This window comes from Ahaetulla prasina, chromosome 8, assembly GCF_028640845.1.
Source record: "Ahaetulla prasina isolate Xishuangbanna chromosome 8, ASM2864084v1, whole genome shotgun sequence".
NCBI classification, from domain to species: domain Eukaryota; kingdom Metazoa; phylum Chordata; class Lepidosauria; order Squamata; family Colubridae; genus Ahaetulla; species Ahaetulla prasina.
Genome location: NC_080546.1, coordinates 35,166,395 through 35,412,205, shown reverse-complemented (window position 1 = coordinate 35,412,205; position 245,811 = coordinate 35,166,395). Strand labels below are relative to the sequence as shown.

The window sequence follows — 245,811 nt, the reverse complement described above, 5'->3', positions numbered from 1 at the left end:
GGCTCTGTAGCATAGTAAGAATCGAAGAGTAGTGTCAAGTTATAGGTCGCATACAATAGTTTCAGGAAGAGAGAGTTTATGTGCTACTTGGATATTTTTCAGATTCAGTGACTTTTTGTAAAAGATAGCCACTCCACCACCTCTTCGGTTTTCACGATCTGATCGATAGACTTGATATTCTTTGTTTGAGATAATGGAGTCAGGAAGGGATGAGTTCAGCCATGTTTCACAAACAAAAATGATATCAAATGTGCCACTGTTTAATAATTCAAAGCTGGCTGAGGAATTCTGGGAGTTGAAGTCCACAAGTCTTAAAGTTGCCAAGGTTGGAGATACCTGCTTTATACAGATGTCTGTCATATCAAACTCTGTATGCACAATTACTTCTGACAGTGTGAAAGCACACATTTTATTTGACATTAAGGTCTTCTGCAAGAATTCAAAGAAGAGGTCACAGACCATGACAGGTTTAAGAACAGAAAACATTAATATGATTCAGATTATATAAAATACGTGTGCTGGTCCTTATTCTTATAATCCTATTGGGGCTATGTGTAATATATTTGAAATTCTAGTGGATAAGTTTCAAGACAGTAATTGAAGCTAATTTAAAACCAAACCTAATGATACAAATATATCGAAAACAATCCATAGAGATATCAGGGACACTTTAAATCTCACAACACTGATATAGAACAGAACAGAACAGAACAGAATAGAATTTTATTGGCCAAGTGTGATTGGACACACAAGAAATTTGTCTTGGTGCATATGCTCTCAGTGTACATAAAAGAAATACATTCGTCAAGAATCATAAGTACAACTCTTAAATGATAGTCATAGGATACAAATAAGCAATCAAATCATATTAGGAAACAGTCGAAATAAATCGTAAGGATACAAGCAACAAAGTTACAGTCATATTGCTAATTTTGAAATATATTTAGTAGATTCTACAGTCTGATTTTTCTGTACAATTTAGCAGCTTGAGAAAACTACCACACTTTGGCACCAGTATTGTTACCATTGCTCTTATTAGGAAGTTTCTCCCTGTATATCTAATCTACACGGCTCCTTTGTAATGAATTCCTTCCTGTAATACAAGTTGAGTGGCCTTTAATATGCATAGCCCTTCTGCATATTGCTTCCTTTCTCTGTATTGCTATTACCTATTCAGCTGTTCTTTCTAAATGGTTATGTAGTAAATATATATTTCTCCTGCTTTGCATGTTTTTATGCATTTAATAAACTTAGCTAAATAAAATTAAATAGAATACATTTTCAGTGTATTAAAAAGTGATACAAATGTTGCTTTGGAATGTTTCATTTGTAATTTTAAAATAATGCTAGGGCAATTTTATTGCTGATCATTCTCTTTTACATAGAAGTAATAGAATCAAAAACATTTTAAAAGTTATAATCAGATGATCTTCTTTTGGTGCCTTCAAGTCATTGTTGTCTCCTGTTGACTGCCTGATGAAGTCTCTGCAATTTTTTTGCAAGGTATCAGAAATGGTTTGCCATTGCCTCTTTGCTAGGCTGAGAGAAAGTGACTGGCACACATTTACCCAGTGGCTTTGTGCCTAAGGCAGGATTAGAACTCACAGTCTACCGGTTTCTAGCCTGATGTCTTAACCACTACACCAAATTGGGTCTCAGTCAAATAATATACCCTGCTAAAAAGCAGCCCTAAATGTGGGGGAGGGGGAAAATGAAACTAGAAAGGATAGTACAGGTAGTCCTCAACTTATGACCACAATTGCGCCCAAAATTTGTGAATAAGTGAATTTTGCCCCATTTTATTACCGTCCTTGCCACAAATGTGAAAAAAGGTCCTAAGTCCGTTGTAACTTTGAACCATCACTAAATAAACTCTTGTAAGTCGAGAACTACTGTATGCAACAGCTGTTTCATGATGGTATCTTAAGTTTGCTCAGTTCTGTATCTTAAATGTAGAGAAGAATATATTTTCATTACATCTTATGTTTTTAAAAAACCCAGAGTTATTACAAGCAATAAGAATGTACAACACATTCCAAATAGAAAATTACAATTTCCAGATATTCCAAAGTTTTATCTCAACAAGTCTACATGCATGTTTGAATGTTATTACATGTACCTTTTTTAAAATTCTACCATGAACACTTGGATAGTGCATTGTTCATAAGAACAAGGAGTATAATATCTTCCTGCCTCTTGGCTGGAACTAGAACTAGTTAAGAAGTGGAGATAGGTAGGATTACGGGGAAGCCACTGGAATTCATGTGCCTGAGAAACATCTTAAGAAAAGAATCCCTACCTGATCTTTTCAAATCTTTGCTATAGGAACTTGAAATCCATGGGTTGAAATAGGATGTTTTCCATGACACTGCATTTTTCTGTTACGTGATTTACCGGTACTGGCTGTATTGTTGAAATTAATCAGTTATTGTTTAATAGCTTCTTTGGTTCTATGGCTGATTATTTTGCATGTTAGCCCCAAATAGTATGCTTAATTGCTGCTTATTTATTTGCTATGAGATTTTTTAAAAAATATGTGTGGGTTTTTTTTCAAATTATGATCAACAACAATTTATTATTATAGTCTTACATCAGAACAAACAAGCACACTGAGTATATATACACTTAAACTTCTAGTATAAAATAATAAATAACAACTAAAATCTATAATAAAATCCAGTGTCAATTATCCATTGTCTTGATAGTTGCAATCCCTAAACTGTGTGGCCTGTTGTAGGTTCAATGCTAAAAGGGAAATGACTAAGCAGTCATGATTATGATCATTTTTCTATATATTGGTCAATAAATATCACTCAGTATAGACTACCATCCCACTTCTAGCACTAAAACAAGGAATAACAAACCTGTGTTGTATTTCTGTTGTTTTCTATATCCAAATATTCAAAACATTTAAGGTTTAAATGGCTGAGGAGAGGGAGCAGATGCATATATGTACCTTCTGTAACTAAGCATTGAAAATAAACATATGTACCGGTATATAAGAGAACGTTCCAAGGTGGCAACAGAATTAAGACCTGATCTTGTTGCAACACTTCTGCTCTTGCAGAAGTTCTATCTCATATCCAGAAGCAGTGATGAGAAATGTCCAGATAAGTGGTGTTCATCAAACTGGATTATTCCATATGCTCTGGAGCAGGGGTCTCCAACCTTGGCAACTTTTAAGACTTGTACACTTCAACTCCTCAGCAAAGCTAGCTGAGGAACTCTTGGAGTTGAAGTCCACAAATCTTAAAGTTGCCTAGGTTGGAGACCCCTGCTCTGGAGTATTAAAATTGTAATCTAACACATTTGGGCTAGTGAAAGAATAGTCTGGACCAGGGGTGAAATGTAAAATTCGTTACTACCAGTTCTGTGGGCATGGCTTGGTGGGTGGGTGGGAGTATTGTGACTGGGTGGGTGTGGCCAATTTTTTTTTTACTTTTAAAAGCATTTTTTCTACAACCTCTTCTGCCAAAGTGTTGCAGAAGTTCTCCACTTCCTTGGCATCCAGTGGATCAAATGCATTACAAATGATTTTTGCAAGATGTCATTCCAGTCATCAGATTTTGCCTGAAGGTGCCAAGCTCAAGTACATATAAAGGATTTATTTTTGAAAAGCTTCTGAACAAGTCAAGTACTCTCCAGGTATGTGAAAGGATGAGTCATCTTAAAGAAGCACATCACAGCCACAATTATGGCAGAGAAGTACTGATGTTTTTCTGCCCTTACTGTTACAGTGTATGGCCATTTGGATGTATAAATTATCATGTTTGATCCTCATTTTTTCCTTTTGTAGTAAGATAATTTTGTTCATAATGTTGTTTATTGGGTTTTGAATGTATATGATCTATGGATCAAGAAATTGCACATTTATACATCTTCAAGAACTATATGAATTCAGCTACTTGTGGTTCATTCAACAAACAATTCAAGTGTAGTTTGATGCAATGTATGAACTAGGTTAGCACATAAAAGGAAATGGAACACAGACAGCTCCACATGTACTAACAGTGCCATGTATACTAACATGAAAAGTTAGGGTAAAATAGAACTTTTCTAGAGTACACTGATTAAATCTTGAAGCTCTATTTAACATGGTGGGACTTACTCTTAAGCTAACAGGCAAAATATGACTAGCCCTTTAACTTGCCCTGCCCTTTTGCCTTTTATGCTGTTCACAATGCTTGTGATCTGTCAAGTTGTTGCTTAGCAACGTTTATGAACAAGGACAAGGCTATGCTTTCCCTTTTCTTTCCTCTTGGCAGGATTTTGTAGACCAGTTCATGAGAGGCTATTGGCAGGAGTGTGGAAAGAGGTATTCAAAAGTGGAACTTGCTATTGATTGAACAAAAACTTCTCATGGCCAAGTATCTGTTTTTGGCACCCAGGTTGCCTGTGCCATATAGCCCTCTTTCTCCTGAAACTTTTGAAGAGATCAAATGTCTTGTGGGCAAAACCTGGGCACAACACACCCAGGAATATGAGCGGGACTCCCCTTCCTATGCTGCTGCTTTTTGGAAATAAAAGATTGGATGCTGCTATAAGGGGTCAGGTCAGCCCCCTTCCTCTCCTACCAGAGTACACAAACCTCATCCACCAGAGTAAGTTAGCTACAATATTATTAGGAAGCAAACGGGTCTCTGGGTAGATTGGTGTATGTATGTGAGAGAGATCAGTCTAAAAGTTGGAACTGATAACTGTTACTGAAACCACCCAGAGTCACTGGGAGTCAGGTGGCACAGTCAGACAGATGTTTAGAATGCATTTGGCATTTTTATTCACCTATTGAATAATTTCCAAGGACCTGGGCTAGGCAGATGTTGTTTGATGATGTTAATGGTATTGCTGCAGAGTGTAAACCAGGGGTGCCAAACTGGCGGCCCACAAGCTGGATGCATCACACACAAGCCATGGCCATCCCGGCTCTGCAAGGGCAAAAAAGTCACAATATGTCATATAACATGATTGAGTTTGACACCTGTGAAGTAAATTCTTCCAAGTAAAGCTGCCTTTTGCAAATGACTGGTTGTGATTCTATCAGTGTCGATGGTGTTCAAGTGATGCTCCAGACACCTTGGAATTGAACCCAAGGTGCCTATCACTATTGATACTCTCATTTTTTTTTACTACTGTCATTCTGTTTGCAGATCTTTGTATTTTGTAATTTTCTCCAGTTCTTTCTCTTCTATTTTGCTGTCTCCAGGTACTGTCATGTCTGTTATGATATTTTTGTCTTTCTTACTGAAAATTATTACCGGTAAGTCTGGTATGTTGCGTGGCAGGTGCTTGTCTGTTTGAAATGTTATATTGTGTTGTGTTGTGTTGTATTAATATTATAATTATTCTATTATTATAATGTTATAAATGTATCTATTTTATTTGGGCTTGGAACAATTGTTTTATTAAACAATCAAAAGAAATTTGAAATATCAAAAGTGGGAGCCTAAATTTAAAAAAACTGGTGCTATTTTATATTTAACTGATATTTATGAAAAAATATTTCCCTAAATTTTTGGATGTTTTCAGCCATTTAGTAAATTATTGGGCAGTTGAAACGTCTTATATACTTCCAATTGGATTGGATTGTATTAGTATGTTAAAAATGTATCGACTCAACAGTAGGCATGGACAAGTTCACTGCACTTACCTAGGAACACCTGAATCTTATATACTGTTTAGATTTATAACCTACCTTTCAGGGGTGAAATGCTCCCGGTTTGGACCGGATCGCATGATCCGGTAGCGATGGGGGCAGGTAGTTCAGAGAACCGGTAGCAAAAATCCCTGCCCCCCACCACTGCCCACACCTTGCTGTTTCTCTTCTCTGTCCCTGAAGTGCTCAGTGGTGATATAGCTGCAAACGGCCTTAAATGACTACAGCTGATCAGCACTGTAGGCAACAAGTAGACCGGTGCCTCAATTTTTAAAGAAGGTAGACTGCCTTTTTTGGTGCCTGCCAAAAAAAGGCACTTGGTAGACTGGTGCCTCTCAGTAAAACGCAATTGGTAGACCGGGGCCTCTATTTTTAAAGAAGATAGACCGGTGCCTCCCAAGTTTTGTATACTTTATTATTTTTATTATTTATTATTATTGACCATGCCCATTCAGTCACCTGACCACCAAGCCACACCCACCAATTAAGCCACGCCCACAGAACCAGTAGGGAAAATTTTTAGATTTCACCCCTGCTACCTTTCCTACAAAAGTGGTACTCATGTATAACCCAGTTGCAGCCAGCGTAAATAATGGAATTTCCAATGGTTGACTGTACTGAGATAACATTTTGACTTCACACTGTTTGAAGCTGACATTCAAGAAATACTGTTTTTATGTAAAACATTCAGCTCAAAAGTATTTCTTGTGCAAAACTCTTGATAGATGAGTGGCCTCATGAAATTGTCCTCAGAACATTCAGGTTAATACAGTTTGCATCATTCTTCCCAATGTGGCATCCTTCAAATATGTTGACTCTAACTGTCAACTCTAACAGTTCTAGAAGATTTTGTTCAAGAAACCTACCTTACTTTCAGCTGCCTTGGTGGATAGGTATTCTTTACAGCTTACAATCTTTGAGTTTTAGTAATTCGTGATCTGAAGCACAGCTTTATATATTCTTCCTGATCCAAAATTTAAACCAAAGCAAATTTCCTTCATTGATTCAATTGTTTCTGAATAGAATGGGAGAGCACATATCAGACTAGAGAAAATAAGTGTAAAAATGGTAAAATATATTGCTGGAAAGGTCACTGTGTCTAGGGGACAGAAGCAGGGCCAGTTCTCTGCCCGGTTGCTGGGTGGGCGTGGCCTACGTGGCCTCATGCACCATGGGCGGGGTGGTGGTGGCATTTTCACCCTCCCCAGGCTCTGGAAGCTTTCCTTGAGCCTCCAGGAGGGCAAAAACAGCCTCCCCTGGACTCTGAAGGCTCTCTGGAGGCCAGAAATGGGCCCATTTTCGGACTTCCAGAGCCTCTGTACAGGCCCTGCACTTACCTCGCATCCAAAATTGGCCGCATGGAGACTCCTAAGAGGGGTGGAATGGGCGGGGTGGGGCCAGTCAGTCCTTGCAACTACCGGTTTGGTGAACCAGATGTAAAATTAGCATCCGGTTTGCCCAAAACAGTCCGAACTGGCTGAATCCAACCCCTGGACAGAAGGTAGTGTGGAAGAATTTTTGGAACTTGGTTCTCTCTCTATACAATGCTTATGAATTTACATTTCTTCCAAGACTCTTCAATTTATACATTCCCAAACCTCTCTAAAGAAAAGGAACAAGCAAGTGATGTCTAATCCCTCATGTTTTGAAAGGATGAATGTCAGCTGTTAAAAGTCAAAAGTATGTCTATCCTGTAAGTAAGAAGACTGCTTAGTTTTATTTCAGTTTTCATCAGCCAAAGGATCTGTGAATAATTTGATTTTGTAACCTAGCATTATAATTTAATCAAAGCCAAAGTAGATAGGATTACATAAATAATAGAACTATTTATATGGAAATAGAGTCCCAAATAATAATAGAATCTCAGCAAAGGTGATGGAAAATTCTTCTTGGCAGAATCCTGAAGTTGAACAATTGAAGTCAGTTATTTTACAAATCCTAAGTTATCTTAGCCACAAAAAGAAAAGAAAAAAAAATGCAAATTACAGAAACAATACTTCTATTAAGCCAGTGCAATTTCTAAAATAATTACACCCAGAATTTCTAAAATAATTGCACTCGTTTGAGTTTCCTAGAACTCTACAGCTGTTCTGTTTTTAAATTAAAATACTGTAAGCATAATTCTGCATGAGGCAGCATCTGTCCTTAGAGAAAACCAAACAGCATATATAAATTTCAACTGCAGAATAAACTTCACACAGGTAAATAGTACTTTCAGGTTTATGTGATTTATTCAAAGAACCATTGTTAACTTGTGGTTTAGAATGATGATGAATTAGCCTTTTCTTTTTCGGAATTTGCTGAGGCTACAAAACCTGTAGTCCAAAACATCTACCAGATGAGAAAAGTCAAATTAGAGCATTTTTTTCTGTTTTCCATATTACTTGCTGCCCAAGAAGTTTACAGTACAGTGACACTAATGACTAATGCAGATACAGAAATCTATTGCTCTTTAATCTTGCCCTGCCATTGTCAGTAGATACAAGACAATCTTGATATGTCAGCAATGAAATGTCTCCTTTTGGGCCAGGCTGTCTTTGGGTTGCCCTTCTGTAAAGTTACGTTTACCCCAAAGGATTGCAAGCTACAATTTCGTGTCTCATTATTCTTCCATATCATCTGTGGCCAAACTGAAATGTGAAGCTGGATGCGAGTAGAAAATATCACTCAATAGCATTCTAGATGAACATGAACATATATATACAAAATAAAATTTTAAAGTAGCCTCACGGTTGCTGGATATAGGAGTACTAGAAATAGAACCCATTTCATCTATGGCATGTCAAGATAGTCCAATTACACCAATTTTCTGGAACTAGGTGTGACTTTATCATGGCTTTGCATGCAAATACATGTTATGTATGTTAAAATATGTTCATGGTTGCAATTTTTGAGTTTGAAAAAAAATTAACGTAAGATCCTAGATGCCTAAGAGTTGGCTGATGCTAGTTAGAACTTTCAATATTACTATTGAGTGCCATTCTACACATTACACTTATTTCACATCATTTTATCATGGGTTTTTAATTGCTTTAGACAGACTCCAGACAACTGTAGCAAATGAGCCTATGAGGTTGAAAGACAGGATGCTGTTCGGGCAGGTAAGTCCAGCCACCCCGTCATGGCATCAGGTTCAAGAGAGGGAGCTGAGGCTCAGATTCCACATGGTGGGCTGAACCCTGCTTGGTGAGGAGGGGTGCAGTGACCCAATCACAGTCCTCTCTATCCCTGAAAGAGGAAGAGGAGAACAGCAATGAGGAAGAGGGCTGTATGAATTGGTTGTGGCCTCTAAGCACATTGGGATGGAATATGACCAGGGGTATTTGAGCCCAAGTTTGTTTCTCAAGGTCAGGAAAAGGGAGACGTCCTTGGGAGAACATGCCGTAGAGGCCAGTGAACATTCATCACAGCAGCCAGAATCAGAGAATGGCCACCAACCTCAGAGACCCCTGGACATGGTAAGTTCCCAGAGGAAGACCCATACATCCCAGCCGAGCTGAGATTGACATATGTTACTTTGGGCCACAGCACAAAGGAGGTAATGCTCACCACTAGAAAAATGTCCAAATGCAGCTCACTGAGACAACTAGGAAGGAGGACCCATTCCTGGAGCAATGTATTTTGGTGAAGGAGACAGCAGAGACCAACAGGGAATAAGGCAAAGTAAGCAGAAGAGGAGGCAAGAAGAGAGTAAGAGGTGGGAGAATACAGTACAGAGCCAGAAAGGAGAGAAAAGAGAAGGGCGGAAGGGCTTATTGGTGAAGCAGGTGAGTGATCAAGTCAGTATCCAGAGTGGGTGCCAGATGCAATGGCAGACAATGGAGACAAATTGATCCAGATCAGTGGGCAGGCCAGTGACCAGAGAGGACATGCCACACACTGGAAGATGGCAGAGATGAGCTGGTCCACGTGAGTGGGCAAGCCAGGGAACAGAGAGGGTGCCAGACGCACAGATCAATGGCAGAGACAAGTGATCCAGGTGAGTGGGCAAGCCAGTGACAAGAGGCAGCCTGAGATGTACCAGCAGACAACAGAGACAAGCTGACCAAGATGAATGGGCATTACACGAATAGAAAGATGGCAGCGGGCATTACATGAACAGGAAGATGGTGGAGATCGGCTGATCCAGGTGAGTGGATGAGCCAGTGACCAGAGGGGGGAATCACTGGAAATTATTTTATCTGGGCGAGCAAGCCAGCAATGACAAGGAGGCAGCAGACACACCAGGAGACAGTGGTGACAAGCTGATCCAGGTGAACGGATGAGTCAGTGATCAGCTAGGACACAAAATGCATGGCAGATGGCAGAGAAAAGTGGATTGAGGTGAGTGGCTGAGCCAATGAAGAGAGATGGCTCCAGATGTATGGAATATGGAAGAGGCAAGCTAATTGAGGTGAGTGGGGGAGTCAGTGACTAAAGGAGGTGCCAGAAGCACATGGACAGCAGAGATGAGCTGATCTAGGTGACTGGGTGACTCAGTGACCAGACACAGCCTCAGATGCACGGCAGATGAACACAAGCTGATCCAGGTAAGTGAATGAGCCAATGACAGGAGGGGACACCATACATATCGGAACATGGCAGAGAAAAGCTGATGTAGTGAGTGCTCGAACAGATGCACCCGCAGATGGCAGAGATGAGGTGATCCAGGTCAGTGGATGAAGCAGTGACGAGAGGGCACCAGAAGAACAGAAAATGGCAGAAATGAGGTGATCCAGGTGAGTGGATGAGGCAGCGACAACAGGAGCTACCACATGCAATGGCAGGGGAAGATGAGATGATCAGGTGAGTGGACGGGCCAGTGACCAGGCAGGACACCAGAAGCACAGAAAATGGCAGTAATGAGGTGATCCAGGTGAGTGGATGAGGCAGCGACAACAGGAGGCACCGGATACAACGGCAGGGGATGATGAGCTGATCCAGGTGAGTGGGGAAGCCCGTGACCAGAGATGGCAGCAATGCACGGCATAAAGAAGAGACGAGATGATCAGGTGAGTGGAGGGGACAGTGACCAGAGAGGTCACCAGAAGCGCAGAAAATGGAAGTAGTGAGGTGATCCAGGTGAGTGGATGAGGCAGTGAGAAGAAGAGGAACCAGATGCACGGGCAGGGGAAGATGAACTGGTTAGGTAAGTGGAATAGCCAGTGACCTGCGAGGACCCCAGAAGCACAGAAAATGGAAGTAATGAGGTGATCCAGGTGAGTGGATGAGGCAGCGAGAACAGGAGGCACCGGATACAACGGCAGGGGAAGATAAGCTGATCCAAGTGAGTGGGTGAACCACTGAGCAGAGATGGCAGCAGATGCACGGCATACAGACGAGATGAGATGATTAGGTGAGTGGACGGGCCAGTGACCAGGCAGGACACCAGAAGCACAGAAAATGGCAGTAATGAGGTGATCCAGGTGAGTGGATGAGGCAGTGACAACAGGAGGCACCGGATGCAAAGGCAGGGAAAGATGAGCTGATTCAGGTAAATGGAGGAGCCAGTGACCTGCGAGGACACCAGAAGCACAGAAAATGGAAATAATGAGCTGATCCAGGTGAGTGTGTGAGCCAGTGACCAGAGATGGCAGCAGATGCACGGCATACAGAAGAGATGAGATGATTAGGTGAGTGGACGGCCAGTGACCAGGCAGGATACCAGAAGCACAGAAAATGGAAGTAATGAGTTTATCCAGGTGAGTGGATGAGGCAGCGACAACAGGAGCTACCACATGCAATGGCAGGGGAAGATGAGATGATCAGGTGAGTGGACGGGCCAGTGACCAGACAGGACACCAGAAGTACAGAAAATGGCAGAAATTAGGTGATCCAGGTGAGTGGATGAGGCAGCGACAACAGGAGCTACCAGATGTAAGGGCAGAGGAAGATGAGCTGATTCAGGTAAGTGGATGAGCTGGTGACCAGAGAAGACACCAGAAGCACAGAAAATGGAAGTAATGAGGTGATCCAGGTGAGTAGATCATGCAGCGACAACAGGAGGCACCAGATGCTCTGGCAGGTGAAGATGAGCTGATCCGGGTGAGTAGACAAGCCAGAGATGGCAGCCGATGCACGGCATACAGCAGAGATGAGATGATCAGATGAGTGGGCAAGCCAGTAACCAGAGAGGACACCAGAAGCACAGAAAATGGCAGTAATGAGGTGATCCAGGTGAGTGGATGAGGCAGCGACAACAGGAGCTACCACATGCAATGGCAGGGGAAGATGAGATGATCAGGTGAGTGGACGGGCCAGTGACCAGACAGGACACCAGAAGCACAGAAAATGGCAGAAATTAGGTGATCCAGGTGAGTGGATGAGGCAGCGACAACAGGAGGCACCGGATACAACGGCAGGGGATGATGAGCTGATCCAGGTGAGTGGGGTAGCCCGTGACCAGAGATGGCAGCAATGCACGGCATAAAGAAGAGACGAGATGATCAGGTGAGTGGAGGGGACAGTGACCAGAGAGGTCACCAGAAGCGCAGAAAATGGAAGTAGTGTGGTGATCCAGGTGAGTGGATGAGGCAGCGACAACAGAAGGCACCGGATACAACGGCAGGGGAAGATGAGCTGATCCAGGTGAGTTGGTGAGCCCGTGACCACAGATGGCAGCAATGCACGGCATACAGAAGAGATGAGATGATCAGGTGAGTGGGCAAGCCAGTGACCAGAGAGGACACCAGAAGCACAGAAAATGGAAGTAATGAGGTGATCCAGGTGAGTGGATGAGGCAGCGACAACAGGAGGCACCGGACGCAATGGCAGAGGAAGATGAGCTGATTCAGGTAAGTGGACGAGCCGGTAACCAGAGAAGACACCAGAAGCGCAGAAAATGGAAGTAGTGAGGTGATCCAGGTGAGTGGATGAGGCAGTGAGAAGAAGAGGAACCAGATGCACGGGCAGGGGAAGATGAGCTGGTTCAGGTAAGCGGAATAGCCAGTGACCAGAGAGGACACCAGAAGCACAGAAAATGGAAGTAATGAGGTGATCCAGGTGAGTGGATGAGGCAGAGACAACAGGAGGCACCGGATACAACGGCAGGGGAAGATGAGCTGATCCAAGTGAGTGGGTGAACCAGTGAGCAGAGATGGCAGCAGATGCACGGCATACAGCAGAAATGACATGATCAGGTGAGTGGACGAGCCAGTGACTACAGAGGACACCAGAAGCACAAAAATGGAAGTAATGAGGTGATCCAGGTGAGTGGATGAGGCAGCGACAACAGGAGGCACCGGATGCAAAGGCAGGGGAAGATGAGCTCATTCAGGTAAATGGAGGAGCCAGTGACCTGCGAGGACACCAGAAGCACAGAAAATGGAAATAATGAGGTGATCCAGGTGAGTGGATGAGGAAGCGAGAACAGAAGGCACCGGATACAACGGTAGAGGAAGATGAGCTGATCCAGGTGAGTTGGTGAGCCCGTGACCAGAGATGGCAGCAGATGCACGGCATACAGAAGAGATGAGATGATCAGGTGAGTGGACGGGCCAGTGACCAGACAGCACACCAGAAGCACAGAAAATGGCAGTAATGAGGTGATCCAGGTGAGTGGATGAGGCAGCGACAACAGGAGCTACCACATGCAATGGCAGGGGAAGATGAGATGATCAGGTGAGTGGACGGGCCAGTGACCAGGCAGGACACCAGAAGCACAGAAAATGGCAGTAATGAGGTGATCCAGGTGAGTGGATGAGGCAGCGACAACAGGAGGCAAAGGATACAACGGCAGGGGATGATGAGCTGATCCAGGTGAGTGGGGAAGCCCGTGACCAGAGATGGCAGCAATGCACGGCATAAAGAAGAGACGAGATGATCAGGTGAGTGGAGGGGACAGTGACCAGGCAGGACACCAGAAGCACAGAAAATGGCAGTAATGAGGTGATCCAGGTGAGTGGATGAGGCAGCGACTACAGGAGGCAAAGGATACAACGGCAGGGGAAGATGAGCTGATCCAGGTGAGTTGGTGAGCCCGTGACCACAGATGGCAGCAATGCACGGCATACAGAAGAGATGAGATGATCAGGTGAGTGGGCAAGCCAGTGACCAAAGAGGACACCAGAAGCACAGAAAATGGAAGTAATGAGGCGATCCAGGTGAGTGGATGAGGCAGCGACAACAGGAGGCACCAGATGCAACGGCAGGGGAAGATGAGCTGATTCAGGTAAATGGAGGAGCCAGTGACCTGCGAGGACACCAGAAGCACAGAAAATGGAAATAATGAGGTGATCCAGGTGAGTGGATGAGGCAGCGACAACAGAAGGCACCGGATACAACGGCAGGGGAAGATGAGCTGATCCAGGTGAGTTGGTGAGCCCGTGACCAGAGATGGCAGCAGATGCACGGCATACAGAAGAGATGAGATGATTAGGTGAGTGGACGGGCCAGTGACCAGACAGGACACCAGAAGCACAGAAAATGGCAGTAATGAGGTGATCCAGGTGAGTGGATGAGGCAGCGACAACAGGAGCTACCACATGCAATGGCAGGGGAAGATGAGATGATCAGGTGAGTGGACGGGCCATTGACCAGACAGGACACCAGAAGCACAGAAAATGGCAGAAATTAGGTGATCCAGGTGAGTGGATGAGGCAGCGACAACAGGAGCTACCAGATGTAAGGGCAGAGGAAGATGAGCTGATTCAGGTAAGTGGAGGAGCCAGTGACCTGCGAGGACACCAGAAGCAAAGAAAATGGAAATAATGAGGTGATCCAGGTGAGTGGATGAGGCAGCGACAACAGAAGGCACCGGATACAACGGCAGGGGAAGATGAGGTGATCCAGGTGAGTTGGTGAGCCCGTGACCAGAGATGGCAGCAGATGCACGGCATACAGAAGAGATGAGATGATCAAATGAGTGGACGGGCCAGTGACCAGACAGGACACGAGAAGCACAGAAAATGGCAGTAATGAGGTGATCCAGGTGAGTGGATGAGGCAGCGACAACAGGAGCTACCACATGCAATGGCAGGGGAAGATGAGATGATCAGGTGAGTGGACGGGCCAGTGACCAGACAGGACACCAGAAGCACAGAAAATGGCAGAAATTAGGTGATCCAGATGAGTGGATGAGGCAGCGACAACAGGAGCTACCAGATGTAAGGGCAGAGGAAGATGAGCTGATTCAGGTAAGTGGAGGAGCCAGTGACCTGCGAGGACACCAGAAGCAAAGAAAATGGAAATAATGAGGTGATCCAGGTGAGTGGATGAGGCAGCGACAACAGAAGGCACCGGATACAACGGCAGGGGAAGATGAGGTGATCCAGGTGAGTTGGTGAGCCCGTGACCAGAGATGGCAGCAGATGCACGGCATACAGAAGAGATGAGATGATCAAATGAGTGGACGGGCCAGTGACCAGACAGGACACGAGAAGCACAGAAAATGGCAGTAATGAGGTGATCCAGGTGAGTGGATGAGGCAGCGACAACAGGAGCTACCACATGCAATGGCAGGGGAAGATGAGATGATCAGGTGAGTGGACGGGCCAGTGACCAGACAGGACACCAGAAGCACAGAAAATGGCAGAAATTAGGTGATCCAGATGAGTGGATGAGGCAGCGACAACAGGAGCTACCAGATGTAAGGGCAGAGGAAGATGAGCTGATTCAGGTAAGTGGATGAGCTGGTGACCAGAGAAGACACCAGAAGCACAGAAAATGGAAGTAATGAGGTGATCCAGGTGAGTAGATCATGCAGCGACAACAGGAGGCACCAGATGCTCTGGCAGGTGAAGATTAGCTGATCCGGGTGAGTGGACAAGCCAGAGATGGCAGCAGATGCATGGCATACAGCAGAGATGAGATGATCAGATGAGTGGGCAAGCCAGTAACCAGAGAGGACACCAGAAGCACAGAAAATGGAAGTAATGAGGTGATCCAGGTGAGTGGATGAGGCAGCGACAACAGGAGGCACCGGACGCAATGGCAGAGGAAGATGAGCTGATTCAGGTAAGTGGACGAGCCGGTAACCAGAGAAGACACCAGAAGCGCAGAAAATGGAAGTAGTGATGTGATCCAGGTGAGTGGATGAGGCAGTGAGAAGAAGAGGAACCAGATGCACGGGCAGGGGAAGATGAGCTGGTTCAGGTAAGCGGAATAGCCAGTGACCAGAGAGGACACCAGAAGCACAGAAAATGGAAGTAATGAGGTGATCCAGGTGAGTGAATGAGGCAGCGACAACAGGAGGCACCGGATACAACGGCAGGGGAAGATGAGCTGATCCAAGTGAGTGGGTGAACCAGTGAGCAGAGATGGCAGCAGATGTACGGCATACAGCAGAAATGACATGATCAGGTGAGTGGACGAGCCAGTGACTACAGAGGACACCAGAAGCACAGAAAATGGAAATAATGAGGTGATCCAGGTGAGTGGATGAGGCAGCGACAACAGAAGGCACCGGATACAACGGTAGGGGAAGATGAGCTGATCCAGGTGAGTGGGTGAGCCAGTGACCAGAGATGGCAGCAGATGCACGGCATACAGAAGAGATGAGATGATCAGGTGAGTGGAAGGGCCAGTGACCAGGCAGGACACCAGAAGCACAGAAAATGGCAGTAATGAGGTGATCCAGGTGAGTGGATGAGGCAGCGACAGTAGGAGCTACCACATGCAATGGCAGGGGAAGATGAGATGATCAGGTGAGTGGACGGGCCAGTGACCAGAGAGGACACCAGAAGCACAGAAAATGGCAGAAATTAGGTGATCCAGGTGAGTAAATGAGGCAGCGACAACAGGAGGCACCGGATACAACGGCAGGGGATGATGAGCTGATCCAGGTGAGTGGGGTAGCCCATGACCAGAGATGGCAGCAATGCACGGCATAAAGAAGAGACGAGATGATCAGGTGAGTGGAGGGGACAGTGACCAGAGAGGTCACCAGAAGCGCAGAAAATGGAAGTAGTGAGGTGATCCAGGTGAGTGGATGAGGCAGTGAGAAGAAGAGGAACCAGATGCACGGGCAGGGGAAGATGAGCTGGTTAGGTAAGTGGAATAGCCAGTGACCTGCGAGGACACCAGAAGCACAGAAAATGGAAATAATGAGGTGATCCAGGTGAGTGGATGAGGCAGCGAGAACAGGAGGCACCGGATACAATGGCAGGGGAAGATAAGCTGATCCAAGTGAGTGGGTGAACCAGTGAGCAGAGATGGCAGCAGATGCACAGCATACCGAAGAGATGAGATGATCAGGTGAGTGGACGGGCCAGTGACCAGGCAGGACACCAGAAGCACAGAAAATGGCAGTAATGAGGTGATCCAGGTGAGTGGATGAGGCAGCGACAACAGGAGCTACCACATGCAATGGCAGGGGAAGATGAGATGATCAGGTGAGTGGACGGGCCAGTGACCAGACAGGACACCAGAAGTACAGAAAATGGCAGAAATTAGGTGATCCAGGTGAGTGGATGAGGCAGCGACAACAGGAGCTACCACATGCAATGGCAGGGGAAGATGAGCAGATCCAGGTGAGTGGACAAGCCAGTGACCAGAGAGGACACCAGAAGCACAGAAAATGGAAGTCATGAGATGATCCAGGTGAGTGGATGAGGCAGTGAGAAGAAGAGGTACAAGATGCAAGGGCAGGGGAAAATGAGCTGATCCAGGTGAGTGGACGAGCCGGTGACCAGAGATGGCAGCAGATGCACGGCATACAGCAGAGATGAGATGAGATCAGGTGAGTGGACAAGCCAGTGACCAGAGAGGTCACCAGAAGAATAGAAAATGGAAGTAATGAGCTGATCCAGGTGAGTGGGTGAGCCCGTGACCAGAGATGGCAGCAATGCACGTCATACAGAAGAGATGAGATAATCAGGTGAGTGGACGGGCCAGTGACCAGAGAGGTCACCAGAAGAATAGAAAATGGAAGTAATGAGGTGATCCAGGTGAGTGGATGAGGCAGCGACAACAGGAGGCACCAGATGCAACGGCAGGGGAAGATGAGCTGATTCAGGTAAATGGAGGAGCCAGTGACCTGCGAGGACACCAGAAGCACAGAAAATGGAAATAATGAGGTGATCCAGGTGAGTGGATGAGGCAGCGACAACAGAAGGCACCGGATACAATGGCAGGGGAAGATGAGCTGATCCAGGTGAGTGGGTGAACCCGTGACCAGAGATGGCAGCAGATTCACGGCATACAGCAGAGATGAGATGATCAGGTGAGTGGACGAGCCGGAGATGGCAGCAGATGTACGGCATACAGCAGAAATGACATGATCAGGTGAGTGGACGAGCCAGTGACTACAGAGGACACCAGAAGCACAGAAAATGGAAATAATGAGGTGATCCAGGTGAGTGGATGAGGCAGCGACAACAGAAGGCACCGGATACAACGGTAGGGGAAGATGAGCTGATCCAGGTGAGTGGGTGAGCCAGTGACCAGAGATGGCAGCAGATGCACGGCATACAGAAGAGATGAGATGATCAGGTGAGTGGAAGGGCCAGTGACCAGGCAGGACACCAGAAGCACAGAAAATGGCAGTAATGAGGTGATCCAGGTGAGTGGATGAGGCAGCGACAGTAGGAGCTACCACATGCAATGGCAGGGGAAGATGAGATGATCAGGTGAGTGGACGGGCCAGTGACCAGAGAGGACACCAGAAGCACAGAAAATGGCAGAAATTAGGTGATCCAGGTGAGTAAATGAGGCAGCGACAACAGGAGGCACCGGATACAACGGCAGGGGATGATGAGCTGATCCAGGTGAGTGGGGTAGCCCATGACCAGAGATGGCAGCAATGCACGGCATAAAGAAGAGACGAGATGATCAGGTGAGTGGAGGGGACAGTGACCAGAGAGGTCACCAGAAGCGCAGAAAATGGAAGTAGTGAGGTGATCCAGGTGAGTGGATGAGGCAGTGAGAAGAAGAGGAACCAGATGCACGGGCAGGGGAAGATGAGCTGGTTAGGTAAGTGGAATAGCCAGTGACCTGCGAGGACACCAGAAGCACAGAAAATGGAAATAATGAGGTGATCCAGGTGAGTGGATGAGGCAGCGAGAACAGGAGGCACCGGATACAATGGCAGGGGAAGATAAGCTGATCCAAGTGAGTGGGTGAACCAGTGAGCAGAGATGGCAGCAGATGCACAGCATACCGAAGAGATGAGATGATCAGGTGAGTGGACGGGCCAGTGACCAGGCAGGACACCAGAAGCACAGAAAATGGCAGTAATGAGGTGATCCAGGTGAGTGGATGAGGCAGCGACAACAGGAGCTACCACATGCAATGGCAGGGGAAGATGAGATGATCAGGTGAGTGGACGGGCCAGTGACCAGACAGGACACCAGAAGTACAGAAAATGGCAGAAATTAGGTGATCCAGGTGAGTGGATGAGGCAGCGACAACAGGAGCTACCACATGCAATGGCAGGGGAAGATGAGCAGATCCAGGTGAGTGGACAAGCCAGTGACCAGAGAGGACACCAGAAGCACAGAAAATGGAAGTCATGAGATGATCCAGGTGAGTGGATGAGGCAGTGAGAAGAAGAGGTACAAGATGCAAGGGCAGGGGAAAATGAGCTGATCCAGGTGAGTGGACGAGCCGGTGACCAGAGATGGCAGCAGATGCACGGCATACAGCAGAGATGAGATGAGATCAGGTGAGTGGACAAGCCAGTGACCAGAGAGGTCACCAGAAGAATAGAAAATGGAAGTAATGAGCTGATCCAGGTGAGTGGGTGAGCCCGTGACCAGAGATGGCAGCAATGCACGTCATACAGAAGAGATGAGATAATCAGGTGAGTGGACGGGCCAGTGACCAGAGAGGTCACCAGAAGAATAGAAAATGGAAGTAATGAGGTGATCCAGGTGAGTGGATGAGGCAGCGACAACAGGAGCTACCACATGCAATGGCAGGGGAAGATGAGCAGATCCAGGTGAGTGGATGAGCCAGTGACCAGAGAGACACCAGAAGCACAGAAAATGGAAGTCATGAGATGATCCAGGTGAGTGGATGAGGCAGTGAGAAGAAGAGGTACAAGATGCAAGGGCAGGGGAAAATGAGCTGATCCAGGTGAGTGGACGAGCCGGTGACCAGAGATGGCAGCAGATGCACGGCATACAGCAGAGATGAGATGAGATCAGGTGAGTGGACAAGCCAGTGACCAGAGAGGTCACCAGAAGAATAGAAAATGGAAGTAATGAGCTGATCCAGGTGAGTGGGTGAGCCCGTGACCAGAGATGGCAGCAATGCACGTCATACAGAAGAGATGAGATAATCAGGTGAGTGGACGGGCCAGTGACCAGAGAGGTCACCAGAAGAATAGAAAATGGAAGTAATGAGGTGATCCAGGTGAGTGGATGAGGCAGCGACAACAGGAGGCACCAGATGCAACGGCAGGGGAAGATGAGCTGATTCAGGTAAATGGAGGAGCCAGTGACCTGCGAGGACACCAGAAGCACAGAAAATGGAAATAATGAGGTGATCCAGGTGAGTGGATGAGGCAGCGACAACAGAAGGCACCGGATACAATGGCAGGGGAAGATGAGCTGATCCAGGTGAGTGGGTGAACCCGTGACCAGAGATGGCAGCAGATTCACGGCATACAGCAGAGATGAGATGATCAGGTGAGTGGACGAGCCGGAGATGGCAGCAGATGCACGGCATACAGCAGAGATGAGATGATCAGATGAGTGGACAACCCAGTGACCAGAGAGGACACCAGAAGCACAGAAAATGGCAGAAATTTGTTGATCCAGGTGAGTAGATGAGGCAGGCAGAACAGGAGCTACCAGATGCAAAGGCAGAGGAAGATGAGCTGATTCAGGTGAGTGGACGGGCCAGTGACCAGAGAGGACACCAGAAGCACAGAAAATGACAGAAATGAGGTGATCCAGGTGAGTAGATGAGGCAGGCAGACAGGAGCTACCAGATGCAAAGGCAGAGGAAGATGAGCTGATTCAGGTAAGTGGATGAGCCGGTGACCAGAGAAGACACCAGAAGCACAGAAAATGGAAGTAATGAGGTGATCCAGGTGAGTAGATCATGCAGCGACAACAGGAGGCACCGGATGCAAAGGCAGGGGAAGATGAGCTGATTCAGGTGAGTGGACGATCCGGTGACCAGAGAGGCTACCAGAAGCACAGAAAATGTTAGTAATGAGGTTATTCAGGTGAGTGGATGTGGCAGGAGAACAGGAGGCACCGGATGCAATGGCAGGGGAAGATGAGCTGATCTTGGTGAGTGGGTGAGCCAGTGACCAGGGATGGCAGCAGATGCACGGCATTCAGCAGAGATGAGATGATTAGGTGAGTGGACGGGCCAGTGACCAGGCAGGACACCAGAAGCACAGAAAATGGCAGTAATGAGGTGATCCAGGTGAGTGGATGAGGCAGCGACAACAGGAGGCACCGGATGCAAAGGCAGGGAAAGATGAGCTGATTCAGGTAAATGGAGGAGCCAGTGACCTGCGAGGACACCAGAAGCACAGAAAATGGAAATAATGAGCTGATCCAGGTGAGTGTGTGAGCCAGTGACCAGAGATGGCAGCAGATGCACGGCATACAGAAGAGATGAGATGATTAGGTGAGTGGACGGCCAGTGACCAGGCAGGACACCAGAAGCACAGAAAATGGAAGTAATGAGTTGATCCAGGTGAGTGGATGAGGCAGCGACAACAGGAGCTACCACATGCAATGGCAGGGGAAGATGAGATGATCAAGTGAGTCGACGGGCCAGTGACCAGACAGGACACCAGAAGTACAGAAAATGGCAGAAATTAGGTGATCCAGGTGAGTGGAAGAGGCAGCAACAACAGGAGCTACCAGATGTAAGGGCAGAGGAAGATGAGCTGATTCAGGTAAGTGGAGGAGCCAGTGACCTGCGAGGACACCAGAAGCAAAGAAAATGGAAATAATGAGGTGATCCAGGTGAGTGGATGAGGCAGCGACAACAGGAGCTACCACATGCAATGGCAGGGGAAGATGAGATGATCAGGTGAGTGGACGGGCCAGTGACCAGACAGGACACCAGAAGTACAGAAAATGGCAGAAATTAGGTGATCCAGGTGAGTGGATGAGGCAGCGACAACAGGAGCTACCAGATGTAAGGGCAGAGGAAGATGAGCTGATTCAGGTAAGTGGATGAGCTGGTGACCAGAGAAGACACCAGAAGCACAGAAAATGGAAGTAATGAGGTGATCCAGGTGAGTAGATCATGCAGCGACAACAGGAGGCACCAGATGCTCTGGCAGGTGAAGATGAGCTGATCCGGGTGAGTGGACAAGCCAGAGATGGCAGCAATGCACGGCATACAGCAGAGATGAGATGATCAGATGAGTGGGCAAGTCAGTAACCAGAGAAGACACCAGAAGCACAGAAAATGGCAGTAATGAGGTGATCCAGGTGAGTGGATGAGGCAGCGACAACAGGAGCTACCACATGCAATGGCAGGGGAAGATGAGATGATCAGATGAGTGGACGGGCCAGTGACCAGACAGGACACCAGAAGCACAGAAAATGGCAGAAATTAGGTGATCCAGGTGAGTGGATGAGGCAGCGACAACAGGAGGCACCGGATACAACGGCAGGGGATGATGAGCTGATCCAGGTGAGTGGATGAGGCAGATGGCAGCAATGCACGGCATAAAGAAGAGACGAGATGATCAGGTGAGTGGAGGGGACAGTGACCAGAGAGGTCACCAGAAGCGCAGAAAATGGAAGTAGTGTGGTGATCCAGGTGAGTGGATGAGGCAGCGACAACAGAAGGCACCGGATACAACGGCAGGGGAAGATGAGCTGATCCAGGTGAGTTGGTGAGCCCGTGACCACAGATGGCAGCAATGCACGGCATACAGAAGAGATGAGATGATCAGGTGAGTGGGCAAGCCAGTGACCAGAGAGGACACCAGAAGCACAGAAAATGGAAGTAATGAGGCGATCCAGGTGAGTGGATGAGGCAGCGACAACAGGAGGCACCAGATGCAACGGCAGGGGAAGATGAGCAGATTCAGGTAAATGGAGGAGCCAGTGACCTGCGAGGACACCAGAAGCACAGAAAATGGAAATAATGAGGTGATCCAGGTGAGTGGATGAGGCAGCAACAACAGAAGGCACCGGATACAACGGCAGGGGAAGATGAGCTGATCCAGGTGAGTTGGTGAGCCCGTGACCAGAGATGGCAGCAGATGCACGGCATACAGAAGAGATGAGATGATTAGGTGAGTGGACGGGCCAGTGACCAGACAGGACACCAGAAGCACAGAAAATGGCAGAAATTAGGTGATCCAGGTGAGTGGATGAGGCAGCGACAACAGGAGCTACCAGATGTAAGGGCAGAGGAAGATGAGCTGATTCAGGTAAGTGGAGGAGCCAGTGACCTGCGAGGACACCAGAAGCAAAGAAAATGGAAATAATGAGGTGATCCAGGTGAGTGGATGAGGCAGCAACAACAGAAGGCACCGGATACAACGGCAGGGGAAGATGAGCTGATCCAGGTGAGTTGGTGAGCCCGTGACCAGAGATGGCAGCAGATGCACGGCATACAGAAGAGATGAGATGATCAAATGAGTGGACGGGCCAGTGACCAGACAGGACACGAGAAGCACAGAAAATGGCAGTAATGAGGTGATCCAGGTGAGTGGATGAGGCAGCGACAACAGGAGCTACCACATGCAATGGCAGGGGAAGATGAGATGATCAGGTGAGTGGGCCAGTGACCAGACAGGACACCAGAAGCACAGAAAATGGCAGAAATTAGTGATCCAGGTGAGTGGATGAGGCAGCGACAACAGGAGGCTACCAGATGGGGCGGGCAGAGGAAGATGAGCTGATTCAGGTAAGTGGATGAGCTGGTGACCAGAGAAGACACCAGAAGCACAGAAAATGGAAGTAATGAGGTGATCCAGGTGAGTAGATCATGCAGCGACAACAGGAGGCACCAGATGCTCTGGCAGGTGAAGATTAGCTGATCCGGGTGAGTGGACAAGCCAGAGATGGCAGCAGATGCATGGCATACAGCAGAGATGAGATGATCAGATGAGTGGGCAAGCCAGTAACCAGAGAGGACACCAGAAGCACAGAAAATGGAAGTAATGAGGTGATCCAGGTGAGTGGATGAGGCAGCGACAACAGGAGGCACCGGACGCAATGGCAGAGGAAGATGAGCTGATTCAGGTAAGTGGACGAGCCAGTGACCAGAGAAGACACCAGAAGCAGAAAATGGAAGTAGTGATGTGATCCAGGTGAGTGGATGAGGCAGTGAGAAGAAGAGGAACCAGATGCACGGCAGGAAGATGAGCTGGTTCAGGTAAGTGGAATAGCCAGTGACCAGAGGACACCAGAAGCACAGAAAATGGAAGTAATGAGGTGATCCAGGTGAGTGAATGAGGCAGCGACAACAGGAGGCACCGGATACAACGGCAGGGGAAGATGAGCTGATCCAGGTGAGTGGTGAGCCAGTGACCAGAGATGGCAGCAGATGCACGGCATACAGCAGAGATGAGATGATCAGGTGAGTGGACGAGCCAGTGACCAGAGAGGACACCAGAAGCACAGAAAATGGAAATAATGAGGTGATCCAGGTGAGTGGATGAGGCAGTGACAACAGGAGGCACCGGATACAACGGCAGGGGAAGATGAGCTGATCCAGGTGAGTGGGTGAGCCAGTGACCAGAGATGGCAGCAGATGCACGGCATACAGAAGAGATGAGATGATCAGGTGAGTGGAAGGGCCAGTGACCAGGCAGGACACCAGAAGCACAGAAAATGGCAGTAATGAGGTGATCCAGGTGAGTGGATGAGGCAGCGACAGTAGGAGCTACCACATGCAATGGCAGGGGAAGATGAGATGATCAGGTGAGTGGACGGGCCAGTGACCAGAGAGGACACCAGAAGCACAGAAAATGGCAGAAATTAGGTGATCCAGGTGAGTAAATGAGGCAGCGACAACAGGAGGCACCGGATACAACGGCAGGGGATGATGAGCTGATCCAGGTGAGTGGGTGAGCCCGTGACCAGAGATGGCAGCAATGGACGGCAGAAAGAAGAGAGGAGATGATCAGGTGAGTGGAGGGGACAGTGACCAGAGAGGTCACCAGAAGCGCAGAAAATGGAAGTAGTGAGGTGATCCAGGTGAGTGGATGAGGCAGTGAGAAGAAGAGGAACCAGATGCACGGGCAGGGGAAGATGAGCTGATCCAGGTAAGTGGAATAGCCAGTGACCTGCGAGGACACCAGAAGCACAGAAAATGGAAATAATGAGGTGATCCAGGTGAGTGGATGAGGCAGCGAGAACAGGAGGCACCGGATACAATGGCAGGGGAAGATAAGCTGATCCAAGTGAGTGGGTGAACCAGTGAGCAGAGATGGCAGCAGATGCACAGCATACCGAAGAGATGAGATGATCAGGTGAGTGGACGGGCCAGTGACCAGGCAGGACACCAGAAGCACAGAAAATGGCAGTAATGAGGTGATCCAGGTGAGTGGATGAGGCAGCGACAACAGGAGCTACATGCAATGGCAGGGGAAGATGAGATGATCAGGTGAGTGGACGGGCCAGTGACCAGACAGGACACCAGAAGTACAGAAAATGGCAGAAATTAGGTGATCCAGGTGAGTGGATGAGGCAGCGACAACAGGAGCTACCACATGCAATGGCAGGGGAAGATGAGCAGATCCAGGTGAGTGGAAGCCAGTGACCAGAGAGACACCAGAAGCACAGAAAATGGAAGTCATGAGATGATCCAGGTGAGTGGATGAGGCAGTGAGAAGAAGAGGCACAGATGCAAGGGCAGGGGAAAATGAGCTGATCCAGGTGAGTGGACGAGCCAGTGACCAGAGATGGCAGCAGATGCACGGCATACAGCAGAGATGAGATGAGATCAGGTGAGTGGATGAGCAGTGACCAGAGGACACCAGAAGAATAGAAAATGGAAGTAATGAGCTGATCCAGGTGAGTGCGTGAGCCCGTGACCAGAGATGGCAGCAATGCACGTCATACAGAAGAGATGAGATAATCAGGTGAGTGGACGGGCCAGTGACCAGAGAGGTCACCAGAAGAATAGAAAATGGAAGTAATGAGGTGATCCAGGTGAGTGGATGAGGCAGCGACAACAGGAGGCACCAGATGCAACGGCAGGGGAAGATGAGCTGATTCAGGTAAATGGAGGAGCCAGTGACCTGCGAGGACACCAGAAGCACAGAAAATGGAAATAATGAGGTGATCCAGGTGAGTGGATGAGGCAGCGACAACAGAAGGCACCGGATACAATGGCAGGGGAAGATGAGCTGATCCAGGTGAGTGGGTGAACCCGTGACCAGAGATGGCAGCAGATTCACGGCATACAGCAGAGATGAGATGATCAGGTGAGTGGACGAGCCGGAGATGGCAGCAGATGCACGGCATACAGCAGAGATGAGATGATCAGGTGAGTGATGAGGCAGCGACAACAGAGGCACCAGAAGCACAGAAAATGGAAATAATGAGGTGATCCAGGTGAGTGGATGAGGCAGCGACAACAGAAGGCACCGGATACAACGGTAGGGAAGATGAGCTGATCCAGGTGAGTGGGTGAGCCAGTGACCAGAGATGGCAGCAGATGCACGCATACAGAAGAGATGAGATGATCAGGTGAGTGGAAGGCCAGTGACCAGGCAGGACACCAGAAGCACAGAAAATGGCAGTAATGAGGTGATCCAGGTGAGTGGATGAGGCAGCGACAACAGGAGCTACCAGCAGAAGATGAGATGATCAGGTGAGTGGACGGCCAGTGACCAGAGAGGACACCAGAAGCACAGAAAATGGCAGAAATTAGGTGATCAGGTGAGTGATGAGGCAGCGACAACAGGAGGCACCGGATACAACGGCAGGGGATGATGAGCTGATCCAGGTGAGTGGGTGAGCCCGTGACCAGAGATGGCAGCAATGCACGCATACAGAAGAGATGAGATGATGATGATCAGGTGAGTGGAGGGACAGTGACCAGAGAGGACACCAGAAGCGCAGAAAATGGAAGTAGTGAGGTGATCCAGGTGAGTGGATGAGGCAGTGAGAAGAAGAGGAACCAGATGCAAGGCAGGGGAAGATGAGCTGATTCAGGTAAGTGGAATAGCCAGTGACCTGCGAGGACACCAGAAGCACAGAAAATGGAAATAATGAGGTGATCAGGTGAGTGGATGAGGCAGTGACCAGAGAGGCACCAGATGCAATGGCAGGGGAAGATGAGCTGATTCAGGTGAGTGGGTGAACCAGTGAGCAGAGATGGCAGCAGATGCACAGCATACAAGAGATGAGATGATCAGGTGAGTGGACGGGCCAGTGACCAGAGCAGGACACCAGAAGCACAGAAAATGGCAGTAATGAGGTGATTCAGGTGAGTGGATGAGGCAGCGACAACAGGAGCTACCACATGCAATGGCAGAAGATGAGATGATCAGGTGAGGACGGGCCAGTGACCAGACAGGACACCAGAAGACAGAAAATGGCAGAAATTAGGTGATCAGGTGAGTGGATGAGGCAGCGACAACAGGAGCTACACATGCAATGGCAGGGGAAGATGAGCAGATTCAGGTGAGTGGAGGACACCAGAAGCACAGAAAATGGAAGTCATGAGATGATCAGGTGAGTGGATGAGGCAGTGAGAAGAAGAGGAACCAGATGCAAGGCAGGGGAAGATGAGCTGATCCAGGTGAGTGGACGAGCCGGTGACCAGAGATGGCAGCAATGCACGGCATACAGCAGAGATGAGATGAGATCAGGTGAGTGGACCAGTGACCAGAGGACACCAGAAGAATAGAAAATGGAAGCAATGAGGTGATCCAGGTGAGTGGGTGAGCCCGCGACCAGAGATGGCAGCAATGCACGCATACAGAAGAGATGAGATGATTCAGGTGAGTGGACGGGCCAGTGACCAGAGAGGTCACCAGAAGAATAGAAAATGGAAGTAATGAGGTGATCCAGGTGAGTGGATGAGGCAGCGACAACAGGAGGCACCAGATGCAACGGCAGGGGAAGATGAGCTGATTCAGGTAAATGGAGGAGCCAGTGACCTGCGAGGACACCAGAAGCACAGAAAATGGAAATAATGAGTGATCCAGGTGAGTGGATGAGGCAGCGACAACAGAAGGCACCGGATACAATGGCAGGGGAAGATGAGCTGATCCAGGTGAGTGGGTGAACCAGTGACCAGAGATGGCAGCAGATTCACGCATACAGCAGAGATGAGATGATCAGGTGAGTGGACGAGCCAGATGGCAGCAGATGCACGCATACAGCAGAGATGATGATCAGGTGAGTGGACAAGCCAGTGACCAGAGAGGACACCAGAAGCACAGAAAATGGCAGAAATTTGTTGATCCAGGTGAGTAGATGAGGCAGGCAGAACAGGAGCACCAGATGCAAAGGCAGAGGAAGATGAGCTGATTCAGGTGAGTGGACAAGCCAGTGACCAGAGGACACCAGAAGCACAGAAAATGGCAGAAATGAGGTGATCAGGTGAGTGGATGAGGCAGGCAGACAGGAGCTACCAGATGCAAGGCAGAGGAAGATGAGCTGATTCAGGTGAGTGGATGAGCCGGTGACCAGAGAAGACACCAGAAGCACAGAAAATGGAAGTAATGAGGTGATCCAGGTGAGTAGATGAGGCAGCGACAACAGGAGGCACCGGATGCAAAGGCAGGGGAAGATGAGCTGATTCAGGTGAGTGGACGAGCCAGTGACCAGAGAGGCTACCAGAAGCACAGAAAATGGAGTAATGAGGTTATTCAGGTGAGTGGATGAGGCAGCGAGAACAGGAGGCACCGGATGCAATGGCAGGGGAAGATGAGCTGATTCAGGTGAGTGGGTGAGCCAGTGACCAGGATGGCAGCAGATGCACGGCATACAGCAGAGATGAGATGATTAGGTGAGTGGACGGCCAGTGACCAGGCAGGACACCAGAAGCACAGAAAATGGCAGTAATGAGGTGATCCAGGTGAGTGGATGAGGCAGCGACAACAGGAGGCACCGGATGCAAAGGCAGGGAAAGATGAGCTGATTCAGGTAAATGGAGGAGCCAGTGACCTGAGAGGACACAGAAGCACAGAAAATGGAAATAATGAGCTGATCAGGTGAGTGATCCAGGTGAGTGGATGAGCCAGCGACCAGAGATGGCAGCAGATGCACGGCATACAGAAGAGATGAGATGATTAGGTGAGTGGAGCCAGTGACCAGGCAGGACACCAGAAGCACAGAAAATGGAAGTAATGAGTTGATCCAGGTGAGTGGATGAGGCAGCGACAACAGGAGCTACCAGATGCAATGGCAGAGGAAGATGAGATGATCCAGGTGAGTGGAGGCCAGTGACCAGACAGGACACCAGAAGTACAGAAAATGGCAGAAATTAGGTGATCCAGGTGAGTGATGAGGCAGCACAACAGGAGGCACCAGATGCAGGCAGGGGAAGATGAGCTGATTCAGGTGGAGGAGCCAGTGACCAGGCAGGACACCAGAAGCACAGAAAATGGAAATAATGAGGTGATTCAGGTGAGTGGATGAGGCAGCGACAACAGGAGCTACCACATGCAATGGCAGGGGAAGATGAGATGATCAGGTGAGTGGACGGGCCAGTGACCAGACAGGACACCAGAAGCACAGAAAATGGCAGAAATTAGGTGATCAGGTGAGTGGATGAGGCAGCACAACAGGAGCTACCAGATGCAAGGCAGAGGAAGATGAGCTGATTCAGGTAGTGGATGAGCTGGTGACCAGAGAAGACACCAGAAGCACAGAAAATGGAAGTAATGAGGTGATCCAGGTGAGGATGAGGCAGCGACAACAGGAGGCACCAGATGCTCTGGCAGGTGAAGATGAGCTGATCCGGTGAGTGGACAAGCCAGAGATGGCAGCGATGCACGCATACAGCAGAGATGAGATGATCAGGTGAGTGGGCAAGCCAGTGACCAGAGAGACACCAGAAGCACAGAAAATGGCAGTAATGAGGTGATCCAGGTGAGTGGATGAGGCAGCGACAACAGGAGCACCACATGCAATGGCAGGGGAAGATGAGATGATCAGATGAGTGGACGGGCCAGTGACCAGACAGGACACCAGAAGCACAGAAAATGGCAGAAATTAGGTGATCCAGGTGAGTGGATGAGGCAGCGACAACAGGAGGCACCGGATACAACGGCAGGGGATGATGAGCTGATTCCAGGTGAGTGGGTGAGCCCGTGACCAGAGATGGCAGCAATGCACGGCATAAAGAAGAGACGAGATGATCAGGTGAGTGGAGGGACAGTGACCAGAGAGGACACCAGAAGCAGAAAATGGAAGTAGTGTGAGTGGATGAGGCAGCGACAACAGAAGGCACGGATACAACGGCAGGGGAAGATGAGCTGATCCAGGTGAGTTGGTGAGCCCGTGACCACAGATGGCAGCAATGCACGCATACAGAAGAGATGAGGATGATCAGGTGAGTGGGCCAGTGACCAGAGAGGACACCAGAAGCACAGAAAATGGAAGTAATGAGGATCCAGGTGAGTGGATGAGGCAGCGACAACAGGAGGCACCGGATGCAAAGGCAGGGAAAGATGAGCTGATTCAGGTAAATGGAGGAGCCAGTGACCAGAGAGACACCAGAAGCACAGAAAATGGAAATAATGAGGTGATCCAGGTGAGTGGATGAGGCAGCAACAACAGAAGGCACGGATACAACGGCAGGGGAAGATGAGCTGATCCAGGTGAGTGGTGAGCCAGTGACCAGAGATGGCAGCAGATGCACGCATACAGAAGAGATGAGATGATTAGGTGAGTGGACGGGCCAGTGACCAGACAGGACACCAGAAGCACAGAAAATGGCAGAAATTAGGTGATCCAGGTGAGTGGATGAGGCAGCGACAACAGGACCTACCAGATGTAAGGGCAGAGGAAGATGAGCTGATTCAGGTAAGTGGAGGAGCCAGTGACCAGGAGGACACCAGAAGCACAGAAAATGGAAATAATGAGGTGATCCAGGTGAGTGGATGAGGCAGCGACAACAGAAGGCACCGGATACAACGGCAGGGGAAGATGAGGTGATCCAGGTGAGTTGGTGAGCCCGTGACCAGAGATGGCAGCAGATGCACGGCATACAGAAGAGATGAGATGATCAGGTGAGTAGACGGGCCAGTGACCAGACAGGACACGAGAAGCACAGAAAATGGCAGTAATGAGGTGATCCAGGTGAGTGGATGAGGCAGCGACAACAGGAGCTACCACATGCAATGGCAGGAAGATGAGATGATCAGGTGAGTGGACGGGCCAGTGACCAGACAGGACACCAGAAGCACAGAAAATGGCAGAAATTAGGTGATCCAGGTGAGTGGATGAGGCAGCGACAACAGGAGCTACCAGATGCAATGGCAGAGGAAGATGAGCTGATTCAGGTGAGTGGATGAGCTGGTGACCAGAGAAGACACCAGAAGCACAGAAAATGGAAGAATGAGGTGATCCAGGTGAGTGGATGAGGCAGCGACAACAGGAGGCACCAGATGCACGGCAGGGGAAGATGAGCTGATCCAGGTGAGTGGAGGGACAGTGACCAGAGATGGCAGCAGATGCACGGCAGGGGATGATGAGCTGATCAGGTGAGTGGGCAAGCCAGTGACCAGAGAGGACACCAGAAGCACAGAAAATGGAAGTAATGAGGTGATCCAGGTGAGTGGATGAGGCAGCGACAACAGGAGGCACCGGACGCAATGGCAGAGGAAGATGAGCTGATTCAGGTAAGTGGAGGAGCCAGTGACCAGAGAAGACACCAGAAGCGCAGAAAATGGAAGTAGTGAGGTGATCCAGGTGAGTGGATGAGGCAGTGAGAAGAAGAGGAACCAGATGCACGGCAGGGGAAGATGAGCTGGTTCAGGTAAGTGGAATAGCCAGTGACCAGAGAGGACACCAGAAGCACAGAAAATGGAAGTAATGAGGTGATCCAGGTGAGTGGATGAGGCAGCGACAACAGGAGGCACCGGATACAACGGCAGGGGAAGATGAGCTGATTCCAGGTGAGTGGGTGAACCAGTGAGCAGAGATGGCAGCAGATGCACAGCATACAGCAGAAATGACATGATCAGGTGAGTGGACGAGCCAGTGACTACAGAGGACACCAGAAGCACAGAAAATGGAAGTCAGGTGAGTGGATGAGGCAGCGACAACAGAAGGCACCGGATACAACGGCAGGGGAAGATGAGCTGATCCAGGTGAGTGGGTGAGCCAGTGACCAGAGATGGCAGCAGATGCACGGCAGAAGAGATGAGATGATCAGGTGAGTGGAAGGGCCAGTGACCAGGCAGGACACCAGAAGCACAGAAAATGGCAGTAATGAGGTGATCCAGGTGAGTGGATGAGGCAGCGACAACAGGAGCTACCAGATGCAAGGCAGGGGAAGATGAGATGATCAGGTGAGTGGACGGGCCAGTGACCAGAGAGAGGACACCAGAAGCACAGAAAATGGCAGAAATTAGGTGATCCAGGTGAGTAATGAGGCAGCGACAACAGGAGGCACCGGATGCAACGGCAGGGGATGATGAGCTGATTCAGGTGAGTGGGTGAGCCCATGACCAGAGATGGCAGCAATGCACGGCATAAAGAAGAGATGATGATCAGGTGAGTGAGGGACAGTGACCAGAGAGGTCACCAGAAGCGCAGAAAATGGAAGTAGTGAGGTGATCCAGGTGAGTGGATGAGGCAGTGAGAAGAAGAGGAACCAGATGCACGGGCAGGGGAAGATGAGCTGGTTCAGGTGAGTGGAATAGCCAGTGACCAGCAGGACACCAGAAGCACAGAAAATGGAAATAATGAGGTGATCCAGGTGAGTGGATGAGGCAGCGAGAACAGGAGGCACCGGATGCAATGGCAGGGGAAGATGAGCTGATCCAAGTGAGTGGGTGAGCCAGTGACCAGAGATGGCAGATGCACAGCATACAGCAGAGATGAGATGATCAGGTGAGTGGACGGCCAGTGACCAGGCAGGACACCAGAAGCACAGAAAATGGCAGTAATGAGGTGATTCAGGTGAGTGATGAGGCAGCGACAACAGGAGCTACCACATGCAATGGCAGGGGAAGATGAGATGATCAGGTGAGTGGACGGGCCAGTGACCAGACAGGACACCAGAAGCACAGAAAATGGCAGAAATGAGGTGATCCAGGTGAGTGATGAGGCAGCGACAACAGGAGCTACCACATGCAATGGCAGGGGAAGATGAGCTGATTCCAGGTGAGTGGACGCCAGTGACCAGTGACCAGAGAGGACACCAGAAGCACAGAAAATGGAAGTCATGAGATGATCCAGGTGAGTGGATGAGGCAGTGAGAAGAAGAGGAACCAGATGCAAGGGCAGGGGAAAATGAGCTGATCCAGGTGAGTGGACGAGCCGGTGACCAGAGATGGCAGCAGATGCACGGCATACAGCAGAGATGAGATGAGATCAGGTGAGTGGACAAGCCAGTGACCAGAGAGGTCACCAGAAGAATAGAAAATGGAAGTAATGAGCTGATCCAGGTGAGTGGGTGAGCCCGTGACCAGAGATGGCAGCAATGCACGTCATACAGAAGAGATGAGATAATCAGGTGAGTGGACGGGCCAGTGACCAGAGAGGTCACCAGAAGAATAGAAAATGGAAGTAATGAGGTGATCCAGGTGAGTGGATGAGGCAGCGACAACAGGAGGCACCAGATGCAACGGCAGGGGAAGATGAGCTGATTCAGGTAAATGGAGGAGCCAGTGACCTGCGAGGACACCAGAAGCACAGAAAATGGAAATAATGAGGTGATCCAGGTGAGTGGATGAGGCAGCGACAACAGAAGGCACCGGATACAATGGCAGGGGAAGATGAGCTGATCCAGGTGAGTGGGTGAACCCGTGACCAGAGATGGCAGCAGATTCACGGCATACAGCAGAGATGAGATGATCAGGTGAGTGGACGGGCCAGTGACCAGAGATGGCAGCAGATGCACGCATACAGCAGAGATGAGATGATCAGATGAGTGGACAAGCCAGTGACCAGAGGACACCAGAAGCACAGAAAATGGCAGAAATTTGTTGATCCAGGTGAGTGGATGAGGCAGAACAGGAGCTACCAGATGCAAAGGCAGAGGAAGATGAGCTGATTCAGGTGAGTGGACGGGCCAGTGACCAGAGAGGACACCAGAAGCACAGAAAATGACAGAAATGAGGTGATCCAGGTGAGTAGATGAGGCAGGCAGACAGGAGCTACCAGATGCAAAGGCAGAGGAAGATGAGCTGATTCAGGTGAGTGACGGGCCAGTGACCAGAGAGGACACCAGAAGCACAGAAAATGACAGAAAATGAGGTGATCCAGGTGAGGATGAGGCAGGCAGACAGGAGCTACCAGATGCAAAGGCAGAGGAAGATGAGCTGATTCAGGTAAGTGGATGAGCAGTGACCAGAGAAGACACCAGAAGCACAGAAAATGGAAGTAATGAGGTGATCCAGGTGAGTGGATGAGCCAGTGACAACAGGAGGCACCGGATGCAAAGGCAGGGAAGATGAGCTGATTCAGGTGAGTGGACGATCCAGTGACCAGAGAGGCTACCAGAAGCACAGAAAATGGAGTAATGAGGTTATTCAGGTGAGTGGATGTGGCAGGAGAACAGGAGGCACCGGATGCAATGGCAGGGAAGATGAGCTGATCTTGGTGAGTGGTGAGCCAGTGACCAGGGATGGCAGCAGATGCACGCATACAGCAGAGATGAGATGATTAGGTGAGTGGACGGGCCAGTGACCAGGCAGGACACCAGAAGCACAGAAAATGGCAGTAATGAGGTGATCCAGGTGAGTGGATGAGGCAGCGACAACAGGAGGCACCGGATGCAAAGGCAGGGAAAGATGAGCTGATTCAGGTAAATGGAGGAGCCAGTGACCTGCGAGGACACCAGAAGCACAGAAAATGGAAATAATGAGCTGATCCAGGTGAGTGTGTGAGCCAGTGACCAGAGATGGCAGCAGATGCACGGCATACAGAAGAGATGAGATGATTAGGTGAGTGGACGGCCAGTGACCAGGCAGGACACCAGAAGCACAGAAAATGGAAGTAGTGTGGTGATCCAGGTGAGTGGATGAGGCAGCGACAACAGAAGGCACCGGATACAACGGCAGGGGAAGATGAGCTGATCCAGGTGAGTTGGTGAGCCCGTGACCACAGATGGCAGCAATGCACGGCATACAGAAGAGATGAGATGATCAGGTGAGTGGGCAAGCCAGTGACCAGAGAGGACACCAGAAGCACAGAAAATGGAAGTAATGAGGCGATCCAGGCGAGTGGATGAGGCAGCGACAACAGGAGGCACCAGATGCAACGGCAGGGGAAGATGAGCAGATTCAGGTAAATGGAGGAGCCAGTGACCTGCGAGGACACCAGAAGCACAGAAAATGGAAATAATGAGGTGATCCAGGTTAGTGGATGAGGCAGCAACAACAGAAGGCACCGGATACAACGGCAGGGGAAGATGAGCTGATCCAGGTGAGTTGGTGAGCCCGTGACCAGAGATGGCAGCAGATGCACGGCAGAAGAGATGAGATGATTAGGTGAGTGGACGGGCCAGTGACCAGACAGGACACCAGAAGCACAGAAAATGGCAGAAATTAGGTGATCCAGGTGAGTGGATGAGGCAGCGACAACAGGAGCTACCACATGCAATGGCAGAGGAAGATGAGCTGATTCAGGTAAGTGGAGGCCAGTGACCTGCGAGGACACCAGAAGCAAAGAAAATGGAAATAATGAGGTGATCCAGGTGAGTGGATGAGGCAGCGACAACAGAAGGCACCGGATACAACGGCAGGGGAAGATGAGGTGATCCAGGTGAGTTGGTGAGCCCGTGACCAGAGATGGCAGCAGATGCACGGCATACAGAAGAGATGAGATGATCAAATGAGTGGACGGGCCAGTGACCAGACAGGACACGAGAAGCACAGAAAATGGCAGTAATGAGGTGATCCAGGTGAGTGGATGAGGCAGCGACAACAGGAGCTACCACATGCAATGGCAGGGGAAGATGAGATGATCAGGTGAGTGGACGGGCCATTGACCAGACAGGACACCAGAAGCACAGAAAATGGCAGAAATTAGGTGATCCAGGTGAGTGGATGAGGCAGCGACAACAGGAGCTACCAGATGTAAGGGCAGAGGAAGATGAGCTGATTCAGGTAAGTGGATGAGCTGGTGACCAGAGAAGACACCAGAAGCACAGAAAATGGAAATAATGAGGTGATCCAGGTGAGTGGATGAGGCAGCGACAACAGAAGGCACCGGATACAATGGCAGGGGAAGATGAGCTGATCCGGGTGAGTGGACAAGCCAGAGATGGCAGCAGATGCACGGCATACAGCAGAGATGAGATGATCAGATGAGTGGGCAAGCCAGTAACCAGAGAGGACACCAGAAGCACAGAAAATGGCAGTAATGAGGTGATCCAGGTGAGTGGATGAGGCAGCGACAACAGGAGGCACCGGACGCAATGGCAGAGGAAGATGAGCTGATTCAGGTAAGTGGAGGAGCCAGTGACCAGAGAGGACACCAGAAGCGCAGAAAATGGAAGTAGTGATGTGATCCAGGTGAGTGGATGAGGCAGGAGAAGAAGAGGAACCAGATGCACGGGCAGGGGAAGATGAGCTGGTTCAGGTAAGCGGAATAGCCAGTGACCAGAGAGGACACCAGAAGCACAGAAAATGAGGTGATCCAGGTGAGTGAATGAGGCAGCGACAACAGGAGGCACCGGATACAACGGCAGGGGAAGATGAGCTGATCCAAGTGAGTGGGTGAACCAGTGAGCAGAGATGGCAGCAGATGCAGCATACAGAAGAGATGAGATGATCAGGTGAGTGGAGAGCCAGTGACTACAGAGGACACCAGAAGCACAGAAAATGGAAATAATGAGGTGATCCAGGTGAGTGGATGAGGCAGCGACAACAGAAGGCACCGGATACAACGGTAGGGGAAGATGAGCTGATCCAGGTGAGTGGGTGAGCCAGTGACCAGAGATGGCAGCAGATGCACGGCATACAGAAGAGATGAGATGATCAGGTGAGTGGAAGGGCCAGTGACCAGGCAGGACACCAGAAGCACAGAAAATGGCAGTAATGAGGTGATTCAGGTGAGTGGATGAGGCAGCGACAGTAGGAGCTACCACATGCAATGGCAGGGGAAGATGAGATGATCAGGTGAGTGGGGAGCCAGTGACCAGAGGACACCAGAAGCACAGAAAATGGCAGAAATTAGGTGATCCAGGTGAGTAATGAGGCAGCGACAACAGGAGGCACCGGATACAACGGCAGGGGATGATGAGCTGATCCAGGTGAGTGGGTGAGCCCATGACCAGAGATGGCAGCAATGCACGGCATACAGAAGAGATGAGATGATCAGGTGAGTGGAGGGACAGTGACCAGAGAGGTCACCAGAAGCGCAGAAAATGGAAGTAGTGAGGTGATCCAGGTGAGTGGATGAGGCAGTGAGAAGAAGAGGAACCAGATGCACGGCAGGGGAAGATGAGCTGGTTAGGTAAGTGGAATAGCCAGTGACCTGCGAGGACACCAGAAGCACAGAAAATGGAAATAATGAGGTGATCCAGGTGAGTGGATGAGGCAGCGAGAACAGGAGGCACCGGATACAATGGCAGGGGAAGATGAGCTGATCAGGTGAGTGGGTGAACCAGTGAGCAGAGATGGCAGCAGATGCACAGCATACAGAAGAGATGAGATGATCAGGTGAGTGGCCAGTGACCAGGCAGGACACCAGAAGCACAGAAAATGGCAGTAATGAGGTGATTCAGGTGAGTGGATGAGGCAGCGACAACAGGAGCTACCACATGCAATGGCAGGGGAAGATGAGATGATCAGGTGAGTGGACGGGCCAGTGACCAGACAGGACACCAGAAGTACAGAAAATGGCAGAAATTAGGTGATCCAGGTGAGTGGATGAGGCAGCGACAACAGGAGCTACCACATGCAATGGCAGGGGAAGATGAGCAGATCCAGGTGAGTGGACAAGCCAGTGACCAGAGAGGACACCAGAAGCACAGAAAATGGAAGTCATGAGATGATCCAGGTGAGTGGATGAGGCAGTGAGAAGAAGAGGAACCAGATGCAAGGGCAGGGAAGATGAGCTGATCAGGTGAGTGGACAAGCCAGTGACCAGAGATGGCAGCAGATGCACGGCATACAGCAGAGATGAGATGAGATCAGGTGAGTGGACAAGCCAGTGACCAGAGAGGTCACCAGAAGAATAGAAAATGGAAGTAATGAGCTGATCCAGGTGAGTGGGTGAGCCCGTGACCAGAGATGGCAGCAATGCACGTCATACAGAAGAGATGAGATAATCAGGTGAGTGGACGGGCCAGTGACCAGAGAGGTCACCAGAAGAATAGAAAATGGAAGTAATGAGGTGATCCAGGTGAGTGGATGAGGCAGCGACAACAGGAGGCACCAGATGCAACGGCAGGGGAAGATGAGCTGATTCAGGTAAATGGAGGAGCCAGTGACCAGAGGACACCAGAAGCACAGAAAATGGAAATAATGAGGTGATCAGGTGAGTGGATGAGGCAGCGACAACAGAAGGCACGGATACAATGGCAGGGGAAGATGAGCTGATCCAGGTGAGTGGGTGAACCCGTGACCAGAGATGGCAGCAGATTCACGGCATACAGCAGAGATGAGATGATCAGGTGAGTGGACGAGCCGGAGATGGCAGCAGATGCACGGCATACAGCAGAGATGAGATGATCAGATGAGTGGACAACCCAGTGACCAGAGAGGACACCAGAAGCACAGAAAATGGCAGAAATTTGTTGATCCAGGTGAGTAGATGAGGCAGGCAGAACAGGAGCTACCAGATGCAAAGGCAGAGGAAGATGAGCTGATTCAGGTGAGTGGACGGGCCAGTGACCAGAGAGGACACCAGAAGCACAGAAAATGACAGAAATGAGGTGATCCAGGTGAGTAGATGAGGCAGGCAGACAGGAGCTACCAGATGCAAAGGCAGAGGAAGATGAGCTGATTCAGGTAAGTGGATGAGCCGGTGACCAGAGAAGACACCAGAAGCACAGAAAATGGAAGTAATGAGGTGATCCAGGTGAGTAGATCATGCAGCGACAACAGGAGGCACCGGATGCAAAGGCAGGGGAAGATGAGCTGATTCAGGTGAGTGGACGAGCCAGTGACCAGAGAGGCTACCAGAAGCACAGAAAATGGAAGTAATGAGGTGATTCAGGTGAGTGGATGTGGCAGGAGAACAGGAGGCACCGGATGCAATGGCAGGGGAAGATGAGCTGATCTTGGTGAGTGGGTGAGCCAGTGACCAGGGATGGCAGCAGATGCACGGCATTCAGCAGAGATGAGATGATTAGGTGAGTGGACGGGCCAGTGACCAGGCAGGACACCAGAAGCACAGAAAATGGCAGTAATGAGGTGATCCAGGTGAGTGGATGAGGCAGCGACAACAGGAGGCACCGGATGCAAAGGCAGGGAAAGATGAGCTGATTCAGGTAAATGGAGGAGCCAGTGACCTGCGAGGACACCAGAAGCACAGAAAATGGAAATAATGAGCTGATCCAGGTGAGTGTGTGAGCCAGTGACCAGAGATGGCAGCAGATGCACGGCATACAGAAGAGATGAGATGATTAGGTGAGTGGACGGCCAGTGACCAGGCAGGACACCAGAAGCACAGAAAATGGAAGTAATGAGTTGATCCAGGTGAGTGGATGAGGCAGCGACAACAGGAGCTACCACATGCAATGGCAGGGGAAGATGAGATGATCAGGTGAGTGGACGGGCCAGTGACCAGAGAGGACACCAGAAGCACAGAAAATGGCAGAAATTAGGTGATCCAGGTGAGTAAATGAGGCAGCGACAACAGGAGCTACCAGATGTAAGGGCAGAGGAAGATGAGCTGATTCAGGTAAGTGGATGAGCTGGTGACCAGAGAAGACACCAGAAGCACAGAAAATGGAAGTAATGAGGTGATCCAGGTGAGTAGATCATGCAGCGACAACAGGAGGCACCAGATGCTCTGGCAGGTGAAGATGAGCTGATCCGGGTGAGTGGACAAGCCAGAGATGGCAGCAGATGCACGGCATACAGCAGAGATGAGATGATCAGATGAGTGGGCAAGCCAGTAACCAGAGAGGACACCAGAAGCACAGAAAATGGCAGTAATGAGGTGATCCAGGTGAGTGGATGAGGCAGCGACAACAGGAGCTACCACATGCAATGGCAGGGGAAGATGAGATGATCAGATGAGTGGACGGGCCAGTGACCAGACAGGACACCAGAAGCACAGAAAATGGCAGAAATTAGGTGATCCAGGTGAGTGGATGAGGCAGCGACAACAGGAGGCACCGGATACAACGGCAGGGGATGATGAGCTGATCCAGGTGAGTGGGGTAGCCCGTGACCAGAGATGGCAGCAATGCACGGCATAAAGAAGAGACGAGATGATCAGGTGAGTGGAGGGGACAGTGACCAGAGAGGTCACCAGAAGCGCAGAAAATGGAAGTAGTGTGGTGATCCAGGTGAGTGGATGAGGCAGCGACAACAGAAGGCACCGGATACAACGGCAGGGGAAGATGAGCTGATCCAGGTGAGTTGGTGAGCCCGTGACCACAGATGGCAGCAATGCACGGCAGAAGAGATGAGATGATCAGGTGAGTGGGCAAGCCAGTGACCAGAGGACACCAGAAGCACAGAAAATGGAAGAATGAGGTGATCCAGGTGAGTGGATGAGGCACAACAGGAGGCACCAGATGCAACGGCAGGGGAAGATGAGCAGATTCAGGTAAATGGAGGAGCCAGTGACCTGCGAGGACACCAGAAGCACAGAAAATGGAAATAATGAGGTGATCCAGGTGAGTGGATGAGGCAGCAACAACAGAAGGCACCGGATACAACGGCAGGGGAAGATGAGCTGATCCAGGTGAGTTGGTGAGCCCGTGACCAGAGATGGCAGCAGATGCACGGCATACAGAAGAGATGAGATGATTAGGTGAGTGGACGGGCCAGTGACCAGACAGGACACCAGAAGCACAGAAAATGGCAGTAATGAGGTGATCCAGGTGAGTGGATGAGGCAGCGACAACAGGAGCTACCACATGCAATGGCAGGGGAAGATGAGATGATCAGGTGAGTGGACGGGCCATTGACCAGACAGGACACCAGAAGCACAGAAAATGGCAGAAATTAGGTGATCCAGGTGAGTGGATGAGGCAGCGACAACAGGAGCTACCAGATGTAAGGGCAGAGGAAGATGAGCTGATTCAGGTAAGTGGAGGAGCCAGTGACCTGTGAGGACACCAGAAGCACCGAAAATGGAAATAATGAGGTGATCCAGGTGAGTGGATGAGGCAGCGACAACAGAAGGCACCGGATACAACGGCAGGGGAAGATGAGCTGATCCAGGTGAGTGGGTGAACCCGTGACCAGAGATGGCAGCAGATGCACGGCATACAGAAGAGATGAGATGATCACGTGAGTGGACGGGCCAGTGACCAGACAGGACACGAGAAGCACAGAAAATGGCAGTAATGAGGTGATCCAGGTGAGTGGATGAGGCAGCGACAACAGGAGCTACCACATGCAATGGCAGGGGAAGATCAGCTGATTCAGGTAAGTAGATGAGCCGGTGACCAGAGAAGACACCAGAAGCACAGAAAATGGAAGTAATGAGGTGGTCCAGGTAAGTGGATGAGGCAGCGAGAACAGGAGGCACCGGATACAACAGCAGGGGAAGATGAGCTGATCCAGGTGAGTGGACAAGCCAGTGACCAGAGAGGACACCAGAAGCACAGAAAATGGAAGTCATGAGATGATCCAGGTGAGTGGATGAGGCAGTGAGAAGAAGTACCAGATGCACGGGCAGGGGAAAATGAGCTGATCCAGGTGAGTGGACGAGCCAGTGACCAAAGATGGCAGAAGATGCACGGCATACAGCAGAGATGAGATGATTAGGTGAGTGGACGGCCAGTGACCAGGCAGGACACCAGAAGCACAGAAAATGGAAGTAATGAGTTGATCCAGGTGAGTGTGTGAGCCAGTGACCAGAGATGGCAGCAGATGCACGGCATACAGAAGAGATGAGATGATTAGGTGAGTGGACGGCCAGTGACCAGGCAGGACACCAGAAGCACAGAAAATGGAAGTAATGAGTTGATCCAGGTGAGTGGATGAGGCAGCGACAACAGGAGCTACCACATGCAATGGCAGGGGAAGATGAGATGATCAGGTGAGTGGACGGGCCAGTGACCAGACAGGACACCAGAAGTACAGAAAATGGCAGAAATTAGGTGATCCAGGTGAGTGGATGAGGCAGCGACAACAGGAGCTACCAGATGTAAGGGCAGAGGAAGATGAGCTGATTCAGGTAAGTGGATGAGCTGGTGACCAGAGAAGACACCAGAAGCACAGAAAATGGAAGTAATGAGGTGATCCAGGTGAGTAGATCATGCAGCGACAACAGGAGGCACCAGATGCTCTGGCAGGTGAAGATGAGCTGATCCGGGTGAGTGGACAAGCCAGAGATGGCAGCCGATGCACGGCATACAGCAGAGATGAGATGATCAGATGAGTGGGCAAGTCAGTAACCAGAGAAGACACCAGAAGCACAGAAAATGGCAGTAATGAGGTGATCCAGGTGAGTGGATGAGGCAGCGACAACAGGAGCTACCACATGCAATGGCAGGGGAAGATGAGATGATCAGATGAGTGGACGGGCCAGTGACCAGACAGGACACCAGAAGCACAGAAAATGGCAGAAATTAGGTGATCCAGGTGAGTGGATGAGGCAGCGACAACAGGAGGCACCGGATACAACGGCAGGGGATGATGAGCTGATCCAGGTGAGTGGGGTAGCCCGTGACCAGAGATGGCAGCAATGCACGGCATAAAGAAGAGACGAGATGATCAGGTGAGTGGAGGGGACAGTGACCAGAGAGGTCACCAGAAGCGCAGAAAATGGAAGTAGTGTGGTGATCCAGGTGAGTGGATGAGGCAGCGACAACAGAAGGCACCGGATACAACGGCAGGGGAAGATGAGCTGATCCAGGTGAGTTGGTGAGCCCATGACCACAGATGGCAGCAATGCACGGCATACAGAAGAGATGAGATGATCAGGTGAGTGGGCAAGCCAGTGACCAGAGAGGACACCAGAAGCACAGAAAATGGAAGTAATGAGGCGATCCAGGTGAGTGGATGAGGCAGCGACAACAGGAGGCACCAGATGCAACGGCAGGGGAAGTTGAGCTGATTCAGGTAAATGGAGGAGCCAGTGACCTGCGAGGACACCAGAAGCACAGAAAATGGAAATAATGAGGTGATCCAGGTGAGTGGATGAGGCAGCGACAACAGAAGGCACCGGATACAACGGCAGGGGAAGATGAGCTGATCCAGGTGAGTTGGTGAGCCCGTGACCAGAGATGGCAGCAGATGCACGGCATACAGAAGAGATGAGATGATTAGGTGAGTGGACGGGCCAGTGACCAGACAGGACACCAGAAGCACAGAAAATGGCAGTAATGAGGTGATCCAGGTGAGTGGATGAGGCAGCGACAACAGGAGCTACCACATGCAATGGCAGGGGAAGATTAGATGATCAGGTGAGTGGACGGGCCATTGACCAGACAGGACACCAGAAGCACAGAAAATGGCAGAAATTAGGTGATCCAGATGAGTGGATGAGGCAGCGACAACAGGAGCTACCAGATGTAAGGGCAGAGGAAGATGAGCTGATTCAGGTAAGTGGAGGAGCCAGTGACCTGCGAGGACACCAGAAGCACAGAAAATGGAAATAATGAGGTGATCCAGGTGAGTGGATGAGGCAGCGACAACAGAAGGCACCGGATACAATGGCAGGGGAAGATGAGGTGATCCAGGTGAGTTGGTGAGCCCGTGACCAGAGATGGCAGCAGATGCACGGCATACAGAAGAGATGAGATGATCAGGTGAGTGGACGGGCCAGTGACCAGACAGGACACGAGAAGCACAGAAAATGGCAGTAATGAGGTGATCCAGGTGAGTGGATGAGGCAGCGACAACAGGAGCTACCACATGCAATGGCAGGGGAAGATGAGATGATCAGGTGAGTGGACGGGCCAGTGACCAGACAGGACACCAGAAGCACAGAAAATGGCAGAAATTAGGTGATCCAGATGAGTGGATGAGGCAGCGACAACAGGAGCTACCAGATGTAAGGGCAGAGGAAGATGAGCTGATTCAGGTAAGTGGATGAGCTGGTGACCAGAGAAGACACCAGAAGCACAGAAAATGGAAGTAATGAGGTGATCCAGGTGAGTAGATCATGCAGCGACAACAGGAGGCACCAGATGCTCTGGCAGGTGAAGATGAGCTGATCCGGGTGAGTGGACAAGCCAGAGATGGCAGCAGATGCACGGCATACAGCAGAGATGAGATGATCAGATGAGTGGGCAAGCCAGTAACCAGAGAGGACACCAGAAGCACAGAAAATGGCAGTAATGAGGTGATCCAGGTGAGTGGATGAGGCAGCGACAACAGGAGCTACCACATGCAATGGCAGGGGAAGATGAGATGATCAGGTGAGTGGACGGGCCAGTGACCAGACAGGACACCAGAAGCACAGAAAATGGCAGAAATTAGGTGATCCAGGTGAGTGGATGAGGCAGCGACAACAGGAGGCACCGGATACAACGGCAGGGGAAGATGAGCTGATCAGGTGAGTGGTGAGCCCGTGACCAGAGATGGCAGCAATGCAGGGCATAAAGAAGAGACGAGATGATCAGGTGAGTGGAGGGGACAGTGACCAGAGAGGTCACCAGAAGCGCAGAAAATGGAAGTAGTGTGGTGATCCAGGTGAGTGGATGAGGCAGCGACAACAGAAGGCACCGGATACAACGGCAGGGGAAGATGAGCTGATCCAGGTGAGTTGGTGAGCCCGTGACCACAGATGGCAGCAATGCAGGACACCAGAAGCACAGAAAATGGAAGTAATGAGGCGATCCAGGTGAGTGGATGAGGCAGCGACAACAGGAGGCACCAGATGCAACGGCAGGGGAAGATGAGCTGATTCAGGTAAATGGAGGAGCCAGTGACCTGCGAGGACACCAGAAGCACAGAAAATGGAAGTAATGAGGTGGTCCAGGTAAGTGGATGAGGCAGCGAGAACAGGAGGCACCGGATACAACAGCAGGGGAAGATGAGCTGATCCAGGTGAGTGGACAAGCCAGTGACCAGAGAGGACACCAGAAGCACAGAAAATGGAAGTCATGAGATGATCCAGGTGAGTGGATGAGGCAGTGAGAAGAAGTACCAGATGCACGGGCAGGGGAAAATGAGCTGATCCAGGTGAGTGGACGAGCCAGTGACCAAAGATGGCAGAAGATGCACGGCATACAGCAGAGATGAGATGATTAGGTGAGTGGACGGCCAGTGACCAGGCAGGACACCAGAAGCACAGAAAATGGAAGTAATGAGTTGATCCAGGTGAGTGTGTGAGCCAGTGACCAGAGATGGCAGCAGATGCACGGCATACAGAAGAGATGAGATGATTAGGTGAGTGGACGGCCAGTGACCAGGCAGGACACCAGAAGCACAGAAAATGGAAGTAATGAGTTGATCCAGGTGAGTGGATGAGGCAGCGACAACAGGAGCTACCACATGCAATGGCAGGGGAAGATGAGATGATCAAGTGAGTGGAGGCCAGTGACCAGACAGGACACCAGAAGTACAGAAAATGGCAGAAATTAGGTGATCCAGGTGAGTGGATGAGGCAGCGACAACAGGAGGCACCAGATGCAAGGCAGAGGAAGATGAGCTGATCCAGGTGAGTGGATGAGCTGGTGACCAGAGAGACACCAGAAGCACAGAAAATGGAAGAGATGAGATGATCAGGTGAGTAGATCATGCAGCGACAACAGGAGGCACCAGAAGCAGAAAATGGCAGTAATGAGGTGATCAGGTGAGTGGATGAGCAGCGACAACAGGAGCACCAGATGCAATGGCAGGGGAAGATGAGATGATCAGGTGAGTGGAGCCAGTGACCAGACAGGACACCAGAAGCACAGAAAATGGCAGAATGAGGTGATCCAGGTGAGTGGATGAGGCAGCGACAACAGGAGGCACGGATACAATGGCAGGGGAAGATGAGCTGATTCAGGTGAGTGGATGAGGCAGTGACCAGACAGGACACCAGAAGCAGAAAATGGAAGTAATGAGGTGATCAGGTGAGTGGAGGGCCAGTGACCAGACAGGACACCAGAAGCAGAAAATGGAAGTAATGAGGATCCAGGTGAGTGGATGAGGCAGCGACAACAGAGGCACCGGATACAACGGCAGGGGAAGATGAGCTGATCCAGGTGAGTGGTGAGCCAGTGACCAGAGATGGCAGCAATGCACGGCATACAGAAGAGATGAGATGATCAGGTGAGTGGAGGCCAGTGACCAGAGAGGACACCAGAAGCACAGAAAATGGAAGTAATGAGGTGATCCAGGTGAGTGGATGAGGCAGCGACAACAGAGGCACCAGATGCAACGGCAGGGGAAGATGAGCTGATTCAGGTGAGTGGAGGGCCAGTGACCAGAGAAGACACCAGAAGCAGAAAATGGAAATAATGAGGTGATCCAGGTGAGTGGATGAGGCAGCGACAACAGAGGCACCGGATGCAATGGCAGGGGAAGATGAGCTGATCCAGGTGAGTGGTGAGCCAGTGACCAGAGATGGCAGCAGATGCACGGCATAAAGAAGAGATGAGATGATCAGGTGAGTGGATGAGCCAGTGACCAGAGAGGACACCAGAAGCACAGAAAATGGCAGTAATGAGGTGATCCAGGTGAGTGGATGAGGCAGCGACAACAGGAGCTACCACATGCAATGGCAGGGGAAGATGAGATGATCAGGTGAGTGGACGGGCCAGTGACCAGACAGGACACCAGAAGCACAGAAAATGGCAGAGGAAGATGAGCTGATCCAGGTGAGTGGATGAGGCAGCGACAACAGGAGGCACCAGATGCAATGGCAGGGGAAGATGAGATGATCAGGTGAGTGGATGAGCTGGTTCAGGTAAGCGGAATAGCCAGTGACCAGAGATGGCAGCAATGCACGGCATACAGCAGAGATGAGATGATCAGGTGAGTGGGCAAGCCAGTGACCAGGCAGGACACCAGAAGCACAGAAAATGGAAATAATGAGGTGATCAGGTGAGTGGATGAGGCAGCGACAACAGGAGGCACCAGATGCAACGGCAGGGGAAGATGAGCTGGTTCAGGTAAATGGAGGAGCCAGTGACCTGCGAGGACACCAGAAGCACAGAAAATGGAAATAATGAGGTGATCCAGGTGAGTGGATGAGGCAGCGACAACAGAAGGCACCGGATACAACGGCAGGGGAAGATGAGCTGATCAGGTGAGTGGGTGAGCCAGTGACCAGAGATGGCAGCAATGCACGGCATACAGAAGAGATGAGATGATCAGGTGAGTGGGCAAGCCAGTGACCAGAGAGGACACCAGAAGCACAGAAAATGGAAGTAATGAGGCGATCCAGGTGAGTGGATGAGGCAGCGACAACAGGAGGCACCAGATGCAACGGCAGGGGAAGATGAGCTGATCAGGTGAGTGGAGGAGCCAGTGACCAGACAGGACACCAGAAGCACAGAAAATGGAAATAATGAGGTGATCCAGGTGAGTGGATGAGGCAGCGACAACAGAAGGCACCGGATACAACGGCAGGGGAAGATGAGCTGATCCAGGTGAGTTGGTGAGCCCGTGACCAGAGATGGCAGCAGATGCACGGCATACAGAAGAGATGAGATGATTAGGTGAGTGGACGGGCCAGTGACCAGACAGGACACCAGAAGCACAGAAAATGGCAGTAATGAGGTGATCCAGGTGAGTGGATGAGGCAGCGACAACAGGAGCTACCACATGCAATGGCAGGGGAAGATGAGATGATCAGGTGAGTGGACGGGCCATTGACCAGACAGGACACCAGAAGCACAGAAAATGGCAGAAATTAGGTGATCCAGGTGAGTGGATGAGGCAGCGACAACAGGAGCTACCAGATGTAAGGGCAGAGGAAGATGAGCTGATTCAGGTAAGTGGATGAGCTGGTGACCAGAGAAGACACCAGAAGCACAGAAAATGGAAGTAATGAGGTGATCCAGGTGAGTAGATCATGCAGCGACAACAGGAGGCACCAGATGCTCTGGCAGGTGAAGATTAGCTGATCCGGGTGAGTGGACAAGCCAGAGATGGCAGCAGATGCACGGCATACAGCAGAGATGAGATGATCAGATGAGTGGGCAAGCCAGTGACCAGGCAGGACACCAGAAGCACAGAAAATGGCAGTAATGAGGTGATCCAGGTGAGTGGATGAGGCAGCGACAACAGGAGGCACCAGATGCACGGGCAGGGGAAGATGAGCTGATTCAGGTAGGTGGATGAGCTGGTGACCAGAGAAGACACCAGAAGCACAGAAAATGGAAGTAATGAGGTGATCCAGGTGAGTAGATCATGCAGCGACAACAGGAGGCACCAGATGCTCTGGCAGGTGAAGATTAGCTGATCCGGGTGAGTGGACAAGCCAGAGATGGCAGCAGATGCACGGCATACACCAGAGATGAGATGATCAGGTGAGTGGATGAGGCAGCGACAACAGAAGGCACCGGATACAATGGCAGGGGAAGATGAGATGATCCAGGTGAGTGGATGAGGCAGCGACAACAGGAGGCACCAGATGCACGGGCAGGGGAAGATGAGATGATCAGATGAGTGGGCAAGCCAGTAACCAGAGAGGACACCAGAAGCACAGAAAATGGCAGTAATGAGGTGATCCAGGTGAGTGGATGAGGCAGCGACAACAGGAGGCACCGGACGCAATGGCAGAGGAAGATGAGCTGATTCAGGTAAGTGGACGAGCCGGTAACCAGAGAAGACACCAGAAGCGCAGAAAATGGAAGTAGTGATGTGATCCAGGTGAGTGGATGAGGCAGCGACAACAGGAGGCACCAGATGCACGGGCAGGGGAAGATGAGCTGATCAGGTAAGCGGAATAGCCAGTGACCAGAGAGGACACCAGAAGCACAGAAAATGGAAGTAATGAGGTGATCCAGGTGAGTGAATGAGGCAGCGACAACAGGAGGCACCGGATACAACGGCAGGGGAAGATGAGCTGATCCAAGTGAGTGGGTGAACCAGTGAGCAGAGATGGCAGCAGATGTACGGCATACAGCAGAAATGACATGATCAGGTGAGGGACGAGCCAGTGACTACAGAGGACACCAGAAGCACAGAAAATGGAAATAATGAGGTGATCCAGGTGAGTGGATGAGGCAGCGACAACAGAAGGCACCGGATACAACGGTAGGGGAAGATCAGCTGATCCAGGTGAGTGGGTGAGCCAGTGACCAGAGATGGCAGCAGATGCACGGCATACAGAAGAGATGAGATGATCAGGTGAGTGGACGGGCCAGTGACCAGGCAGGACACCAGAAGCACAGAAAATGGCAGTAATGAGGTGATCCAGGTGAGTGGATGAGGCAGCGACAACAGGAGCTACCACATGCAATGGCAGGGGAAGATGAGATGATCAGGTGAGTGGACGGGCTAGTGACCAGAGAGGACACCAGAAGCACAGAAAATGGCAGAAATTAGGTGATCCAGGTGAGTAAATGAGGCAGCGACAACAGGAGGCACCGGATATAACGGCAGGGGATGATGAGCTGATCCAGGTGAGTGGGGTAGCCCGTGACCAGAGATGGCAGCAATGCACGGCATAAAGAAGAGACGAGATGATCAGGTGAGTGGAGGGGACAGTGACCAGAGAGGTCACCAGAAGCGCAGAAAATGGAAGTAGTGAGGTGATCCAAGTGAGTGGGTGAACCAGTGAGCAGAGATGGCAGCAGATGCACGGCATACAGACGAGATGAGATGATTAGGTGAGTGGACGGGCCAGTGACCAGGCAGGACACCAGAAGCACAGAAAATGGCAGTAATGAGGTGATCCAGGTGAGTGGATGAGGCAGCAACAACAGGAGACACCGGATGCAAAGGCAGGGGAAGATGAGCTGATTCAGGTAAATGGAGGAGCCAGTGACCTGCGAGGACACCAGAAGCACAGAAAATGGAAATAATGAGGTGATCCAGGTGAGTGGATGAGGCAGCGACAACAGAAGGCACCGGATACAACGGCAGGGGAAGATGAGCTGATCCAGGTGAGTGTGTGAGCCAGTGACCAGAGATGGCAGCAGATGCACAGCATACCGAAGAGATGAGATGATCAGGTGAGTGGACGGGCCAGTGACCAGGCAGGACACCAGAAGCACAGAAAATGGCAGTAATGAGGTGATCCAGGTGAGTGGATGAGGCAGCGACAACAGGAGCTACCACATGCAATGGCAGGGGAAGATGAGATGATCAGGTGAGTAGATGGGCCAGTGACCAGACAGGACACCAGAAGTACAGAAAATGGCAGAAATTAGGTGATCCAGGTGAGTGGATGAGGCAGCGACAACAGGAGCTACCACATGCAATGGCAGGGGAAGATGAGCAGATCCAGGTGAGTGGACAAGCCAGTGACCAGAGAGGACACCAGAAGCACAGAAAATGGAAGTCATGAGATGATCCAGGTGAGTGGATGAGGCAGTGAGAAGAAGAGGTACGAGATGCAAGGGCAGGGGAAAATGAGCTGATCCAGGTGAGTGGACGAGCCGGTGACCAGAGATGGCAGCAGATGCACGGCATACAGCAGAGATGAGATGAGATCAGGTGAGTGGACAAGCCAGTGACCAGAGAGGTCACCAGAAGAATAGAAAATGGAAGTAATGAGGTGATCCAGGTGAGTGGATGAGGCAGCGACAACAGGAGGCACCGGATACAACGGCAGGGGAAGATGAGCTGATCCAGGTGAGTGGGTGGGCCCGTGACCAGAGATGGCAGCAATGCACGGCATACAGAAGAGATGAGATAATCAGGTGAGTGGACGGGCCAGTGACCAGAGAGGTCACCAGAAGAATAGAAAATGGAAGTAATGAGGTGATCCAGGTGAGTGGATGAGGCAGCGACAACAGGAGGCACCAGATGCAACGGCAGGGGAAGATGAGCTGATTCAGGTAAATGGAGGAGCCAGTGACCTGCGAGGACACCAGAAGCACAGAAAATGGAAATAATAAGGTGATCCAGGTGAGTGGATGAGGCAGCGACAACAGAAGGCACCGGATACAACGGCAGGGGAAGATGAGCTGATCCAGGTGAGTGGGTGAACCCGTGACCAGAGATGGCAGCAGATTCACGGCATACAGCAGAGATGAGATGATCAGGTGAGTGGACGAGCCAGTGACCAGAGAGGACACGAGAAGCACAGAAAATTGAAGTAATGTATTGATCCAGGTGAGTGGATGAGGCAGCGACAACAGGAGGCACCGGACGCAATGGCAGAGGAAGATGAGCTGATTCAGGTAAGTGGACGAGTTGGTAACCAGAGAAGACACCAGAAGCGCAGAAAATGGAAGTAGTGAGGTGATCCAGGTGAGTGGATGAGGCAGTGAAAAGAAGAGGTACCAGATGCACGGGTAGGGGAAGATGAGCTGGTTCAGGTAAGTGGAAGAGCCAGTGACCAAAGATGGCAGCAGATTCACGGCATACAGCAGTGATGAGATGATCAGGTGAGTGGACGAGCCAGAGATGGCAGCAGATGCACGGCAAAAAGCAGAGATGAGATGATCAGATGAGTGGACAAGCCAGTGACCAGATAGGACACCAGAAGCACAGAAAATGGCAGAAATTAGGTGATCCAGGTGAGTGGGTGAGGCAGCGACAAGAGGAGGCACTGGATACAACGGCAGGGGAAGATGAGCTGATCCAGGTGAGTGGGTGAACCCGTGACCAGAGATGGCAGCAGATGCACGGCATACAGAAGAGATGAGATGATCACGTGAGTGGACGGGCCAGTGACCAGACAGGACACCAGAAGCACAGAAAATGGCAGTAATGAGGTGATCCAGGTGAGTGGATGAGGCAGCGACAACAGGAGCTACCACATGCAATGGCAGGGGAAGATCAGCTGATTCAGGTAAGTAGATGAGCCGGTGACCAGAGAAGACACCAGAAGCACAGAAAATGGAAGTAATGAGGTGGTCCAGGTGAGTGGATGAGGCAGCGAGAACAGGAGGCATCGGATACAACAGCAGGGGAAGATGAGCTGATCCAGGTGAGTGGACAAGCCAGTGACCAGAGAGGACACCAGAAGCACAGAAAATGGAAGTCATGAGATGATCCAGGTGAGTGGATGAGGCAGTGAGAAGAAGAGGTACCAGATGCAAGGGCAGGGGCAGATGAGCTGATCCAGGTGAGTGGACGAGCCAGTGACCAAAGATGGCAGCAGATTCACGGCATACAGCAGAGATGAGATGATCAGGTGCGTGGACGAGCCAGAGATGGCAGCAGATGCACGGCATACAGCAGAGATGAGATGATCAGATGAGTGGACAACCCAGTGACCAGAGAGGACACCAGAAGCACAGAAAATGGCAGAAATTTGTTGATCCAGGTGAGTGGATGAGGCAGCGACAACAGGAGGCACCGGATGCAACGGCAGAGGAAGGTGAGCTGATTCAGGTGAGTGGACGGGCCAGTGACCAGAGAGGACACCAGAAGCACAGAAAATGACAGAAATGAGGTGATCCAGGTGAGTAGATGAGGCAGGCAGAACAGGAGCTACCAGATGCAAAGGCAGAGGAAGATGAGCTGATTCAGGTAAGTGGATGAGCCGGTGATCAGAGAAGACACTAGAAGCACAGAAAATGGAAGTAATGAGGTGATCCAGGTGAGTAGATCATGCAGCGACAACAGGAGGCACCGGATGCAAAGGCAGGGAAAGATGAGCTGATTCAGGTAAATGGACGAGCCGGTGACCAAAGAGGACACTAGAAGCACAGAAAATGAAAGAAATGAGGTGATCAAGGTGAGTAGATGAGGCAGGCAGAACAGTAGCTACCAGGTGCAAAGGCAGGGGAAGATGAGCTGATTCAGGTAAGTGGAAGAGCCAGAGACCAGAGAGGACACCAGAAGCACAGAAAATGGAAGTAATGAGGTGATCCAGGTGAGTGGATGAGGCAGCGACAACAGGAGGCACCGGCTGCAATGGAAGGGGAAGATGAGCTGATCCAGGTGAGTGGGAGAGCCAGTGACCAGGGATGGCAGCAGATGCACGGCATACAGCAGAGATGAGATGATTAGGTGAGTGGACGGGCCAGTGACCAGAGAGGACACCAGAAGCACAGAAAATGGATGTAATGAGGTGATCCAGGTGAGTGGATGAGGCAGCGACAACAGGAGGCACCGGATGCAATGGCAGAGGAAGATGAGCTGATCCAGGTGAGTGGGCGAGCCAGTGACCAAAGATGGCAGCAGATGCACGGCATACAGCAGAGATGAGATGATCAGGTCAGCGGACGAGCCAGTAACCAGAGAGGACACCAGAACGCACAGAAAATGGAAGTAATGTGGTGATCCAGGTGAGTGGATGAGGCAGCGACAACAGGAGCTACCCGATGTAATGGCAGGGGAAGATGAGCTGATTCAGGTAAGTGGACGATCCGGTGACCAGAGAGGCTACCAGAAGCACAGAAAATGTTAGTAATGAGGTTATTCAAGTGAGTGGATTTGGCAGGAGAACAGGAGGCACCGGATGCAATGGCTGGGGAAGATGAGCTGATCTTGGTGAGTGGGTGAGCCAGTGACCAGGGATGGCAGCAGATGCACGGCATTCAGCAGAGATGAGATGATCAGGTGAGTGGACGAGCCAATGATCAAAGGGGGCACCAGAAGCATAGTAGATGGTGGAGAGAAGCTAATCCAGGTGATTGGGTGAGGTAGAGACAATAGGAGGTATCAGATGTACTGGCAGGGGGAGATGAGCTGATCTCGGAGAGTGGTGAACCAGTGAAAAGATGGGCTGCAAGACGTACCAGGAGAGAATGGAGACAAGCTGATCTAGGTGAGTGGGCGAGGCAGTGAGCAGAGGGGCCATCAATTTCAGAAGCAGAAAATGGACATGAGCTGATCCAGATGAACGGGCAAGACACTGAATAGAAGAAGCACCAGATGGACTGGCAGATCTTCAAAAATGAGCTGATCCAGGTGAGTGTATGAGGCAGTGACAACAAGGAGTACCAGATGCACTGGCAGGCGGAGATGAGCTGAGGTAAGTGGGTGAACGAGTGAGCCAGAGATAGCTAATACAAGGTAATCTAGGTAAGTGGGTATGTCAGTGACCAGGAGTAGTGTCCAGACACAGATCTGTTGATTGATAGAAACTGATTAAGGTGAGTGGATCAGCCAGTGAGCAGAGAGAATCCTAGAAGCACAGAAAATGGCAGAAATGAGCTGATCCAGGTGAGTGGGTGAATCAGTGACCAGAAGATGTGCCAGACACAGTAGAAGTGTGGAACCAGAACGCACCAGGAGACATTGGAGAAGAGCTGATAATGTGAGTGGGTGAGCAGTGATAAGAGGGGGCACCAGATCCACAAGCAGATAGAGAATGATATAGGTGAGTGGGGAAGCTAGTGAATAGAGGGGGTGACAAATGCACCAGCAGATGGAGGAGAGAAATTGATCTGGGTGAGTGGACGAGCCAGTGACTAGATAGGGCTCCAAACACACAGGCAGTGGAAACGATCAAGTGAGGGGGAACAGTGACCAGAGCAGGGGTGTCAAATTCAATTTCATTCAGGGCTGCATCAGGGTTGGGGGGACGGTGGGGCATGGTCAGTTTGATGTCACTCGTGTTAGGGGTGCCTGTGGTGACCTGAGTGCTCTGCCAGTGAAAATGAGCTCCTGAGCTCCGTTTTCAGTTCTGACGACCTCCTGCAACCCTCTGCCAGGAGGGAGGGAGCTCTGTTTTACTGGCAGAGGCACCACGGGCTGGTCATTTGTTGCTTCCAGGGAGGCCCATGGGCCAGATCTAAGCACCCCGTGGGCTGAATCCGGCCCCTGGGCCTTGAGTTTGACACCCCTGGACCAGAGGGTGCTCCAGATGTACTGGAAGACAGTGAAGATGAGCTGGTCTAGATAAGCGCTCAAGCCAGTAACCAGAGAGGATGCCGGACACACCGGGAGATGGCGAAGACAAGATGACCTAGGTGAGTGAGAAATTATCTTGTGACTAAATGCGCATTCCTAACCACATGTGATGGAATGAAGATACAGCCTAACTTTCACCAGTTGTATCACTGTATAAAGGGAGAAACTTTTGGAAGAAAGCAGAAACTTCATGCCACATACTCAGGTCTGCTCACCAGACACTTTACAGGGCATTCTCACATCTTATTGAAAGTGGAGGTTTATCACATAGACAGTGATACATGTTATTCACGTATCTTTCCTTATTAATAAAGTCAGAGTATCAATGCTGAAAAAAAGTCACCAAAAACTTTTCCTGGCAGTTTGGTGAACAGAGTAGTTTTAAACTGGATCACATTTTTCAAGGTAAGTTCTCTTTCTTCTTCCCCAGAAAAGGAAATTAAATGATTTCAGAGAATGCTTTCATTGGCCAAAGTATTCCAGTTTTACTGGCTTAATGCTGATATAAAATTGCATGAGTTCTTCACTAGCTAAAATGACAGTAATTTAATATGCCACAGTATTGGTTTCTAGCCAAATTCTGACTGAAGTGATATTTATAAAGAAAGGCATGAGTCTTTCCTCATCTTATGTATTTAACTTCTTAACTGTTTTTAATCAAAAACCAGACTGAAGTCATACAATACCAAATTAGAGTTATGAATAGCTGCCATGCAATCATAAATGAGACAATATTGCCAATTTTTTTGGAGAAGGTTGCTGTTTTTCATTATTTCCATCTTGTCTACTGTAGCATTGTGGGCATAGTGTCAATTGTGGAAGAGAGATACTTCAAGAAAAATGATGTCCCAAATTTCTATAGAAATCTTTAATATCCTTTAATATCTCTGTTCTTTTTCAGAATGTTTGTTTGAGGACAGTATAATTTATTATTGAATTGCTGATTCAACAACTCTCCAGACTGGATATTATCCGGTATTAAATCTTTGCTGTTTAGCTGGTTTATGTCTCTCTCTCTCTCTCTCTCTCTCCCTACCCAACTTTTCTGGTTAGAGTAAGATATTCTTTTAATTCTGCTGGGGCTTCTGGGTATATTCTTTTCTTTGGATTCAATAACTATGTTCACATCTGTTCACAAGTCAAGGAGAAGATATATGCACAAAGAAAAGGATATACAGTCTTCCTCCTTAATTCCTTAAGTTTCCTCTGTTTATCAAAAGGTATTATTAGCTTATAAAATAGCCACAATATATACTAAGTAATTCATATGTAAAATTAGTGCAGTACTCTTCCTTCTAGTAATATGGATTATACCCTGTGCAGTTTAAGAGGCTAAACAAATTTTAAAACGGACTTCATAAATTAAAATTGGTTAAATAAGACATTTCATTTTGTGTTTCCTCTATAGAGTATTTTTTGGTAAAACAGCTTTACAATCTCCCTGGACATTATGGAAAGAGAAAAGGTACTGCAGAAATTAAAGATGATGAAATATAACAACCACTGTTTAAAGATATGAAAACTGGATAACTATATATATTATTGATCGCAGCTTCAAAACAGGCTTGATTTAATGAGTTTTAATTTGTTAGCAACATCCAGACAATCAAATAAAGTTTTATTTCCAAAGCAGTTGAGTGCAATTGCTCCGTTGAACTTGATGGATGAATTAATAAATGGAGGAAGAGGAGGTCGTAGTGGAGAAGGAAGAGGAAGAAGAGGAGGGGAAAAAAAGCATCTCCATCATGGCCAGGTATGTCAATACTGCCAATTTTACCTGTAAAAATGATCTATTTCTGCTGTTTCTTATAGGCAAGACTGTCCCCCACCCTGCCCCTTGCCAAGTTTTAGCACCCCAACTAATCGCAATCATTGTTCTGAGTGGAAGATGATATTAAAGTGCACATTTTAATTTAAATATGAAAATATAAAGTTAATCAGCCATTATTTGGCAAAAGAAGAAAGTCTTAGGAGTATATAAGAGAATATAAGAGAAACTTTCATTAATTCAGTCTGAAAGACCAAGACTCTTACTCAGGGGTGTCCAAACTACGGCCCGCGGGCCAACTGCGGCCCGCGGGTCAGTTTTTATTGGCCCGCAGCAAATTCTGAAAATATAATTGAATATGGCCCGCCGCCTTCACCATTCTGCGCTGTTGCAAAGAGGGTTGGGGCAGTTCAGCCGCCGAGCAGCAGGGGGAGCTCGCGCAGCAACGGAAAGGTGGCGCCTGCGTAGCTGCGCCGCCAAAATGGGCGACTCTGAGGATGAATTTCGGTGGCGGGATCCGCTGGGGCGGCGGCGGGGGGAAGCGGCGCGCGGGATAGGCACAGGCGCTGCTCCCGCCGCCGCCCCGTCCCCCGTCCCCCCGGAGTGCGGACTGAAGCGAGGCGGTGCCCCTCGGCTGCCCGGGAGGAAGAGGCAGCGGGAGGCGGACGGAGAGCCGCTGGTGGTTCCGGCCAAGTTCCGCTCGGAGGCCGGGCCAGGCGGGAGGCGGCCCAGGGCTGGTGAGTCAGGCGGGAGGCGGGGAGTGGGGGGGAAGAGGCTGAGGGGATCGCCGCCTGGGAGCCACTGACTGCCACCTGCTCTCCGCCTAGAGACGAAGGGCCACGGGAGGCCGCCGCCCCCGCTGCTGCTTCAAGGGCCGGAGGACGCCAGCCGTGGACTCAAGGTCCGGGCGGCCCTACTGCTTTTGGAGGCCCCGGCCGCGCCCCGCACGCCCCCGCTGCCCACCAGCTGCTGGAAAGGGGCCCGGCTAATGCGAGGCCGGGCTGGCTGTGGGAGCTGAGCTCGCTGACGGGCACCCTGGCGTAGCTGCGCCGCCAAAATGGGCGACTTGAGGATGAATTTCAGTGGCGGGATCCGCTGGGGCGGCGGCGGGGAAGCGGCGCTGGATAGGCACAGGCGCTGCTCCCGCCGCCCATCCCCGCCCCCGGAGTGCGGACTGAAGCGAGGCGGTGCCCCTCGGCTGCCCGGGAGGAAGAGGCAGCGGGAGGCGGACGGAGAGCCGCTGGTGGTTCCGGCCAAGTTCCGCTCGGAGGCCGGGCCAGGCGGGAGGCGGCCCAGGGCTGGTGAGTCAGGTGGGAGGCGGGGAGTGGGGGGGAAGAGGCTGAGGGGATCGCCGCCTGGGAGCCACTGACTGCCACCTGCTCTCCGCCTAGAGACGGCGGGCCACGGAGCCCGCCCCCCCGGCTGCTGCTTCAAGGGCCGGAGGACGCCAGCCGTGGACTCAAGGTCCGGGCGGCCCTACTGCTTTTGGAGGCCCCGGCCGCGCCCCGCACGCCCCCGCTGCCCACCAGCTGCTGGAAAGGGGCCCCGGCTAATGCGAGGCCGGGCTGGCTGTGGGAGCTGAACTCGTTGACGGGCACCCCGGGCGTAGCTGCGCCACCAAAATGGGCGACTCTGAGGATGAATTTCAGTGGCGGGATCCGCTGGGGCGGCGGCGGGGGGAAGCGGCGCGCGGGATAGGCACAGGCGCTGCTCCCGCCACCGCCCCGTCCCCCGTCCCCCCGGAGTGCGGACTGAAGCGAGGCGGTGCCCCTCGGCTGCCCGGGAGGAAGAGGCGGCGGGAGGCGGATGGAGAGCCGCTGGTGGTTCCGGCCAAGTCCCGCTCGGAGGCCGGGCCAGGTGGGAGGCGGCCCAGGGCCGGTGAGTCAGGCGGGAGGTGGGGAGTGGGGGGGAAGAGGCTGAGGGGATCGCCGCCTGGGAGCCACTGACTGCCACCTGCTCTCCGCCTAGAGACGAAGGGCCACAGGAGGCCGCCCCCCCCGCTGCTGCTTCAAGGGCCGGAGGACGCCAGCCGTGGACTCAAGGTCCGGGCGGCCCTACTGCTTTTGGAGGCCCCGGCCGCGCCCCGCACGCCCCCGCTGCCCACCAGCTGCTGGAAAGGGGCCCCGGCTAATGCGAGGCCGGGCTGGCTGTGGGAGCTGAACTCGTTGACGGGCACCCCGGGCGTAGCTGCGCCACCAAAATGGGCGACTCTGAGGATGAATTTCAGTGGCGGGATCCGCTGGGGCGGCGGGGAAGCGGCGGGATGGCCACAGGCGCCGCCCCCCCCCCCGCCCCGTCCCCCGTCCCCCGGAGTGCGGACTGAAGCGAGGCGGTGCCCCTCGGCTGCCCGGGAGGAAGAGGCGGCGGGAGGCGGACGGAGAGCCGCTGGTGGTTCCGGCCAAGTCCCGCTCGGAGGCCGGGCCAGGTGGGGGGCGGCCCAGGGCTGGTGAGACAGGGGGGGGGGGGGGAGGGGGGGGGGGAAGAGGCGGAGGGGACCGCCGCCTGGGAGCCACTGACTGCCACCTGCTCTCCGCCTAGAGACGAAGGGCCACGGGAGGCCGCCGCCCCCGCTGCTGCTTCAAGGGCCGGAGGACGCCAGCCGCGGACTCAAGGCCTGGGCGGCCCTACTGCTTTTGGAGGCCCCGGCCGCGCCCGCACGCCCCGCTGCCCACCAGCTGCTGGAAAGGGGCCCTGCCAATGCGAGGCCGGGCTGGCTGTGGGAGCTGAGCTGACGGGCACCCCGGCCGTAGCTCCTGGGAGGCCGATCAGGTGCGTGGCTGCGGCGGCGTCGGGCTCTTCTCCGGGTCCTCCTTCCCTTGGGGGCAGCTGAGCCGTCGCTCTTTGCGGCGTTTCTGTCCCCGGAGCATCCCGAGGCCGAGTTCGCCTTCAATCCAAATATTACATTAAAATCAACATAACACAAACACACACGTACACAAACATAGAGATACACATGCACATATATATAACTCACACACATATAGTATACTTAAGCCTAAACTGTGCATAGGGACTACCCAGACGGCTGAAAAAAGTGATTTCTGACAGGTTCTCACACTTTTGACTGGTCCTCACACGTACAACTATCTTTACATTTTGCACCCTATCTTGTAACCGTGGTGAAGAGAAGCAGTTGTGAAATGAGTGATATGGTTGTTAAAAATGCTGCAATGGGCATAAATGTGAGGATGGTCATAAGTGTGAGGACTGGTCAAAAATTACTTTTTTTAGCCCTCTGAGTAGTTTCTATGCCCATAGCCACATCCACTCAGTCACATGAGCAGTTAGCCACGCCCACCAGTCACATGACCACCAAGCCACACCCCAAAATAAGCCACGCCCATTCCCCCCCCCCCAATGGCCCGGGCCTTTGCTTATTTTTCTGTATTTGGCCCTCACTCAGAAAAGTTTGGACACCCCTGCTCTTACTTGTTAGATTTAAACAGTTTTTAAGAAAACATGCTGAAGCTGCCCAATCTTATTTAGAAAGAAAACATTCACAGGGGAAATCATCCCACAAATATTCTTCCATTCCTTACATGAAACCCATTTTTTCCTACGGTACAGAATTCTGTGGCTTACAATTCCTGAGATTTGCGCAGTTACATATCTCTTATTTAGTAACTTATGCAACATATCAGAGAGAGATAATGGCATCACAGGATTAGTTCCCTAATTGTAACCAATAATGGTTCCTAAGCAAGCGTGCCCTTAACAGATAATGTTCCTTCTTCATCTAGCAACACCAATGCTAGAACCCGCAATGTATTACATGCAGTAGAGCAGATAGCAATAGCACTTAGACTTATATACTGCTTCACAGTGCTTTACAGCCCTCTCTAAGCCGTTTACAGAGTCAGCATATTGCCCCCAACAATCTGGGTCCTCATTTTCCTGACCTTGGAAGGATGGAAGGCTGAGTCAACCTTGACTCAGATAATTCACACCTGAGTTGCTTCCTCATCTATGAGGTCCCCCAGCCTGATCAGAATGGGGACACCTCTACATATGCTCAGGGACAGTCATTTACATCAATGGCCCCCAACCGTTCTGGTTTCATATATTGACAGCAGCAGCAACAGTGGGAGAGAGGATGGTTTCGCACAGGCAATCTAGCTCCTGCACAATCCGCCGCCAGGGCTGTGTGGAGCGCCGCTGAGGTGATCAAATGCGCCGAGACTGCCAATCCGCCACTGGGGCTGTGTGGAGTGCCGCCGAGGCTGCCAACTGCCGCCGGGGCTGCATAGACTGCATCCGAGGCGGTAACCACCGCTGAATCCACCGCTGAGGGGCCACCACCTCCGGAGCTGCATGGACTACCGCCGAGCCGGTCACCGCCACTGAATCTGCCGCTGAAGCAGACATCCAAGGCCACTGAAGCCTCTGAGACTTCAGAAAGGGTGAGTCACCAAAGAAGTACCACCCCACCATAGGCCCCATTCTCTCACTCCATTCCATTCTCTCGCCCACCCCTTCGCCCACCTCCATTCAACCAAAGAAGGGCAAGGAAAGAAAGAAAGAAAGATTCAGTGAAAAGGACTTCCCCAGAAAGATTGAGGAGAGAAATTATCTCAAGAAAGATTCCCCAAGAAAAATTGAGGAGAGTAACTTCCCCCACCAGCTAAGGAGGCCCCTGGGGAGAGAAATTTTTCCAAAAAAGATTGAAGAGAGGAATTCTCCCTACCAACAAAGGAGGCCCCTGGAAGACCACGTGGGAAGATCCAAGAATTTAAAAAGTAGCAGACAAAATTATTCTGTAAAATACACACTGATCATTGACCATGCCAGGCAAAAATTCAAACAGATCTGCCAAATACCCTCAAACAAAAACTATCACTACAAATAATGATCAAAATGAATCAAATACATGTTGTATATGCAACAATATAATAAATGAAAATGAAGAATCCGAGATATGCCGGCTATGCTTCGATTATGTCCACCACTCCTGCCTGAAAATAAACAAATCTACAGATAACTTCCTATCAGATCCCACATTTATCCATTTTTGTCAGTCTTGTTCACCTAAATTAGACTACCTAATTTCCATGTCTAATAGACTCCACATCATAGAAACAACTTTAATGTCACAACAAACCATCATAGAATCCACTCAATCAAATTTAGAAAAAAAATTCTAGCATGTTTAAAATCACGTATCACAAACCTTGAAAATAGAATTTTTACAGTACAAAAAAATGGAAACTCCACAGAACAAAATCTTTTCCCAATCCAACAAACACTGCCTAATCCACAACCTAAACCACAAATATATTCTAATCAATCAATTAAACAAACAACATAGCCATTTTAATTAAAGATACCATTGAAAGAGAACAGAAACATCAAAATGCAATATTATTTGGATTAGATAATACCAATGAATCAGATATTACTCAAGTTCTTAACTTTATTAAAAATTACATTTCACCCACCCTCTCCCCTGAAGATATAATGGAAGTCTCCAGAGTTGGACCTGAATACAAAAACAGCGATGGCTCAGTAGCACCAAAATTCTGTAGAGTCATCTGCATAAATGAGATCAACAAAAAAAGTTCATTTAAGCCATAAACAAAATTGCCAAAACCAACCTCAGCCTCAACAAACTTAGAGCAAGACCTGATCTATCTTTTCTTCAACGGATTCGCTCTCGTGAACTTCTCACAGAACTCAAACAAAGGCAAGACGAAGGAGAAACTAACCTTTACATTGACTACCGTGCTGACTGCATAAAAAGAAAAACCTACAACCAACTGGCCAACATCCAACCCCCCACCAATCAAAGCATCCAACCAACCATCACACCAAACTTCCAATCATCCGTCGTACAAAAATCTCAACCAACCGTCGCTCAACCAACTAACCTCCATCCACCGGTCCATCCACCCGTCATATAGAACCCCCAACCACCCATTGTTCAACCATCCATTGTTCAACCAACCGTAGCTCAACCAACCAACCTCCAAATGCCCGTTGAACAAAACCTCCAACCATTCGTAGCTCAACCAACCAACCTTCAAATGCCCTTTGAACAGAACCTCCAAACATTCATGGATCAGAACCTTCAACCAACTATCATCAACAAATAGGTACGCACGCCCCTTATTTCCTCTTAACTAAATGTAGCAGATCTTAAATGCAAATTGATAAACACAAGAAGCATTGTAAATGAATTGCCTGAATTTATCCTCATGTTAAACAATGGTACATTTGATATTATATTTGTATGCGAAACATGGCTCAACTCATCCATCCCTGACTCCATTATTTTAAACAAAGAGTACCATGTTTTTAGATCAGATCGTGAAACCCGCAGAGGAGGTGGAGTAGCTATCTTTCATAAAAAGTCACTGAATCTAAAAAATGTTCAAGTTGCACATAAACTTGCTATCCCAGAAACTATTGTATGCGAACTGTCCCTTAACACCACACTTCAATTCCTACTATGCTACAGAGCCCCTGACCTAGACATCGCACATGAGAACATGTTAATCTCACTACTAACTTGGGCTACCTCTTACCCATATCCTCTCATCTTCCTGGGTGGCCTCAATATACCTCTTATTAACTGGATAACTAACGAATGTACAACTGAACCCATCCATACTACCCTATACAACGCTGTTACCAATCTAGGACTTGAACAACTAGTAACTAACAATACAAGACTCAACAACTGCCTTGACCTCATCTTCTGCAACAACAAAAACTCAATTTATGGACTACAAATAAAAGAAGCCTTTTCCAAAAGTGACCACAGCATATAGACTTTTGTCTCAATATATGCCCTTACAAAAATCATCATAATAATAGTATTCCAAACTACAATTTCAAAAAAGCCAATAATAATAATAATAATAATAATAATAATAATAATAATAATAATAATAATAATAATAATAATAATAATAATAATAATAATAATTTAATTTATAGACCGCCCTTCTCCCGAAGGACTCAGGGCGGTTTACAGCCACTATAAAAACAGAAAACAACACATACAATGCTAAAAACAACCCTTAAAAAACTTATTCAAATGGCCAATTTAAAATACAGTATCAACCCTATAAAATTAAAAATTTAAAACCCATATTTAAAAATTCAAGCCAGTCCAGCAAGGCGGAATAGATAGATTTTAAGTTTGCGGCGAAAGGTCCTGAGGTCAGGTAGTTGTCGAAGTCCAGGGGGAAGTTCGTTCCACAGGGTATGACCTTATAAACACCTACCTCTCATTTCTTGACTGGCAAAATCTATTCTCAACCTGTATCACTGCTGAAGACCACTACAGAGTTTTCCTACTCGAAGTCAATAGTCATTAAACTCTATGTACCACAAACCACCACCAAAATCAGAAAAAACAAATTACCCATATCAATAAAAAAGCTTCAATCCAAAAAAAAAAAATCCCTTTGGAGAAAAAAAAGGGACATGTAGCTAATTTCAAAAACCATTACAGAGATATATGCAACCAAATAAAATTTGAATGCACCAATTACCACACCAAGCAAGAAGACTTTCTGCGCTACAAATTCCAATCGTGCTTTTTATAATTTTGTGAACAACAAACTTAATGACTCGAGATCCATCCCACCACTAAAAGAATCTAATGGCAAAGAAAATAATGATGAAACAGTTAAAGCAAACCTTTTTAACACATTCTTCGGCTCAGTCTTTGTTAACAGTAATGGCTCATACCCGACATTCCCCAACAGCACCAACAACAACCTGACACATATAGATTTCACTGAAGAAAATGTTGAAAAAGCTCTTCACAAACTGAAACCATTCCTATCTATAGGACCTGATGGACTATGTGCATACTTCTTAAAAAAGCTTTCCTCTAATATAGCAGAACCCCTAAGCATAATCTTTGGAAAAGCCTTCACAACCAGTTCCCCTCCCAAACTTTGGTCACTAGCCAAGGTCATCCCTGTCTTCAAAAAAGAAGACCTCAGCTTAATTGAAAATTACAGACCTATCTCTCTATGCTGTGTCACCTGTAAAGTTATGGAATCTATCATCAACCAATCCATTACCCTCCACCTAGAAACAAACAATCTACTCTCTAATAAACAATTTGGTTTCAGAAAAAAATTATCATGTAACTTACTACTTCTTCACTGCAAAAACATATGGACTACAAATCTTGATCAAGGCAAAACAATAGATGCAATTTACATAGACTTCTGTAAAGCTTTTGACTCAGTGGTACACGACAAACTTCTCCTCAAACTAAAATCCTACGGCATCTCCGGACCCCTCCACAATTGGATAACAGTGTTCCTGTCAGACAACAAGTAGTCAAAATAGGCAGTGCCTTATCAAATCCTGTTCCTGTCAATAGCGGCGTTCCCCAAGGCAGTGTTTTTGGAACTACACTCTTTATATTTCATTAATGATCTCTGTGACATATTAAAAGTAATTGTGTTCTCTTCGCTGACGATGTCAAAATATTTAACACTACCAACAATACAGCTTCCCTTCAAAAAGACTTTGACTTTGTGTCAGAATGGTCAAAAACTTGGCAACTCCAAATCTCAACCAGCAAATGCTCTGTCTTACACATTGGAAAAAAGAAACTAAACACTAAATACAAACTCGATGGACATTACCTTACAGATGACCCCCACCCTGTTAAAGACCTTGGAGTTTTCATATCCAATGATCTAAGTGCCAAAGCCCACTGCAACTACATTGCAAAAAAGGCTTTAAGAGTTGTAAACCTAATCTTACGTAGCTTCTTCTCCAGAAACACTACATTGCTAACCAGAGCTTATAAAACATTTGCTAGACCAATTCTTGAATATAGCTCGCCTGTCTGGAACCCATACCACATTTCAGACATCAATACAATTGAACGTGTCCAGAAATATTTTACAAGAAGAGTTCTCCACTCCTCTGAATACAACAAAATATCATGCCACCAGACTTGAAATCTTGAATTTAGAAAACTTAGAACTCCGCCGCCTTCGACAAGACCTGTGTTTAACTCATAGAATCATCTATTGCAGTGTCCTTCCTGTTGAAGACTACTTCAGCTTCAATCATAATAATATAAGAGCAAACAATAGATTTAAACTCAATGTTAACCATTTCAATCTTGATTGCAGAAAATATGACTTCTGTAGCAGAGTTATTAGTGCTTGGAACATACTACCTGACTCTGTGGTTTCTTCTCAAAATCCCCAAAGCTTTAACCAAACACTCTCTACTATTGACCTCACCCCATTCCTAAGAGGTCTATAAGGGGCGTGCATACGAGCACAAACATGCCTACCGTTCCTGTCCTATTGTTTCCTTTCATTATATCCAATTAATATAGTTATTACATACTTATGCTCATATATATGCTTATATATTATATAGTTATTTTCATGCTTATGCTTATATATACTGTTGTGACAAATAAATAAATAAATAAATAAATAAAGCTTTGCGCACTATCCTACCACTTGTGTGGACCAGTTCCCAACAGTCTGTGGACCAGTACCAGTCTGTGGACTGGGGATTGGGGACCCCTATTTTACATGATTTCCTGATCTGACTTAAAATAAAAATAATGTGAGACAAGCATTGATTCTGCAGCAAAGGGATATTTAGAAAAAAAGCAGGTGCATTCAGATTTTGGTTGAAAATGTGCACCCGCCCCCCCAAAAAAAGTAAAAAATAGCTTTAATGGTAAGGGACTCTGGGAAGTCTTAAATGTTCACAAGTTTCTACTACTGATAAAATAGTGCCTATCCTTGTTATAAATTCTTCCTATAGCTTTCCTGGAGAGGATTTATAGAATTTTATACATGCTATATTCCTCTTAAGAGCTAAAATACATTGGGTCAGAGATGGTATTCAGCAAGTTCACCAGTTCTGGAGAACCGGTAGCGGAAATTTTGAGTAGTTTGGAAAACCGGTAAATCTGACTGGCCCTGCCCCCATCTATTCTCTGCCTCCTGAGTACCAGCTGATCGGGAGGAAATAGGTATTTTCCAGTATCCTTCCCCTGGAGTGGGGTGGGAATGGGGATTTTACAGTATCCTTTCTCTGACACACCCTCCAAGCCACGCCCACAGAACCGGTGGTAAAAAAAATTTGTATCCCACCCTGCATTGGATGCAAGAAATGTCATACAAAATCTTAGCACTTCACAACCCTCTTAATTTTCAAGTAATATCCAATTTACTGCAAGCCAAACCCACTTTTTCTTTGTTTTGTCCTCCCCAAATGTATATCTACATTGATTGGGTGAACATATAATGTGAGTAAAGAAGGAGGGAGTGCAACAGATAGTATGTCTAATGAAGAATGAAAGCACAGGGAAATGTATACTCTATTGAAAGTAGAGGTTCAGATAAAAGGAGAAAAGGCAGACTGTCTAAAATATTTTGATGCTTGCAATGCGCCAGGACTTATTTGCAGCCAATGTTTTGCAATTGGGAGTTAAGTAACCCATAGCAGATGTGAGGGAAATCCTCTTGTGGTTGAATTCAGAATTTCCCCCCATGCTATTGAGACATACTACATATCTTCTTAATGGAAAAAGGACCTACAACAACAGCAAATAGAAAAATCAGGTGGCAAAGAATTAAGACAATGATAAATGAAATAATTTTCATTGGATTATATCAACTGAGTGATTTTTTTTCATTTGCAATTGTTAATGAATCTCTCATGGTATTTTTTTAAAGATTTGGATTTGAGACTACCATAATTCATAAAATGAAGGGAAAAAGAGGTCTTCATTTTCTCTTTTATGCCCCCAGGAATTCATCCTAATTTTGTAGAGGATTCAAGTGTCATGAAAAAGTTTCAAGTCTGTCCAGAGAAAGTAAGTAGAAAACAAGTTAAGCATTAGATATTGGAACATGTATTGGATTCAATGACCATTTCTTTTTATATGTATATATATGTAGGAAATTACAAGTAGACAGTAGATAGAAAAAATAATTTGGACTGGAAAAGTGACTTTACAAAAATGATGAGGTGTTTTTTTGTATGATTCTTTCTCCCCAGGATGTTTAATGAATATTATTTTATTTTAGCAAAGCTGGGCATGAGAAGGAGTTCCATGGGAGACACTTACAAAAATATGATGGCTACAGATATCTTAAGTTCATTTTGTAAACCTTGCTATAGATGGTTGCTTCTTTGAGCTATGAGAACTGGGAAGAATATGTTTGTATATGGTATCTCTATAGATCTTAGATTTGTGGATGAGTATTTTAATCTCCTACTAAATTAAGAATGTAATGACAGAATGTATAGTGTACGAGACAAATTCAGCCATTCTTCTTCTCCTTTTCATGTCTGATTACAAATAACCAATCTTGTGACAGAAGACCTCTGTGTGTTGTGCCTCGCTCGCTCCCCCCGCCGCAGCCGGGCCCCTCTTATCTCCTGCCAGACACTGATAGTGCTGAAGAATGTCCTGGCATGCCTCCAGCCCCCAGCCCTGGCACCATGCCCGGACAAACCGAACAAACAAACCTCCCTCCGATAGCATGTGCGCCTGAAGCCAGCCACGAGCTGGGATTACCAACAGCTGGAGATGAAACGATGCAATGGATAGATCCACGCTTCCGGAGAATGGAGAGGCGACGTCACCAAATGGAAGGGAGGGGCAGGCCTGGATAAGTGCTGAGTCATGGAGCCACACCCCATGGCCTATATAAAGGATCTGCTTTCTGGCATTCTCTGAGTCAGGCAAAGTCTAATCTGGATTGCTGAAGTCACATCTTGGATTCCTGCCTGCCCTGAGGACTCTGATAGGACTTTGGCAGAGCTGCAGAGGCACACTTGATACGGACTTCCCCGACCCGGCCGTCAGAGGAGGAGTGGGACACGACACTGTGTCTAAGGTAGATGGGCTAGTGAAATATGCATAGATAGAAGAAAGGATAAAAACAAAGAACAAATGATTAGTTTCATAATATCTCAGTTTTAATTAGAAATCCCTGATTCACTATTCAGATAGTGATAAATGAATGGTATGTGGGAAGCTATCAATGGTAGCATTGATAACAATACGTACCGCTCTTCCTGCTTCCTTTAGCCAATTTGCAAAGTAAATCTTGTTCACTTCAGCCCATCCACTTCTGTAACCCTTAAATGGGAGGCGGGGTGGGAAGGGACTGACTTACTCAAGTTAAAATGTCCCCTTCAGAGGAAGTGAAGCCAGAGATACTCCTGTGCTCCTATACTCTTAGTAAATGCAAGCTGTCCCTTCCATTTTATAGATAAAATTTGGTGATGGAAATATTTTTCATTTCTAGTAATAATATATATTCCTTGCTTACATACCACTTTAAAGAAATATACTACTTTTCTCCTTACTGCAATACTAAGGTTGAGTTCATACATTGTAGTCAACACTATTGTGTGGTTAGCTATAGGTTGTTGAATAAACTACCATTGCCTTGATTCACTCAACATATTAAGCCATGTTTACAGCAATCGTAGTATATATTACTACTAGGTTATGTAAATCAGACCTATTTTTTTCTGCATAGAAACAAAATAGTGATTAGAGCACAATATATTTCTGTAAAATCAAGGGGCTGTTGTCTTTATTGTCCTATGGGATTTTAATTTTATATATTTGAAAGCCAAACTGTTGGCCCATTAGGCCCGAGCTGCAGTAATGAGGATAGCCAGTAGATGGCAGCAAAGAAATTCAGAAAATTGTCTTTGCTATGGTTTAATGATCATTTGGATTTCTGCAACCCAGATCTGGTAACCCTACATTTTGAAAAATTTTCTGGAGAGACTAATCATCAATTTTGGGTAAGGGTCCTTTAGAAAGGTAGGTCAATGTATTATTATCCCCCTTTAGAAATTCTTAGACTGTGTTTTCTGTGGGGCTGAGATCTGCTCTTTTGTACTGCATAACACAACAGGATAATGAAAAAGGCACAGTATGTAATTCCTGGCATAACAGGATGGGGACCATGTTCCCAGTGAGCTGCGTTTCAAATTAAATTCTGACAAGAGAGAGGGTGTTTCAGCCAGGGTAATAATTACTGTTTTCTCTTGGTGAGGAGGAAGCTGAACATGGAAACAATGGGGAGTGTTTGCATTCAGTGTTCTGCTTTTTCAGTTGCGATTCTTTTGAGAAAGTGAGGGGTGCAGGGCTTCTATAGAACCCGTTCTGTTAACAGGAAAATAAAGAATAACCCCGAGCATGTACAGAGTGGATGTTCTACATCACTAAGTAAACTGAACTATCAGCGACTTCTTATGCAGATATTTTAATAAATGTAGGTTATCCAGATGATGCACTAATGGCCTGATTCTTTATTTTACAATCTAGGACAAAAAATATATCTCTTAAATACTACATGCAGTGGCAGATATTTTACTTAAAAAAATGTGTTTTAGATGCTCACTACCATCTGTTTCTTTTCTTTTGGAAAAAAAACCCTCCTAGATTAAATACAATGCAGTTGCCGCTGCATCTCCATTAGCACCACTTGAGGCAATTCAGAAGAGGATAAACTATGCCAGTTTAAAGGGTGAGTAGTGCACTCCAATGCACCTTGTCTGAGGTTTCTTTCTTCTACTGTATTTTCCAGGATAAATTCCTTTAAAGAATTCTTTTTCATTCATGACAGGGAGCCAAACTGAGGACAAAAACTTTGCTTCATCATCGTGCAGCCAGGATATGCTGAGCGGATGGCATGTCACAGGAAAAACTCAGTTTCTGGTAAATGCAGACCCCTGCAGTCAAAGATTTTTAAGATGATCTTTTTTTGTGTGTGCTCTATATCGGGGATTTTCAAAGTTGGCAAGTTTAAACGTGTGTAGACTTAAGATGTGTGAATTGCTGGTTGGGGAGTTCTGGAAGTTGAAGTCCACACATCTTTAAGTTGCCACCTGTCAAATATACTACTCTTATTACTTGACTGGTTTGTAGTGATCCTAGACATCATTTAATTTACAAGTGGCTAAAACTACTTTTGCCTGAAGTTTTATGAAGCATAGCTACAATGGATTTGGAGCAGTGGTGGGTTGCCCATGGTTTAGACCGGTTCTTGCGAACCATTAGTAAAACTGGAGGTAGGCTCCGCCCACCGACCCCAATGCCATCAGGAAGCTTCTGCGCATGTGTAGAAGCAAGTGTGTGTGAGTGAAGCAGGTGCGCGCGTGCGTGATCCCGCTACGAACCAGTAGTAAAGATAAGTAAAACTCACCCTGGTCTGGAGGAAGGAGCCAGAGATGCTCCTGCATTCTGTGTAGGGCTGATAGAGAATATAAAGACTGACATGATTCCTGTGTCTTAAGAAGAGCAACAAAGATGATTAGGGGACTGTAGGCTAAAACATATGAAGAACAGTTGCTGGAACTGGGTATGTCTTGTTTAATGAAATGAAGGACTGGGGAGACATGATAGCAGTGTTCCAATATCCCAGGGGCTGCGATAAAGAAGAGGGAGTCAAGCTATTCTCCAAAGCACCAAGAAGCAATGGGTGGAAACTAATCCAGGAGAGAAGCAAACTAGAACTAAGGAGAAATTTCCTGACAGTTAGAACAATTAATCAGTGGAACTTGCCTCCAGAAGTTGTGAATGCTCCAACACTGGAAGTTTTTAAGAAGAGATTAGATAACCATTTGTCTGAAATGGTGTAGGGTTTCCTGCCTAAGCAGGGGGTTGGACTAGAAGACCCCCAAGGTCCCTTCCATCTCTGTTATTCTAATTCTAATTTCAATTGCATAATAGGTTATCCAAGTATGACAAAGGTATCAAAAAATCCCTCCCCCCCACTAGATCTGAGCAAATTTCAAAACTGATTTGAATCAGTATAATAAAAAGTCCAGGCATCCCGTACATATTGTCTTGTTTTGAATTCCACGGGATAGTTACAATTCAAGTTGAAAACTGAACAATACTTTCTTTCTCTTTTCTTGCAGCTGTTGGAAATGGAGAAGTGAATAAATCTCAATCTTGACTATTGCAATGCCAAGACCAGAGTGAATGCTTGTTTACTTTCTTAGAATTAGTTACTGATTTTTGGAGAAAGAAGATTCAAAGAAGGGTGGAGTAGAGATGGTATAAATGGTTCTCTGTGAAATGTGCTTTCTACGATATCCCCAAATGGAATTTGTTTATGTGAGGAAAAATGACAGATATTATAAAAATAGACAAAGTAGCTCTTCTTTCACACGCGCACACACACACACTGCACATATCACTCTTTAGTCCAAATTTAATTTACAGACCCTATTCATGTGTGAAGGAATAGGAAAAGTTTTCTTTTTTTAACCATGTGATTGCAACTCTCCATTATTGTGGAGTAATGTCCGCTTGCTCCATACATGGTGGCAGAGACATTCAACTTTTCCCACTTTGGAGGGGAAGAATCCTCTCCCCTCCTTTCTACAGAAAGGATTGGAAAAACCGAAATAGCACATCAAATTTCCTTTTGTAGATTTTTCCACATACGCCTTCATGCTTGTTGGCGATTTGGGACTTGTAGTTTCCATGCATCCAGACAGTACAGAAATAGATAAGGCCTTTAGGTCCCTTGGTCACTAATTGAATAAAAGGAGTCAGTACAATTGTATCAAAAGGAGAGTCAGAGGTCATTGCCTGTATCAGTGGTGAAATCCTCTGAAGTCTGCTACTGGTTCTGTGAGTCTGCTACCAAGCATGTGCTTTGCCCGCATGCGTGGCTGAGGCGCGCCCACGCAGCACTAAAAGAGGAACATTTTGAAGCCTTCCGAGTCTGCAAAAGTAAGTAAAACAGCAGGGGGAGAATCCACAGGGCCACGTGATTTAGACTGGCTAAAAAGTAGGAAAGTCGACAATTCTAGCTAATATAAATTGCGTGTCCCAGCTGATCGTCGCCCAGCTAATTGTTGGAAATACCAGTTTGCCCGAACCGGTAGCATTTTTTACTACTGGTTTCAGAGAAGCGGTCCAAACTGGTAGCATTTCACCCCTGGCCTCCAAATGTGTAGGTGGTTCCAGAAGCTTTACTTTCCACAGGTATACAGGATGGCCAAACTCTCCTTCATTATTCAAGGAGAATAGAAATACATGGTGAGCACTCAAACCTGGATGAAGATGCATAGGTGGCGGTAAGAAGGCCCAGTCTATCTCCACAAACCCTCTTGTACCACATATAGCCTGGTTACAGAAATAAAACATTTCAAAATGTCTTTTTAAGTAATATGAAATAAAGGATAGTTACTTGCTGCTACTGTCTTGTTACCTGATTAAACAAAGAAATTAAAAGAATGAATTTATCTGATTTCTATTACAAACATAACATTCAGCAATCTAGTGCAGATTAAGCAAAATAAGGGTTAAATATTTTTGTTGTGTGTCTTTGTTTAAATAATGAAGAGTAAAGATCTGTCCTCACATTTGTCACTTGGCCTCAACCATGATTTTCTCTATGAATACTTCAGTTAAAGAAATTCCTTTTTGCAGTTAAATGCCCTTTCTGGCATTAAAAAAAAGTGAATAATCATGTTCAGTGTGGCTGCTTGAGACTGATTGATGTAAAATGCAAAATATGTACATATATGGGATGTAGGAGGAAGAATTGATTGAAGAAACAAAGAATAGAGTAAGTGGGGTGTGAGGAAGGAAATCAATAGAGGAGAAACTGGGATCTAGAGAGTATTAAGTAGGGCTTCAAATATAGGTAGTCCTTCACTTACAACAGTTCATTTAGTGACTGTTCAAAGTTACAATAGCACAGAAAAAAGTGACATGACCGTTTTTCACACTTATGATCATTGCAGCATCCCCATGGTCATGTGATTTGTATTTGTATGCTTGCAAATTGGCTCATATTTATGATGATTGCCGTCTCCAGGGGTCATGTGACCTGACCCATCTTCTGTGACCTAATAAGCAAAGACCGATTGTAACGAACAGCAGAGAAATACTGTGTCCAAAACTCACTTTCTGAATCACTTTCATAGCAAGCAAATCAAATTGTGATGATCTAGGTGTTGCTGAACTGCAATTCTTCACATTCCTTTACTCTTTGCGTGCTGGTTCAACTGTTGGGGGTGCAGTTCAGGCTACCTTTGCAGGACCATAGGATCTCAATTTCCAATGTATAGTAACATGCAGTGGCACATTGTTAGTGCCTTTTCCAGACAGCCCAAGAATTCCTGTAAAAACTCCATGATAAATTCCTTTGGAGGATGAATCACTGGGTTAAAAGTCAACTTGAGAAGTGCAAATTTTATTTTTTCTAAAATCTGGATTTAAAAACTGGTAGGCTATTCTACCTTGAAAGCTAATAAAAAGATATGTTTTTTAGAAAATGCTCTGTAAATATGCTAAGAAAGGTAACAGAATTATCTGCAATCTTACTATACAGAATTTAGGAAAGCTCTAGGGTTCTTAAATAAAAAAGAGAACTTGTGAGAGATGCATCTCATAAAAGCAAGCAAAAATCCACTTAGCCATAAGTGAGGTTGAAGTGTATACAACTCCTAATTTCATGAGACAAGATAAACATTCAGAAGGGAACTTCATATATTGCATGGGTTGTTGCAAGTATAAATATATAAATATATAAAGCTCTAAGAGTTGTAAACCTAATTTTGCGTAGCTTCTTTTCCAAAAACACCACACTACTAACCAGAGCATATAAAACATTTGCTAGACCAATTCTAGAATACAGCTCACCTGTTTGGAACCCTCACCACATCTCTGACATCAATACAATTGAACGTGTCCAGAAATATTTTACAAGAAGAGTTCTCCATTCCTCTGAAAACAACAAAATACCTTATCCCACCAGACTTGAAATCCTAGGCTTAGAAAACTTGAAACTCCGTCGCCTTCGACAAGACCTAAGTTTAACTCACAGAATCATCTATTGTAATGTCCTTCCTGTCAAAGACTACTTCAGCTTTAATTGCAATAATACAAGGGCAACCAATAGATTTAAACTTAATGTGAACCGCTTTAATCTAGATTGCAGAAAATATGACTTCTGCAACAGAATCATCAGTGCTTGGAATACTTTACCTGACTCTGTGGTCTCTTCCCATAATCCTAATAGCTTTAACCAAAAACTTTCTACTATTGACCTCACCCCATTCCTAAGAGGACCATAAGGGGCGTGCATAAGCGCACAAACGTGCCTACCGTTCCTGTCCTATTGTTTTTCTTTTCTTCTTCCTATATATGTTTATATGTGTATATACTATATAATCTTTTTGTATGATGTTGTGACAAAATAAATAAATAAATAAATAAATAAATAAATAAATAAATAAATAAATAAATATCTTACTTTATAATCCCTGTGTTGCTCAAATGCAAATCAGGTTCCAAACTGTATTCACAAAGTTAGATGGATTGTATGAATGAGAAAAAAATCTGCATGATAATGATGTCAGAGATAAGTTAGAAGAAAAGGAATAAAAGGGGACAAATATTTAAGATTTATTGGTACCAATGCAGTTTTAAGACCCAAAAGGAAATTAATGCAAGGGTAGTTGTTCAACTGTCTACTTCCTATTATCGTGTGCAATTCAGAGCTCTATCAGCATGCAAAACCTCTCTCACTGCTTTGTTTTCCCTTAAAAGTGTTTAACACCAACCTATGCTTTAGTTTTACATGGAGATGAGGTCAGCTATTGCCATCAAGAAAGATTATACAAGCAATACACACTATTAAAAACCATTAAAACCCACTTTACTTTTTTCTCTTCCTGTGTAAAGAAAAGAGGTGGAGAGAAAAGGGGGGAAGCAGGTCACTTTTTCCCACTCCCTTTCTAGCCACGGTTGGCATGAGAAGCAGGGAAGAGGGCAGAAGGCAGGAGAGAAATGAGGGGGAACAGCTCCTTTGGTGCCAAACTACTCTAGTCTCCATGGACACTCCATGTCTTTTGTTGCCAGCTACTGGTGCCAAAGAAGGCACTTCCCATTCCACTCCTATTCTGCTTCCTAGCTAAGGCATAATTGGTTTGGGAAGTGTGTGGCCAGCCCTTTCAATAAGCTAGCAAGAGTTTTCTGTTGGCTCCTGCACTGCATAGCATTTTCATGCTACCATGCTGAAGAACCCTAGGGATGCATATTTAGACAAAGTAGAAATTGATTCCATTGACAGTATCAATACACTTTTAGAAACCGTAATATTCTAGGAAGGAAGCACCACAAATAGATGCAAGACTCAACAGTCCCTAGAGCAGGCACTGCAGTTTTAGTGACATCCTCCCTCACCCCATATCTGTGTGAAATAAGAATGGTGTAGTAACATTCTAAAGTCAAGTATCCATCAACAAGCTAGACAAAATTCGCCACCAACCTGTCAGGTTTCCAGAATCTCAAGAGTTTATAAGCCAGCAATGCCTCCATAGTTCATGGAAATCATGTAGGCAAATTAGACTTTAAAATTACCTCAGCTGTTTGAACTGCTAGAGTTAATATCCAATAAAGTATAATTCTCAGATTACATCAGACTCATTCTTAGTGTTATCTATTACTGCAGGGTTAATACAGATCTCTTGCCCTTACAGTGTTAGATATACATAAAGCCTTCAAGAGATTTCATCAGGGTTGTTTTTAAATCTAAATTAACAGAAAAAAGGATATGAATCATTAAAACCATCTTTTCTTATGTACCAAATCTTGACAGCTACAATTAGGGTTAATAGACCTGATTAAAAAAAAAATATTTAGCAAGGCACTACACAAGAACGCTCATTTATTCTTGCTGCTTTTATTTTATCAATGGAATCTCTTAGCAAAAATATCCCAGAAAAATATAATCTTGTATGATTCAGATCAGGAGAGAGGAACTTCTGGTCTTCAGATTATGTTGAACTACAACTCTCAGCAGTTTCAGAAAAGATAAAAACCTGAAAGAATAAATAAAAGGCATCTTCTTTTTGGGAAACTGTCCTAGGAGGGGGAAAGCCACCTCCTGAATGGATTGTTGTAATTGATTTTTCCAACTGCTTGTTCCCTTTATAGCAAGATAAAGCTAATGTTCAATTTATCGTTGCAGGACCTAAATTCTTGGAGAAGAATTTCTCCTCATTCACTACAGCCCCTTTTTCATGGAAACCCAAGAAAAAAAGGAGATTCTACAGTATCTGTATTATATAGTCATAGGTTTGCAGAAATAAGTCTTCCAGTCATATTTTAAGGAATATTTTTGCAGGATTGCATCCTAAATAAAATGATATAAACAAAAAATAATATGCATAATGTGAAAAGTCAGGTGATCCTAAATTCAGAGTTCTTTTAGGCAGGTGAGTCTTTTTTCTAGTAAAATATTATAATATTATAATATAATAATATAAATATTATTTTTATTTTCTAAGAATGCATCAGGGTCTATATAGGGCCAGGACATTTTTTAGAAATAAAGGTTGTTTGGAATTCGGCACTTTTCTTTTGCAGCATGCTATCTTCCCATACATTATATTATACCTTTTAATTTAAAAAATACTAAAGAAACCCTTTATTATATATTTAGGTGGAGAATAGAGCTCGGTGGACAGGTGCCGAAAGAGGTACCAGCAGGCAACATTAGTCATTTAGTTATAACATAATCTATAGCTCCATTCTGACCTCCCTCAGACCTCCTCTGCTGCCCAGTGACATTCAAACAACAGGACTTTATGATTAAATTGTGCATAAAATTAAAAAAATAAATAACAGAGCAAGACAACAACAGCCTCCTACTTTGATCTGAACTAAGGAGTTGGAAGTATAAGTACAACTTTATTATGGAATGTAGAACAAGTCTCAATAATGTAAATAATAAAACAATGCTGAAAGAAAGACAAAGCTGGTGGCAGAGTATAGACAACTTTGCTTTAATTTGAGTATATATACTTCCAAACTGGATACACTAGAAATTGGCAATGCAACGTAAGATGCAGAGAAATATACTAATTACTGTCAAAATGACCCTGTACAGCCTTATAATGCAAAAAAAGCTTTATACATTACAAATTTCCATTAATGTACACAAACCTTGACAGTGTGATATTTGAATATGATACAGCAAGTTAAAAGAAAAAGGGAAAGCAAGAAAGGTGCTGAGAATCTAACCAATCGAAAACAAGAAGCCAGCCTATTTTAAGGAGTGCATAGTGGGGAAAAACAGGTACAAAGTGAACTGTTGGTACAAACATTTAAGTTTTTTTTAACAAGCAAAAGGTATATTAGTGAGCATTCCTAGTTTTAGCGTCAAACCGCAAACCAATTCTTGGGTATGCAAGGGCTTTGATAAATACTGTATATTTTTTCTTAAAAAAATAAAAACACCTCAAATTCTTTTTTTCCTCTTAAACAGAAACAATGCATAATTAACTTTCCAGAAATAATTCAGTGGTCAAAGTGCTAAATAAAGCTGCCCAATTACATTAAGCATTACCATGACAAACAAATACAAAAGGAAACTGGTTAAACCCAAGGCATTAAATTGCTCATAGCATCATAATACTCTCATTCCTTGAAATCCCCTATGTATATTGCACTATTTGGTTTACAGAAAAAAATGTTTATAACATTCCTATGCATGCGTAGCTTACTTGCTGACACAATACTTATATTTTTTCTTTTTTATAGGGTCGCTGGTTGTTTGGAAATTATCTTAAAACACCTTGAATATATGTAGTTAAACGGCAGTAGCCACTTGTAGGAAAAAAATCTCCAATTTCCCCTCCCCCCACAAATTGTTAATTATTATTAACAATTATAATTTTATAATTGTTTTATAATTCTAAATTATTATGCTCCCTAACGAGCATGGCATTAACTTCATTTCTTCCAAAATCATCAGTCGAAGAGATTTATGAAGCTTATACTTTAATGGCAACTGTAGCTGAATAATTGCTTCAAGATTACTCCCAAAACAAGTTTCCCAAACCTCCAGAGTTTAGGTTGCTTCAGTCTGGTACCATCCACATGAACTGATGCGTAACTTTAATCACGGCCAAAGTATGCTGTCTGGGACGGAAGAAAGCTGTAATCCAACATGCATGGAAGGTACTGGGTTGGGGGAGGCCGGATTAGATAATTGAGCTCAAACTCTTATTCACTATTTGGCAATGCTGTTGCAGCCACATTCTGGGTAAGAGAAATTGGCCAGATCATGTTTATTGCAAAATCCCACCTGTACTATTAGAACACCATTACTGTTGGACAGCTGGATCTGCCACTAATCTACTCCCATAAGACAGAGTACTATGTAGCTTTCATATTCCAGATCACATCCCATTCTTTACCAGTCTTCTGTTGCTAGGCTTCAGGAGTCATGAGGTTGTTAAGAGTGCGCAGGAGCCCTATTCCCCAAGATGTGCATCACTGGAAACAAGTAAAGGAGGGGGTTATTAATGGCCCTTTCCCCATGACACTTATCTGGCCAACAGGGGTAACTTATGGGTTAACTGAGATAGCAACCAGACACAAGGGACTTAGAACTAGCCATAAACAAGTTTGCAAAGAATAAATTAATTCCCTCTGGTTAGCCATGTTGCCGCTGGCCATAGCTTAAGTTAACACTGATCTTGCCTAGGGTAGGATGAAATGCTAGAGAGGCTTGTGAAGGGTTTTTTCCCCTAGACATTCCATCTATATGGCTGATTTTGGTTTCCACCCTCGTGACTGCACAGCAGGGAAAAAAAAGCACAGGTAGGAAATTGATAAAAACATCCTTTTCTGAATTTATTTTTTCACTCTGATGTAAGGTGAAAAAAAGGAAAAGCAGAAAAATAATAGTCTTCTGGCTGCCTCAACAGGGACCCAATTTAAAACATTGGCTCCCATCCCATGGACCAATCCATCCTTGATTGTTGCTTGCACACAAGCAACATGGTGGTGACTATAACTTGGCACATGGATGAGGTTAATCATGTCATGGGAACAGGATCAGAAACTCAGCCTTCCTCTATTTTATGTCTTCAGGGTGCATTGGGCTTCCACAACGAAGCAGCCTCTGCCAGCATGATGGATGGCTGGGTTAGGCTCCAAGAAGTGATGCTGACTATTGCCACTAAGGTGGCATTGCAATGTCACAGTTCATCGCATTATATCAATCTTATTTCAATCATCCTTTTGATAATAGTTCCCAAAATTTCTGAAAGTATTTTTTATCAGAACTTAGTGCAATAAACAGGGTCCCAAAACTTTTCTTAGGAGATTTAAACTTTTTCATGAACTTTCATTATTTTGATTATTCTTATGTTACTTTAGTGTTATAAATGGCTAGTATTTACGCTTTCTCCTTCCATGTTCTTTGATTTAAGATCTTTGAACACCCCCCTCCCTCATATTTCTTCAGTGGGGAAAACATTTATGATAGTGATTTATAGTAAATGTGCATGGGCATTTTTTAAAAAAAAAATTAGGAAATGTTAATATTTTAGATCAACCACTAGGAATGCAACATTTGCTTCTACTGCAATAAAGTGCAATATTTATGTCATTTTAATGACTAAAAATAAGAGCCTTAAGAAAATATAGTTACCTTCCTAGAAGAGTATACTTGAGTAAGCATTAGCAAATGTTATAAAGGAATACAAATAACATGAAGGGGATAGAACACAAAGTTGCCAGTATAGCTGAATAGTTGGACATATAAAAGAGAATTCTATAATTAAACAGCACCTTTTTCTCCTTCCATTTGAAAGAACTTGCACTTACTTTTCAAATGTACATGATATTTTTCTGTAAAAAAAAGAAACATTATCTTTGATATGTTTCTTACTTTTACTCTTTTTTTTGCTAGTGAGAAACATACTAGTGCAAGACTCAACCACTGTGCAAAACCTGCCTTTATTTAGTCTGAGCCTTAATGCCCAGAATTTAAGAAATCTTTCCTTTTTAAAATTCCTTCTTCTGGATTTAATCAATTCTAAATGTGCATCCTTACCCTCACAGTCTAAGCTAACCACTGCATTCAGACCAACTGAGAATGTATAGATGTGATTTTGTGGCCTGAGGGCTGTTTGCTATATTTTTCTGTAGTTGCCTTGGTCAAATTTGAATAGTGCACATATTTTTAAATCAGATATTTTTCTTTGTTGACTAGAAGAAGCGAATTGGCAAAATGATCAGGTTTCTGCCTCCAGTTATCTGACCAAGGAAAGCAGCAATTTAAATGTAATGTGTTACGTCCAGTCTAAAGCAAATGCCTTATCATATGTACCTTGCTCTTGGGTATTTGCATCCAAAAGTGTTTTTAAAAAGGACCAAGTCATGAATGTAACCAAACAATCAAATTGGGGGCATGTATGCAACGCATAAATCTAGCTGCCTTCTCATACACCACTGTTATGTATTCAGGACTGCTTTAAGCATTATCTTTTTTCCTTCATAGAGATAATCACATTGACTGTATTATTTCAAGGGTAATAGGAGTGTTTTCTTTGCTGGGAAGGGTCAGAACATAAATAATTCCACGGAGCAGCAGGTATGAAAACTTGGCTACCCAAATGTGTACACAGAGAAAAGCCCTTCATATTACATGTGTACATGCAGTGGCATACAGAATATCTCCATGTAAGAAAAAAGTTACTATATGAAATAGCATCACCTTGCAAGGCTAAAGTAATTTCCCCTCTTCTGCTTTTGCCCTGATCATCAAACTCTTTTAAAATGTGAGACTAACCTAGCCTGCCATTAACGTAGCAAATTCCCAGCAGGACTGACTGCCATGCTAGTTCTTCTTGATTGCTGTTCTTACATTCCATAACTGAGCAGTAAAAGAGAAGCAGGCAAGGTGAGCAAGCCTGGATGACTGCCATGTTTCACAGGGGTGGGGCTACAGCTCAGTGGTAGAGCACATGCTTTGTATGTATAAAGATCCCAGATTCAGCCACCAGTATGTCTAGTTAAGAAATCTCAGGAAGCAGCTGCTAGAAATGACTTCTATCCTGGAGAACTGGTGTCAATCGTAATAGACAATACTGGATAGACTGTCTGATGCAGCATAAGGCAGCTTCTTAAGTTCATATTAAATAAGCCAGTACAAAAGGATGTGCAAAAGCAATGCCATGGCACACAGACTCTTTTTTTAGAAACGCTCAGATTCACAACCCAAAGTCAAATGCATCGAAGGGTCATCTTAGCTAGTGCTGACTGCCATTAAGGACACTCTTGTTCAGCTTAAGAGACAAAAAATGTTTCTCAGGTGAGAGTACGGAAACATGCCTCTGAAAGTAGAAATATGCAGGTCGTCTGTCTGAAGATTTAATAACAAAGCAGCCTTCATGGCCATGTATTAAGGAGACGAGTGGCGCCATTTTCTTTGCTGTAACTTACCACTAACGATATATTGTACAATTGGTTGGGCAGCCAAACTCTTGGATCTATGATTTGAAATAAAACCTGCTTGGAGTATTGGTGGGTGTGTCATGGGTGCAGTGTGGAGGATTTTTGGTACAGAGGGGGCTGTCCTAGAGAGCTTCTGCTCTTTCTGTTAGTCCGAGATAAGCAAGGAAGGAGTGCTTCGGCGAAGGGTCATCCAAGCGTAGGGTCTGTGGTTGAGGTGAATGGAATGTGATTTCAAAATGGTTTTTGGGGAAAAACATGGTCAAGGGAATGAGGTGGGCAAACTCAGAGTTCCGGTATTTATCAAAGCATAGGGAAGTACCGTTTATGGTCAAGGCCCTCAGCGCCAGGTTTGGCTCTGTCCCACCACTTTGAGCGGCTGACATGGCCACTGTCTGTAGAGCATGGGAGGCTGACATCACTGAGAGAGGGGACAAGAGGCTGCGGGAACTGTTGGCCATGAACAGGGGGCTGGCTTCCGTGGAATTCACACCCTGCCCCTTTTTTTCCTCTTCAGAGCAGTCTCCATTTTGATGTTTCTTCACATGGCGGCTGAAGACAAATGGGTGGGTGGTCTTGAAGAGGCACTCTTCGCAGCTGAAGGTCTGCCGGGGCGCATGCTTGAGTTTCTTGTGCAGGTTGAGATTGTCTTTGCGTTTGCAGCTGTAGCTGCACTGGTCACAGTGAAAAGGGCGTTCCCCTGTATGCACACGCACATGCTCTATCAGCTTGTTGGCAGTCTTTGAAAGATAGCCACACTGATCGCACTTGTAGTGGTTGCCAAGGCGATGCTCTCGAATGTGCATTTCCAGCTCGAGCTGATTGGCTTTCACTGCTTGGCAGATCCGGCACTTGTACTCCATTTTGTAGTGGGTTTTCAAATGGCATTCCATTGCTGCTGGACGGTTTGTGGAATAAATGCAGAAGGGACACCTGTGAAAATGTAAAATATAGATTGATACATGGATCTAGATCAGCTGGGAGCAATTTATACCACATATAGAGTTCCCAGAACCTTTCTGTGTCCCTCAGAGTGGGCAGGGCTGATTTCTATAGCATGCTTTTAGTTTCTTTAGGTATGACAAATTTGATGACTAAAGTTTTGCAGAAATTTAAGCCACTCTCTTCACTATTTCATTCTTCTCTTCGTACAATCAGGCTGATTTTTTTTCTCCACTTTGGGAGCGACAGATGAGGGGGAATGAAGCTTGCTGTAAGGCCCTGAAAGGGTCAAGTTCCAAATGTTCAAACCAGGACAAAATGATGACTATATATTTTACTGCCCTCCCCAAATCCCTCAAAGGGTTAAGATTCAGTTCACTTGTTCATATCGTCATATCACTGATCAAATCCCTTGGAAGCTTGATTGGGGGGGGAGGGGCAAAGTGCAAGGCCTGACTATAAGCTACTAACCCTGCATTTTTTAAAATCAATTTTTAAACTATTATCTCGCCCCCACACAGCATCTGACTACGCAGAAAATGGGAAGATTTATCCAATGATACATTTTAAATTACAATATTGATATAACCAGAATATAAAGTATGAACGAGGCTTTTAATTCAGCTTCAGTCTGATCACTAACATTTTATTAGTAAATAAACATTTATTAGTAAATAAACATTTACTGAGTTTGGTGTAATCATATTGCTGCTTAAGGTTTTCTTCACTGCAACATCTATCTCTCAACTTGCTTTTAAAATTTTTACCTTGACAGATCCAACCTCTCTCCTATTTTTTTAAAAAACCAAACCTTACGGATTATTTATCTCAATAGGGTGATATAATCATTTCTATGGTAACCTTGCCCCGCAATGACTATTGGAGAAAAGAGTTATTTTCCAGATGAGCCACTGCAAAGGCAAGAAGACCAGAAAGTGCTGTATTTCAGCGACTTTGGCCCAAAAGAAGCAAATGCCATTGCAAAACTCAAAATTAAATAGCAAGTGAACTGAGGGCCGAGCTTTTAAGGGAGACTTCAGGAGAATGCCAGCTGCTTTTTTACAATGCCAAGTAATATTTAAAATTAAACAGTAGGTGCTGAAGCAGCAAAAGCCTTCCATGACTTGCTGGTTGGCAGCAGCTGGAAAAACAAAGGGCAATCCTGATGGCCACAACAGGGATGCAATCTGCCACTCCTTCCAACCTGCTGGTTGAGCCACAGGACTCATGCGGCAAGTGCTCCTTATGGGCTCAAATTCCAGATTTTGTTTTAATCTCTTTTCTCTGCTACAGTGCTGCCTGGAGTGATTATTTTCTCCTCTCGTATGACATGGACTTTCTAGGGCTGCTTAATAGATCTGTTCAGCAGTTCAACCTTACGAGGCAAAAAGGAGCACTGGAAGTAGAAGGTGCTGATGTGCAGCATCTGTCTACCTTCCTAAACATCACACCAACAATCCCCAAGAAAAGGGAGGGGCTATACTACACTCCGTCACACTCTATAGCAGGGGTCTCCAACCTTGGGAACTTTAAGACTTGCGGACTTCAACTCCCAGATTTCCTCAGCCAGCTTTGCTGGCTGAGGAACTCTGGGAGTAGAAGTCCGCAAGTCTTAAAGTTCCCAAGGTTGGAGACCCCTGCTCTATAGGGTCTCCTTGCCTTCCATCCCAAAGGGATGCTCCCTCCTACTGCTGAACACATGAAATCACAACGCAATCTGAGAATACACAGAACCGACTGATATAGATGGATGAACCCTTTTCATCTGCTGTATTTCTTCAATTTAAAGACAAGAGGGACGAGGGCCAGAAAATATTCCAGGATCGAACCTTTTTTTTTTTTTTTGCAAAATGTTCTCCCACTTCTTCAAGAATATTTGGCAGTTTTAAAGTTGTACCTTATTTTCAGGAGAACAATCTAAAAATTGAGAACCTGATAGGATGTTGCAATTGCTTATTTGTCTTACTGCCTATCACTTTTCCAATTATTCGAATAAAATATTTTCTCTATACATCAAAATATTTAATTAACTTTAAATGTAATTTTCAAATTTCATAAAGTAGTGTAGATTTAACTTTATTCACATCAGATAATGCAGCCCAAGAACTTTTGCAAACTAGATAATGAGATAAATAGGCTAACTGGAATAGTTAATTGCTTGTAGCCTGCAAATAGTCACCCTGATTCAGCAGCAGATAAATCCATTTCACAGGGTGCATTAACTACTTTTTGAACTTGATACTGACTTTGATCATAAACCACCCCCACCCTCCAAAAATTCCTGCTCATGACTAGCTCCCATTGCTCTTAATATACCCCTGCAATTTCCTGGCAGTTTCTGGAGGGTAGTTAAATATTCATCCCATCCTGCCACATGGTTTCTTTTTCTCTTGTGCACACCTGCATGCAGAAGAAAATGATTGCTTGTCCTGTTTTTAGTCTTTTGCAACTCCATTTGAGAAACCCAACTTTTGCTATGTCCCTGCCTGTGCAAAAAGGTTAAGATTTATACAGGCTGTGCTAAATCCTCTGTTGCAAATCTAGTGAAGAAGAGTGTGGCAGAACTCTGGCTTCTGTGGGGACAGTCCTCTCATCCAAGGGATGCTAATCATGCTCAATGCTTTGAGAAATTTTAAAAGCAGTATGCTATATTTCACAATGAAAGGGGTGCCTCAGAGCATTTTTTAATTTGATTCTAAATCTTGAAAGGAGCAATTCTAAACTTTTACAGGAAGAAGTTAAAATTCACTGAAACTCTTGAAGGAAACACTTAAATCAGGTGTGTACAACCATGGCAACTTTAAGACCCGTGGACTTCAATTTCCAGAGTTCCCTAGCCAGCCACACTGACTGGGAAATTTTGGGAGCTGAAGTCCACAGGTCTTAACAGTTGCCAAGATTGGGCACCCCTGACTTTCTCTGCACTGACCTTGTATAATAACCTTCTGCTTTTGATAAACACTTTTTCAAGGGGTTGTTTACTTTATGAGAATGTTTTTACTACATTCACATTTTTCTTTGAAATTATTGTATTTTATTGAATTTTTATTGGTTGCACTGATGTATTTTTGTATCAATAGATATAAAAGGTGGTAAAGAAATCCCACCGAGAGGGCTCTGCACTGATAGCAAACTGTACTACTATCATTGGTTGTCTATTTCTGTACCAATGGGGGCAGGGAATGCTACAGTAGGATAATTGTACAAAAGCACTGTTAAGCATGTACTTAATCTGCTGCTGACATCAACGGAATTTCAACATGTTTACTATTATCCATAACCAAGGCCACAGCCTTGAAAATACCATCTTCATTTTCAGTGGTATTAATATTTTTGAATTAGTGGTGTTCAAGAAACCATCACTGACAATTTGTTATTACCTTTATTATTGATCATTTAAATTTTATTGCATATTAAATTGTGGTTTGTCATCTAATGTCTGTAGAAATTGGGGCAGTCTTTAAATACTTACATAAACATATAAATAATACAAATTTAGTGAGGCCCCAGCTATCAGTTGAGTAGAGTAAGACTTACAAATATAAGACTTACTTCTCAGAAATTCTTGCATTAGATTAATTATTAGTGACTTTTAATAGTGTAATGAAGTTAACAGTTTAGAGGTAATAGAAATTACTGAAAATACTTTACCATCAGTTATCATGTGGAAGTTCTAAAATGTTACAGATGTAAACATTTGGCCCATGAATGCTTCTAGTTCTATTAGGAAAGCTTTGGTAAGCGGAAAAGTCTTTGTAACTATTTGTAACTCATAATGAATCTGAGAATGCTGCATTTATGCTTTCACACATTTGAGAGTACCTGTTCCCAATCATATCATTGCATATTAATATTTTATCCCAGTGATTTGCTACTACTGATGGCACGTGCCTACTCCATTTCAAACCAGGTTACCATGTTTTGGTAGCATTTGTCTTTATTAGGCTGAAAACAATAGCTTAAAGTAATTCTAATATAAATTTGAAGCCATCATTGGTAACCTATGTTAAAAATTATCAAATAAGTCAGGATTAGTCAACCTAGCACTCTCCAGGTACATTGGGACTGCATTCTGGAATTTCCAGTTAACACAGTACTTATAAGTAATGTAACATATCTTTGTAACATACCATGAAGACCTACCAACAGTAGATAATATTTACTTATAGCAACAATAATCCAATCAATATGTTTGTCTATATTTCTTTGAATTAGTTAGTTTTGCAACTGTTAATGTCATTATCATAAGAAAATGTTTAAGAATTTTCATATATCTGAAAATGTATTAATCCCAGTCTGACCTTATGCAACTATTTGCAACTACAGAGACACCAAACATTTATGCCACTGTTGGTAAAAATAAAAACAGTAGTACTCAATACTATTATTCCTGTTTAGTGTAGCATCAGTGCACCTAAGAGACCAGATGAGTTTGTTTTCTAGTAGTCACTAGGGAACGTGATATTTCAAATGGCACTGAACTACAACTCCCACCATCACTATTAACCATGTTTCCTTGGGTTGCTGAGAGATATAGTTCAGCAACATCAGAAGTGCCACACATTGCTATATGTTGCCCATTCCTGATTTACAGCAACTTAAATTTGTTCTTCATAATGAGCTCTCTGGCTTTATCTCCCCCAACATTTCCATGTTCTCCCATGCAAGTATCTCCGTTTCTACTTCCACAGTGATCAAGGTACTTAACACAGTAAAAGTTTGTGTACTTGCTTTCCTTACTTGAGCCCACCAGTGGGGACAGTATGGCATTTCTTGTGCTCCAATAATTGCTCAGGAGTCTTCATGAACTTGTGGCACACATCACATTCAAACATCCGTGTAATCAGGTGGATTTGCAAATGGCGCTCAAACATGGTTTTTGTTTTGCAGACAAAGTTACAGAAAACACATTCAAAACCTGCAGAAGGAAATTACAGACACTATTACCTAAGTCACGCACGACAGCCTTGAGAAAGTGGAGGGAGTCACTTTGCATTCCTTCGCCAACTTTTTACCTTTCTCTGATTTTTCTTCCGCATTTAATAGAGTCTGACTACCAGGCACTACAGAAATAACTAGCAGGTTATTGGATCCCTTGGGTTTGGGGCTGATATCTGCATCTTCTTTACTATTGGCAGAATCACTAAGTGCTGACAAGGAAGAAGAAGAAGGACTGGTTGAATCACTGAGTGTTTTCCTTTCTTCACCTACAAAAAAAGAAATCAAAGGAATCAATGATAAACATTAACATTAAATGCAGCCTCCTCTTTAATTAATTAAGCTAAACCAATTTAAGTTTTCCTGGGTACAACTACATTTCCTTGTAACTGAGATTAAGCTCTTCAAGCTATTACTTCTGTCTCTCTTAGTAAACCGAATGGCTCAACTTATCTTCACAATCCTTCCCACAGCCTCTGCAAAAGGTCAATTGATTTAAATATCAAACCAAACTGATTATGGATGGGTGGTGGACATTGGTAGATGCTGGTTTATTTTTGTCCTCCTACTGAGCAGCTGAAGAGTAGGTGCTCTGCAAAAGACATTTGCATTTTAAGGAGATAAAGAATTAATAAGTTGACCAAGTCAAATGGCCCTGTTTAACAGCATGTTTTTATGTTATGGCTAGTGTTGGATTAGGTTAAATTAGTCTGCAGTTTTGCACCAACTTTATTTTACAGTTAATATAAGGGAATTAAGCTGAATCTGATTTGGGAGAGAAGGTTGCCTAGCTACCCTGAGAATGTAGCCAAAGCCCCCAGGCTGATCATATCATCTATCTAAAAACTAAGCTTTGAACTATTTATTGCACAGATAACACTGATATAATTTTGTGTTTTATTTTAGGAATATGACATTTCTTGTACCATAGGCTCCTATTAAATTTTAATGAGTTCTTATAGTTTCACTTGTTAGCAATGTTGTTTTGGAACCATCAGGGTAAAAGCCAGCTTTGCTAAGGAAGTTAAATTTCCAACAGGTAAAATCAGAAGCTAAAGGATAAAACAGTTAGTGTGCTTTGGAGTTGCCTGGAGTCACTTCAGCACAGTCATTATGTGCGCTGATCGAGCACATGGCTAAAGGAAATTATTGGCAGGAGGTTTTGATCTTTTTAAATAAGATTTTCTTTCTGAAATGAAGTAGAACTTTTTTGGGGGGAGGGGTGGTTAGTGTCCAATGTATATCGCATTCTAGATTTAAAACCCAAATGGATGCCTCTTTTGCCTGTCTGATCTTACTTTGCAGGCTCTGCAAAACAAGGGTGAACTAAAAATCTTGTGATATATCTTCTGGGTCAAAGATGATCACCAGCCAGCTTGAACTTGTTTCTGAAGAGCCAGAGAGCAAAAAAGATGATGGGGTTGGAAGGACTTTTATCTCAGTGTTTCTATCGCCTCTACAGTTAGGTAAGGTTTCTAGCTTTTTTTTTTTGTAGTCAAAATGCTGCCTTTTCTTCTTCCTTCTGTAATTACCAAGTCTACAGTAATCACTTCCATGTAACTTTTTGTAGAAGATTGTGTCCAGACTGTTTAAGGTGAATCCGTGTATGGCACATTTGTAGACAATTTTATATTTGGGAACAGTAGTTGGATTGATTAGTATTTGTTACTTGGCTGAATAGTTCTATGTATCCCACTTATAATAGTAGGATTTTTACATCAATGAGTTTTAAAATACAGTTAGCTGTCTATGGTGTTTTTGTACCACTTGCACCAATTTACAGTTATTTTAAAGCAGTAAGGCTGTGGCCTTTGAGTGACATGTCAGAGGCTGCCCTTCCAAAAGCAATGGAGGTCAGAACACAGAAGATGACAGGGTCCTGGCACAACAATCTAATTAATATACAGCTGATTTTAATTATAGTTGAACTACTTAAATATATTTAAGTTGATTAAATGTGCTTAATACTTTTCCAATTCTGTCATATTAAGCGTTATAATTTCATGGCAAGCTTATGAAGGATCTTTGAGAGGAACACAGTGACAATATAGGGACTGCTACGTTCACCTATTTCCTTTATCTGCTTGCTCTTCAATCCAGAAAAAAAGTACTAGTTTGTTCACTTCTATTATGCATACGTGGAGTTCCAAGTAAGGTTAAAATACTTCATTTTTTTTTAATCAATGACAGCCCTGTATGACTAACTTTTCCAGACACCGCCCACAGGAATTAGAGTGTTAATACAATGTTGGGATTCTAATTATTTTAATGTTTCAAATAATTACAATCAGACAAATTATATTACATTATTCCTTAGGAAAAATGAAAATCAATGGGAAATTAAGCTGTGGAACCTATTAACATCCTAACCAAAGTGGTTTGCGCCTGGCAAAATCTTTTTTCACCAACACTGAAAATGCCTAAAGACCTTTATTAAATAATAGGGTTTGCAGTACATCTAGTAGATGGGTCTTCTATTTCCAATCTGAATTAGAACTCCAAAGTATTTGGGAAGAAAACTGTCCTTCAAAAGGAGTTCTATTTTGAACAATTAAGAGTCCTTACTAATCAAAAAGAAAAGAGGAAAGGGGGCACTGGGAGGGAATGGTTTTCCTTTTCAATTTATTTAGCATCCATGTTCAGTGCAATGCACTTTTTTACAGATAACATAGTTGAGAAGAAGAAAAGCAAGTATTGGTCTAGCAAACAGCCTTATTTTGGTTTGTATTTTAATAGAAATTTGTGTAGTTCACAGTTCAAAATTTAGAGACAAAACCAAATGGAATTATAAACCAATATATGCATTTCTCCAAATCTAGTTATGCCGTTCTTAGCTCTAAAAACCCCTACAAAATGTATATTAGGACAGAAGCACGTATGTCAAACAAAACTGCTTGCCAAAATACATATACATTAGGAAAACTGTAAAGATGTGTACATTAGGAGAAATATATACAAATATGCAAGTAGGTTTTTTTGCAACATTTAAACAAATAAAACATAAATGTACATTAAAGCAGGAAAGGATCAGACAAAGCTACAGGCAGGAGGATGAGAAAATGATAGGAAACTAATACAGCAGATCATCCAGATGGTGACATGACATGAAGGTATGTCATAAGCAGTTCATTATGTTATTTTTAGCATTTTTATTTATGAGGGGGTACAATCAAGATGCTTATGAAATCATACCCACAGAAGTGTGCAAGATTGCTACCTGTACCAGCAAAGAATTTATCTACATCTGCATTCCATGTTACAAAGCATTTGCAAAAGCAGTCAGAAGTATGAAGAGCTGCTCAGTAAATTCTTGCATTCTCATACCTAATGACAGCAATTAGCACTCAAAAACTCTTCACACGGTGCTAAACAGAATCCAAATAATTTACAATATCATTTTTGCATAAGATAACATGGGTCAGAATATAAAATCCATTTGGCCATAATCACCCATTTTAGATTGCGGCTATCAGAATTTTGCAATGACTGGACCAAACTGGGATGGCATCAGTAAACCTTGATGTAGAGTAGTGGGACAGAAGCAGCAGCAGGAGACAACAAACCTGGACACAGAGAGAGGTTATCACCTGCATGCTTGGTGGCAACATGAGCCTTCATCTCCGTCTCTTCCATGGTAACAAAATCACAGGCTGTGCAGCAAATAGAAAACATCCATTGTTCTTTATCCACATGAAGCGACATATGACTGACAAACTGGACATTCAGCTCTGTTTCAAATCCACACACATGACAACTGGAAGCAGGAGAAAGTTAGAAATATTAAAAAAAGTATGCTTTTATGGATCTTCTGTGATACAGATGAACATTCCTTTTTTTTTATTATTATTCATCCTGATCAACTCCTGGTTTTACAACCTGTTCAGCTAAAATTGCACTGGGATATTCTTTTGTCTGTTGAACTGCTTCTGAACTGACAGCCTTGCCAAGCTGATTAAGGGCAGGCACAAGGCAACAATCCCGAACATGCTATAATGATGCTAAATAATCATAAAGTTAATTAACAACTACAGGTTCCAGATGCTGCACATCACCTAACTATTTCCTTTGGGCAATAAGATGTGCTGCAGCCTTGCCAAGATGTTCAGTCAGCTACTATGTGGACAAAGGGGGAGCTCATTCTGCTCTTTACAGCAATTCCCAAGCTTTGGAAATATCCAATGTCAGCTTAAGATCTAACACAGAAAAATCTGGAATTCTTCATATAAATAAGCCAAAATGGGCGCAGGAACTTTTTCTGCCTGACTAGGCAAAAGCTTAATACACAAATAGAAATAGAGGTGAGGAACATTTGGCAATCAAGTTCTTCTCTTATAGCACTGATTTGGCTTTTAAAGCCTCATATTTCCATAATTTGGCACTCTAGTTGCAAAGGATCACAACCCTCAGCAGCCCCATTTTCACACTGGATAGAGAGAACAGGAATTGTGGTCCAGCATTTGCATGAAAGTTGAAGATGTCTGACCTAAATAATCTTGGACCAAGGAATTTTAGGAGTCATCTCATGAAAATTGTCTCTGTTCATGGGATAAGGAAAAATAGATTTCTTTCCTGCCTTTTCTCTAGAAGCACGATATAATATTTTAGAGGCAAAGTCATCCAATAAATTTCTATGATTGAGGATGGATAGATCTGGATCTGTGCATTAAGCAGTGCACCAGACTCTTTATTTGGATGACCAAATTATAAAACCCTTTCCAGAACTTTCTCTATATACTTTAATTGAATAGTGAACATAAGGCTTTCTTTAGGCTAAGTACACTTAAGTAATCTCTTTTAATTCTGTTTACTACTAGATTTTATTGTTTCATTATTTTTTAAGTTCTAATTGTATGTTTTAATTTAACTGTTGTGTGGAGCCTTGACTGAGTCTTGCTTCAAAAGATAACATGCATATACTTATACTGACATTGTTTCTACACCTGACACATTTTACAGTTTTCTGCAATTTGTCTGAACATTAACAGACCAGATACTCAATTGCCAATTCATTCAACTAACCCAGAAATGGCCACTTGGAATTGCATACTGATTAAACATTTTGGCTACAGCAGCTTGCTATTTAGATCCATTGATTTAATCATGCTACTACTTCCAATACTGAGCAGTTTGTGACTTGGGGCTTTCCAGTAAAGTACTATCCATGGTACAATTTCCAGGCTATCCACAGTTTGCATCTCAAGTGCGAACCATGGCAGACTTTCAGGCAAGACCTTGGTGCAGCAGACAAATGAGACAGTGCACTTATTCAGGACCAAGTGTTGTAGCGTATTTTAGATAACTGGAAAAGTATAGCTCATATCCTAGTTTAATTCATACGTCAAAGGGTTTTCAGAAGATCAAAAGTCAAGATTTTACCCAGTAGACACAATTATAATGTACAATAATTCACTAATAGCAAAAGTGGCTTCAGTTCCTGCTAGACCAATTCTTATGTTAACAAATTTCAGAACATTCTAAGAAATGAAGTTTGTCCTAGCATACATATATGGACATAAAGTAACTTTAGAAGTAGGTTGGAAAGCACAAATTGGCAGAGCAATATCTGCAGTAAAACTGGAAAGAAGAGAATTATATAATTTCATTTTACTTCATTTTGTTTGGGTTGTACAAAATGTGATGTACTACTCTAAAAAGGTAATTACTTTGATTTGAACCTTTTTTTTTGCAAGCCATAATAAACTCATCATTATCCTGAAATGTAAATAGTATGGTGGTTGCTCTTTTATAAGCCAAAAGCCTAAACGGAAACTGAGACCTAAGCTTGGTCTTCACCAGGATCCTCACCTGTAGTAATAAGGATGCTTCTTTCCATCATTGCCTTCAGATGTGACAGCGCTGACAATGTCTTCAGTGTCTGTACTCACCAACTTCACAGAATGCACAGTCAGATGCTGGTTCAGATTAGCACGGCACTTAGCAGCATACGGGCACAAATGGCATTTATATTTTCTCTCTTCTGGAAAGAAATATTTAAAAAACAAAACACCACCCTGAGTGGAGTTCCTTGTATGCATCTCTTGTCACATATATGAGCCTGAAGCTTCCATCATTATGGAGAGTTGCTGAACCAGGTCAGCCAAAAGGAGGGATACCTGCTCGAATTTCCTTACAAAAGTTTATACTATTTATATAAAATTTATATTTCTAAGGAGAAAAAAACCATTGGGAACTTTCACAAAAAGGTTTTTTGCACCAATCAATTTTCACACCTGCACAAAGTTGTATCTGCCCCTTGGCAGCTGAAGTGGCTCAGCTGCAAGGTGTTTGAGTAAGAAGTTACTACTTTTTAAAAAATGGTTTTTTTTTGCTGCTATCTTGTGGCTATCTAGATTTTTTGAAGCCGAATTGTGAAGCTTTCAATTAATAGAGGAGACAAGTTTAAATTGAAATTCCCTGGGCTTTCCTGGGATTTAAAAGGATTTGCTACTTTGATTTTATTAAACAAAATAAATAAACAGGTGTACTAAAACATTACTTCTTTCTGCAATTTAAAAGAGTGCAGACATGCTAAAATTGCCAAAGCAATTTTATCAAAACACTAAGTGTAAAGCAATGATCTAGAACAGTTTCTCCCAATGTGGACAATTTCCTGGACCCCCAACTACAATTCCTAACCAGAGTGACCCAAACCCAGTACATCACATTGAACCCGAGTGGGAAAGTCTACTGAAGAAGAACTTGTTTGGAATACTTCAAAGAAGCATAGCTGTACAAAACAAAATGATCATAATCTTTATTCTTATATTTCCATTTGATATTTTGTTATAGACAAATAACACTTTCTACAAGAAAAAGTATAATAGTTTAATTGGATACTATCAGTACATTTCTTCCATTCTTTTTCACCTGCAAATATAATGTTTGTTAGTTATTTGGAATATTTTCTAATAATCACTTTTCTGTATGATTACAGAAGAGTACATGAGTTTTGAATGTACAGCTACAATAGAATAATGCAATGGGGCCAGATTTTCTAATAGAAACAGAAGATTCCATATTCCATTCATCTGTGGGAGGAAATAAGCAAATACTTTTCAGTGCAGAATTGAAGACATAAAGATATTTTGATTTTATTATTGTTTACTTATTTATTAAATTTATTATTAGTGAAAATCTCTTGATGGTTTACAACAGGGGCCCCCAACCTCTGGGCTGTGGCTCATTACCAGGCCGTGGTGTATTCAGAATTGGGCCGCACGAGTGGCTGGCTGGAGCGTGTGAAGGTACAGCTCAACTTGCACCAGCAGCGGGCCAGCAGGCATTCACTCGTGCAAGGGCAGTGTTCCCTCATGCGGCCCAATTTCACCACCCAAGGCTGCCAAGTTGCAAAGGTTGGAGACTGCTGGTTTATAATAAAAGCCAAAGTTATTAAAGTTAATATTAAAAATTAAAGTCTGAGTTAAAACCAAATATATTAACAAAGAAATCAAATCATAATCAAGGTAAAATGGCAATTTAAAAATTTTTATTTATTCCCTTAGCACAGTAGGGACCATGTTCCAGAGATCTGAGGTGACTACAGAAAAAGGAACATCTTTCTGTTCTTAAGCAACTGAATTCCTAAAGATGAGGATATGACAGTCCTACCTCTTATCCCATTACTAGACAACTGATTGCGTCTATAAATGTGGTTTTCTTTAAACCTATTTTCCCTTTAGATTTGCAACTAGATGGGGACAGGCAATTTTTATTACATAAATGGATTTAATGCAGAATATTCCAGTAACTGATCCTTATTTCATGGTTCTTCCAGACAATCACAGAAAGAGAAGGATATATTTTAATGATGGCTTTAAGTAATTGCCTATGATTACTGCAATGATTCCAGTTCTATTCATTCTTACTTGCATTCAAAGAAATGTTTCTCTGAAAAAAGAACAAATTCTATCCTATCTTATTTTAGAAACAAAATATTACCTGTGTGCAGGGAGAGATGTCGGGACAACGTCTGTTGTCGGCCAAACACTTTTCCACATACATCACAAGGAAAGAGCTGGTCATTAAATTTCCAAGACGGCAACCCATTTCCAGTTTCTAGTCCTATATTCTCCGTTTCTGTTCCCCCCCACAAAAAGAAAAAAAATGTCATTCTATTATTACTAAGCCAAAGGCATTCTCAATTTTGTCTACTGTGTCTTGCTGGATATACCATTGGCAACAAAAGGAAACTGTCCCACTCTCAGTGAATATGAACCAGACTTTGCAAAACTATCAATCCTATTAAGAGTTTTTAAATAATATTTCATTATTAAAGAAATCATATTAATCTGAATCCCCTCCTTTGACAGAACACAAACTTCCCCAAGTTATAATTTTAAAAGAAAGGTAAAATATAGTTAAATGTCAGAGAGTTTGGATAAGCAGGCACATACCAGCCTATATATGCTATCTTCTGCTTTTAATCTTTTGTGAACTTCTTTCACTGATCATTTCCAAGTAGCTACATCAAACTTGGAATTTGCTTTTATTTATTAATTTTATTAATTTTATTAAGCTTATTTCTAGAGAACATCAAATTCATGTTTACAACACAACTGGTTTTGTTATGTTTTACTATTTCCAGTTATCTTCTTGCTTTTGACTATTTTACATTTTGGTAAGAAGGAATAGAAAGGAGGACAAATTTAAATTTATATGAATCCCATCCACCCTGAACTACAGAGAGAAAAGTAGCTCAAACACCCCAAGTAATCCTTTCTATTCACCTCTTGTTAGCCTAAGTAGTATGCCAATTCCATCTAGACCAAATCCAGAAGCAAATCCAAATCTGGACATTCTTTCACCCCACTTCCAATAAAAAGTACATATGATCCATTTTCATATGAGTATATGTCTAACCGTTGGTTAAAATTGCCTAAATAATTAAGCAAAATCACTTATAACAGTAATTCCTCTATCTGAATATTATCAGCCTCGTACACAGACCATTCTCACTTGCAGAAACATACAAGTACATTTAAAAATGAAAATGCATTTCAGAGGGGCAAAAATAAGGAAAAACAACAGGATAGAGATGGGCTAAGGGGGAAGGATTAGATATACAGTATTATAGAGAGAATGGATGGAAAAAAGGAATGGAATGGAAAGGGAAGGGAAGGGAAGCCCAGTTTAGACTTTATAAACAGCTTTAAAATTCAGAAGGCAGGCATTTCTTCTCAAATGATGGCTACTCTTCAAAGGTTCCCATGACTTTCAGCAACAAGGTCTTCAGTCATCTATTCTTCCTATCTTTTGGTTTGTCTTCTATACTCTGCTAATATAAGTGAGGGATCCTTGGTGCTTTCTGAGCTTGATTGTTTTGTTTCAGCTGTTTCATTACCCAAACTAGGTAACACCATCAGGGCTGTTTAGTGGCAAGCCACTAGAATATAAACTGGGAGCAAACCCTACTCCTTAGTAGCATTGATGTTGTTACCTAGTTGGGTAACGAAACATCTGCAAGAAAACAACCAAACTCAGAAAGCACTAAGGATTTTAGTGCTGGACTACAAATATTCTTCTTACAACGTCTTGTATTCCTTGCCCTGCTCTAATTTCAAGATGATTATTTGAGCGGGTGGGGGGTTGGGGGAAATCAGGATTTCCTTTCTTGAGCAGCACTGAATTCCGCTGAGACAGAGTGTTTTGGGATATGTGCATGAATGCATAAGCAGTTTGGACAGGTAATATAAGTTGTGTGTGAAGGATAAATGATATGTTCTCAAGTCTTATATAATTCCCAACAAATCCCGTAAATATAAAACTATATAAAAACATAAATAATAAGTGTCTTGAGCAGAATTTTTGTTGCTGTTCTCTCTGTTTACCAGCCTATTTCAACAACAAGCAAATCATTCCCTGAAGTGCTTCCCTTCTCAACATCAAGGCCTACACAGTTCCAAATTTAGAAAAATAATGCCTTTCCACAATAGTAATTTGCATGTTTTATCCCAATGTTGATAGGAAAAGCACTAGGAGAATTTTGCATATCCAAATAGCATCAGGCTCAGTTTTAATTTGAAGCCCTTTTCTTACAGCCCCTTTTTGTTTTCTCTATTTAATTTCCTATTGCTATTAAGACATATTTGACACCTCCCCACACAAAAAAGGTTCTCATTTCAGTTTTTGAGAAAAAATTATAAGTTTAGCCTAAATGCATATTCTTGCTCTAGAGATCTTAATGGTTCCCATTGATTCCCTCTTAATAATCCATATAGTTCCCAATAACTCCCATAATGCTTGTCAATGGCCAATATCTTGGCTTCTTTCTTTCTTTCTTTTTTTTTATAATTAATTTTTATTTCCATTTTCCAACATCATATTTATGTACAAACTATTATCTATCATTAATCATCAATCATACTGATTCAGGCCTGCCCGATTGCCACTTCCTTTCTTCACACCTCCCTCTCTACCCTCTACTACTTTCACATCCTTCATCTCCTTCACTTTACTACTTCCTCTCCTCCTTCTCCACTCCTCCCTTCTTACCCTATCTAACCTTCTTATTCCCCTCCTCCTTCTCTACTCTTTCCTACCTACTTTCTTCCCTCCTTCTACTTCTCTCTCCTTTTCTTTCTGAAATGGCAATCGAGCATCTCCAATATCATTTTAAATTTTATTTTCATATCTTCAAAAATTACTATACATTAATAATCAATCCATGTATCATTTTCCCCCCCTTTCCCCCCCCCAGACTTCCCAGAGCAAATACCGGGTATTATGACCAACAATCACAAGCTAAAGTATACAAAATAAACATAACCTCCCACCTTTAAAAATTTAAAACTTTAGATCCCCTCACAATAAAAATAAAGAGATTAAAGAGAATAAAGGCTTCTTTCTGAGGCCAGCACTGAGTAGAGAATTATAGAATTGAAAGGGTTCTTTTATGCCAATGAGTCCAATCCCCTGATCAATGCAGAAATCAAAATTAATTGTATGTACAATTTAAATATTTAATGTAAGGCACCTATTTTTTCTTTTTGGTGAAAAAAAGGTTTAACCAGATATCAGCCTGCCTAAGTTATGACAAGTAGAATTATTTCTTGACTAGTCAACGTGTTTCATGAAAATGTTTTACTAGACAATGTAAGGCTATTTCAGCTATAAAACTGGCTGGACTTGAACATAAACTGTTATTATATTCTAATATATATAAATGCAAAATTTTTTGCTATTTTTGGTTTGATTCACAATTATCAGTGTTCTATGCTAAAAGGTGTGAATATTATACAAGTTTGATAGTTTTGTTAGGATATTAAAAGATTAACTCATCAAAGATTAATTCATCCAAGTATTATTTTTCAAGGGCTTGTTTATCATCCTTTTTTCCTGTCTTTATACAATTTTTGAGTTTATAATCAGCTAATAACTGAGTTGTTTCAAATGGTCAAGTGTAAAAGTTAATACTGCATATAAATTCATACTATTGATGTAGGTTCATCCTACTGATATCTAGTCATACTTAATGCTATCTTCCTTGGTAAGAAACAAATTTTCCTGTTAAACTAGAAAGTAAATATAATGGTCAAAATCGTATATGAACTTACTGAATTCCAGATTTTTGCATTCTTTTTACTTTACTTTTTTTCTTTTTACTGGAGAAAAAAAGCTAATTCAAAATCGGAAGCTTTTTTGTCCCCATATATTTTGTGTGACTAATGGAGAAACAACATTAAAAGGTCTGGAAGTTGAGTCATGGCAACTGGACCTATTTTCTTGTTGGTTTGAAACATTTTGCTCCTTATCTAGGGAAGTTGGTTAGGGGAATCCGAGTAGTAGACAGGTTGTTGGAACGTACCAACTCCCAAAATTCTTAGAGGTAGCTTTGCTGGTAAACCTGTGAAGTGGTCTTAATTTTACTGGGGACTGATGAGAGAGCAGCGTAAGAAATGCCTACTGATCAATTGCATTGGGATTTTTTATTTAAATTAATAGAGAAAATGCAATTTAGAGATTGTTTTCTTAGAATAATTAAAGCGATTTATGGAGAGCAAACAGCTCAGATTATAATAAATGGTAGTTTGACAGAAGTTATTAAGATTGCGAAAGGAACGAGACAGGGATGTCCCTTATCACCACTATTGTTTGTTTTGACTCTGGAACCATTATTAGATAAAATACGAGAATTAACGAAAATAGAGGGAATTAAAATTAGACAATATGAGTACAAAGTTAGAGCTTTTGCAGACGATGTAGTGGTTACTTTAACAAATCCTATAAATTCAAGTAGATCTTTGTTGGAAGCAATTGATAAATATGGAAAGGTATCAGGATTTAAAATAAATCAGAATAAAACAAAAGTGATAATCAAAAATATGTCTATACAACAGAAACAAAAACTAGAGGAAATAACAGGATTTGAGGTGGTAAAAAAGGTTAAATACTTAGGGGTTTATATTAGCTCATCGAACAAGAAACTTTATAAGAATAATTATGACTTGCTATGGCAAAAAGTTCAGAATGATATGAGTGTCTGGAAAAAATTGCAGTTGTCGCTATTGGGGAGGATTGCGGCTATTAAAATGAATGTGTTACCTAGATTTTTGTTTCTGTTCCAGATGATACCAATAATTAAGAAAGATAAAAATTTGGAGGATTGGCAGATTGGGATTAATAAATTTATATGGCAGGGTAAAAAGGCGAGGGTTAAAATGAAAATAATACAGGACTCACGGGAAAGAGGTGGCTTAAAAATGCCTAATTTTAAACTATATTATGAAGCAGTAGCCCTTTCAGTAATAAGTGACTGGTTTAATTTAACGGAAGAAAGAATTTTGAATATAGAAGGTTATGACTTGTTATATGGATGGCATGCGTATTTATTTTATGAAAAAAAAGTGGATAGGGCTTTTAAGAATCATGTGTTGAGAAGTGCTCTTTTGCGGGTCTGGAAAAAATATTCTTATAAATTAGATTACAAGATTCCTATATGGGCGAGCCCCAGACATGCAATAGAGAATATAAATATAGAACAGAAACAGGAAATGATTACTTATAAAGAACTTTTGTATGCTGAAGGAGGTAGATTGCAATTAAAATCATTACAGGTATTAAAATGAAGAAGGAGGAATTATACTTGGTTTCAATATGGGCAAATAAGTGCTAGATGGAAAGAAGATCAAAAAATTGGTATAATGCAAAGGGAGGAAAATTTAATAAAGCAAATTAGAAATCAGACCCAGGAGCATATAAAGAGATTGTATAATGTGTTGCTTGAAATAGATTCGGAAAAGGATTTGGTAAAGGACTGTATGATAAAATGGGCACAGAATATTCAGGAACCAATAATGTTGGAAACATGGGAGAAAATCTGGGTTAGAAATGTTAAGTTTACACAAGCACAGAATTTAAGGGAAAATTTTTATAAGATGTTTTATAGATGGCACTTAGATCCCAAAAAATTATCACGTATGTATCCTAATATCCAAGTGAAATGTTGGAGGTGTGATTGTGATGATGCTACATATTTTCATATTTGGTGGACTTGCAAGAAAATTAAGGCCTTTTGGATAAGAATTTGGTGGATTATTCAAAATGTACTGAAGAAGAAGATAAAGTTCCTGCCACAATTTTTCCTTTTGGGAATTATAACGGATTGTACAGGGATTGAGACTAAATTGATTCTGAATTTAATAACAGCAGCAAGACTGTTGATTGGACAATACTGGAAGAAGAAGAGGTACCTACAATAGAAGAATGGATATTGAAAGTCATTAATTTGGCTGAGATGGCTAAAATCTCAGCTTTTTAAAAGACAATACGCAGGAAAGATATTTAATTGAATGGAAAAATGGATTGATTATCTACAAAACAGATATCAGATTAAGAAATATCAGATTGCCTTTGAATAATTAGGAAGTATTATTTTATGTAATGGGAGGGGTTGGGAGATGAAAAGATTTGGATGAGGTTAATTGGATTAGAAGGAAAATTTTAGTCTATGTTTGGTTTATGTATAACAATACCTTGTGATTGACCCGGGAAGCCGGGGGGGGGGGGGGAAGGGAGGGGGGAGGGGGTTTTCTGGGAGGGAGGGGGAAAAAAGGGGGAAAAATGTTTTTGTTTTTTAAAACTTTTTCAATAAAAAAAAAAAAGAAATGCCTACTGGATTCCTCCTAACCAACTTGCACAGTCTGAAGAAACTACTTGGTTAAGCAGCAAAACATTTCAACAATTTGCCATGACTCAGCTTCCAGACAATTCTGCCTGGATGACTCGCAAACTTCATTGACAACATTGAAAGATAGTAGCTGAATAGCATTTTGGATAGAAAAATAGTGTATTTTTATAAAAATATGTGTTTGTGAAAAACACATTCAAAAGTTGGGATTCTTTGCAAACAAATAAGAAGAGAGAGTTCTAAAAAGAATTAACCTTAATAGAGGCACTGTATGTCCTAGGCCAGAAGTGGGGAATGATGGACCCTTTATGACTTGTGGACTTCAACTCCCAGAATTCCTAAGCCAGCATGACTCAGGAATTCTGGGAGTTGAAGTCCACAAGGGCCATGGTTCCCCCACCCCGTCCTAGGCCTATATCACTAGTCACATTTAAAGCCAAATACAGCCTATCAAACATACTGTATATATTGCCATTCTGCTTGGTAATTTCTAACTCTGCTACTATTTTATTAGGACAAACAAAATGATCAAGTATCTAGTGCACTACAATAACATGTATTACTGTATAGGAAGTATACAGACATATTATAAATACTTCAACTAAGTGTGATTAGATATATCTGTCTATATATCTCCCCTATATTATAATAATGAGACCACAAACAATTGTTATCCATATGAAACCAAGTTTCAGCAATCCCAGCATTCTGTTTCACTTGCATGCATGTCTGACCTACTGGGAAATGCTCTTTTTTCTATAAAGCCACAGCAATCTGGATAGATTATCAGTCAAAGAAAATACTGTGTAAGCGAATTATTGTGATTAATTCAAGCAAGACCTGAAAGCTAGCTTAACTGAGCAACAAACAGCTATTCAGTCATTATCACAGGCTATTTATTATAAGCCCCATCTCTCAGAAAAGCCATGATTCATATAGCACTTGAAACAACAAAAGCTTGCCACTTGACGGGTATCCTCTGGGTGCTACCATTATCTGCTATTTGTCTTATAATAATACAAATTATCCTTAATGTGTGATTAATCATGCATCTTCCAAATTAGCCCTTCTGCAAAGTTTAAAAGGCAGATAGAAAGAAATAGCTGAAGTATGTATAAAGCATTTAACTACCCTGAAATCAATTGTGAACCATTCTTTCAATTATTAGTTTTGAGTTCAAGAGGATGGTCATTTGACTTGACAGCAACAACATAAGTTTTAGCAGAGCTTTTTGAGTACTTGCTCAAAAAGGCTTCAGACAGAAAAATATGGTAAATATAGGAAAATGTCAAGTATAAGACAGTCCCAACAAAAGCTTTATGCTGGTATGTACAGATTATGGAATATTCAGGGTATAATGCATTGGTGTAATATGTGGAAATTTGCCCATTGAAATATCAAATTATGGTTTGCCTTCTTTCCCAGTGGTTGTTTTCCACTGAGTATTGATGGCAGGGGAGAGATTATGACTATTTGAGATTAGTTTGAAATTTGCAGGCCTTCTTGAACTCATAGATACTACTAAAAGAGTAGGTGGCAGTCATTCCCAATTAGGTACCTTGTAGGCTGCAACAACCATAAAAGCCTTTTCTTGTTTGGGAGGGAATAATGGGAATTGTATTTAAAACTCCTGGAAGTTACCAAGCCCAGAACAGAATAAACTAAACAAATCCATCCTATTAGTTTCAAGGATCACAAGATCTCTTTTATTAATAGCTGATTTTAGTGGATTTAATACATGCTGTTTTCAGACAGAAATGAGACTAAAATTAATCATGCTGCTGTTCTTCTAGAGTCAGAGGATTTAAGTTAGTTATGATTAACCTGTCCTATTTATAAAGATGCAATGAAAGCATTCCTAACTTAACTTGGATCTGAACTCCTGTCTTTGAATAAGGATATGAGATAACTGGGGTCAGTTGCTTCAAAAGAAGATGTCATAAAATAGTTCAATAGCTTCTACTGCCATTTAATATAGTTCCTGCTTGCCAAATTGACAAATGCAAGAAAGCACTGTTTTAAAAGCCTTCCCAATCTGGTACAAAGAAAGAAAGTCAATGTTCTACTTCTGCTAGAAAATCATATATATTTCATATCACTATGAAACAGAAACCTACTTCTCAGAAACCAAAGAAATAGGAAGAACTGTAATTATCTGGATTTACTGGAGAAGTAAAGAGAGAGGAAAGAAATAACTTATCCAGGATAGTGATAATTTAGTTTAGAGATATAGGAACATGAAAGTAAGACAGATTTTTGAAATGAGATTCTAAGTTGTACTGGGCAAAGAAACTCAACTGTTAGGCAAAGATTCAATTTGATGACAGATCTAAGCTCAAAGCAAGGTATTACCATCAATAACCTTATTATACCTGTAAAAGCCCAGTGATCATAGATATTATCACCATGCCTGTTCAGTTGGAAGAAATCAATTATTTGTTTTTTAAAGTGAGGTCAAATGAACTAATGCTTTACCATAGGATCAGAAATGTCACTAAATCCTTGGAATAAAATGTTGTTATAGCTACCAATTCTGGAAAAATGCAGGTATCATTATATACAGTATATAAAAGAAGAAGCCACTTCTTAATTATAGCAAAACTTTAAAAAGCAAAGGCAATGTTTACATCTGACTTAGTATTTTCAAATTTCGTTGATGCGGATTTCAGTGCCTTAAAATTCAGAATGCATTCATAAACCTTCCATCATTCTTGGCCTCTACAAAGCTATACCTTGCAGTACTGTACTTATGTCAACACTTTTCTCCTTTCAGTGTCGTATTAGCGAATTGTATTAGCAATGTTGCATTAGTAAGTTGTGGTTGTTGTTACTGCCACATCACATATATGACTAGACAGCTTACAAAAAATAATTACATTAAATAGAAAATAAAACGCATGGCAGCTGGCCATCATTCAAACAATTATCAACCCAGCCTCAGGATAAAGACTTTGTTATCCAGTTTTCAAGGCCTTATGGAAGATTGACAGGGCCAAACCAATTTTAGGGGGATGATGTTCCAAAAGGTGTGCACCAGGGTAGAAATGGCTCTCCTTCTAAGCTTGGCAGGTGACACTCCTTAGCCAACAATACTCAGAACATGTCCCTTCTGTCTGTCAGATCGGTAGGCTAGGTAAAGGTAATGGTGGAAGGACGGTCCCATAAGAAATCCCTGAATGGCTTTTTAAAGTGACAATTAGCTCCTTGAATTGCACGTGGAAGCACACTAGAAGACAAAGTTAATCTCTCTCCGATTGCAATGGGAAGTTACGATTTGCCTCTTCTATCTTCATTTGAGGGGAAATTCTCCAGTGAGGAATAACTGTTCGGCTAAACAGGGATATGACCATTCAGGATAAACTTGCAACTTAGCCTGTTTCTTATATCCCATTTAAGTCTATCTCTATTATTTGATTCAAACTACAAAGTATTTTAATTGAACACAGCAAAATGCTTCTAGATATTTTCCACATATTCAATGTAATTTTTGAATAAGACTTTTTGATCATGATTTGAGTGATCAAGTGTTATCCTGACATATTAAGTATTTCCATAGTGTTTGTATGTGTGAGATATGTGTGTGTGTGTAATATATATCATTTTAGTCTTTTCATGTAATATCAAATTGATTACATAAAATGCTTTCTAGATATATAACACACATTAAAGTTACTGAAAAACTTTATTGCAATCATTAATCAGTACAAATTATTAAAGCTATTTTCAAGAAGAGCTTCTCTTCTTCCAACTGTCTGTGTGCTTCTAATGCTCTGTTCTAATGAGTCTTGGCAATTTTAGGCAGGATGCCAGCCTTTTTATTCTATACATTGGAAGAAATCCAGCTGGGTTCAGTGAAGCCTTCAACTTGTGTACTTCCCTCCTCAGAGTGAAGAGGAAACAGGAAACTTTTGCTTCTGTTTTCAACTGATTGAATTACTTCTGAATTTTATAAGTGGCTGATTGATGTCAAGTAATAAAATAGCCCAATCCAGAAAGCATAGTTAAAGCTCTACTGTTAAAGTGACAATAATTAAAAACCAGCCACAAACTGTCTATATTCAGACGTGATGCGAAACTGAAGTAGGTTAAAAATCCAAGCAAACATTTTAAATCTTGTCATGGCTTTACAAGAGGAGGAGAGTAGAAAGAATTTTAAAAGGCTATTCCAGTATTTTTCTAATTTTGTGTCAGTTTATGTGAAACTGGCACAAAGTTAGGACCCACACATACACAAACAAACAAACAAACAAACAAACCTCAGAGCAATAGTTTCCCTGTTTCCAATTATTCTGTCATGATATTATTATTATTATTATTATTATTATTATTATTATTATTATTATTATTATTATTATTATTATTATTATTATTATTTACTAGATTTTTATACCGCCCTTCTCCCGAAGGACTCAGGGCGGTGTACAGCCAATATAAAACAATAACAATGTACAATTAAAACAGAAAATAAAAAAACTTATTCTATAATTGGCCAAAATTTAAAATGTTTAAACTTAAAAACCCTTAAAATTCATATAAATTACAACCCCTGTTAACATTAATATTTAAAATTAAAATTAAAAATTAAGAATTTAAAAAGTTTAAGCCAGTCCCACTCTTGGGTGCAAAGAAATTATTATAGGGCCCATTACAACCTATGTATAGCAAGGGGTACTAGAAATCTTTTCAGGGAATGCAAACATAATCTTTCAATTTCAAGCCAGTTTCACAATGCTCACAATAAAACACTTGATTTTTCTTTTGATTTTTTAAATGAACAACAATCTTAATTTTTCTAATCAGTGGGGGGAAAAAGGATTTTACGTAAAAGGCATTTGATGAAGTGAGTTGCAACTCACAAAAGCTTATGCCTTTGAATATAATCTGTTAGTTGGAAAAGTGCCACCAGATTTCTGATTGTTTTGCCATGATGGCTCTCTTCCTACATAGTTAATCTCACAAGCCTTGTTTTTTGGTTTTGAGCACAGATTTTTTAATATATATATAAAAACTGCCACCAACTGTGAAAATGCTTCAGATTCAAAAGCAAAAAAAGGCTTCCAAAGACCCAGGAACATACATGACATGTGTTTGCAATTCCTTAAACAAAATGTGTTTTAAAGGTCACCATCTTAAGTATTGCATCTGAGTGTTTGTGTCAGTGCAAATGGAAACACACCGTCATCTTTTCTGCTGCTAGAGAAGTAGCTGCTTCTAATCACAAACTGTGTACAGAGGCAGCATTTAATGCTAACCTAGGATTCTTTTCTCCTTTGGCTAAACATAAAGTACCTCAGCACAAATTATCAATATGCTTGGGTTGCAATATCCACCCTAGAAAGTAAGAGTCATCTTTTTGATTTCCAAATCCACGGATCATTTCTGGTAGCTGTTAAGAATTCAATCATATGTCCAAGGCTTTCCAGCTAATATAAAATTGTAGTGAAGTTTCTGCTGACCTTTATATTTCAAAGTGAATCTGTACCTTTCCCCCCTTATTTGATTTTTCTTAATATCTTTTGAGTCTTCATTATGTTTAATTCTTTTGTCTGCTTTCACTGAAATGGGAGCACGTGCTCGATGTCTGACAGCGATCACGTGCTCCGGCCCCTTAGTCCCTACCCGTTCCTCAGGCGGCCATGATCCTCAGAGCCTGGATCTTCGGTTGATGTTATGTAATGCCCGGTCCGTGGCAAATAAAGCCCCCTTGATTTGTGATCTTATTCAGGGGGAGTCCGCGGACCTTATGGGCATTACGGAGACCTGGTTGGGGCCAGAGGGGGGAGTTCCCCTCGTTGAACTGTGCCCCCCAGGTTTCCGAGCATTCCATCAGCCGAGGGTCCAGGGTAGGGGTGGAGGGGTGGCGGTTGTCATTAGGGAAGATCTAGAGCCGAGGGAGGCCACTGTTCCTCAGATTGCCGGCTGTGAATCCCTCTATGTGCGGTGGGGCCATAGGAATCAGTTGGGCTTGTTGATCACGTACCTGGCTCCTTGCTACGTGACCACAGCCCTGCCCGAGCTGCTGGAGTTATTTGCCACTGTGGCAGTTGAGACCCCAGACTGATAGTTATGGGGATTTCAACTGCCATCAGCTGGCTTATCATCGACTGCAGCTCGGGAGTTCAAACTTCCATGACGGCCTTGGACCTGATTCGAGTAAATGATGGCCCCACGCACATGGGGAGGCACGCTGGATCTGATTTATATCTCTGGTCAGTGGTTAAATGATCTGATACTAGGCGATTTAGTAACAGAACCAATGTCATGGTCAGATCATTTCTCCTTCACCTGGACTTCGAACCGCCACCCACCATCGCAGGGAGACGGAACCTACACGCTGGTTCCGTCCCAGGCGCCTGATGGACCCTGAGAGGTTCCTGGCGGAGCTTGGGCCATTCCTGAGGATCTGGCCCACGGCACGACTGAGGAACTAGTTGTGGCCTGGGAACAGACGCGGCTGGGGCCTTGGACCGTGTCGTGCCTTTGCGACCTCTGACCCGGCGCAGATCTCGTCCGGCCCCTTGGTTCTCCGAGGGGCTGAGGAGATGAAACGCCGGAGAAGACGCCTAAAGAGCACTTGGAGGTCCAGTCATTCGAAGCTGATCGGACACTAGTTGGGTCCTATTCTAGGACCTACCTAGTGGCAATGAGGAGGCGAGGCGTTCCTCGCCTCCACCCTCATTGCGTCGGCAGATAACCGCCCGGCCGCCCTGTTTGGTGACCCGTTCCTCCTTCATCAGGAGGTGCGGGATGACCCGTTACAGGGGCGTGCCGAGGAGTTTAGTGGTTATCTATACGACAAAATCGCTCAGCTCGGGATGGTCTGGACCGAAATTGGGATGATCAAGCGAGGGAGAGGAGGCACGTCTTGTTGAGTCTGTTTGGGATGAATTTGACCCTGTGGCTCCGAGGGCGTGGACAGGTTGTTGGGGAGGCTCCGCGCCACTACATGTTTACTGGATCCGTGTCCTTCCTGGCTGGTGCTGGCCACTCAGGAGGTGACACGAGGCTGGCTCAGAGGATTATAAATGCTTCTTTGTTGGAAGGGTTTTCCTGCCGCCTTGAAAGAGGCGGTGGTGAGACCCCTCCTTAAAAGCCTCTTTGGACCCGGCTATTTTGGGAAATTATCGGCCAGTCTCCAACCTTCGCTTTGTTGCGAAGGTTGTAGAAATGCTGTGGCGTCAGCTACCCCAATACCTGGAAGAATCCGTCTATCTAGACCCGTTCCAGTCCGGCTTCCGACCCGGTTACAGCACGGAGACAGCTTTGGTCGCATTGGTGGATGATCTCTGGAGGGCCAGGGACAGGGGTTATTCCTCTGCCCTGGTCCTATTAGACCTCTCAGCGGCTTTTGATACCATCGACCATGGTATCTTGCTGCGCCGGCTGGGGGGATTGGGAGTGGGAGGCACCGTTTATCGGTGGTTCTCCTCCTATCTCTCCGACCGGTCGCAGACGGTGTTGACAGAGGGGCAGAGGTCGACCGCGAGGGCCCTCACTTGTGGGGTGCCGCAGGGGTCGATTCTCTCGCCCCTTCTGTTCAACATCTACATGAAGCCGTTGGGTGAGATCATCAGTGGCTTTGGGGTGAAGTACCATCAGTACGCTGATGATACTCAGCTGTACTTCTCCACCCCAGGTCACCCCAATGAAGTTGTTGAAGTGCTGTCCCGATGTTTGGAAGCCGTACGGGTCTGGATGGGGAGAAACAGGCTCAAGCTCAATCCCTCCAAGACGGAGTGGCTGTGGATGCCGGCATCTCGATTCAGGAGGCGAGTTATTGGCCCCAAAGGATAGGGTGTGCAACTTAGGTGTCCTCCTGGATGAGCGGCTGTCGTTTGAAGATCATTTGACGGCCGTCTCCAGGGGGGCCTTCCACCAGGTCCGCCTGGTTCAGCAGTTGCGCCCCTTCCTTGATCGGGATGCCTTGTGCACAGTCACTCACGCACTCGTTACCTCTCGCTTGGATTATTGTAATGCTCTCTACATGGGGCTCCCCTTGAGGTGCACTCGAAGGCTTCAGTTAGTCCAGAATGCAGCTGCGCGGGTGATAGAGGGAGCGTCACGTAGCTCCCATGTAACACCGCTCCTGCGCAGACTGCACTGGCTACCTGTGGCTTTTCGGGTGCACTTTAAGGTTTTGGTTATGACCTTTAAAGCGCTCCATGGCTTAGGGCCTGGGTACTTACGGGACCGCCTGCTGTTACCACATGCCTCCCACCGACCCGTACGCTCTCACAGAGGGCCTTCTCAGGGTGCCGTCCCCCAAGCATTGTCGGCTGGCGGCCCCCAGGGGAAGGTCCTTCTCTGTGGGGGCTCCCACACTCTGGAACGAGCTTCCCCCGGGTTTACGCCAAATACCTGACCTTCGGACCTTTCGCCGCGAACTGAAGACACATCTTTTTATTCGCGCAGGGCTGGGTTAACTTTTATGGATTTTATAGTTATTATTAATTTTAAACGGGGTCTTAGTTTTTATATATTTTTAAATTTTTAGGCAAATTATAATAAGTTTTTTAATTTACATTTTATATATAGTGTTTTGTTTGTTTTTATTTGCCTGTACACCGCCCTGAGTCCTTCGGGAGAAGGGCGGTATAAAAATCAAATAAATGAAAATGAAAAAATGAATTTATTTAGTGTTCCTGGGGGATCCCACTTCATCATCATTATATTTATAAAAATATAATGTATTTTTTTAGGTGCATAGGAATACAAGATATCCATTCTTTTCTCAACCACTATGGACTGTTTGCCTATTTAGTTTGTATTATTTACCAGTAGTCTGACAGAATCTGATTGGGCTCTCAGTAGTTTTTTTATTATCCTGGTATTTTATTTTTCACAAAGGAAATCCTGGATCTATTACCAAGAAATGCATGTTTTAATTCCAAAGGATTCCAATGTCAGGTTGTTTTTCTATTCATTTGAAAATGTTTATTTTATTTTATTTACATCTTTTAATCTGTTCCAATCCAATCAACCCTGAGCAAAATATGATTCCTCAATTCAATAACCGAGGTTAAAAACTAAGTATTTCTCCGGCGAAACCAGTCTATCAGGGCAACCTGGTCTATCCAAATATGGGACGGAGTATACTGCTTCCACTTTCCCCTTATGTTAAAAACATACAAGATATAATGACTGTATGTAGCCAGGACAGTAAAGTTCTTCTTGTTACAGATTATGGAAATTTCAGCTCAGTAATTCTAGTAGAAACCAGGTTGAGAAAGTTTGGCCCAAAGGTCTGGCAATCAGAGATAAAAACAAACCATGATAAAGTTACATTAACATTTAAAAATTAAAGTTATTGTTAAATTGAATTTTAACAGTGCCTCTCCCAATGATTCCTTCAACAAAATCCCTCAAATTTACAAGATACCATTGAACTCACAGGCCAGATCATCCCAACCAGTTCAGTCCTTGTTGTCTGACACCTACTCAAGTAAACTTGCTTCTTTGCCATTAAGTATTCTTATTTTTCCAGAATATTCCAGAAAATCTAAGTCAGAGCTAAACTAAGCTAGAAATGGTGGCAGAATTACTTTTAGCACAGGCAGCTTCTTTCTTGCGATCATATAATGTCAGTATGTTTGGCATTTTATTACTATTGGCACTGTCATATTCCTCCATGATATCCTCAAGATGCTGCCTCATGGATTGAAAGAATACTTCCCACTTGGTTTGTAAGTGCTTCGTTTACTTTCTTTTCAAGATAAATGTCAGTGCTACTGTTAAGGATCTTTTTACAGTATTACAACTAAAACTATAATTTTTCTTACTGTTGGTCATGAGTGAAATGTTTTCAAAGGTGCTGGACACTTTTAATATTATCCACAGTTCTAATGTAAATTTATTTTATGAAAATCAAGTTCTATCAAATTGCTTGGTGAAAATGTCAACTAAACATGTTGCCATAAACTACAGCACTGAGTCCTCTCACTTGACTTTCCTGGATAGCAGGGACTGCTAAAAAAAATCTGGGCTTTTCTCTGCTCTAATTATGAAATAAGAAGTTTGTCCTGTTATCAAGTGACAACTTTTAAAGAGCAAAAAAAAATTAATGGACAATTTTTATAACAAAATGTTCGAAATACTAGAGATCAGTATTGGAGAACAAGAAACGAGCCAAATAAATATAGAACTAAAATTGTGGAGCCTGTTGTACTAGTTAATGTCTACACTTCAAAAAAACAAAAATGAAATATGATTTTTGTGAATGAAATATGATTTTGTGATTTTTTAAAATCAATCTTGTTATATTGTGGGTTCAAATGCTGGCAAGGTGTAAGCAGGACTTTGGATAGAAGGTAATTTACTTTATTAACCTTAACATAGCTAACAGCAGTGACAAATACAAAGGAACAAAAACTCTCTCCCTCTCTGTTGACAGCCCTTTTATACCGGCTGTCAACTGGCTTAGCCAATAAACACAGAGAAGTACTATCCTCGTTCTCCACTAGGGGAACGGACGGGGGTGGGGTGGGGAAGAACTACAAATCTAACATAAATATAAAAGTTACTAGATAGCCATATTTAGTATGGCTATATTGTGCTGTGTTCAGGTCATGCAGCACCTGTTAACAACTCTTTAAAGCAAATGTATCTTTTCCTGGAATTATACAGTTGCATTTATAGCTATGGAACAATCTGTGGTAATATGTATTTAATTTAATAAGATGTTAAAAGATGCTACATTTATGTTCACACATGCTCTAAAATATGTTTAAATTCAAGACTGATCTAAAACTATAAAGCAACTAGATGGGTCAGGGTCATCTAAGCATATCCTAAATATGTATGAAAGATCATGTCTCACCCCTCCCAATTAATACATCTTATGCTTATTTTGTATAATTAACAATCTGGGCTGTTCCCCCCCCCCATATATTATAGCAGGTGATTCTTCTATTTTCTTTGCTTTTGCAAAAACATTAATATTCCACAGTCACGAAGTTTTGCTTATAATCACATAGGCACTTTCCTCCGATGAGAATGAATTGTATGAATCTTCTTCACTCTGAACTTGTCTCCACAGAGTTTTCCTGTTTTCCTTCCTATTTTCTTCTTTCCTGAGAGAATGGGAATTCTTGATGGTCCTCTAATCCTATTTTCCTCCTCTTTTTACGTTTTCTGCCAAGTATAGGATCCACTTTTTTTCAGATCAGCTGAAATCATCCATGGCTCGTGACAGGAATTGATCAACCATCTTATCATCCAAGCCTGAGTCACTGGCTGAACTGAAAGTCAATGGCCCAAAATCACCCAGTCATGGCTAAAGCAGGCCTGGAACCCACAGTCTCCTGATTTCTAGCTTGGTGCCTTAATCACTAGACTAAACTGGTTCTCTTGTCCATTAATCCTATGATCTTTATAAATAAGAGACAATGCATATTGTAGGAATCCTAATTTTCCTTATTGGCAAAATATTAGGAGAGCGAACTGGGTTGTTTTAGCTAATGCTGACTTCCCCCTTTCTCCTCCCATTTTCTGAAATTTTCATCTTGGCAGGATTACAAAAGAATAAACCAAAACAAAATAAACATTGCAAATAGTAATCAGGTAGAAAGCCTTAACTTTGCAATTCTGTTAACGCTGAATTACTGTATGACTTCGTCTGATGACTACAAATTGATCTAATATAATAATGCTTTGCTAGTGTATTTGAGAGGCTCACCTTATCGTATATTAACCTTCCGTATTTGTAAGAAACATGATTAAAATCGATATTAATCACTGTACTGCTACTATCTAGATAAATATTTAAAGGGGGAAAATGAAGACAACACCTTTGCCCACCTAGCATCAGCAGGTAAAAAGGTCTGGAAAATGCCAGGCCCATGCTGCAGCTGATGCAATGTTTCTTTATTTCACTGGCATGAAATCAGGACCTGATCTGTGAAAGTGAAAAAATTGGGCAAAAAGGCTGCAAACTGATCATCTCCCTTCCCTGTCTCTCAAAACAGCCTCATCTGGAGGCACCCAGTCCAGAAACTATTGCGGAATGTGATGGTAATTAGACCAATCTTTGTCAATCTTGGCAACTTTAAGATACATGGATTTCAATCCCCAGAATTCCCCATGGCTGCTGGGGAATTCTGGGTATTGAAGTCCATACATCTTAAAGTTGCTAAGGTTGAGAAACATTGGCCTAGAAAAATAAAATGCAGTTTCTGCATCACTATTCAAAGATACTTTGCTTTAGGTCCCTCAAACTGAGTATAAACAGCAGTCATGCCAGAACTTTAGATGCTGTTTCCTTTACTGAAAATGTCCATATATTGCTCAGTATTATGTTGCCACTGGGCATCTTAAATTGTGTCAAAAAACTACTACACTGCTCATCATTTTTCTATTTCTGCCCTTCCAGAAGGTGCATATGTGAACTTTTCTAATGCCAGATTTTAGCTGCATCTTACTGAGATATTTCTCATTTCTGACACAAAGTTGGAAGCAGAAGTGTGTAAAATGTTTTGAATTTATAATGTTCTGTTTTGAATTCAAAACAGCCATTTAAGTTTAAACAGTTGTTTTATGTTAGAAACTGCTCTGAGTGACTGAGCTCTATTTAAGGCATAAAACACAGAATGGCTAGGACAACCAGTTCCAAATTTGAAACTTTTCAGATTCAAAATATTTTCCATTCCTCTAAGCTTGAAGCCCTTGGATATGCCTTTTATATTCTTTATTTCACAGATAAAGATCTAAATCTACAATTTACTTATTTATTAGTTTTGTTTATTCATTAAATTTATATGCCCCTCAGTAGTGGGATTCAAATCCCGGTGCTAATAGTTTGCTATTGGGAGCGTGCAGATGTGCTCGTTCACTTTGAAAGCACATGGAGCTTCTGCACATGCGCAGAAGATTCTGCGCATGCGCAGAGTGTTTTTGATGACGTCTGGGTGGGTGGGCAGAGCCTCCTGCCGCTGCCGGTTCGCCCAAACCAGTAGCAATCCACCCCTGATATCCCTGGATCATTCTGATTCCTGGTCCCTTAAAACAAAATAAAACATAATAAAAACTTCTAGTATAAGAAAAAACAAAAATAAGTATAAAAAATCTCTATGACAAGAAAAGGAGAAACATATATTATTTTAATTAGAACCTTCAGAATATCAGTGCCTAAAATATCTAAAAATTCCAAAGCAAAGTTAATAGTAAGAATAAAAGGAATAAAAAGTGAAATAAAGAAAAATGATGATGGTTACATTGGAAGAGTTCGGTATTTGCTGGCTTCCAAAAAACATTGCTTGAGGGAACCAAACTGAGTTCTAGAGGAAGAATATTTCAAAGTAGAGGCATCATGAATGAACAGTAATGCTTTCTAGTCTCCATCCCTTATCTCACAGAATTTCTACTTTTTAGCTTATTTTCTTGTTGGACATAGAAGGACCAGGGTTAAAACAAGGAAAATGTGAAGATAGGAAATACTATGCTCACTAATATAGCTCTGTTTTCCCTTAATTTTCTAATACATAATACAGGTAGCCCTTGACTTACAATAACAAAATTCATTGCATTTGTTAAGTTAGTAATATGGCTGTTAAGTGATTCTGGCTTCTCCATTGACTTTGCTTGTCAGAAAGTTGCAAAAGGGGATATGACACTACAACCAGCATAAATATGAGACAGTTACCTACTGTGTGAATATTTTCAAGTGACCATGGGGATGCTTCAACTGTTGTGTGAAAAATGGTCATAATTCACTTTTTTCAGTGACATCGTAACTTTGAATAGTCACTAAATAAACTGTTGTACGTCAAGGACTAGCTGTATTTGATTTTTTAGAGAGGTTTTTCTCTTAGCTATGGCCAAACAGAAGGAAAACAATGGCTACAGTGTTTGAGTATACTCTTTCCCAAAGTCATGTATGCCTTTTGGACAAATATGAAAGGTAAACCAGATTATGACTAGACTATGTTTTTACCCATGCTTCAAAATGGAGTTAATAACAATTGCAAAGAATATTAAATCTTAATAGAATCTTAAACAGCATAGCATCCATAAAACTTTATTTCTGCAAAGTGGTGATCTCACACTGTTCCATACTGCAACGATAAAAGAATAAACTAAATCTTTCAGGAGCTGCAAGAGATTCTAAAGATCCATGTTAGCGTGGTTAACTTTGGATGCAGGAAACACTAGCATAAGGACTAAATATTTTATGGATTAAATTAATCTGGCCAATGTACCCAACCAAAGCCCAGTTTTAACACAAACATATTCTATGCAATCTTTAAATCTAATCTAATCTAATCTAATCTAATCTAATCTAATCTAATCTAATCTAATCTAATCTAAATGGCAACTATGGCTTCATGCAATGTATGCTTGAACTAGACAATTTCTATTCTGTCATGACAATATTGCAACTGAATATATATATAGCAGAAAAAGCAATCCAGAGAAATAAAATAATTGCTATAGATCAACATTCTTCCCAGCATTCTGATTAGGAAATCTCTAATTATCATTCTTTTTTACATTTTACCCTAGAATTGATACATTACTGATAATGCCATTTTCTCCATGCAATTAATCATTCTTTTTTCCCAACGCCCCAACTCATTTTCACTAATAATACTTGCTAAACCAAGTAAAAACCAACACACTATTTTTACTTGACATATTACATTATGTTTAGCACTTTTTACCATAGTATTTGAAACATGGTGTTACTATAGTGTCATTAATATTCCATACCTAGAACTGATGTCCTTCCCTGAACAGCACTCTCATTAGACAGATCTTTTGAGTTCGAAGTGAATGGTGATTGTCTAAAAGTATCTTCAGAAAAAAATGGGCTGAGGAAAAATGATTTTTAAAGCAGAAATATATGTTAATTACTAAATAAATCCTATTAATGCACAACTGAATCACATGGTGCATCTGATTAGAAATTTATGGTTTAGAGCTACCCAAGATTGAAAACATGTTTTGGATAAACTTTTGCAACAATTATTGTAAAATCAATATGGAATTCATATTATCAAACTATGTCCCAATCCTAAATGCTGTCTAAATTTTTTTGAAAAAGATTCAAAATAAGCCAACCCACTGTTAAAAGAATTTAATTTTACTGCCCAAATCTCAAGATATTCTCAATATAACTCTGGAGTATTGTTTTCAATGCAGATGTTCAGAAAAGCAGTATTAGTAGGTTACACACTCTTGAGCCTCCGTTATGTTTGTGTAGTAGAGGAATTTCAGGACATATAGCAGTTTATATGAGGTTTTATAGAGCACTACACTGCAAAGACATACTATATATACCAGAAGCAGGTTCCAGCCAAGTTAATTCAGTTGGTCTGGATAAAGTAAAAGTTAGTATGAAGACTGACACCTACTCTCTTAATATTTTTTTTGTATGAAGCACGTTTATTTCTAATATAACCTTTAATAAGCAACTAATTTTTTTGGGAAAAATGTATTTGTAATTAAGGAATCTTTTGAACCTAAGTGTTCTTGTCACAGTTATTTCTCTCCTATTTACCTGAGCCAACATATTCTGTGTTTAAGGAAGCAGTCTGCTGTTTAAGGAAGCTGTTTAGGCAGTGATAGTACTATTAGCATTCCCAGTTTCTTATAGCTTGTTTGAATTTTATAACATACAATAATGCTATTCCTTCTTGCTCCCTAGTAGTACCTGAATGGCTTGTTTAAATAATAAGCACCTGTCTTAATTTACTAGCTAATTTCCATATATACAATAAAAGGTGTTTAAGGTCAATCCAAGAAGTCAAATTGAGCTCTTGCCAGATTATTGGATGATATATTCAAAAGAAGGAATACAATTTGGAAAAAGATTACAATGACATTTGAATATAGCTTAGGAATAGTTGAGCATGATCTCAAAGACTGCACATGATTTTCAATATATTTTTTTCTCATGATTGCAATCCATCTAAATGCTTTTTTTGAAAATCCAAAAGGCCCGACTATAATTTTACGAATGGCAAACACTTTATTTTTTTGAAATGGGATCTTAGCTAAGTTAATAGGCCAAGTCCAGAAAAATAATCTTGCAGCGTCATTTATTTAGCAGCTGAAAGACAACTTCGGCCACTTTCCTTTCTGCCTTCCAAAAATTCTTCTTGGCTGCACCATCATTACTGTCCCTCTGTACAGAGGTTGAATTTGCTTACTTTTAGATTATAATGACTAATTTCAATAGTAGTCTTTTCAGTGTCACCTGAGAGCAATTTCTTAACTTGTTGGATTAAACAAGGTGAGAAATATGATATCATACTCAGGTTTTGGTGGGGTTTTTTTTGCCAAACTGAACAAGTGAGATTTTAGGAAGAAATTTGAGAAATCATGCCAAGTTAAAACAAAAGTCCCCAACAGCCACATATCTATTTTTTCTTAATTAATTGCAAGCATAAGAGAAACTATTTTTATTTTATCTCCAATAGTGATCTAAAAAGAAAGTTTTCCTGCCCCTCAGCAACTCGGTACAATAGGAGGCTTATAAAAAAAAGTTCCCACTGATAAAAATAAAAAACTTTTTTAAGACTAGTAGGATGGGGCAGGGTGTTTTTTTTTCTTTCAGATCCAAGCTGGAGAATACAGGTATTAAACTGCCCTTCTTACACCCACACAGGCATAAACAGTTCTGAGAATAAGCCACATGACATTAGTGCTTAAGTAAGAAAAAGTAAAGCAATGTGTTGGTCAGCAGTTTGCCTTAAGATGATGAAGTTTCACATCTATGGTGACTGACAACAGTGAGCATAGAAAATAATGCTTTGGTGCATGGTATAAATAAAATCTTATAATTTATATGCATATCAAGAACTTATTTCATTCGCTGGCTTCATGATTTGACTTTAATTTTTAATTACATCTCAAACAGAGTTACACAGTATTAGTCAATAACATTAATAGGACTTTCTATAATCCAGCCATAGTTAATTCACGGAGTTTCAGTAGGAAATCAAAGGGATTTAACTGTACTCAATTCTTGCTAGATTGTGAACCATGCATAGAGATGTGAAGGTTTGGTTTAAAAAGGAAGAAATTTTAGAAAACCTAAGGCATTTTGTTTTGTTTATTTCAGTTAAAAAAAAAGAACAGAAAAAATATGAACAATATTTTTATTGAAATATTAACAAAACAAATAACCTTTAAAAATGCAAATAAAAAGATAAAATGATATAAAGTATCAGAGTTAATGAGATTATCTCAAATTCAGAAAATGAGATTAGTTAAACATTAACAGCTTTGATCCTCCCTCTTTATTTCCCATTAATAGTATTTTTTGAAAAAAAGCACCATATTGCTTATTTTCTTTGATGTATTTTGTTGTTGACAGCTTCTTCTTTTTCATATTATTTTTTGTGTAATTGCTTCTACTAGATTGGCAAAAATGAAGAGACATTACTTTCCTTAAGGTTTATACTCTATTTGTATCAAATAAAAATATATAAAAATAGATCAAATCAATACATTTGTAATTGTATCTGGAAAAGCTGTATTTTCATTTTTTATTCATTATGTATATTTTTATAAGGAATTCAAATTTATCTATCTATCTAATTTGATATATATGAAAATTTATTTTAAAACCCCTTTATTTTATGCCTATAAAATATGAAATAATATATTTGCTGAGCACCTCAGCCAAATATCTATAAAACTGATGTTATACTGAACTTTACCAGGCCTACTTTTCTCTACCATGGGTTGTACTTACCTAGTTGTAATAGTGATGGTATTATCTTTAGAGTGATTGTGCTCTTTGCTCACTTTTTCTGTGGAAAAATAAATTATTATTTTAAGCAAAATAAAATACTCATGAAAGTATTACTTTTTTAATAAGAAAAATAATATTTATATAGATTTATAACCTATCCAAATATTTTCTGCAGCTTCTCATTGAAATGATAACTCTATTTACCATGAGTCATACTGAGGAGTTCCACATTTCCTTTTTTTAGAGTAATTGGGGCCTATATGACAGTTTCTGTGTTCTCTCTTTTATATGCAAGAAGAATAAGGTAAAGCAAATAAATTGGAAAAAGATATGCTGAGAATGTAAACGTATATTGTATAGTGCTATGGAAACAATGAACTCTAGAGGTAATCTAAAACTTAGATAAACCTTCTAAATTGCCATTCACGCAATGTAGAAAAAGTAGAAAAGGAAGCAGATGATATGGATACTTTTTTCTATTGCTAGATAATTATTTAAATACTTGCTTAGAAAATTATTATGGGTAAGTTGTCTCCTATATTTTCTTTTACTAAAATATTGGAAAAATATAGAATATGCAGCAGTAGCTTCTGCTATACTACTAACAAAGTTGAACAGTCAGGTGGCAACACCTGGCTATTTTTGGCTGATTTTTAAAATAGGAATCAATAATGAAAAAAGGCTATTTTTCTAATTGAATTGTAACCACAATAATAACCATGTTTATTTATTATGGTCTTTAATAGGACTTCAAGTGCTATTCTATACATACCATGCTTCCCCCAAAATAAGACACATTGTGACTATTTTTAAATACCTATAAGACTGCAGGTCTTAGTATACCGATAGATAATTAAAAAATCAACACACAGCAAATTCAGACAAGACAAATCTGGAAAAGTATATTGTTAATCTCTAGATATAATACTTACCTGACAATTGAAAAAGTAATTCTGAAGCCATTTTCACAGATATATCTTGACTAAAGAGGTTTCTCTCTGGAACTACACGGCTTTCAGGGATCTTTTGTACCTGTTCAGCTATCTCTTGCCTAAGTAAAGTGCTGTAACTGACATTTTGGCTAGGTGAAACAGAGGCATGGGAGTCATGAATCTCAACTTCCATTGGCTCTTCTTTAATCTTTATTGTCTTGGATTCCTTGCAACTTTCCGCTGCAGATATATAGTTTAAAAATAAAATGAAAAAAAATGCAGAAAATCAATCAATGCCCAAGTTTAAAAAGGATACAAATTAGCAAGAATTCAAAAAATAAATATTATAGCAAATTTTATGAATAGAGAAATAACCAAACTGAAATTATAAAACTACTGTACCCAAATATTGATTTCTAAAATAAATAGAGATTATATTTCAGAAAGGTCTGAACCATAAATATTTACCCTAGAAAGCCATGAATTTTGGGGAAAACATCACAGAAAGTTTTTCAAAGCAGGAATAATTTCAGAGATCCTGAAAGAAAAAATTACTATGTATATTGACTACTTAAAGGGCCCCCTCCCAAAAAACCCAGATAATTAGAAAATAAACTACTGTATTTTTCGGAGTATAAGATGCACCATTTTCCGCAAAAAAAGAGGGTGAAAACCTGGGTGCGTCTTATACTCCGAATGTAGCCCCGCCCAGCTTCTCAAATGGAGGCTTCAGAGGCTGAAAAAAGCATCAGAAACGGAGCTTCAGAAAAAAAAGCCCCAAACGGAGCTTCAGAAAAAAAGTGTTGTGACCCAGACCCAAATAGGTAGCAACAAACTCAGTCCTTGATAAAAGAAACTTTATTCGAACAGCTGGGAATTACTTCATTTTCAGCGTCATTCAACTCAAAGTAAAACAAATGCCTCCCAAACACAAATTCTTCAGTTATCACAAACCTTAGTCCAATTAGGCAAACTGCCAAAGGCCCTTCCTGATAAATGTCCAGAAGTCAGAAAAATCAAGATAGTCATGAAGCAGCTACAACATTGTTTTCCGGCAAGCTGAAACACCGGTACTGGTCTGTTTTAAGCCTTATGGGAAGGGCCAATCATCTCTTGGCCCTACTCCTGAGTTGTCCTCTCTGCTTGAGTTGCTCTTGCCTTTTGGCAGCTCTTCTCATGTGTGCATCAAGAACAGGCTCCTCCTGTTCCTCTGCCTCACTACTATCAGTCTCTAGAGGCTCTGGAGTCCGCATGGAGTCCTAATGGCCCTGGCCTCACCCTGGCCTCACCTCCATAGGCTGCTGATGGACCACAACAAAAAGCCCCAAACGGAGCTTAGAAAAAAAGCCCCAAGCTTTTTTTCTGAAGCTCTATTTCAGAGGCAGAAAAAAGTATTTTCTGAAACATAGAGTTTCAGAGGCAGAAAAAAAAGCAAAAAAAAAAAAAAACTCTGAAAAATATGGTAAGTTAGATTCCAATGGAAAATTATTTGCCAATTTTGGTGCTTTGCATTGCAGCATGTAACGCCTTTGGCGCTGAGTCATGCTGGCCACATGACCACATCTTCGGACAGCGCTGGCTCTTCGGCTTTGAAACGGAGATGAGCACCGACCCCTAGTCGGCAACGACTAGCACGTATGTGCGAGGGGAACCTTTACCTTTACCTTTATGTAAGTTTAATTTGCTTCAACAACTGAAATCTTTCACTTTCTCTTTTTTCTTCCTTTCTCTCTTTGTAATAAGATGCCTTATTTATTAGTGGGAATCATCTTGTTTGTCACATGGTAATTAAATGAAAATTTAATCTTTTTTCAACATTTCTTCTCTTGAATTTCATATATTTGTTTGATAATAGAAATAAATTTTATAAACAAGTGATTTTATAATTATAAAGTTATACTTTATATTTATTTTGGCTCCCATTAGATTTTTCTGCACTCATTTCTACTATAATTCCATTAGAATTTTAAAGATTTTGATTTAAGAAAAGGTTTGTCATTCTTTAAAAGTAACCCCCTCCCATAAAAAAACAGTTTTCCCACTTCTTGAACTGTTGTCTGTTGCAGAAAAATGCTTCAGTTATGAGTACAGATTAAAGGACCACTTTATTTATTTATTTTATTTGTCAACAAATACAAGAAAACAAGTAACAGAGTAGACACAAACATGGACACATGAAAAAAATTTGGCACACAAAAAAAAGATATAAATTGGCAAAACATAGCCATAAACACATAGTATGATTACATATAATTGGGAACAGTAGGACAGGGACAGTAGGCACCCTGATGTGCTTATACACACCCCCTTAGGGACCTCTTAAGACACATGAAAGGTCCACGGTAGACAGTTTACGGTAAAAGGTATGGGGATTAGAGAGGCTAACAACAGGATCAGGTAGATTGTTCCAGACATTTACTGCAAAAGTCATATTTCCTACAATTAAGATTAGAGCAAATTACATTGAGTTTAAATTTATTGATGGCCCTTGTATTATTATGGTTGAAATTAAAGTATTCATTTACAGGTAGAACACTTTCTTTTGAAGTATTAGCTCTTTCTCCATTCAAAGAGATCTCAAAGGCTGCACTTCAAGCAAACTTTACCACACTACTTGTGATTTCCTTTCCCTATCACAGACACAAAAATAAATTTCCTTTAAGAATTAAGAACTGGATTATTTTGTTCAAGATGGTTCAGTAAACAGTCAATTAAAAACAATAATGAAAGAGCTTAGACAATGACAATAAAAAAATATGTGAAATACTTTATATGGAGAGAGAGAGAGAGAAAAAAGCACTAACAGAACTACAGATTTTCGAATAAGAAGCTTATGCGAGGCCATTTATTATTGAAAACTACCTCATTTTTATTCATGGTTTTTGTTATATTCTGGGTGAAGAATGGAGGCAAGGTCTGAGTGATTTCTAATAGTTCTTTATTCAATACTGCCTGCGAGGCAAACACACTCCCTGGCTGACACAGCTCCTTTTATATGAAACTGATCAGCCAAACAACCAATTAGGAGAAGAGTATTTTCCTGCTCCTCATCCATGTCCATGAATGAGAACTTCAACTGAAATGCATCCATCCGTTCAATCAACTGTCGATCAACCAACCAACTTCCAACTACCCGTACAAAACCTCCAACCATCCAATGATCAACCACTCATTGCTCAACCAACCTTCCTCCTTTCTCTGCTAAACAAATAATTCCCTCAACACTGTCAGACTATTTACTGAATCTGCACTACTATTAATCGTTTCATAGTTCCCATCACCAATCTCTTTCCACTTATGACTGTATGACTATAACTTGTTGCTGGCAATCCTTATGATTTATATTGATATATTGACCATCAATTGTGTTGTAAATGTTGTACCTTGATGAACGTATCTTTTCTTTTATGTACACTGAGAGCATATGCACCAAGACAAATTCCTTGTGTGTCCAATCACACTTGGCCAATAAAATTCTATTCTATTCTATTCTACCTCTTGCCCATATCCTCTCATCTTCCTGGGTGACCTAAATCTACCTTTTATTAACTGGATAACAAATGAATGTACAACTGAACCAATCCATACTACACTATACAACGCTGTTACAAACCTAGGTCTTGAACAACTAGTAACTAACAATACAAGACTCAACAAGCGCCTTGACCTCATCTTTTGCAATAACACAAACTCAATTTATGGACTACAAATAAAAGAACCCTTTTCCAAAAGCGACCACTGCATGATAGACTTTTGTCTCAATATACGCCCTCACATAAATCGTCATAATAATAGTACTCCTAACTACAATTTCAAAAAAGCCAACTATGACCTTATAAACAACAATCTCTCATCTCGACTGGCAAAATCTGTTCTCAACCTGTATCACTGCCGAAGACTATAGAGTTTTCCTACTTGAAATCAATAGAATCATTAAACTCTATGTACCACAAATCATCACCAAAATAAAAAAAAGCAAATTACCCATATCAATAAAAAAGCTTCAATCAAAAAAAAAAGATCCCTCTGGAGAAGAAACAAAAAGGGGTATGTAGCTAATTTCAAAAACCAATACAGAAATATTTGCAACCAAATAAAAACTGAATGCACCAATTACCACACCAAGCAAGAAGACCTTCTGCGCACAAATTCCAATCGTGCTTTTTATAATTTTGTGAACAATAAACTTAAAGAATCAAGATCCATCCTACCACTAAAAGAATCTAACAGCGAAGAATGTAATGATGAAACAGTTAAAGCAAACCTCTTTAACACATTCTTTGTTAACAGTGATGGCTCATATCTGACATTCCCCAATCGTACCAACAATGAGTACGACGACTTAACACATATAGACTTCATAGAAGATAATGTTGAAAAAGCTCTTCACAAACTGAAACCATCTATTGGGCCTGATGGACTATGTGCATACTTCTTAAAAAAACTTTCCACTAATATAGCAGAAGCCACTAATATAATCTAATATAACCCACTAATATAATCCACTAATATAGCAGAATTATATAGCATAATCTTTGATAAAGCTTTCACGACTAGTTCCCTTCCCAAACTTTGGTCTCTAGCCACAGTCATCCCTATCTTCAAAAAAGGAGATCCCAGCCTAGTTGAAATTACAGACCAATCTCTCTATGCTGTGTCACCTGCAAAGTAATGGAATCTATCATCAACCAATCCATTACCCTCCACCTAGAAACAAACAACCTACTCTCTAATAAACAATTTGGTTTCAGGAAAAAATTATCATGTAACTTACAACTTCTCCACTGCAAAAACATATGGAATACTAATCTTGATCAAGGCAAAGCAACAGATGCAATCTACATAGATTTCTGCAAAGCTTTTGACTCAGTAGTACATGATAAACTTCTCCTAAAACTAAAATCCTACAGCATTTCAGGACCTCTTCACAATTGGATAACTGCTTTCCTTTCAAACAGACAACAAGTGGTCAAAATTGGCAATGCTCTATCAAATCCTGTTCCTGTCAAGAGTGGCGTTCCTCAAGGCAGCGTTTTTGGACCAACGCTCTTCATACTATACATAAATGATCTCTGTGACCATATCTCAAGTTATTGTGTTCTCTTTGCTGACGATGTCAAACTATTTAACACCACCAACAATACTACTACCCTTCAAAAAGACCTTGACTTTGTATCCGATTGGTCTAAAACTTGGCAACTCCAAATCTCAACCAGCAAATGCTCAGTCTTACATATTGGAAAAAAGAACATAAACACTAAGTACAAGCTTGATGGACATTACCTTACAGATGACCCCCACCCTGTTAAAGACCTCGGAGTTTTCACATCAAATAATCTAAGTGCCAAAGCCCACTGCAACTACATAGCAAAAAAGGCTCTAAGAGTTGTAAACCTAATTTTGCATAGCTTCTATTCCAAAAACTCTACACTACTAACCAGAGCATACAAAACATTTGCTAGACCTATTCTTGAATACAGCTCACCTGTCTGGAACCCATACCACATTTCGGACATCAACACATTTGAACATGTCCAGAAATATTTTACAAGAAGAGTTCTCCGCTCCTCTGAAAACAACAAAATACCTTATACCACCAGACTTGAAATCCTGGGTCTAGAAAACTTAGAACTCCGCCGACTCCGACAAGACCTGTGTTTAACTCATAGAATCATCTATTGCAATGTCCTTCCTGTTGAAGACTACTTCAGCTTCAATCGCAATAATACAAGAGCAAACAATAGATTTAAACTTAATGTTAACCGCTTCAATCTTGATTGCAGAAAATATGACTTCTGCAACAGAGTTATTAACACTTGGAACACACTACCTGACTCTGTGGTCTCTTCTCAAAATCCCAAAAGCTTTAACCAAAAACTGTCTACTATTGACCTCACCCCATTCCTAAGAGGACTATAAGGGGCGTGCATAAAAGTACAAAAGTGCCTACCATTCCTGTCCTATTGTTTCCTTTCATTATATCAAATTAATATAGCTATTGCATACTTTTGCTCATATATATGCTTATATAATATATAGTTATTTTATGTTGATGCTTGTGTATATTGTTGTGACAAAATAAAAACAACAACTATACACTATATACAATACATAACAGTTTTGTATTGGTAAGTCCTTCAAGGAAAGAGTGGTAATCTTATAGGAGTAATATGTGATGCAAAGGTATTATTATTTATGTTTGTAATGACTATTTTGCAGCAGTATTGTGACTGAAAATATCTCAATTGCTTTAGGCACTACAGAAACAGGATGTCATTGAAAGAAATGTATAGTATAGGTTCATCACCCACAATTAACTGTGCTAAGTCTTTTTAGAACTTTGAATCTTCTTCTGATAATGACTTATTCTTTGTATATAAGCCTATAAATGGTACTAATTTTAGTTGTCAGGACTGGTTCTGAAGATAAATAGCTTTATAGATGGCTTGGTGTTTTATAGGCTTTATTGTTCCAAAGAAAAAATCTAATGTGGATCTGTCAAATACAAAATGAAATTCAACAATAGTCTGATGAGGATTGTTCAAAGGTATTTTGGCATAAGATTCTATCCTGACTAACACTGGAATTTCATTACCTATATTTAATTATATACAGAACTAAGTATAAGCAATATAGCACAAGTGGTAAATATGAGGAAAAATACACCTTATAAAATATGGATGGAAAACAATTAGGTCTGATTTTTTTGCCCATTATTGGCAAATTATAAAATACAAATAATGGTTGTGAGGAGGGGAAAGAATGCTACCACCAACAGCACTCCTGTTCTAATACTCTTAGATTAACACTCCTAGAATGGGTACAAATACACTTTACAGCTTTTTGTTATTAGCATGTTTGGAGGAAGTGTTTACACCTTGTCCCGAAAAGTCTAATGATGCCCATTTCAGACATTAATTCTTTCTAAGTACTACCAAATTCCCACAAAATGTGGAAATTATGGATCTACATATTTCAGTGATATTATGATGTTTTTGGCCCTCTAGTTCCTGAAGACTACATAACAATATGCATTTGCTTCCCCATTCACCACATACATATAAACATGGAAAAGAGAAAGAGGGGAGGGGAGGGAGGCGGGGGGGGGGGGGAAGAGAGAGAGAAATACGTTATTTAGACCAGGGGTCTCCAACCTTGGTCCCTTTAAGACTTGTGGACTTCAACTCCCAGAGTCCACAAGTCTTAAAGGGACCAAGGTTGGAGACCCCCGATTTAGACCACGCGTATCTAAGTCGTGGCGTCACATTGCTGTCATGTGATGTTTCTCCCCTTTGTGGAGTGTGCCTGCGGGCCTCCAGTTTGACACCCGATTTAGAGAGATCCGATTTTTTAAGCATTTAAAGTATTCATCATATATTATTAACCCAAAGGTAATTATCAAAATACTGAATATCAACTAAATATATAAATTTAGAATTAAACTGTAATGATTAATTACAATATTTTATAGTGGAAATGTACTGAAAATTCAGTATCATTTGACCATCACTTATATCTACAAATTATAAGTCAGTTTATCATGACATGTTATTTGTTAACTATGTACCAAATATTTGAACAATCAATGAAATTAATTATTAAGTCAACATCACAGACATGGAAATTATCTCTGCTATAAGCAATCTAATGCCGATTCACACATGCACTTGACATTTACAGATCATAATCTAGAGACATGCATTCATAAATTGGGTCTAATGCTAAGGTCAAAAGAGATGGTTAATATTGTTCAAATGGATTCTTAATAAAGATTTACAAATTATAGCAAGGCTTTAAACATGGAGGATATTGAAGTTAATATTCAATGATGAGAAAACAACTTGCATACTTGCTCAAAAATTTCTGGCCTCCAATTAAAATTGTAGCTATTTTTTTGATGTTTTGTTTATATTCTAAGTCAATTGTTCTTTATACTTAATGTAATAGTTTTGGCACCAGTTTTTTTATGCTCACAGAAGATACTGAAACCTATGATATCTCAGACACAAATTGTTGCCAGGATATGATTGCCTCCACTCCCAGCTGGGAATTGTTGAAGTTGCACAACAATAGCAAATACTGGGCATTTACCTTTAGAAAGTGTAAATGTTAGCAGCATAGTTTAGATAAGGGGAACTTGCTGTCATAACATTTTGGAAAGGATGGGAAGGGAATCATTATTTCAGCTTTGAGAATCCGGTACTTTATTATGTCAAAAGGAGCTGACAGATGAAATAGCACCTTCATTTGTTTCACTTTTGCAGTGGGCCATGAAGTTGTCCATCCATGTTGCGATACCTTACAGTGCTGTGACCTGTTTTCAAGGCTGACTGGAAGAGGTCAAATGCTAACAGATCAGTTCACATTCCTTCTTTTGCTTTAGAACAGGTGATAGGCTGTGAGACAGCAAATTAATCTCAGTGGTTTCAAGCTGGAGAAATGGACCCTTTTTTATCACCAGTAACTCAAGAGAGCAACCTCTTCACTTCCCCAGAGTAGAACAGACTGACAGAAAAGAAATCGATAGCAGGGAGTATGCAAGTGATTGATTACAACAAAAACTATAACAGAGATGAAATTTAGACCTGCTAAAAACAATAGTTTTGCTTTGAACCAAATAGGACTAATCAAATTAATTAGGTGGCATATATACGAGGTACTTTAAAGGCCTAGGGTTAGAGGCTGCATTTGAGCACACCACACTTTCTCCTATGTTGAGGTCACATTTTTCCTCTATTTTTTTTCTTCACAGAAATTAATCAAGTTTTCTGAAATAATATTCAAAGATAATAATATTGAAGAACTAAATTCTCCCTTGATATTAAGGATTAAGAATAACGTCCAGTGAAACTGAAAATCAGTTACATCTTAATTTACATAACATATATAGTATGTATACCATTTTTATTGTTATTTGGCAAGTCTATTGCTTGGTGATGAACAAAATTCAGATTTTGTTCACTATACCTTAAATCTGATAAAAAGGAGACTACAGCATTGGGATTTTAGAATAATTCTTGGCATGATATAATTTTTTTAATTTTGCTGTCTTTTATTCTGGCATTCGTGTTAAAAATACTGTGCTATTGTTTTTATATCACTTTTTCACATGGTGAGATTCTCCTTCTCAGCAGTATTGAGAGTGAAAGGTAAACCTCCCAAATGTTCATTAAGAATGAACCTGGCTCCTTGGAGGTACACGCTGAGTATCTCTATCTATGAAAATATCAGATAACAGAAAGAACAAATGTGTGCTTCAGATGTCTGACCTCTAGAGTTCCGGCACTGGACTCCAAATTTAGGTGTAAGAGTCAAGATGACCTTTGCTGCTCAGCTTTTCTTTCAAAACATTCTTTCTATTTCTGTTTCTGCTGCATGCACAGCTTAATCCTTGGCTAAGCTAACACTTCTGGCAGGCACACATAGATATGACCAGAGTAGAAGAAAATCTGCAACTGCATGTTTATTTTTTTGTGGCTGACTCAGACACTTATACCTTGAACCATTTCTATCTATTTCAACTTGGCATCTCATAAATGAGAGTGAAATGCTAGAATTTTAAATGGTGTAATAGATTGGGGTTCTGGCATATAGAAATTTCATGAGTGAAGCATGCTGTCATGCAATCCACCTGAACATGTTCAAATCAGACATAATTTCTTCTATTTTTATTTTACCAATTTGTGTAAGATCTGATGCTGATTAATTGGGAATTAGTGGCTCCAGGTAGGAAGGAATTTTATATGTATGTGTTTCAGATTTCATGTTCACCAACCGAACTATGAAGTATTGCTTCACTTAGAAAGGATGAGAAAGATATCTGAAAAATAGATATAAACGCCCTGAAATCTATTCTTGTCAGAGAGCAATCAATTGTTTTGTTTAAGGCTTTATTCTCATCTGTATTAAAGTTTCTAATCCACCCCAATCATGTCTTTGCCAAACCAAAACATGCTGAATAGAGGACGATATCAGATCAGGGAAGTGAAGTCTGTGATGCATCTGGCCTGTGGGCCGCGAGTTTGATACCCCTGCCTTATACCATAAAATTTGATGTTGACTCCATTATGACATAATCAAATAATGCAAAACACTTGTTAACTTAGCAAGTTGTATCTAGTAGGAGAAAAGGAAATAGAAAGTAGGCAGTATCATGTCTTTTGTGGATATAGTTGTGGTGTGGCCTGGGAAACTGAAAAGCCTCAGTTATCACTTATTTCCCTCAGCTGAGGCACTTAGAATGCAGGTAGCTGCTACCTCAATGTGAAAGAGATGAGAGGATTCCCTCCAGACTTTTTGTGAGTGAATCAAACTATTTTTAATTAACATTCCTGCGCTCTTTCTATAGCATCTAACATTCTATCTATTCTACGTTTACATTTCAAATTCCCCATTTGAATATACTCATTAATTTGGTAAATTTTCAATATTCTCAAACTCTGATTAGTATAAAGCAGCTTTCTCCAACAGGGTCTATTCCAGATGTATTGGGATTAAAACTCCAAAGCGCTTGTAATCCCATCAAATAAAGACTGTACTAGCTCAGGAAGTCTTAAGGTACAACAATGCATGCAGAGAACACATTAAGTAGATATATATCAGGTTGTCTGTCTTCTGATTCTAATTTGTGAGGCAAAGGTAGCTCTAGTACACTATGCTATCATCAAAGCCATTTAGCAGCTGCAGGCAAAGTTTTGATGGTTGTGTGCCACAGTATTTTTAGGATGTACATGGTCTTCAAAGGATGGAGGAATATACAAAGTGGGCTATGTAGTGCAATATCAAGACTATGTAATATTTTAGAATATTGTAAAGTGATACATTTGTAAGAACCTATGTCTTATTAAATGTGAGCTGAATAGCATGACAATTAAGTGGACATATGCTGGCTTAAAAATCATATTCAAGGAATGCTCGTGGATAGCTTTTTTATCCAACTGAAATGAGGTGACCAGAGAAATGCCATAATATTAGGCCTTGAGGCCTATTCTTTTCAATACTTTTATTAATAACAGGACATGATTGAGGAGGGAAAGGCAATGCTTATCAAATTTTTAGATGGCCCAAAATGGATTGCTACTACCTTAGAAGGAAGAAATAACATTCAAAATAAACTTCGTAAATTATAGAAATAAACCAAAAATAATAGAATTAAAAACAAATTATGCATTTGCACAAATTCTGCATATAAGACAAATGCAAAATTATGCATTTAGAAAACAGAAGGCAAGTGAAAATATAAGAGGACCACTTTTTAGCTTCTCAGCAATACTTGTGGAAAAAAATTAGAATAGTCAATTACAAATGTGAGTCAGCAGTGTGAAATAACTGTAAAAAGTAAAAAAAGTAAAAAAAGTTTGATGCTACAACTAATTGCAGTGGAGATATGCTTTCATTCACTCAAGGTGATATGCAATGAATTACTTAGTATGTCTGTTTATTAATTACTGAAGATTTAATTTGAATTCCTGCATTTAGCAAATGCTCAACTACCAATATGGACCCTTCCAACTCTATTGAATAGATAATTCTATACCTGTACTACCTCTTAGCAGAAATTCTCAGGATGACTTCATAAAACATTTAATTTTAAAAGGTGATCTTTCAGAATATTTACAGCACTTTTAATTTCAAAATTACCAGAATATAGTGATTGAATTTTAAACTATTGGAAATTATTTTAGTGTTTGAAATATTACTGTGTAAATGTTCTTTTTACATCATGACCTTGAGCTTCATTCAGGTAGTTTCTTCATCTATTATAGCTTGGGCTTGAGTATAAATAATTACACTGTTTCTGTGCCCTTGTGCACCAAAATAAAACCTTATGATTTCCTTCTCTTCTTTCTCTCCCCTCCCCCCAGGTTTGATTCTCATTTTGGAACCATTTCTGCTTTGTTCCAAACTTCCTGAACTGATTTCCTCTGCAGTCAGACAAAAGGGTACACATTCATGCTGCTGTTTTGAAAGGGAGGTTAAAAAAGTTCAGGATCATCCTGTATTTAAGAACAAAAATAGATTGTAATATGAAATTACTTTGGTCTACATAGAGCCAATAATGGGCAACGGCAACAGTTTATATTTTCAGACTTATCCAACCCCAATTTTCTGCCGGAGATAAAGATGGTGTCATGGATGCCTTCGAAGTGGGCTCAGATGACAAGGAAAAGCCTGCTTCAAAAACTTGGGAGGAGGGTGTGGCAGAGTGACTGGAAGAAGCAGGGGACTCTGAACCAAAAGGGGATGGGCAAGAAGACTAGAAGAGACCAACAACATTAGAAGGCCAGAGGAGTGATTGGACAAGTGGCTGGCTGACAATGGGAAGGAAGAAATGCAGCTGTAGCTAGGCTTGGAAGGCCAGCCAGAAACAGAAGGCAGAGAAGGGGCACAGTTGCAACCGATGAGCGGGACTGTCTCCTCTGCCAGATCCTGGGGTACACAGGGCTGAAAGAAGAGGCGCACTGGAGGTCGGTGAGGCTACTTGCGAGGTGGCAGCCTCATCTCTCCTAATGAGTTGCACCAGCCAGCAGATATTTATCCCAGCAGTGCAAAGTGAGACTAGGAACAATTCTTCCATTCAGATTGTACATTTATTCAGCCACCATGTACCTTGCCTTGGAACTTTGCCCTGATTCTGTTTCTGGACATTGGACTTTGCCTTGTGGATCTTGGAATTGGATTTTGGCTTGAGGTCTTTCTGTTTTGGACCATCGACTTGTCTTTGCTTGACTTGCTGGACAGATAGATGTAACAGGGGTGACCAAAGTCCCTCAAATAAGCCAGTCTCATGCCTTGTAAGGCTTTAAAATCAAAACCAGCATCTTGAATTAGACTCATAAACCAACTGGTGACCAAGACAGCTCATGGAGCAGAGGTATAACTTGTGTTCTTCTAGAAACATATATAACTACCCATACTGCTGCATTCTGCACCTGTTGAAGCTTCTAGATACTTTGCAATGGCAGCCCCATGTACAGAGCATTACATTACTGGAAAGAATGACCGAATCAGAGGGAGGAAGGGAGGAATGAATGAATGAATGAATTATGATGCTCCTGGCCAGCTTCTCAAAAGGAAACTCAATAGGGAAGTTGGCAAGAAGTTGAAAATCACTCTCACTTCCACTGCTCTTTTGGCCGCTCATGATCATTCTGTTTAGGTAAGGAAATATCTCTGAAAAAATTACCGAATAGGTCATAGGCTGTCTAATCTGTCATAATATCTTCTAAAAACAGTGGGTAACAGGAGGGGAAGAGTAGAAATTATTCATGTGATCACGACCAGGCAACCATCAGATACCTAGAAGAGCAGGTACTGGGTAATAGAGTGAAAATATCCCCATTTCACAGCCAATTGATACACGTGGTCAGTGACCAGATTACAAACTGATACGATATATGTGTAACCTTTTTATTAATTAATACTTTACATTTGGTTAATCCTTGTTTGGATTTATTTTATACATTTTATTTATATTGTATTATATTTATATACATTATTTTTTATTAATCCCTGTTTGGAGCACCAACATTTCCAGTGAGAAAGCAGATTAGGATACAGAGTTTTTTAAACTATTACATTTCCATAGCATTGCAAAACTGCAAGAAACATGAATCTGAGCAAAAAAAAAAAGACAATATATTTGCAGTGACTATTCTATGACCTCCTCCTATAATATGGGATTTCCACAAAGTACCGGTAGTTTATTCATACCAGTAATTTGAAAATGGAAATTGGAACCCATGCATATTAGATTTCTTCCCTCACTTTCTAGTGATAAAACTGGGTTATAGTAGGATTTCTAGAATAATAGTTAATATTTAATTCCATGGCAACTGCCATTGTCTAGTGGTATGAGTTTGAACCAGGGGTGAAATGCTCCCAGTTCGGACCGGATCGCGCGATCCAGTAGTGATGGGAGCAGATAGTTCAAAGAACTGGTAGCAAAAATCCCTGCCCGCCCCTACTGCCCATGCCTCGCTGTTCTTCTTCTCTGCCCCTGAAGCACTCTGTGCTGATATAGCTGCAAACGGCCTTAAATGACTGCTGCAGCACTTCAAAGGGCCGCACTACAGCTGATCAGTGCTGTAGGCAGCTAGTAGACCGATGACTCTATTTTTAAAGAAGGTAGACCGGTACCTGACAAAAAAGGCACTTGGTAGACCGGTGCCTTTCAGTAAAACGCAATTGGTAGACCGGGGCCTCTATTTTTAAAGAAAGTAGACTGGTGCCTCTCAATAAAAGGCAATTGGTAGACCGGGGCCTCTATTTTTAAAGAAGGTAGACCGGTGCCTCCCAAGTTTTGTATACTTTATTATTTTTATTATTTATTATTATTGACCATGCCCAGTCACCTGACCACCAAGCCACACCCATCAATTAAGCCACGCCCACAGAACCGGTAGGGAAAATTTTTAGATTTCATCCCTGGTTTGAACTGTCATGTAATTGGAAAGTAGCCTCCCAATTTGTACCATCATTTTAGTATAGGACAGTGACAGTGAACCTTTTTTCCCTTGGGTGCCAGAAGTATGAACGCGTGCCCGTGAAAGCACACACACGTGCCGGCACCCATAATGCAATGCGCACCCACTGCACATGCGCACACGCCCCTGCTCACGCACCCCTGTGCATGCGCCCCAGCCCCCTACGCATGCACACCCCCGCACCCCGTTTTGAGCCTGGAAACCTTTGCGCCGGCAAAGGTTGCCTGCACCAACCTTTTCTAGCACGAACGGCCTGCTCCATGCCCAGAAGAATCAGTGCCTCCCCACCTGCCTAGCCAGAGCACAGGGCAGTATTTTTTTACTCTCAGCTGAGATACATTTTGTTTTCCTTTTAAACTGAGATTGTTTTATTTTGGAAATGTTATTCATCTGTCATTTTCAATACATGTGTGGACTGCAAAGGGAACCAGGTGGCAACAGACCAGCGGCCTCTCGGTCTGACGGCCTTGGCTGAATCTCTGGCCCTCAGCTGCCTTGGCGGCTTCGCGACACCCCTGCCAGTCAGCCGGGCTTTCTGCGGGCCACAGCCGGGCAGGGCCTGCAGATGCTTTTCTCTTACCTGGTGGGTCTGGGACACTTGAGCAACCCGGCTGCCTTGTGCCAAGAACCGCGTCACCACACCACACTTGCCCAGCTGACTACAAGTCTTTTGGCAGCCTCCGCCGCCTTGCCTGGGCTCCTACCAGTTGGGAGCTGCCTGCCAAGCAGCAGTCAGCAAGTGGGGGGAGGCTGGGCTGCCTGTGCAGGTGATCCCGTGGCCGCTGTCAAAGCAGTGCCAAGAAACTCTCTTGGCATGCTCTGCTGGCTGCACAGGTCCCCTGGGTTCTGGCCATCACCACCTCTCCCTGTGGCAGCTGGAGAGCCCAACTCAGCTCGCCAAGGGGCACAGTGGTGGGGGCGCCGCGCCACCTGCGGTTGGGCCCATCCCCTGACCTCCAGCATGCCCACCGCGGCCCACTGGCCGAGCCAACGCCGAAGAGCAACTGTGGCTGGCAGTGCTTTGGTGGATGAAAGCCCCAAAGACCAAAGCGGCAGGCATGGCAGGGGTGCTGCTCTGCCTGAGCCAAAGCTGGGGAAGGAACAGAAGGGCAGCTGGCTGCCCCGCCTGCTGCTCCTTCTCTGGCATTGGCTCGGCCACAGGTGGGCATGCCAGAGGTCGGGCAAACCGCAGGCAGCATGGCGCCCCCACCTGACCCCCACAACACTTGCTGCTTTGGTCTTTGGGTCCTCTCTTTAGTGTTGGCTCGATCAGCTGCACAGCGCCAGGCATGCTGAAGATTGGATAACGGGCCGAGGTGGTGCAGCACCCCCGCCTGCTGCGCCACCTGCCAAGCCGAGTTCTGCGGCCACCGCAGGGGGAGGCAACGATGGCCAAAGCCTAGAGGACCTGCGCATTTGGTGGAGCATGCCAAGAGGGTTTCTTGGCCCCACTTTGACAGACGCCACAAGGTCACCTGCACAGGCAGCCTAGACCCCCCCCTCACTGGCTGGTCTGCCAAAGCCCCACCAGCCCCACCTGCTTGCCCGGCAGCTGCCAGCATGGAAGAGCTTAGGCAGGGGGGCACTGGCCATGCATGCAGAGGCCAAGGTGGTGGGGCCGAGAGCCGCTTCTTTGTCTCACCAGGGAATGGGCCGGTACCCAGTTGCCCTCTGGCCCGGTGATGCATGCCGAGCTCACCAAAGGTCTTGCAGTCAGCCGGATGAGCGTGGCAGGACGACTCAGTTCTCAGCACAAGGCAGCCAGGTTGCTCAAGTCCCCAGACCCACCAGAAGAGAGAAAAGCAGCGGCGGGCACTGCCTGGCTATGGTCCACAGAAAGCCCGGCTGGCAAGTGGCTGAGGAAGCCTGCGGATGGTGGAATCGCAGGGGAGTCGCAAAGCCAACAAGGCTCCAGAAGGGAGGAACCCAGGCAGGGCGGAAAAGGAGTTTTTCCTTTTAAGCTGAGATTGCTGCTTTTCCCTCGCCTGGCGGGTTGGGGCACTGGAGCAACCCGGCTGCCTCATGCCGAGAACAGTGTTGCCTCGCCACATGGGGAGAGGAGAGGGGAGGGGGAGAGCCGCTGCCATCGTGTACTTCTTTTTCTCCCTCTGGCGTTGAACCCGGCCAACTTGCTTGCCCCCAACCATGCTTGCTTACCCTGTTTCTTTTCATTTAGCTGCTGTTTGAACTCACTGAAGTCAAACATGGCTAAGGGAAGGAGCAATGGGTGGGGCAGCTAGCCGCCTAGCCAGCAAATGCTGCCTTACTGCCCCATGCACCCAACCAGCTGGTTGCTGTTGCCCTTCCCCCTGCAGCTACCACTGCTGTTGCTCTTCTGAGGTGGCAGGACTGCAAAGGAGGAACACTGGAGACAGAGCGTTGGGTGGGAAGTGGTTGCGCTTCCTTTGCAGAAGTGGTGGGGGAGGCTGCGCAGAGGTTGGCCAGCTCTTCTGGGGTGCCGAGCTGGTCAGGTGCTCCAGACCGCCTAGGGCCATGCAAGAAGCCCACTTGGGTGGGGAGGGAGGGAAGCCCCTGCCTGCCTGTCCTGGCTGACAGCTCTGGGTTCCCCGCTCCGTGTCTTTTGGCATGCGGGCCCATTGCTCTTGCCATTGTTGGTCTTCACGCGCACATCGCACCAGAAAGCAAAAGAACAAGTGGCTGATGCACATGCGCACACTGGAAACAGGTAGATCAGCTTCCTGGAACACACATGTGCAATGGGTGACTGCTCTTCCGGTTTCCGGTGTGCCCAGTGTGCGTGAAAACCAGCTGGCTGATGAGCTGAAACCCAGAAGAGCAATGGGCGATGGCTCTGCGTACCACTTTCGGCACGCGTGCCATAGGTTCGCCAACCCGGGTATAGGACTTTAATGCAAGAATTGGCAGAGATGAGTAGGAACAAAAAGAAGCTTGGAAACTGTCTAAATATTAGGTGAAGAAAATTACTAATACCATTTCCATATGAATTGAGGGATGCAATCCACCATCATATATTATTTTAGATGTTCTTTATAAACAGAATGATCAAATTTTGAATTGGTCCTTCCCTGCCTAGAAACAACTCAGAAATTATACCTTTCTGTTCCTGAATGGACTAAGATAATCAGCAATGAGTGGGTTCCAATCTTAAACTCTAGCAATTTTCTAAATTTGGAGAACATTTAAGGGGTCTGTAATGACTGCAAACCCCTGACATTCAAATGGTTCAACCCAAACCACAGTAATCCACTATGAGTGCACAAAGAAATATAATAGAGCTTGAATTAATCAGTAATAGGAGAATTAAGTGGCCAGTTAAAGTTGCAGACGAAGTCCATTCTGTTCTACATTTGAGTAGAGTAAAAAACTCTGTAACAAATTTCTATATATGCAATTCTTTTTGTCTGACATCTTAAATCTTTCCTTTCAAATAGAAGGATGCTTTAAACCAAGCAGCAAATTGAGTCATTCTCAGGTCAGGTCCCTGGCTCAACGCAGAGTGCAAAACTGCCCATTTTAACATGTGCACAAAAGGCCAAAAATAATTACTCATCCAAAATTATATTAGAGTTATTAAAAAATAAAAGCGCTATAAAGCCCTATTGAAAAAGAATCATCATTCCAGAAACTATTGAGCCATAATTCAGTGGAATGGGACAACTTGCTGCAGCCAGCTTGCCGTGAGACAAATCACTGCGGCCAACTTGCCATGGGACAATTCAACAAATACAAAAGTTAAATTAATTTCAACAGAACCTATAACCCATAATAATAAAATAAAGAAAGTCAATCTAGAAATACAAAAGTTACAATAATTTCAACCTAAAGGAAGTCACCAATAATAAAAGTATCTGAAGGTAACGATTAATAGTGTTGAATTGTCCCACAGCGAGTTGTCCTGTGGTGAGTTGTCCCACGGCAAGTTGCCATGGTGAGTTGTCCTAGACCCTAATTCAGAGTCTGCTATAAATTTTAATAATACAGATAGTCCTCAACTTACAACAGTTCGCTTAGTAACTGTTCAAAGCTACAACGGCACTGAAAAAAGTGACATATGATCATTTTTCACAATTATGAAAAGTGTGAAAACACCATCACAGCATTCCCCATGGTCATGTGATTTACATTCGTGTGCTTGGCAAGTGGTTCATATTTATGACGGTTGCAGTGTCCCGGGGTCAAGGGATCACTTTTTGTAACCTTCTGACAAGCAAAGTCAATGGGGAAGCCAGATTCACTTCACCACCGTGTTACTAATTTAAAAATGGCAATGATTCACTTAATAGGACCGGGTTACTTACGGGACCGCCTACTGCTACCGATTGCCTCTCACCGACCCGTGCGCTCCCACAGAGAGGGACTCCTCAGGGTGCCGTCCGCCAAACAATGTCGGCTGGCGGCCCCCAGGAGTAGGGCCTTCTCTGTGGGGGCTCCCACCCTCTGGAATGAACTTTCCCCAGGACTTCGCCAACTTCTGGACCTTTGAACCTTTCGCCGCGAGCTGAAGACATATTTATTCATCCGCGCAGGACTGGCATAGGGTTTTTAGTTTTTATCTGGTTTTAATTTTAGTGGGTTTTATTCTTTTAAAGATTTTAACTTGGGCCAAATTGAATAAGTTTTTTAAATAGTATTTTATTCTGTATTTATTATGTTTGTTCTGTTTTTATTTGGCTGTAAACCGCCCTGAGTCCTTCGGGAGAAGGGCAGTATAAAAATTTGATTAAATAAATAAATAAATAAATAAATAAATAAATAAATAAATAAATAAATAAATAAATGTGGCAAGGAAAGTTGTAAAATGGGGCAAAACTTATAACAAATTTCTTACTTAGAAACATAAATTTTGGGCTCAGTTGTGGTTGGAAGGTGAGGGTTACCTGTACATAGAAAAACAGCACTCCAGAATCAAAGCAAAGCCTGAAACACTATATGTAAACTTCCAATTGGATGTCATCTAACTGAGTAACATATCCGATCAGAAAATAGCACATTCATTTTTTTTATGTACTTAATACTGACTATGACAAATGTAACAAGTTAGGGTTTTGCATCAGCAAGCTAACTACACAAACACAAATACAATCCATGTGTACAGAGAATACATAAATAAAAGAGGTTTTTTTGCACTCAAACCTATTTGTTTCAGTAGGACTTATGTCAATGCAGCCTGTTGAATCCACTGCTTTCCACCTTTTTTTGCACTCTGTAGTGCAAATAGCAAAGCTAAATAGCTTTATTTTTGGTATTTGGACAGTTAAATATTTTTATCTTTTAAAATAGTTTAGCTACATCAGGAATTATAAATGTTCAATATATCTACTATTATTTTTAATAATGCATTTGTCTTATATCATCTGAGGAAATAAAGCTTTTTTTTAAATTGGACATTGAAAAGGTTAGGCTGAGACTTGGCAAGTGGCCCAAGGTCATCCAGGGAGTTTCATAGCTCAGCAGACATTCAAACTTGGTCAAAATCCAACATGGGAGGAAGGAGATTAGGTATCATTATACTGACTTTCTCTAGGGCTCATGTTATTTTGGGTTTCTATGATTGTCATGGAAATATCTGTTACATTAAATTAAATGCCTGAAACAAACTTTCTGCTCTAACTCTTTGCCAGGAATAAATCACACATATACAACCCCCTACCTTGGCATAATCTTTGGAAGCTATAGGTTACTAACAAGGTAATTAAATCTATGTAAATAACAGGAAAAAGAGACTATACCATATAGTAATGCTAATTGTCAACAGATGTCAGTTGCAATATGATATGACACTAAATGAAACCAGTATTTTATTGTTACACGCACAATGTATTATTACATTTCTATTTTCAATAGACTTCCCTCTCTCACACACTATGGAAGTTATCTGAATTTATTTATTGACTGACTGAGCTAACTAAGAAAAAGGCTGAATAGAGGTTATTCATTGTATGACTGTCACATGCATATGAAAAGGAAGATACACTGTACAATTTTTTGAAAAGGAAAAGTCTGTGTGCCTGCCAAACAACTGCTATCCTTGATCTTAAACGTATTATGGCAAAATATATCTTTTTCACCTTAACCTTTTGTTTCAGTTTTGCCAAAGCTTTTTCTCAGCTATATCCTTTATAATAAAATCAGGTAGTCCTTGAATTACAAATGTAATAGAGCCTGCCCATTCTATTCGTAAGCTGAGGATTTGTGGGAGTGAATCTCATACCTTGAACGAGATCACTCCCTGCTTTCGCCCACACATTCGATAATCAAATGTGTGGCTTGTTAAGTGCACAAGTATCTTGGGGTGAGGAAGGCAATGGGGGGCCTAGTGATGGAACAGGCCATCTGCTTAAGACCACCGAAGGCATCCCCCAACCCACAAATATCTTGCCGTGCTGGGTGACTTACCTTATGAAGATCTGTCTCCTCTCCAGCCTGTTTCTTTGCCTGCTTCCTCCTTTCTCATCAGCAGAAGGCTCAACAAGGCCTTTGGCGACAAAAAAAGGAGGTTCAGAGGCCCACATGCGGCCTTCCAGGCCTCTTTTCTCATTGGAGATCTGCTTGATGAGGCCTCCAGTGACAAAAAAGGAGGCCCACATGTAGCCTTCTGGGCCTCCTTTTTTGTTGGCAAAGCGCTTGAGGATTGCATCCCTTTAAGGTTTGGTAGTCCTTTTGAAAAAGCCTTTGCCGGTAGGAACAGAGCTTCAGAGGGAGGCGTCCGCTCCTCCCAAGCTCCACTGTTGCCGACAAAGGCTTTTTGCAAAGGCTACAAGAACACCATCTCCCTGCATGCTTCAGCAATGAAATGGCAAACAGAGGGAAGGCCTGAAGGACCAAAGCCTTCCCTCCGTTTGCAAACATCCAGGTCTCAATTCACAGAGAATAGAGGCCTAAAGTATGAGATCACACAAGATCAGTAGCACAAGATCTTCCACTACTGATCTCGCAGTATGTTAGGCCTCTGTTATCTGTGAATGCACCAAAAGGCTGAAACAACGAAGCAGGCAAAGAAATTGTGATAGAGAAGAGATCTTCACAAGGTGAGTCTCCACAGTGAAGTCCCTCCACAGTGAAGACCTCGCGGAGGTGGGGCATAAGCTGGGCTAATGTTGCAGACCCTCTGCGGTTGTTCATAAGAGCGAACAACTGCCGTAGTGCTACAATGTTTATAATTTCAGGACTTGTTTGTAAACGCTAAGGCGTGCTTATCACGTAACTTCGAAAGTTCACTAAGGGAATGTTCGTAAACCAGGGATTGCCTGTAATATTTAATTATTTTAATTTCTTACCATTTTTTCTTCTAGTAAATTATAGTAATCTGAACTGATTCTAGAATCAACACCATTAAGTCCAATAAAAACCAGAAAATTGTAGGAAATTTCTAGATCTATGAATTGTAACTATTGGAAAAAAATAAAGCAGACATGAGGAAAAGATTATATAGTCATTTATTACTTCTATATAAATTCAAGTATCTCCTTCACTTTTAAAACACTTTGCCTGATAAAGAAATCTAGAGACCTTGAAAGTTTGCTCATTATTTTGTGTATTTTCACTGATCCTAATTATGGCATTTTGCATTTCTTCTGTCCTGAATTTCTCAGCATTTATCATTATTAGTGAGGACATCAGAAAGCCCAAGATTGTTTCCTCTTTAAGGAGCTCAAAGTTCACTTTTTTTTTTTTTTTTTTTTTTTGCATTTATATCCCGCCCTTCTCCGAAGACTCAGGGCGGCTTACACTATGTCAAGCAATAGTCTTCATCCATTTGTATACTATATACAAAGTCAACTTATTGCCCCCCAACAATCTGGGTCCTCATTTTACCTACCTTATAAAGGATGGAAGGCTGAGTCAACCTTGGGCCTGGTGGGACTTGAACCTGCAATATTGCAAGCAGTTGCTGTTAATAATAGGCTGCATTAGCCTGTTGCGCCACCAGAGGCCCTTCACCTGCAAAAGGATTGTTCACTTCACACAGAATTTCTATTTGATTAGTTTAGTAGTACATCCTCTTCTGAACAATCTTTGTCAAGTGAAGCAGAAAAGCTTTTTCACCTTCTTTAAGTAGACATCGGGGAATAATGTATTTTGTAATCTTCAAAGATTATAAACAATAAATGACCAATTGAACATTCCCTTGCAGTTAGAACAGCAGTTGGTCAAAACTCTATTTTATTTTCCTTTTAACTTGTTTGAAATCTAGTTGCTTTCTTATGGCTTATTACTTCTTTGTGCTCCCAGGAAGCACAAATTTTTAGAAAATCAAATGGACTTGTCTAAATACTAGGCAAGATTCATTTGACAGGATATGAACGAAAAGATAGATTTAAGCCTTTGTGTAAAAATAAATGGCCACATGAAAGAACTTGTGCTTCTCTGAAAAAATCATGGAACTTTTACAACTGATAGCCATTGCTAGAGTTAAGGCACAGACAGTGCAATATTTAACTGCATTAACATTTTTCAAGAAATGGCTGCTTAATCCTATATTTATTTAGTCAGAAGCAAATCTATCTGTTGAACTGGATTTATTCCCAAATAAATGAACGTAAGATTGAACACAGGATTTAAGGCACCATGTTCTTTTTGAAAATTAGGATAGTTACCCATATATCTGATTCATATGAATAAGAGCACAAACTTCTTAACAGAGTCAAGATGGGAACTTTCTCAATTTTGATAACTTCCAGAAGTGGAGCACCAGCTTGCTTTATTTACATATTGAGATCAAGCTGCAGATTCACTACTATTAATACTTACTCAAAACAGAATTGTTTGTTTATGGAATCTATATGATCTGTTTCAGCGAATTGTATCTAAGCTTATACAGCATTAAATAGTCAACTTTGAATGAATTCAACTGATTCCAATCAGCAGTTCATGTTTAAACATTGTATATAAACATTGCTTAAATCAACACAACAGGTATTTTATAAATAAATTTCAAATACCTTTGAGATATAGAAGTTGACAATATTAGTTTTAAATTTTTCACCCAGGATGGAAAAATTGAACGCAAAGAAACTTACTGTAAGAGATATGAAATGAACCAGCCTTAACTCAGAGGGGTGGGTGTGGCCAGCACCTGACGCATCTGGCCTGCGGGCCACAAGGTTGACAACCCTGCACTAAACAATGTCAAAATTCTCTATACAGTGGTACCCTGGTACTCAACTACTTTGGAACTGTTCAAATTTGGTACTCAATGCATTTTGATGCCAAAAAAAATTGTCCTGGTACCCATCGTTTTTTTGGTACTCAATGCATAATCTAGAATCCAGCCAAAGTAGCTGCAATATTAATGACTCTGTAGATTTTTCTATCCCTCTTTTAACTGTGCCTTTTAACTCTTGGAATATTAGTTTCTTTTTCATGAAAAAGTTTTGTCTGGTTCATTAATTAATCTCTAGATTATTAGTTGATGCTTCTTTCCATTCCATGTTCATAATTAGATTAGGGGAAATTCAAGTGCAACTAGAACTATTTTCAACAAATACACTTTTTATTATCTGATTTATATAATGTTGACTGAATTAGTTTATAACATTGTAAATTGCTGCCAGTTTCTGAGTGGCAGATTCCTTGGCACTTCATGGTTAAACATTTCATAAAGGGACTATGCCTTATGGAAAAATGTCTGTCTGGGATTATAGAAATGCACCGATACAGCCAGTATTCTGTTGATGAAAACTTCGAGCATCAGAATGGGGACAATTTTTTCCCCTGCACTAATCTGTCTATGTTCTGATGTTAAGAAATTGATGAAATGGATAGTGATGCTTCTGCTTCTGCTGCAAAACTCCTTTGCACTAAACCAGGGGTGTCAAAATTGCATCATCATGTTGTCACGTGATGTATCGTGACTTTTCCCCCCTTCGCTAAAACAGGGGTGGGTGTGGTCAGCACATGACGCATCTGACCTGCGGGCAACAAGTTTGACACCCCTGCACTAAACAATGTCAAAATTCTCTATACTGTGGTACCCTGGTACTCAACTACTTTGGAACTGTTCAAATTTGGTACTCAATGCATTTTGATGCCAAAAAATTTTTGTCCTGGTACCCATCATTTTTTTGGTACTTAATGCATAAGCTAGAATCTGTCAGTGTCAGCTGCCTTGTGACTCACTATTTCCTTATGGAAAAAAAATATTCATCATTTCTGGTACTCGTTACACCTCCTGGAACCAATTAACAATGAGTACCAAGGTACTACTGTACTTCTCCTAAGATTTATTTATTATTTATTTATTATTCATATTTGTATACCGCCCTATCTCCCGAAGGACTCAGGGCGGTTCACAGGCAAATAAAACATTTATATACACATTAAAATAACCATTAAAAAACTTATTCTAATGCCAAATTTTAAAATATAAATATAAATATTAAAACCAATTTAAAACCCCTATAAATTTAAAATCTAGGCCAGTCCTGCACAGATGAATAAATGTGTCTTGAGCTCGCAACGGAAGGTTCGGAGGTCCGGAAGTTGACGGAGTCCTGGGGGAAGTTCGTTCCAGAGGGTGGGAGCCCCCACAGAGGCCCTTCCCCTGGGCGCCGCCAGACGGCACTGCCTAGCTGACGGCACCCTGAGGAGTCCCTCTCTGTGAGAGCGCACGGGTCGGTGAGAGGTATTAGGTAGCAGTAGGCGGTCCCGTAGATAACCCGGCCCTATGCCATGGAGCGCTTTGAAGGTGGTTACCAAAACCTTGAAGCGCACCCGGAAGGCCACAGGTAGCCAGTGCAGTCTGCACAGGATTGGTGTCATACGGGAGCCACGAGGGGCTCCCTCTATAACCCGCGCAGCTGCATTCTGAACTAACTGCAGCCTCCGGATGCCCTTCAAAGGGAGCCCCATGTAGAGAGCATTGCAGTAATCCAGGCGAGACGTCACGAGGGCGTGAGTGACCGTGCATAGGGCATCCCGGTCTAGAAAGGGGCGCAACTGGCGCACCAGGCGGACCTGGTAAAAAGCTCTCCTGGAGACGGCCGTCAAATGGTCTTCAAAAGACAGCCGTTCATCCAGGAGAACGCCCAAGTTGCGCACCCCTTCCATCGGGGCCAATGACTCGCCCCCAACAGTCAGCCGAGGACTCAGCTGACTGTACCGGGATGCCGGCATCCACAGCCACTCAGTCTTGGAGGGATTGAGCTTGAGCCTATTTCTCCCCATCCAGACCCGTACGGCCTCCAAGCACCGGGACAACACTTCGATAGCTTCGTTGGGGTGGCCCGGTGTGGAAAAGTACAGCTGGGTGTCATCAGCGTACAGCTGGTACCTCACACCGAAGCCACTGATGATCTCACCCAGCGGTTGTTATGTTAAGATTGTTATGTCTAGATCTTATGAGTCTTTCTGAAATAACAAGGTGGGTAAATTCTAAGATAAAAATCCAAAACTTCCACGTCTCACATCCATATATAAAATTAACTGTACAATCGTATTATCCATCATTTGCAATATTTATGATAAAAATACTAACTAGCTGCATTGTATTTATTATACTGACTAAGACTTACAGTGTGCTTTGAAAATGTGAAAACGCTGTCCATCTCTGGCCTTCCACATTTTGTTGGATTACAAAAATATAGCATTCAGAAGCCTTAACAATTTTAAAAATTATAGATAGATAGATAGATAGATAGATAGATAGATAGATAGATAGATAGATAGATAGATAGATCTTTCCATATTGACAGAAAATATTTTTTTAAAGTTTTACTGGAATGTTCTCCCATATCAGAAAGGGCCAACATCAAACCCATGCTTTATGTGAAACACAGCTGAGGCAATGAACAGTATTATTGCATGCTCAGTAATTAATGCATGTATTCATTGCACACAGGGGAAAAACATCATGCAAATGCTGTAATTTATATACTTGCATCAGAGACATACACATGACATCATTGTGTGCATATTGTTATTTTATATTATTGTTTCTTACAGATCGTGTCTTATTAACCCTCAATCATGGGTAAATTAATTAAATTAAATTAAAGACATTTATTACAGGTTAGATCACTTGTGCCCTTCTTCTTACAAACTTTCAAAGATCATGAGTATGCTTTGAAGGAAAGGACAAAATATGTAATCATAAAGTATCAAAAGAAAATTTACTGTACTGTCAATTTTTATAAACTTAAATGAAAAACTGGCATTTTTTTTAATTTAAAAAAAAATATGTAAAACAACATAAACAAATAAAACCCAGATATTAAGAAATCCTGAGTTTAATCAAAATTATAAATTAAAATGTAAATTAAAATTATAAATTAATATCTTCATTTTTCTATTAGTTATATGAACTTCAAAATTAATAAATAACCAAATAAATTAGAGATTGGAAGATTTTTAATTTTTTTAATTTATTAAATTTGTTTGCCGCCCTCTTGCTGCAGAGCAGAGTAATATAAAGCTTTGAAGATTTTCTAATATGTTCTATTTGTGCAGCGCAATGGCTCAGCGATTAAGATGTGCAACTTATCAGTGACAGCCCAAGTTCGAGACCCGAGCATTGTGCAATGAGGTGAGCACTTGTCTTTGCCTGGCTTCTGCCCACCTAGCAGTTTAAAAACATGTAAATGTGAGTAGGTAAATAGGTATCACTGCAGTGGGATGGAAACAGCACTCCGCTACATCATATTGGCCACATGACTAATATAGTATCTTGAAATCTTTCCTCGCTACAGGTAGTTTTCGATTTACGATCACAATTGAACCACAATTTTCTTGCCACAATTGTTAAGTGAATCACTGCAGTTGTTAAGTTAATAACACGATTGTTAAGTGAATGTGGCTTCCCCATTGACTTTGCTTGTCAGAAGATTGCAAAAGATGATCACATAATCCTGGCCCACAGCAACCTTCATATATATATTGACTTATGACTGTTTTTCACACTTATGACTGTTGCAGCATCCCCATGCTCACATGGATCAGAATTTGGGTGCTTGACATATATAATAAGCACCCAAATTCTGATCCATGTTAGCATGGGGATACTGCAACAGTCATAAGTGTGAAAAACAGTCATAAGTCAGTAATGTTGTAACTTCGAAATGTCTCTAAGTGAACTATTGTGAGTAGAGAACTACCTGTACTAAGTTCATTTTATTTGGACACAAGTCAACTAACTTTACAAACTTTGAATCATGGTTTTTGGTAGTTTCACAGTTGTGTAACTGTCTGCAAAATACTATTTAAAAGTACTATGAAAAAATTGCATAAGAAATGTTTGCTCTTCCTACCTTGCATTTCCAGTATTTTTTATATCCTTTTTCATATTTATTGATATTTAACCTTAACTTTGACTGCATTTGCATTTGCATGCAGCTCCAGCATTAGATTTTTATTTTGTATATAATAATCATAATATCGTTCAAGAAATAATAACAAATAGGGATGAATGTGCCATTTGTCCTTTTTGTCTGACCATGAACTCCAAGCATAATAGTATAATCACATAAATAATTCAATATTTTAAAAAAAATCACACAATCAAAAATGCTTGAAAATGTAACATTAACCTAACCTTTCTTGTGGGACTATTAGAATCTGGGATGCTACTGACCAATAACCCTAGAAATAGCAAATCCAACTATTGAAGTTCGTCATAGTAATTCAATTGGAAAAAGATGAAAAGAAATGAGAAAGGAAACACTTCCTGGAAAACAGAAAACATCTGGACTTACAGCTGCTGAGATTTTAAAAGCATTTAAATAATCAAATGAAATCCAGAAGCTTGGCACAGACTAATTATAAAAAAAATCCTAAAGAAAACTAAACTCCCAACAATTTGTAGTGCAAGTTTAATACTATATAATATAAGCAGAACATTTCTCCTTCCAAGGTACTCACAAAGGAAGTACCCCAAATAGTTACTACAGTATGTTTTACAGCAACATTTTAATACAATACAATATACAATATTATACTAGTCTAATTTTTGGTACTTTCTTCGTAGGTAGGGTAGGTGGATGGAGAGATGGAATAGATGGATCTTCATATCAGTCTTGACTCTTAGCTACTAACATGGTCAAGTCTGTGCAATTTGTTTCTGCAACAGTTTTAGAAATTGTCAGCTACTGCCTTCTTCATAGGATTCATAGGGCGTGACAGGCCCAGAGTCACCTAGTTGGCTGTATGCAGAGCTCTGCATGGCTTTGCACTAGAGCAGGAGTGTCAAACTGGCGGCCCCTGGGCCAGATGCATCATGTGCAGGCCATGTCCACCCCAGCTCCGCGAATGGGAAAACATCATGAAATGTCATATGATGGCAATGTGACACTGTGAGTTTGACATTCATATACTAGAGGAACACTTGATGATTTAGCTCACAGACTCCCTGAAAAGAAGCTACATCCTGAAAACAAACATCATTACATACATTGCCTCTAGTTCTTATAACAAAAGAGGACGGCGAACAAGCTGATATCTTAGCCAATTGCTTAGCAAGGTTAAATTCTTGCAGGAGTGGTTGAACAAAGATGTAAAGACCAAGTGTATAAGCAGCATGTGCATTTTTCATGCTTATTGTCTTTCTTGGTTTCCATAGGACATGGAAACATGCTGTGATGCTGCTGCTTCCATCTCTTTTTGCACAGTGGGTTCAATCATGGCTAGGCATTCTACAAAATCCTCTATGCCTGGCTGGTTCATTTCTTTTAAAAGATTTGATGTCTGCTTATTCTGATTACTGCCTCTCCCACCCAGCTGATTACTGCCTCTCCCACATAGCCAAGATGATGGCAATGTTTTTGGCACAAAGATCTGTGGATCACAGCTGACTCATGCTCTGGCCAATTCTGTATAAAGGGTATTGGTGGTGAAGGATTAGGGACTGCTTGCTGAGCCAGGTATATATAGCAACCAATTCTCTTCAATCTATGTCTTCAATATTATAGTCTGAGAAGCAACTTTGTCCCCTATCTCCCTTTATAACCAGTGCATTTTAGAAAGAAAAAGAATATGTATGTCATATGACTATAGAACTTATTATTATCCCTAGAATTAAATTTCTGTTCAACAATCATTCGGGACCCTCAACCAGTTCTTTTTAAGTTGTGGGTGATCAAAATAAATTTTATTACTTAGAAGCCAAACATTATTACTTTTTAACTAAATGCACAAGAATTAGTAAAACTTCCTTGCCAAAACAAGCATTTAATATTCATGACTTCAAAATGTGTGCTTTCTTTTTTATACTATATGTTCTATATTTATATTCTGAACATTACCCACAAACACATGTGCTTTCTCAGTGAAAAACAAATTCTATGCCACTAGGTATGGTGCAGAAAATGTTATCAAAATCTCAATTTCCTATAATTACATGCTGAATATTTTATATAGGGTGCAACCTAATATTTCTGTAAAGCCTAGGAGGCATATAGCACTATCTGTACATGAGTAGTTTATCTATCCAAGTGAGCTGTTTGCAAATATCACAGGATAATTACACAGAATACACAGTGTACTTAAAGAGCAGACAAAAAAACAGAAAGCTAAGGGCAGCATTGGGGAGCTTTATTCAAATGCATGTGGACTTTGAGCTATTATTAAGCAGTATTTATCTAATTTTACTACTATTATTTCCAGCTTCTAGACTGAAATGAATTAACTAATAACTTAAAGCCAGAATACCTAATTATATAACAAACATACAAGGATGGAGTAGTTCCCAAAGATTATAATTTCAATTATAACTTTCAGTATCAAAGTTCAGAGTTTTTTATGACCTTTCCACTATTTCAAAACTATTTTTTAAAAGAAATACACTTGCATCCACATCCTGTTTCTTCTGAAGCAGTGTTTTGGATTCCAGTGAGGGATCAATCTCTTTCAGCATAATATATTCAATTCTAGATTTCCTTCCTAAAAAGACCTCCAACTGAGCATATGTAATCCTTACTATGTGGTTTTTGACTCACCATTACCAATTTCTGAGAAAGGACGTTGGTCTTACCTGACATGTCTCTTCTCAGTGAGCTGTGGGAGAATAAGGGTTTTCCTGCGTATTTCCTTAAACTATTATCTTGTGTGTATATAGTGGTCTTTTGGATACATAGATACATAAACATATTCACACAAAGAAGTCATTAATATAGTCTGTGCAGTACTATATGAACCTACATTCTAGAATGTAAGCTTTTCTATAACAGGTTGTGAACATTTTGAAGTCTGAATAAAGTCTTCAATAAAGAATAAAATCTGTCATGCTGATAAAATATAATTATCTTACTATACAACTAAGCATCCAGAATGACAGTCCCTGAAAAAAATACCAAGTGAGTTTCCCCCTCCCTCTATTTCTTTTTAACTGTACTGATAAAAGTTATAAAATGAGGCCAAACCACCAAAGTAAAATATAGAACAACAGGGCATTTGAGTATATGGTACAACCCCTTCCCAATCACCCATTTTTCCAGATACATGATACAGGTCATGACACAAATTATGTATGATCATATATTTTTTTATTTAAAACCTTTTATAAAAAATCAAGAGTAGACAGTCTGTGGCATCCAGGAATTGTTAGGAGTACACTGGTGTCTATAGGAACAACCTTACTTAATTCTGTTGTACTTGAAAACATTTTGTACACAACCTTTCATACAAATTAAGAGATTTTCAGCCAATGAAATAATGGCTCTGAAATTTTAAATTATGTGAGCATCGCTGGATCGGTCAGGCTTAAGTGCCAATGAAACTGCTGGGTTAAGAGGGTTTAAAGGGAAGGGAGATTTCTGGATAAACATAAACTGCCACATTGATTAATGTTGAAGTAACTAATTACCTGATAATTTCATGAGAAGTTCAGATGCTGCTTTGACTGACATATCCTGCTGCAGTACATTTGCTGGCACCTCTTGTGGTTTGGGATTCTCCTTAGGAATACTTGGGACAGATACTTCAGGTTCATGACTAAAACCATAACTGGTTTTAGACAATATGGAGCTTGCACTGTCCTCATCCTTCGGTTCTTCTTTCACTTTAAATGTAGGTGTCAAGGGTTCTTTTTGATTTGCAGCTATTAGAAAAAGGGAGAAACAGTAAAAGGAAATGCATGAATACAAAGTAAGTTCACACGAGAAAACTAAACATAGGCAACCACTGGGGAAATCGTATGCCATGAAATCAAGTCGAGAGGTCCCAAAATTTGATATATTTCTCCAATATTTTTCTTTTCTTTTTTCTTTTAAAAATATCTTCATTAAATTTCAAAAAAATTAAAACACATATTTTTCCTAGTATTCCTTTCTTTGTCTAACTTGCGTAAACTAATCACACGGCTTTGGTTCCTGTGGCAAACTACGTGAAAAAGTAATTTGATAGGCTTGAGAACAACAAAGAAAACAAGACAATGTTTGGTTTCAAATAACCTTCTCAGATGTAAAATCCTAGACTTTCGAGCTTTGAACTGACTTTTTATAAAATGCAATGGAAAGTGATCAATATTCACTACATAGTGAATTTGTTGTTTAAGCTGCCTTATAATATTATATAATTATATATAGATTCTGTTTCCCTAAAAATAAGACTTCCCCTGATAATCTGACTCTGCGCATGCGTGGGGAATGGAGGCTCGCGGCTGAGTCGGGAGACAGCGAGGGACGTTTTACCTGAGAATGGAGGCTTCCTGAGACTCGTCGAGCCGCCTATACCCCCTGACCCGCTGGATTGTCACCCCAGCAGCCGTAGGAGGGGTCTTTGGACCCTCTCGGGTTAGCGGCTGCTGAGAACGGGCGGGGGGGCGGGGGGGCGATGCGGCGAGCGAGCGGCCCTTCCGTTTGGCGTGCGGCCTGCTGCGAGCGGCCTGCTGCAGGCGGCCTGTGGTCGGACGGCTGTTTTTCGGCCTGTTTTTCGGCCCGTGAAAACAGCGGGCGGCTGTTTTCCGGCCTGCGGCCTGCTGGCAACCTGCTGCTTCCTGATTCGGACGTCTTGGACATACTGGCGTCCTTGGCACCGGACGGTTCCATCTTCCCAGCAGCCCGGGAGTATGTTTGGGCTGCTGAGGTTTGTGTCCGCGCGGAGGTGGTGGACACGAAGACCGGGCCTGTTGGGAGTCTGCAGATGGTGGCGGCCATGGCGCGGGCGGTTGGGGGCGATGGGTGGAAGGACACGGCCCCCGCCCGCGTTTGTCTATCGCCGCCTGGTCTGCTGAGTTTACATCTACGCCCACCCTCATCATCGGTGTCGGAAGTTTGGACGAGACCGCGGCATGGAAATAAGGCCGCGGGGGGGGATGAGCTTTGAGAACGGCGTCCCTCTCGATCCCATATACTATGCTCCTTGCTGGGTCATTGTTGCTCCGATGGGTTTTGAACTCCCCCCGCCCTGTTTGAAGAGGTGGGGGAGGGGATTCCACCCGGTTTTGTAAGAGCTGTCGGGGGTTTCCCTTTCCGGGAATTGACAGTGCCAGCGATGGTGGGGACGATGGCGCCTCTCACCTTCTTACCATATGGGTTTGTTGGCCTATTTTTGACTTTGACTTTCCATCGGACAAAGGGGCCTCCCATTGGTTGGACCATCTATTCTTGCCTTGTCCATTCTGGGGAAATGACTTTCTCTCGCTGTCTCTACTTTTCAACATGCGATACTCCGCACATGAACTCCTCTGCCTGCGAGGTGCCCCCGCCTCGCAGGAATGGCCCTCTGCACTACCAAGGGCCGGCCTCAATGACGGGTTTTGGGACCCACAGAGGTGGCATGCGTTGAGGAAGAGCCTTTGGGGATTTTTAAATAGGGAATTTTTAAAGGGGGGGAGGGCAAGGGCGGGTGATGGGGGAAACCCGTCGGGGAGGGTATGTCCAGTCCTAGCGCGTGCTCACGACACTATTTTAGCTGGTCCGAAGACAGGGGGGGAGGGGTTTGAACAGAGCAGAGAGTATTATTCCATCTGTACGGTAAGGGGGAGGGGCAGATATGGCGGAGGCAGGGGGCCGTATCGTTCTTTGGGAGCACGTGGTCGATGTTTAAAGGCGATCATGTGCTCCGGCCCCCCAGTCCCTACTCGTTCCCCGGATGGTCAAGATCCTCAGAGCTCGGGCCTACGGCTGATGCTCTGTAATGCCCGGTCCGTGGTTAATAAGGCTCCCCTGATTTGCGATCTGATTCAGAGGGAGTCCGCGGACTTTATGGGCATTACAGAGACCTGGTTGGGCACAGAAGGGGGTGTACCCCTGGTAGAACTGTGCCCGCCGGGTTTCTGTGCATTCCATCAGCCGAGGGCCCAGGGTAGGGGTGGCGGGGTGGCGGTTGTGATTAGAGAAAGCCTGGAGCCAAGGGAGTCCACTGTTCCTCAGATAGCTGGCTGTGAATCCCTCCTTGTGAAGTGGGGCCATCGTAATCAGATGGGGTTGTTGATCACGTACCTGGCTCCTTGCTGCGTGACTACAGCCCTACCTGAGCTACTGGAGGTGCTTGCTGGCGTGGCGGTTGAGATCCCCAGACTTTTGGTCTTGGGAGATTTCAACTTGCCATCGGCCGGCTTGTCATCAACAGTGGTTCAGGAGTTCCAGGCCTCCATGACGGCCTTGGACCTGATTCAAGTAACTGATGGCCCTACACACATCGGGGGCGGCGCGCTAGACTTGATTTTTATCTCTGGACAGTGGTTTAATGATCTGGAATTAGGAGATTTAGTGACGAAACCGGTGTCATGGTCAGATCATTTTCTCCTTCACCTAGACTTTTGGACTGCCACTCACCACCGCAGGGAGACGGAGTCAATGCGTTGGTTCCGTCCCAGGCGCCTGATGGACCCGGAGAGGTTCCTGATGGAGCTTGGGCCGTTTCCTGAGGATCTTACCCACGGCACGACTGAAGAACTGGTTGCGGCTTGGGATCGGGCGCGGCTGGGGCTTTGGACCGTGTCGTGCCTTTGCGACCTCTGACCCGGCGTAGATCTCAATTGGCTCCCTGGTTCTCCGGGAGCTGAGAGAGATGAAACGCCGGAGAAGACGCCTAGAGAGTGTTTGGAGGTCCAGCAGGTCCGAGGCTGATCGGACACTAGTGAGGTCCTTTACCAGGACCTACCTAGTGGCAATGAGGGAGGCGAAACGCTCCTACGTTTCCACCCTCATTGCGTTGGCAGATAACCGCCCGGCCGCCCTGTTTGGTGACCCGTTCCTCCTTCAACAAGAGGCGGGATGACCCCTGCAGGGTCGAGCCGAGGAGTTTAACGGTTATCTATACGATAAAATCGTTCAGCTTCGTGATGGCTTGGACCATGATTGCGATGATTCAGCCGAGGTGACAGAGACTCGTCTTGTTGAGGTTATGTGGGATGAGTTTGATTCTGTGGCTCCCGAGGACGTGGACAGGTTGCTGGGGAGGTTGCATGCGACGTGTTTACTGGACCCGTGTCCTTCCTGGTTAGTACTGGCTGCTCAGGAAGTGACACGAGGCTGGTTCCAGGGGATTATAAATGCTTCTTTGGCTGAAGGGGTTTTCCCCACCGCCTTGAAGGAGGCGGTGGTGAGACCTCTCCTGAAGAAGCCTTCCCTGGACCCAGCTATTTTGGGAAATTATCGTCCAGTCTCCAACCTTCGCTTTTTAGCAAAGGTTGTAGAGAGTGTGGTTGCATGGCAGCTTCCCCGGCACCTGGAGGAAGCTGTCTATCTAGACCCGTTCCAGTCCGGCTTCCGACCCGGTTATAGCACGGAGACGGCTTTGGTCGCGTTGGTGGATGACCTCTGGAGGGCCAGGGACAGGGGTTGTTCCTCTGCCTTGGTCCTATTAGATCTTTCAGCGGCTTTTGATACCATCGACCATGGTATCCTGCTGCGCCGGTTGGAGGGATTGGGAGTGGGAGGCACCGTTTATCGGTGGTTCTCCTCCTATCTCTCTGACCGGTCGCAGTCGGTGTTGACAGGGGGGCAGAGGTCGTCCTCGAGGGGCCTCACTTGTGGGGTACCTCAGGGGTCGATTCTCTCGCCTACCCTGTTCAACATCTACATGAAGCCGCTGGGCGAGGTCATCAGTGGTTTCGGGGTGAGTTATCATCTGTACGCTGATGACACTCAGCTGTACTTTTCCACCCCGGACCACCCCAACGAAGCGGTCGAAGTGCTGTCCCGGTGCCTGGAAGCCGTACGGGTCTGGATGGGGAGAAACAGACTCAAGCTCAATCCCTCCAAGACGGAGTGGCTGTGGATTCCGGCACCCCGGTACAGTCAGCTGCACCCGCAGCTGACTGTTGGGGGCGAGTTAGTGGCCCCAAAGGAGGTGGTTCGCAACTTGGGCGTCCTCCTGGATGGCCGGCTGTCCTTTGAGGAACATCTGGCGGCCGTCACCAGGAGGGCTTTTTACCAAGTCCGCTTGGTTCGCCAGTTGCGTCCCTTCCTTGACCGGGATGCCTTATGCACGGTCACTCACGCTCTGGTTACGTCTCGGCTGGATTATTGCAATGCTCTCTACATGGGGCTGCCCTTGAGGTGCACCCGGAGGCTGCAGTTAGTCCAGAATGCAGCTGCGCGAGTGGTAACGGGAGCCGTTCGAGGCTCCCACGTAACACCACTGCTCCGTAGTTTGCACTGGCTTCCTGTGGTCTTTCGGGTGCGCTTCAAGATCCTGGTTACCACCTTTAAAGCGCTCCATGGCTTAGGACCCGGGTACTTACGGGACCGCCTGCTGTTACCGTATGCCTCCCATCGACCCGTACGCTCTCACAGAGAGGGCCTTCTCAGGGTGCCGTCCGCCAAACAATGTCGGCTGGCGGCTCCCAGGGGGAGGGCCTTCTCTGTGGGGGGACCGGCGCTCTGGGACGGACTCCCCCCCGGCTTACCTCAAGGTCCCGATCTTGGACCTTCCGTCGTGAGCTAAAACATACTTATTTATTCAAGCAGGACTGGCATAAATAGTGATTTTAAATTGGGGTTTTAGAGATTTTAAATATTTGTAAATTTTTAAATTATCGGCCATTTATTAATAGTTTCTTTTAATTTCTTTTAATTGTATATACTCTGTATTTTATTTCGGCTGTACACCGCCCTGAGTCCTTCGGGAGAAGAGCGGTATAAAAATCTAATAAAATAATAAATAAATAAATAATAATAATAAGCTCAATCGGGCTTTTGAGCACATGCGCTAAAATAAGCTATCCCTGAAAATATTTTTGATATACAAACCAGCACAGTTGATAAATGAATCGTGTGGACAATTAAGCAAATCTAGAATTCCCTCATTGAATTTGCTTGCCAGAAGTCAACTGGGTAAAGTCATAAATGGCAATCATGTGACACCCCTCCCAAATGCTAAAACCATCATAAATACATACTGGTTGCCAAATACCTGAACTTTGATTGTGGATGGAAATGCTGTGATGGTCATAAATATGAGAATTAGTTGTAAGTCACTTTTTCAGTTCTGTGGAAACTTTGAACAGCTGCTAAACAAATGATCATAAGTCGAAGACTCCCTATATAGCCCTTCCTTTCAAGCAATGATCTGAATCTAAGGCAATTCTCTAACATATAAAGCGGTTAGAAAAAGCTGCTCTAGAACCTGATAATGGTTCATTACTATGAAATTCATCCAATTTACAATTTTGAGAGCTTCTTATATATAGCTCCAAGTTAGCTAGCTAACTATACCATGAACAGGAGCTACAGGGTCATAAAGAAGGAGTGAGTGAATGAGTGAGTATGTATACATGTATGTATGTATGTGTATGTATATCTGTGTGTTTATACATATATATATATGTTTTTTGTGTGAGTGCTTGGAACTTTTATGACTGAAGATCCCCAATACTAACCACAGTAAATCCATATAAATAAAATAAAATACAGGCTATTCCTACACAAGGATAGCTCACTGAAATAATTTGCCAATTTTTCTTGTCATCCATTCCTAACATTCTTACAAAAATAATAAAAAGCCTTTCTACTCTTTTGTCCAGCAGAACAAAAGTAACACTTTGTGCTGATTGATAGCAATAAATATATCTTAGATGTTATAGCTGAAATACTTTAAAAGGCATTTATGACCATCTCATTCAACACATCTTTATTTCATAAATTAAAAGAGAGGTATCCAGCTCACAAGAATCTTCAATATCAACACTCAAGCTCAATCAAGTTAGTCTTATTATCATACCTATAGCACGGAGATAACAGATTGATGATTTTCAGCTTCCAATACTTGAATACAGATTTAATAGACATTTATAGAGGGAAAAAAGCAGTATTTCAACATCTGGTGTTTTATAAACTTACGAACCTCACAGGATGGCTATGCCTGAAATTGCCTTCAGAGTCCCAATTACTCACAAAACTGACAGAACACATACATCCTTTGGGGCAAGAACTATCAATGACCCATTTGTGGATTCCTCAAGCAACGCCTTCAGAGCAATCTAAATAGACTGTCCCAATCTGATTTGGCCCTGGCATTTTTTTTTCTTTTTTTCATTTCTTTAATTGCCCTTGCCATTTTGCTCATTTGCACAGCAGCCTGCAGTGCACTGATCTGGGCCAAAGCAAGTACTTTTCTGCAAAGAGCTGACAGAGAACTATCCTAAGAGTCTTTCTCCTAACTCATATTTTTGTTTGTTCATTTTATAATAAATGGAAATATTTCCTTTAAAAGATTGCTAATAAATTTCTCAAGTCCACTAAATAAAACATTGTTTTATGGAACAGATTTGTTTAAGTATTGCCATGTTGGTTCAATGCATAATTCCATAAGTTATTTTAGATGCACATTGTTCTGATCAATGGTTTTAATTTCTTCCTTAACATAACATCTCTCCCTTGTGTGGCATTGACACATCTACCAAGTTTAGATTTTCATCTAAGAGATATATCTCACTCCTTCAGTGACTTTATAACATGTTGCTAGGTAACAGTGCACACAAGTCAAGTTTGAGGACCTTTTTGTTAAAGATACTATAAAATAAATGCTTCTGTCCTTTTTGCATGAAAGATCTCATCTGGGTCCTTAGTATTTCTGTTTGCTAAACACTACAGAACTGCTTATCAATTTCTGAATTTAAAAAAAACAGGCATCAAAAGAGAAGATATATTCAGTTTTCAGTCCCTCTTTTTCTCGCTCCCTACAAAACTTAGTTTTGCATCTATTTCAAGCTGTAGTATTCATTTAATTCATATAAGACACAACCTAATGTCATATATTTAATTTATGACATGAACTTAAAACAATATAATCTAAAATATTGGGTTAGTACAGGGGTCTGCAACCTTAAACACTCAAAGAGCCATTTGGATCCGTTTCCCACAGAAAAAAACAACACAGGGAGCCACAAAACACTTCCCTTGCTTGATTATTTCTTGAGCGGCCACAAAACTAGCATATGTAGTTGAATTAAATGTTCTGTTTTTTCTGAAACTTCTCTTTTCTTGGATTTATCCATGGTTGGCCTACCGGGGGTTGAAAAGTTCAATAAATCGTGCTGGCGGGTGTCACACATTGGTGGTTGTGACACATATTGTTCTGTCCTCCCTCGCCTCCGTATGAGTGATGGCTTAATTAGCAGGCACTATCAGCTCTGGCAGCAGAATAGCCAGCGACTGCCAAGAGCCTCCGTTATCTTCCACGACGCTGGTGAGTCACCTAGAAACAAACTTCAGCTCTTAATCAGTGGATTTGCCTGTTATAAAGAGACACAGCAGCTCTCGCTGCCTTTTATATCCTGTGGGGTGTGGCTCCATGACTCAGCACTTCCTGGGCCTGCCCCACCCTTGCTTCTGTTGTTCCCTCCTCTCCTGCCTATGAAACCTAGGGTTCAACCAAGCCTGATTGCCGTCAGCTGGGTCTGCAGGCGTGGCGTGGGGGGGGAAAGAGTCAGGGGACAGAGGCCTCGTTATCTCCTCCACCTGGCCTGCTTCTGGCTCCTGGAGCTGAGCCAGGGAAGCCGGTGCTCCCAAGGTAAGTCATGACGGCCCTTCCCCCTCACTGTCCAAGTCACTTTCTGGCAGCAGGCCCTGCTCCAAGTCACTTTCTGGCAGCAGGCCCGGCTACAAGTCACTTTCAGGCAGGAGGCCCGGCTCAGGGGGCGCAGACACAACACATATTTTGAGTGACAGGGAGCCGCAGGGGTGAAAGAGCCACATGCGGCTCCAGAGCTGCAGAGCTGCAGATTGCTGGCCCCTGGGTTAGTATAACAAAGAAGGTAAAAATTGATTATAGGTTTTCCAATCATGCTTTTTATAATTTTGTGAATAACAAACTTAATGTCTCGAGATCCATCCTACCACTAAAAGAATCTAATGGCAAAGAAAATAATGATGAAACAGTTAAAGCAAACCTCTTTAACACATTCTTCGGCTCAGTCTTTGTCAACAGCAATGGTTCAAACCCGAAATTTCCCAACCGCACCAACAACGACCTAACTCATATAGATTTCACTGAAGAAAATGTTGCAAAAGCTCTTCGCAATTTAAAACCATCCTTATCTAAAGGACCTGATAGACTATGTGCATACTTCTTAAAAAAGCTTTCCACTTATATAGCAGAACCCCTAAGCATAATCTTTGAAAAAGCCTTCACGACCGGTTCCCTTCCCAAACTTTGGTCACTAGCCACGGTCATCCCTGTCTTCAAAAAAGGAGACCCCAGCTTAGTTGAAAATTACAGACCACTCTCTCTATGCTGCGTTACCTGTAAAGTTATGGAATCCATCATCAACCAATACATTACCCTCCACCTAAAAACAAACAGCCTACTCTCTAATAAACAATTTGGTTTCAGAAAAAAATTATCATGTAACTTACAACTTCTTCACTGCAAAAATATATGGACTAGTAATCTTGATCAAGGCAAAACAATAGATGCAATTTACATAGACTTTTGTAAAGCTTTTGACTCAGTGGTACACGACAAACTTCTCCTCAAACTAAAATCCTACGGCATCTCCGGACCCCTTCACAATTGGATAACAGCGTTCCTGTCAAACAGACAACAAATGGTCAAAATAGGCAGTGCCCTATCAAATCCTGTTCCTGTCAATAGCGGCGTTCCCCAAGGCAGTGTTCTTGGACCAACACTCTTCATATTATACATTAATGATCTCTGCGACCATATTAAAAGTAATTGTGTTCTCTTTGCTGATGATGTCAAACTATTTAACACTACCAACAATACAGCTATCCTTCAAAAAGACCTTGACTTTGTGTCAGAATGGTCAAAAAGTTGGCAACTCCAAATCTCAACCAGCAAATGCTCTGTCTTATACATTGGAAAAAAGAATCTAAACACTAAATACAAACTCGACGGACACTATCTTACAGATGACCCCCACCCTGTCAAAGGCCTGGGAGTCTTCATATCCAATGACCTAAGTGCCAAAGCCCACTGCAACTACATCACAAAAAAGGCATTAAGAGTTGTAAACCTAATCTTACGTAGCTTCTTCTCCAGAAACACTATACTACTAACCAGAGCTTACAAAACATTTGCTAGACCAATTCTTGAATACAGCTCACCTGTCTGGAACCCATACCACATTTCAGACATCAATACAATTGAACGTGTCCAGAAATATTTTACAAGAGTTCTCCACTCCTCTGAATATAACAACATACCTTATACCACCAGACTTGAAATCTTGGGTTTAGGAAACTTAGAACTCCGCTGCCTTCAACTGGACCTGTGTTTAACTCATAGAATCATCTATTGCAATGTCCTTCATGTTGAATACTACTTCAGCTTCAATCACAACAATATACAAGAGCAAACAATATATTTAAACTTAATATTAACCTCTCCAATATTGATTGCAGAAAATATGACTTCAGTAACAGAGTTGTTAATGCTTGGAATATACTACCTGACTCTGTGGTCTCTTCTCAAAGTCCCCAAAGCTTCAACCAAAAACTGTGTACTATTGACCTCACCCCTTTCCTAAGAGGTCTATAAGGAGCATGCATAAGAGCACAAACGTGCCTACCGTTACTGTCCTACTGTTGCTTCATGCTTATACTTATGTACGGTGTTATGACAAATAAATAAAATTAAAAAAAATAGGTATAAGCCTGGCTTTAAAAAAGATCAACATCTTAAGAGAAATCAGTTACCTTTCTTATAAATCAGTATGCTTTAACAGAGGAAAATATCAACATGTTTCTAACTGTCCCTAATATATACTTATAATAGTTTTTCTCTAAGTATATTTCACTATGGAATTTACTCTTTGCAGGCATTTTATAAGTCTGTACCTCAAAAAAGCTAAAAAAGAATATTTCATTAATTCCATCATTTTCATGTTTCTCCAAACTGCATTCATTCAGTTTCTTTTATTCTTGGTTTTTTTTCCCCATCCTTCCATCCTATATTTATTCCACCCCAGAATAAAAGGATTAAGAGCATATTGAAAGACTCAACCAAATTCCTATGTGATCACCGCTACCTTGTGTACTTGGCAGTTACTGGGGAAAGAGCCTTCCCAGAATGCTGAGGAATGCTTTCACTACAAAGGTTAGCAAAGCACCTACTCAGATGTCATTTTTCAAACGTCAGGCAAATAGTTTTGTAAGTTCTTACATCCTGTAAATCAGTTTAAGCTGTTTCATTTTGCTAGTTGTTTCTATTATATATTTTCTGTTTTCACTGCATTTTTGAAGTGCTTTAAACCACCCAAAGCATTTTAAATGATCAGATTATAAATATAGAACAGAACAATCTTAATAAGGCAAGGAAGAAATCATTAGTCTCTTCAGCCAAGCAAATGGGAGAAAGCTGTTCACAGTGAAGGAGCTGAAGACTGCAGTTACCTATGTTTAGCAGTAGCCCATAGAAGTAGAAGAGCTTAGATACTGCGGATCAAACATTTCCTTAAGTCTACCCTGAAATGTCCATTTTTACTATTACTGCTGAAAGCATTGCAATTTTTCTTCCCTTGGTGGTAAGAAGACTCATGAAAATGCTTCTTATAACCATCACTTTATTCTGCAATTGGGGGAGAAAGGGGAAAATATCCCATACTGTAGCTCCCTGAGAAACTTTTCTCATCCTCAGGACATAAAACTGCATTTTAAAGTGAATTAGTAGATATAAAATATCAGTGAGGAATTACTAAGGAAAGGGTGGTATACGTTCTGCTGATCCTTCAGTTCATTTAGCACTCGCATTTACTGAGATGCAATGCGCATAGGTGATCAATTAATGTCCATTGAAAAGGGCACTGTCAGTCTCCAAAAGGCTGAAGAGCTACAGATCACACTTCTCAAACATCTTTTCTCTATAGCAACTTCTGAAAATTCTTCCGCCTTAAATCACAGTAAAATAGCTGCCAGATTTTAATTTTTTCTTTCTTTAGTAAATGTTGAGTGAGGGAGTAGTAAGGAAAACCCTGACCGGAGCACAGAGAACATTATAGCTCTTTTTAAAGTAACATAAATGTGAATTAAAAGTTCTGAATGTGTCAAAAAACAATGTATGCACCTTACAATGTACAATGTACAATGTTCTAATGACAGATATGCTGTTTGCCATCTGCGATATCCTGACTTATGTGTCAGTGATCTTTCTGGCTATAGCTTCAGGATTCACCTAAGATTATTAGCATAAGTGCTGCTGTGTTGTTATAATGATCAAGAATAAAACTATTTGTTTTAAAAAATGCTCAGATTCAAAAGCTAGAATCTATCCATTGTTTCGTTTCCAAAGCAGTATTACAGAGTAGCCTAAGTCTAAGTAACTAGCATGATTAGACGCTGTCTGAACCCAGTTGAAATTGTACTACTGTACATCATAACCTCAGTAATGTCTGCAACAAGATTCATTGGGATATTAGGAAATAGGTTTTTTTTAGAGTTGCTTCAACCTGGACAAGTCTATGCTCCCATTGTAATATGACCTTTTACATATAAAAAATTAGGAGCAGATAAAAGTCAATTAAAGCTTACCCAACCAGTTTCAGAAGTGAATTAGTTCAACTTTCAACACCGAGGAGCCAGCGCAAATCCCGCTCCTGTCAATAGCGGTGTCCCCCAAGGCAGCATTCTAGGACCAACAGTCTTCATATTATACATTAATGACCTCTGTGATTGTGTTCTCTTCGCCGATGATGTTAAACTATTTAACACTACCAACAATGCAGTTACCCTTCAAAAAGACCTTGGCTTTGTGTCGGAATGGTCAAAAAGTTGGCAACTCCAAATCTCAACCAGCAAATGCTCTGTCTTACACATTGGAAAAAAGAATTAGAACACTAAATACAAGCTGGATGGTCATTACCTTGTAGATGACCCTCACTCCGTCAAAGACCTTGGAGTTTTCATATCAAACAATCTAAGTGTCAAAGCCCACCACAACTACATCGCCAAAAAGGCTTTAAGAGTTGTAAACTTAATCTTGCGTAGCTTCTTCTCCAGAAAGATTACACTACTAACCAGAGCATACAAAACATTTGCTAGACCAATTCTCAAATACAGCTCGCCTGTCTGGAACACACACCTCATTTCGGACATTAATACAATTGAGCGTGTCCAGAAATATTTTACAAGAAGAGTTCTCCACTCCTCTGATCACAACAAAATACTTTATGCTACCAGACTTGAAATCCTGGATTTAGAAAATTTAGAACTCCATCACCTTCGGCATAACCTAAGTATAACTCATAAAATCATCTGCTACAATGTCCTTCCTTTTGAAGAGTACTTCAGCTTCAATCGCAACAATACACGAGCACACAATATATTTAAACTTAAAGTGAACCGCTCCAATCTTGATTGTAGAAAATATGACTTCAATAACAGAGTTGTTAATGCCTGGAATGCACTACCTGACTCTGTGGTCTCTTCCCAAAATCCCCAAAGCTTTAACCAAAAACTGTCTACCATTGACCTCAGCCCATTCCTAAGAGGTCTGTAAGGGGTGTGCATAAGACCACCAGAGTGCCTACCGTTCCTGTCCTAATGTTCCCTTTGATTGTATCCAATTCGTATGGTTACTTCATGCTTATACTTACATACACTGTTGTGTTTGACAAATAAATAAAATAAATAAAATAAAAAACAAAACAAAAACTGCAGGGTAAAGTAGTTTCCCATTGGTAGGAACTTTTGTTTTATCCTATTTTTAAGTTATCCCCCTTTTCAAAAGCCAAGATATCATGGTGCCTTGACTTCTTCCTATCCTCCTCTTGAGGAATAATTTCACTACAATTTACTTTTTTTAAAAAAAAAATGAAAATGGGGAAAGTCAGCTGAGATTCATTGTCAAAAAATAGGATAGGGACACAAAAACACTCTTATCACTTCAGGAGATGAACAGTGAACACACCGAGGTTCATTTCCAAAACACCAAATATTTGAAGTGTTTAATAAAGCATCATGCATTCCTATATGAAACTGCCCTCCTTGTTCTTCTTGGAGTAATACTGAGATTTAAATTTAGCTATTCTGTGAATTTTGTACTTCTTCAAATGTTATGATAAAATTCTTGGTGATACAAGCTAAAGTGCTTTTAGATGCACAGTGTAGAGAACCTTTTGGGCACAAAGTGTCCACAGTGCACAGCTACCAAAATAGTTATGTTAGTTGATAGGATCAGTTGTAGACATCCATTTGCCAAACAACGAACTTTACTCCTAAAAAACTCTTTCTTAGTGCTGTGGGATACTGGTGGCATCCAAAGGCAATCCTGAAAATAATTATGTATGCATAATGCAAAATTTCATTATGCATTTAAATGCATTATTTTGAGGGAAAAGAAGCATTTAAGACATGGGTGTCCAATATTTTGGCTTACCTGGGTCACACTGAATGAAAAGTAACTTTTTTGGGCTGCATATAAAATACGTAATAAAGTTTTATACTATAAAATCATATAATGTTAAAAAGTTTGTGGGGCCGCATTACTAGCTGTCTAAGCTGCATGAGGCATCCAGACCACTGGTTGGGTACAGGTGATTTAAGATGCCTGGAAATATATTTTAATATCTTGAAGAGGCTATAATTTTCATGGTATAAAAAAAACCATAAGAAAATGACCCAACCTAAAGAGAAAAAAGTTTGGTTTATCCTTACCTGAAAGTTTCATAAGAAAATCTGAAGCCATCTTGACTGATATATCCTGACTGAAAAGTGCTGATGCTGTATTGGTCACAAAGTCAATGGAGTCTTTTAGCTTTGTACTGTTGGCAATTCTGTCAACAACATTGAGGGCTGAAGAGGGGCTAGGGGCACTGCTGTCATCTTTGGGTTCTTCTTTGACTAGCAGAGGTGGGATGGTAGTTCCCACCTGCCCAAGTGCATCAGGAGATCTAGAGGCAGCAGTAGTCCCTACATGGTCTGTTCCTCCATCTACCTCCTGACCCATTCTGGAGTTGTCACTCAGTAGTGGTGAGACCTTGACATCCATTTCTGGAATCTCTTCCTTCACTTTGGCTTCTGTCCTCAGAAAGTGTTGGTGGCAACGCATGTGGAGTTTCAGACTGAAATGGCGAGAGGAAGTAAATGGACACAGCTGGCACTGAAATGTCTCTCCCCGGTCCTGGTGTTGGTGAACCTAATTCAGTAATAACAACAACAGGGATAACAGCATATCTCTCAAATAAATACAAATCCCTCGTTAAGATCATAGAGATCTGGAAATGAATTGTATAGATAGAATCTTACAAGGACTGTGAGAAAGTAGAAAAAGAGTCAGTAGAAGAGATGTATATTCAGTAAACTGACATTCTGTATATTCTGTATTACAATTCTCATAAGATTCAATTGACAAAGCCATTGATAAGAGATTATTGGAGTTATCATCTAAAATACATATATAGATCATCAGGCTAGTTATCACTTACTGATTTATCATCTTCCTTCCTATCCTAATTTTTCTTTCTTATAATGTTCTGTACATTTCATTTGAGGAACTCAATGATTTTAACAGAGAAGATCAGCCTACAGAGCTCAAAGTGGCTGTCCTTCTATATATAAGAATTTAATTATGAATATTTGGCTATATGAACATTTGCCCAAGAATCACTGAATAAAAATCATCAAATTATTAACCACCATGCTGCAAAGCTCATTGATTCCCAAGTTATATCCAAAAACAAGTATTTCCTAGGATGTGTATAATATACCTGTGTCCGTGTACACACATACACGCACATACATATCCATTTAAAGACACATTATTTGATGATTGCTAAAAATTAGTAAATATTTTTTTCAAAGATAGTAGTAGTTAGATTATAACATCATAGAGTTGGAAAGGCAATTTAGATACCAAGTCCACTTCTTTGCTCAATGTAAAAATTCACATTAGAACCATCTTGAGAAACTCGCATCTACCCTCTGCTTGAACAAATCCAAAGTGAAACCCAATATCTCTCAATTCTTCTGGCCGATAAAATGAATTTATAACAATTACATTATAAAAACTACACTGCTTTTCATTAAGAGTTCCTTTAAAATCCCCAGCAACAATTTTAAATTTCTTAAATAACAGAATTTACCAGCCTTACCTTCATATGTGACTTCAAATTGTCTTTTCGTGCACAACGAAATGGACACAAGGGACACTGATGACTTTTTAAGCCTGTATGGATCACCATGTGCCGTTTCCAGTAGCTCTTCCTTTTTATAACCAAACCGCAGATTGGACATTGGAAAGGTTTCCCACTTTCTTCTTCTGAGGCTTAGAAAAAAGAAAAGAAAAGAAGGAATTTATCATGAATTTATTTCCATTTTACAGTTTTTCAACTTTATGAAAAACTGAGTATTTTTTATATTTGCCTTTGGATACAGAACTTTGAAGCCACAACTTTATATATATTATAATCTTTTAAATCTTATTAAATGCAGTGGTCCTTTAATCCCCATTTTTCTGACATGGAAAATCAAATGGTCCAAAAAAAATCCCAAAACCCAACCCAATACTAAAGAATACAGGAGAGGGCCCAATCATACTTTGGACAACCAGCAGAGGATGCTACTGTTCTTTACCTGTCTTATAATTCACAGCTAATTTGTCAGGTCTTGATCTATGTAACATTACAAAAGTGCCTTTTTTCACTTCAGTATTTGCAACACACCAAGAAACAATAAAACATTATTAGGTACCCCCAAATCTGACTTAAGATCAAAGTTAAGATGGTGATATATTCCACGCCTAGTATCGAGAGATTCAAAATCACTCTTGATGACTGGTTTCATTCTGAAAAATCTAAGACTTCAATTTCACATCAGACAAAGGTATTAGTTAGTTTTTGTTCAACTGTTTTGTCACTGCAGTAATGATACAAAAATTAACTTGACCAACACAACACAGTCCAAAAATCTGCTCTTTATGTACATATAAATAATTTATTTTAGAGTAACTTAAGCAAGTTAAATTTAGCATCTCTAGCTAAAGGGGAACGTATAGAGTGCTGCTTCTTTTTCATGGACAGAGATCGTAAAATCATCAAAGAAGATTAATATCAGAGGAAATTTTCTTCCTCCTCTTTGTTGGTTTATTGAAAATCTAGAATAGAATCCTGCAAGTTGCCCCTTATCTAGTAGGGCAGAAGATTCACTTCACCCAAATTAAGAATTCATTTTTACATTTTAATATAATGAAGTCTCATCTACACTAGTTTCTACAACAATGCCTACATTGTCAAATTTAATCCAGAATGGTATTCTACGTACTTCCTGGATAACTTAAAAGTAAAGTTCTTTGAAGATATTCCAATAAAACTAAAATTGAAGTGTGTGTCTCTAGTTTATTACAAAGCAAAACTGGAAATTTTAACTTTTTTATCTCACATACAAAGGCAAAAGAAAACCATGATATGCCTTTTCTTTTAGCCTAGGTCAAATTGTGATTTTTGACCCATATTGAGCCCAATACATCACAAATGGATTGAATTAATTAGTGTATAATACTAATCTAGATTGTAGTATAAGCAAGACAAGCCATAACAACTAACAGGCTCAAGGTTGACTCAGCCTTCTAACCTTCTGAGGTGGGTAAAATGAGGACCCAGATTGTTGGGGGAAATATACTGATTCTGTAAACCACTTAGAGAGGGCTGTAAAAACACTATGAAGAGGTATATAAGTCTAAGTGCTATTGCTATTTAACTGTAAACTGCAATGTAATCCGATTTTGACTTAGTATGTGTGAACCCATCTCTTATGGAACAGTAATGAGAAAGTTGATGTATAATATTGATCTCTAATAAAATCATCATGAAAACATCAAATGCACATGGAATGTTCAGCACTCTTTCTCTCAGTTGTTATAAAATTTGGGTGTGAATTTGCTGTAAGATTTTGCCAATTCACAGAGGATTTTATGCCATTGTGTAATATTGTAACATAGTATCTGGGGCCAAAAAGAGTTGCTGATTTATGCATCAATTAACCATTTAATTGGGCACGTTCGAATTACATGAATCAAAATAAAAAACAGGAAAAAAAAATTCCAGACTCTTCTTTCAACAGGTTGATTTGTATATTATTATGATAATTTATTTCTAATTCTATTTCTACAAATAGAACCTATCTATTAAGTTTTGCCTTTATATATGAGACTGTTAGATGCCACTGCTGCAAATGTTATCAAGGCAAGAGATAGTTTTGGAACTAGATGAAAAAGCGTAATAACTTTATGAGATAATCATCAGGTTAAGTCTTAGCATCTAAAGAGATGTGTGGATTCTGCCCACTACATTGACATAATTAACCATCTGACATTACATTGCACATTTCTAGTTCTGTTATGTTTAAGTTTACAATGTTACTGTAGCAACAGAAAATATTTCTGTGACTGCTGAAAGGATATCTGATTATTTTCAAAACTGCCAAAATCAGTGGCATACTCTCAGAATATTGAAATCCAATGCCTAATGCATTCATCAGCTGTTGGTCTTATTTGAAAAACTGAAATGTTACTAGTTCTAGTGTTTTGGAGTCAACAGCAATAGCACTTAGACTTATACAGTATACTGCTTCATAGTGCTTTACAGTCCTCTCTGAGCAGTTTAGTATCAGCATATTGCCCCCAACAACCTGGGTCCTCATGTTACCGACCCCAGAAGAATGGAAGGCTAAGTCAATCTTGGGCTGGTAAGATTTGAACTGCCGAACTGCTGGCAGCTGGTAGTCAGCAGAAGTAGCCTGCAGTACTGCATTCTAACCACTGGGCCACTATAGCTCACGTGATGAAAGCTGCATGTTCTTGTAATTTCCTATATGTGCTACCCTATAAAGAATGCCAATATGATGTAACAATAGTAATAGCACTTAAACCTATGTACTCTACTTCTCCATAGTGTTTTATAGCACTTTCCGGGTGGTTTAGAAACAACAGTATATTGTCCCCAACAATCTGGGTCCTCATTTTACTTAAATTTTACTTAAATTTAAGTACTTTGATTTTTTTTTAATGACCAGAGTAGTAAATCTGGCTTAGCATCCCAATATATTACCCATCCATAGACATCTGCTGCAAAAAAGGATGTCATGACACAAATTACATCCTTAGGTACTTGCAGCTAGGCATCTTTTGCATCGGAGTATCATAATGTACATTTCATTGTTGCACTCCTTCATGGACACCTATATGCACAGTCATTCAATTTAAATGTTGAAATATTCCCTTTTTCCGCAGGAGGTCAAGGCAGCACATATGGGGTTCCCTTCTGCATTTATTCCAACACAAACCTATAAGGTAGACTGAGAGATAACAAAATGATTATTTCAAAGAGAAGAAGTTACCTCAGGTTGAAAGGAAACCTTAAGCTGAACTCTAATTGCAAGGAACATCTATTAAAAGCATGGCTTTGTCGTTGGAGGTCACTCTCTATTTTCTGCTCATTAAAGATCATGGATATATGTGTCTTTTTTCCCCAGAATTATGTTGTTTATGTATATTTGGAGGCCCAAAGATTCTCTGGGATTTACTACTAAGTAAATTGATTTAAAGAAGCAGTTTGAAATAAATATTGATTAGATAATAAAGTTATCAATTACTGTCAAAGTCAAATTACAGATTGCGTAAGTATAATGTAAATATATGTAACTAGAATGGTTAAAATGGCTGTTATAGTTGTTATAAAGGATAGAAAGGTAAAGTAGAAGAGCGAATTACAAAAGCAGAATACACATGCCGGCACGGAAGGCTGTAAAAATGTGATACATTTTTATGTTTGTCTTGTTTTTTATTGTTTTTTTTTCTGTTTTTCTGTTTTTAAAGGTGAAAAATGCTTAATAAAATTATTTTAAAAAAATAATAATTTAAAGAAGCAGGCTTAATACATTTAGGTATTTGATTTTAAATGCCCACTTTGGAAAGTGAGTTATAGATAATTGTAGACTGACGACCATATGAGTCCACAATTTCGTTTGCTAAGCAAGGCAGTTGTTAAATGAGTTTTGCCCCGTTTTATGATCTTTCTTACCACAGTTGTTAAGTGAATCACTGCCGCTGTTAAGTTAGTAGCACGGATGTTAAGTGAATCCACTTTCCCCATTCATTTTGATTATCAGAAGGTGACAAAAGTGATCACAGGACCCTGGGAAACATTATAAATATGAGCTGTCAAAGTCTGAATTTTGATCATGTTATAGGGATGCTGTAACGGTCGTAAGGGTGAAAATGGTCATTAGTCACTTTTTTCAGTGCTGTTGTAACTTCGAACAATCACTAAATGAATGGTTGTAAGTCAAGGACTACCTGTATCAAGTGATAATAAGCCAATTAATTAGTAAGAAGCAGAAGTGGGAAATTCCTTCTCCTAGGGAAAATATATTCAAAGACTGGTTTCTTCATAGGAAATGTTATATATCCTAAACAATCATATTGTGCTTGTTATTGAAAGGTTTCCATTTAATTACTAGTAAAAATAGCCAAAAACTATTCACTCAAAAACATTGTGCCATTAATGTTACTGTTAAACTATGTGCAAAAATCTGCAATATTCAAACTTCTTCACTCATTAGAAAGAGTGGGAAAAGTTTGCTTTACATGTTCAGAATTGAGACTGTTGTAGTAAGTTATCTATAATTCTGTAAACCTGAACTTATTTAATTGATATTAAAGTAGCACCTGCAGATAAAAATGGTATTTTTTTAAAGCAGTGTCTCAACAGGATACGCACAGCAGATTTTCAGAATTTGTTCCTTATTTTGATATTCACAGAAGTGATATTCTCATTCATTCAGGTCATAATTGTCCCAAAGGTTCCGGAAAGACAATTTGTTCCGGAAAGACAATTTGTGAGGAATCTGGAAGAAATGGGTTGATTATATGTTTTATATCTATCATAAAAGACTAGATATTTGGATCTATACTGGATTTTGATGAGGAAGGACTAAAGTTGAATAGATATTGTAATTTTCTGTATTGAAATTTTATAAGGTGTTGCACTAAATTTTAAATAGAATATTTTCAAAAGATCTTATGTAAGAAAGACATGGGGGGGAAATTATATGGTTATAGAAGTTATAAGGGACATATTTTTTGAATTGGATTGGATTTTTATGCTTTAGTTGGTTTTAAATACTTTAGGATTAATTTGTTCTATTGATTTATATATTTTACTATTGTTAATTCTTATTTTATTTTTTATTTTTTGAAGGATTTTGGTTATGTTAGGAGGAAGTCAGAGCTAGAGAAGGAAAATTGGTATAATAGTTTTGGGAGAAAATTTTCTTAGCATATGTTTGTCTTATTTTTAACTATACCTTGTGCTTGTTCCGGGAAGCCAGGGGGACAGGGGAGGGTATTAGTGAAGGGAGGGGGGTTGGGGGGAAAGGGGGGAAAAAAATTTTTTTCTGTAAAACTTTTTGAATAAAAAAAAAAAAATTGTCCCAAAGGTGCTTTTTCCAAAGGGCAACTGGACTTTATTTTTTCTTTGAAAACATTTCGCTTATCATCCAAGAAGCTGAGAAACTGTAACTATAATGGTACAGCTAAGAAACTGCAATAACATCTTATGGCTATGAACCAGAAATACAAAACAAATAATGTGAGAATCAACAAAGAGAAAACAGAAATAATGGCAATCAGAAGAAAAAAGCATACCTTAAACCAGAGGTCTCCAACCTTGGCAACTTTAAGACTCGTGGACTTCAATTCCCAGAATTCCACGAGTCTTAAAGTTGCCAAGGTTGGAGATCTCTGCCTTAAACATAGCATATAAAAGGAACAAGCATAAAATAAGTATCAAAGTTCAAATATCTAGGAACATTCACCAAAGATAGTAAAACGGAAGAAATTAGCATATGATGCAGTTAGGCAAATCACATTTTGGGGCAGTTTGTCCACTCCTACAACATAAGGCAGTTCAATCTAAGATCAGTACAAAGAAGCGTCTCATACAAAGCATATTCATCCTCACCCTATGTTACAAGCGCCAAACATGGATACTTACAAAAAAACATAAACAAAAGTTAGTCACCAGGGAAATTAGATGTTTGAAGAAAGTTGCTGGAATGACCAGAAGAGATAATATTAGAAATGAGATCATAAGAGAAAGAATCGGCATAGAACCAATCTTAAACTACATATACAAACAGCAAATAAAGTGGTTTATCCACCTGGAGGGGATGTCTTGGGATTCCATACTGTACAAGGCATATAAAAAGTGAAGGTCAAAGAACACAAGGTAAACCCAGAAGAAGATAGGAGAGACAACATTAAAGACATACTACGACAGCATCAAATAACAATGGTTTAGGCCACCAAAAGAGCAAGGACCAGAATTTTAGAAGTCCCCGAGGACACCTGAAGTGATAACCAAAGGTGAAGAAGAAAGAGAAGAACATCAATTTTGTAGTGTTTAATTGTTAATTGAGATTAGATTTTCATTATTAAAGAGAGGGATGAAGGATATTAGATTAAATGGAAACAAAAATACCTAACAATACCTAAATTATTAGGTATTTTTGTTTATTTTTACTTCATCTTTGCTGATAAATACAGAGCTGAAAATTTACAGATGAATTTATAGAAAACTGGGTAAGTTATAGAATATATTTCATTATATTTAAGAGTGATAAAGTTATTGTTGAATATACTTGCTGGCAATGAAGGGAAAAGTTTCTTTTTATTATTTCTCTTTTTGTGAGCAATTTTCTCTGCACGTTTTAATTTTCTTTTTTTCTTTTTTAAAATATATTTTTGTATTAGGTTCTTGCATTTATTCTATATGTTTAATATAATTCTTAGTAAAATTTATTGAGATCAAAAGAAGTTACATTTTTACTTTTAAAATGCATATATGTTGATTTATAATATGGCCTTTCTCTGAATGTGCTTTTGACAATCCCTTTTAGCATCAGGGAAGGTGAATAAAACCTGTGCGAGAACATGTGAAACTTACCTAAATTCCTATGCATAATATAGTTAAAAATATACTAAGCAACCCGTACAAAGTTAGTGCTCTATGTATGAATGTGTGTTATATATTTGTATGTAGACACACATACCACATACACATACATACATGGAAATCATTAGGCAATACTAGACACAGCCTTCCAGTAAATCTATACTAATCATTTGAAAGTAATGTATGAGAGCATGTAAAGGCACTTTTGAAACATAGGTAGTCCTCAACTTAACAAAAGTTCATTTAGTGACCAAAGTTACAACGGCACTGAAAAAAGTGACTTATGACCGTTTTCCACATTTATGTTCATTGCAGCATCCCATGGTCATGTGATAAAAATTCAGATGCTTGGCAACTGACTCATGACAGTTGTAGTATCGCTGGGATCATGTGCTCACCTTTTACAATCTTCTGACAAGCAAAGTCAATGGAGAAGCCCAATTCATTTAACAATCATGTTACTAACTTAACAGCTACAGTGATTCACTTAACAACGGTGGCAAGAAAGGTGGTAAAATGGGGTAAAATTCATTTAACAACTGTCTCGCTTAGCAGCAGAAATTTTGGGCTCAATTATGGTAATAAATTGGGGACTAACTGTGGTTACGCTTGTCTTATTTCAAGCCACTCCAAGCTGTTTCAGTGTGTGAAAACAGCTGCACAAGCTCAGAAAAAGACACAATTTGCTTTAACAATTCGAAGAGCAATACATTGTACTCACTATATGCCTTTTGAAACACCCATTTGAAAAGATTTCCACAACCTTGTATCTTGCCAATATGAAAAACATATTATATAACCTCATAATTTCTTATTTCATAACCTTTAGATATAACCTGACTTTACAATCTAGATCTGAAAGCTTTTGAGAGCTTTACTCATGGTCTCATAGTTCAGGTTTGATTATCCTGAAACTTGAGATGATTTATGAAAGTGAGGAGAAAGCCATCTACTAATGGGTATATGCTATAATAGACAACTGAAGTAGAGCCATCTGTCAGCTATAAACCAAGTACTCAGGGTAGCTCCTCACAGACTCCATGAACAGAGCCCTACTTATGAAACACAAAAGGTATATTCTACCTGGACCTTTTCCTAAAAGCTCCATTTTTCCTCTTAATTTTGTCATGTCTCACAGGTGACTGCAGTTTAGTGCAGCAGTACTGTACTAGCCTTACATGTAAGAGTGGTTACAAAGAGAGGCTTTATGGAGGGACAGAGCATGCTGGCTGGAAGGCTGGTTGCAATTCATTCACATAGTGCAATCAGGGTCACAATCATTTGCAATCGAACATACACTCAGATAATAAATAAGTCATTTAAAGAAAAATATATAGAAGTGGGGGGGAATACTTCCAGATGGGAAAAATGGCGAGTTGAAGCATCTCCAAAGAATAGTGATGATACTGAGGCCAAGATCAGTAACCTGGCAGCAAGCCCAGACCAGCAGAGTTTTTCTGGATAAGAAACCAAAAAATTGCCCACATGTGCTCCATAAGGCTCCTCCTCATGAGGATACCAACAGGAGAATCTGTGACTGAATTGCAAATAAAGTGCCAGGACCAAGGAAAAAACATCAACCTCTCATTCTGAAACATCAAGCTCTCGTTCTCAGATGGAGTCTGCCTGATGGACACTGGATTCGACCCAAGAACCCCATTCTTGAGCACACATTTAGAGCTACAAAGAGCAGCTAGATCAGGGGTGTCCAAACTACGGCCCGCGGGCCAACTGCGGCCCGCGGGTCAGTTTTTTTTGGCCCGCAGCAAATTCTGGAACTATAATTTAAAATGGCCCTTTTAAGGCCAAGTAGGTCATGCTCCTCCCCATGGGCGGGGAATAATGAAGGGAGGGGGCAGAGGAGGAGGCGAGCGGGAAAGAGGCTGCTGGCTGTGCCTGCCCCCAGCAGTTCTACCTCGGGCCGCCATCGAGAAACAGGTGAGGAGGGGTTCTGTCCTCGCCTTCCTCGGGTGGGAATAACGAAGGGAGGGGGGGGGAGGCGGCAGCAAGCGAAGAGGCAGCAAGCGCGAAGAGGCTGCTGGCGTGCCCGGCCCAGCAGCTCTGTCCGCCTTCCTCGGGTGGGAATAACGAAGGGGAGGCGGCAGCAAGCGAAGAGGCTGCTGGCGTGCCCGGCCCAGCAGCTCTGTCTCGCCTTCCTCGGGTGGGAATAACGGCGAGGGGGGAGGCGGCAGCGCGAAGAGGCTGCTGGCCGTGCCCGCCCAGCAGCTCTGTCTCGCCTTCCTCGGGTGGGAATAACGGCGAGGGGGAGGCGGCAGCAAGCGCGAAGAGGCAGCAAGCGAAAGCAGCGTCACCAAAAGGAGAGACCCGACAGTCTTTTAATCCGTGTAAAATTGGAGGCTTGGGTGGAATTTTAAATCAAAGGAATGCATTGATCAAACCAATATGCAATTGGGGAAAAATCCTGCTGGGCGTGTTGCACGAACTGGACACATCAATCCACGCGCCTTGGTTGCACTGAAGTAAATTCCGCGCAAATCCCGAGTTAAAAGCTCGGAGGGTTAACAGCGCCTGCCGTCTAGACAGGGGAAAAAGGGAGCGCTCCATTTCTAAGGGTGGTGGAAATGAGCGGACTGCTAGGCGGCGCAAGAAGAAATCTCAGGAATAAGAAATGCAAAACCCAAATCCGAGCCAAAGTCTTTCCAGGGTTTGAAAACCTGGGCAAGGCGGATTTTCTGGCTTCTGCAGAAGCGGAACCAGGAGTCTGCCGGGAAGGATCCGAGTATCTTCCGGGTTTTCCAGTTTCAAAGAAACCCTCTTTTCCCCGCGCTTCTTCCAATCTGCAGGGCTCGAATCGCCAGCCTGGGGCTGATCGCCGCCTTGCTGCTCTCTTCCGCTGCCCCACCTGCTCTCCTCTGGCAGCAACCAAGGCCCGACTCCTCCGGCCCGGAGACTGCGGGCTCTGCCTCCCTTCCCGGCGCTTCCTCTTCTTCCTCCTCCTCTTGCTTTTACCGCACCATGCTACCGCTGCAGCCCTTGACGCAGCTTGACCGACGGGCGGAGCGGATCCGCCAGTCTTGCCTCCTCCTCCTTGTGTCCCGGGGAAGGAAGGATCCAGTTTGCTATGGTGCTGTGCCGGTTTCTATGGCTACCTCCGATACTGAGCCGCCGCCGCCGCCTCTTGCCAAGACAAACCACTCGGCGGCGCCTGCAGCCACCACTTTTCACCCTAAATCCCTCCGGGCTGATCCTGCAGGAGCCATAAGCATCCCTCTCCTGTACCTCTTCCTTCTCCCGGTCTGGAGAGAAAAACAAAAGTATCCAGGTGGGCCTCGATGGGAGAATTGCAATTATCTTGAAAAGGAATAGCCGGACTAGGGGACACCCCCGAGGGGGTATCTTAATTTTTGGATAAACTTCTTTCTTTTGGATGCTTCTGGGTGGAAATTCCTGGGGAGAACACCAGACCCCAAAGAGTGAAGGTCATACCCTGGGAGTCCAGGTTACTCGACAGATGCTCAGAGGTATTGGTTTTTCCCTTTATACAGATTCTGTATAAAGTCAGCACCCACCCACCCACCGTCCTACAGAATGAAGTATTTTGGGGGATATTAAAAACAAATAGAATTAGAATAGAATAGAATAGAATTGAATTGAATTGAATTCTTTATTGGCCAGGTGTGATTGGACACACAAACTCGGTAACTTTAAAGTAGGTGGACTTCAGCTCCCAGAATTCCCCAGCTATCAATGGTACTCATCAAGAAAATTGAATTGCATGTTGTTATGTTACTACAAACTGAATGTGACTCAGCCATATAACATGATGCCCAGAGTTGCATTATCACAGAGATGGAAGGCATATAAATTCAATAAATAATGGCTGCGATATAAATAATGCAAATGTATTTTATCTTGCATTATCAGAAATAGGTCTTTTTTCTGCATTAATCATTCTTTACTTTCAGTACAGGGTCCAATTTTGAGTACCACAAATATGGATTGAGACCAATTTAGATACATTTGGAGAGAAGCAACAGGGATGATCGAGAGTTTAGAATAGGTGTCCAAACTTGGTCTCTTTGAGACTTGTGGATTTCAGTTCAGAGTTCCTCAGCCAGCTTTGCTGGCTGAGGGACTCTGGGAGTTGAAGTCCACAAGTCTTAAGGGACCAAGTTTGGACACCCCTGGCCAAGATGAATGAATATGAAACATTTTCCCCCCTTAATTGAAGATGATATCCACATATTGTTGCTTTTTAGTAGACTGACTGTATCCATCTGTATTGTAATGTCCCAGGTTTTCAGGCCTCTGATATAGTCTATTTACCACGAGTCACCAGAAATGGCAGCACCGAAGAAACGCAAGATAGCAAGTGAGTGTAGAAGATTTCAAACACGGTGGGAAAATGAATATTTCTTTAAAGAAATCAACGGAAAGTGTGTCTGTTTGATTTGCAATGAAGATGTTGCCGTGATGAAAGAGTATAATGTCCATCGGCACTATGAGACCAAGCATCAGAGCTACGCATCGTACACAGGTGCCAAACGAGCACAGAAATTCAAGCAAATGGCAGCTAGCCTGCAAGCTCAACAACAGTGTTTATTTCGTGCTAACAAAATACAGGAAAATGCCACAGCAGCAAGCTATGAAGTCGCAAAACTTATTGCCCAGCATGGCAAACCGTTCTCAGACGGTGATTTCATAAAGCAGTGCCTCATCAAAGTCACAGAAGTAATGTGCCCGGAAAAAGTGCAGGATTTCAACAACGTGACCTTATCCAGAAATACAGTGGTGCGGAGAATCGAGGACTTGTCAGCTAACCTGAAACTTCAGCTGAGAGAGAAAGCTTGTGCTTTTGATTTTACCGATAGCATGCGATGAGAGCACAGACGCCACAGACACCGCACAGCTTTTAATTTTTTTGGGAGTCGATGATAATTTTGCTGTGCGGAGGAGCTGCTTGATATGATGAGCCTAAAAGGCACAACGACAGGTGGAAATATTTTTGACGCTGTGTCAGAGGCAATTGAAAAGATGGGGCTTAAATGGGACAAGCTCTGTGGAGTAACAACGGATGGAGCTCCGGCCATGACGGGTGAGCGCAAAGGAATGGCATCCATGGTGTGCGTCAAGGTAAAAGAGAGCGGAGGTGAGGCTGTTAGGATGCACTGTATAATCCACCAAGAAGCACTGTGTGCCAAGACTGTGCAGCTGGGCGATGTGATGAACACTGTTGTAAAAACTGTCAACATAATTCGAGCTAGAGGACTGTACCACAGGGAATTTCAAGCTTTCTTATCTGACATGGATGCTGAATACGGGGATGTACTCTACCACTCTGATGTGCGCTGGCTCAGCCGTGGCTCTGTTCTGCAGCGGTTTTATTCGCTGAGATCAGAAATCGACAATTTTTTGAAAGAGAAGGACCGACCTCTTCATGAACTGAGTGACCCTCTGTGGCTGGCAGACCTGGCATTTTAGTTGATCTTACTCATCATCTGAATACACTGAACAAGAACCTACAAGGCAAAGAACAGCTGGTATCACACCTGTATGCGCACATGAAAGTTTTCTGTGTAAAGCTCCGCCTGTTTGAGACACAACTACGAAGCTTTAATGCTGTACACTTCCCTGCGCTGTCTGAAATCAAGTCTGCTTTTCCAAAGGCAGACCTTTCTGCTAAAAAGGAGAAATATGTTTCTATAATTACATCTCTCGTGACAGAATTCAACCAGCGTTTTCAAGATTTTTCTGTCATTGAAAAACAAATCAAGCTGTTCTCGACCCCCTTCCTGGTGGATGCAGAAGAAGTGGAGGAGAGTCTGCAGTTAGAACTGATTGAAATGCAATGTGATGATTCTCTGAAGAGTCAACATCAGCTTCTCTCCTCCTGACTTCTATCAGAATTTGGATCATGCCAAGTTTCCTCTGATGAGACGCCATGCAAAGAATGATGAGCCTGTTCGCTCAACATACATATGTGAACAAACATTTTCTCTGTTAAATCAGAACAAAAGCAGACTGAGATCCAGAATGACTGATAGCCATCTCTGTGAAGTCCTTCGTGTCTCAACCACCAAACTTTCTCCTGACATCCCAGCCATCCTTCAATCCAAAGGACAGCATCACTGCTCCCACTGAGAGCAATGTTCTTCACATTATAGGCGAGTTAGAAATACACACAGTAATCATGTGTCAATATGTTACCTCTTGTGTGTGGGCCGGCCACACATGAATTTACTAGGCTTATATACTGTTTGTTGTCCAGTTGTGAAGCAGTTGTGAAATGAGTGATATGGTTGTTAAAAATGCCTACAATCGAAGAATGGACAAAACAAAACAACAAATGGACACTCAAAGTATCAAATCTGGCAGAGATGACAAAAATCTCCGCTTACTTGAAAGACTATATACTAGAAAAATATATTTTAGAATGGAAAATGTGGATTGATTATATTTAAAATAAGTATCAGATAAAAAAAAATATCGAATAGCATATGAGTAAATTTAGGAAATATTTTGTATTAGATATATTTTTGAAGGAGAGGGGAATTGAGAGTGTGACTAAGTGTGGTGTGACTAAAGATTATAATTTAGGAATTATTTTGGATTATGATTGTTAGTTTTGATACCCTGCATTTTGTTCTGGGAAGTCGGGGTGGGGGTGGGGGTAAGGGGAGGGAATTGGGGGTTTTGGTAGAGATGGAGTGATGGTTAATGTACAGGGATTATTGAAGAAATATAATTAATGTAGGGTCGGGTCTGCATAGTTACCATTTTAGAACGGTGGGGAGGGAGAAAAGAGAGAGTAGGAGGTAGGAAAGAGGAGAAGAGGAAGGAAGAGGGATAGTAGAGGGAGAAGGAAGGTGTAGGGTGGAGGGAGGAGTGGATGTAGATAAGAGAAGGAGAGGAAGGTTTGGAAAGTAAAAGAAGGTAGAAGAGGGAAGAGTGTTAAAAAGGGTGGTGGTGACTGGGCAAGCCCGACTAATTGTATATAACTGTACATTGGATGAATTATTTGATATGATTGTAAAAATAAAACTTTTTATAAAAAAAAAAAAAAAAATGCTGCAATGGGCATAAATGTGAGGATGGTCATAAGTGTGAGGACTGGTCAAAAATTACTTTTTTTAGCCCTCTGAGTAGTTTCTATGCCCATAGCCACATCCACTCAGTCACATGAGCAGTTAGCCACGCCCACCAGTCACATGACCACCAAGCCACACCCCAAAATAAGCCACGCCCATCCCCCCCCACCCCCGTGGCCCGGGCCTTTGCTTATTTTTCTGTATTTGGCCCTCACTCAAAAAAGTTTGGACACCCCTGAGCTAGATCATCTGCTGAGTGTTCTTTCAATCTGGGACAATGTCACAATGAAAAGTAACAAAATAAAGATTTAAAACTAATTAAAAACAAAACCTTTTAAAGAAAAGATAGAGAAAAAGCGCGTAAAATAAAAAAGATAATTAAAGAAGCAACCTCTGATGTTCTTTACAGCAATTACAAATAGACTTAATATCACTCCACCACCTTTAGTATTACATTACATACTTCAGTTCTTCCCATATTTAAGCATTTCAATTGGCAAACTGAGTAATCATCAATAAATTTCTATCCATTTTCAGGAAAAACTCCATAAGGGTTGTCAATATTTTATAAAAATACTTATTTAATCCATAAACAAATCAATTTTATAATCTGTTCTATTATGCACTAAATTAGTAATAGTAATTAGTAATATTGCTAGTATTCTACTATTGTTCATTCTTAGTTTAGTGTTAAGATATTGTGATAGTTATCGTCTTCCTGACAAAGTATGTAAATCTGTTTGTTACACATTCTTAACTTTTAATTTCTTAAGCTATTTATGTACACCTTGTCCACTTTTACATGCATTCCCATTCTAAAAGGGTTTAATGGGGAAGAAGCAAACGATGTCATATGATTTTAAAGGACATGGAGTGATATTTAGTGTCTGTTTGTAATGGTACAAAGAAAATAATCTCTGTTTTCTTTCTTAATCTCATTTTTTGTATATTTTGTGTTTTTATTCGTAAAAAATCTGATAAATTTTATATTTAATTTTAAAAAAATATATGGAAGAACTGGAACTAATGATATAAGAATTATTGTCTGTAAAAGAGGTGATATGCTGCTGTTGAAACACATAATGCTTTGTAACAGTCAACTCTACTTGCAAAGATATACAACTTGAAGGAAAACGTCAGATATGTATCTGTTGGAGAAAACTGTTAGAAACTGAACTGAGTACAGAAATGGATGTATATTAGCTATGAAAATACTCTCTCATAATTCATTTATTATTTTCATGACCAGAGCATAAGATATTTTATTGTATGAGTTTCTGGATGTTATTTCTTGGGTCTCGTGCCCCTATAGCATGTGTCCTTTCCAGCTGCCAATAAGATAGATGTCATTTCCCTCAAGAAATACATTGGCAGGATTTCTTATATACAGTATGTAGGGCAAAGATTGGGGACTCCACTCTGAACTACATGATGAATTAGATTCTTTCACTATTATCAGCAATCTTGCTTACAGTCAGAAGGGCTTTTTTGGCAGTTACAGGCCAGTGACCATATACATCATTGTTACATTGCACAAAAAAATGGCATAAAAGTAGAAATAGTGGAGGTGGTGAGCATTGTAAGTCACCTTAAAAATGTCTTACCTCTAGCACAACCAGCTATTTCAGGGAACTGTTTTGTTGCAATAAGGCAGTATCTACATTGGAGCTCTTTTTATTTATCATGTATAACTGTGACAGTACTACTTCCATATAGAATTGCTATTTGGTAGGCACATTACAGCAAGTTCAGGATAATGTTAAACATAAGTAGAAAATGCAAGTCAACACATTGCATCATAAGTGCAAGGGGGTTGAGGATGTTGCATAGCATTGTGTATTTCAACAGTAGCATATCACCTCCAGAAACAATACTGTCTCATTCATCTTATTCATCTCATCATTATTCAAATATTTTCAAGATGAATTGGGAAATAAAGGTGACCAAAGAAGCTTAAATCCACAAGGGATAATTTTGAAAGATCATCAAGTATATGCATTTCACATTAGACCTGCTTTTCATCCAAGTTATCATAAATGGCCTGTTAAGAACATGAAGCATTTTAAACACACACACAAACACACAAGCCTTTTCTTCAAGTTACTTTCAGCCGTAACCACATGCATGTGCACGCACAGCTCTTCCTATTATTCCTGAAGTATCCACAAGAACTTGGAAAAAGACACAGCCGCCTTAACTATTCAAAATGCAGTATTTCATATGTGCTCCCTTGCATTTCAAAGTGGTTCTTTTGAAGCATTTATACAGCCCCTAGCCTGGGGTCTTCCAGATGAATTAGAAGTCAATATTCAAAATCCTCAGAAGTTCTGGACTTTTAACATGTATGAATTTGCCAAATGTTGGCATTTTTGTCCAGGAATAATCTTTAAGCTAGAGGGACGGGGTGGCTCAGTGGCTAAGACGCTGAACTTGTCGATCGAAAGGTTGGCAGTTCAGCGGTTCGAATCCCAAGTGCCGCATAACAGGATAAGCTACCGTGACTTGTCCCAGCTTCTGCCAAACTAGCAGTTCGAAAGCACATAAAAAATGCAAGTAGAAAAATAGGGACCACCTTTGGTGGGAAGGTATCAGCATTCCGTGCACCTTTGGCGCTTAGTCATGCTGGCCACATGACCACGGAGAAGTCTTCATGCTGACAACAGCGCTGGCTCTTCGGCTTTGAAACAGAGATGAGCACCGCCCCCTAGAGTCGGGAACGACTAGCACATATGTGCGAGGGGAACGTTTACCTTTACCTAATCTTTAAGCTCTGTTTCTATGTTATGCTCCTCGTTCAAGGCTCACATTTACTTTGTGTGTAAAAGATGGCATAAGCATGAGTTTGTGAATAATAAGCCGCCTAATTCCCTGCTAAAGTGAAGAGGAAAATGGTTTTAAAGGAACAACAAACGCTCTCTTCAGCTATGCCCGTGACATGACTTCCTGTTGTCTTGAGTGCCACCACTTATGCGAATGTGGAAATAATTGCAACAGGTGGAACACTGCACAATTTGGAAGGGGCCAGGGACACAATCTTGTTATCACTGAAAGATGTTTGGGTCTTTGTGCAAGTATACTGTAAGCCGCCCTGAGTCTTCGAAGAAGGGCGGGGTATAAATGTAAACAAAAAAAAAAAAGGAGCATAAATGTGGACAGTATGCACAAAAAACAATGGTGTTTTTATAAAAGCTACTTCAATTCTTAATGTTTAATTTATGGATCATGAAATATTCCTTCTTGTATGAGTAAAATGTAGCCTTTCAAAAGTTCTTGAATTTCCATTAGCCCTTTTAGAATTTAGAATAATACGAAAGAGATAATGGGAATCTCATAATTCCTGGAATGCCTTATGCTTTGCTTGACTTTCTTTTTTCACTATGTTTGATTATATTTTGCTTTATCTATTACTTTTAGCCTATATAAAGACATCTTAACAGGATAAAAACATTACATATATTATACATTATGGATGGTACTGTTTCATCTTGTCAGTATGGATTATCAGATTTCACTGCAGGATGTCAGATTTTATTACTTTCATACATGTCTTTCAAGATTTATGCAGGGTGTCCAGAAATCTGTGGCAATCCACTTTCTTGCTAATCATGGAAAAAAAGCTATGGTTACTAAAATGTTTGTATAATAGCAGACCAGAAATAAACTGGCAATGCTCAAAACTGGCAATGCTCAAAAGTAATATGTAACCAGCATACTACTTTTAAAAAATAAATTCTGGTGAAATTTCTTAAAAGTTTTCCCTTTTCACAATAGCACTGAATAGCATTTCTAAAATTTTATGGGAACAGTATTAGACAATTAGATGTTAAACAATCTGAATCATAAGGAGGAATAAATTCTTATTTTATGGACGACATTAAAATACGTTCACCTTTTTCCATACATTTTGTCTCCCTATTATCAATTTTATTAATTGCTTCTTAACAGTATTACCTTCTACTTAAAAAAATGGAGTATTATTCGGAGTAAAATGAGATAAATGGATTCTATGGAGCATACACTACAAAATTCTGTTTCCCCCTTCAGTATGCTGATACCATAATTCATCTTTGCTATTAACAAGAGCTGTATTTCTATTTGAGGCATGGCAGGTATTTCATGTTTAAAATATAGTGTCATACACCTCACCTCTCTGAGATAAGGCCAACTTGACTGGCTTGCCCCAGATGGGCCCAGAGGAAGTTAAGGTGTTTCCTGAAGATGTAATGGATAGTTCAGCCAACACTTAGTTGCTGCTTGGAATGGGTAGGTGGCTCTTGGTTTACTGAGGAGCTCCAGGAGATGAAACACCAAAAGAAATGCTTAAGCCTCCCTGGAAGAAGATTGGGAGCAAGTCCGATCAAACATCTGGAATTATCTCATGGCAATAAGGGCAGAAAAAGGTAAGTATTTCTCCTCCCTTAATGCATATAGGGATAGCTATCCAATGGCCTTATTTAGGTTAACTCAGTCCCTGATGAGAAAGACAGGTCAGAAAATCATCTGTACGGCTACTTGCGATATACTAACTACCTGGCAGATAAAATTGCTTAGAACCACTCTTAGGTTCCAGCTGGTCAGGTTCACCAAATCCTCCATCTTATGAAATGACCTGGGATGAGTTTGAGTTGATCCTTGAGGAAGTCTTGAGGAAGTTGACAAGAGCTTTAGTGGTACAGTGGTTAGAATGCAGTATTGCAGACTAACTCTGCCCACAGTTTAGAGTTTGATGCTGACAGCTCACGGTTGACTCAGCCTTCCATCCTTCTGAGGTCAGTAAAATGAGAACACAGATTGTTGGGGACAATATGTCAACACTGTAAACCATTCAGAGAGTGCTGTAAAACACTATGGAGTAAAATATAAGTTTAAGTGCTATTGCTAAGAGACTCTATAGTTGGTCTAGCTTGACTACTGCCTGTTTAATGCAAGTACCTCCTGCATTATTAAGGCAGCAAGGGAGGTGACCTGCAAGTTGAATCTGTACTGCCTCTTTGAGAGGAGTGAAGCCCTCAAATTTTGAAGGTGTTCTCCTCCAAAAAAAACCAACCTCATTCAACTTTCTTTTTTTAGGGAAGGTTGTTGAGAAAGTAGTTGGACTTTCAGTCAGGTTGCAAGCCAAATTCAGTAGCAATATAGCTTCTGTTATCCCTGCTGACTGACTCAGAATAAAGCAGGTGCATTAATCCTTATGCTCCTTGATCTCTCAGCAGCTTTCAATAGTGTCTATCACAGTGTCCTTCTAGACCACCTACAGGGATTGGGAATTTAGACCATTGTTTTATGATGATTCTTCTCCTTCCTTCCAGTTACTATTAATGGAAGAAAAGAAAAGGGAGAAAGCTCCCTTTGGAGAGTTTTACAGAGCCTGTCAGTCTCTTCACATTTAGCATCTATGTGAAATTGCTGGATGAAAGAAATATACTAACCAATGGCAGTTTCATATGATTTAGTTTTAATATTGGAAAACCATTTAAGAGGAATAGAATATTATTAACCCTAAAGGAATTTGATGTGTTGGCTAGATTTAAAATAACCAACAACAAACATGTTAACAAAAAATATGAGATGGAAGCTCAAAAAGAAACATCTTTAAGACTGAGAAAAAAATTAAACATATATAGATTACTATGAATCATGAACTATATATTATTTCAAAAAACTTATGTCACTAAGTAAAATAAAGAAAAATGTCAAGATGGGGAAAGTTACAATTATCATAATCGAGAAGTTTCTGTGGTAAAAATTAATGTAATGATTTTCCCCCCAAATAATACCTGTTTTGACTAATGATGCAGCTTTTCAGCAGTGGCAAAAAAATACAGTATATCTAGATTTATATTCCGCTTAGTTTGGATGAAAGTTATGTCTATTGTTGAGAAATAAGAGAATGCTGGAACTAGAAAAGCACATGGTTTGGGTGGCATGTTTTTTTTTTAAATGATATGATAAAATCAAAGTTAATGTAGATTTCAAAAATCATTATCAGGAGCACGACATATGAATATGGAAATACAGACCCAGTCTTTGTCCAAAAATTCTTCTATTGCCATCAGCACATGAAGTATTTTATTGTACAGAGACAATGGGCAAAGAAAAATAGTTACTATATCAAGATTTATTAGTACAAGAGAATGGAGAACATAAGCGAAAATTGAGAAAAAAATTGACTGCAGAGGCATTTCATTGTCAATGGTTTTCAGAATTAAGAGAAAGATTAATATACATTTAAAAATGCCAGATACATAATATCATAAAATGGAATTTAAAAATGAATTATGTATAAATGTTGAGCACAATTGCTAAAAAGTATAAACTTTTATTGAGATTTGAAATAGAAAAAATAGGTTCAAGGGGAAGAACTTTGGTTTTAACAGGAGAGGAAGTGGTTAAACAGTTTAAAATTCACACTGTTCTGACAATTTAAGAGAATTGTTGTAAAATGATGAACCAGAGATACAGGTCACTGGAGAAATTGGTACAGCTAACCAGAGAAATTTTTCCAGATGCATAAAGGGACTAATTACTTTGGAAATATGAAAAACATGAAGGGACATTTTATCATGCATGGTGGACACGTGAAAAAGAAAAGAAAAAAGAAAAAAAAAGGACAGGAAACAAATGCATACAATGATGCAATAAATTTATAAAAATTAATATTCATATGAAACCACATTTTAAAATTAGGATTTATGGGCAGACAGTTAGAAAAAACTGTCTGCCCACAACTGTTTTTACATACTTGCTCCTATATGTATAAAGATGGGACAATACAGAAGGTTCCCACAATAGAGAAATGGACTGTGAACATGAAGAATGGCCTGTTAGATTAGGAACAAAACAATAAGCATTTTATAAAAGACTAGAAATCTTTTTGTGGTCGTTTTTGCTGAAAATGGAAAGAAAATCAGCTGATGATTTCTGGATTTAAAATGAAGGGAAGTATATAATGTAGTTCTAAAGGGGAGAAAATGATAGAATGTTGACTTATAACTGCTGTAAAGAAAATCAGAAACTGCTTCTTTAACTATTTTTTTTTCTCTGTTTTTAGCATTTTTTTTCTTTACCTGTTTTTCCTTTTCTTTTATACTCTTGTTCTTACTTTACTTTTATGTAAAAACTTTTCAATAAAATTTATAAAAAGGAAACCCTTCGTACAACATCATTTTTGTAGCAGTTTTACCGTTTCAGGATCGAAAGGCTGCTTAGACAGTTGATACTGCTCTAGTTACCTCATGGCAATATGTCTACTGCATAGGAGTACTTGAAGCTCACTTGGAAGATTCAAATGGTCAAAAATGCAGTTTGACAGGCAGTGATGGGTATGGCCTAGTACGTTTTCAAAGCTTCATGTGTTGCAAGCATGCTTTTGGGCACAATGCATTATAGAAAACCACATAAATGTGAAGAAAGTAAAACAGAAATTGCATGTTGTTAGGGCAAAACAATCTGATAAATTGTCTCTTTGTGATAAAAGTATTATTAAAACATAATGTTCTGTACTGTAAAACATAAAAAGTTATTTGATTTCCCCTATTAAATTTCATACAGGATTTTCCAGATATGTTGTTTTTTTGCCCATAATACAAAAAATATTTGAAACAATAGTTCCCTTTCAGGCATCAAGATGGCTGGAGTGTTTGTTGTGAATACAGTATTTTTGCTGTTTTCTGTTTAGTTATATTTTCTGTATCATGCAAATGATACAGAGATGAAGAAGTATGGAGAATTTAGAGCAAAATAAGAACTCCTACCTGAATTTGTGGTTTTAGAAGCTCTTCCTTTAGGGGCTGGGAGTAACAATAGTTCCAAAGACTGTGGTGGAATTACTTTCTCTTGCTTCATGTCTGAAAGCTGCAGAGGATCTTCTACAATCAGTGACTTTTTCTTTTCAGCCAAAAGGCTGCCTGCAGCTCTTGCAGCCACCTCCTTGAGTAGGGCTGCTGAAGAAGTCATTGAGGTGAGAGAAAGGAAAGAATTTGCTGGCGGTGAATGGTCCTGCCCAGGAGTCATGCTTCTTTCACTGACCTTCTTTGATAATGCAGCTAAGGTGGAGCTTGCTGATTGAGAACTAAATGGTGAAGGGAAGGTTTCAAACCTTATTGTAGGATCTTCAGTCCGAGAAAGAGACTTGTCCTGAAGGACTGCATTGGCAGCGGCTTTCAATTTTAAGATTGCTGAATCTGGAGACAAGCTGCAAGAGGGCATTGAGTTAGGCAACCATTTGCCTTGATTCCATATGAATCCTGGGTTTGGGCCATACTGATCGTTTTGTTCCTGCTTTTCAGCTAGCTTTCTTGCAAGGACACTTAACTGCTGGGCATGATGTGTAGCTGGAGAAAAAGAGATATTTGAGCCAAGATTTACTGGGGACTCAACCCGGCCATTAACTGTGATAGTAGTGTCTAGCTTGAGAGAACCAGCCTCCAGCAGACGTCTCAAATTACTACTCAATGGCTTGTTTGGCCCAGGATTATCATCGTCACAGATAGAAGATACGCTAGAAGAGAGATGTTCTCTGTTCTGTAATACATCTCTTATGGCCTCATTCTCAACAGCCACCAATTCCAATGTGTTGCTACTAGGAGTCCCGCTCCCCAAAGAAGTGTCTGGAGATGTAGATTGCTCTTGGATCCTGTCCTCAAAGGATAATTTGAAGTTCTCCTGGACTTCTCCATAAGATGCTTCTGATGGGGTTTCTGAAGAGTTCCCAAACCAATGCTCTTCTTCACTAAGTTCTTCTTCGGCTTCTTCCTGTCTAGTACCATCTGTGAAGAATCAAGATAAATATATTTCATTTTAAATTCTATCCATGTTATATAGACAATAAACTATTTGACTCAAATATACCACTAATGACATAATAACTAAGTAAATATTAAATTTATCAATATATGTTAGTTTAATTTTAGTAACACAACACAACACGGTAGTTCTATGGTAATAAAATGTGTAACATGAAGTATAAACAAACAGAATTCTTATCAAGTTCAGAATATTCTGGTCCGGCACGTCACAATAAGCAGGGATAAAACTTGATATTCCAGAAACTTAATTTAATATTAAGAAATCTGGTGTAAGAGAAGCCTTACATATATAACATAGTTAAAGAGGTTGTTTTATTTTAAACAAGAAGCAATATATATATAATTTACATGCTGCAGAAAACAGAAATTATGTTACAGGTCATGCACACACAAACATACATACACACACATTGCTCCTGGTTTAAATTTTAGGCTTTTTCCTCCCATTTACTCTAATTTTGCTATTTTTTTGATCTTCATAGCCAAGAGACATTTGCTTTCAAAGAGCTCTACTTTAGCCAGGTCCATCTGGATTTGTTTTGAGGAATTATAGTAGCCAAATAATCCAGCACAGGTATGTCAAAGCCTTTAACTTATAGTAGAGACTGTAATCACAAAGCCACTGAAAAATTACCTGAATACTCCAGTATCGACAGCAAGATTCTCAGAGTCAATGAGCAAATTGTCCAAATACACAATTAAAACTCACCCAAATTTTATGAAAATTGGTCATAAATTGCATGAAGACTGAAGGTACATTTAACAAATCCATACAACATTGCTGGACACTTTTTTTTTTTGTTCAATTTATGTAGCCAACCACTTCACATTTGCAACTCTGACTGTTCAAGTAATAAGAATAAAAATTAGTTAAATATTTATCTCCTTGAGTTAAAATGTTAACTTTCTTCAGCCAAATAAGGTGAAGAAGATAATTATCCTTAATTGTTATAGAGTTCAAAGCCAATAATCAAGGACAAATATATGGGGAAATATTCTATTAATAAAAATGATATATCACTTGAAGGGGGAAGAAAGAAGATAGGCAAATGAAGCCTTTCTGTAAACTCTCACCAATAAATACTTTTAGGTATGCTATCCAGGGGTGAAATCTAAAATTTTTCCCTACCGGTTCTGTGGGCGTGGCTTAATTGGTGGGCATGGCTTGGTGATCAGATGGCTTGGTGGGCGTGGCCAATAACAATAAATAATAAAAATAATAAACAAAGTATAAAAAAACAATAAGAGGTACCAAAAACCAACTTTCACACTTTACACACACATACAACACAACTGACTCACACACAATGTAAAAGCAGCTGCACTTCACAGTTCACATAGCCACAAAAAGCTCAAAAACCAACTTTCACACTTTACACACACATAACACAACACAACACAACTGACTCACACACAATGTAAAAGCAGCTGCACTTCACATTTCACATAGCCACAAAAAGCTCAAAAACCAACTTTCACACTTTACACACACACAACACAACGCAACTGACTCACACACAATGTAAAAGCAGCTGCACTTCACACTTTACATAGCCACAAAAAGCTCAAAAACCAACTTTCACACTTTACACACACACAACTAACACACACACACACAATATGCCACATACAGCTTTCTGAGATTTTGTGTTTTTGTGTAGTTAGAGTGAAACACTACAGAAACACACCAAATCTCAGAAAGCTGCACAAATATTTTATTTTATTTTATTTATTTTATTTTATTTTGGACTTCAAATTCCAGAGTTTCTCAGCCAGCAAAGCCAGCCAGTTGATCACTGAGGAAATAGATTAGCTGAGCGATTGATTCTGTCTGGCTGAAACTGAAACTGCTTTCGGGCTGTGGCCATGCGTTCATCAGTAATCAGGTAAGTGCCTTAGAATCTCTACTTTTACTTGTAGAAAACATGTTTTCTACAAGTAAGAGTACAAGTAAGGTTCTGCTGTTTTTTACTTTTAAAGGCCTGTTTTGGCTGAAGCAAAACCGGCTTTTGAAAGTAAAAAAAAACAACCCTCTGCAGATGGTGCAGAGGCAGGGGGCAGGGCCAGGGATTTTTGCTACCGGTCCTCCGAACCAGCCGCCGCCATCGCTACTGGATCGCATGATCCCGTCCGATCCAGGAGCATTTCACCCCTGATGCTATCTCTATATTTGATATCAAATTGTGATATTTCGTGGAACTCTGATTTTCAGGAACGAGAACAAATGGGGGGCGGGATGTTGCACTTTCTCTTTGCTCTTTTTTTTTTTTTGGCCAAGCAAGATTATTGTGGAACAGGATTGCATGGATATCTGAGGCCTTGCAGGCTATGAACTTTGTGTGACAAAGAAGCAATGGTTCCATTATCCTAATGAATATGTGGATTATTTCATTTGAACCCAGTACATTCTTATATTGATGCTCTGGAAGGAAGGAGGCTTTGGACGGCATTACATGGTCAGATTCTTCATAATAAAAATTTAAGTCTTTTGTGGGTCAACACAAGTTTTCTCACAGGGTGAGATCATCAGTGGCTTTGGGGTGAGATACCAACTGTACGCTGATGACATGCAGCTGTACTTTTCCACCCCGGGCCACTCCAACGAAGCTGTTGAAGTGCTGTCCCGGTGTGTGGAAGCCGTACGGGTCTGGATGGGGAGAAACAGGCTCAAGCTCAATCCCTCCAAGACAGAGTGGCTGTGGATGCCAGCACCCCTTGGGGGTAAGTCATTGGCCCCAAGGGAACGGGTGCGCAACTTGGGTGTTCTCCTGGATGACGGCTGTCGTTCGAAGATCATTTGACGGCCGTCTCCAGGAGAGCTGTTCGCCTGGTTCGCCAGTTGCGCCCCTTCCTTGATCGGGATGCCTTATGCACAGTCACTCATGTTCTCGTCACCTCTCGCTTGGATTATTGCAATGCTCTCTACATGGGGCTCCCCTTGAAGTGCACTCAGAGGCTTCAGTTAATCCAGAATGCAGCTGCGCGGGTGATAGCGGGAGCCGCACGCGGCTCCCATGTAACACCACTCCTGCGCAGGCTGCACTGGCTGCCTGTGGTCTTTCGGGTGCACTTTAAGGTTTTGGTTACTACCTTTAAAGCGTTCCATGGCTTGGGGCCTGGGTATTTACAGGACCGCCTACTGTTACCCCATGCCTCCCACCGACCCGTACGCTCACACAGAGAGGGACTTCTCAGGGTGGCATCCGCCAAGCAATGTCGGCTGGCGGCCCCCAGGGGAAGATCCTTCTCTGTGGGGGCTCCTACCCTCTGGAACGAACTTCCCCCTGGCTTGCGCCAAATACTTGATCTTCGGACCTTTCGCCGCGAGTTGAAAACGTATTTATTTACTCGCGCGGGGCTGGCTTAAGTTTTTTGTTAGATTTTTTAAATTTTAAATTTAAATTTTTTGATGAATTTTAATGGGTTTTTTAGATTTTATATGTTTTTAAATTTTCGGCCAACTGTATAATAAGTTTTTTAATTTTGTTTTTAATTGTATATTGTTCTGTTCTTATTTTGGCTGTAAACCGCCCTGAGTCCTTTGGGAGAAGGGCGGTATAGAAATCTAATAAATAATAATAATAATAATAATAATAATAATAATAATAATAATAATAATAATAATAATAATAATAATAATAATAATAATAATAATAATAATAATAGAAGATAAGGAAACTCAGTTCTTAGCTACATGGATTCAACTTCTCAAATCTCTGGTGTATACATGTGAGTGAGGGTGACGGAGGAAACACAGGATGAGGAACACTGACATCTTCTTTGCCCCTCTTGTACTCATATCACAACTTAAGTCTCCCATCAATAGCCAAACAGATCTAGAAATCCTCAAAAGCCCTGATAAATGAGTCCCATATTTCACCTGACATTTCCTCTTTTAAATGGTCTAAGGTTCTTTCATTATAGTTGAAGCCTAAGTTAACAGCATAAAGTCAGCGGTATTCTCTCACCTGGCACTTACCCTATCAGAGATGATAGTTTCCCCAACTAGGAATCTCTTGTTTGACTGAATCATTAAAGTTAGCCCTTATCAGTGTTAGGGTTAGTTCAGTGTTAGTTAGTTAGTTAGTTAGTTAGTTAGTTAGTTAGTTAGTGTTAGTTCAGCATTCAATACCATCATTCTAGACACTCTTCTAACTAAGCTAAACCAGATACAGGTACCTGAACAGACTTGTAAGTGGATCACAAGCTTCCTAACAGGAAGCAGCAGATGAAGCTAAGCAGGATCACATCAGATACCTGTACAATTAGCACAGGGGCCCCCCAAGGCTGTGTGCTCTCCCCACTTCTCTTCTCTCTGTATACCAATAACTGCATCTCCAACGATCCATTTGTTAAACTACTGAAGTTCGCAGATGACACAACAGTGACTGGTCTCATTCAAGACAATGATGAATCCGCATATAGACGAGAGGTCGAACGACTAGCTTTGTGGTGCGACCAAAACAATCTGGAACTGAACACACTCAAAACCGTAGAAATGGTGGTAGACTTTACAAGAAACCCTTCCATACTTCCACCTCTCACAATACTAGACAACACAGTATCAACAGTAGAAACCTTCAAATTTCTAGGTTCTATCATATTGCAAGATCTAAAATGGACGGCTAACATCAAAAACATCATCAAAAAAGGACAACAAAGAATGTTCTTTCTGCGCCAACTCAGAAAGCTCAAACTGCCCAAGGAGCTGCTGATCCAGTTCCACAGAGGAATTATTGAGTCTGTCATTTGCACCTCTATAACTGTCTGGTTCGGTTCTGCAACCCAACAAGAAAGACACAGACTTCAGAGGATAATTAGAACTGCAGAAAAAATAATTGCTACCAACCTGCCTTCCATAGAGGACCTGTATATTACATGAATCAAGAAGAGGGCCGTGAAAATATTTACAAATCCCTCACATCCTGGACATAAACTGTTTCAACTCCTACCCTCAAAACGAAGCTATAGAGCACTGCACACCAGAACTAGACACAAGAACAGTTTTTTCCCCGAGGGCCATCACTCTGCTAAACAAATAATTCCAACACTGACACTGTTCCTATGTCAGGAAATTGTTATTTGTCTAACTAGTTGGCAGGCCATAACTATGTATGTATGTTTGTATAAAGGCATGATATTGCTTTAAGGCTGTGCTGCATCATGCAAGCATCCTGATTGGTTGAGCTCTGTAGTCAATGTATAAAAGGACTACTAAATTATAGCTTGTTTGGGGAATCTACAGAGACGCTACAATATTGTAACCTGATGACATGCTGCAACTGTATTTGAGCTTTATGATCATTGCTTGATCATGGCTAGTTACTGATTCCTCAAGATACTGACTGTTGTGAATTGAACTGTGTTTTGCTGAACTGAAAGAAGACCTCACTTATTTGGTTGTGCAAGTCTATGTTTGGTAGGAAGTCTGACTTTGTATGTGTATGACCTGGAATTGTTTTCGGACTATGACTTTGCCTTTTCCCTAAAAGTAAAGGAATATCAAACCCCAGTTTGTCTGTAAGTGACTGTTATTGTATACAACCAGTTTCAGTCGTTTTCATGCCTAGGGTACTCTGCTCAACAGTCCACAATCTTGGTTGTGAACACAGATTACCCTTAACAAACCATTTATTAAATCTGCACTACTATTAATCTTCTCATCTTTCCCATCACCAATTGCTTTCCACTTATGACCGTGTGACTGTAACTTTGTTGCTGGTAATCCTTATGATTTATATTGATATTGATTGTTCCTGATTGCTTATTTGTACCCTATGATTATCATTAAGTGTTGTATCATTAAATGTTAAATTGTACCCTATGACCATCATTTGTGTTGTAAATGTTGTACCTTGATAAGGTATCTTTTCTTTCGTGTACACTGAGAGCACATGCACCAAGACAAATTCCTTGTGTGTCCAATCACACTTGGCCAATAAATTCTATTCTATTCTATTCTATTCTATTCTATTCTATTCTATTCTATTCTATTCTATTCTATTCTATTCTATTCTATTCTATAAAATTGATGCAGTTGTCCAAGCCTGCGCTATTCTGCACTAAAAAGAAAAGTGCCAAATTTGCAACTATGGCTATTTTGCAGCTGTCTTTCATTATTAAACTAATTGCATATAATATGTGAGAATGATTCATGGAAAAATCTTCATGTTTATAGAAATCTATAATTCAGGAAGGATACAAATTTGCCAGGATCCCCACCATATTTATCAGGTAGCAGAAGATGAGCACATAGCAGCAGAAAGTTGCTGTTCCTGCAGCCGACAAATCTTGGGCCAGAATTGGTAAAGGGAGCGCTGGTTATAGTAGACTCTGCCCCACTTGCTGAGCTACCTGGTCTATTTTGGTCCAGTTGCTGAAAGACCTGGTCCTGATAAGGCACAGGTGATTTGATGTATACTTAATGGGTTTCAAAGTGATCTATAATCATTATTAAAGCTGTTGAAGTATCGGATTTCTTCCATTACTATTATGAATAGAAACAGGCAGATCTTGCTATCAGATTTCACACCAGACATACAAATAAATCTTGATAATGAAGGCAATCAACTCTATACAGTATTTAGGAATTTGCTTATAGCAGAAGCTTCCAAATATGACATAGCAGACAAAAAAAGTACATATATAAATATGCCTATCACAGAATACAGAAATCAGTCTGTTTCTCTCTCCATCCTACACATCCACCTTTCCACCCATCCATCACTCGATTCATCCATCCATCCATCCTTCCCTCCCACACAGCATTTTTATTTTAGACCTCTTTTCCCCATCTTTTTTTTTAATCAATGGACCTTGGTTGTTTCCCATATCTCTGAATCTGCTCACTGTTTATATACAAGATGTACTAATGTCCACATATATTTTATGATTACAAATCAAAGATTTATAAAGCCAGAATGAGCAACAGGCATGAGAATTCTGGAAACTGTAATCTCAACATATCTGAAAGACATGTGCCTAGGAAAAGATGCTTTAGAGCTTTGTCATAATAATTTATATACTAAGAACAGCAACTTTATTTTCATGGAATATTACATCTTTTTTTCAAACTATCCATGTCCTTCAGAATACACTTCCGACAACATTCACACAATCTCATAACACCCGGTTCTCTGATTACTTACAATGCTTAACATCTCAGAACTTTGGGAACTTTTGAGTATACTTCCCTCTTGCTTTTAAAACTGTATAACTGTGTTTTTTTTTACTCAATTTACCTTTTTTATTCTTTGTTCATACAGTCAATATTTCCTTAATGTTAGGTGCCTAAACTCTTTTTCAATCTCATTAATGCTATGTGTACAGCTTTCCAGGCACAATTCTTATGTGGATTTTTGGATAGGAAAATATAGGTGCTATTCACTTTACTTTGAAACTAATTTCCACACTGCTTAGAAGTCCAGTTGCAGCAGAATGAATAAATCTGCAGCTAACTGAACTTATACTTAGAAAGAAACAGCCTCACATCTCCAACTGAAGAGCAAGTTTTCAGTGATTTGTTTTCTGAAGTATTGAAAAATCTATGAATGCAGAGGCTCTAGAACACGGGTGTCAAATTCACTGCATCATGTTGCCATCATGTGACGTTTTGCAATGTTTTTACTTTGCAGAGTTGGGGTGGGCGTGGCTTGCATGTGATGTATCCGGCCTGTGTGCTGCCTATTTGACACCTCTACTCTAGAATAATTTGCCATGAACAACTTACCATTGGACAACTCACTGCAGCCAACTCGCCGCAGGGCAATTCAATGCTGTATTAATCATTTCATTCAGTTGCTTTTACTATTGGTGACCATGTTTTCATCAAAATTATTGTAACTTTATTTTATTATTACTAGCCACAGTTCTGTTGAAATTAATTTAAGTTTGTATTTGGTGAGTTGTCCTGTGGATAGTTGTCCCAAGACAAGTCAGTGGCACCAAGTTATCCCACGGAGAGTTGGCTATGGAAGTTGGCCATAGCGAGTTGCGCAAAAAAAAGAGGTTAACTTATTCATCTAACCCTTTTTCAAATTCTACCAGGAATTTAAAATAGCTCTTTATGTCTCTTATCTTTGAAATATTAATAACTATTCAGGGTATAATTTTAAATAACATTAAACTTAAAGAAAATGAACAACTTTCCTCTCCTAAGATTCCTCAGAAACAGAATAGTTCTTTCATAAGAATGTATTCTAAAATAGCAAGGTGAAATGAACACTTCTCATAGAATTATAATTGGTTCTATAACTATTTTTTCGTACTACTAGCAATTTTAATGTACCTTCTGAGATGTTTCTGGCAGTGTTTAAAGAGTGACTCTAGGTAGCTCCTCCTCACCATAGGCATTCAAAGGGTGACAAATATGATCAAAGATTTTTTGTGCATCTTTGGCTTGCCAAACCTGAAGTAATCTAGAACAGTGGCAATGTCAATATAAAATGGAATTTATCCTCCTTGCCCGATAACTTTCATTAACATGACTGCTTTGAAAAATGAATGTTCCAAAATACAATAAGAGTTACAAGAAGATGATTACACTATCAAAAGCAGTAAGGAAAAATAACCCAATTACATGGACATTCAGATGGAACTGCAAACCAAAAATGGATTACAATGAATGGATTGGATGAACTTCCAATTATCTGGTGAAACAAACATATGAACAAAATTATTATTTGAGTTTGTATCTGTTATAATATACAAAGCATCAATCAATTACTGGCTTAATGATTAATAGCAGAACACTGCATCTATGTGCTACTGAGTGAACTTGAAAAACTGTTACAGGCATGACCATTTGACACCTGCCTAATTGTAATTTAGATTCAGCTCCTGCTTTTCAGACATGCTGAGATGGCTGATAGTAATAATTGTTTTAGTCTAATACAATTTGATGATTTAAAGCTTTAAGAAGATACAATTCCAGTGAATGTGTCTAGGTAGAAAAACAGGTTTTTCTTTTGGATATTATGATCTTGTTAGCAATTTTGTCTTATATACATTTTTATTATAATTTCCTTATTTTGTCCTGGATTCTTCAAAACACTAGCACCTATAGAAAAGAGTCTTCTGGAAATGTTTTGTCATTTACCTCACCCCATCTATAGGTATGGATGACGTGTGTTATTGACATGCTAACGTCAGATGTTGGAATGCAATGATTTTTTTTTTTAATTTTGTCACAACAGTATATACAATCATCAACATAAACAATAACCCATCATGAGAGAAAAAAGTATATATAAGTAAAAGTATAAGTAAAAGTATGTTAGTGTGAATGCATATGTCGTTTTGAAATCACTAATGTTGTGGACGCTACAACTTTTATGAAAATGTAATGAACAGGCTGATACCATAAACCAGTGTAAAGCAAATGAGCTTACATTGTTTGTTGGAAATGATTAGGAAGGAGGTTCAAAAGGTGGAAACGGGCAGTTTGCCTAATAAACATTTAATCTGTCTTGATTCTACCTTTACTTTTACTAAAATAGCTAACAATCATATTCTCCAAAATCAGCCATTTTGCCAATGTTGGCAGTAATCTAAGGGGACACAAAATGATTACAGGAGCTATACAGCCTCTCCTAATCTAGATTCATTGGGTAGATCAACTTCATGGCACGTGACCAACTCTATGTAGAACTACAATCATTATTTTAAAAGACTAGTTTTGAAAAACATGGAATTGAAAACGTCTATGTACATATAGTAGAATGTCAGTGAGATACTTCTGAATAAATTTGTGTAAGAGTGAACTCTACAGAGATTCTTCAGTTGTAAAGAGCTGTTTCTCTGTGTGTTATGGAATTATTTTTACCTAAGCCAAACAGATTTGTAAACAGATTCTTAAACTTTGGCACTTTTTAGCTGTTTCCGATTTTGTTCCCTGCTAAAAGTTCTAAGATCTGCTTACATCTAAGTTTTTCTTCCTGGATTGGAATTATTGCACTGCCTAATTACATGATGATGCCACATAGCATGTTTCCTAATTAGCCAGTGTCACTGAAGACACTGAATGTTTTTATCCCAATAACTTGCAACACCAGAAAATATTTATACTCACATATTATAGGGTACCCAATTTCGATCAGTCATTTTCTGTTATTGTAGTAGACATAGTCAATAAAAATTGGATTTCCTGAATTTTTCTGCCAACAAATACTATCAAAGGGCATCAACTGAAAATGGACGTTGGTCTTACCTGAGACGTCCTTTCTCAGCAAGGAGGAAAACGGCAGTCAGGCATGGGTTAACTCTTGTGTCAAGCTTGTAGGACCGAGTCTTTAATTTGTTTCAAGCCCCGCCTTATCCTGTTGTCTCTCCAGTTTTTGGCGAGGAAGCTGCTCAGACTCTACGTGTCTTCCTGAAATGACAAACAATTAATGTACGCCCCCCCCCCCCATGGATAAACATCGGCCCCAGAAGGGTGGGGCTGACTGCCATTTTCCTCCTTGCTGAGAAAGGACGTCTCAGGTAAGACCAACGTCCATTCTCCAGACAGGTGGGAAAACGGCAGTCAGGCATGGGACATACCAAAGCTAGGTGATTGTCCGGGAGGGTGAAGATAGGCCGATGAGTCATGGGTTGTCGTGTACACTTTGCAAAACTCGTCTACCGAAGGATGCTTCTGCCGATGCATAGGTATCGAGTTTATAGTGTCTGATGAAAGGCGATGGTGAAGACCAAGTTGCCGCCCTGCATACTTCCTCTAAGGGCGCCTGGGTCGCCCAAGCTGCCGAAGTGGAGGCACTCCTCGTGGAGTGTGCTGTGATGTTCTTTGGCCGAGGAAGAGATTGCAAATCGTATGTCATGGCTATGGTGGCCCGTATCCATCTGCCAATGGTAGGTCCTGAAACTTTGGAGCCTAACGAAGAAGGTTGGAAGGAAACAAGGAGAGCTTCCGTTTTACGAAATGGAGAAGTACGATGTAAGTATATCTTTAAGGCTCTTCGGACATCCAACGTATGCCATTCATGTTCCTTTTGATGTCTGGGTTCGGGACAGAAATTTGGGAGAATCAGTTCCTGAGAACGATGAAATAGTGAATTAACTTTTGGAACAAAGGTTGGGTCGAGACGCAGAACTACCCTATCGAGGTGAAAAATGCAAAGGTCTTTGCGTGTTGAGAGCGCTGCCAATTCTGAAATGCGCGAGCTGAAGTTATGGCAATAAGGAAAGTCACCTTGAAAGTCAAGAGTCGTAAAGAAGCCTCTCGGAGTGGTTCAAATGGCGCCTCATTAATGTATTAAGAACTTTATTAAGGTTCCAGGATGGGTACCTGTGAATAGTAGGAGGATGCAGGTTAGAGGCTCCCTCAAAACAATCTGATGACTGGATCCTTTGCCAGGGACTCTGATGAGCTGAAGGTAAGCACCGAGGAAAGAGCTGCGACTTGGCGCCGGAGGGTGTTAGGAGAGAGACCTGACGTCAGGCCCTCTTGTAGGAAACCAATGATGTGAGATAGGTCAGGATTCCTAGGTGAAATGGACCTCTTTGAGCACCACATCGAGAAAGCTTTCCAAGTGAATTGGTATATGCGCCGTGGATGGTCGCCGTGCCGCCTGAATTGTCGGTACTGCATCTGGGGAATGTTGAGACCGCTAAGATGTCCCGCCAATCGCCAGACGGTGAGTTGTAACCACTGAGGTTCTGGATGGATGAGAACGCCTGACTGAGAGCAATCTGATTGTCTGGTATGCGCCAAGGTGTTGTCACTGAAAGAGCTTTGAGGTCCGCAAACCAAGGTCTCCGAGGCCAATGAGGAGCCACTAGGATTAGTTCGGCCTTCTCTTCCAGGAGTTTTCTGATTACCTTGGGAATTAATGGAAGCGGAGGAACGCATAAAGCAGTTCCGTGGCCATGGTGATCTTAGCGCATCGACCGCTTCCGCTCCTGGGGACGGGAACCTGGCAAAGAATCTGGGTAGTTGACGATTTGAGGAGTTGCAAATAGATCCACCTTGGGAAGACCAAATCAAGGGAAATCTTTTGAAAGAGAGCTGGATCTAGTTTCCACTCCGCTTGATCTATTTGTTGGCGACTGAGGGCATCCGCCCAACATTTGCTGTGCCTGAAATATGGGAAGCTCAAGCGAGAGAAGGTTGAATTCGCCCAGTGGCCGAGGGTCAGTGTCTCTGTCATGAGGGTTCTTGAATGTGTGCCTCCCCATCTGTTTATATGGGCTTTTGCTGTTGTGTTGTCTGTGAGCACAAGAATGTCCTGACCCTTCACTAAGTCGTGGAAGTGGAGAAGGGCCTTGTGGATTGCTCTTAGTTCTAGAAGGTTTATATTGAGTTTGCGTTCCTGTGCTGACCATAAGCCTTGAGCCATATTTGGACCCAGGTGGGCTCCCCATCCTGTGAGACTGGCATCTGTCGTAAGGACAATTCTGTTGGGTTCTCTGAATCGACTGCCCTTGGACAGAGCGTCTGATAGCCACCACTGGAGTGAAGTCAGTGTCTTTGGTAGAAGACGAATTCTTGTTAGTGATGTGGACTGGCCTCTTCGTTGATACGGGAGCAAGGTCCATTGTAGTTCCCTGCTGTGTAAGCGAGACCAGGGTACAATTCCAAAAGTGGAAACCATCTTCCCCAATAGTTGAGAAAGAGATTTCAAGGGACTGGATCGGGAATAAATGATCTGTCTGACCAGATCCTTGAGACTATTCTGGCGATCCTGGGAGAGGAATACTAATGACTGTTTGGAATCTATGATAGCTCCCAGGTGTAAGATAATGTTGGAAGGTGAGAGGTGGCTTTTGGCCCAATTTATGGAAAAGCCATGTTCCTGTAGTATATGAATAGTGGTATTTAGGTCCCGATGAGCCAAGGGCTCAGATCGACATGATGATAATATCATCCAGGTAGAATTGGATACGGATGGGATGAGTGCGAATGTGACCAATTAAGGCTCCCATGACTTTGGAGAACACTCTAGGGGCTGAAGATAAACCAAACGGAAGGGCCCTATATTGAAAATGTTGGCCATTGTAACAGAAACGGAGGTATTTTCTATGTCCCGGGGCAATAAGAACATGAAGATAAGCTTCTGTTAGGTCTATTGAAGCCATGAAATCCTCTGGGTGAATGGCTTCTAAAATAGAATGTAAGGACTGCATCTTAAATTTTCGATAAGCAATGAATTTATTTAAGGATTTAAGGTCCAGAATTGCCCTCCATCCCCCCGAGGGTTTAGCTACTACAAAAAGTCTAGAGTAAAACCCCTTGCCCTGATGAGACTGTGGAACCTGTTGAATAGCTTTGATATTGGAGAGATGAGTAATGGCCTCTTCCATGATAGCACGGTTATGACTGTCGTGAGAAATGGGACAAGGAATAAAAAACCTAGGGGGAATAGAGGTGAATTCTAAAAAGAGACCTTCCCTAATAGTCTGTAGAACCCAAGCATCCGAAATAGTAGATTCCCAGTGGGCGGAGAAAAGGGACAGGCGTCCGCCAATGGGAGGGGAAGAGAGTGAATTACTTAGATCTACGGGAGCCCCTTCCCCTACCCCCACGGAAGGGCTTTCTGGAAGAAATCTTGTAAGGTGTTCTGACCTGATTGTCCTGCTGAAAGGAGCTTCTGGGTTGAAAAGGTCTGTGTTGACGTGGCTGGTAGAAGCTGGAATCGGAACCCCGAAAGGACTGATGACGAGAATAAGGAGTTGAGCGAACGTCAGAGCGCCTGGACAATGATGGAAGAATCTTCCGCTTATCTTTTGTTTCAATCAAGAGGGGTTCAAGTGATTCCCCAAACAATTTTTCTCCTGAAAAGGGTGATGAGGCTAGTCTCCATTTGTTTTTGACATCTGCCTGCCAATTACGAAGCCAAAGGAGCCTGCGTGAAGTGATAGAAGACCCTATGGCCTTGGATGCGAAACGAGCGGCATTGAGTGTGGCATCTGCCGAGTATTCCAGAGCTGCAATGATCTTGTTAAGGTCCTGGTGGGATCTTGTATCTGCTGGGTTTGTCCTTGCTTGTAACTGCTTCAACCAAATGATGGTTGCTCTGTTGAAAAAGGATGCTGAAGCAGCCGCCTTCACTGACCAAGCTGCCGCCTGATGCCCTTTTATTAGAACCTTTTCAGCCCTTTTATCTTCAGGACGAAGATATTCCTCTGGGGGTCCCGTTATGTGGAGGTGGCAGAAAGAGAGACTATAGGATTGTCTACTGCCGGTACCTGTAGGAGGTTGGACATTTCAGAAGTCATATTATATAAACGTTTGTCTAGGCTGTTTGGAAAAGGTCCAGAACCTGGGACTCCCCATTGTCGTTGAACCACATCTGTAAATAGTTTGGGGGACGGTACAGCGTCTGCTGTTATTGCTGGTTCAGAAAATAAAGTAGTAGAGGGATCATCCCCTTTCTCCCTACTAATTCTAGTTGTGGCCACTTCTCCCAATCGGGTGGTCATTTGGGCCTTATGTAATAGTGATTTAAAGACTTGAGGATTAAATAATCCAATGAAGGCTGGTTGTTCAAGATCTAAGCCTTCATCTTCTGAAAGGGCCTCATCCCTAGGGATCTCTCCCTCTGACAAATATTCTTGATCTGAATGGTCAGGAGATCCCGCCTGACCGTGTTCTGACATGATGTCTTCAGACCCTAGATGTTCCTGATGAGATCTGGCGGGAGGAGCTTGAGGCCTAGACTCCTGCTGATAACATTGCCTGAAGCTGGATCGAATTGCATCAGCAATGAGAATCCCAAACTCGGAGGAAGCTGTAAGCCCCTGGCCCTGGATAGGATTGGAATGGGCGCTGTTTGAATGGGCTCCTGGTATTAGAATGTTGGCTTGGTCTTATATCAGTTTCTGGCATAGTCTGAAACAATGGGGCCCCATCTATAGGGACTGGAGTAGATCCTGTAGTTGGTTGATCTGGTGACCAATTAGGAGGTAAAGAGGTAACAGATGCTGCCCTGTGGGGACTGTTCCTCCTCCCGTGAAGGAGTAGTACTCACAGTGGACTGAGGTCTGGAAGTGAGAGAGGCCTGGTGCTGGGCCTTGAGACTGCCTTTTCTAATGCCTTATGTCTCCTCCTTTCCTCCACCGTGGGTTTGGATTTGAGTTCAGATCCCTTACTTTTGGAAGATCTGCCTGTAGGGGCTGATGTTCCTCCTGGGACATCCTCAGGAACCCGGAGGTGATATTTCTTTCTTTATTGGTCTTTTGCTCATTTTTAATAATCCTCAGGAATAAGCAGGCAAAAGCTTAGTAAGAATCGCTTCCCAATATGGCGACCGCTAAAGGAACTTTAATTGCCTTCAAAATGGCGCCGGAGTCTTTTCGCCAAAATTAGCTGCCCGAGAGATCGCACCAATATAAACTGCCCCTTGTGGCCTCAGAGGCAAAGCTCAAGTAAGAGGCCCCACTCTACTTCCCCCACGATTTCACCAGCCGGTGGTATACTTGCGTGAGGAGGGTTCTGTAGCGTCAGCCAAACTGTTCTCCGCCGCTGGAGCTGAGGTCGGAAAGATAAGGGCTGTAATAGATCTCTCGGTGCGCCGTTTTAGCTGCTCAGCAAAGGCTGTGAAACGCAGCTTGCAGAAAAACTCCGCCCCCTTTGCAGAGTTGGGAAGCTAAGCAAACCTCTCTGAGCCCCGGGAGGTTGCTGAGGAATGAATCTGCCAGCCGGCAAGATAATAGCTTCTGCTGCTCTCCTTTTGCCGATTGAAATCTGAATCCTTTGTAAATATTGTAATAACGCTGAAAACTTGATTAAATAAAAGCACAAAATAAAACTAAAGCTAGAGCTAACTTAGGAGCTCAGGAAGACACGTTGGTCCAGCTTGGGACCGAGTAAAAAACTGGAGAGACAACAGGATAAGGCGGGGCTTGAAACAAATTAAAGACTCGGTCCTACAAGCTTGACACAAGAGTTAACCCATGCCTGACTGCCGTTTTCCCACCTGTCTGGAGAATAAGCAGTTCACACACTTAATTTTCTACAGTGTTCAATACACATTTATTTTTTATCAAAAGCAGTGTAATGTTATAATAATATAATATAATTAATTTTTATACGTTACATTATAAAAAATGTGAACATGCATACATTGAAAATGACCCTTTGCCTATATTCTTTATAGATAATACAAAAGTAGGTAGATTTTGTCTATGACAATCAGTCCCTGACTTAGACTTTCAAATGTTCCGGCTTGGCAGTTATTGCCACTATAATTGAGCCTATCCACCTTGCTTCTGGTCTTTTTTCTCTTCTCTTTCTGTCAATCTTTCCCAAAATGAAGGCCTTCCCAAAGAACCAGGTCTTTGCATAATGTGTGTGAAATGCACTTAAAGTACTTTAACCTTATTTACTTGCAACTGTTTTTCAAAGTAGTTCATATCAATGCCACTCAGTTTACAAGGCACATTAGGAAAAGGTAATGAAGAGAACTGGAAAAGTGGAAGAGTTGTACTTCAGGACTACTACAAAGTGATGAACTATTAGCAATATTTAAACATACTTTCAGCAAAATGGAAGTATTGTTTTTTACATCAAAGGATGAGATCAGATTGGTTTATTGCTTGGATTGATGTAGCCTCCCTATGGCCAAAGTCCCCAATAGATTAAATCTCCTCTTACAAAGGCCACAAAATAGTGTAATTATCTTGAAAAAGTCTACAAAATCAAATAAAATGAGTGAAAACTTTTTTAAAAAATGAAAAAGTCTTCCTCCAATAAGAAAAAGAATGCCAACAAAATAGATTGCTAAACTTTCAGCTGAAAGTTTACATAATTTAGTGGACATTGCAGCTCAACATTTCAACAGCCTCTAGTAACACCTACCCATTCTTGATCCTCCACGTGACCTAAAGAACCTACCGTACTCGTCTTCAAGCATATACTGGAAAACTTCCTTGTGCCTGTGAGTGGGTGCAAGAGTCTTAATTTTCCTAAGAATTTATAAGCCCTTACAATACCCTTGCTATTTTTTTAAGCCCACTCCGATTAAAACATCAGTGCACTTTGATGCAAGCAACATTTTTTACTGCTGCAATTTATTTCAACCTGTGAAGGTCACCAAGGCAACTAGTTTTCCGATTGTTCCAGGAGGCAAAAAAGATACAGAGAAGATTTTGAAACAAGTGTAATTAAGGACATCTGATCATAAAAATGCAGGTTTCAGTACAGCTGAAGACTTATTTTGCCATAACTATCAAACCCAAACCCACACCTATTTTTTTTAAATAATGAAACACATTGTAAGTTTTCAATGCCGATAGGAAAAAAAATATCAAAGTGCCAATTAGATTGAAAACTTGAGTGGATTAATAGATTCTTCTAATAGAATGGAGGACACAGTAATCAGTACTATGTATATGACACATTTCCTGCCATCATCTAAACCCACAGAATCTGGCCATCCTGATGTTGAATTTCTGCCATCAGTCTTAGCCAATTATGAGGAATGTTGACAATTTTACTCCAAACACTGAAGCCTCACTGCTTACTCCTATAGTAGCTACCGATAGGCTCAGAGGTTTATTTCAGAATTTTAACTAGAAATCCAATACATTTAGTAAACCCGAGACACTACTTGCAATAAGATCTCTTTAAAGTCAGTCTGTGGGGAACTGGTAAGTGGGAACCCCCTTTTTTGTGACAAGAGAATCTGTTTTCTGTCCCTAATGTCAGCAAAACAATTCCAAGAGTGTTATATTAAAATAGCACAGGTGAAGAATTTGATCCTTCCTTCCTTCTTTCCTTCCTTCCCTCCCTTCTTCCTTCCCTCCCTCCCTCCCTCCAGCAATATACCACTTTTTTCTTAGCACAAAGAGGAGCAGCAACCCTAGGAAGAATATTTTGCCAAACATGGAAAGATAAATTGCTAGTAAATTCACTATGATAGAAATGAAGAACAATGAGAAAACAATGGCAAAAGGGTATTTCTAAATTTATATGGCATGGGGAGAAATGAGAATTAGATACAAATTACTGTAAGATGCCAAAAAAGGTTTATGTTTACCAGATTTAAAATTGAAAGTGTTGAATCTAGGAACATTCAGTATTATGTATGCTATGCCTAATGTACTACATTAGTTGCCGATAGATATAATTCAAATTTCTGAAAATAATTTTTAATATACTATATGGCTTGGTACATAGTCACCTTCAAGATCTGCTTCTCCAACCAGAATCAACCCACCAATACTTTTGTCCCAAGAAAAATTGTTATTCTCCATTTTCATGAAATGAAATCATGAAATCTGTAAGACCAGATGAAAATGATAGTCATAGTCTTATGAAATGGCTGCCCTTTCAAAGCTAGATTTATCTGTGACTGTCCAAAAGCTTCTAATGACAGAGCACTTTTGGATATCATTTGATGATTAATAAATTCATGCCATCTGGGTTTATTTTATTGTGGTGACTGTCATTTCTTTTCCTTCTTTCTTCATCTTCTTCTTTTGATTTTATTTTAAAGTTAATATATTGTTAGATTTACTGTGGAAGTTTTAATTGTCTCACGGAAATTTTAAATTGGGCATGTATTGTTATTCTTTTCACGAACTACTGGGAGTCTCTGTAGAATTGGCTGAATATAAATGCAACAAATAAACAAAAACAACAAAGTAATCTTGCCTCAACAATAGCAGCATCTGCATGACTTTATTTAAGCTCAGTACCTAAGAATAGCTAACTTTGCTATTAATTGAATGAGAGACCTCCAGAAACTACCAAATTGTAGAGTATACTAACTATTCCAGAAAACAAAGAGACACTATTTTTGTTCTGTTGCCAAAAACCTTAATGGATCTGTCTGTGAAGTTTCCAGATAATCAAGATTAACTCCAAGGAGACTTGACTTCATGTGAATCTTTGAGCAGGAAAATAGGGTAGGCCATTTATTTGTCAATCTTAATCAGGAAAATAACTTAGGTTGGTCTGTGGCTGAATATATCAATACTTCTATATAATTAATATTTTATAGATATACAAATGGGATAAGAAGGCATAACTCTTCTTAAGACTTGATTAACTGATTGATTACTTCTCCAATTAGGTTTTTTAATAGAAACATAATTTTAATCTATTTATCTGTACATTAGCAGTACCTATTATAAGAAGACATTGCCATATCAATTGTTTTATCAAAAGTGTTACTTGAAAAGATTAAGACTGAGTTGAAAGTGGATATACAAATGATAGGCTATGAGATCGACATGGAAAAAGATGTTGCATTGGGCATACAAAACAAACAGGCTAATGGTATAATTAAAAAAGAATATTCATAGTAAAAAGAGTAACCTGTACAATTTTCCTATATTAGCATTACAAAAGAGGCTTGTTACAATTTTGAAGACTTTCATGAGAAGGGGCAAAGAAAAAAATTCAAAAAGTTCTACAATTTGAATGAACAAAAGATTAAAATTGTTAGAAATAGAAGGAATATAAAGTGGGTTTATTTGATTATTTGATCAAGACAAAATAGAAATATTATGTCCCAATAACCCTTACTGGACATTTCTGACACCAGGACTAAAATGACAATACTTTATGGATCATAGAAAAGAGCTGGGACATGGGAAGAAGAGGGCCGCGGTGTGGCTCAGGCTGTAAGAAGCCTGTTATTAAAACACAGCTGCCTGCAATTACTGCAGGTTCTAGTCCCACCAGGTCCAAGGTTGACTCAGCCTTCCATCTTTTATAAGGTAGGTAAAATGAGGACCCAGATTGTTGGGGGGGCAATAAGTTGACTTTGTAAATATACAAATAGAATGAGACTATTGCCTTACACACTGTAAGCCGCCCTGAGTCTTCGGAGAAGGGCGGAATATAAATGTAAATTTTAAAAAAAAATGAAGAAGAGGTGAAAAGTTATTAACATTGTTTATACTTGTCTTTAAGATAGGAAGTAACTTCTTTATATATTTATGTTTTTTACTATATTTTTTCTTTCTCTATTTTTCCTGTTTTTATTTTCTATTGGTTCTTTTATATTTGTATTTGTCTTGTATTAGTCTTTGTTTTTGTAATTGTAATCTTTAATAAAGTTACTATTTAAAAAAGAGATTACTCTGAGCTTATTTTTAAATATTCTGTAGACAGATTGTGAATTTATTCTCTGGGTGATAAGGAACTCTAAGGAAAAATAAAATAAAACAGACCCAAAAAGCTGAGAGAGACCACTGTTACAAAATATTGAAGATGTTGTGAGGGAAAGGATAGTAGCAAATGAAAAGAAGGGTTTAAGTGGTGGTGGATGAAATGGATTATTTTGGGAACTAATATAGGTGCTGAACAGAAGCACTTTACACTACAAGAGTTGCTGACATCCTACTTATCACAAAAAATACCCGTGACATATTGTCCAAATCCAAAGATTTCCAGCTGATCTTTGTGTTATTGCTTTCATCATCATCTTTTTCCCATGACTGAATAATGTATTATTAAACACGTATGTAGATAACTGCCTTTCACTGAAGTAAATGCCAAAGTGGCATATTAACAGCCCTGAATTTCCATTGTTACCACACAAACAGTACCCAGGATATTAAGTGTAATTTGAAATATCTTCAGCCATCCCTTTTGAAACAAACATGTTGGTAAAAACACAAAGCATGGGATGCCACAGTCAGGGTATAACTTAAGAATTTAGTATAGTAAACTTAATGTGAACCGCTCCAATCTTGACTGCAGAAAATATGACTTCAGTAACGGAGTTGTTAATGCCTGGAATTCACTACCTGACTCTGTGGTCTCTTCCCAAAATCCCCAAAACTTTAACCAAAAACTATCTACTATTGATCTCACCCCATTCCTAAGAGGTCTGTAAGGGGCATGCATAAGAGCACAAATGTGCCTACCATTCCTGTCCTAATGTTCCCTTTGATTGTATCCAATTTGTATAGTTTTTGCTACCGATCCTGTCCTAATGTTCCCTTTGATTGTATCCAATTTGTATAGTTTTTTTTATACTTATGCTTATATATATGCTTATATATCATATAGTTATTTCATGCTTATGCTTACATATACTACTGTGACAAATAAAATAAACAACAACAACAAAAACCTTCACTTCCCTGACCCTCCACAATGACTCTACTGAGTTTTAATACTGCTGGTTCAAACCTAGGAGAAAAAAGGAAAAAAATACATTGCAACACCACATTATTTATTTTATTATTGATATAAGAATCTACTACTGAACTATACAAATCAAGTATTATTCTGGCTTTCCTGTTGTTTATTTGAATTCTGGAAAAAAAATCTGCAAAGCAGGAAATATCTAGAAAAATATATAATTTTTAGGTGCACATCTGGTATGTCTGATATTACAAATCTCTAGCACTCTCTGGAAACGAAACCGGGACTCTCAAATGCTGGGAAGGGTTTTGGTTCTGGATGTAATGACAACAACCAATATTTTCCAACTTGGTACTTTAGATATAAGGAACTACAATTTCTGAACTCCTCTTCAGGATTCAAAAATGTGTTGGATGACATCTAGAGGCTGCAAGAATATGTAAGTCATTCTGCATGCACAAATGCCAGGTATAAGTTAAGTGTTCATACTGCATCTGTGTGCATATATCTGGTACAAGATTTGAGCACATCCACCCAGAAAAGGCAACCTTTAAAGATAGACATACGTTTGGAATTTTGAGGCTACATGTACTCTCAAAATAGCTACCTAATGTCACAAGATGTTTTATTGTCCAGAAAGCAAACTGGGTTCATAGGATGTTATCTATCATCCCAGTGACAGATTTTGCCTGTTTGACAGACCCTCTTGTTTAAAGCCATCACATTGTGTATGCTTGGCATACAAACTCATAAGCAAACTGAGAACTGAATTTGGGTTGCTGAGTGCACACTTATTTGCATGTGCATTCAACTGCTTAAATTGCTGTGTAAGGATACTGTCTATGATGTCATTTGAATCATAGCAGAAGCCATGTAGAACATCTACGTTGGCTAGACTGTTGATTACTAGGATTTCCTAGACTGATTTCCTAGTTCATTTTCATACACTGAATAGAACTTTATCAGCATTATGCAATGAATAGAACTTTATCAGTATTATGCAAGTGAGTGGGTGACGATAACAACATGTAAAAAAACATACTAATATTGAAAATCAATACAACTACAAGCAAGCAAATGTACTCAATGGATACCGGATATAGTATATTCCTGCTTTACTTACAACTGTTCAAAGTTACCACAGCACTGAAAAAGCTGACTTATTATTTTTAGCACTTAAGATCACTGCAGTATCCCCATGGTCATGTGATAAAAATTCAGACACTTGGCAATTGGCATGTATTTATAATGGTTGTAGTGTCCTGGAGTCATGTGATCACCTTTTGCAACCTTCTGACAAGTAAAGTCAATGGGAAAGCCACATTCACTTAACAACCTAGCAGTTGGAGTGATTCGCTTAACGGTGGCAAGAAAGATAACAAATTGGGGCAAAACTCAGTAACTGTCTAGCTTAGCAATGGAAATTTTGGGCTCCATTGTGGACATAAGGGGCCTCTGGTGGCTCAGCAGACTAAGTCTGTCTGTTATTAACACAGCTGCTTGCAATTACTGCAAGTTCAAGTCCCACCAGGCCCAAGGTTGACTCAGCCTTCCATCCTTTATAAGGTAGGTAAAATGAGGACCCAGATTGTTGGGGGCAATAAAAGTTGACTTTGTATAAAATATACAAATGGATAAAGACTATTGCTTAACACTGTGTAAGCCACCTTGAGTCTTCGGAGAAGGGCGGGATATAAATTAAAAAAACAAAAACAAAAACCGAGGACTACCAATAGTGCTCGAAAAGATTAAGACTTCCTAACTTGGTATCCTCTAGTTGTGTTGAAGTTACCTATTTCAAGCCAAGCTGCCCAACAACTCTGAGGAGTATCAGAATGGGGAATACTGTATATATTAAGAAAAAGTGTGGCTTTTAAATCAGAAATTATGAAACACTAGAACATAATTGGAATCATTATGGATCAAGTTAATTTAGTTTAGCATTCTAATTCCTAAAGTGATCAACCCAGTCCTATGATTGGAGCATCAGAAGCATATGAGGAAACTGGCCTGTCTTCTTTGTGAATTAGTCTTTATCTCCATTGAGGTAGAATTAGTTTATGGCAGCAAATTATATAACTTTTACTGAGTATTAAGTATTTACTAGTGTCTGTCCTGAATCTCCCACCTTCTCTTTGATCCCAATTCCCATCCAAAGAACATGGGAAGAAAAGCCTATCTATATGTGTTTTTATGGCTCTTGTTCATTTCACCCGCTCTTTGGTTCTGACAGGTTCTGGGAAACTGGTAACAGAAATTTTGAGTTCAGAGAACCGGCAAATGCCATCTCTGGCTGGCCCCAAAGTGGGATGGGAATGGAGATTTTGCAGTATCCTTCCCCTGCCGTGCCCAAGCCATGCTCACCAAGCCATACCACGCCCAAGCCACTCTCACAGAACCAGTAGTAAAAAATGTGAATTGATACGTATCAGTGAGCAAATATATATTTGTTGACAACACTGGAAATAGAATTTCCCACTATTTTTCTGCCACACAGTAATACTTTCTAAAATCAGGTACATCCCATCCTTTTGTACTCGAATGGTAGGGCAGGGAAAAACAAAACACAACCTTCCCCCCAGCCACTCCCCAAAAAAGAATTGCTGCAATCAGAGATGTTGCACATAATTCTGTATTGCTTTCTTTACTCTGCTGTCCCGCTAGGGCACCAATAGCTACAGCTGTCTGATGCCCAGTGACTGAGCCTCTTACAGAAAAAAGACAAAAATTCAAATTCGGCTTTAGCGTATGTGTACCTTTGAGTAAACTAGAGAAAATTCAATGGGATTTCCTTCAAAGGTTAGACAGTCACACCTCTCTCACTCTGAAAGCTCTGGGTGCTAAGTTTATTCTGTAATACTTTTAGGAACTATAAGACTGCTTTCTCATGGCAACAAGTAACATGACTAGGCCTCTGGAAATTAGAGCTATGTTGCCACAAAAATGGCCAGGCTTACCACTTAAAATTCTGGATCTTTAATTATTCGTACTGCATTTACATCAAGTCAGACAGAAAAAAAGTGTTTCACATTCATATGTCATGTCTGTTGGCAGCCCTCAAGCAGTAACAGGTGACATAAGAAGCAAGATCTCAGAAATAATTTATTGTTGCTTTTAACTGGTTTGAGCCTAATTCCACAAGCTGTAGCATTCACTGTTATATTTAGTAAGCATTGTGCATCTGACTGGCCATTTATAATGCTTTTATGAGCCTCCTCCTGCCCTGTTCATCATTGTACTTTAAATATGGCAGTGTTCCCAAGGGTTCAGTAGCCTTTAGTTTGCAAATACATCTCCTTTCTATAATATCAAAGCAATTTTGCTTTTAGTAATTCCTATGGTTCCGTTACAATTGCATTTTTCTTCATTAGGAATTTTTCTCCCAACAAATGCCTTGCATTATAACATCAATGGGGAAACTCAGAGAAGTGTTTGTTTTCAGCACTGCGTTTCCTTCACCAAAGACAGCTGCATTCTCAGCCCTGAGAGAATTCTTTGGGGTTAACAAGTAGAGTCAAATAAAAGAGGATGAGGAAACTACCAGTACTCCTAGGCTAATATGATAAAAGAGAACACGCTGGGTAGAGTGGGCATTGCTCACTCCAAGGTAGATCCTTTCAAGGCATTGCCACACGAAAAAGTCAAAAGATTATATAATCAATGCAGCGAGGTTAAATACGACCCTTTCTCATTTTTTTCTTGAAAGTAGGAGAAAATTGAGATTTAACAACATTTCTAGCAAATACCATAAAAATGAGTTTTGGGACCAATTAATTTGTTTTGGGTAAAAGCTTGACTACTGTCCATGATTTATTTATCATAGTTTTATACCAACCAATTACAAGTGTTGTACAGCACAATAATGAGACATCAATGCCTCAGTCTCACTATATGTATGAACTGGAGACATCTGTATTTAAGAATATTATTTCTCCATAGGACAGTGCCAAAAAGAATCTATAAAAACACTGCTGGACTTCCAGAACTGCATCAGATACAGCTGATGAAAATAACTTCAACTATAAATATGAATCTTTAAACTGCTGCAAGACGCTTTGGGATTAGCAGACCAGATTAAAATGGCTTCCCCACTAGTAAATAAATTTGCAAAATTTGTAATTCCATTAATCTAACTCATCCCATCATTATTTATTGCTTTGTTAATCCCCAGCAAATACCAAAAGCAGGAGGTTAATTGAGCCCATGGTGGGTTGGGTCCCTGATTGCTCAGGTCTAGATTAGTATTTCCTAGGCGACCTAGAAAAATAAATTAATGCTAGAAAAATAAATTCAGAGTGGCTAAGTAGATAAGCAAGCATTATAAACTACATCATCTGTTTATGATATAAGGTTTATTCTTTTGCCAATCAAATGATGTAATTTCACATCAAGTGAAGACAGAAAGAGACATTGAATTTGTATAGGGAAAAGGAAAATTTTTCTGGGCCCAGTTGTTTCCAACTCTAGGGGGCGGTGCTCATCTCCATTTCTTAGCAGAGGGAACCAGCATTGTCCAATTTCCATGGTTATATGGGCAGCCTGATTATATGCTGTGGTGCACAGAACACTGTTATCCTCCCACCAAAGGGGTACCTATTTATCTACTTGCATATTTTCAAACTGCTAGTGGGCAGGAGGTGGAGCAAGTAATGGGAGGTCAACCCACCGCACAGTGCTAAGGTCTTGAATCCAGGCTTTCAGCTTTGCAGCTGACAAAAACAAGTTCAGCATCTTTAACTGATGAGCCATCACGGACCACTTAGGAAAACATAATCAAACAGCAAATCTCCTTGTAATATTTATTAATTTATAGCCTGTTCCCACCCCCCAAGAAGCTCAGAATAATATTCATAATGGTATCTTGAGAGGAAGAATTTAGTTGATTTCTTTTTTAGGTGGTCTGATCCAGACTGTATTTCTCAGACCAAATGAGGAAAATTGGAACATAATGTATCTTTTGGACTGTGGTGAAATTCTTGGCTTAAAAACTGCCTAGAAAAATGTTTATTAGGACAAATTATTATAAGAGGAATAGCTACATATATAGCTCCATATGGTAGATAAATTTATATAGCTAATTTTCTCTGCCGAATTTTTTAAATTCACAGATAAATGGAGTGAAAATACCACTAAGTTATGATTAACACAGACACAAATTATACCAACTCATTTGTTCACCCATAATTGTTTTGCAGCTATCTATTTTATAAATAGAATTTCACTTAATTTTCAAACAGTGGGATTGACCTTGTACCCAGAGAACTTTATGACCAAGTAGAGTTTTGAATCTAAGATTTGTTGTTTTAGCACAATAATTAGACAAACAATACTTTACCTAGTAATTAACTGTGTTTTAAAAATAAGTCTTATTTGATGCTGTTCTGAGTTGAAAGAATAGCTTGTGCCTTGAAATATGAGTGAAATTTATCAAATTATACATAACACACTCACTCACTTTGAGGAATCTTAATGTTTCATTATGCACGGTTACAGTATCATCATGCAAGCAACTCACCTTCAAAAAATCCCACAGATTTCTATAGGCCACTTTTTTGATATGTATTATCTACTTCACATAGTAAATTAGAGGCAAGTCTAGATAGTGTTAAACATGGCTAACATGTAGGCCACAAAAAACTGCTGTAATAAGAAACATAACTTTTGACTTATCTCCTTCTAATAGTTAACTGGTGAAAGTTATTCTTTATTTAAGCTTCTATGCCATTCCACTTCAACAGAAATTAATTAGACTGTGTTTACTAAAAATTTAAAATCCTTTCAATCTCAGAAGAGGCTACTATCTACTCTACTACACTTTGATTTTATATTCATGTTTACATAAAGTTTATATTTGTGCTTTCACCCATCCTTCAGATTCTTAGAACTGCATTAAAGGAAAAGAATGAATTTTGATGTCTCTATACAACACAAAGTAGGCTTAAAGTTAGTGGAAACAGAATCTTGCTTTAGCTTACATACACCGTACAAAAACTGCCATTAATCCTGTGTTTTTCATCAAACTCTTGTGGGGCAGCAAACGTAAGTACATTGGAGGAAAGAGTTCCTTTAAAACCTTTTGCTTAAAAAAGAAAACAAAAATCTTAAACTTTAGAAAAAGATATGCAAGTAATTAGTGAAAAAGCACATATACAAAGACTTTCTGATGGCATAAATGAAAGAATAAACATAAAATCAACATAAAAATGATTAATACATTTTAAGAAGAAAATGAAACAAGAGCACTAGAGATCTACTGGATGAAAAAGCATTGAAGTTATGCAATAGGGCAGGGGTCTCCAACCTTGGCAGCTTTAAGACTGGTGGACTTCAGCTCCCAGAATTCCCCAGCCAGCAAGCTGACTGGGGAATTCTGGGAGTTGAAGTCCGCCAGGCTTAAAGCTACCAAGGTTGGAGACCCCTGCTATAGGGTAGACATCTCCAAGTCCACATAGCGTTACAATAAATACAGGTCCAGAATGTAAGAAACTATGACACGAAATTGCTGATTCTCATATAAAAGCACAATTTATCTTTAACAAAGGTAACTTAACATAACATAACATAACATAACATAACAACAGAGTTGGAAGGGATCTTGGAGGCCTTCTAGTCCAACCCCCTGCCTAGGCAGGAACCCTACACCATCTTTTTTGGAGTATAAGACACACCTTTCCCCCCCCCCCCAAAAAAGAGGGTGAAAATCTGGGTGCGTCTTATACTCCGAATGTAGCCCAACCAGCTTCTCAAACGGAGGTTTCAGAGGCTGAAAAAAGCCCCAGAAACGGAGCTTCAGAAAAAAAGCCCCAAATGGAGCTTAGAAAAAAAGCCCCAAAGAAGAGCTTCAGAAAAGAAGCACCCAAACAGAGCTTCAGAGGCTTTTTTTCTGAAGCTCTGTTTTGGAAACTTTCAGATGCAGGAAAAAAAAAGGCAAAAAAAGCAAGCCACAGAGCTCACAACCAAGGAACCTGTTGCTAAAATTCACCTCTGGGAACAGCTGATTGGGGGTATTCCGGGAGGCCAATCCACCTGCTAATCAGCTTTGTTCTTATTTTCCTCCCCAAAAACTAAGGTGTGTCTTATACTCCAGTGCATCTTATACTCCGAAAAATACGGTAATTAGAAAACAGTCTATAAAGTATCACTTTTTAAAAAGTGAGTGGAAAGCTAGAAGAAATTAAAGGTCACTTAACAGTATTAGTTGTTTGTGCTATGAGTTATTCAAAAGCAATTGTAGTCAGGCGACATCCAAGTCAAAATAATAAATCAATTAAATAAATAAACAAATCCATCCTGTACAAAGTAGCAGAAAGTATTGTTAAAGAAAGAAAATCACCCAACATAGAGAAAAACAAATCTTAGGAGGCTTTTGCCAAACTAAATCTTCTTGTCTCACAAATCTTCAGTTTTTTTCTAAGGGGGACAGTAAACATATAGACAGAAGTGCCACAACAGATATAAGACATTTGTCAAAAGTATTTGATGAAGTCTGTTACTTAAGTGTCCTAAGCTAACTAGTTTAATAAAAAGCTAACTAGTTTAATAAAAAGAAGGACTAGGGGAGATATGATAGCAGTGTTCCAATATCTCAGGGGTTGCCACAAAGAAGAGGGAGTCAAACTATTCTCCAAAGCACCTGAGGGTAGAACAAGAAGCAATGGGTGGAAACTAATCAAGGAGAGAAGCAACTTAGAACTAAGGAGAAATTTCCTGACAATTAGAACAATCAGTGGAACAACTTGCCTGCAGAAGTTGTGAATGCTCCAACACTGGAAATTTTTAAGAAAATGTTGAATAACCATCTGTCTGAGATGGTGTAGGGTTTCCTGCCTGGGCAGGGGGTTGGACTAGAAGACCTCCAAGTACCTTCCAACTCTGTTGTTATTATTATTATAACTCAACAGCTATGGCATTAAGTTATTCTCATGGACTGGTAATTGTTTAAAGTTCAGAAACAGTGATTAGGTACCAATGGATTTAACACTGAAAAGATTCTAGCATAAGCACATTGGTACTATATTTTAATACAAGGAGTATAGGTTCTAAAAAATCAAATGTTTTAAAATATAATGGGATCCGATTAGTCTGATCAGTGTTTGATAAAGATAGCTATATATGACATTCTGATTCATAGGAAAGTCCTAAAAACTAGATTCTAGGAAGCATGCCCTATAGCAGTGATGACTAACCTTTTTGCTGCCACGTGCAAAAAGGAGGGGACCACAGGGAGGGTCATGCATGCCCACACCCATAATTCAATGCACCCCACTCCCCTGCATGCGTGCGCGACCCCCCCACTTTTGGCACATGATGGCACGGTGGGCATGGTAGGGCTGTTTTTTGCCCCCCTCCCCCGGCTCCAGACTCTTTTTTGGAGCCTGGGGAGGGCACAAACGGCCTTCGCCCCGCCCCAAGGCCCTCCAGAGGCCGGAAATGGCCCATTTGCCAACTTCCGGTGAGACCAGAAGGCTCGTTTTTCACTCTCCCCAGGCTCCCATCAATATGTCTCCACGTGCCATCATAGGTTCACCATCACGGCCTTATAGTAAGCTTCTAGTTGCCCAATATAGCCAATAACAATGAAACAGGTTATACAACTATAGCTAACTTTATGACTTACATTGCTTAGCAAATCACACAGATTACTGGGCAGACTGACGAACCAAGCCATCATTTTTATTTATATTACACATTATTTACAAAATGAAAACGTAATTTTATGAATCTTTTATGCTGGAAGCCCTTTGACCCTCCAAAAAGCCCTTAGTGGTAGGTCATGCTCTTATTATCCAGTTCTGGGATCTCTTCTAATTCAATTACAGAAATGAATAATAGTTACCGTATATACTCGAGTATAAGCCGAGTTTTTCAGCACGTTTTTTGTGCTGAAAAACATCCCCTCGGCTTATACTCGAGTATATACGGCTTATACTCGAGTTTTTTTTTTTTTCTTCTTTTTTTCACATTATACCGGATGGTACAAACTTGGCGGGCTTTTGCATTAGCGCGGGGAAGCCCTGCCGGTGCAGTGAGAGGGCGGGGCGGGGGAGCCGCCAGCCTTCTCGGCTGAGGGAGGGAGGCTTTCCCTGACCGGTAGCTGCCTCATTTCCCACCCTCGGCTTATACTCGAGTCCCCAGTTTACCCCAGTTTTTTGGGGTAAAATTGGGGACCTCGGCTTATATTCGGATCGGCTTATATTCGAGTATATACGGTAATTCCAAATTGACTAACATTTCTGTTTTATATCATTTCTTCATCTGCCCTCCCATTCTGACATGTAGGGGGGAAAATGTGGATTTATTATATTAATTGTTTTAAACACAAGAATCAGATAGGCCTATAAGAACCAATCATTTAAAAAGCATAGGTATCATTTGAAGCATGTGACACTATTAAATAATTAATTGATTCATATTCATGATTACAAAATATACTTTTTGTATGATATTAAGGCACCCTAAAAAAGTGAAATGATAAAATAGGGTTTTGAAAAACAATATACCGGTAATGAAATTACAGGGCAATGTGTTATTTTTTGCCTTCAAGTCAGTATTGAGTCCTTGCAACTATCTTGACCAGGGGTGTCAAACTCAAGGCCTGTGGGCTTGTTGGGTCGCAGGAGGGAGACAGGATAGATGCCTCCTGCAGCACCTTGCCAGCCAAAATGGGCATGGGGGGACCGAGCACACCCCCTGCACCCCATTTTCAGCCTAGACAGCACTTTACCGGCCAAAAACAGGCATGGAGGAACCACCCACAGCCCACCCATGCCGCATTTTCGGCCTCCTGCAGCACTCTGCCAGCCAAAAAAGGGCCGCACAAAGGCCTCACAGGGCCTGTGTTTGGCCGTCAGAGTGCTGCAGGAAGCCAAAAATGGGCTGCGTGGGGGCCTAGTGGAGTCTCCATGTAGCCTGTTTTTGACCAGCGAAGTGCTGCAGGAGGCTGTCTAGGCTGGAAAGGGGCATGGGGGGGGGGCACTCCAACACGCCTGTTTTGGCTGGCATGGTGCTGCAGGATGCATCCATCCCATCTCCCCCCACACACACTCCTGCACCCCATGGAGGACTACAATGCTGATCCGGCCCTTGAAGAAATCCAGTTTGACACCCCTGATCTTGACCAATCCCTGCATTTTCTTGCTAAGATTTCGGAAGTAGTTTTGCACCGCCGGCTTCCTATGGCTGAGAGTGTAGCCCAATGTCATCTGGCTGGCTTCACATTCATCTGATTTCTAGCTATAAACACCCAACTATAACACCAAACTGGCTCTATTACCAGGCAATACTGAGCAATAAACTTCATCTATGTCACAAAACATCACAAAGCCATAGCTCTGTAGCATAGGAACCATTAAGGCTCCACTTTGTAGCTTTTCTACCAAGAGAAATAACATATCTATTCTCCTGAAATTAGTTTACACGTCTAGTTGCAACCAGTCTCTCCCTACATCAGCTTAGCCCACTTTTAAGATATGCATTCCTATTTCCTATTTGCTACATTTTAATGTAGTGCTCACTACTCAAATATGGTATGATAGGTTTATACATATGAACATAGAGATTGATGATAAACAGAAATTTAATTATAATGTATATAATGTAAATACGATCTAGCACTTCCAACCGTGTACTAAAATAGGGAAAATAGTATATAACATAAATTATTTTGACTGATTATAACTGCTGCATACCAAGCTGATTGCTTACATATACTTCATCATTCTCAGTTTTTTTTCCTTTGAGCAGTTTAACTAGTAAAGTTAACATTTTTAGCTAGCCCAGTATTTTATTACTCATGAAAAAAAAGCCAACAGAATATAAGAGCATTTGCATGGCCCTAATAAGCAATCTGCTGTAAACTGTGATTCACAAAATTAGTAGAGATTAGTAGCAAAGTTATAACATAATATACTGCAATCTTGTAATCCTGTATCCATTTTCTGAGAATTAGCCCCATCATACTCAGTAGGATTTTTTTTCTGAATAGTTATACATATGAATTAGTTTCTCTTATTAAAACCCATAAATTTAAACACTGGAATCCTGCATTCATTACTCAGCCACTAAACTCCACTGATTCTTTACTAATACATACATTGCTAAGATTTAGAAATCGAAGTTTGATCTTAACTAGAATAACTTGAAACTTATCTTGTGTTACACTGTTAAACTTGCAAGCAATGATCAACTGATTGTTTATGGTTTTTTGTTCCTATTTGCATCTCCACCATCATTTACAGCTAGTAGAATATATATCTGCAAATTCTCACTTCCCTATTAGAGGTTAGAAGGGAAGTTCCAAGAAAGTGCATACACTACATCAGGGGTCTGCAACCTTAAACACTCAAAGAGCCATTTGAACCCATTTCCCACAGAAAAGAAAACACAAAACCCTTCCCGTGCCTGACCATTTCTTGAGCGGCCACAAAATTATCATACATAGTTGAATTAATTGTTCTGTTTTCTTCTGAAACTTTTTTCTTTTCTTGGATTTATCCATGGTTGGCTATCAGGGTTGAAAAGCTCAATAAATCGTATGCTGGTGGGTGTTGCACATTGGCGGTTGTGACACATATTTTGAGGGAGCTGCAGCAGAGGGGTGAAAGAGCCACAGGTTGCTGACCCCTGTATTTTGCAAATCTTTTGGACTGTTCTTCTTTATACCATAAAATTTCCAAAGTCTCCAAACTTTCAAATTTCATTGGATATACTTAATTCACCTATTCTATTTGTACTATTTCTTCCTTTTCTGTCCAGCTCCAATTAAGCTTCATTTATACCTTCTATCCCTTGACAATTATTTTCCTAGAGCATTAATGGATAACCTACAATTGTCTGTAGCTTCAAAGAATCATTTTTGTAACTTTAGCATCTTTTTGACTATGTTGCTGAAATCTGAAAGGGCAATTTTCTTCCACTGTGAATCAAGACGTAATATAGCTATTAAAATAGAATTAACGAAATATAAAGAACTCACCTGAAACTTAAAAAAATTCCAGCCCTTTCCCTTGTATGTCATTGCCCAAAAAAATATGACCCCCAGAGCCACAAAAGATTTCATAGAGCCCTTAGAAATCTAAAGGCTGCCCTTCCATCCCTACAATGACCTTTTGCATGCATAAATTACTTCCATTCCTATTTTACAGAAGCAGAACCTAGCAGATATCTATAACCCCATCATTCCTGTGACTTTATGGGAATAACTTACTTGAGCAAAACTGGGGTCTTGTATACAATGGTACCTCGGTACTTGACTGCTTTGAAAGTCATCAAATTTGGTCTATTTTGATGAGAAAATTTTGTCCCAGTACTCGTCGTTAGTTTTGTACTCAATGAGCAAGCTGGAACTTGTCGGTGTCAGTTGCCTCGTGACTCGCTACCCTTTCCAGTCAAACAAAGTGTCATGCATTAGTCACGTGATAGCTCTCTGTGCATAACCCCTTGTGGCCTTATCTTAACTTCTGCGTTCATGTTGTGTATTTTTGCGCTTTTTTCCTCATCAATACAGGTAAAATTTTTATTTTATTTATTTGGGATACAGCAACAGTTATAAATACGAACCAGTTGCCAAGCATCTGAATTTTGATCACATGATTATGGGGATGCTACAAAGTCCATAACTGTGAAAAATGGTCATGTCACTTTTTTCAGTGCTGTTGTAAATTTAAACAGTTACTAAATGAATTGTTGGAAATCAAGGACTATCTATATTTCATTGCTACTCATACCTTATCTGATTCCAAGTATGAAGTATCATATCAAACTGATTTATTAACAATAAAATTAGAACAAGGAACTTTTGATTTCCAGTGTTGAAAATAATTTCTGATTATGTGTTGAACTATTGGCAATGCTAGAGGTGTAAGACATATTTTTAAAAATCTGAGTGGGAACTTTTAGCCTAGAACATAGTTTTAATTCCCTATCCATTTCTGCTAACTTCAAAATGACTTGAAAACCTTAGTTCATAACCTCAAAATTCTAAGCAATAATACCAATTTACTCTTCCTGGTTAAAAGGTGTATCAAATATTCTCTATAAATGCTAATTATTGTGGAGTATTTTAGGTACATTTCTGGGTGACAGTCATAAATTGAAGAAGGTTCAAAGAAAGTCATTAGTAGAAACATCATACATTATCAAATGTTTCCTCATTAAAAATAGTAAATAGAACTAAAATACATAGCTGTAAAATAAACACAAACACAAAAGAACACACTATTCCTCATTCCCCAATCCATCAAAAGAGTTTGTAGTTGTCCCACAATCTTCTTCAATTCTGTCAAAATACAGAGAACATGCATAACAACACTTTCAGTTCTCTCTGTCCTCTTTCTTGCTAATGAATAGTAACAAAATCCCCTCCCTCATATTTTTAGTACATGATATGTGGACTGGTTTAGTCAACTGAAATTTTTCTTTTAAAAATCTGGTTGTTTCAAGGGAAGCCTTCCTGGCTGCAGGGATGCCATTCCTTTTGTTTCTATTTAAGAGCAAATGTGATTTGTAAAGTCAAGAGGTTAGCATTTCAGTATTCTTTGCAACCAAGCATTTTTCACAATAGAACCTGGCTACTTGCTACTGCAGCTGCAAAACTGCAAATATTTGCAACTTTTCCCAGGTTTGCAGAGCTGCAGTGAAATTGACAGAGTTGTACATTTCCCTCATTTCTTCAGAGAACCAGTAATAAGGCTTTCTAGATTTTCTTTCAACAACTGCCTTGTTACTGGATCAATTCAGTTGATCCCAGAAGGTGAAGTTGCAAAAGAAAATCTGCTCTGCTCTGACTGTCCATCCATCTATCTAACCAGCATATTATATAATGTTCTCTACTCCTACAATTACTGTCATTTTCTATTTTTTATGCTATATAAAATCTTTTTTTCCTCAAGACATATGTTTAGATCAAAATTTTCCCCATGTATTTATCTCAACTTTTCACAAAGTGAATGAACTTATTTTTTAGTACTTGCAAAAGTCCATCACAATCATAAGGTAGCATTTTATTTCAATTAATATCACATTTCTGAAATGCAACCTTGGAGGAATAAATACTGTATCTTAATCTATAAAACACCCAAGCTTAGTTATATTTGCCCACATTTAAACACACTTAGCTAGCATTGGACTTGCTTGTTAATTTCTCTTGCTTAAAAGCAATCGATTAAAATATACACTAATTTTTTAAAAACATCTGTTCAGAAATAAGTTTTTTCAACTTCAGCATAGCTAGTTTTTCAGAAGCAAGCTTCACTTATCACTTATAATGAGCTGTAGAATACTTAGGTTCTTTTCAAAGAACACATTTATCTCAATTTCCCACTGAAAACAAACAATTACAAATGTTTCTCACACATAACCAAATTATCATATTTTATGGAAGCCTCAATAACAAATTAACATTTTTATTTTCTAAAATATACTGATAATAAAAGTAGTTCACATTTCATCAGAAGTGAGGCTAAATAAGTTTTCCCTTCTGATGCATACATGTCTAAAAATCATTAATGTATTAAAACTAAGCATCACAACTGGAGAAACATGATACCACATTTTTTAAAACTCTCAAGGTTTCCAAATATTCCAGTGCACCTTGTAATTTAAATAATGTTCACTTCTCTACAAGCAGCTGGCCAGAGTGAACAATAAAACTTGCAATTCTGGGTAGGGAGGCAAAGTTAAAATTCAGATACACCCAAAAGCAAAAGTAGAAACTGCCTGTTTGCAAGACAAATCCTTCCTGAATGAGCTAAAATGGAAACAGAATTTCATATCTGCCCTGGAGAAACAGACAGAAAGGGCAGCAGAGCCAGGGCCAGGTCAAGGTCACTAGCAGGGCAGTTTGCAGCTGCTTGCATTGCTCTCTTTTAAGAGCAAGCACAACAGACCTTCCAAACTCTACGCCCAGACTTTGTGCGCGCTGGCGCGCACACACACCAGTTAGAAACAAAACAACTTCATATTTCAAATTCTCATTTGTTCCTATGTTGTCTTGTGTGGTATTTCACAACTAGGCCCTTTTAAAACACAAACGTCTCTCTCTCCTCAGTTTCTTGCAAAGCATCACTATCACCATTTTTCCCCCCTACTAGAAAATAGGGGAATAGCAAAAGGAGTCCCTTGCGGGTTCAGGAAACTCACTTATGCAAGCTTCCTGAATTCGGTTTTCCTAGGAGCACCACTCTGGCTTTTAACTATAAATATATTCCTTTTAAAATCGCGAGGCCAACAGCAGGGTGGCGGGGGAGGAGGGGGAGGTGAGTGTGGAATCGAGCCCTGTGCTGGGAGGGGTCAAACAGGAAGCCCTTCAGCCCCGAGTTTACGCGGCAAGGAAAAGGAAGGCTGTGCGCGCGCGCTCCCCCAAGTGCCATGCCGTGCCCTGCCTTTCCCTACCTCAGCCCCGGATCATGTGTGCCAGGCTGATCCTGTATTCTGGGCGGCGGGAGGGAGGGGGGCGGCAGGAGAGAGGAAGAAGTGGCTATGAGCGTAGGACAGAGCGGCAGGGAGAAAAAAAGTGGGAGGGGGCGCTTTGATAGCCCGGGGAATCGTTCCCTCTATCAACTCTCGTTAATTATACATATGAACCAGTAATCGATCGCCTCTTCCCCTCGCTCACCTCCCACGCACACAAGCACCCCTCCTCAGCAGCCACCCGCCACAATCTTCGTTTTCCCTTCCTCTCGCTCCCCCTCAATGGGTGAACTTCAGGTGACCGACCGTGGCTTTGACACATAAGCAGTTCAGCCTGCCGACAACGAACCTCGGGGCGCAGCCAGGGAGGGGCCAAGCGAGGCTGCACTGAATGTCGGTGCGGAGGCAGGGAGAGGAGAGGGGGGGGAAGAAATGACCCCTCCAATCCACCCCCGCCTTCATTCCTCTTTTCTTTGGAGGCCAGCCAGAAGGAGCCCCGAGTCGCTCTAAAGGTCTTTTAAAATGTGTTCTCTTATTCGTCCGAAGATATTTCCCTTTCCTTCTCTGCAAAGAATGCCCGGCCGCTTCTCCATTCCAGAGGGAAGCAGAAGGAAAAAGTTAACTGCTTTGCGAAGAATTGAGGAAGAGGAGGAGGACTGGGGTGCAAGGGGGCGCGCAAACCGGCGGGGAAGGGGGGGAACTGCGGTGTAGTATGTGCGTTGCCCGCACCGGGTGGGGAGAAGTGGGGGCGACGTGCGCTCTCAAGCCCTTCCTGCCTTCTGCTGGTCTGCTCTGGGGCAGAGACGCGGAAACCTCTGGCTCGCTGAGGCTGCATCTGACCCTTCATTTTATTGCAGCGAGGAGGCGAAGCAGACTCCAGCTCGCCTGCCACCGCCGCTGCTATGCCGCCGCCTCCGCCACCCCCTCTGCTCTGCAGGGACCTCGCATGCCACGATCTCCCTCTCGCCCTCCCCGCACTTCTCGGCGGCGGCAAAGCGGCAGACCCGGACTCTCCTGTGTCCCTCTAGCCTATTCCCCCCCCCTCCCCACTTCCACCCCGCCGCTGCCTCGCCCTCCCCGCCGCTCTTCGCCTTCTCCCGCCTCCTCCCCGGCTCCGAGGCCGACCAGCCCAGCCGCAACCTTTAGCCGGAGACGGACCTCGCAATCGATTCCGCACAAGACACCAGAAACCCTTCCAGTTACGACTCCCCACCCCAATAAAAAAAAAAGACCCCCTTCAGACTAAACGGGAAAAACCCGTCCGTACACGCACACAAATGCACAATCAAAAGAAAGGGGAGGGGAAAGAGCTAGAAGAGCGAAGAAAGAGAGGAGGGAAAGCCACACACACACATACACACGCACTCCCTCTCTCGCGCTCACACAGACGCACTCAGACACAGAGTGGGAGAGAGAGAGGGAGAGAGGAGAAAAAAATTAAAAGGGCACAAGGCTGTTCATCACCAACATGGCTGCCTTAGCTCAGACCTAAAAGAGGCATAACCCGGGTGCTGTCTTTGTCAGTTTCACCTCTGTAACCCTAAACTAATGCACAAAACAACGGAGGAGGCTGCAGAGGGGGAGGACGGAGACAGGCAGAGAAGGGAAAGGGGAAGGTAGGGGGACAGAGAAGGGGGGAAAAAAGGGGGGCACTTACGTGAAGAGAGGCGCTTGGGTTGCTCCTGCTTCCTCCTGGGCATTTTCCCCCCTTTTCACATTCTCCTCCTTGGTTTAATGGGAGACCAAAGGAAAAAAAAATCCCAAAGAGGGACAGAGGCAGGCACAAAGCGGGGCAAGGGGAGCTGCCCAGCAGAGGTTGCTTTTCTTCTCGTGGGCAAGTGGGGGGGGGGGAAGGCGGTTGGAAAGCCGCTTTTCCTGGAGCCAAGGAGAAGGGATTCCCCGCTCCCCTTTTCCTTGCCCTTCCTCCCCCACCTTTTCTTTTTCTGCCCCCCGGTCGTGCACCTGGTCTGTCCCCGGTCGCAATATTCCTCAATGGAAATGGATCTAATGGACGAGGGGAGAGAGTGTGCTCATATGCGGTGCCAATAATGAAGGCTGGTGCGGCGGTGTCTATGGCTGCTCCCTGTGTGTCTCCAAGCCCCTAACTAACACTAATGCAGGGATCAAAGGGCAGCGGCGGCGGCGGTGCTCGCAGCTCACACACAGGCTGGGGAGGGAGAGGGAGAAAAGGAGAGAGAGAGGAGACGAGACACACACACGCACACAAGGCAGAGCGAAGAAGGAAGGTGCCCCCAGGCTCTTAGGCTGTACTTTACACACCGAACTGCGAGCGCTCTTCCTCGCGAGGTTCAAGGGGGGACAAAGGCGGTCGCCGCCAGGATGCGCCCCCATTTTTTCCCCCTTCTTAGAATCGTTGGGGGAAGAAACGGGAGGGGGAGTCCCGCGTCGATTGCAAAATAAAATGGTCTGAGAAATACTATAAAGGTCAAGTCGGCGCGATAATATTTTGGGCGTGGAGAAAGGAAGGTGACCACATAACTAAACTGAATTGCGCCAACTATGTATGCAAATAAATCAAAGCATGGGGGGGGGAGGCAAGCATAGGAACATTAACCTTATAAATTTCTTGATGTAAAGAATGGAAGTGGAGGGGTGGAGCAAGATTAGGTCAGCCCTAATAATTGATTCTGGAGTACACTCACATTGACATCTGAGTTTATAGTTTATTTCTGCATAAATGGGGGTTTGGAGAAACATTATTAAAATCTCCCCAATGAATAGCACGAAGCCTGGATTGCAGTTACTAACCGATACGGGGCTTTCATTGCCGTACAAAACGGTACATTTTTCTATCAAGACAAAACATGAAGAGAAGATGGGTGCGGGTGAAGGAATGGAGAAAGGATTGAATCCCCCCCCCCCAAAAAAAAGTATTGGAAAAGAGAAAGGCTCTTTTTGTGTTCAACTTCCAGTCAATTGGACAGAAATTCATGCGGAGGTACTTTATTTAGATGAATTCAACTCAAAAACTTTTCAATACAATGGAAGTGAAATAATTGGAGGCACAAGTTGCTTCTCAGAACCCTCACTAACTTTGAACTTGGTAGCTGACATAAAGTGAATAATGACTCAGATATTTTTACAAAAAGTGGTTTAATGGGCTGCTCTCTTTTTTATATTCTTGCTTTTGGCAACCTTACTCACCATTGCACTAATTCAGAGTTATTCTTGCTAGTGGTAGTCATTTCTTTTAAGAAAAGAACAATATTGTCAATTTATTCTGTGAAGACTGAATATCCAGTCAGCAGTTCATATTTAAGCCTATATAAATGCCGTAATCACCATGAGAGTAAGCAACAAATACTGTTTAATAAAATTACATTCCTTGATACTTTCAAATTTTTCATCCTCTCACCTTTTATTTCATTTTTAACTCTTAACTTCTTTTTATCATTTTTTTGTAGAACTTTAGATATCAGTGTAGATGCTAGTCAAGGACTGCATTAAAATTTACTTACCTACCAAATACATATGTTTATACAAGAGAAGTCCAGCCAAGCTTGATTTTTCAGTTCATTGGTGGCTCATCATACATGACACACAGATTTCCTGATGCATATGCCTATGAAGAAATGTCATTTGAGTAGAAGAAGTATGTTTTCAAAGGTGGATCCCAGTTCATTTAAATTAAATAGGAATGGGAAGATTATAGGAACGTGTGCATTTCAACGAACAACAAATATAATAACCCTTTCTATTACATATAAACTGCTACTTTGCATTGTTAAAACTATATATACATTTGTATGAAAAAGTGCTGAAAAGTCATGCAAACTCCAATATAACTCCAGTACGCTTGAGTCAGGAATTGTGCATAGTTTTTGCTCCACTAAATTCATATGCCTTGAGTTAATGTTTACACATTATTCTATTTTAATTATATCAAATAAGTCATTTCTACAACTGAGAAAAGGGATTGGTTCTCATTCCTGGTATCCTTCAGCAATGTTCAGTGTGTTTCTTACATTTTACAGAATACTTAAAACAAACTGAAAATAGATAATATAAAAAACAAAACACATTTATGAAATAGTCTTAATAGAATAGATTTAGAAATCCTCTTAAAAGTACTAAAATATACATTTTGCCTTTGAAACAGTAGAGATTTATGAATTCAAATAAGTTTACATTCATAAGTTTACATTCAGCTAAAACTTTTAAAATGAACTGAAGAACAGCCTTCCATCCTTTATAAGGTAGGTAAAATGAGGACCCAGATTGTTGGGGGCAATAAAAGTTGACTTTGTATATAATATACAAATGGATGAAGACTATTGCTTAACACAGTGTAAGCCGCCCTGAGTCTTCGGAGAAGGGCGGGATATAAATTCACACACACAAAAAAAGATGGTTTGAACTGCTGCTTTATCTGTATTATGTTTGATAACTGGAATTGCCTGTTTGTCAGCTATTTGGATTGACCTTGCAATAAAAGATTGAAATTAACTTGAATAATCACATGTACATAAGAACATTCTTACAACTACTTTTAAAGTAACTAAAATGTTACGTTCTGGAGCTAATGGATTGTTTTAAGGAAGCTATAAGTGGTGGCTCAGGGGCTAGGCCGTTGAGCTTGTCAATCGAAAGGTCGGCAGCTCAGCGGTTCGAATCCCTAGTGCTGTGAGCTCCTGTTACTTGTCCCAGCTTCTGCCAACCTAGCAGTTTCGAAAGCACCTAAAAATACAAGTAGAAAAAATAGGGACCACCTTTGGTGGGAAGGTAACAGCGTTCCGTGCGCCTTTGGCGTTGAGTCATGCCGGCCACATGACCACGGAGACTTCTTCGGACAGCGCTGGCTCTTTGGCTTTGAAACGGAGATGAACACCAACCCCTAGAGTCGGCAAGAGGGGAACCTTTACCTTTACCTATAAGTGCTGATGCCCTTGAATAATAGGATTTAATTATAGTAATCTGTACCTGCTATAATCAACAATTGATATAAATATTATATACATATGTTTTTATCTTAATGGGCTATAACAATTCATAATGTCCACCTTGAAATTAATATAATATGTTTGCTTCAGGCCCATCCATCATGCAAGTACCCAGCAGATAAACTCTGTAAGATTAAAATTACTTAGACCACCAGGTCAAAGATTAAATATTGGATATTAAATATTTGATTTATTTCTTTTTTTCTTTTTTGCATGTTCACCAGTGGAATAGAGAAATGTTGAGCTTTTTCTCACCACCTAAGCCGGCAAATCTACTGCCTGTATTTCCTTCATTGATGTGATCCATCCATCCATCCATCCATCTTTCCTTCCTTCCTTCCCTCCCTCCCTCCCCCTTCCCCTCCCTCTCTCCCTCTATAACAAGAATTTTGCCAGTTCCCATCTCAAGTAAGGAGAAGAATGGTTAAAACAATACTGTATTTTCTTTTCTTTTAATCATTCCACCATTGATATGCCTGATGAGAAGATGTCAAATAATGAGTCAAGGAAGTGGAACTCATAAAAAAGTTTATAGTGGAAGTCACAGGCCCTGAAAGTCCCACCTATAGAAAGGAGCAATTGATATTTTAGCTCACCATAACCAAAATAAAGGAATGAGCTGAAATCCAGAAAGGGATTTCTTAAAGACAGGCTCATTTCCAGTGAGGTTACATATGGGAAGCAAGTAGCTTTAGTACAAACAAAGCCAAACAAGCTTCATTCTTTCACTTGGCAGAAATGTTGTTAGTGCTACATTTCTTCAAACAAAGGCAACTTTAGAGGAATAGTTTTAGAGTTGGCATCAGAAAGTTGTTTTTAGACCTGAAGGCAGATGCCACAAAAAAGGATTCTCTGTGATTCAGAAGTTTGGACTTTATTTTCTGTAACATCATTATTCCTTCAACTTCCCCTATATTTCTATAAAAATTAATGCTGAAAGTGGCAGTACTCATTTACAGCACACTAGTTTTGTCTCCACTATTGGAATTTTTTTTCGGGATGTTTAGGGAGTTGTAATGATAAAAAAAGATAGGAAGAAGAAGGAAAAATAAAGACAAGGGAGAGGAATAAGAGGAAGATATGATCAATGTCACCTTTTCTACTATATAACAAAAATTCATCTTAGTTTATTTTGCCAAGATTACTTCTCAAACAATAAATTGAACAATAAATTAAATTAGATTACTTTGTGTGTAGTATATACATACTTAGTATATGTGCAGTGCAACTAATACATGGTTACTCTGAGGCAAATGGAGATAAGATTAAAAAAACAACAACCCACAATGTTCTTGATCATTTTCTTTGATCAAAGAAAAATGTGAGTTTAAGGCAGAAGTTAATAATAAGTTACTTAGAGTACATGTTTTTATTTACTTTATATTCATAAAAGCTTTTCATGACAAACTTTCTTTAAAAGGTTTCTTAACTTGCCAAGCAAAATACAGTTTTTCCTAATCCAATATCAGTTATGCTATATGCATGCAATTGATTGATTAGAGATTATTTAATTGATTAGAGATTGTTCAAGTGATAGGTTCTAGTCCTGACCAAAAGAAATAATTGTCACTTAGATGCTGCAAGCTAAGATGGAACACAGAACGTAGAATGAAGTAACCAACCTAAAGTTTACATTCTTTAAATTACTCTAGATCAGTGATAGTCAACCTAGTCCCTACTGCCCACTATTGGGCATTCCAGCTTTCATGGTGGGCAGTAGGGGTTTTGTCCCATACTGAAGCACTTTCCTTTTTTTTTAATTTAATTGACTTTAAAAAAATTTTCATAGCATTATTTAAAAACATTTTCATTAGGTTTTCATAAAATTCTCTGTGACAATTTAAATTTCTGAAAATATACTACTTGTATCATCCGCGCATAAGTTTAGTTCACGTTACGTAAGTGAAATTTAATGGCGCTATAGTGCGACCGCAAACAAAAGAGCCTCATCCGAGAATAGCTCGCGCATCTCCCCCCACACCACGCAGCTGTAACAAACAAGCAGAGCTGGTAGCCAGCACCTCCCCCACAAACCCAATCCATGATGCGCGAGAGGCATGCGCAGATGACGATAGACGGCACATTACTGTGGAACCGGTGGGCGGTTAGAAAATTTTACCACTAACAGAGATACAAAAGTAGGCGGTAGGTATAAAAAGGTTGACTACTCCTGCTCTAGATCTAGACTTCTGCTTCTGTACACAAGATATATGGGAGTGATTGCAGTAGGTTCAGATACTAAAAGAACAACTATATAAGAGGCAACACCTTTAATAGGAATGGTCTATACTGTACACTTCTGTCAGTACAGTAGTATAATATAATAGCAGAATGTTCCTTTCAAATAAAAAATCCAATTCTACCATGGTTCTACAACAGGAACCTCACAGCATGACTTCCTTTCCCGGCAATATGATTGGGAGTGTAATTAGTAGTGACCTGCACCTTAAAGATCCTGAGCTAGGAAGTCTTTAACCCAACGGTCACATTAGTACATAACTTTTACTACTTTGATTAAATCTAATTATGCACATAAAATGCTGTTATTTTATCTAGAGTGGTACATCGGTACTCATCCTTAATTGATTCTGGGAGGTGCAATGACTACCAAAAATGATGAGTACTAAACAAATTTTTCCCATAAGGAATAATGAGTGAGTCACAAGGCATCTGACACCGACAAGTTGTAGCTCATTTGAGTACCAAACAAATGAATACTGGGACAAAATTTTTATGTTAAAATGTGTTGAGTAACAAATTTGATGAGTTTCAAAGCAGTTAAGTACCAAAGTACCACTACATTTCTATAAACATAGGGACATTGTAAACTTTGAGATCTATTATAATCTCATATTACAATGTTCAAAAAATTGATAAAATAACTGCATTTTATGTATGTATACATACACATCAATTTAAAAAATGGTTATTGTGCTAACAACTATAACCATATTTTTTTGGTGTATAAGACACTCTTCCCCTGACCCCCAAAGTGGGTGAAAATGTCTGTACATCTTATACAGCGAATCTGCCAAAGTCCTGCCCACCCACTGGCCCCCACACTTTGGCCTCTGCCTCCCAGCAATTTGTCTTTTTGCAGCAAACAGCAAGCAGCAAACAGCTAGTCAGCTTCAGCACAGCCTGATTTAGCACAAGTATCTGATTGGCGGTTGGATCTGCCTCCTAGAATACTGCCTATCAGCTGTTCCAGGCTGCGGGGATCACCACTGATCATTGCCGCCGCCTATCACTGCTTCTGCGCACCCCATTTTCGGCTTCCATGCGTCCCATTTTTGGCCTCCACACACACCATTTTTGGCCCGTTCCAGGTGGCAAGGATTGCTGCCACCGCCTATCCCTGCCACCTGGAATGGGCCAAAAATGGAACGGGTGGAGGCAGAAAATGGGCACAGAGAGGCAGTGATAGGTGGCAGCGGTGATGGGTGGTGGCGATCCTCGCAGCCTGGAACAGCTGATAGGCAGTATTCCGGGAGGCAGATCCAACCACCAATCAACCGCTCATGCTAAATCAGGCTGTGCTGAAGCTGACCAGTCTGTTTGCAGTTTGCTGCAAGGAGGCAAATTGCTGGGAGGCAGAGGCAGATTTTTTTTTCTTGTTTTCCTCCCCAAAAGCTAGGTGCGTCTTATAGTCTGAAAAATACAGTACGTAAGTGTGTCTGTGTGTCTGCATGTGTATATAAACTTACTGCTGCTACTAATATTACTACAAATTTTTGTACTAAATAAATGTGAAAAATTATGCATAAATCTTCAAGCAAATAAACAACTGTATTCTGGCCAGTTAACACAACTTGAAAGGGATGAATTATACTTCAGGATTTTTATTTACATGACTCAGAGCTTGTTTGTAGGTCCCCTGTACTTTAGCAAAGTAAAAATAGAAATTACATTTCTTTATTAATGCAATATTTAACAATTTTGATGTGGAAAATCTGCAACATATTTATGCAAAATAACAATTTCAAAATAAATATTACATTTGTTCATCACATTGTTGTGAGATCAGTCATTGCCCAAAGGAAAAAAATGGAGGATGGGTTAATATATATTGCTTGAAACTTTATAAAACAGGTACTTCTAAAAACAGCACATAATCAGAATCAGTTTAAAAGATACCCCCACTTTAATTTATAACATTTATAATGTTAATATTATACTATTAATCTATTAATAATATACTGTACAGTAATATAGTGCAGATGGCAAAAGAAAATTAAATAATTTTAGTTTTTATTTTTCTGAATTCAGGAAAATAAAATAAATATGATCTGCAGGGACATTCCATGAAGTGTCATTCACATCTGCAGATCCTTAGTTGCTAATTTGGCCCATAACCTATGTAAACACATCTCTATTTTTTATGAATTTAGTCTTGGAAGAAAGGATGTGCTACAAGTCTACTTTGATTTTGAGATCACAAAACTGAAAATACTATCAAAATATAGTATGACTTTTTCCAAATATTCCACATAAGGTACAAAAAATTTCAGCTTAAAGCTTACATAATTACAATGCAAAGATATTCTATATCTGAACTGAGTAATGAGATGCATTCCCATCCAGTGGAACTGACTGCTGGATAATTGCATAAAGTTGCAATCTTATGTCCATATATTTGGAAATGAAGCATTCTTGAATTTAGTCAGACTTGGTGCTTATTATGCATGCATAGAATGCACTATTAATCAAATGAAAATATTTATAATCAGATTTTTCAGCCTTAGTTGTTTGTTTTGCTTTGCTAAAAAGGGAAAACATTCACTTCTAGCATTTCTAGACTTCTGTCTGACCTCACCTTCTCATGCATATCTCACCAGATGTTTTCTATACTATAAATCCTTTTTTTTTTTTGCAGGATTAGACTTTTTAATGAAAAATAATTTGAAAAATGCAATTTCTCAAGAATCTAAAGTCTCTGCCTAATGCCAAATGGTTAGGTCATAATTTTTTACAGTGTTTAAAGACACCTAATCCTTCTTATTTATTTTTCTGTATGTTTCCTCAGGCATCTCAGATTCTTCGTTTTTCACATCAGTATTTCTTTACTACAGTTTGCATATTTGCAGCTTGGCATTATCTTCCATAATTCCAAAAACGACACATGCAGTCTCTAACACTGGAAAGTAACAAGTAGATATGATAAAATAACCACAACAGAAGGTATTGCTTATTATTGTGTTGAGTGAAGCATGAATACTTAATACATTGCATGAAGCAATTTATGCAAAAATAGCTAGGGAGGTGGGGTGGGGTGGAGATAGAAATGGTTAGTTGGTATTTTCTGGATGTATTCTTGGGAAGTAAATATGTGTAACAACAATACGTTACTGTCATTCTAATCCGAAATATGAGAATTAGTGGTTAGTTATACAGTGGTTAAGGCATCGGGCTAAAAACTGGGAAAGTTTGTAATCCTGTCCTAGGCATAAAGCCAGCTGGATGATCTTGGGCCAATCAGTTTTTCTCAAGCCCTAAGAAAAGAGGCAATGGTAAATCACTTTTGGGAAAACCTAAAAAACTGCAAGGACTAGTCTAGGTAGTCTTCAAAAATCCGAATGACTGAATGGAAGGAAAATGTAATAACCCCAAATATATTCTCACTGACTCAAGGTTGACTCAGCTTCCATTCTTCCAAGATTGGGAAAATGAAGACCCAGCTTATTGGGGCAATATGCTGACTCTGTAAACCGCTTAGAGAGGGCTGTAAAGCACTGTGAAGCAGTAGATAAGTCTGCTATTGCTATTGTTATATGTAAAGTGCCACGTAATAGAACTTTGATTACCTTAAGAGAATTGTATACTCTCCGTGAAAATCATGCATTTTGCAGGGCATGCAAAATTTCCTTAAATATCGCATTTATAGCTATCTACACTGCCAGTATTCACTCCACCAAATCATTAAAAGCACTTTGTACAATAACCTGCAATCATCTTCCTTCTTCTAGCTCAGAAATACTGAGAACAAGGAATCAAAATAATTCCTCTCTCAAGCGTCTAAGATCCTGTAGCCACAAAGAACTCCTAGCCTTTTTTCTATGCTTAAAGCAAAATGTAATGTAATTTAAACTCTACAATCTGGCGTATTTATCTGTCACACTATTTGTATTCTAACCCTTCTTGTAGAGCTGAAAAGGCATGAAGCCACCTTTCCCTTTGAAAGATCTCATTGCCCCACTGCAGCCTAGGAACAAGAATATCAGTCCATTGGACATCAGACCATTCCCAAGTTCCAAAAAGCTACGTAATCTCAAAAAGTAAATTTAAGACAACAGTCCAAGTTGACCACCTGAACTAAATAAATTATCTCAGCTATTGAACAGGGACAGTGTTATGGGATCCAAGGGGCATGAAAGCAATTTTAAGTAACAAATGTCACGTGTGGGCCTGCCTTAAATTTAATCAGCTGAAGACTAATCTAATTAATAGTCCAATTCTGCATACTGTTGGCAATAAAAAGACTTATTTATTTATGTCTTTATTTCAGTGTAACTAGATATGGGGCACTATGGAGATCCTCAGTCATCCGGATCATGGTTGTCCCAAAGGTGCTTTTTTTCAAGAGGCAACTGGACTTTCTGGTTTTTCTTTGAAGATGTTTCGCTTCTCATCCAAGAAGCTTCTTCAGCTCTAAAGCAAAACATCTTCAAAGAAAAACCAGAAAGTCCAGTTTCCTCTTGAAAAAAGCACCTTTAGATCAGTGGTGAAATTCAAATTTTTTTACTACCAGTTCTGAGGGTGTAGCTTGGTGGGCATGGCAGGGGAAAGATACTGCAAAATCTCCATTCCCACCCCACTCCAGGGGAAGGATACTGCAAAATACCAATTTCCTCTCCACTCCTGGGGAAAGGATATTGCAAAATCTCCATTCCCACCCCATTCTGGAGCCAGCCAGAGGTAGTATTTGCCAGTTCTCTGAACTGCTCAAAATTTCCGCTACCGGTTCTCCAAGCTGCTCAAAATTTCTGCTACCGGTTCTCCAGAACCTGTCAGAACCTGCTGGATTTCACCCCTGCTTTAGATATGGGGTACAAACTTTTAAAAATCAGTTTCTGCAGTGCAAAATTTAACTGCAAGCCAACTTTCTCTCTCATTTCTTTTAACAGCCACCTAATGAAAAATTCTATAAAATTAAAACAGGTATGATATATTTGTTAGACCCAGGAATATCCTCACCAATTGAAAGGATCTCCAAATTTTAGTGTCCTCAGATCATTAGCACTGTGGAAGAATAGAGCTAATTTATTTCCAGTGAAGTGATAGTTTAAAATTTTGGTGGTGATATGATGCTGTGACTGCCGTAGCTTTTACTGGCATATTTTTGAGATATTGTGTCTCTGATTCCTGACTAGAGAATCCTCCTGAAATTAACATAATGTTAATGTCATTAACAATAAAATATTTCCCCATAGATGTCAATGACTGATAGAACCAAATCATATGACTCAATAACCCACCTGTTTTTTTACAATGCCAACAAAGAAAATAATGCCATCCATCCTTTTAAATGCAGTATTTGGGTATCCGATAGAATATCTATAAAATCAATTTTAATTCCACAGCAAAGACATGCAACCATTTATGTTTAGGCATTAAATGCTCTATTTTTTAATCCATAGCTGTAAATGTAATCAATATTAACTTTGGAAATATTGTTTCATTTTTGATACACATATAATATGGGTTCAGTTTCCAGAATTATTTTTATTGTTATTGTTATGCAACACAAGTTTCTTTTATAACTACGCTAATCATTAAATTGATTTTATACAAGTTTCAGAGTGAAAAGTTAAATATAAAGCATATATAACGAAATTTTATAGCACAATATACAGTAGACAACTAAAAGAGAAAGAAAGATTTTTCACTATATTTTTAGATTAAAATTAATAATTCAGTGTACATGTAGACTCAGATGGACTACTATTTGCATGGGGGTCTAAATAGGACATAATTTTCTCCTGTCCAGTGATTCTCTCCCATATGTTATGGACAATCTCCCTAATTTCTAAACCAAATCAGTTTAAAATAGCCATATTCTTAAATTCCATAGCTCTCCTTGAATAATAGCTAGTATGGAGATAAGCATTGTCTCCTACTAATTGATAAAACTAAACTTTCTCTCCAAAAACTGGTTAAAATTGATTGAAGTATTTATCCCCACTGAATTTCACACGTTAATACTACCATTATTAGCATTAGTATAGCTTTCCCCATTGTTTCTTACTGTCCTGGATGGTCATATGTAGAGCTATCTATCTCCTAGGAAATGGCAACATAGCCTCTAGATCCGTGTTGGCGAACCTATGGCACGAGTGCCACAGGTGGCATGCAAGCCCTCTTTGAGGGCACGCAAGCCGTTGCCCCAGCCCAGCTCTACTGCGCATGTACATGTACTTTCCGTCAGCCAGCTGATTTTCGGGTATCTGCCGCGCATGCGCATATGTGCATATGCAGGGGCGGGGCACATGCATGGGGGCGCTTACATTGCATTTGGAGGTTCGGATGCATGCGCCCCTCCCGTGCCCCATTTTGGGCCTGGAAGGCCTCCTGCACCAACCTGGAAGCCAAAATGGGGCACTGGGGGCCTAGGGCACATGCGCGGGTGTGGGTGCATGCATAGGGGGCAATCATTGCATTTTGAGGGTTCGGGCACACATGTGCATTCATACGTGTGTGCATGCGCTTTGGGAACTTGGCACCAAAAAGGGTAACCATCACTGCTCTAGATCATTAACATTTATTTTTATCAACACAATTTTAATGTTTGATATTAATTGTGGTGGTTTGTTCTCTGAGCTTGTTGTTTAGCTTCCAAACATTTCATCACCAGGCTAGATAACATCATCAATAGAACTTTGGTTGAAATGTCTTGTTTCAATTCTCTTCTGCTTTTATAGGTCTTAAGTGATCAGTTGGTTACATGATCGACTGTTCACACCATGTGAGGTCATCTGGTGGTGAGGTCAACCTGGCTGCAGGTCATGTGAGTTAGCTGGTGGTCGATGCCATTATTGGTTGGTCGCTTGATTGATCCAACTTCTTACAGACTATTAGGCTGGTTGCAGGTTTGATATATTTGTTGAATGATCCATTTATAGAATACCAGGCTTTGATAAATTAGCATGCATGGTGTGTAGCTGCATAACTGGCCACATAAGATCTATAAAAACAGAAGAAACTGAAACAATATACTTCAACTGACGTTCTGCTGATGATGCTCCCTAGCCTGGTGATGAAATGTTCGGATATTAAACAAGCTCAACATCTACAAATATTTTCCACCATTTCTAATGTTTAATGTTTCCTTGCTTTTATTTATGTGCTTCAAATATAAAATTATATTCTTAGGATAACTAACAAAGAAGTAAAAAGCAATAAAAGTACGATATAGATTTTTAAAAGAAATTGCCTTGAATATGGATCTAATATTAATTACTGTGGCCAACTATTTCCTTCAAGGACGATCAACATAGCCAACGAAACATTTCATAGCTATTTTGTTGTAAGGTAAATAGCCGATTGAAACTGACATATCTTAAGTTTGCTAATAATATTTAGTCCAAAACAGTTTTAGTTAGATGCAAGTTCTGTTTTTCCAAATTTTCAAAAAACAAATTTGAAATTTGTTTTCAAATCTTTTGACCTAAACAACAACTAAAATGATTATATTGAAATCAAGAGTATTTTCTAATAAGCAAAATGGGTGCATTATATTACAGAGTAAGAGAAGGATGAACTCAAGGGCAAATAATTTGAACTAAAATTAACTGAGTTCCCCAAATTATAACCAAACCATATTTTGGCTTAGCACAATATGTCAACCCATCCATTAATATGACAAGAGATAGAAGATTCAATAGCAAATTAAACTGTTATAGGACTTGTTTGTTTTGGGCTTAGTGTGCTGGACAAACTGGATTTGCACTGTGTATGAAGCCAGGCTTTAGACAAAGCTAAGTTATAAAGGTAATGCAAATATAGATGTAAATTTCAATACAGTTGACAATTTTTTGAACCAGCTCCATAGCTGTATTTATCATCAGTAGCATGGCCTGTAATTAATAATTTGTGATAGCATTCATTACCTGAAAGCCATAAAAAGTTCAGTCTGATGGTTTTTACATATTCAATACATGTTAAAAGGTGGGGGTGCAAATTAGATCCTTTCATCACCAAGTAATATAAAAAATGAAGAGCTAAAACAACTAGTTATGAATGTCAACTGATTGGGAGAAAATGGCTTGATAAGCTTTTGTAATTTTAAAAGCACTAAGGTTGGCAGGCCATGGTAATTTCACAGAATGGGGAAAAAGCTGAAGAAAAATTGCATGAAAGAGGAATTGCATTTTTTTATTTCTTTAAAAAAAGTGAATATGCATTAATTCATAAAATGTAGATGTTCTTCAAACTGAGTACTTTTCCAAATGTTTTAAAGGATTTTGCCAATTTAAAAGAAATAGAAAAGTCTGATTTAAAATGAACTTATTAAAAAAACAATGACCCAAAATAAGTACAGGAGAAATTGTTCACATTTTTACTAATGTACAATTTCTGCAAGCAGAAATATGCATAGTTGGGGGACAATGTAGAATAATAAATATAAACTTCAGAACAAATTCTTTTTTTTTTTTACAGAAAAAATCAGGTGTGATAACCAAACTTGACAAATTCACAAACATCATACAAACTGAAAAAAAAACCCTCACACATAAAATGAATTTGACACATTTAGAAAAATGAGAAACTGAAAATGAAAGATTTTGTCACACATGCTGTACAGTGCAGCCATCTGGCTATGTTCATAAAAACACACTGAACCATCAACTCACCAAATCACATTTTAACTATGTGTTACACAAATTTAGGCTGTGGCTAGCAGAAGGTTCAGTGTGTGATGCAAACTCAGATAATTGGATTAATCACAGTATGTATGTTGTGCAAGCACAACTAGGCTGTCCAAGAATAAGAAGAGTTGGCCATCCTACCACCAGTGGCCTGACCCTGCCTTTTTAATTCTTCAGCAATAGAAAAACAGACCAGCAATTCTTTCTCCTACAAACAATCTAAGACAGACAACTTCTTTGTCTTGCCACCATAATCTGTTCTTAAAGCCCCTCAGATGTCAGGCTATTGCCTGTTGCCCTTTCCATGTATATCTTTTCTGAGCAACTGGGTGAAACTGTGAAAGAAAGATGGGGAACAAAAAAGCTTATTAATACACTTGCGGTGTTTGATTTTTCTATCTTTAGAGACAGTATATGATTGTAACTGGCATCATCTATGGTTAGGAATTACATCAGGTATAAAGCAAGAAAGAGTTCAGTACTTCTACTGTCAAAAACTGAGATAAATTTGTTGTATATAGCTGCTTCCCTTTAACATTCTATACGTTAGAACTGCTCAGGGCTTAGACATTTTCTTAATTGGTTTCACAACACAAGCATAATCAAAGATTGGTTTATCCTTATACAATTTTCTTGGATCTGAAATGAATTGGGATTAAATCTGCCATTTACTTTGCAGATTTGTAAATGCAATTCAAATGCTGTTTCTCTCCTGTATTCTTTGGCAGGGAAAGGCATCTCTGCCTGTTAGGTAAGATTTCTTACCCATTGGGAGCCAAAGCCCATAAATGTTAGCTGAGTGTTGGCAGAGCTAAGTGAAATGCATGTGTTTTTCCTTTAAGAGTGGTCAGCTGAGGGAAGGTTGGCAGTGTTCCTCCAACAATCCCAGGCGGAGTGTCTATGTCACCATTCTCTTCTTGGCATGCCTCTTCAAGGCAGTGTATCACATTCAGAATAGCCTGTGACTGGTTATGTGGGGGTGGAGGAGGCGTCTGCATTGGTTTAGGCCTTTTAGCCTAGGAAGTCATCTTACTAAACCACAAAGTCTGACTTTTAGTTGCACGGAAAAATGCACAGCTCTCAATTCAATCCTTGGCAATGTAGTGTACATTTTTCTTCGACTATACAATGCAGGAGATTCTCAAGACAAGAATCTTTCCAACACTTTGAATGTCTTAGGCATTTTCAAAATGCATCTGATTCTTTTCTCATCTTGATCCACAAACAAGAACTGTTAATGCCCTTGGGAATAGGTTAGCGACGAATTGTAGTAAGTTGGCAAGTACTAGTTTTCCAAACTGGAATAATGCCAAGGCATGAGACTGCATGAAACTAATTCTAGTTAGGTGGGCGAATGAGGATACCCCTTCAGAAGTAAGGGTGAAGTATTGTTCATATCCTTGTTTGGTATTGTTTTACATATTTTAGAGGCAAGTGTTGCCATTAAATAATTCCATGCCGGAGTCTTGGCTTACATTAAATCTTGAGGAGTATAAAAATAAGTTCCCTTTGGTTTCAAGAATGAAACAGGCTTGCCATGTTTCCTGGCTGAAACTTTTATTTGTTAATTGAGGCTTAGTTCTGTGGTATTTGAAGAAATACCATCTGTACCATGACTCATCTACTCCCCCAATGTTAAAATGTAGGTTTGCAAGCCCTCGTATTGCTTGTTACCCTCATTAGAATTAAGATTGCCGTCTACTGAAAGATTATCAAGGGAATACTCCTGGTGCTAATCGAAATTTTGGGTAATCATGCTGAACAGATGATTAGGTGGGTTGTAAATTCTAAGAGAAATAAGGTTCTCTAACCAATGTTAAAACATTGTGACAGTAAAAATAGAATTGAACAAGTCCCAACATCTATCAAGCCATGGTTTGTTGTCATTATAATTTGTTGGATAAACCTGAGTTGACAGGATTAACAAAATTCACAAAACTCAAAACAAAAAACCCTCCACAATTTAGATCATCATAATAAATGAAACAGCCATTATCATACCAACACTACTTTAAATTCCATTCTATAGAAAATTCTATAGATGGAAGACTGGAGCATAGCTTCTCAATTTCCTGTGATGGCAATTTTACTTGGGCTAAGGAAACAAGTACGAATTTGATCTCTTGATTACATTCTTTATACCGTTATAGATGCACAGTGTGAAGGGGAAGCAAACATATTCCATTTTTTTATTGTTGGAAGAAATGTCCATCTGGGTTCAGTTCCAAGTGGGAAGAAAGACACTGGAAACATGAAGATTGCTTGGAAAGATGGTTTAATGGTGGACAGGACCACATGGTTTGAGGTCGTGGGCAAAAAGAGCACATGGGTGAGAGAGGGAGAGAGATTTTTACCCTCTGTTGGGCTTTGAACTTGCTTCCTGTTCCTATGGCAAGAAATATAACCTGATTGGTTGTCAGACTCCCATGGGGCCATGCAGGGGTAACTTTGTAGGTTGTCTTGAGTCCCATGTTTGGCTGAAGCTTGCTGGGTGATGTAATCTTCCCAGGTGCCATATGGTGAGATGGGTAGAGGGCTAATCCTACTATGTCTTGAGGATGAAGGTCTTTTGTGTTGTAGATAAACTGGCCCAGCCTTTTGTCTTGTAGATAGGTTGGCACCAGTCTTTCTGGGGCTATTAGCAAGGGGGCAGGCTGCTGCTTTCCAAGAGCATGTTTCTTCTTTTCTCATCCAAGGAGGTATAGTATTCTGCCTTTTTAATATTTGCTAGAATATTTCATTCTTCTAGGAGAGGGGTGGGTGCTAATTTCCTAACTACAACAATTTTTCAAGTTTAAAAAAAATTATTTAGCATTCTTCAGAGCTAGAAAACACAAAATATGCTAGCTATGTTTTGAGAAAAAAAATGCTTTTTCACAGATTAAGAAGATTGAAAGTAAAACGAGCCACAGATATGGGTAAACTAATTTTCTGCTGAGAAGCAAGACATATTGTTTTAGAATAGAAAATAATTAATGTTGGGTAAAGAATTAAAACTGAGATTATAATGAGATATAACATGTTCTTCAGATCATCCAGGGGTCATTGTTACTTGGTTCCAAGTTCCTACAAGTAAGTAAGATTCCAACTGCTATAAAGTAGAAATAATGCATTAGTATACAGTCAGCTTTATTGTGACCTGAGGTTAATGGTAGTTGCTCTTGGTATGTTTATAATGGTTTAAAAGGGATGTATGAGCTAGAGTTGTTCAACTCTATAAAAATGCAGGATAGTGCAATCTTCATATATCTGTAAAAAAATCACCTAAATGATGCTGTGCTTTTACTCAATAACGGAACTCAAGGTTTGAAGAAGACTTTCCTTTTAAAATGACAGCATCTCTTATATATCATTTGAGTATCTTGATCTAATAATATATTACAGGTAGTAATATATTATTACTTAACAACCAAATTGAGCCCAGAATTTATATTTCTAAGTGAGAAATTTGTTAAATGAGATTTGTCCCATTTCTGACTTTTCTTGCCACATTTGTTAAGTGAATCACTGCAATAGTTAAATTAATAACACAGTTAAGTGAATCTGGCTTCCCCATTGTATTTGTCAGAAGTTCGCAAAAGATAGTCACATGCTCCTGGGACACTGCAACCATCACATATGTGAACCAGTTGTCAAGTATTTG

The 245,811-nt window shown here is 41.5% G+C and overlaps 1 protein-coding gene and 1 long non-coding RNA gene across 5 annotated transcripts; one reads left to right on the top strand and one right to left on the bottom strand.

The window, feature by feature from the left end:
• Positions 1 to 67,776: 67,776 nt before the first annotated feature.
• On the top strand, positions 67,777 to 72,150 carry LOC131203489 (uncharacterized). Its single transcript, XR_009156408.1, has 4 exons — positions 67,777 to 68,255; positions 69,824 to 69,908; positions 70,008 to 70,099; positions 71,305 to 72,150. It is a non-coding gene; the product is annotated as an uncharacterized LOC131203489 (long non-coding RNA).
• Positions 72,151 to 80,996: 8,846 nt separating this feature from the next.
• Positions 80,997 to 228,598, bottom strand: ZNF827 (zinc finger protein 827). Of its 4 annotated transcripts, none has more exons than XM_058192653.1 (14): positions 228,000 to 228,597; positions 188,842 to 189,855; positions 167,184 to 167,356; positions 165,748 to 166,228; positions 151,551 to 151,784; positions 120,291 to 120,530; positions 119,359 to 119,416; positions 116,367 to 116,467; positions 95,477 to 95,614; positions 93,344 to 93,515; positions 91,126 to 91,292; positions 87,616 to 87,807; positions 87,341 to 87,518; positions 80,997 to 82,591 (listed from the first exon to the last, which is right to left on the bottom strand). In XM_058192653.1, exons 1-14 carry the CDS (start codon positions 228,040 to 228,042, stop codon positions 81,784 to 81,786), a joined length of 3,999 nt encoding a protein of 1,332 aa, XP_058048636.1. In that variant the 5' UTR covers positions 228,043 to 228,597; the 3' UTR covers positions 80,997 to 81,783. The 4 variants fall into 4 exon arrangements, with proteins under 4 accessions (XP_058048636.1, XP_058048637.1, XP_058048638.1 ...); XM_058192654.1 differs by lacking the exon at positions 228,000 to 228,597 and adding an exon at positions 226,649 to 227,345; XM_058192656.1 differs by having other exon boundaries at positions 82,452 to 82,591; positions 87,332 to 87,518; positions 228,000 to 228,598.
• Positions 228,599 to 245,811: the final 17,213 nt, after the last annotated feature.

Excerpts from the sequence above, each read along its gene's own strand:
- ZNF827 (XM_058192653.1), bottom strand. The coding sequence starts at position 228,042 with ATGCCCAGGAGGAAGCAGGAGCAACCCAAGCGCCTCTCTTCAC. Across the intron at positions 167,357-188,841 it reads TTCTAAAACCACAAATTCAG|CCTCAGAAGAAGAAAGTGGG; the intron begins GTAGGAGTTCTT and ends CTTTTTTCTAAG. Across the intron at positions 120,531-151,550 it reads ACTTCTCATGAAATTATCAG|CGGAAAGTTGCAAGGAATCC; the intron begins GTAATTAGTTAC and ends ATATATCTGCAG.